The 288,358-nt window shown below is 42.7% G+C and overlaps 2 protein-coding genes and 2 long non-coding RNA genes across 9 annotated transcripts; 1 reads left to right on the plus strand and 3 right to left on the minus strand.

Moving 5' to 3' along the window:
* Positions 1 to 62,359: 62,359 nt before the first annotated feature.
* Positions 62,360 to 188,362, minus strand: LOC135321683 (uncharacterized). Of its 2 annotated transcripts, none has more exons than XR_010381652.1 (5): positions 188,288 to 188,362; positions 187,648 to 187,762; positions 70,144 to 70,241; positions 64,171 to 64,255; positions 62,360 to 63,649 (listed from the first exon to the last, which is right to left on the minus strand). It is a non-coding gene; the product is annotated as an uncharacterized LOC135321683 (long non-coding RNA). The 2 variants fall into 2 exon arrangements; XR_010381653.1 differs by lacking the exon at positions 188,288 to 188,362 and adding an exon at positions 187,951 to 188,216.
* Positions 118,491 to 119,518, minus strand: LOC105102137 (large ribosomal subunit protein uL4-like). The gene is given in 1 exon segment (XM_064487787.1): positions 118,491 to 119,518. A coding segment is annotated over 1 exon segment (957 nt). The 5' UTR covers positions 119,467 to 119,518; the 3' UTR covers positions 118,491 to 118,509.
* Positions 188,363 to 208,834: 20,472 nt separating the features above from the next.
* SNX10 (sorting nexin 10) lies at positions 208,835 to 271,861 on the minus strand. 4 transcript variants are annotated; one of them, XM_031455082.2, is made up of 7 exons: positions 271,711 to 271,861; positions 235,958 to 236,004; positions 221,852 to 221,938; positions 218,733 to 218,833; positions 218,048 to 218,146; positions 211,109 to 211,321; positions 208,835 to 210,654 (listed from the first exon to the last, which is right to left on the minus strand). In XM_031455082.2, exons 2-7 carry the CDS (start codon positions 235,979 to 235,981, stop codon positions 210,573 to 210,575), a joined length of 606 nt encoding a protein of 201 aa, XP_031310942.1. In that variant the 5' UTR covers positions 235,982 to 236,004; positions 271,711 to 271,861; the 3' UTR covers positions 208,835 to 210,572. The 4 variants fall into 4 exon arrangements, with proteins under 4 accessions (XP_031310942.1, XP_064343562.1, XP_010993699.1 ...); XM_064487492.1 differs by lacking the exon at positions 271,711 to 271,861 and adding an exon at positions 248,312 to 248,510; XM_010995397.3 differs by lacking the exon at positions 271,711 to 271,861 and adding an exon at positions 246,320 to 246,424.
* On the plus strand, positions 210,650 to 218,053 carry LOC116154022 (uncharacterized). Of its 2 annotated transcripts, none has more exons than XR_010381654.1 (3): positions 210,650 to 210,924; positions 211,164 to 212,822; positions 217,840 to 218,053. It is a non-coding gene; the product is annotated as an uncharacterized LOC116154022 (long non-coding RNA). The 2 variants fall into 2 exon arrangements; XR_010381655.1 differs by lacking the exon at positions 217,840 to 218,053 and adding an exon at positions 213,391 to 215,020.
* Positions 271,862 to 288,358: the final 16,497 nt, after the last annotated feature.

The following is a 288,358-nucleotide window of genomic DNA, read 5'->3' on the forward strand; positions in this document are numbered from 1 at the left end:
GAGACAATGGCCCATCGGCCTGCATTCCTGCGCCTCGCCCAGATGCACCCCAGAGCGAGGCGTGGGAGCTGTGCATCCTCGTAGCCGGAGGGCGAATTTCTTGTCTGCTCAGATGGGCTTCTCTGTCTCTCTCTCCCCTCCTGCTTAGCAGGCTTTGCAGTTTGGCTGCTTCAAGCCTGGTTGTGCTTATTTCTCTCTTGTGCCCACAAGTTAAATGGCTGTGGTAGACCCTGTGCCACCCTCAGGCCTTCAAAGGAAGGACACAGGGGACTTCAGAGGGCACGGAGGACTTCAGGTGGAAGGGTCTGAGGACAGCTGTGCAAAGGAAGTCAACTGTTAAAAGTCAGCTTCCTCAGGCTTAATTTGAGTCTTTAGAAAAAGAAGCTAAATTGAACAGGTGCTCAGGGATTACTCAACTTCCCTACAGTAAGTGACTTTTACACTGAATGTAAAGCTTTACCATACAACAAAGATGAAGGCCAGAATAAATGCCCAGACAGCTAATTCAGAGGTGAGGGCATCTGGCCTGGCCGGGATCACAGCCGGGTGCTGGGGTCAGGGGCACAGGGCCTGGACGGGGCTTTTCTTCCCCTCGTGGGCTCCGGCCCTCGGCTGACTCCTCCCAGTCAGTCTAAAGAAGGTGGGCCTTCCCTGTAGCCTTCTCTCTTCCCCCTGACCCAAGGTCAGGGCCTAAGGTAAATGGGAGGGAGTCAAGGGCCTTGGTGAGGCTGGTGGCTGATGGACATAGTCAGAGGTGCTCAGAGAGTGGGCCCCTCCCGCTCAGGAGTGGGGCAGGCAGGCCGGGGAAACTCACACAGCACCCATCACCACTTAACCAAAATGGGCCAGTTTCAGTGTCTGTGGAAGGTTCTACGAGGCCAGCCTAATGGAATCAACGTGCACCATGGTGTTAAAGGTATCTGACATTTGCTAAGAAACGTCTCCCTCTGAGTCCATGGGGCCAGCGAGAGGACAGAGGCCTGGGGTGTTAATATTCTCACAGACAGCTTGAATAGTCAGAACCCACCATTGTACATTTTTCCCAGACATGCTGGTGTCGTATCTGAAATGCAGTAAATAGAATTTAATGCATTTGAAAAGAAATCCAACAGACTCCAATCTAAAGCATGTCATTTCAGGAAAATAGCAGCGACTTACAATTTACTGCCCCTAAATTGGAAAATCAGTTTCAGAAGATGATAAACTTTTAATTGCATGCAGCATGAAAGCAGATTTCAAACGGAAAGGAGGGGAAGGAGCGCTCACATTAACAGAACACCTTCATTATGGGCCAGGTAAGGTCATATGACTTCGTTCTGTCCTCACAACCGCCAAATGAGACTGGAGTTATCTTTGCTGAGTTAAAAATGAGGAAATTGAGGCTCAGCAAGGAAAAGTACCTTGCCCAAGGTCATGGGTAGAAAGTTGCAGAGTTTGAATTTGAAATCGGGCCCATTTGCTCCAAAGCCTGTACTCTGAATCTTCTGTGAAGCATATGCGTGGGAACATTTCCTTTCTTCCACAGATTGACCCCAACAACTGCCACTTAGGTGGTTCTAGAAATCAGTGACTTCACTGTGGTTGTTTCGGCTTCTCCATGTTTCAGATCCATCTGTGGCTCAGGGAACACTGGGTTCAATGCCACGAGAGAGAGAAAAGAAGGTACAGGGAGGTTCGGCTGACTTCCTTCTAAACTGCATTCTGGAAGATGTCACCCTTACCGGCTCTGCCAGGACATATTTGTAAAGTGGGTTTTAATATGCCCCCAACCTCCAGAACCTTGTCTACCTTCCCCATTTATCTCTGTTAAAGACCCACCACCACCCGCCCCGGCCCCGGCTTGCAGTATACTTGGTATTTGCTATCCCCTGACAAATCTTGTGAGTTTTGGCTGAAGCCGTTTCTCCTTTCTGGAACGCTCTTACCTTCCACACCCAGCAACTCTCCCCTCCAGGCAGCATTCATGCAGCCAGTGTTGTCCGAGTGTTGCCAGTGGCCGGTGATGAAAGGAATTTTCACATCTTGAGACGTACGGAGGTCATTCTGGCTTATACGTGAGTTAACTTGAATTGTATGCTTTTAACTAAAATAGCCTGTTTGTGGCCTATCAAACACACACTGCAAATCTGCTTTAATTATTAAAGAAAGGAGCACACTGGCCAGAAGTAAAGAATGTTCATGTTAAAAATAAAGATGAAATGTTCCTCTTCCCGGGATGCCAGGCTGTGCTTCTTTATTGATGAGACCCCCACCCCAGGAGCCAAGGCCACGCTGTACGTGCTGTACGCGTACGGGCTGGGCCTTTTCTTTTTTTTAACCTTTGAAAAAATGTACCCCTGCCTTGTTAATGTTTCTTTGTTCTGACAAGATAAGAAACTGTGCTGGAAGCCATGCTTCTCCCGAGCAGCGCTTCAGAGTAATCTGGGAAGCTGGCTTCTGGGCTAGTCTTCAGTTTAGCTCAAATAAAATGCTTTTCTATTCTTATTACTGATTATTTTCATCGTGCAAAGGAAGATGCTGGATTTCTGTGGTTAGCAGGACAGTTCTAGAAGTAAAGACAGCCTAGCAAATTGGAAGACCAGCGTCTTCCTCCCATGCACCTAAAATCTTATGTTTGAACACTTTGGTGGCCTTGACCCAGTGTGTCTGTCTCCTCTTCACATGGTGAGTTTCCAGAGCCCGGTTCTGCCTGCAACCGGCTGAGCTCAGCACATCCTTTGCAAACAGCGGGCCTCTGGTGAACATTTGTGGTATTTAATTTTATGATTTCAGTGCACAAGAAATGTTCTCGTTGAAGCCATCTACCCCTGCTCTGAGGAGGTCAGAGTTGAGAAGTTTCCAGAAAGTGTAATCAATGCGGGCAACCCATCAGGATGAGTAAATGACTGTCAAAACCCCTCTGTTTGATCCTGAGGTTCGCTTTGCTGCTAGATGAAGAAGGCCAAAGAAAGGCCAATGTACAGACAATACAAACAGGGCCATGGGCTGCACCTCCAGGAGGGAGTGGGAACCCCCATCCTCGATGTGCCTGTGGATTCAGCCTGGCTTTGATACAAAGATAGGCATTTGCCACGGCTAACCTCACACAGGCACACACAGAGCCTTAAGACCCAAGGATGCCTTCATGTGTCAGATTGTCATGTCACATTGCTTCTTAAATCCGTGAGAAGGGAATGGGCCAGAGAGAGCTGGCACATCTCTTTCTTTTCATTTGTGCTTTTACCTTCTAAATGATTTTTTTAATGCTTCCTCGATGTGATAGACCCTCTTCTTAGGTCTCTCTTCTTCCAAGTTATGAACACATCCAGGGCTTTCCTAGGGAAGGTGTCTAGGACTTGGCTGTCTGCTCTCCCCAGGACGATGTGTACAGTGTGCAATGTCATCTGTGTCCTGTGCACAGACAGTAGTCTGTGCCTGGCCACTGTGGTGCTTTTCTTCCCAACAGGGCACAGGAAGCAGATCCCCAACTCGCGGGCTTCTAGAAGCCACCGGCTCAGCTGATGCACAGCTGAAACCCTCAGCAGGGGCAGCAGAGCCTGGAAGGGGAGGGTGAGTTCATTAAAGGAGACGGAATCACACAGAGGTGTCCTCCCAAGAGCCAGGCAGGGGTCTGAAAATCATCTTCTTACCTCATCTTACTCTGATCCGGGCTGCTTGAAATTTCTGTAAGAACTGCTTAGAAAAAGTCCAACTGATACACAACCAGTACTTCCATGCCTGGTACTCTTAGTGTCTGCAACTAGTGAACGTTTACCGCAGGCTAAGGACTGTGCACTCACCGTCTCATTCCATCCTCACACCAGTGCAAAAAGGGGAAATAGCGACCCTGTGTTCCGGAGAAGAGGGGAGATGTTGAGTGACTGCCGGGGGCCCCGACGCCAAAGCCAAGTTGTCCTCCTGTTAGACACACAAAGTAGTTTTGCCCTTGGGGTTCTGGCCTCAGTCTGTGATAAAATTCGGAACTGAGTCTCAGGCGCAGCAAGCATTTGGCCTGTGGGTTTGCTGCCTGGCCTAGAAACACACCCACCCGCCACGAGCGCTAGATTGAACCAGAGACCTTGCTGACATAGTCTTGGTGATTTTGGCAGATTCACGGCCTTGATGAGACTGCTTCTACAACAAAAGTTGATTCAAGGTCTTGGGATCATTTTTCACATTTGGCCCAGGTTTATTAGCAGGGAGTGTGTTGTGGGGACACTGAGCCAGCACTTAATTTGACCCAGTGACATACGGGCGAGGAGCCCCTTAATCTGTCCCCCTGAGCCAGCCCTGCTCCCTGCGGGGACGGCCCATCGTGCGTCTCATAAATTCAGCCCTATTGTCTGTGAGCACCTCGGCTGGAGCTGGTTTTATGAGGAATCACGGTGCTGGGCCGCGCACCTGTGTAGCTGAGAGCAGAATGTTCGCTGTGGAGGTGGGAAAGGGAAAAAAACACTGGGAGGAATGCAAGCACGATCCCTGTTGTTAGCAATAAAAGAGGAGCATGCGGCTTACAGAGACTCTGTGAAAGATAATTGAAACTCATGAGGATCTACTTCACATCCACATCCTTTCATCCTTGGGCTAAAATTCCACGTACCCAGTGAGGTAACAGGCTTTATTTTGCTCCCCGCCAGCCAAGATTTTAATGGGACCCTTCAGCTCTCTCCCTCCCCCATCCTTTGACCCGGCCGTAAACAGGAGGGGAGCGAGATCTCAGTGTAGCCTCAAAATAAAGCTCTCTCACTGGAAATTCTCCTTTGAATGTTGCTCTCCCTGGTGTAAATCAGAACCCCCAGCCTACCTGTTTCACCCTTTCCACACTATAGCTATGCCTCAGGTTCCCAAGGTCAGAGACACACCATAAAGTTAGCTCATGTAGCTGGGAGGCCAGCTTCGGTGAGGCCTCCCCTAGAGAAAGGGAAAAGAAAACAAAGATGCAAGCCCGCTGGTGACCTTTGGGGTGGCAGTCACCCCACAGCACTTTGCTTTCTAGAATGACACAGACTCCCGCAGACCAAAGGTGGGGCAGGGGCCTTGGTTTCTGGGAGGAGTAGGCGTTCATCTCTCCTCCTTTTCTCCAGCTGATCAAAAGGAAAGATGTCTCCCAGAGGGTCAACCACAATTTCAGAGGCAAGCAAACTGGGCGCCAGAGAATTTCATATTCACAACGATCTACTGCTCAACAGAGCCTGCCGGCCCTGTCCTGTCTTCTCCTCCTATGACTTTGTGAGTGCCCATTGCCAGGACTTCACAGCAGGGCTTCCCGACCCCAGTCATGAGTTCAACCCTGAATTTTGTGTGTGAACTCAGCAGTGTCATTTCCATGGCTTCTCTAACCATCTTGTTGGTTTCCATATTTGGCGCACCTTGCATTGACCCACACGGCACGTTCCTAAGGGAGAGGTGGAAGCCCGCCGGGGCAGCTGCAGGGCCATTTAGGCTGAGCCCAGGGAAAGGAAAGCTTGGTTGAACTCACCTTTTTGGGGAAAAAAAAATCTCTCTTGACATGATGAGTCTTATCTTTATGAGCTATACAGTTTTCAAAGCAAATCATAAAGCATCAGAGAAAAGTCTTATTTGGCTTTGAGACCAGTTTCCTCTTCACCCACCACAGCTGCTCGTGCTTAATTAAGTACTTTGTTAGATGTCCCCGCTCTGTTACACAGAGGGACAAGCTGTCCCACTTTGCCCTGGACTCCCCTGCCTGGGAGACCTCCCAGCGCTGGGCAAACTGGGATGACAAGTCACCCTAGCAGGAAACAGAGCAAGGACTTTTGGCTCAAGCAGGAACCACCCTGTTCAGGAGGCTGTGTGGTCCAGCGGACAAAGCACTTATAACAGAGGTTCACGAGTCTTGTGCAGCTATTGACTTGCGTATTCGCCTTAGGTCAACCAATTACTTTTCCTGTATTTCAATTCCTTTTTCTACCTGTATGATGGGAATAATACCTATTCACCCAATTCCTGGGATGCTGTGAGAATTAAATTACATAGTAGCTGCAAAACAATTTGGCTTTACTGGAGTCGGGCACCTCCTGAACTCGAGTGGAATGATTGTGCAGTTCTTAATGGCCTCCATCTTCTGGCCAGGCTGCCTTGGGACCAGAACAATCATTTAGGTCTCAGTTTCTAGCCTATGGCAGCCTAAGACCAAAGAGAGGTTGTATAACAGAACATATGATGATGGTCCTGCAATGCCATGGGCACTCTATATCCCCTGTTCCCCACTCAGCAAACATCTCATGGGATCCCAGTGGGAGATGATGAGGAAGAGGGGACACAGCTCAAGGCAGCAGAAATTTTATTATAATTATCTTGATAGGTCTGGATTAATTGTCATCCCCGACTCTCCGATCTGTTCATTCACTTGATATCTTGAGTCTGGGAAGTCTGGGACAGAGGAATACACACCTGAGTGAGTGAGAGAGTGCCTCCATCTGCTGTCTGTCCGTTTCTCAATCACACACACACACACACACACACACACACCCTCCAGGAAAAAGTGCTAATAAGCCCCACTCATGTTCCGCCCACCCAGGATCTCCTAGGACACAGCCCCGTGTCTGCTTCTCCGTGTGCACAGTTACGACGAGTTCTTCATTCCTCGACAACACCCGGCTTGCTCCCGCCTCAAGGTGTCTGTCCTACCTCTTCCCTCTGCCTGGAATATCCTTCTCCCAGATGTCCACAGCTGGCTCCTTCTGGTTGTAAAGGTCGCAGCTAAAAACTCACCTCTGTGGAGAGATGCTTCCTGACCACTCCCTCTGGAGGAGCCCCATCTTCCCTTACTTTCTTTCACGTAGGATTTTATCCATCAAAACATTTGTTCCTCTGTGACGTTTTTGTTTGCTTGTTTTCTGACTTCTTCCTATGGTAGAGACACGTACCTCTCACTATCCATTCTCTCCTTCTTCTCTAGTAGCAGGCCACCAAATTTCAGCCAGGTACATGGACTCCCCCCAGAACAAGACCATGTATCCCAACCTCCCTGGCAGTGAGGTGTAGCAACATGGCCAATCAAATATAAGTAGAAGTGTCCTTAGAAGGAGGGGGAGCACTCATGTTATCCTCTTTCCTTCTTCTTGTCAGCAGGGATGTGAACGTGATTGCTGGGACTTGGGCAGCCATATTGGGCTCTGAGGTGAAAGCCTCATGCCGAGGACATCAGAGTATCAAGATAATAGGATTCTGGATCCTTGACAATGTCATGATGTGGTCCTGCCAGCCCTGGGTCACATCCCTCTGGACTTCTATGTGAGAGAGAAAATCAGATTCTAACTTGCTTAAGCTATTGTTATGCTGGGTCTTCTGTCATTTGCAGCTAAACTGACTCCTAACTAATGTCAATTCCTCCTCCACCCACTACCCACTACCTGACAGACTGTAGGCTCCATAAAATTAAGGAGCTTGCCTGTATTGTTCAAGGCCATATCCCCAGCACTAGAATAACACCTGTACAAAGTAGTCATTTGGTAAATTGCTTGCTTCTTCTGATTTAATTTCCTCCCCTGACTGGCTCCTTTGTTCTCTGCATTGTGCTATTTTAGTTCTCTTTTTAGCCTCCCTCAAATCTCTTCTCTGTGTCCCTGAAACATAGGCATTTCCCAAGTTTACGTCCTTGGCTGAGGTGGAAAGTCCTAGGCATTTCCATGGTCATGTCTGTATTCTCACAAGTCCTCCCAGTGAAAATGCCCTGACCACAGCCCGACCACAGCCCCTTACAGGAACTCACACTCCTGAATGGACCAGGGGTTGTCACGTGACCCAGAGGCAGCCAGTCCACAGGCTCATCAGGGACCTGTGTCACTGCCTGCAATGAAAGAATGAACTGTGCCGATGAGAGTCCCTCTATCAAGAATCCTTTTTCATTTTAATTTTTAATTTGCTTTATATAAAAAATATGAATAAATATATAAAATAAAAACCACTCCCCAAATTTAGCCATGTATATCTATATCTATATCTATATCTATATCTATATCTATCTATATCTATCTATTTATTTATCTATATGACTGTTTAACAATAATACAGACTTATCTTCTGCCTATTGCAGTATAGAATCCCTTCAGGCCAAGAAATGCAGACGTATCAGGGGCTGATCAGCATTCCTTGAATGGCTGTCCCATAGTTTGTGCTGTAATTCCCACTGATGCAACAAGCATCCTTAGATATACAGATTTCTACACTTGGAAGAGAGATACTGATTGCTGTCTCAAAGACTGTGTGTTTAAAAAATTATAAAAATTTTATCAAATTAATTTCCAAAATAGTTACATGCCCACCCACATATATGAGCATTCTTACTCCCTCCTTCTCCCTTTAGCACTGGCTGTTACCATTTAAAAATATTTTGGTCAATTAGCTAATAAAAGAATGGCATCTTGTGACATTCTTATTTGTACTTTCTCATATACTGGTGAGGTTGTCTCCAGAGAATCAGGCGCCGAGCAGGAGTTGAGGGCACGTGCAGAGCAAACCCGAGAGGTATTAACTGCATTTGGAGGGGGATGGCGGGGTTGAGGCCAAAGAGGGCTGTGTTGAAGTGAGGTTCTGAAAAAGCAGAAATGATGGGAAGTGAAGAGACCTACGCTCTGTGCCAGCCTCCCAGCCTTCTGCCTTAGGTTTCTCTCGGCTGGCGGGATGCCTTCAACAGTGTCGGGCTCTCACTTCAAGCTCAGTGTGTCCAAATCAACCAGCTCTCTATCTACTGACCAAATGGAATCCTCTAGATGGTCCTAGTTCTTTGGACGATTCCCACCATACTCCTGGTCACACAGACTTGAAACTGTAAAGATATTTTTTAATGTTATCTTCTCTTCAATCTGCTTTCATTTATCCTTTTTTTATTATTATATTTTTAATTGTGGTTAGTATATATATGAATAGATAACACAGTGTTACCACTGTAAGCATGGGTGAGTGTGCAGTTCAGCTGTAAGCACATCCACATTATTGCGAGACCATCACAGCCACCCATTAACAGAACACTTTTCATCCTGCAAAACAAAAAATCTACACCCATCAAACAACAACCCCACTAACCGTAAAGACGTATTTGCCCCTCAGCCACTCTGTCCAGTCACCAAGGGTGAAGGTCAAGACCACCTGTGTGTCTGCAGGACCTGCCACATGCAAATAAGTCAAGAAAAGGTAAATGAGTGAATGTCTAATTTATCTCACCCACGTGATGTCCAGGGATTACTATTTCCCCAGTGTCTAGAACTCCATGCTGTTTATTTTTACTTCTCAAAACAATACTTTTGTGGTGTTTGTTTGTTTTGTTGTTGAGGAAACAGAGTCCCAGAGGTTAAGCGACAGCCTGGTTAACACATCCTGTACAAGGCAGGCCAGGAGAGGCTGACGGCGGCCTTGTCTTCCCGCCTGCTTCTCTTCTGCTTGTCTCCTCCACCTCTTCCCTCAGGCGCACCCGCGTTCACGCCCTCACTTGGCCAGTAGCTCTGGGACTCTACTGCTCTAACTCACCCCCTCCCCATGCCCGGCCCCCGCTCTGATCCTCCCTGGGGGCTGCTGCTCGGGCGGGCTCCGTCTCAGTCTGCCCACCACACCCCCTACCCGCTCCCCCACGTTTCCACAGGCACGACTCTGTGTACACGCGTTCCCGGAGTGAAGTTCAAGCTCACTGGCATTTGAATCCTCCCACTCATGCCTCCAACTGCCTTCCCCGTGGTCACAGCCATGCTCTGACTGGCATTTTCTTGCCTCTGCCCCTTTGCTTTTCTTATTCCTTTTGTCCCAAATGTTTCCCTCCACTCTCTCACAAGAACCATGTCTGTTTTGGTTTGCCATTGCCTCCCTAGGACCTAGCGCAGTGCCTGACACTTAGTAGGTGCTCGGTAAAGCTTTATTGACTGAGTGAATGATTGTTGCAATCTTTCCTATCATTTAAGGTTCCGTGTCCAGTGCCACCTCCACCAAGAAACCATCTTCCATACCTTCCACAGGACTCGATGTCCTTTGCACTTTATTTGTTTCTACCTTTTCACACACCGTGATCTGAACTAAATTAAATTTTTTGGCTACTGGTCTTAGGTTCACAACTAGATTGTAAGCTCCTTGAGACATAAATACTATCTTTGTTTTTAAACATTTATATTCTTCTCCTTGCATGCACACACATGCGCGAACACACACACACACTACAGATACAAGCTCAGTGCTGAGCCCCAGTCTTGTGCACCAGCAGTGTCACCCAGCGTGCATTAGATGATTTGAGTGGAAGCAGCTGCTGTCATCCTTCCTACCCTCTCTTCTTCCCACAGACACTGGGACTTTATCCGTCCTCTCCAGCGCATTTCTGCCCTGGCCCCTGTTTCTCCATTACGTGGCCACCACAGCATTGCCAACTGGCATCTGTGGACCAGAGGATGATTTACGTTGCCTGTCGTGCTATCAGCCTTCCCCACACGGCACCACAGGTAGAGGCTGAAAATGGATCCTCATAAGAACCTTAAATTTATATGTCAGGGAAGGACAGCAGGCCAAGAATAGTGGTAGGGATGTCCGGTACAAAGTGACACCTGCCAGGACAATAAAAATGACGAACATTTAGGGCACTCTGCCGAGGTGCCAGTCGTTGGATAAGCACTTTGAATCCTCCATTCAAACTTCCACCAACCCTGTGAGGTGATGGCAATTACCACCTCTTTACAGGTGAGGAGTGAGACAGAGAGGTTAAGTAACTGGCCCAAGATCACACAGGTGGTAAGTAGCAGCATCTGAATCCAAACCCAGGACCCATGCACTTAGGTTCTACCCTCTACCTTCTCCTCAAGAGAATCCAGACAATCGGCAGTGAACACAACCTTGGAAAGCATCTTATCCTGACTAGGGGTTTTCCAAACAAGGAATCTGAGACTCAGGCAGGAGTCACTTGACTGAAGCCACGTAACTCGTCCTGGCAGGGCAGGCACCAAACCCCAGGCTTCCTGACTCTCAGCTTCCTGTACTTTCCACTGTCCTGTCCACGCAAGGGCAGGGCCCTGTTCCTTCCTAAATGTTCCTCACATTCTTCTTCAATGAGATACTTAGAAGTTTTATAATTTTGCATTTTACGTTTAGGTCTATGATCCATTTAGGAGTTAATTTTTGTGACGGCTATAAGGTCAGTGCTTAGATTCTTCATGGTTTGTTTTTTTTTTTCTTTTTTTGGCGTATAGATGTCTAGCTGTGCCAGCTGGTCAGAAAGATTAGTCTTCCTCTATTGAATTGTCTTTACTTTTTCGTCGAAGATGAATTGACTATATTTGTGTACTCTACTCTTACATTGATCCTTTGTCTGTTCTTTTGCTAATACCACGCTGTCTTGATTACTGTAGCTTTATAGTAAGTATTGAAGTCCAGCAGTGTCAATTCTCCAGCTTTGTTCATCTTTAATATTGTGTTGGCTATTCGGGCTCTTTTGCCCCATATAAACTTTAGATTCAGTTTGTTAATATCCACAAAGTAACTTGTTGAGATTTTTATTGGAATTGAGTTTAATCTATAGATCAATTTAGGAAAAAGTTAAACCTTGACAATATTGAGTTTTCCTACTTATAAACATGGAATATCCCTCCTTTTATTTAGAACTTCTTAGGTTTCTTTCTTCAGAGTTTTGTAGTTTTCTTCATAGAGGTAGGTCGTATACATATTTTGTTAGATTTGTATCTGGGGGCACTAAAATAAGCCAAATCAGTTTTTAAAAAATAAGTTGAATTGAGTTGTTTTTTTTTTAAACAACTTGGCTGTTTCTTCTACTGATTTTGCAAATTAAGCCAAATTGGTTTGCAGAAGTGGAAATATACTCAAGTCATCAGCTTTTCTTATTCATAACTAATGATTCTGTTCCTATAGAATAAGTATCAACTACACTCTATTTTTGATCATTTGCATATTCATGAGATCAGAGATCCCCCAAATTGAATAGAAGTTGAATTACAATTTTCATGTATTATCAAAAATAAAAATGCGTTGTTCAGATCAGAATATTCCACTGGGTACTGGATCCCATGCTTTCCACTGATGGAATTCAGAAGAACGAGGAAATGCTGATTTCTTCCCAGTGGACCCTTCCCTTCCTAGCCAAGTAAAGGCCTCAGATCTTAGAATGGAAAACTAGTCTGTGTGGCTCAAATTTCCGTATTTCATTTGAAATTAAGATAATGACCAGCTATCTTAACTAGATAGCCTCAATTTTTCTGCCTGGGGACTGGAGACTCACTATTCTCATACCTGAATGCTTAAATGCTACGAAGCTAGGAAGCCAATGTGCTGAGATCCCCAGATCTACCTGCTGTGGACCAGACATGGTGTGACATCGGTCGGAGAAACACCTTCCAGATGCCACATTTCCAGATGGGCTCATTTTCATGCTTTGATTCATTATTTTTTTAAAGCTATTCAAAGTCCTCTCCTCTAGAATTTACCACTGGAAATAACAGCTGACTTAAGAAATGAGTCCCCAGGAACTGCCCTGTCTAGACTGTGACGTCAGCTGTGCCTTTCCACCTGGCAGGCACTCAGCTTGCCAGGTAACAAGGCGGCCTGGAGCAACTCTCTCTCTCTTTTCCATTAGTCCTGCTTCTCCGCGAAGCCAGTCTCCCTCTCCGGCTCTTGGTTCCAGGAGGGGCTGCCTACTTTGCCCCGTGCTCCCCGAGGAGCTAACCTAGAAAATCACCAGCACTGAGCTTTGTGTGTACACATGGGCTCATTTGCTCGAGCTTTCAACCCTGCAGGCCATTTAACACATGGACCGTGAAGCCTGATAACCCACCTCTGGGTCTCAGGTGTCAGTGTGGACTCTTTCCCTCAGCAGGGCATTCTCCTCTGAAATCCCCACCTCCCAGGACTAAGCAGCAAGGTCAAAACTCTCCATTTCAATGGTCTGGCCTGAAAACCATTGCCTATCCAAGCATCTCACTCCATAAAACAGGACTAATAAACACCAGCCCACAAGGCTGATGCCTCAGGGAAATGCGATGGAAAAGTATTTGGAGTTCTTAGGAGAAAGAAGGATATTTATGGGCTAACTTGCAATCTAGTGAATGGAATAAGAACACGGTTTTTAAATTGCAAGACATGGTGACAATTTCTCCAGTGAAAGTATGTAGAGCACATGCACTTCAATTTTCAGGTCACACATGTCCAAGCTGCTCTAAAAGTTTATGGCAGCCTTCTGATGTGAGTTCTGTGATTTGAGTTTATTAGTTTCTGGCATTGGATGCTGTATTTTGAGTGGTTCCTATAAAATATATTTGGAAGTTATTATTTTTCCTTTAAAGAGTGTGATACTAAAATAAGTTTTTAATAAAGTGTTTTGAAAAGGCAACAGGCTGAAAAATCGCTGGGCAAAAATTCAAGCCAGTAATGAACTAGCTAGAATATGTCTCTAATTATATTGAATTTACAAGTAATAGAATGAGAGAGAGTTAGCAATTACTTTTGAGTGAAATTGTGTGCTTGAAGGAAGAAAAAGCTCCCCTTTAGGTTAGGGAAAATGAATAAAAGCACTATATCATTACATTTGATTTTAAATATCTTTTACTGGCGACTTTCAAAGGTCTAATCAGTTCAAGAACAGATTCTCCAATAAACATTTTGTAGAAACTGATGGTTTTCTCAAACCCAAGTTCGGTTTTGATTTTTTTTTCTTTGTAAAGCCTTGAGTACAGATATCTCTTTACCATGTAGCTCATGAATTTTCAAGGTGGCACGCCAAAGCAAAATCCAGAAAGTGATGAGAAAGTGCTCAGTAGAATTCCTACACACCAGGCTGAAGACTCAAGAGTTAAACAAGGTTGAGTCCTCCAATGAAACAGTTTAATCAAATGGATAAATAATTCATTTGATGCCCATGGACCCGCATCAGCATCATTTGTCTTTAATAAGCCAAATCCACAAGTAAAAAGGGAGCTGACTGGCATTGAGGCTCTTGTCTCTCACTTTGTGGCTCTGAATCGAGCCCCACCTGGACCAGAGGAATCATCCATCATTCGAGCAGCTGGCTCAAGGGATAACAGCCTGGGGTAGGGAAGCCCTGGGCTGTTATATGGTTTACACGCCATTCAGTCCCACACTCACAGTCAACTCAGGTCAGTGTTTGCAGGTAAAGGCTGATATGCTGAGTGTCAGGACAACTGTGGCCCAGGACCCCTGAGACTTCCAGCCCCCTGCCTCCAGAGACTTCCTGTCCTCTGTTGTATAAATGCACACTCTGTCGTCCTGAGAGCTTTTTTTATTTTCATCCTCACAACAGCATGTCAGATAAGTGTTATGGTTACACGCCCTGATTTGTGGATAAGGAAACCAAGAGTTAGAAACATTTAGCATCTTGTACAATGTTCTACTGCTAGCCCATGGCCGAGCCAGATTTCAGTTTAGAAGTTCAGTTGCTTACTTGCTCGGCTATATGGGGCTATTCTTATGTGGTCTTCTCCTAAGATATCCAAGCTTTATAGAAATATTCTGAAAAGTTGTGGGTGCAGATATCAAATAACTTCATGGGGAAACTGAGGTGCAGAGAATTCAGTGAGACTTACTAGCATGCCATTCAAGTCAAGGACTGGGGGTCATTCCAGGGGAACTGCCTCCCAGCTGGAACAGCTGCTTCACACAAGGGGGGCTGGTGTGTGGCAGTCACACCAGTGGCCTGGCCGGCACCAGGGACCACAGTGGAGGCTTGCTCCCATCTTGGCTCTGCCCCCAAGCACTTCCCTCCTGGGTTTGGATCTCAGTTTCCTCATCTGTCACATGAAAGGAGATAGATTTTCAAGTCTTTTACATTCATTTGTATCATGAAAATTCTATAGCCACCAAAGCCAAGAAGGATACTCCAGTCTAAAGTCTGTCATATCTGACTTTTCTGGAATTCAGAGCTCCGGTGCTGTGACCCCAGCGATGACATTGGCCCATCTCCTGCCCCTTGTTACCTGCTGATTGGTGAACATGACCTCCTCTTCCCCTCGCTGCTACTCTCAATGATAAAAGGACTTTGGGAGGCTTAAACTGAAGTATTATGGCTTTTCTCTAACTGCTCACTACCATCTTGGGCGAAATTTGTGCTTCTACGTGAATGGCTCCATTCTCCTTTATCCTTCCCTGGAGCCATTTCATCCACTGGATTATGAGCCCTTCAATCAGGAAGCAAGATTTTACCTTTAACGTCCTAGAAAATTGCTGTAAGATACGTCATAAGGATGAAGCAAAGTCATTTTTACCTGAGGCTTTGCTAACCCTTTCAGTCAGATGCTTTTGCATAAGGTTTAATCCTGGCTGAATTGACCCTGCCAGGAGTTAATGCATTTAGCAACGACGCCTCATAGCAAATGCCACCGCCTGTCTGTTGTTTAACATCAGGATCATAAAGAACCCGTCTGCTCCAAGCCTCCTTTCTCTTTCATCTCCTCCCAGCACATTGGCACTTGCTTCTGTTTCATTCAGTCCTTGGATAAAAGACCAGAGGATTGCTTCCCGATTTGGACCTCTGTATAGAACCACATTAGCTTTGCAAGCTCTTTTTTTTCCCCCTTACCAAAACCCAGTATAATTTCTATTCTGATTTAAAGACACCGTTTTGGTTAACCTTTAAGATGACCCCTTAAAATAATTGATATGCTAGATACCAGAACTCTGTATACGCAGGGTCATTGTTGTCTGTTGATATATTCAGGGTTCTGCCTTCTAATGCTTTTATGCCTGCAGACAGTTTTATTAGATGTCATCGGTGTTATTATCATCGGCATTCTGATGCCTGTTTTCTCTACTTTATCTGTTAAGCAGAAGTATATTTAGTGTTCAAAGTGATACATCATAAAGGTAAAAAAAGGTGAACCCTTTGATATATTAGAAGTCTTTCATAGCATGAAATAACTATTGCCTATTATTTTACTCTTGACGTTTTTATTTTTAAGGGAATTTCACTTGATTTGTGGTGCTGACACCTCTGATATGTTGTTTCCAGTGACCTTACATCCAAAATCAGTAGCGTGTGACATTTGATGGCCCAGATAAAAAACATTAATGGTGGAAGAGAGGGTTTATTTTCCTGGTCATAAATTAAGTTTAAATAACTCTGAATTTATTTTAAACTCTCCAGTACTTTTTACTGTCCAGGCAATAAGCGTATTTATTACTGGGGGCCTACCTGGGTTGCCTCTGCAGAGCCCTTTCCTTGGCTGCTTTGAGTCCTTTCCGCCTCTCTCCTGGAAAACTCATCTTACCTATAAATGCTGATTGGCACCAACTGTTCTCTAATTTGCACCAACAGGGACCAGAGAAAGGGCTGTTTATCAGAGAGGGCAGTGAAAGCAGTTTTGTTGTCAATCAGCTTAAGGAAAACAGGAATTCATAAAATGTTCACTGACGCGGGTCATCCAGTCCCAAATGAATCCAGGTTTGGAATTAGCAATAGAGACACGGACACAAGCAGTCATGTCCTGGTCCGTCCAAAGCCGTGTGTGAAAGGTGTGCTTTAGATCCTGATTTAGTGCTCACAAAAATGGGAGCCCATCTCCCTAGTTTGATCTTTATAACTTTCCATCTCCATGTGTGTGTTTTGCGGTGCTCATTTGTTAGATGTAAAGTTGTATTGAGAATTTCTCAGTTAAAAATTTTATGTTTTAAAAATTTTCATCTGGATGTTTGAAAATTGCCTTACATATATTTTAGTGAGATATATTTCACATGCCATAAAATTCACCATTTTGAAGTGTACAGTTCAGTGGGTTTTAGTATTCACAAGGTCAAACAGCCATTGCCACTACCTCAGTCCGGAACATTTCCATCACCTGGAAAAGAGCCCCTGCAAGCCCCCGCCCTGCCGGTACCTGTTAGCAGTCATTCACCATTCCTCCCTCCCCAGGCCCTGGAGACCACTAATCTGCCTTCCGTATCTATGCACTTGCCTACTCTGGGTATTTAATATAGATGGAATGTTACGATATGTGGCCTATTGCATCTGACTTCTTTCGTTTAGCGTAATGTTTCCAAGGTTCATCCACATTTGTGGCAGGTATCAGTACTTCCTTCCTTTTTTGGCTGAGTAACATCCCATTGTATGGATGTACCACGTTTTGTCTATCTGTTCATCAGTTGGTGGATAGATTTTTCATTTAAAAATTTTATCTGTATGTTCAAAAGCTGCTTTATAATTAGTTCCCCGGGCATTCCCCTGTTTGAAACATTTTAAAGTTAGATCTTTGAAAACAATGTTATAAAGTATATATTATTTTAATATGTTTGATAACACAATCACATATCTCTTATTGTTGATGCATGTGTAAATTTCTTCTAGACCTTGCCACAAAATGGGACAAAAATAGAATCTAAAAAGCTCTTCATTGTATGAGCAGAGTAGTGAAACAATGTCATTCACTAAACACAAATTCACAAATATTATATGTCATTCTTGAGTATATGAAATTCTGTTCAAATGGTTTTTCATGACACTCAGCCGCTAGACCCCTCTTAGGACCCCTGGACGTTTCCTGTGCAGTGCATGTTTATCCCTCACTGGTCTGTAAGCTCCTCGTGGGCAGGGGCTGTGTCTGCTCCATCTTGTGTCTCCAGAGCCCCAGTGCCTTTTACTCTACAGAGGACAGTGTTTTGTACCTAGAAGGCTCTCACAAAACCAGGTTGATGAATGAACTTAATTATGTGTTCTTCTGTTCTTTGTGCTCAGGAAGAAAAAAAAAAAGAAAAGACTTTTATAAAAGGCTTTCTGATCATCACAAACTGGTTTCCATTTATCATTTACATATCGAGGAGTGCACAGTTCACACCTGTATAGTTTGATGAATGTCCACAAAATAAATACACCTGTGTGAACACCATCAGATCACAAGCCACAATGGACCAGCCCCCCAGAACCTCCTTGGGCTCTCCTGATCAATCTCCCACCCTTCTCTCCAACGGCAACTGCTATTCTGACTTCTAACACCATAGGTGATTTTGAACCTTACATAAATGGATATTCCATTTACACTCATGACATTTTCAATATAAAGATAAAAAGCAAAATTTGCAGATTATAATAAATCTTTCGATTTTTAAGCAACAAAGACTGAACTAATCTAAAGGACAGAGAGGCACTCCTGTTTTCACTTCTGACTACTCTGAATTAAAAAGAATACTCTCTTGCTTTCTGATGTTTTAATAATCATTCATTGCATTGCTTAATTTCTATAGCAGCCCCTGTCTTAGTTCCATTCCTCTTAATTCATCTTGAAATTTAACTGATGATGAAAGCATTCAATAGCAGTTACTGGCCACCTCCTTCTCGTGGATCACTAAGTGTTTGGAAGGTCTTAAATCCTCGGGAGACACTGGAATTTGAGATGGGGTGGCTGTGAGTCAGGGTATCACGTGAACAGGGAGCTGAGAGGAATGTGTTTCCTGAGTTCAGCAAACCTGTCAATGTCTATCAGGGTATCCTTTTTTTAAAATTTTTTTTCTTTATTTACTTTAACTTTTTAATTGTTCTTTTTTTTTTTTTTTAATGGAGGTACTGAGGATTGAACCCAGGACCTCGTGCATGCTAAGCATGTGTTCTACCACTGAACTATACCTACCCGCTCTGTCATGTTATCCTTGAGAAGCAAAGGGAGAGGTATGTGACTGACAGAATAACAGCCTGACACTGAACTGGGATGTAAAACTAATCCACGAGATGACAGAATTATGATGCAAAAAGATCTTGACAGTCAAGTGATAGCCTAAACTCGCTGAATTTAATGGTGATAAACATAAGGTTCTGTTATCAGGACAAATAACTAATGACACACCTACAGGATGAGAGAGGCTGACTAACAGCCATTCAGGTGTAAAAAAGTCCCAAAGATTTCAGCTGACTGCAAGGCGGACGTGGTGTGGCTGCCAACAGACTGTTTTAATCGTAGATTTGTCCGGAACAAAAGAGGTCACTGTTCTTTTTTTCTGCCATAGTCAGAAGCATTTGGTATATTTTATTCGGCTTTGGGCATCACATTTAAAAAGAACATGGTAAAACTGGAGCGGGTTAAAGAAGGGTGAAAAGGGTAATAAATGGTCAGGAGAGCTCATGGTCATACGAGGAATGGTCGGAGGGTCTGGGCACCCTTAGTCAGAAGTGGTCTCTAGTTTTCTCACATCTGAAGGGAGGTGAGAGGTAACACAGAGTGAGGCTGCTAACTAGTGTGTGATCTGGGAAGGCATCCCGTCTTTTTGTGAGTCGTGAATGGGTTTTGACCAGATAATCACTAAGCTCATTCCAGAAAATAAACTATGAATTTTGTAATCCGTATACACCAGAGACATTTGCAGTTCAGTCTTTGCGTGGTATCCCATTCAAGAATAGTTCAGCAGTCAGACTTAATTAAAAATAAATTCCATTAAGAAAACTAACTTTTCTCCAAAGTTTACCTCACACTCATTCTGATCCATCAACCTGCCCTCGCCTCTGCTCCTTTAGTCCTTGTAAAGCCCCAGAGAGAACTAACATGTCAAACACTTGAATGTGCCAGGTCATGTTTACACACAGCGTCTCATTTGATTTTTGCAGGAACCGTGTAAAAGATATATGATGATGATGATGATGATGATGATGATGATGATGATGATGATGATGATGATGATGATGACGACGACGACGACGACGACTATTTTGTGTGTGAGGAAAGGCCTCTCAGGAGGCGTCACTTGCCCCGGGTCACAGCTAGTAAGTGGAGTCCGGGAGTTGAGCAGCGGCAGAAGCCTCGGGGCACTTAGCCAGGTTTGTCTGAAGTCAGCCTGCTCTGTTTGCCCCTTGCCGTGCATCTGACTCTGTAATTCCAGCCTGGCTTTTGGTCTGGACAGAAAACCAAGCCAACATCGTGTGGCAGCATAATTTTTACTAAGAAAATTTTCCTCTGCTCTCTGGTTGGCTCTTGCATGTCAGAATTCCTCCACTTCAGGGTTCCCAACACCCAAAGTGCATATCAGTCTTTCTCATACTCGCCAACATAGACACTGTCGAAGGAGCTGACCCAAGGAGATGGGACTCCAAGAGACAGTCCTGCATTTCCGTAGGCTGCTGCCCAGACTAGTGCTTGACCAGGCCCTCATTCAGTTCGTCTGTTGTTCAGGTGCACGGCTTGATTTTTTAGTTTCACAAAGGCTGCTCCACAGCCAACCAGAGACACAAGTGTTTTCAGTAAAACTCTACCGCTGTAGATAAGGTGGTGCGGTTCAGGGGCTGGAGAGTTGGCTACAGGGCATACTGGCCCCAGTCTACTCAGAAGGCTCCACTTCTTTTATGTCAGAAAAGACAGAGGAAGGGCTGTCCACGCTCAGTGCCAAGCAGTGCACTGATAAACAAACAGGTTGATCAGACGAGTGAGTGAATGAATGCACACATGCACAGCGCCAGGCTCGGGCTACTTCGGGCAGCTCCCAGCTGTCAGTGAGGTAGCCCGGGGGTGCTGCTGCTTCCTGCCGGCCTGGGTCTGATATTTGCAAGTCAAGTAGGCACATTTGTCCAATACATAGTAATTAAGTCTTCTTGTGGGTTAAATCATTTACTAACGAAGTCAGGTTGGTCCCAAGAATGTGTACCAAAAAAGAAAAAAAAAAGAAAAAGAAAAGAAAAAACAAAAAAGAAAAGTTTGATTCTACAGAAGAGATTTCATTAGAATCATACCAAGAGCACCTTTGAGAGCCTTAAAGCCACTGTGTATTGAGAAACCTGAAAACCACACCCATTTCCTTGCACCAGTTTGGTCCAGGGGAAAAGCTATGCAAAGCAAGTGCAGCTGAGGCAAATGGGTCACAGGCAAGAAAAGCCTGCACAGGAAGAAGAAAAAGGTTAACTTATCCTTTAGCTTCGTTATGGAGGAGGGAGGTCGGGTCACCCCATCGCCTTCAGAGAGGAAAGCTGGCCTTTCCCTGGTTGAGGCTGAATCTGGAAATGAGCTCTGTGGCATTTTCCAGGGGAGGAGTCTACCGCACAGGAATGCAACGTCTCATTAGTATGGGGAGCTGATAATGATCTGATAAGCGCTTTCATCCTTGACTGATGGATGCCTTCCAGAAGACCTCCACAGATGTAACACCTCAGCTAATTATAGGAACCCCTCTTCCCTGGTTTCCTTCATTAACCCCAACATGCTTCTATTGCCAGGAATTCGGGCTTTATCAGTGGTCAGTGGTCATGGAGACTTCCGATTTTTTCTTGGAGGTTTGGGAGGGTTGGGAAGTGAGAGAGGAAAGAAGGAAATCCTGGGGTTTGGTTATCCCTTGAATTTTCAGCAGGACCACCTGGCTACTCACTGCCAGTAAAAGGTGAGCAAATAGCTATGAAAACTAGAACCCCCACCTCTGCACCCAGTTCAGACCACCATTTCCCCCACCAGCAAACACTGACTAATTGATTCTCGAAGGGTTCTCGAAGAGAATAATCTGATGTGGGTAATTTACAGAGATAGTATCTTTTGTCATCATTTGTCTTTGAAAAACAGAGAAGAAAACTGCTTTCAAGAGGATGTAACCCGCCATCATGAGCAATGGCGGACAGCGCAGTGTCAGTTACAGCAGACCGCTCAATTTTGTACCTTTTCATCCAAATATCCAATAACCACAAAGGGAGGGAAAAAATGCATCCTCACTCCCTATGTTTCCAACTTTTTCAGCATTGCCTTATGAAAATATTTGGGGTTGTTCACTGCTCTGCTCTCTGTAGCATAAACATTTATTTAAATGGGGCTGTCTCTAGTAATGAAGAATGAAGGAAAAACAATGGTCTGATTTTGACAAATTAACTTGTGATTTGGAGAGTCAGTGAAGCAGGGAAGAGACATTCCTAACTATACTAATTAAATGAGCTTGCAACATTTATTTTAATGCAATGGAACCAGCCATATGAAGATGAACATTTTAATTTATTTTGCAGTGACATTATGAAAAATTTCACTGCTGCAGATTATCTACAAAAACAAATCTCATCAGCATCTAGGTTTGTGCAGGAAATTTCCATCTTTCACATGAGCCTGACCTTCCCCAGTGGACGCAAGTGCGAATGAGCTAAGTTACTTGAAAACTTTTTCTGAAGGTTGTCTTTCCACTGAGGCTGGGCTTTATGTTCAAATGACTTCTGGGCCAAACACATCCATTTTTCATAGTACGGCGTAGATGAAAAATTCCGAATCCATTCTACGGGGAATGCAAATATAGCTCATTAGTTCTAAAACATTTTTCATGGAAGGCTGTGGAGTATTTGCCGGCAGATGAGGCTGCAGAGCTCCAGCCAAGAATGAACACCACATGTCCCGCTAATTGTTTTTTAAAGTTGTTCCTTTCCTCTCTGGCACCCAGTAGCTACTGAAAATAGGAAACAATATGAAAAATGGAGGGGGAGCCTCGCTTACTTTGACATTATTCTGCACTTGGGGTCTTTTGTTTTTCTTGCCCTCCCTCTCTCCCTGCAGCCGTATTCTAGAAGGAAAAGGCACAGCTGCTGTAGACGACTGAGGTAGTTTTGCTTCTCCTAGAGGCAAAGAGAGGGCACATTTTTCTGGAACACCAGCTGTCGCCTGAGGGTGGCATCCCTGGAGCCTGTCCTTCAGGGCCGCGGGCTTGGCTGCAGGGCTGACCCAGCACCAGGTGGACAAAGCGGCCCCTTCCAGAGAAGGGGTGAGGGGTGAGGGGGCGGCTGGCTCCTGGCCACCGCTAGGGCCAGCTTTAAGGAAGACACACAGTCCAGAGACCTCCTCCAGACTGACATTCCCACTGGAGTTCAGCCAAGGAAGCGTGGAGGAGAGCAGACCACCTCCCCTTCCCAGCCAGTGCCCCCGCTGGCCACTGCTGGAGGCCTGGTGGGCGCCAGCCTCTCTCGCCCTGGAGACCCATCCCCCTCGCCCCTCCCAGCTGCACCGCACTGGTCTGGGTAAACCTCAGCTCCCGCTCGGGGCCTCTCTGAGGTCTTGGCCTTTCCTATCCAACTCACCCATGTCATTGTGATGGAGAAGAGGCCGTCCCCTCCTGGAGTTTTGGCCAGTTCTCTTCAGCGGTGGGCGCAGCACCCACTGGGGACTCTTCATGGAGTCTGCCTTCACCCGCAGGACCTGAGCTCTCCACCCGCCAGCGCTCAGCCTGCCAGAGCCTGGTAGCCCCGCCCCTCAGCCCAGGGCATAGGAAGCAGTTGAGAGCACGTTCCTTGCCCCAGTGCATCCTCTGTCCTGGGCATTTACAGGACTGCTGGCCTCTGGCCCAGCAAACACTCACAGCCTGCAGTGTGGGGTGCGGTCCACTGGGGGAACAGGATCTGTTTCCTCCATCCTGATGGGAGAGGGCTCGGCAGGGTCTAAAGCGCTCATGCCACCACGCACTTGTGCAGTTATCTAGGCAGCTCCTTGGCCTCCTAGAGGACCCAGCGCAGTCAGGATTCAGTCTATGAAGCAGGGTCACCTGCCCTCCTCCCTCATGCTGCAGGGCGGCAGATGGCCTCTGGAGAGGGTCAGATTGCCATAAAGAGTTAAATTCTTTGGCATCAAATGCGAGGCTCCTCATAGGTAGGTGCTCATGGCGTGGTTTAGAAATGTAACTGTGCTACTGTTGTTTCTCCCAATGAAGACATTGCCTCTAGTCCAGTTCCCATCAGCTACTTGAGAATGATGACATTTTGTGTAAAAATGTCACTGTGCTCAAAAGAATAAATGCACAGTTTTCTCATGAGAGGAAATTAAAGAGAATCACAAGCAAATCCACCAATAGGCCAAATGATTCCCACTTTTCCCCTGCCATCTCCTTGCAAAAGCCAAATAAACCAGTTAAATATTAGGAAGATTATAAGTCACAGGGTAAGAAGGGCCTATTTGGGGTTCTTTGGGGGCTCATCTGACAGCCCCATAGAGAATCCCACAGGGTTCTGTGAGATGTAGAATTTGGTTTCCCGGAATGAACACGCTGAGTTTGAATATGAGTCCCTAAGAAACATCTTAGGAACTGACCTTCTACAGAAACCCTTCCCCACCACCAACCCCATCCCTTTTAATGGCCTGCACATCAATCCTTGTCCAGGATGAAGACAGCCTAGCACACGGTAGACAGTCAATCGATGTTTCTAAAATGACTAAGTCAGAAGTTAATCTTCAGGGCAGGGAGAACATCTTGGAGGGACAGAGGGCCTTGGCTGGAGGGACTCTCCACTCTGCAGCCTTTGCTGTGGGGCCGCCTCAACACCAGGGCCCCCCATCCCGGCAAGCTTTTCCCAGCCAGGCTCTAGGCAACTTCTAGGTCCTGCCTATGCCATGTAGGCCCCAAGAAAGAACTTGAAAGGCAAACCTTAAGATCTCTGTCTTAGTCTATGTAGGCTGCCATAACAAAATACCATATAAACTGGGTGACTTCAACAACAGAAATTTACTTCTTGAAATTCTGGAGGCTGGAAGTCCCAGATCGAGGCCCTGCAGTGTTGGTTTCTGGTGAGAATTCCTTTCCTGATTTGCATTTTCACGTGGCCCTTTCTCAGCACGTGCATGTGGAGAGACAGGTATCTTTCTCTTATCCTCTTCTTAAGGCCCCCAATCCTATCAGATAAGGATCCCATCTTCATTACCTCAATTAACCTTAATCACCTCCTGAAAGCCCTATGTCCAAATACAGTCACCTTGGGGTTAGGGCTTCAACATAAGAACAGGGGCAGGGAGGAGGGGCACACCGTTCAGTCCATAGCAGCCTCTCTGCCTGGCCACACTGTGGGGCCAGGTTCCCAGGAGAGCTGTGAGAAGGGGTCTCTTTCCAGAGTTCAAAATACGGTAGCAGGGACAGTGGCCTCTCTTAGCCCTAGAGGTTGTCTAGTTCAGGGGAAATAATACGTATGTGGCTTGTAGATGAGGAATAGAAGCTATGATGGCATTTCTAATGGCAAAGCAGAGTGCTTGAGACTTGGGATTCCTCAGTTTTATCTTTTAATGATTTTCTGTGTGACCCTAAAGTGACACAATCTCCCCTTGGGCTTTATCTCTTTTTCCCTAACATAGGGGGCTGCTGACCTGTTTCCTAAAGTGATTTGGGGGAACTGGCAGAAGACATAATTGCAAAAGTCTTTTTTTGCAAACACAAAGATGCTTTTAGATGCTGTAAATAAAAAGAACGTACTTGCTTTTAAAATCCATGATATCTGTGGAATAAAGCATGTGCTCCGATAGCTGGAATCTCAGCTCCCGATGGTGGGATTGCTCAGAGGGAAAATGAGTCTTCCCACCCAGAGAGGGAAGGGAAAACTCGGGGAAATTCACCTGACTGAAGAGAGATGGATTCCATGAAATTCAGGACAACACAGAAAGCACAGTGCACAATCCTCCAGCGACAGTTTGTCAAAAAAGAAGTAAATCCTTCAGGACATTCTCTTTAATATACTTTTAGTAAATGTTTTATTGTATTGGATTATGAGGAGTAAGGGAATGAAGGATCCATACTGTATTTTTCAAAAGCAATATTTTTAGTATCACAAATTATATTGAAATTTTTATACAAAGAAAATAAAAACAAAGATCAGAAGAACTAAGCAGCATTTATATATGTCTCTGCAGAGATATATATGTATATTAGCAAATTGAAATATAGCAAAAACACACCAGAACACTCACATAAAAGAGATGCAAATTATACTTTTGACACATTTTCAGCACAATCACCTCATACAATTTTCTTTTATAGGCAGAGGTAATAAATAGTGCAAATGTATATTTATGGTGTGTTTGACAAACGTATTTGCTTTGAGTCAGAGGAGAAAGCTCCAGTGATTTTACGGTGGAAATGCTTTTCATCTACCTGGACTGAATCGCTCGTCTTTCTTCTGGATTTCTCACCGTGACCGAGTCTGAGATGGGAACCACCTTTTGGTCTCAGAGCATGGTACCTGCTTGAAGAGAGATTTGGAGCCTACTTGAAAATCAAGACATCCTAGTATTTGTGTGTGTTTATATCCTGTCTCCCCTTTGAGACTATATGCTCTTTGAGAGTAAGAACAAAGTCTGTTGCTTCCCCACGAATCTTTCTGTCTCCGGAACAGTGGTTTGCATGTAAGGGGTGCGTCACCAGACTATGTTGTTATTCTGCCAGGATGCCGGTGCAGTCTTCAGGGAAGCACACACGTACAATATGCTCTGAGATGGGGCTCCACCTCAACGTGTCTGAGAATCAGAGCAGTAACTTGCTCCTAATCCAAGAATACAAGAGTATTTACCTAGCTGATTGACTTAACTCCCACATTAAGTGTTCCTTTAGGTGCACCCATCTCTCCAGTGTGTTGGACTAAGTGAATGGAAAGTGACCCCACCCCAGGCTGCTCTGGAGTCTGGAGTGTAGGTACCGCTGGGGGAAGGCTGTGTGTGGATTCATCCTTGGAGCAGGAATAGGGAAGCATCCCACAGGAGTAGAGGGAGTGGGGATCTGAGGTAGATGGTGATGAAGAGTAGTCACCAGACCCACACCAGAGCCCAGCAGTGCACACCTCAGGAAGGGTTTCTGGGGAGAATACTTGGACACTGGTGGCTAATTTCATCACAGAGACTCAGTGGGGGAACAGCCCTTTCTCGTCAATGCCTTGAAGCCACAGGGCTTCTAGAGACAGCAGACTTGCCGAGATTCAAGTGCGAAGGGACTTCAGGGAAACAAGAGTCCAGGACTGTCTGGCCCTTCCCCTCTTTGGTTCCCTTAGTTCCACATCTGGTCAGGAGGACCTCAGTGGAAGGACATGGGGGTTGCCTTCATTTATACGCGTGTGTCTCTCTCCAGGCCTGAAAATGGGACCCACCCCACCCCACCGCACTGCTGTGAACTGATATATTTAAATTTCTTTAAGCTTGAGTGACGTCCTCGGATGAGGAGCTCTAAGTACCAAGAATTATTGTTATTACTATGTAGTTACTGCCTAGCATGCAGCGAATTACCCTGCCCTGCTGTGCAAAAGATGTATAGTGGGATGAGGAACTGTGGAAGGAGGGAGGCGTCGAGGCTGCAGGAGGATCCAGAAGGAAACGTGCTGAAGAGGGGCCGGGCCGGGGAGCGCCCTGTGCATGGGGTCTCCACCTGGCACACGCTCATGGCCAGAAACAAATGATCTCTTTCACTCAGCCAACATAAGACATCATCACGGAGATGCTACGATTGTTAAAGGAAGCACAATCCAGGGCTTAAAAGCATGGATTTAAATCCCGACTCCAACGCTTATGACTGTTTGCCTTGGACAAGCTCATGGGCCTGTCAGGACCTTTGTTTGTGGGCGCTGGTGCATAGAAAGCTCCAGGTAGTTGTCTCGATTATTATTACTACTATTACTACTGCTATTATTAGGCCTTGGTTCAGTTGTCAATGATTTGCAGAAGGACCCAGTACAGAATCTGAAGCGTTGTTATCAGACAGAGTCAGGACTTCCAGGAGGGATTGCTGAGTCACTAGGCTGTACACTAGAAGCTAACACAACATGCTAAGTCAATTACGCTTCAATTAAAAAAAAAGATCACCTCTTAATAACTGGTTGCCTGATCTACAAGTAGGTTGAGGTTGGTAGTTGGATTGTTTCCCATTCAATTGTTTGAAGTGGTCTGATGATCTGGGGACATGTAACTAAACCTCCCCCCATCCCAAGAAATTGAGTGATATGAATTAATTTAAAAGAACAGGTTTTACCATGAATAAAAACCGTGGTATTTGAGTGGCAAGAACTATTGCGCTGTTGGATGCACAACCACACCTGTCATCTCGTATGTCTCTCACTCACTGTTTTCCTTCTATTCATCCCCGTGGTGGTCTATTCCTGAAGGAGGAGAACTTTCAGGGCTGAGTACCGGCAGCGGTCCCTCATCAGAGCATTTAATTGAAAGCTATTGCTTCCATCTTCCCTGTTCAGAGCTCAAGAATTATTTCTCACACTTCTCTCTCTATTAAACAAATAAAACAAAAGAAAACCACCTTCTAACAAGTAAAACATACCCCACTAAACAGAACAGTCTGTGAGAGGCCAAGCAATTTAAGATTCATTGCTGTATTTTATTGATTCTTTTCTATTTGAGGGGAACAGGGCAACTCAGGAGGCTGGGAAACTCATGGGACTTCTGGGTTGGGTGCCCCTCCCGCCTGCATGTGTCCTGTTGAGAAGGAGACCTTTCTGGAAACTGTTCCTTACCATCATTCCAGACCTTTAGGGGATTAATCTCGATATAGAGGAAAAAAAAAAAAAGAAAGGAAAAAAAAGGAAAGAAAAGGCCCCACTTTCTCTGTACAAGGTAGAATTTCACAGGGTTACAAAGCGGGGCTGGAGGAGTATGAACACTCAGTCACGCTTGTGCTGCAGGATTTGAGGGACTGGATAGACTTGCCATGTGACACCCAGCCACTTCCTGGACCGCACATAGAGGAGGACCAGGGAGGCCCATAGGTGTGTGAGAAGCAATGGACTTTCTTAAGCCCTTTTACTTAAAGTAATGAAAGAATAATTGCATAGTCTGCTGGACTTAAAGTTTTCAACGGATGACCTGGCTTGATTTTTCTCTTTTAACCCCAAAGCACGAGTGAACCCTCAGCGTGTCAATGAGAGGAGCAAATGCGTTTCTTTGTGGGAGGTGATTTTTACAGACAGTGTATGTCACAGATTGTGACCAAGTCGACACATCCTCCCCCTCGTGTTCCTTTTCTCATTTGGCTCTGAGGAAACAGGCTTCCAAGTTTGAGAATTCATCTTGTCTGATTAATGATGTGTACATAGGGATTTCGGTCTCATCTTCCTCCTCTTGGTCTTTTTTATTCCGTTGTTTGCTGTGCTACAACCCTGCGGATAGATGTTTCTGCCGTGATAAATGTAAAGTTTGCATAAGCCATGTAACAGCAGGACAGCCTATTATCACTGTACATTTTCCATGGCTGTGCAAACCTCTGTAGGCTATTTTATTGCTAATAGATCCACAGAGAAACAGTAGTGATTTTACGACTCTTTTTAAAATGGAAATTCATGTTTGAGAAATACAACTGGGAGGAAACAGATGTAAACCACTTAAGCATTTGCAGAAAATTGAGACGCACACTCTTATTTACAGACCTCCATCGCCTCCATCGCTTTATTTTCAAAATTAAAATAAGCAATCTGTTTACCAGGGGAAATGAGGAACCGTAAACTTGTTGTTTTTCCCTTTGCATGACGATGGCCGCCATCGTTGGGTTTAATGGCAGAGCTGAAACAGGATGGCAATTTTTTTCCCCTTAGATTTTATTGTCTAGAACACATTCCCTCCGTAATCTCTGTGAGAGGTAGGCAAGTGGGAAAGATTTTAGTGTAACTGGCCGTCTGAACTCATATGATGCTTTAACAGCTAAAATGATTACCAGACACTTTAGAAGGATTTTAACCAAGGGTTTATCACCACCTGTAAATTGCTTAAAATACAGGAAGGGTGGACCAGCCTCTACAAAACATGCTTTCATATGTCGTGACACAAAAGAGCAGCCCATTCGGGAAAGGAGATGTAAGTTGCAGCTCGACTGCCAGTGTTCCCGGCACAATCACCACGGTTTTCCACGGACTCATCCATGGTCTCTGCATTGGTGGTGTTGTTAACAAAGTAGGCATTTCACAGAACCTGTGGAATGAGTCCCGTCACCAGTGTATTATCCAATAATTAAATAACCTTGGTGGAGAGGGTGGTCCAAACATCTCTGACATGTTACCAGGGGAGATGGACGTTTGCTGAGAGCATAGCTTGTTAACGGAGAGATTATCTGGCATTATGTTTGTGTTGTAACATCATTATTGACAAAAATTTTTTTGCATACATTTATTTATTGTACACCACAATTCTGTGAGATCTTCAGAGTGGCTCTATTATCCCCATTTTACTGATGTGGTCAGGTGATTTGTCCATGGACTTCAGGCAAAGCCGCCGTTTCTTGTGAGGCAAGCCCCTTCTCTGCCCAGCGAGGCAGGCCTCACCATCAGGTCCCCCCGGGGGAGCCCGCTCATCGAGTCCTCTTGCCCTTCACCCTTTACTCAGCAGCTCTGCAGTCACTGCCTCCTTCACACCCCCGCGTCTTCCTCAAAACTTTGCCTGCAACTTTTGCCTTCATTCACTCCCCCATCCCCTTGCCTGGAACACAGACCACGCGGTCCTGCTTTTCTGCAAGGCTCTGGACGCTGCCAGGCCCAGGCCCCCTCCTCCACCTGGGGACAGTCTCCCGAGAGCCTGCATGCGTCCCTGCACCTTCATGCAAAGTTTAAGTACAGCCTCGGCTAAATCCGCTTCCTCCATACCTGAAACACTTTTTCCCTTTAGGCAACAAAGTGCTTTGTCTGTTCGTTAGCAAGTTGGTTTGTCTGGCATGACCTTCAGAGCCATAATCTTTTGCTCTCTTTAAATCCTCCCCAGGCTCCCTTTGCCTTTGCTCTAATTCAGCCCCCATGTCTCATTCTCATTCCCAAAATGGCCTGCCACCCTCACGGATATTAATATTAATGCCTATATTTATTGAGTGTTACCTAAATATCACAACATGTGTTGTCTTGATTAATCCTCAAAACAACCCTGTGAGGTTGGTTTAATTGTTAATCTCATCTGTGGAGGAAACTGAGGCACAGAGAGTTCAATTAACTTGCTCAGCATCACACAGCTAGTCGGTGGGGGGGGGGGCAGGGCTTTGATCCCAGGCAGGCTGACTCCAAGCAAGGATCTCCCACACCTCAGGTGGCTCCCTGCAGGGCCTCAGGATCTGCATCCTCCCTGTCGCAGAGTCACCTGTGTCCACTACTTCCTTCTTGAAGAGAAGGAATAGAGAGAGTACTGGACCTTGACCTGCTAAGTGGAATAGTGATAAAGTTCTTCCAACTTTCCTAACACATTTCCCCCTTTTGATGGCCTCCAAAAGGAAGCCTATGTACCTCCCACTAAACACAGAGACTGAAGACTGTGAGCGTGATTTCATCCCAGCCGACAGCTAGTCTGAGGGCCATCTGGCAGGCCATGTTCTTCGCAGGGACTGAGCCCTCTGACCCAAAGTCGTCCCTGTTCTTTTCCTCTACCTTTCACAGAAGCTTCAGGGATTCTTTCCAGTCCCTCTCTTGTCTCTCTTCTGGAAGACGAAGGAAGCAAGTGGCCAGCTCCAGCCTTTCCTCTGTCCTTGGAGCCCTCTTGCATCTCTCCCACCATCACAATCTGAAACGTCAGTTCCGTCTTGCTTCCCTTCCAGATAAGCTGCCCCGAGGGCCACAGTAGTGCCTCTAACCCAAACGAAGAAGTTCATCACTCTGAATCCCCACATTCAGATTAGATGCATTCTGGTTGTTACTGTTATTCCAGACACTTCCTTTCTACCCCCTCTCCGTGCAGCGTTTGCCCAACACTAATCTGCTCCCTTCCTCTCAGGTTTCCCTCCACTTCACCCAGCTCCTCCCAGATTCACGGCTTCATTGAACATGTCTTGAATCTCCTATCACCCAGTGAGATGGAGAGAGAGGGTGCTTCTATCCCGAGAGATGCTTCTAAGGGAATTCACTTCCCACTTACTCAACACAATAACTTCTTCCTCCTCCAGGAAGCCTTCTTGGATCACCTTTCCCAGTCACTGGCTTTTCTCTGAATTCACAGCATCTACTTTCTGGTATCCACATTCTGCAATTCATCCCATTCTGCCTTGTGGCATTTCTTGGAATACTGTCATGCTTTGTTATTAATGTTTCATATATTTATGCTTTTGTTTCCTTGAATTGTAAGTTCCTTGAAGGGGTTTATACTTTTAGATATGCTTCATATTGCCTTGACTTCAATAAATTTACTATTTAATTTTAAGCTCTTGTTGAAGAGCAAAATACGCTTTATTAAGTGCCCACAGCAGGAGGATTAGGTGAACCATTATGAAATTCCTTGAATTCTAGTTGATCATTTTCCCTTTGCCAGTTGTGATTCTGTTTCTAAATTAGTGAATGAACAAAGGAGCTAACAGAAAGCCATCCTCTGGCTTATAATAAGAAAATATATTTTTTAGCATGATGCTCTATGGCTTGATAACAATTTTTTTTAAATTATAAAAATATAAAACAACTTCTTTATGGGCAGCATTATTAGTTACTGGTTAAAAAGATGCATGTCATGGGCTGAATTGTGTCCCTCACCTCAAACTCATGTGTTGAAGTCTTAACCACTAATGTCCGTGAGATGTAACCATATGTAGATTTAAGGTCTTTAAAGAGGTGATTAAGTAAAAATAAAGTCATTAAGATTGGCTCTAACCCAATATAAATGGTGTCCTTAGGAAAAGAAGAAATTTGAGCACACAGGGAGAGACAGCAGACACACAGGAAGACACACAAGCCACTGGTGACGCCTGTGAGGACACAGCAAGAAAGCAGCCATGGACAAGCCAAGGAGAGAGACCTCAGGAGAAGGCAAATCTGCCAACACCTTGACCTTGGACTTCTAGTCTCCAGAACTGTGAACAAGTAAGTTCTGGTGATTAAGTTGCTCGGTATCTGGTATTTGGTTACGGCTGTCCAAGCAAACTAATACAGTGCCGTTTCTTTTTTTGAACTTCTGATTTTGGTAAACTTCCTTTTTCATGGGTATGCTTATCAGACATTGTGTAAATTTAGCATAATTTATATTACCATTTCCCTTGTCTAAGACATCTAGACTTAATAACTCTCCCTTTTTTTTTCCAGTTTTATAAATCACACTACAAAGAACACAATTGTGCATAAAGTTTTTGTTTTGCTTTTTCTTTGTTTGGGCTGCAGAAATGCTTGCAAGGAAGCTAAGGGATGCTAGGATGAGGTCAACTAGCAAGTTCGCCAGCCTTCCCTTCAAAGACTGAGGAATGAAGTTGGTTGTCTTTTTTCTTGGACCTGGTGCCCACAGCAGCCTATTTGGAGTGGGGTGGATGGGGTTGAGATGGGTAATAGGATAACAGGTTCAGAGGATCCAGGGATATTCCCCTGTCACAGTGAAGCCGTTTGCAGAGAACTCATTGTCTCTGACTCTGATCTTCACAGATGGCTGGCACAGCAGCACTTTGGAGCCATTGCCTTCAACAGACACATCTTTCGGGGGTGCACATGGGGAAATCAAGACTACTGAGGACGTACGTTCAGTTGTTGCTTCCAGCCACACACATCTCACTCGCAGGCTGATTAGTACTCTGAAGCGCTCTCATTGACATTTCGTGGTTTAACATAAAGATTTCTTGCTCATAGCTCAGGAAAGAGAGACAGATTTTCAAACAGCTGTCTAATATCTCTGTCAACATAGAAATTAAATAGATTTAGGAACTTTAGAAAAACATACGCACGTTTAATGCCCTGTAATGATCAATTTCAATTTCCAGTTGCAGAAATAGGAATTGTTTTCAATGTGTTCCGTGGGTTATTCCAAATAAACATCTGGCATCATTTTATTTCTTTTTAATCATTTGAATGGTGATATTATAGGTCTATCGATTTATTTGTCCAGCTATAGAGCTGATGATACTATGAAGATATTGAAAGGAATCCATGCCTCCGTCAACTTTCGAATCAAAATGTTATATTGTTTTAAAGCAACCATTTTGCTTTTAATATATACCAAGGTTGAATTACAAACTTCCCTGAAACTTGTTAGCAGTATTTTTTTTCCCCTTTATTAGCAGCAGTGAAAGACAGAAACATCTCCTTGCCTTCAGGGTCAGAAATGGGTTTGTGTTTGAAAGTGATTAACCCTTTGTTTTCCATACTGTAGACTGAGCACACAGAAGAATGATCCAAAACTCTAGATTCTGGTGTGTTGTTCTTTTAGCTGACTTGTTAGTCTCAACCAACCAGAAAGACAATTCTCATACAGGACTTTTCTGCAGCAAGAGGAGAGAGTTTGGCTTATCTGAGCTCAAATCCCAGCTCCTTTCTAACAATGTGAACTTCATCAACAAGATTCGCTTCTATGAGTCCCAAGTTCTTCATCTTTCATGCAGATTGATCCTAATTCATCACTAAATGAGATAATGTATATGCAATATCTCAAGCTGTACACAGTAGGTGCAGAATAGATGACAGCCACCTTTATCATGAGAACAAATCCAAAGCCACAGAGCCCAACCCAAAAGCCTCCTCAAGACTGAGTTTGGGAGAATGGGCTGAAATGAATCAGGCCGTGGACCTGCAAAGGTAATCCAGAGTTACAGTGATAAGACCCAAAGCAAACTGACGTGGGTCTAGAAGCGCAGCTCCTTCCTCTCTCAGAGGATGACCTCAAACAAATGAGCAGTCCAGCCTCAGTTCAGGAAGGAAAGTGAATTCTGTCAACAGGCCCCAGCCTCTGCTGAGAGCAATAGAAATTATTCAGAATTATAGATCATTTTAATAAGCGGTCATTTTGGAACCCTGAAGACAGTTATGTATAGTTGATTTAGGCTAGCGGGAGAATTGTAAAGAATGCACACCTTTGGTCTTTAAGTCCTGTAACTTCCTTTGGGTCACTATAAAGAAACACAGCGGTGCGTAGAGTTACAGCTTCCATGACCTTCGTGGATCAGATGTGCATCTGGGCCAATCAAAGCCAGTACTTCATTCAATAAAAACTTGGGATAATGTGGTTTTCCTACTGCATTAGATGTCCTGTCCCCCACATGAGGGCTGTAACCACATTCCTCAGCATTGGACAGTATTTCAAATGCCATTTGCTTTACCCAAATCAAGTCCCTAAAAGAGGTAGTTCTGTTTTCTGTATGCACAAGCAATAGTACAGCATGTGGACAAACAGCTTTCGATCACAATCCTGGCTCTGTCACCTCCCACCCGTGTGACCAGCTCCCTCATTTGAGAAATGAGAAAATTTGTTAATGAGAGTAATTAAATGAGTTAATGCCTGTGATACATTCTGTCCAATGCCTGGCACGTAGTAAGTGCCCACTAAAAATGATGGAATAAATGGTAGCTACTCACACATAGGTTATAGGGAGTCTAATAGAAAGCATAATGGCTAATTAATTTTAGCTAAGTTAGATTTGCTTTAGGCTGAGGCTTCTCAAGATAGATAGAAAGCGTTCCGAAAAAGCCATAGAAATAATGCTGGCCCACAGATCTGAGACTCAGAATAAGTGGGAAAAGCCCAAGGAGCATCATTCACATCTTTTTCTTTTTTTGTTTAACTGAAATATAGTCAGTTTACAATGTTGTGTCAATTCCTGGTGTGTGGCATCCATATACATACATATATTTGTTTTCATATTCTTTTTCCTTATAGGTTTCTATAAGATATTAAATGTAGTTCCCTGTGCTGTACAGAAGAAATTTTGTTTTTCATCTATTCTACATATAGTAGTTAGTATCAGCAAATCTCGAGTGCCCAGTTTAATCCCTTCCCACCCCGGGTAACCGTAAGTTTGTTTTCTATGTCTGTGAGTCTGTTTCTGTTTTGTAAATAAGTTCATCTTTGTCTCATTCACTCTTACTTTCTCTTCCCTTTTAGTCTGGTTTTCAAAAGCCAGCCTCACACATTCCTTCCCTCACTGCCCTGAGGTAATACTATAGTGTGTTTTACGTTAATCACTCCTCTGCTTTGCCCAAAGTGTCCTGCCTATCCCTGAAAGATGCTTTCAATCCCCCCTTTTCTTTTATATTCCTCAATCCTGAGAGGAGCAAGGAAAAGAAAGGGAATAAAGCTTTGGATAGAGAGGTTAATCACAAGCTTGGCAGGGGAACTTGGTGTCACCCCCACCCTCTCCTTAATTCTCTGCAACAACTGATCTTCTGTCTACTGCTACAGTTTTGTCCTTCCAAGAATGTTATATAAGCAGAATCATGTAGGACGTAAACTCTTTTGGATTGGTGTTTTTACTTATCATAACTCTCTGAAGATGCATCTGGGCTATTGCATGTTTTAATAATCAAAAATTGTTCCTTTTTATTACTAAATACTATTTCATTATATGGGTGTATCACAGTCTGTTCAAGTAGTCACTCACTGAAAAATATCTGGGTTGTTTCCAGTTTTTAGCTATTACCAAGAAAGCTGCTAAGAACATTGTGTATAGGTTTTTATGCAAACATAGTTTTCATTTCTCTTAGATAAATGCCCAGTAGTCCAATTGTTGGGTCAAATGGTAGTTGCACATTTAGGGTTTTTTGTTCTTTTTTTTTAAGAAATTGCCAAACTGTTTTTCAGAGTAGTTGTACATTTTACATTCCCACCAGCAACATCTGAGTGATCCAGTTTCTCTGCATCCTCATTATTTTTTATTTTAGCCATTCTGATAGGCTTGTAGGAGTATCTCATTGTGGTTTTAATCTGCATTTCCCTAGTCTAATGATGCTGAACATTCATTGCTTATTTGCCACCTGTAAATCTTTTTCAGTAAAATATCCCTTCATGTTGAGAAATAGGAGGAAAGGGGGCCGGGCACAACAATTGAAAGAATGACACAGCAATTAAGGATAGGTTAACTGATTAGAAGCAAGATGGCAGAAGATTTGACTTCCAGTAGACCTTGAGCCTCATGACATACCCACAGGCACCACAATAGGTCCCAGGCTGACAGGAAAAGGCCATAAATAGGCGGGCCCCAATTCCCAGAAATCCCTGACCCTTCCCCAACATAGTTGGAATCATCTCCCACCTGTTCGCATACGAAATTACCCAGCCCGTGAAAACTAACCACTCACACACCTCGTGGCCGCTCTCCCTTCTGAGTGAGAGCGACCGCACTCTGTCTGTGGAGTCTCTATCTGCATTTATGTTAAGCTAAACTCTCCCACACCTTACGGCCTCTCTCTCTCTCTCTTGCCTTTCAAGATGGCCCACACTCTGTCTATGGGGTGTGTAACCCCCTAAATAAACTTTCTTTCACCTTACTATGGCTCACTCTTCAGTTCTTTCCTGCTCAAAGCTAAGGGCCCTCACTTGGTGGGTCACATCCCAGGGACTTGCCCCAGACCTGGCGTGTGCTCATCCGCGCATGCCCCATCTTCCTGCAGAAATATCATTCATCCATGTCCTGACTGATTTGTCTGATGTGTTACTTTTGAGCTTTGAGAGTTCTTTATATATTCTAGACACTAGTCCTTCATTCTACAGATTTAATTGATAACATTTCCTTTATTTTTTCATTTTAAGCATTTTTTCATTTCCATCAAGAACATGAGTAACCATGAGTTACTTTAAAGTTTATTCTTTAAATGTTCAAAACAAATGGATTTTTAGAAATCATTTTTTAAATAAAATTTATAACTTAATTTCACTGTAAACAGTGACTGGGATTTATACCAATTATCTGAAATTGTCAACACTAGCTTTTGGCTTATAATGTGGTCAACTTTCATACATGTTTTCTGTATCCTCCAAACTAATCTCTAGTCTCTGGTTGTTAGGGATAGTATTTATCAGATTAAGCTTGTGATGTTCAACTCTTCAGTATTCTTACTTTTTTTTCCTCTGATTTATTAACCACTGAATGTCTCCCTTGATGATAGCTGATCTGGTAGCTTCTTTTTATATTCTGTCAATTCTCGTTTTATGTATTTTGGAGATTTGTTACTAAGTACATACATACATAGGTTCCTGGTAAATAAAAATCTGTTTTAAAAATGTACTAATACTCATTATCTGTAGTAATGCCTTTTGACTAAGGTCTCTTTTACCTGCTGTCTTTTGGCTACTATCTGCCTATTGGTCCTCAGATTTGTTCTCCCCATCTTCTGTGCCATGATTCTTCCTCTCTCCCATTTGTTGCTGGAGACTTGATCTCCTGAGTAAAGACTTAGCAGCTAGGCATGGCCATGTGACTAAGTTCTGGCCAACGAGATGAAAATAGTTGGGTTGTTGGACAGCTGCCAAGAACCTACCTTAAGAAGCAATGCAGGATGTGCCATTTCCTCTTCCTCATCCTTCCTTCATCCTGCATCCTAGAATGCTGATGCTGCCATCTGCAACCCAATGGTGAAGGCTACCCCATGTGGAAACATAAGACAGAAAGAGCCAGAGGCACCTGCACAAGGCTAGTTGCTCTCAGGTATTAGGCAACCATTGACAAATCAGTCCATAAGTCCTCAAAAGCAAATACTGCCAACAGTTTGCAGGTCAAACTGCAGTCCATTTCCACAGGCTGACGGTCTGCTTTCCACTCTAAGCCAATGGACAAGACAAAAAGCACTGGTCCCAGAATCCTCCCTGGGGTACATCAGTTCTGTCTAGTGCCACTATCCACATTAAATAGCTTCTGGTTGGCATCAGGGCCATGACGCTCATGAGGCTGGGCATCTGCACAGTTCATCCTTCCTGCATTCCTCAAGTCCAGTCCAAACACAAGTTTAATTTTCCAGCAATGTTTGAAGCTTAACATTCTTGCCTAAAGCAGAAAATAGGCAAGCAAAAGGCCCACTAAGAGTTTTAAAATGTGTTCCTTTGGCTTCCTATTAAATTCTGTTTCGAGTGCTTCTTATCACTGACATTTTTAACTTTTAAAATGAACTATATAGGTTCACTATATAGCCCACTAATATTTCAGCTGAATTGGATTCAGAGCCGAGTAATGCAGATACACTGAGTTTATAAAAAATCTTTCTTCCTAAGTTTCTGGGACAGCTGCTTAAAAATTTAGGCCTGGTCTAACAGTTCTCTAATGGGTAAGGGTTTTTTTTCTTTCATAAGTAGAGAAACAAGGAATTCTGCTAAATTGAAATATAATTTTCTTATACTAATTGCTAAAAGCAAAGGGCTACAATTTCTATGACTCTGCCCGTGCTTGAAGTCTCTGTGATGACATTCAGATTAATAATCTTCTGAAATAATTAGCAAATTCGTTATTTCCTTTTTCTTTCTCTTGAGGGAAAAAAAAAAAAAGTTGAGCCTGATGAAGTTTCCTGTTCAGTGTCGGAAGCGTGCGCCAGCACTGTCTCATCACACCAGGGATTCTCAGGGTTGGGTGTGCGTCTGCATCCCCTGGGAAGTGGATTAAAATACACTCCTATAGATTCAGGAGGCTCAGAGAAGGGTTCGGATAGCTGTATTTTTACTAAGTCCCCAGAAAATTGTAATGCATTCAAGTTGAAGAACCAGTCATTGTCTTCTCGGATTACCCATGCCTTCCTCCTTGCTCAGTAGGGAAGGGCAGGAGGGCGAGGGGCTGCCATGCCAGGTGGGTTCTCCAGGGCTGGGCTTGTGGGCAATGACTGTCATCCTACCGGGGCATCAAAATTAAAGGAGAGGGTGGAACAGCTCAAGTTCATCAAGCTGGAAAGGAATTACTCGATGAATTGCCAACACCAATGAGGCCATGACTGGGAAGCCAGGAATCCAATAGGAAGCTGAGAAGCAAGAACATGGGTCCAAGGGAGAGGCCAGGGCCACTGAGGTCTAATGTTCTTGTCTCCTAGAGGCTGGGGTGTGGGTGGGGCAGCTGCACCTTAGGCACCAGCATCATCTGACAATCAGAGCAGACTCACTCAATCTGAGATTTTCCAGGAACTGTGGACTGAGAAACTGATCTTTGGCAGAGAGAGCTGCCTGAACATAACCACTTGACCTGCTTTTGGGTCAGCCAGCTCATTAAGAGACGGCTGCTGCGTGGAGGTGAGACTTTGGGACCCTTAAAACAAGCTGAGGCTGGAATCCTGACTCTGCTGTCACCACTGTGTAACCTTGGATGGATCAAGTCATCTCCCCAGGGCTCGATTTCCTCAAATGTGAATGAGAATAAGGCCTGCCTCACAGTGTTGTGAGAAGGAATGAAAAATGCCTCGCGCAATGTCAGCACTTGGTCAGAGTGGGTAAATTGGAGAGCAGACTCATGTTTGGCAGTTTTCTTTATACCTTTGTGATTGATCACCAGAGTGCTTTACATATAGTTAGTACTCAAAAAAAACCTGTTGAAAGAACAGATTCCTAAAAATAATCAAAATAATGTGGTCAAAGTGATACAATTCATTGAGAAACAGCAGGCTTATCCTGTCTCTGAAACTTTACTCAGCCATGGTGAGATTTTAAGGCGAGTGGATAAATAATGGTGGTAAGGACATAAAGACTGTCTAATGAATGAATGAATTGTTGAAACTAAACTACTGTGAAGACACTGAGTCTCAAGATGCTAAATAGTCACATGAAAAATGATGCCAAGTATTTGTGTTAGCGATTAAAATTCAATCAAATATTTCAATTACATGCAAATATCTGGATATCTGGGTTAAGTTCACCAAATGACTGATTCTTGACTGAACTTTTCATTTTAATTGAGTCTTTTTTGAGACTGTGCAGCTGAGTCACTCTTGAGGACACAGTGAAGGAGAAACAGGAGGAGGCATCATCTCCCCAGGTAGCCTTGGACTGTCTGAGGAGTTCAGGTTGCAAAGAGAACGTCCCTGTCACCACAGCCATGGCAGGTTCACCTCGAACAAATCATCTCAGAGTTTCTATCTTTAGATTCCATCATGATAAAATAGGGCTTTGAAGTTTTCCAAGACCTTTATCTCATAGTTTGTAATTAATGAGAATTGCATTATCACTTAAGTAAATAATCTTCTCGGAGCTATAGAAAGTCCAATTGATGGTCAATTACATTTTAATCTGTTTAATGAAATGTCCTAATAAAATATCTGATCAATGAATATTTGTATTGTGCATGCTTTACACTAATACATGGTGACATAAACGCCAAGTCAGAGGTGTGTATGTGCTTATACACATCAATACTGCTCAGGCTCTTCTGTCTTATAGATTTATAACCAATTTGCTTTCAAGGTTTCCTGCATTTTTTGAACAAAATCCTCTGTTTAGTTTAGATGTCTAATATTCAAATTTATGTCTAGATGTTAGTAACCAAAGGAAATTATTTACCCACCACTAAGTATTTTACATGCAGATTTTATGGAGTTGCACTAAACCAAGCATTGCAAAAATATGGTGTGCCAATTTGTGACTGTTTTTTTAGTATATTAACTGCAGAACTGTAAAATAAAAGAGGTGAGAATTTCTCACCCCCATCCATGAGTTGAATGCCAGCAGTTCAAAAAGTCCAAGAGTTCTGCCAGCAAACCAACTGAATCTGAACATTCCTCTTCTTTAGTATACTGCTTTTTGTGCGGTGTTTTTTGCTAACCCCAGGAAAGGAAGATTAAGTAAATAATGAATAAACATGTCTCATTGAAGTAACTTTGACATTTCATCTAAGTTCATGTGTTAATTAAGGGAAGATCGTTCTCGTCCCCCCAAAGGGTATTTTTTCTTCTTCTGAGCAACTAGACTGAAATATAGTATAAAAGTGTATGAACACTCTGTTAAATGCACAGATTTAACCCCGCTGTTTTGCTCCTAATCATTATTAATTGCCTCCAGTGGTGGACATTAATTTCCCTATTGCAGCAACATGCATCTTGAGCGTGGGCATATCCTAATACATTAAACGGGACAGGTGATATAATTCAGTTGGTCACAGCTGGAAAGGAGACAGCCACCCACATGCAGGCAGTCTGTCAACCTTAGTTACATTGCAGACACCACCACAGCCTCCGAAACAACATTGTACATTTATCTCTGGGGATAACTTTACAAGAAGTATAGCTGCTTGGTTCATCCTATTTAATCTGTTATTGTCTTAGCAACTACAAGAATGAAATGGTTGAAACTCAAAACTCTGAATTTGTTTTTCGTCATTGAAGGGGGAAAAACGGAGACATATGGTCGGACTCACAGTGCCGATGAAGAGATAAGTGCTTGGTTCAGCATGGATTATATTTTAAGATAGATGTCACTGAAGGATTTAGAGTGAGCCACTAATAATGTTTACTGTGATGAGACTTCAGGGTCCTGCCTTGCTCTGGGGACCTTTAGGAGATCTTGACAAGTTTCCCAAATACCTTGTGTTTATACATCACAGGCTTTTTGGAACAAAGTTATTATCTTTGTTATCCTTGAAGATTAGCTCAAAGCTTCTTAGTGGTAACACAGGAAACAGAAGTAGTGTGGGTATTAGAGTCGGCTGTGTGGCTGAGAGAAGTGAGGCATCGATAAGGCTGCTTTGAGTCATGAGTCAAAATCAAAGCTAGGACTCAATGCCAAATTTTGGCTGAAGAGTCTGGCTCTTCCTGGCAGAGGTACTTCCTCTTCCTCTATAGGATTCATTCTAGTTTAGAAAAATGCAAACTGAAACCACAGTGAGATAGTATGTTATACCCGATAGGATGGCCTCCATCAAAAGAACAGAAAATAAGTGTTGGCAAGGATGTGGAGAAATTGGAACACTCAAACACTGCAGGTGGGAATGTAAAATGGTGCAGCCGCCATGGAAAACAATGCAGTAGTCCCTCAAAAAATTAAAAATAGAACTACCATATGGTCCAGTAATTCTACTACTAAATATATACCTGAAAGTATTCAAAGCAGGATCTCTAAGAGATATTTGTACATCCATGTTCATAGCAGCATTATTCACAATAGCCAAGAGCTGGAAGCAACCAAATGTCCATCAGTGGATGAATGAACAAAGAAAATGTGGTATATAAATACAGTGGAATACTACACAGCCTTTAAAAAGAAGGAAATCCTGCCACATGCTACAACATGAATGAACCTCAAAGACATTCTGTTAAGCAAAATAAGCCAGTCACAAAAGGCCAAATGTATGATTCCACTCATATGGAGTATCTAAAATAGTCAAAGTCATAGAAACAGAAAGTACAAAGGGTGGGAGAGAGGGTAGAGGAGGGGAGGGAGAATTAGTGTTCAGTTGGTATAGAGTTTCAGTTTTGCAAGATGAAAACACTCTAGAAAGCTGTGGCACAAGAGCATGAATGTACTTAATTCTGAACTGTACACTTAAAAATGGTTAAGATGGTAAATTTAAAGTTATATTGTTTTTACCACAATACAAAATACACAGATAGATATATAAATAGAAAAGCCTAGAGGAATATCCACACGATGTTTACAGTGGCAGAATTATGGGTGATATTTTCTAATTTTTTTCTTCTCCTATACCTATATTTGTGATTTTTCTATATATTTTCTATAATGACATATATTGGAATTCTGTCCAGATGTTCTTTTTTCATAGTAACTACATTTTCTAAAAATAGCCCCAAGCCCACAAGTGTCTTTCCCAAGGATACAGAGAGTCAGCAGCAAACCAGCAGGAGCATTGAGTCATTTGTTCGCCCAGCAAGACAGGCAGACACACAATGCTCCTCTCTAGGTCCACATTCATGGATACAGATTATTTCACAGCAGGATTTGTTGGACCTTCTCTACCAAAGCATTGCTGAGATTTTCCTTATCTCCTTCCTGCTCCCCAGCGGCTCAGTCAGCTCAAGTAAAACCTCCCAGTGGGACACCACTCCCCAACGCACTTCCTCTCGCCTCGATTTTTGCATTCATTGATCACATCCTGCCTTGTTAATAGTTCTGCGTGGACCTGTTTTCTCTTTCTCATAAACTCTTTGAGGGTATGATCCATGTTCGTTGCATTTGTGAATCTCCAAACACAGTGTCTACTCATGGGTGACCCTGGAAGGATAGCTGCTGAATGAATGACAATAAATGAATGAGTGAGTGAGTGAATAAGTGAATGACATGATCGTTGAACTCCTGATGAGCAAATCAACCAATCAAATCAGCTAGGACAAAATTTTTCTCTCGAGTTCTGGTTTTGGTTTTATTTTATCCAAAACAGCAATCCTTATCCCCAAAATTTCTTTTTGATCAAGGAATTTTTATTCCTTGCACTTAGGAAGAACTATAAGAAGAAGAATTATAATAATAATAACTATGTCATCTCAGTTCCATATTTTAAATAATATGAATCCATTTTTACCTCAGTAAAGGCAAATTTTCATTACTTGAATTTGCTTTAGCAGGGATCTCAGACTTTTATACCAAGACAGGATATTTGTTTTATAAAAATGGTTCTTTTCTATTGTATGTCTCCAACCTGGTCCCCAGGGAAAAATTTACAGGTGGGTCCTATTTTATATATTAGAGATGCGTTTTTCTGTAAATAAATTTTTCACAAATTATAGCTTGAATGTCACAGGGGCTTCACTGTTTCAATAGAACTTTCCAGGAGTGTTCTGTAAAACAAGCTTTGCAGAGCAAGTAATCAGCTATCATTTGTACAGTTTGTAAACTCTGCCATATCAGATTTTCTAAATGCTCAACATGAGGTTTTATCTGTTTTGTCATTTTGTCATTAAGTTAAAAAAAAAAAAAGGTAGCAAAGTGCATTCACAGCCTCTGCATGGAAGGCAAACACAGGTCAGACCACCACAAGGACTCGGGACTTCCTAAGGCAAGTCCCAGGCTTGCAGGGACTGTCACTCCTCTCTTGCTTTCGTCTCCCCTGCTTTTCCAGAGGAGATTCTTACAGGATCCAGGCCTGAGCACGGCTTTCTTCCACGCTCCATCATGCGCGTTTATTTCTCTCTCATTTTGCTTTCTCTGGAAGGAATCGGGGCTACCCTGAAAAGCTGGCCTCCAATGCCTTTGTCAGCTTTAACTCGAGGGCCTGGCTGGTTTTCACGGGAGGTCCTCCCCCGCAAGACTCGCTGTCCCTTGTCCACCTGCGAGGAGGTCTGGCCAGGACGCTGGGACGGCTTTCCCCTCACCCGGAGGGGAGATACGCAGGCAGGCAGGCGATGAAGGCCTTCAGATGGCAGATAGGATGGATGCCGCCAGCACCGCCTCAGACCTGGAGCTCCTCCGGGGCTGCTGTCAGCGCTCACGCGGGACACTTCGTTATCTAGGCAGAAAGTGTGTTTGGGTTAAACTGCCAGTGCCACAGTGTCACCGAGTTCTCTGCTGAGCCCGAGACAGGCACTCCCCATCAGCGATAGCTACAGCGGTCCGGGACCAGCTGCCTCTCCACCCAGCCTGCCTCTGCAGCCGCGCTGTTTCCAGGGCGTCACAGGCGGCCCCAGGACTGGGATTAGCATTCTCTCTGAGCTTGCAGGGAACACAGGCTGCTCCCCAAGACGCACATGGAGGAAAGAGCGCGACAAGATGTCCTGTGACTTCAGAGACCCCTTTTGCATCCACGGACAGTTGTGCTGTTAATTAAAAGAGTTAAATGGGGAAACTAGACTTTGATGCAATATGTTGTTTCCATTCTTGGAAATACAGTCAGGAGGAGCTAATAAATAATCCATGAATGCTAATCTTTTTAAGTCATTTCAAAGGAATGGAGTCAGCGTGGATAATTGTAAATGCAATGGCTCAAGTCCAGCTCCATTAAAATGGAAAGGTGTGAACTGATTAGACACTCAACTGCTTTTGATGGAAGTCTTAAATTCAAATGCCACATCATTTGTTTTTAGCAAATGGAGTAATTACAATAATATTTTCTTCATTTTTAAGGTCAGATCTTTTAAAGTCTACATGCCTGTGCCTAATTTAAATGCAGCCAGAATCATTTTCTTTGCATTTGTTCATTAAATGTGTGTGTAGCTTAAAGGTAACATCCACTCTTACCTTTTTTGGAGGGGAAATAAATAAATATTCCAGGTGTCTAGCTCCATGGTTTGGAGGGGGGAGAGTTGTAACATTATTTCATTTCAGATATTATTAGTGAAGTGGAAATAAACCTGATTTTCCACCCTAGTAACATTATTCTTGCTGAGAAAGACAGCTTTTGTTTAAAGTAAAGGTGTTTTCCTACCATTGTAGCTTCTCAAACCTATTGTGAGCTGAATTTTTTTTAATTGATAAAGGATTCACTCAGTGATGAAGTCAACAGTTTTTAATAATCTTGTAGCATAACTGCCCAAAGAAAATTTTCTAAATATTTATCTCTTGTGGGAATTGCAGTTTATTAACAAATATGTATTTTTTTAGAATTTTGAGAAATACCTGAGAAGTTTCTTATAAGGGAAAACTAAAAAAGATTTCATTGTTTCAAGTGAGCCTGACATTTTAAATGAGCCAAAAACCCCCACAAAAACCAAAAGTGATCTCAACTTAACTATAAATTAAAAGGTTTCCTTTTGCCTCCTTCCTCTGGCTGTCGGCTGTCAGGAGTTAAGCTCCGGAAGTCAGTCACTGTGCAGAAGTTAAGTGATGGAACCGGAAGCAATTAATTTGTTTAGGACAAGCAAGTCTGGCTATAACTGGGCCCCTAGACCTCCAGATGTACCCCTCTTCTGTGCTGTCAAAATGTTTAAATTTCCTGCCAGCAAGCGGCTGGTCAGTCTACTTTCAGGATTGTAGCAAAACAAAAGGATTAATAAAAGGATTCAACAAAGCCAGGTGATACTGACCAGAGAAGCCATTGATTCAACTGGGTTGGTCCCTGGGCAGAGGTCTAACCAAGTCTAGCAGGATTACTGGGAAGCCCCTCCCAAAATATATATCTTCAGAGATTCTGATTCTGAGGTCCACGGGACCCAGGTGTCTATCCTCTAATGATTCCAGGGTACAACCCCAGGGAGGAATCACTCCCGTTTTATTTTTCATCTGCTTATGTATTAGAAAGAAAATGTAAGGCTGAGGGTGGGAGTGGAGGATAGACTTATAGGATAGAAAATATTTAACCCAGGCTAATGGAAGCCAGGGAGAGGCAACACTTTGGCAGACACTGCCTCTGACCCCAACAGCAGGTCTGTGTTCGAGTTCTCCCCATCTTGGCTGGATAACCTTGGACCCAAAACTTATCTTCTCCAAGACTCAGCTTTCTCATCTGTAAAACAGGACAATCATTTTCCCCCTTCATTAAATTGTTAGGAGAATTAAATGAGTTAATGAATGCAAAACAAATGCAATTAACAACGTTTAGCACATAGTGTTAAGCGATTATTATTTATAGATTTGTAGACCCTCTGAAAAATAGTCTACAGGACGGGAAAGGACGTTAAAGGTGTTCAAATCCAGCTCACCTTCCAGTATCTCACGCACACCCCACTGGAAACTTGAGTGTGTTGGCTCAGAGTAGGGACCCTGGAAGCCAGAGAACAGTGAGAAGACTAGCGTGAGGGGAGGGTTTGGAGATAACCTTGACAAAGAATGTTGAATGTCACTGTAACCAACAAGGGAATTAGTTAAGGTCAAGTTTCCTTCATGGGTGATAGAGACTCTGATGTTTAATGAATTGATAGGTTGGAGCATGAGTCAGACAGAAGGTAGGACTGAGGGTTCTGTGTTTCAAGTCCAAAGAGAATTTTTGTGCAAGCTCTGGTGATAAGAATTTCTGCCTAGATTTTTAAGGTAGTGCTGTCTTTTTAGCGTTGTAATAATTTGATTGCACTCATCTGTGTTCCTTGGGCAGGATATTTATTCCCAGCGTGGAGACTCACATGACTGAATTCTGTGTGCATGGGGGTGTAAGAAAAAGCAGATGATGTTTATTGAACGGTCACTGTGTGTGTGTGCAAGGTACCCAATTAACCTCCTTAGTCCTGACAACAACCCTAAGAGGGAGATACTATCATTTCCCCCATTTCTCAGATGAGAAAACTGAGGCACCGAGAAGCCAAGTGGCTTTTTGAAAGCTAGCCCCTTGAGTAAGTTGGGAAGCAGGGACTTGAGCCCAGACAGCGTGGCTCTAGAATCCTGTCCCTTGAACCCTGGGCAGGAACGAACACAACCCGGTTTTCCCAAGGTCACAGCTAAATGGTGACCCCAGTGGGATCCAAACCCAGGTCAGATGCCAAAGCCTAGGCTCTTTCCTTCATTCCCCAGCTGTGACCCCAGAGACCACAACAGCAATTCAAAACCCAGGTTCAACCAATAAGGCAAAGGGAAATCGCTTGGGATAAAACTTGTTGGGGGTTCAGAGAAGTGAATTTACAGTGAACCGTGGTAACATTAGAAGCGTCTTCTCTTCCTAGAATATTAAAACTTGTGTGAAAGGAGGCACTTTCAAAAAAGATTTTTATTAGATTTTCTTTGGACAGTAAGTTGATAATTACACATCCATGGGAAAAGGGGGGCAGTGATAAATACCAAACCAACATTGTGTTGCAGGCGGATTGGGTCGGGCAGGTGGGAATGAGAGTCTTTGGGAATATAGGTAGTTAAAAGCGAATTTTTCACATTTCCCCATATGTCCCTTTGATATTGTTTGAATCTTTTATAATGATATTGTATTCATGTATTACTTTTCGAATTTAAAAGTAAATTTAAAAAAATATATGGAAACAGAGACTTTAGGTTTTTAGGCACAAATAAGGAAGTCCTAGTTATCCAATAATGTAAGTACATTTTTTACAATTAGTATTCTGCAGACAAGTAAATAATTCTGATGTAAGTGAGTGTTATGTCTCTACATGTGTGTCCACAGGTACACACGGGCATCTCACCAGGATGGCAGACTGCAGCTGCATAGAGCAGAGCAACAAATTATCCCCCATTTCACTGAAGGAAGCATTTCACAAAAGCTTCATAGATTCCAGGAGGCAAATCTGCAACACTCGGTAAATGTAGAAGAAATGATCCAGTATCAAGATAAGGCATCTAACCTTAAAAAAAAAAAAAAAAAAAAAAAGGGCAACCAACAGGTAAGGGCCCACTGTCTGTTGCTGGGTTTCTTCCAGCTGCACGTCCCAACTTCACACCTTCAGTAGCAGGGCGCCCCTGATGTGCAGAGGGATGACAGAGTTTCCAAATGAAACTCACTTGTAATGTGTTGTTCTTCTCACATCAGTTTGCAGGGAAGGGAGCAAGTCGTGTAACATGCAACCTGTTTGCCTGAGACAGTCGGGTAGACCCCTTCTGTCCTACCTATTGTTAATAGCACTCCACCTTTCACTCAGTATCTGATTTTTGATGCTCAGTCGTATGGTCATTGTAGACTAGAGCAAAGCCTGTATCTCGCCAAGCCCAATGGAGAGAGTGGTGCATTCGTCCCTGTACACAGCAGCTGTGGTCCTTTCCTGGTCTTGCTGTCTCTGTGCAATCACGGAAATGTCTCATTTCACCTTAGGTCTCAGTCTGTGCTACCCTGTTTTTTTTTTTTTTAATCCCTCCTTGCGCTCCCTTTGCTTAAAGCTGAAACCAACTTCACTACTCCCAGAATCTCACCTCTCCCCATTGGCCTGCTCACGGTCGATGAAAGTTCAAACTTTAGGTGAGTTCCTGGATGAAGGGGAGAAGAGAAACTGAGGTCCCCAGGGACACCATAACCACACCTGACAAGTTAAACTAATTCCTAGAGTGGAATGAAGCTCGGTGTGTGGGGAAGACATTCGACCCACCTTTGACACCAACACACCATGCAAATAAGCAGTTATGGGCTTGGAGTCTGATAAAAGAAAACACATACACGTGTGCCCCCCGCCCCTCCCCACACACAAAGGAAAACATGCTTTTAGAATAAGTGCTTAATAGGAATTAAAGGAGAGTGGGCATCACTCTTGGGTTCCTCTGAGGCAGCATCTGCGGTAGGTAAGACTTCTAGCCCTGGATTCAGACACATCTTAGTTTGCAGTCCAGCTCCGTCACTTACTAACTACTGCAGCCTCTTTTAATTATCTGTACAATGGGAATTATAAAAGCACCAGAGACTTGTTTTAAAGTTTTGAAGATTAATGTGATAGCGGGGGTAAAGTAACCGCAGTAATTATTCAACAAACGTAAGCTGTTATTAAAGGTAAACTCTGACAGTGGTATGACAGAGGTACGCTGTGACCTTAACAGAATACGTAGCGCGTGCTGCATAAATGTTAACTGTTATTATTATTACAACTGTTAGTTCGGCCTGTGTCACAATGTATCACCACAATGGCAAGAAATTGTCAACCTGGTTCTTGACAGTGGGTTTGCCATCCTTTACTGCCTCTTTGGTTTTCTCTCGTGTGGCGTAGGGACCGCTGACTAACAGGGTTCTGTCAAATCTGGTATTCCCGGTGGAGTCTCCAAGGCTCCCCACCCCAGCTGCGAATATACAAGAGGCCGTGCCTTCAACACCATCACTACAGTTCTCCAGAATTCTCCTAGCCCAGCCTGCGGCATTTTCCAGGATGAATTCAGGAGAGTTTCTGATCTAAAATGAGAGACAAGAAAAGGGAGCAGAGTAATTTAACACTAAGATGCTTTTCCCCACTGGCCATTTTTACAGCATTACACTTAAAGGAGGGCCCTTTCTGAAGGCACTTATTCTGTTTGTTTCACCGTTTGATGGCACGTACAGTAGCATTTTTCTATTGAAAAATGAAGGCTCTAAAATTAGATGGTGGCCGTAAATTTTTAATGGGTGCCTTGCACCATTTACACTCTGCTTTCCCGCCTGTGCTCCACTCAGCTGGGACAGCTCAAAGCCGCCAGCTTGATTTGCTGTCAGCTCTCCTCACTGAGGAGTGGCTGCTGACGGCACTGAAGGCCGGGCCAGGCAGCAGACCCAGGCGTCACCCCCTGCAGCGTCCACCACTGTGGAGAAGCCCCTCTCCCCAGCTGTCTGGGGTCAAGTCCAGCTCTCCGCTTTCCAGCTGTGTAAGCCTGGGCAATGGCTTGACCTCTGTGAGCCCCCGTTCCACCCCCTGGGAGGTGAGAATAACCACACGATTCACCTCCCACACTGGTGGGGACTGAATGAGGTGGTGTTCAGGGAAGATCTGGGCATCCGGAGCAGTTCCTCCTAAGCGCCCATATTGTCATCGAGCAGACTGGCATTTCCGGAGCCCCTGCACGGTGTCACCCGTGTTCCAGGTGCCTACTTGTGCTCTCTTGTTGATGCTCCACCATCCTAAAGGGCAGCTGCCGCCATCCCGTGCGCAGGTGGGGGGATCAGGTGTGGGGGTAAAGTCACCCACCTCTGGACCCACAAGAATGAGAGGTGGAACTCCACCTCGGCCTGTCTGACTTCAGGGTCTTACTCTTCTTACGACGCCCACTACGCAGAGGCCTCATGAATCACACGTCTCTGGTGGGCTCGGGGCCCATAGACGGTGACCTCGGCTTGGCTGTGGGTCCTTTCCCACGAGTGGCCCTGCAGGGTCAGCCCCGGGCTCTGTGGTTCCCATTTGTTAGGCAGGATGTGAGGTGTGGGGCGCTGGCTTATCTGCTTTGGCTCGGGCCCTGTGGGTTCATGACTTGGCACAATGACAGTGACCACAATGAAACCACAGGCTTTGACACCCAGGCCAGGAGCCTGAGGGGAAGCAGGACGTGGCCGTGGTTTAGATTTCAGAGGCTGGAGAGGAAGGCGTGGGCGCTCCAGCTTCCAATCTGGTTGTCTCTCAGAAAAGCAGCTGTCTCTGTACTCTTTGGGTCCTCCGTTATTTCAAGAACTGAAAACGGAAAGGAAATGATTTTTCCTGCTCTCACACCTGCTTCACTCTCCATCGCGAGTGGCTGGTCTAGGGCCGGTCGTCCAGTTGCTGTTTCCCACCTGTCTAGCTCAGCTGCCGGTGGGCTACCTGCAGCCACTCCCCCTTCTGTCCCATGACTGGATTTTCCTCTCAGAGGAGACTTGAGAGTGGGTTTGCCATCTTTTGCTGCCTCTTTGGTTTTCTCTCATGTTGGGGTGAAGGGCTGCTGAATAATGGGGTTCTGTCAAATTCCTGGTGGAGTCTCCAAGGCTCCCCACACCAGCTGCGAATGTATAAGAGGCTCTGCCATCAACACCATCTTCTCTCGGCCCTTGAGCTTCAGGTAGTACCTCCTCCACCCTGGGGAGCCCCCATTCCCATGCCAGGCTCGGGGGTACAGCATGTGACTCAGCCCCAGCCAATCAGAGCATTGCATTTCACAGACCACAGAACTGGCTCTAGACCCTGGCCCACTGAGATGGAGAGAGACCTTTGCAAGGACTTCTCAAAAAGCATCTTGAATTGCTTACCATCAACAGAGCAAATTCTTTTTTTTTTTTAACATTTTTTATTGATTTATAATCATTTTACAATGTTGTGTCAAATTCCAGTGTTCAGCACAATTTTTCAGTCATTCATGGACATATACACACTCATTGTCACATTTTTTTCTCTGTGAGTTATCATAACATTTTGTGTATATTTCCCTGTGCTATACAGTATAATCTTGTTTATCTATTCTACAATTTTGAAATCCCAGTCTATCCCTTCCCACCCTCCACCCCCCGGCAACCACAAGTCTGTATTCTCTGTCTATGAGTCTATTTCTGTCCTGTATTTATGCTTTGTTTTTGTTTGTTTGTTTGTTTTTGTTTTTGTTTTTTAGATTCCACATATGAGCGATCTCATATGGTATTTTTCTTTCTCTTTCTGGCTTACTTCACTTAGAATGACATTCTCCAGGTACATCCATGTTGCTGCAAATTCTTGAAGAAACTTTTCATCTACATTTGCATGCCTCCTGACCCTGGGTACCCCTGAAGGTACATGTCCCCCATCTTGAGAAGTCCTGCAGGCAAATTCCAAATTCCTATGTACTTCATATAAAGATCTTCACAATTTAACATGAACTCATCTTTTCAGCCCCGTTTCTTGCCACCCTGTTTCTTGCCACACTGGTTCTTGTCAATTCTGGGACGAGACATGCTGTTACATTCCTCTGGATCTGTGTACAGACTGTTCCCCTTGCCTTGAATGCATTTCCCCATTCTAGGCCTAAAAAGTTCTACCCATGCGTCAATCTAGATCTACATCAAATGTCTTCTCCTCAGGAAGCTTTTTAACTTTCCAGATTTTTAGACATGTATTTTAACCTGGTCTTGTCTGATTCTCTCTTCCTCACTGGGTTTAAGCACCTCCTAAGTACCTCTGTATCTCCAGAGCTAGCACAGGACATGAATAGAGGCTTAGTAGATGGGTGGATGGAATGATGGATGGACAGACCAATGGACAGATGGACCATCGTGTTTAGAAAAACCAGCTCATCCACCTGCCTCAGCATCCTGGTTGAGCAGGCATCAATTTCATAACATACAACCTGGTTCTTACACAAGCATAATTCTATTTATTAATTGCCAATTTAATAACAATTCATTTGACTGTCCACGCCTATTAAACTCCTGAATGCTTAATAAGGAGAGGAAATCAGGGCCAGCTGCTCTTTTCCTTAGCCCACCTGCTTCCTGACGGCAGCCAGGGCAGGAGTCACTCTCAGTGCCGGTGCAGAAACGGGCCTACTGCCCACCTACCCCATGTCCTTTCCTCTTGGGCATGCAGCTAGATTACATTTCCCAGCCTGTCTGGAAGTTAGGTGTGGCCATGTGACAGAATTCCAGCCAAGGAGACATGGACGAGAGTGATAGATAACATTTCCAAGTCTGGCCCGTGAAAACCAGCCACGTGGGATCCTGTGAGTTCTTTCCCCAACTCTTGGTTGGAAGAGAAGGGCTCTGAGGTCCCCAGTGGGGACTAGAGACTCAAGATGGGAGGACCCTGGGCTCCTGGATCACCGTGGGGAGAGTCACTGCAAATACCCACACTGGACTGGGTTGTAAAGAAGAAATAATCATTTTATACTCTTAAACTCAGTGATGTGCGGGAGCTTGCTTATTCTGACTTGGGAAAGCCAATTATTAAATTTTGAGGAGTTCTGCTCATCAGTTGTTAAATACAGCCATTATTAAGCATTAAGTTTTATAAACTAACAATTACATAATCATATTTTTAAAGGTAATAATAAACTCATCCCAACCTAATAATTTTACCAGATTTAGCTATTATGTACTGCTCTTGAGGTTATTTTTGTGGAAATACACTGTAATGGGAGTGTTACAAATACCCTTTCCCAACTCTGCATGGCACGATGTCACACTGTCTTGAAATCAGCCGCAGTGGCAATATTTACACCATGGAAATTGGCCAATACTACAAACCAGGCTTTCCTTCCACTGGAAAGGGTTAAACATCTGCCAGCACACCATTCTAAGGCTTATTTGTTACAGGAGCAAATACTTTCTGCACTGACTTTCCACTTTAGGAAAAGAGCGCGTAACAGATTAATGCTCATTGGCGAAATGCAGCTCCGCATAAGGAAAAAGCAGTCACAGTGCCCCCAGCAGCCGCCCAGAGCTGTGGCCCCATGAAGAATCACATCAACACTCAACACGCCCAAGCTGAACGGCAAGGACACTGTATGCTTGAGTTCCCGCTCATCTTCAGAGCACGAGAGTATGATGATGCAGACACAGCACTTGTCACTGTCTGCTTTCTTGGGTACTGGGGGACAAGTGTAAATAAGAGAATGGACATACAGGTGCTGATTTTCAACCCACAGCTCTTGCTGGAGGATACAAGTGAAGACACTCCGTGCTCCCGCCCAAATTCTTACAGGAAGAACATTTCTCCATGTTTTAACTCTCAGCCAAAGCATAGGTTTTGGCACCAGCATCTGGAGTGAACCCATGCAGAGCAGAGAAGCCGACCGAGAAGGTGCAAAGTCTGTGGCCAAGGCAGATCCTGGGCTGCAGGTGTGAGGACAGCAGGCCTTGGGCTGGAGCCGGATCGACTGTGTTTGAATTCACCAGGTTTGCACATGGCAAAATGATCGAAATAATTATCCTTTGTGGAAGCCATAATATTTCACTTAGAGGAAGGCGGGCAGATCCTTGGGTAGCGTGGCTCTCCTCTGCATGATATAAACTGCCGAAGTAGACCCTGGAGTGCAGGGCCATTTGCAAGAGACATCACACAATTTGAGGGACATTTCAGTGCAGACATGGAATGAACTAATTCTGCTAATAGAGTATTTGATTTAATGGTGCATTAAAGGGGAAAGGGGAGCACGGAACACATCTTTCAGCTCAGCAGCTGATGGGTGACTGTAGATATTGTACATGAAGGAGCCAAATTCTCCTCTGCCGGCACCAGAGCAAGAGAGCTGCAGGAACAGACATGGTCATTTTGCAGATCGGGTTTTGGTTCAGGAGCTTGGAGCAGAAATCATCAGGTTAAGGCAGTGCTTCTGCACAGAGGTTATAATGACTGGTTGGAAAGACTGACCCACACCATGACAATGAGTTTCTTTCCCGTTTTGTTAAGTGGCTAGATCACACCGGCGTGGCATAAAATAGAAATAGGGGTCACTTAGTGGATCATCACATTTCCCTTCTGAGTCATTTGTTTCTAGTCTTTCGCCTTTTGGTTCCTTCTGCCATTTCTGAGTGCTTTCAGCATGCCACGCTGTTTACACATATGCTCTTGTATTTACACGTATGTCACCATGTAACCCTGGGAGGGAGATGCTATAGTCATCCTACTTTACAGATAAATAATCTGAGGTACAGAGAGGTTAAGTAAGTTTCTCAAGGTCACACAGCTAGCTGAGGTCAGAATTGAGATTTTAAACCAAATTTCTCTGAAGCTGGGTTCTTAACCCTACAAAGTACTGTTTTCCGCTGGAAGGGTGTGCACAGCAGGGCTCATCAAATATCATCACCCAAAAAAGCCCAAGTCAGAAGTGATTTGTTTAGACAATCAAACCATAAAATCTGTCTCCCCAAAGATATATATTTGGAGCAAACCTTTTCTTTTTCAATTTCAATTTTTTTTTATTTTTAAAAAGTGCTTCCTTAAAACAATTGAATGAGAGCTTTATGGTTAATTCTTTTTCAAGAAAACGTGACCATCCATCTTTTTCTTAGATTCATATATAAACCCTAATTGGAAAAGGTGGCAAATTCTAATGATTTTGGTTTGTCCATTCCCTATTTATTACCCCTTCCTATTTATTTTTGTCATTCAGCTGCCAGAATGCCCTTTCTGAACCTGAAGTTTGATCAGATCAGTCCCTTCAAAAGATTTTCCTATAAAACATGGGCTGGCCTCTCCAGTGTGGAAACTCACCATGGGGCCCCCGTTTACCTTTCCTCCCATCTGCCAGCCTGCTCCCTTTGACTTGCATCTTATACATCAACCACAGCAAGCTCCTGGTAGCATCTCCAGGACTTTGCACCATCTGCTTTCCCCATTCTTTGACACAATCCCTGCTTCTTCTTTGAAAGCAGTTGAGTGTCACCTCCTCCAGGAAGTCCCTGTGGACTTCATCTCCTTGACTGACTTGCATTTGGGGCTGCTTCTCTCTGCCCCAGTGGAAGTATGGATTTACTTCTTTCATGGCCCTGGTTGCATTTTATCACCCTTCTCCACATTATGGCATCCTCAGCGCCTGGCACAGTGATTCAACTTTGAGTGATGGAATCACCTAGGAAGCCTGATTTGATTGGTCAGGGGTGGGCTAGGGTTGAGAACCTCTGACCTAACTGAGGTTTGCTGACTGACTAATTGAATGGATGAATGAATGAATGAACACACTGAGGCGCAGAGCCTGATATTCTGACCCTCCTCCACTAGCCCTGGAGACTTAAGACTCACTTTGCCCTGAAGTACTTAGAATTTGTCTACAGAGGCCTCTTGGTCATGAACTAAGTCATGGGGCTGTGAATTCAGACTCCAAAAGTTCAGAGAGTCCCTGTTTGACTTGAAGAATACAAATGGACTTCTGCTTGTTTCAGTATAGAAAATGGGTAAGATGACTCCTCCCACGAAAAGGAACCTTTCTGTAGAACTGACGGCAGATGCTGTCAAGTTACCAGTTTTGACTCAAAAGATATCCCTTTCCTCCTTGATTAGCAGGGATGAGTATTCATCTCAAGTTCTCTGCTGACTAAGAATGCCAGCATCCTTGGTGGTTGGAAGGGTTAAGAGCACTGCCCAAGGACCACTGGTAAAACCTTCGTTTGCTAGAAGGCACAGCATCCTGCCTCAGGCTCCAGGAGAAGCATCCAGACAGCCCATCCCTGAGGTCATGGTGGAGCAAACCCCCACCATCACAGCCAAGTCTAGGAGGCCAGTTTATGAAGCGAAACAACCCTGTTCTGCTATTGCCAAGACCCACAGGCACGGAGAGACCCCCTGCTAAACCTGCACCCCTTTGTCCTCATTCTGAGAAGAAAAAGGCCAGAAGTCCTAGAGCTTTTACCTCGCCAAGCCCAATCTCACAGGCTAGAAAATCGTTGGCAATCTCTTGCATTTGAAAAATCACAGATGCATGCTCTGCCTTCCAGCACCAGGCAGAGAAATGAGACAAACAAGCTTCGAAAATAAATCTGACTCTCTCGTGGCTCCTGATAGCTGACAAGTGTTCGTCCATCTGCCGCGAGCACTCACACTGTGTATTCATTGATTGGCTAATACTCGAGCATAATTGATTGAGGAGACTGGCTTCTTGACTTGCCGCCATGTTTCCTGTCTGCTATCTTCCCAACACTGCTGTCTCGACTCTTACGTGTGACGAGGAAGGAGAAACCAAACATTTTTTTGGCACTTTCTGATGGGATGACACAAACACTATTGGCTTTCCTGAGACAGCATCCTTTTTGAATTCTTGAATGGCAGGAACTGTTAGTTGAGTGCTTCTCTCCACTGACTAATTTTACTCATCTTTGCAACACTGCCTGCATCCTCTCCACCTTGGCTGTCCAACTGTATTTCTAGGTAACGAAAAATAGCTAGAGATCCGTTGCTACACCTGACATCTCTCCCTCGTAAGAGGGACATAGCAGCAACCACATGCTGACACAGAGCAGTGAGAACTGCAGAATTGTCATATGAGATATTAGCCTGGGGAATAATACTGATCTTTCCACTCTCAGCAGCCACAACAACCCATCCGCCTCTCTGCAATTGTGACATTCAGATGTCACCACCATTTCATTAAATGGAATCAAAACAGCTGTGAGGATTGCTGTCTTATTTTATAGCACAAAGTCATCATAACTTACTTTACAAAGCAGGCAGCAGCTAGCAAGTGCAGTGAAATGGAAACACCGATTGCAAAAGGATGAACTTGAAAAGGGGACCACACGGGGGCTGGTGGAATCTGGAGTAGCTGGGAGCCCCCTGGCTCACTGCAAATGACCTGGGAGCACATAGTCATATGGTTATTTCTAATGAACTATTAAGCAAAGATATACCAGAGGACAAGCTGAATCTGGCATCTAGTGAACAGGTGCAGTTCAGCCTACGATAGATCATTATCTGGCCGCTGCTAGAGGCAGGAGCTCAGGCAGTAGAGTACTTTCAGGTCCCCTCACTTCCCTCCCATACTGAGCCCCAGCCCTAGCCCTGATACAGTGTAAAACCCCTCAAGACATGGTTTTTAAATCTTGGGAGGCATGCCAGCTTCTTCAGCTGGACAGCATGGCCAAGAAAGAGTGGCTAAATAGTTAAGTCATTGACTTTCAAGCGAAACAGGCTGGGTTTGTATTCCACCTGTGCTGTTTATCAGCTGTGTCACTGGGAAAACTATTTAACCTCTGCATCAGTTTATTCGTCTGTATAATGAGCTTCATGGGGAGAGCACATCGTCAGTGCCCTGCCCTTACCTTCCACCTGACAACATCCAACTGCATTCCTTGCCCTAAAGCTTTTTCTGGTGGTCAGAGCCCCCTCTGTGCTCACTGGCAGGCTGGATGCACCACACAATTAATGCTCCCCAAGAGCAGCTCTCAACCAATGAGGATGGGAGTTGATGTCTAAATTGGTGTTTATATATAAATACCTCAACTCCTTCATCCCTTGAATGGGACAACTCTAAGACACAGTTTCTATAGCAACTCCCAGATTGCGACAGCAGATCAATCTCCACTTAGCCTCAATGGTCACTTGTTTAATAAAAATAAAAATAAATAAATAAATAACCTTCACCAGCTGCCTCCTTTCTTTGTTTCACTTCCCCGCTTACCTTCTGGGGTTTCCCAAAATCGTAATTTCAGAGGGTGCCCTTTTCTCATTGGTTTTGGGGGAGAGTGAGGGCTTCCTTTTCTTCATTGGTCTCTCCAGAGGAAAAGCCTATTTCTAATTGGTCCCCCTAGTAAGATGTGCTTGTTTATTTTAAGCCTGTGGTCAGGGAGACTCTGCAAATCTACACAAGATTTTTCTGGTTCCAAGATTTATTTGGTCTCTTTTTACAGCCATCCTCAAAATCCAGCAGTGAGTCTTCCCAAAATACTGTAAGTTTCTGCATTCCTGTTGTTCGATACTATCCTGGGATTATCATTTGAAAACATCATTATTAGGACAGTGAATTAAGTTGCACGTTGCTATTTCCTTTCTGAAATTGGTACACGCAGCCCCACCTCATCCTATAAAGTGGTGGACCAATCCTACATGACCAAGTGATGGACTTGCTGCCTCCCAGGGTCACAATCCCACATCTCCAAGGACAGCACAGCAAATTTTTAAAATCACAAATTCTACTTTATTCTTGACTTCCAGTATATAATTGGGAATATCCCCACACGGGGAAAAAATCCGTTGAATCAGTTTTGCTCTCTTTGCCTTGCAGGATCTTGTAAGAATTCAGGCATTCAAGAAATGAGCAACTATACACCAAAGGCTTAGGATTCCCTGGTAATGGTACCCATTGAGAATTAGCAGTTATTCATGGGAGGGTTGACGTCTAGCGCTTGTTAGCACATTTAATTGGAACAGAGGTGTTAATGAAAGTAGTATTTGCATTTACTTCTCATCAAGGCTAAAAGACACTGGGTAGAAGAGTCAGGTCAAGTTCATCTTCTAGGGGAAAAGGCAATTCAGAGCACAAACCCTCTTAATAGAGAGTCACATAACAATAACAGCTGATGTTATTATTACTCCTTATTATTTTAACTTCAGCCTTTAGGTCAGGGCACCTACACAAAGGAGTTCCTGCAGGTCTGGGCACCTGGGAGCCGCATCCAGCTCAGGGTGTGGCACTCTGTGCAGGCTGCCATTCTCATAGCAGAACCAGGGTCAACTCCCTCTGGACAGTCAACTCCTCTCTGAGGGTCCATAATTCAGGAGAAGTCTGGTAATTTTGATTTGTCTCAGGATAACATTTGTTTCCATTCTTCCCCCCTTTTAATCAGTTCAAAGTCAGACCCGTTTTGGTGCTGATGGGCCGGCAGCATCCTTAGGGAGCGCTCACGATCTCTTTTCTGCTCATTTGAGGTATTTGGGAAGGCCTGGTAGACAGCCTCTTATTGGAACCAATGAGGCCCATATAAAGCTTACGGGATGTTGACAAACTTGCTCTTGGCTTTCGTAAAATTTCTTCCTCTGGTGTCTTGGACAGCCCCATAACTTGTCCATGGAAAGGGCTGCTTTGGAAAATTGCACTCTTTATGGTGGCAATTCAGTCTCACAGCGGAGTCCTTGATGGTAAAAGGTATTTAAATTCAAAAGCAGATTTTGATATAAAGTCTATGGAAACCCACTCCCTCCCAGTTATTTGGATACCCTCGCCAAGCAGAGACCTTGGGGCTGGCTGCTTCATGCCTATTTCGTTTTCCCATTCAATCCATTTTCACTGAAAAGGAGACATAAGCAGTGAAGCCAATATAGTTTTATTGGATCCAATGCACTGCCACTAAAACAAATATATGTACACTCAGGCCAATACACTTTTATTAAAACAAATAGAATTTAATTCAAACCAGCATTCAATACGTTTTCTCAAAGCAATGAAATTAAGCACTACCCGTACTTCTGCTCAATATGTTTTCCCAATCAAATCCGTTTGAACAAAGTGAAATATATTTATCATAGATAACATAGTTTTATTAAAAACAAAATCACTGAAACCAAGTTTTCCTTTGAACTGATAGATAAAAATTCTAACCAATTGTACAATTAGATCAGAGAAACAGACGTATTTTTACTTCAGTGAAAACCGTTTCTAGTCAAGTCCACTTTGAAACACGCTAATGAATAATAAAAGTTGCTCCAACAATGTCTTTAATGGAGTATTTTCTCAAAAGCATGTCCTTTGGGGTTGAAGTATAATCTAGAAAATAAAAAACACTTAGGGAAAAAGGACAGTGCTGGGAATATGATCACAATAAATTCCGATTTGTAACGATTAACGATTAAATATTTCAGCCTACCTATGTGTACTCAGCGTGAACACGTGTGAACACACAGACATGCTTGGGGACATTTCAGAGCCGTGTTTGCTACCATATCCCATTATCCAGAAAAAATCTTCTCTTTTCAGTGTTCAGACATAAATTCTCATCTGTCTGAGGTTCCCTAGGGATTACCAGGAGAGCCTGATGGAATGGGAAGTTGGGTATTTGTATAGCTCTTTGGAAGAGATTTCAGTCTTGGTGCTTAGGTCACATACCATCTTCAGGTCTTCTGAAGAACCATGGAGAGGGGAGAACCACTTCCAAATGCCTGTACCTTTTGTGGGGGTAACGAAGTCACTACTTACAAGCCAGAGTATCCAAATGCATTCCTCCTCTACACAGAGCCACCGTGCTCCTGACATGAGCAGACCCTCAGGTGGAGGAGCATGTCTAGAGAAATTAGAACCCCTGTCCCTATCAGGGAACATTAGGGCTCTACCCCACGGCCCACGTGAACCCCATCCTGTCTGCCTCTGCAGTGATCCCCACCCTCAGTCTTCTCTGCCTCCATTCTGCCCTGAGGTTGCAGGTCACAGGGACAGAAACAAAGAATCCTACTCCCTTCACTAAGCAGCCCAGAAAATGCAATCTAAGTCAAGACTGTAGGATCCCTGTACAAGTTCCTTCTTCCTGCCTAGAAAAGTGCAAAAAAGTATAGATTGTGCCCACAAGTCATCGGACAAATAATTCATTGACCTCTGGGCACCCTGGCCTTGAATGGACTAGACCCATCCTCCCTGAAACACAGCTAGTCACGGAGGATCCCTGAGAACAATTAGCCCCAGATGTTCACTACGCAATTGTTTATAAAGGTGAAATGCTAGAAACTCACATACCTAGCATGGAGGGGACTGGCTAAATATATTGAAATACCATCTTCCTGATGTCTTCTATCACATTAATATCAACACAATATTGCAAGGATTCAAAGTGATATTGTAGAGACATTTATTGAATGGGAAACGTTCGTGGCATATGGTTAAATTTAAAAAAATGTTTAACAAAACATTATGAATAGTAATTTCTTATCTTTGCAAAGGAGATATGCATATTTATGCATAGACAAAACGATGGAAAGACGACACCAAAATGTTAATGGTGGTTAAATGAGTGGAGGGGTTATAGATGTCTGTTTTTTAACCTGCAATTTATAAATTACCTACAATAAGCATGCATCATTTTTGATACAAGAAAAATTTATTTTAAAAGCCATTAGTTTTTAAAGAAGGATGTTAAGTTCAACCTAAAATGTAGTGACCAAATATTGGGTCTGCCTCTGTAATCTTAACTCTGCCATACTTTCTGAAAGGGGTAGTTTTCCATGTCACATTTTTTGTCTTTATGCAAGACTCAATTTGAAGGCTTGGCTCAACTGGTCATCCAACACCCACTAATACAAGAACCCAGGTAAGAAATTCCTCCCTGAGTTTGTTGCAGGAAGCAGTGGCTCAGGGAAAAAAAAAAAAAAAGACACGCATGCTTTATTTTGTCAGATGAAGGGAACGGCGTCTCCCCAGATTCTCTGCCTTTGCACAGAGCTGCGCCTAGTTGTTCCAGTGCTCTCCTCCCAGGGGTCTGGGAGCAGCTAGTGCCTCTGCTTCTTTTCAGTAACTTCAGTTCTACTTTCTTCCTCTTTTCTTTTTTTTTTTTTTTTTTTACTGTTTACTTATAAATGAGATCCAGATTTATTTTGGAAATAGATTTGAATTACAAAACAAAAATCCTATAGAAGAAAATCCTAAACAAATATAAATATTTGACCATGCTTATGCAAAGAAAGTTTGTATTGCTTTCTCGGTGTCCAGAGAGCCCCCGCTACACCGGGTGAGTGACACATGAGGAGGAACCCTGCGAGAACTGGAGCTTGGGGGTCATCTCATTCCCCTTGCTCGGGTGCACAATCCTCCATCCTCTGCTTGGCACCAACAGGGACAGGTCAGCTTTCCTACCTGGGGGGGAGGGTGGCGTGGAGGCGGTGGACAGTGAGCCCAGGAATGGAAGGTATCCTTCTTTGGGATCATCTGTGTGCCGTCCTGGGGGAGGATTTGCTGTTCTGGGCTGCTTCATTCACGTGGTTCCCAGTCATGTGTTCAGCCCCTGCAGTTCAACTGAGTCTTTATTGAGTATTTTCCTGTGCCCCACTGTGAGGATGAATGCCAGGGACGAGAAGGAAGAAGGAGAGAGGGGTGGTTTGGTGGTTGGTGGTAGAGAAAGATACAGATGGACAGGCAGTCAGAGAACAGAAGAGACGACACAGAGTACACAGAACATGTTTAATTAATACTGACATTTATCCAGCTGCAGTTGAAACCCTGGGTGGAATAATTTCTGTTCACTGTATTGTTTTAGATGAAAATGGTAGAAATAAATGGAACTGTCAAAATTGTAAACCTTCCCATCTTCATTTAAAAAAAAAAAGAGTTAAGAAATGAAAAGCAGTAGTCAAGAAGGCAGGAGTGTTCTGAGATTTCATTTTTCCCACCCCAGGCAACGTTCCTGATGATGCTTGGCATCCAGGCACCCTGTTTTCCGTCCTGCTACTAACAGCTACTTCATTTTCTTCTCCCTCGGGAAGGGTCGCCCAGAGCCCCAGCCTGTAGTTATCCTCCCTCACGTGCCTTCAAAGCACTCCACTCACCAGTTCTTCTCTGGTCCTGGGAAAATGCCTTCTCCAGAAGCTGTCCATGCATTAACCAGTCTAAACCTCTTAATGACCCTCTGAGGTGGACATCTTACCCCCATTTCACACAGGTGGAAACCGAGCCTCAGGAAGTTGAGTAACCGACCCAGATCATATAGCTCCTGCAAGGACTGAGTGACAGAGCGAAGATTCAGAGCAGTCAGCTGACTCCAGAGCAGACGATCTGCCATACTCCTCGCTGCTTTTCCAGGATGTCACAGGATCGTCCAGCTCCACGTGCACCTGGTGCAGAAGAGGAAACTGAGGCCCTGAGAGGTGCAGTGGCTTGCTCAAGGTCACCCTGGTCCTGGCAGCTAACCTTGGGCTCTCTCCACTCCACCACATTGCATAGCTCATTATATTCAAATACTTCAGCTAATACGTTCAGATGCCCAAAACATGCCACAAAAATTACTGCCAACATTTTCTAAGAGAAAGCTGCTTAGTTCCAACCTTTATCCATCATTTTTTTTTAAACCTGAGGCCTTATAAATAGCACAGCTGTGGTTTTGTTTCATCTCTCATTTCCTCTCCCTGCCCTCAGGTGGGGATGCCAACGTGTGACCACGTGGCTCTAAAATGGACCAGCAGGAGAAGGAAAAGGCTTGGAAAAGATGAGAAGAGGATTAGCTCTCTCTTTCAATTCATTTCCAATCAATGCCCTTCCTCTGTCCCTAGGGATCCAGCCTCAGTCGGTTGGGCTTGGAAAGTGACTGAAGCCAAAGGTTGGTCTGTGAGGGAAAGAGGAGGCAGACACGCCCCACCTGCCCAGGTGCAGGCCCCAGTCCATTGCTGCTTCTCCTTGCGTGGGAGAGGGCCAATCGCCTGTTTCTCTCAGATCCACAGACCCTATCAAGAAAAGAGACCAGAAAGAGACAGTTAATATTTGTTGAAACATGGAGTTAGTGTTGATGGAGACACACGGGGTGGTAGAAAGAGTATGAACTTGAGAATCAGAGGGATTTTGTTCAGAGTTGGGACTAAGCTGACTAACCACTCAGCTAGGGGCTAAGTTATTTAACCTCTCTGAACCTCAGCTTTCTCATCTGTAAAATAGAACACTAGCACACAGTGGGCACTCAGGATGTATTTGATGAACTGAAAGTAGAGTACCCCAAATCATTTGGATTACTGGTTTAAAATAAGCAGCATAACCTAATTCCTGTCCATCTGGAATCCAATTACCCAGTGTGGAGTTTCAAAAGCAACAAAGATCTTAATGGCTGGATGTCATTGGGGTCATCCTAAAATGTATTAGATCTCTGATAGCTCATGTGGATCCTGAGACCTGGAGGCAACGCACAATGCACAGAGTCAGCCCTCTTTATGTTGTTCAAGTTGTTAGACTGACTTAAATTCGCAGGACCACTCACCCATGAGTAACACTATGTGTGAACACATCACATACACGTGCGTGCCTGTGCGCTCTCACACACACAGGACCACAGAGCTCACTAACGGGAAGGGGCGGAGGGGCAAGCATTGCATCCAACCATCACGAGCTCCACTGAGCTCAAGCATGCATGTGAGTTTTCCCTCTAACAGCCCAACAGGCTAGAGTATCCCCAAGCTTTTAAGTAATGTATTTACTATCCAAACCCTAGCAGACATCTTCCTGAAGTCCAGAAGCAGTCTTTCAAGAAGGAAAAGGAACTAACTGAACTGAAGATGAGTGGCGTTTCTCAGCAATTTTCTCACATCTCACATCCCAACTTCAACAAAATCAAGCCTGTTCTTGCCTCGTCCCCGACGGCTCTGCCAGCAGAGTGAGTGAATTGGGGCAGATTTCGGTTTTAAATGTCTGCCAGTATCATTTGGGCCAATTAGCTTACATGGCTGGACACTGTGTTTCAGCCACCGAGAATGTTCTTTTCCTGTCAGAAGCTCTGACAGCCCAACGCCAGAGTGAAATATCAGTAACCTCTTAACATTTTTCTTGATTTCTTTAAGAGTGAACATGAGACATATTAAGAACAACAACCCAATCATTAAACCCCGTGCGGTTCTCCTAGGAGCCAGCTCTATGGCTTTAATCAGATTATGGACAACTCATTCCCATCCCAGCCATTTATCTTCTTTGTTTGTGCACACACCAAGCGGCATTCTTCTCAGCATCAAAAAATAGTCATCAAAATTGAGAACCACAAAGACCTTCCATTATGTATGGTGTTAAGTAACATCTATTTGCTTTCATTAGTTTTCAAACAACAAATACACTAGTTCTGATTAAACCTGGCACTTGTTAATTAGATGCAAGGTCCGGGGTTGTTTTGTCTACAATAAAGGATTACTTACGAATGAAGCCGGAGCTGAAATTTCAGGCTCCCAGGCCTCAGAAGTCACCTGCCTCCGCGTGCTTCCTCAGTGAAAGTTTCCAGACTCAGAATGGCTGCAGCGGATGTGAGCTTGTCACAGAAAGTTACGTTTTGGGGAGTATGGTTTTGGTTTTAAGCCCTCAGCTTTATCACCCGTTTTATGGGCCAGAGTTAAATGGCAGGACAATGCCATTTGCTCTCTTACTGCTCAGCACTCACAGCCATCATAAACCATAATTAGAAGTAAAACCACCGCATAAATAACATGACAGGAAAATGGCCACCAGGACAAGCCAGACTGGCTGTGGGAAACTTCACCGGGTCCTGGGTATCCATCATACTTCAGGGGCACTGCGTGGTTTTGCCCATATTTGTCTTTCAAAAGCCAAAATGGGAGCCGTTTTGACTTTCAAATAAGCTCTTACAAATAGACAATGTCCATTTAAACAGACTGCTGCTGAATGTGATGTAGAAACCCTACGCTTGGAGGCCAGGACAGCTGCAAGGGCTGAGAGGGAGAGGAGGGGAGCCAGAGGCTTGGAAGAGAAAAGGAAGTGGCTGGTGAGGAAGAGGAGGCGTGGGTTTCCCCAACAGGGAGGTCTGGATAGATTTCACTCCAGAACCAAGAAAGTCCTGCACACCACTGAGCCTGGAAGGTTGCACTTCCACTGTGGGGACCAGTGACGTTGTGTAACCTCGCAGATGTTGCTTCCATCACTTAAACTCAGTGATGAAGTGGAAGCAGGGAGACTAATATTTTTGAGCACTGAAGCATTTTACATCAATTTTCTTTAATTCTCGTACCAGCCTTAGGAAGTCAGAGAAAAGAAACTGAGTCCTGCCCTGGGACAGGGCCCTGAGGAAACCAGACCATCAGCCCAGCTTCTGCTTTTGGCCTGCCCGTTTGCAAAGAGGCATCAGAGAGGAATTAACATAAGGGCACCATACAAATAATCAGAAGCGTTTCCTTTTTTCCTGATTTAGCCTCCCTCACGCAGGGGTTAGGAAACAAACCAGAGTAAACCTGGAATGGAAGGGACGTGGTGGACAGTGTTTTTCAATTTTGAGTCACTTTAAAATTTGATTTAAGTACACCCACTTTCTTTAAAAAAAAAAAAAAATCAGATGTATTTTTCTGTAGAGCAGCCAGAATACTAAAGGTCTAACCTTCACGTGGAATCACAGAGAACATTGCTCCGGACAGTCTAAAAGCCCACAGGTGTTCTCCAAAACAGTTGGTTTGTTTTCTCCTTTACTTCCTTCCTTGGCAAAAATCAATCAAAAATGTTAAAACAAACAAAATTCATCAAAAACTGTTGAGAGTTTTTGTTTTTGTTTTTCAAGAAACATTACGTCTGGGAATGGCTCTCTACACACGGAGGTAACACAGCTCCCTTTCACATGTGGGGGTTTTGTCTGCATTTATATCTCTGCAGGCCACATATGGTGTGACACAGACATTTTTTTAATTAAGATATGAAGTGCTCATTTTTTTTGTGGACCTGCTATATTCTAACAAATTTACTACACGTCTCAGAAAACACATAGCTTTGCCAAAGTTGGTGAGTAGCCTAGCATGGTTTATCTCCAGCCCACAGCTCTTTCCCTGAATTCAATACTGCAAGCACAATTTAATGCAAACCCAATTTATGACTTAATGCTCTAGGGACTGTAGTGGGAGATTGTTACATTATTCTTTTCTAATCCTATTTGTGTTTTAATTTGCTAAGTCTGTAATGAGGTGCATGCCTTGAATAGATTCAAGATCTTTCACATTGCTTTTGACTTTGTTTAATATAATAGATTTTACAGTTTGCATTAAATACCCAGGTGCTGCGGTCAGTATTATCTCTTTATTTTCTCAACTAGAGTGAATAAACTTACACCGTGAAAGTAATTGTGTACATGTTTCCTTGTTTATTGTAATGGTTTATTTCCTATTATAATTCTTGATTCAAATTACATCCAGTTCTCCAAAAGTCAGTTCTCCATGGGCTCTAACTTCCCCCTTTCCATACAATTGTTCGTCTCTGAAAAGAATGGAGACTTGGCTGACAACTGATTAGTTGTGTAATAAGAGAATAAGTTTTCTAATCTAAGTTATGGTACTTCAGTTCAACAGGAAGGAAGAAAGGGAGGAAGGGAGGCAAGGAGCGAGGAAGGGAGGGAAGGAGGGAGGGAGGGAGAAAAGGTGCTGTGTCACCATACACTCGCTATTTTATTTCTGGTGTTTGGCTGAACTGTACCATCCCTAATCAGAGCTGCTACATCACCCAAATCCACAGTGTGTCATTTACTGTCCATAACTGTGTTATAGCCAATTATAGCTAAATTCTCTCTTCTGTATGCACAATCAAAGGGCGTCTGGAATGCCTTTTGCTATATTCTGAATCCTATTATTGCAGACATGTTTATTGCACTCAGAAGATGGCTTTCTGAAATTACATTGGAATTGTACAACCCACCTGCCACTTACAAACAAAAGGATTTAAACATTTCTTAACAAGCAGAAAGTTCATTGAGCTCTTTCCCAGTAACTTTTCCCATGTTATTTTCTTCCGTGACCATTTTTATGAGACTCGTTGCTCAAGTCTCTATATATTTGTAAAAATATGGAAGCTCTCTGGTTAAGGGTTATTTTTAAATTTATACCAACATGGAAGGTCAAAAAGGAGCTGCAAATTGGCTGTCAACGCTTGTGGTATATGCTTGTGACAATTTTCATTGTGAAATTTTTCTCGGACTGTGTATACAGGGATTGCAAAATGGACCCTAAATTATATCTATCTGATAGCCCTGAAATCACTCCTTTAGGTTGCTTGTCAAAGAAAAAAAATTTCAAGTTATGTCCTTAAATTTCATTTGGGGCCATTTTAAGAGGAAAGTGAGTGGTGTTAGAAAGACACATGATGTCTATTTGAAAATGGAGTACCTCATCATTAATTATTAAGGGAGAAATGAAAGTGTTTCTAAACCCAATGTTTTCCTTTCCCCTTCTGCTGAAGTTCATACTCTTAAACGGCCCCCCGCCCCCACCGACCAAGCTTACTTTATTACTGGTATTTGCCTCCAAGAGCCAGGGGATATTACTACCTTTTTATTTGCTATTTTTACAGGACCCAACAAAGTGCTTTTAAAATATATAACCACTTAATTCAAGTCAAGCTTCTTCAATACTCCTTTCATTCAAGCCCTTTCTAATTTGTTTTCCTCCAGCCAGGAGCCCAGAGAAGACACTGTGATTTATGTTTTCATTTATTTATTTTATTTGGTCTTTTCATTTAAGAAAAGAGATTCTGCACAACCCCCACTGCCCTCAGTTCTGCATCATCTCACTGCACTCCACCCCTTTGGATCTGGACCATTAAGATTTTCTCAAGGCCAGGCTTTGGAGTTTTAAGTGGATTTCTTCAGAGCTTAGACTGGAGGGGGCTTGGCCTGGGGTGCCCCGGGGGGCACCAGGGATGGGGGGCTCTCTACACCACTCAGGGCAGCAACAACCCAGGGCTTTATATTACCCTCTTCTTGAAGACAGCCTCTATCTCTTCCTTCCTTTACCACTTCACACCCTGCCCGGTACAGAGGTTCCCAGACAGAGTCCTGGGGGAACTCAGCCTTTCCCCAGTGATGAAGGATGCTTTGCCACAGGCTTAAATTTCCACATTGTTGCTCAGGTCGACATACTGTTTTCGTTTGGGTGCTGGGCATGGGGTGGAGGAAACTTCTACATGACATTTTAAGAGTTTGGACTTGACAGTTAAGAGCCATGGTTTGAGTGTCAGTTCCACTTCTTACCCAGTGGCCTTGAGTGAGTCAGTCCTCTCTACACTGATTCATTGATCTAGCCGGTCAGCCAGCAAATACTTGTTAGTCACCTGCTACATGCCAGGCACTGAGTTAGGCACAGTGAGTAATAGGTAACAACACAGGCATGGTTCCCACCCATACTGGTCTAGCGACATCAACAGATGGGCAAACAATGACAGTTAAATGTGTCAGGCATGGTAATAGGGGAAGCCAGGAAAGCCTTCGGGGAAACAGTGGTATGTAAATGACATGAAATCAGTTTCCTCCACCGTTAAATAGGAGGTAATATAATACTTGCCTCATGGGGGCGCTGTGAGGATAAGTGTGATAATATCCAGTAGGGCTTTACATTGCTCCTAACGTGAAGTCAAAACTTAGTTAAAAAAACATGGGAAAGCAGTTATTGTCATTATTGCTGAGTACTATCTCAGGATTCCCAAAGAAATTAACAGAGTTCTTGTTTTTTTTTAATAGAGAGGACTAAACAATAATGCTGTCTGTAGAGCATTAAAACAAATTTTAAATGAGTATTTATACATTGAGAATCGTATTATATTTGCTCAGTCTAATTTCAGAAATGAATTCCCACAGAGACAAACTTTGGCTTCCACATACCATGAAACGAAACCGCCTTTAGGAGACCATAGTTCATTCCACTAAGGGCTATGTCTTGGCGGATACCAGGTGGGTGATGAAGTTCTTCAACACAATTCCTGAAAGTTATAAAATAATCAAGCATTAGTGAGCATGCTCTTTGATTACTTACACAAATGTCACAAATATTTGGAGAAAATCATCTATTAGCTATAACAGAATTCGTCTCAGGAGAGAGCTCTATCTTCATTTTTAGCAAATACTTAGATGGGCCATTTTAGTGCCTCAGATGGGGCCCAAGACAGAGGTGAATTGCTCTGCTTAGTAATTTTGAGGTTCTGGGAGTGGCCTCAAAAGCAGAGAGAGAAGAGTATTTTGAGGGATGGGGACAGAGCAGCTGGTAGGAGATGTTTAGGAGGAAGGCTGGCGAAGAGGTCACCTTGATATGGGTATGACAGAGGCAATATTACCAAAAATGATGTCAAATGTTCAGTTTTTAGTAATCAGTTAGCTGTCGGCCAAGCCGGACTGCTAGGTAACATTTGCTGTGTGCGAGCACCCATCCTCACACGGAATTGTCACCACGGGTCTCTCTATATTGCATTACATGAGTAGTTATTTAGGATGTGGCTTGGTGGCTCGAGGGCAGAGAAGAAAGAGCAGCCTTAGGGTCCGAGAGCGATCCAGGTGTCAGCAGCAACAACGTATTGCAGGAAGAGACTCCCAAGAACATGAAAGTCACAGAAATCGTGGGCACAGCAATGATATTCATACGGCACATGGACGAGAGGGTCTCAGCTCGTTTTACCTGACCCGGGCTATATGCCTACATATAAATTATAACAAACCCTTAATTCTTCTTTCATTGGAAATTCTTCCTAAGTCAAGGTAACCTGCAAATTTAAGCACTAAACTGGATGAGCCCTCATGTCAGGTTTTGGAGTAAATGACTAGTTGAAAAGATTACATGTAGCTACTTTTTCAGTTTCACAGATGCCGGCAAAGGCTCCTTTGCATTCTAACAGTACTATCCCTTTAAGTAGGAGAAGCCTGTCATCAATGAATGGTTGCTGGTTGCTGATCTAATGATTAATTGATGGCAAAGGGTCTCTAATGACCTAATAGCTCATTAGGGTTGACTGAGCCAGCAGGGGTCTTTGAAAATGTTTTTTATTCCACTCTGAGGCTTTGCAAGTTTTCCTGTACATACATCAGACCACAGCCCAGGTTATTAAAACTACAAATGTGAAACCACAGCAAGAACAGGATGGACCTACAAACATAACTTGGGAGTACAGGGCAAATATGGAACCCCCATGGCAGAGATGTGTAACACTGCCAAAATCATGAGATGGGGAACTAGAGAGAGACTGCTGGGAAACAAGTGGGTTCCAAATAGGTGACATCTTATGCCAAAAACTAAATTGTCACCATGATAGTGTAGAAACGGTTTCAGAGTAGGTAAATTCACTATTCATTCCTCATCTAATAAATTCATGTTTATTAAATACCTATTACTCCTATGGTAATATGTATTAAATGCTTTATATACATTATATCAATTTATACAATGCAATGGTCATTTCACATATGAGAAAATTGAGCCTCTGGCAAGTTAGGAGGCCCAAAGTGTTACACAACATGTGCTTTATACACACACACACACACACACACACACACATATATTATATATACACACACATATTTTATATATATATAAACACATATTTTATATATATATATATATATATACACACACATACTAGGTCAGACACAGATCTGGGACTCAAATCCAGGTCTCTCTCCAAAATTCCTGCTTTTTTGTTTCTTACCACATTGTTCCCTAGCAAGGTTCAACTCAAAACATCTTATTTCTTGAAAATGTTTGTCTCTAAAGATAATAGGGAAAGGTGATTACTTTTGGTAATAATTTTTTAAAAAAACAGCCAATTCTGGTAGCATGAATAATTAAAATATTCAGTTAAGCCCCAAGCCACAGCGACGGAGGGGTCTCATTCATCTTTTCTTTCCCACACTGAGCCCTCCACTCCCAGGCCATGACCAGGACGCTCTGTGGACGGATGAGTTCCCTTCCTGACAACAAGCCTCATCCACCGCTGGAGCTCGAACTGCTGAGAAGCAGGGAGAGAGATGAGAAGCAAACACCCCAGAAGATGGACCCTACGGTGCAGAAGTGTCTCTAGTTACATGTGAGAAGACACTGGTCGTAATATTTTTCTTCAGTAAAACAAACCCCATCGCGTGTTTAACGTAACTGGAGTTTTAACTGGAACACTCATCAGGGAGGCACCTAGGGTATCAAGAGCATGGCCAAGGGGCAGATTTCAAAAGAGAGGTGTGTTTGTAATTTTGGCCAAGACGTTTGTTCTCCAACTGCCATCCATCAGGGCTGAGGGCCACTCCCAGGGGCGTTAATTCCCTGGCCCTTTCAGGCTCCCACCTCCTGGTGGAGATGCCTGCTGAAGGATGCTCCAGACAGGTACCAAGGGGAAGGGGGAGATGAGCAGGGCTTTGAAAGCATCTGCTATATGTGCTTTTTTCCTAGAAGAATGACCAGAACAGCCCCCAAGCCCACATCTGTTCATGAACATACAGAATAGAAACATATTTTTACCTTAGTAGTGTGGAGTTAATACACCCTCCCCAGCACCATGAGAGTATATAATAGCAGCATAAACATCCTGAAATATGTCCAGATACGGAGAGGCAGCTGTTCATCCCTCTTTTAAAGGATTCAGGCAATGTTGGTTGACCTCTATTACAGAACTGGCATATATTAGCTGGAATAATACTTTAACAGTTTTTTAGTACCCAACTATATGTTCTGTTGTAAGGAATAGCAAATGTTTAATCATAAATATTTTAATGGCTTCAGGGATTCATGGTATTCAATGACCGTGTTAAATGATAATAATCACATCTGGTTTATTACTGTAGTAATTCAGCAGCTTCTCTTCAGCAGTTATTTTTTATTGTATGTGCTGTGCCACTGTCATGGTCATTTATAGCAGTAATATTTTAAAGTGGCTCATTTGTTTGTTTAAGGACAGTTTCACAATATATTTCTGTATTAATATACATTTCGCACTATTATTTCCAAGCTGCCACTGGAAAATTGATCCTAGCCTGTTATGACTCGAGAGGCCAAAGACACGCAAAATGCCCAAGCAGAGATGCAGTGGGGTGTCCAGATGGGGCTGTCCTGGCGCCCACCGGGGTTATGACAATCGCTGTGTGAAGGTCTGCACTAAGAAAGAGTTAAGCAATAATCAGTGCAAAGGGAAGACCCTAGATTTGGGGAGGCATTTCAAGCGAAATACCATCCCGGAGGCAAAGGCATTTGGGAAGAACCCAAAGACGCGTGGTTTGCAAGGCCCGAGGCCATCATCAAGGCTTCTCAGTTTCAATAACAAAGTAATAGTGAGGAGGCGAAGAGTGAAAACATGTGAAGCAAGAGTGAAGCAAGGGCAGATCAAGGTTAGTCACTGGGTGGCTTAGATGCTTGACGGCAATTTCAAATCTGCTCTGAGTGGGCATTAGGAGTGAATTGCCGAGGCACAGGCGAACAGTGCCCTGTCTGTGTCTTTTCATTCGAGTGTTTCAGAGCAGCAGGGATGGCACTGGATTTATGTGCAATGCCCACTGTCTTTTTGCCCTGGACGTCACAAGGTGTTGCTTGTGATGGGATAAATATTAGCCTAAAATCACACATTGCTCTTTATTGGGGAGCGGGGAGCAGAAGGGTTCTTACTAACCCAGGAGAGTTCATTTTCAGTGACGTTCTGCTGAACCAGGTTGTGGAAATTCAGAGGAGCCTGGAGAAAACTGCCCGGCTCCTGCCTGTTCTGCTTCCTCTTGGCTGGATCCTGATTGGTTGGGTGACAGAGGGCAAATGGCTTTTACGGCTATGAGGCTATGAATGATGTATGACCGTAAAATGGTCTGTAACCAGAAGTGCCAACTGACATGCCTGCTGATTTAACGGACACTCAGGGTTATGTTTGCACAGAGACGCTTAAATAAACACGTGCTAGGTTTGAGGCCATTTCCAAAGCAATCATTTCTCTCGTGCTTCTTTTCCATTTGATCTTACTTCATCATAAAAATGAGGAGAGTGAAACTATGATTCCCTTTTTTACAATAATGGAGATTTACTCATTGCCTGGGCAGTTCCTTTCTTCCTCTTCTACTGAGTCTGGCCCTTTTCCCCTCCGTCTGCCTGCAGGGGGAGCTGCGGTGGACTATGGAAGCCCTGGCGGGGCTGGTCAGCGCAGTCACTTGAATGAGTTGCCCCTTGGGAATGGAAGAGCTGCTCTCTAGTTGCTTTTGCATTTGGTGAATTAGGAAAAGAATGCCCTGAGGTCGCTGTTGGGTCAAAGGAATGGGAATATTTCCTTTCAGCTACAGATTAGCAAAGGCACCAAAGACGGGAAGATGATCTTCTCGTGATGGTCCTCAAACTGAAAAGTATCCCATGAGCTTGGTTTCCCTCTGTAACATTTGCTACACCCACAGCAGTGAGGATTCATACAAAGTTAGATTTTGGTCTGGAAGCTTAATCTAGATGATTTTCATATGCTAGCTGAATGGTCATTACAGGAATATCAATTTTACTGAATGTAAGTTTTCTCAAATAAATTGATCAGAATCCTAGAAGACATCATAGAGTAATTCCTGGAAAATTCCTCATAAGATCCATTTGACTTTATATTCCGGGCTGGGTCAAGGATGGCAAATCAAATCCCAGTTTTTCTCCCCTGGATCTTAACTGGGTCTCACAATCTCTTCTGCAAGGTCTCCGAGCAGACACTACCCATTGATCTGAGCTTCAAGATAAAATGTAGGTGTTGCTCCTGTTCTAGGACTTTTAGCCCCTTACTTTCTAAGAAGAGGAAGTTACAGAATTTTCTATCTTTTTTTATTGCCTGGATCGTTAAAAAAAGAACAGTAGAATTATTTGTATTTTAAAGAGTACATAAACCTCCGAACCCATCTGATTCTGGTGTCTTTTTAAAGAGTAAACCTTTAATCATCTTTCTTCTGTGGTACTTGGTCTCCTCAAGTTTTCATTTCTTCTTAGATCAATTTTGGTAATGTGTGCCAGGAAATTGTTTATTTTAGGTTTTCATATTGCCATTGAATTGCATGTGTAGTATTGTCTTAGATTAAAAAAAAAAATCCCTCCTGTACCTGTAGTTACATCTCCATTTTCATTGCTAATCTTGTACACATTTTCTCTCACTTTTTTTCTTAGTCAGACTTCAAAGGGCTTCTCTATTTTATTGGTCTTAACAACCGGCTTTGGGATTTATAAATTCTTTCTATTCTTTTCTTTTTGTTTCTGATGCCATACATTTCAGCTTTTATCTTTATTAATTTCTCTTTGCAGTTTTATTTGTTGCTGTCTTTTTTTTTTTCCTACTTCTTAAGATTGGTACTGAAGTTTTGGGGGAGAGGAATCCTCATTCATAATAAAAGGAAGGGTCACCAATCTGTTACACAAGAGCCGAATCAGACCCACAGTTTGTTGTTGTACAACTTGGGAGCTGAGAATGGTTTTTATATTTTTAAAACATTTTCAGAAAAAAAAAAATCTGTGCCAGAGACCATGTGGCCCACAAAACTCTAGCCCTTAACGGAAAACGTTTGCTGACCCCGATGAAAGCACTGAAGGCTATACTTCCCCCTCCAAGTTCAGCTTTCACTCTGTCCCAGAGACTAAGGGGTTGTTCCACTTCCCCTCGCTTCTCAGATAATTCATAATTTACCTTTCAATTTTCTCTTTCATCAAAGGGTTTTTCTTTTATATATGTGTGTTTTTTTACTTTGATTCTGAATTCTTTTTGATCCACACTTTATTTATTTATTTTGTTTTTTATAAGGGGGAGGTAATTAAGTATATTCATTTATTTGTAGTTGGAGGAGGTACTGGGGATTGAACCCAGGACCTCGTGCATGCTAACCATGCGCTTTACCGCTTGAGCTATACCCTCTCCCTAAAGGGTTTTTCAGGAGTGTTATTTCATACTGTCTACACATATTTTTACCCACTTTTTGATTATTTGTGTCTAATGTTATCAGCTTATGGAAAGAGAATGTGGCCAATCTCCCTTCTCCAGCTTGATGTAGTCCCTTCCAATCCATCTGACTGGCTCTTCCTGTCTGGTCCTGTAGACATTGGGGTTTACAACATATGTAGCTTTTTTTTTTTTTTTTTTTTTTTTGTCATGTAGTATTTTTAAACTTTCTAAATCCATATTCCCTTGAACACTTTTTTGTCACTAAAGACTTTTTTTTTCTTGAGATATAATTGTCATATATCATATGTGTATGTTTAAGATGTACAACAATGTGTTGATTAGATACATTGCTATCTTGCAGTATGATTACCACTGTAGCATTAGCCACACCTCCAGCATGCCACATAGTTATCATTTCTTTTTCACAGTGAGAACAATTAAGATCTAATCTCTTCGCAACTTTGAAGTTATAATACAGTATTGTTGTCTATAATAACTATGCTGTAGATTAAATCTCCAAGACTTATTTACCCACTAATTGCAAGTCTCTGAACACTTTGGATAAGATAAAATCCTCTTGCCTTCTTTTAATAACAATTGACATTTGATCTAAATTAAATATTGGGACTAAAATAAATCAAAACAAGGGGACAAAATATTACTCTGTTTTCAAAGTGCACCTTCCTGAGAGTGACACTCCATCCTTAGGGTCGACAGTCACTGCTCCAGAGAAAATTGCTCTAGTCTGACATGTCACATTTCTAGTCTGGTGGGACCCAAGGAGTCCTTAGTCACTGCAGTGTCCTCATTGTAATCGAGATGACAAAGCTCCTTGGTGTAATGTGAGTGATATAGACAAATATGTTTGAACCTCGGCATCAGTAAAACTGCTGGTTCAGTAAAATAAAGACATCCAAGAATTCAGGCCATGAGGAGGAAGTTACACTCAGAATTTTGATGCCATCACTGTACACAATGGACCATATGGAAGAAATGACTTAATTACCTGGTTTTCAAGGAAAGAAACTTTCAGTCTCCGTGAGTTATATAGAATTTTTTTTAATTAATAAATGCCACAGGCTGTGGCCCAGAAAGATTACCTGGTCACCTAGACTGAAAGTGGCATTTGCCTTGGTAAATTCATCCATTAGAGTTTGGCCTCAACTCTATAGAAACATTACTGCATTTATGACTGCAAGTTGATTGCACCTGAGGACACTGTTGCATACTAGCAAGTCTCAGAGAGACTGGTGTATTAAATCATATGCCAACTTACTTATTTACTATGAGAAATGGAACTGTTGTGTGGATAGTACAGTCCTGTGTACACAGCCAGTACATTACAATACAGTCTTTTGTCCCATAAAGTCACTAGCGCATTGTAACACTCTTCTCCCTTCTGTGTAATTCTTTGGGTGCTCAAAAGTACCACTGAGTTCATCAACTGATGAATGGATAACTAAAATGTGGCATAGCCACACAACAAGTCAATAAAAAGTAACAAAGTAATGATACATGCTACAACATGGATGAACTTTGAAAACATCAAGCTGAGTAAAGAAGCCAGTCACAAAAAATCGCATAATGTATTATTCCATTTATATGAAAAGTCCAGAATAGACAAATCCACGGTGACAGAAAGTACATTAGTGGTTGCCTAAGGATGGAGAAGGGAGCTTGGGGTTGGGGAGTGGAGGTAACTGCTAAAGGGTATGGGGTTTCTTTTTAGTCTCATGAAAATGTTCTGAAAGTGATCATGGTGATGACTCCACAAATCTGTAACCATATGAAGAAACACTGAATTGTATACTTTCAATGGGTCAATTGTATGACATTGAATTATATCTTAATAAAGCTGCTACCCTCAAAATGATCACTGAAACAACTTGGGGTCATAGTGCTTCTAGGCTGATATCTTCACATCTTTGTACTGGACTTAAAAGAAACATTTGTGTATTGTCATACATGAGCATTTCATTCAAGGACATGAGCATCTCGCAGTAGAAGGCAGGAGTGGAAGGGGGCAAGCGAAGTCACCCAAGCATTTAAAGCCTCGACCTGCATGGCCTCCACTAACAGCCCATTGACTAAGGATGGCCAAGCCTAAACTCAATGACAGAAGAGTGTGCGTTCTGTCTGCTTTATCAGGAAGCATTGCCAATGACAGGCAGTATAATCCATTATGGAACAAGGCGGGGAATCTGGAATAATAATCAAATCCATTACAAGTGGCCATTTTCTTTCTGGGGGTGGCAGTGGGGGAGTGTGGCCCTAACCCAATGGAATGCTGGCACACTCGTGTCTCCTGGCTCACAGGTACACACACACACTCAGCACTCAAACCAACCCTGTGAAGCAGTGAGAACTGATCCCGATTTCACATATGCCCAAGGGTTACAGTACCCTGTTAGAGTCAGGCTGCCTTGGAGTCCTCACCCTGCCATGCAGGGTGAGCTTACTAGGCCACATGCAGCCTCAGTTCATCATTTGCAAAATGGGGACAAAGCGATCCACATCAGACAGATTTTTGCAGGATTAAATGAGGTAATGGATGAAAAGTACTAGCACAGTGCTGAGCATCCAGTCAGCTCTCAAAGAGTGATAGATGTAACTATTACAGGTTTGAGAAATGAAGTAACACACCCAAGATCACAAGAAAGACGGCTTTAACATCCCTGCCTGTCTGTTTCTAAATCCAGACTCTAAAACACTCTTATGCAGTATTTGATATAAGAATGCATGTAATGCAGGCAATATGAATTACGGAGCAAAACAATAAAATGAACAAATACTGGTGAATCTCCCACCTAACTCTAGTAGAATATTACCAATATTATTGCACACATCTGTGATCTGCTTCCCCTTCCTGTCTTGAATTGTGCTTTTCATTTCTTTGATTTAAAAAAATTGTATCATATATAAAATTATATACATGCTACATATGTCATATATAATCATATGTATATGATCTTAAACACTATATTGTTCAGTTTGGCTTTTGGAGCTTTTAAACACTATTATCATACTTTAAGCAGACTGCTGACACTTGGCCTTGTTCACTCAATGTTATGTTATCTAAGATTCAGCCAGGTTGCTGCACAGAATCATACTTCATCCTCATTTCTATAAACTGCTGCATTAGAGGCAAAAACCACCAGTTATTCAACTCAACACTTGTGTTGTTTCCAGTTTTGTTTTGTTTTCTATTTTCATTCATTAACTGTGAATATTTTGGTGTGTCTTCGAGCTGCTGTGCGAAGGGGTTCCCCAAGAGTGGAATCGCTGGGTTGTCAGGTATTTGTCTATTCAACTTTCCTGGACAGTTCCAAACTGCTTTCCAAAGCGACAGTGTCAATTTATACTCCCACTGGCTGTGTACAAGAGTCCCCATTTATCCTCAGCCTTCCCTACACTTATATTTTCAAACTGCTTAATTTTTGACAATCAGGAAGATGTAAATTGTACAGGTGTTTTTCCTCTTATCTTTAGAGCAGACAGGCATTAAGAATTTGTGAAAGATGAAGTGAAATGACTTCTCTGAAAGTCCTAAAGGGATGGCCTAGGCCATTGCCCCACTCTTCAGCCTGCCCGCCCCCCCAGCCCATTTTTGTGTAGGCCAGGATGGTGATGGGTCCTTGCAGCATGGTCCTGGCATTTCCCACTTTGGACCAGACCTCTCTGTTGGGGACCTCAGAATTCCTGAGCTATGTCTACTGATTGGGGACCATAAATGGGGAATGGACCACAGTAGCAGTTCTCTGCATCACCTAAAATGCTTGTGAAAAGTATTTAAGGAGGCAAAGGATCTGCACTATGAAAACTATAAGACACAGATGAAAGAAATCTAAGATGACACAGATGGAAATACAGACCATGTTCTTGGATTGAAGAATTAGTACTGTTAAAATGGCCATACTATCCAAAGCTATATCCAGATTCAGTGCAGTCCCTATCAAATTGCCAATGACATTTTTCATAGAACTGGAACAAAAAAAAATTTAAATTTGTATAGAAACATAAAAGATCTTGAATAGCCAAGACAATCTTGAGAAAGAAGAATAGAGCTGGGGGAATCATGCTCTCTGACTTCAGACTATACAGCTAAGCTACAGTAATCAAAACAGTGTGGTGCTGGCACAGAAACAGACACATAGATCAATGGAACAGGATAGAAAGTCCAGAAATAAACCTATGCACTTATGGTCAATTAATCTATGACAAAGGAGGCAAAAATAAACAATGGAGAAAAGACAGTCTCTTCAATAGGTGGTAGTGGGAAAACTGGACAGCTGCCTGTAAAAGAATGACATTAGAACATTCTCTAATACCACATACAAAAATAAACCCAAAATAGGTTAAAGACCTAAACGTAAGAAGGGATACTCTAAAACTCCTAGAGGAAAACACAGGCAGAACACTCTTTGACATAAATTTCAACAACAGTTTTGTTTTTGACCCAGCTCCCAGAGTAACAGAAATAAAAGCAAAAATTAACAAATGGGACCTAATTAAACTTAAAGGCTTTTGCACAGCAAAGGAAACCATAGACAAAATGAAAAGACAAACTACAGAATGGGAGAAAATATTTGCAAATGACATGACCAACAAGGGACTAATTTCCAAAATATGCAAATAGCTCATACAGCTTAACATCAAAAAAAAAAAAAAAAAACTAACAACAACCCAATCAAAAAGTAGGTAGAAGACCTAAATAGATATTTTTCCAAAGAAGACATCCAGATGGCCAAAAGGCGCATGAAAAGATGCTCAGTATCACTAATTATTAGAGAAATGAAAATCAAAGCTACAATGAGGTATCACCTCACACCAGTCAGGATGGCCATCATCAAAAAGTCTACAAATAATGAATGCTGGAGAGGGTGTGGAGAAAAAGGAACCCTCTTACACTGTTGGTGGGAATATAAATTGGTGCAGCTTCTATGAAGGACAGTTTGGAGGTTCCTTAAAAAACTAAAAATAGACATACCATATGATCCAGCAATCCCACTCCTGGGCATATATCTGGAGGAAAATATAATTCAAAAATACACATGCACCCTAATGCTCACAGCAGCACTATTTACAATAGCCAAGACATGGAAATAACCTAAATGTCCATCAACAGATGACTGGATAAAGAAAATGCGGTATATTTATATACAATGGAATATCACTCAGTCTTGAAAAAGAATGAAATAATGCCATTTGCAGCAACATGGATGGACCTAAAGATGATCATACTGAGTGAAGTAAGTCAGACAGATAAAGACAAATATCATGTATCATTTATATGTGGAATCTAAAAAAAAATGATACAAATTCTATTTACAAACAAAAAAACAGACTCACAGAAATAAAAAACAAACTATGGTCACCAAAGGAGAAAATGTGGGGAGGGATAAACTAGGGGTTAAGAATTAACAGACACATATTACTATATATAAAAAATAGATAAACATCAAGGACCTACTGTATAGCACAGGGAACTATATTCAATTTCTTGTAATAACATATATAGAAAAGAATCTGAAAAGAAAAAAATATATATGTATGTATATGTATAACTGAATCACTTTGCTGAACACCTGAAACTAACATTGTAACTCAACTACACTTCAATAAAAATTGTTTTAAAAGAAAAGACTGCTCGGCCCCACCCCAGAGTTTCTGAGTAAGTGGATCTGGGGTGGGGCCTGAGAATGTGCATTTCTAACCTCCTAAGTATCGCTGATGCCGCCGATCCAGGGGCCGCACTTTGAAACTGCGGATGAGAGCATGGGAGGGGAAGGTGCTGAATTTATTCTGTATCACCTCCTCCTCAGTGGTAGCTGTGAAAACGATTTTTCTGAAAAACAGAGCCAGGTGGCTATGGGGACAGGGCTAACACATGAGTGAGTCCCTCTTTGGGCATGGGTCCCTTTACTTAAAACCATTCCCTCCCCCAGCTCAGAATGCCCACCTCCCACACTCTGACCTCTAATTCACACACAGCCTTCAGGGCCCAGGTCGAGTGCCATTCAGTTCTCCCCGAATCTGACCACAGTAACTTCTGCACCTGTCACATTCCTTGGGTTTTTGGCAAAGGTGTGTTCACCTTATCCTCTGAAAGTGAGTGTGTGTGTATGGCCAGAGGGAAGTGGCTGATTTGTCTGGGAGTCTCCTGTGGCCTCCTCAAAGTGACTTGGCACAGAGCAGATAATCATTAAATATTTATTAAATGAAAAAGCAGATGAATGTTCACGTTTACCTCTTCCTTTCTACTTATCAGGACTAATGGCTGCACCTCACAGGGGTTTCCCTTTCGTAATTGAGCAAGAAGCAGTGTGTATCTTCTTCACCCAGACTGTTGAATTTTGTGCCGTTACAATCTCCCCGGTCATCTCCTATATCATTTCTTGCACTTAAAGTTCACAACCTAAGAGTGAGTCTAGGCCATTCTTTTGTTCTCACAAGCCCTCATTGTTTACATCTTCTCAGATTTTTAAGATTTTTTACCTTACATCTCCTGCTCATGCTGATTCAAATTCTTCAGCCATCCATTCATTCTACCAATTTTTACTGGGCACCAACTCTGTGCCCAGCACTGTTCCAGGCACTGGGGATGCAGCAATGATCAACAGCAGACAAAGCTCAAGTTGGAGATAAACAGAAAACCAAAGAGTAGCATCTAGTATGTCAGAGGGTGGTAAGTACTGCAGAAAAACTAAACCAGGGAAATGGAAGAGGACGTGCTAGGTGGCCATAAGGACAACCTCAAGCGAGGTTGACCAGAAGGCCTAGTGGAAGAGGCCAGCACTGGACCAGAAGACGGTGAGGGAGTGACCCATGGGGACAGTTGAGGAAAGACCCAAAGACATCCGGAGGAAACGTATTACAACAAAAGGACAGAAGAAGGTCAGCGTGGCTGGAGCAGAGTGAGCTACAAAGGAAGGAGGAACTGCGGTTAGAGACGTAGCAAGGAAGGGGTGGCCAAGGGCCCTAATGGCCAAGAGGAAGATCTTACTTTTATTCTGCATTGGGTGAGAAGCCATGGGAGAGTTTTGAACAGAGACGTGACAAAAGCTGCCCTACTTTTTAAAATCAAAGTATAGTTGATGTATGACATTATATAAATTACAGGTGAACAATATAGTGATTCACAATTTTTAAAGGTTATACTCCATTTATAGTTAGTATATAATGTGTGCTATATTCCCAAGGTGCCCCATTTTAAGGAGAAAATTCTGGCACCTGTGTTGAGGATAGACTGTGGTGGGAAGGGCAGAAGCGAGGAAGGCAGGTGTGAAAGTCCAGGAGAGCAGTGAAAGCGGCTAGGAAAGGGTGCGTTGGGTTGGGGAGAAATCACGGGGTGGGGGTGCTGGATATCTTGGAGGTCTTTGGACATGGAATCCTTCATGAAGGCAGCTGGGCTTAATTCTGCACTGTTCCCCATCGTGGCTGCATGTTATTTACGGGGATTTACTTAAGTGCGGACGCCCAAGCAAAGAATTTGGGGGAAAGCCAGAGTTGGGGGAAAGACAAAAATATGTCTGGCTTTTAATCAAACTAACCCTCTTGCAGGTCATCTTCTAAAAGGAAAAACTAGGCAGATATTGGTTTCAGTTTCCAAACTTCCCCCAAGCGGTGCCCACGCCTTCCGTTTAGGCAAATCCCCTCCCCTTTCCCCCTCCTTTCCCTTTGGGTCCCTCCCGAGATCTTTGGCGATCTCCTGGGGATCCACTAAAGCTGTGGGGACCCATAAATGAATGCCACAGTCCTGAGCCCCTGGACAGCCAGGAACTCAGCAGGCTGGCCACACACAGACTCTCCCGCCAGGCCTGGGCCGCCGGCCAGGAGCAGGTTGTGGAGTTTGGAGCTCAGCGAGGGCAGATTGCTGGAGTTTGGTCAAGAGAACAGATGTGCATAATGGGCCAATCTGACCGCAGAGAAACATTTGCCCGTGCCTTTTAAAGGTGCACAATTGCCTGGTTAAGCCAAGGCAATTTGACACACATTACCTTGTTCATAAACAGCGAGAGAGAGAGCCCTTCCTCCCGGAGGGTGGGCAAACGATTGGAGAGGAAGCCAAGGAGCTCGGAAATGCTGCAGCGAGGCTTCGGGAAACAAATGTTCGTGGAAAGGGGCCAACAGCATACTAATGGCCTGGACGTTACCACACCCAGGCCAGAGCAAGAAGCTATTGATCGTCTGTTCACACTTCGTTTCAAGGCCTGAGTGGAGTTATCGTTACACAGGAGGACAAAACCTTCCATTCCATGTAAAGGAGCCCACCCTGCAGACCTTTCACTCACTCCCTCAACACCTACCCTGTATTTGTTCTCCTTCTTTTTTTTTCCCCTCAATTAAGGTATAGTCAGTTTACAATGTTGTGTCAAGTTCTGGTGTACAGTACAAGGCTTCAGTCACACGTGGATGTACATATATTCATTTTCATATTCTTTTTCACCATAAGCTACCACAAGATATTGAATACATTTCCCCGTGCTATACAGTACAAACGTCTTTATCTATTTTATATACACCAGTCAGTATCTGCAAATCTCGAACTCCCAGTTTATCCTTTCCCATCGTCCTCCCCTGTTCTTCTTAATGGTGCCTGCTCCTTCTAGGAATTTCACAGAATCCCAAGGAAGTGGCAGCATCTTTGTTCCTAAGACACTTAAAATAGAGCAGATGACACTAGATGTTCATTAAGTGAAACACCCAAGGCAATAGAGCGGGAATGCTGAGAGAAAGGGCTTCATATATGAGACCAGTTTCATTTTCTCTCCACTCTGCCTGGAATGCACCATCCTTTTCCACCACCGCCTACCCGCCTCCTGCCATCCCATGCCAGGCACCCGTGATCACCATCTTTTCCTTCCAGACTGAACTCAGGTATCAATTCCTGGATGAATCTTCCCCCAGCACACACCTCCATCCCCTGCCCCTGTTCCCAGGGCACTAAACACCCGGAGTCCTCCCCACACAGCTGTCTTCCTCACCAAACTATTCACAATGCTCGGCACATCGTATGTGCTCAATTAATATTGATGTCTGTGAAATGAAAGTCTGGGCTTTGATTTATCTGAGGGAGCTCCAGGGAACAGTTTCTATGAGGAATAGGAGAGAATATGAGCAAAGACACGTAGATGAATTGAGCAAAAATAACTCTTCACCATGTGAGACATTTAAGCCAAGGGCTTCTCATGATAGATGGAATGGAAAAAACCCTAGGATTACTCAAACTGTAAGACAAAAAAGAGTTAATTTTAGATGCACTAAAGCTTTCCTGGTAGAAAACAATGAGACCTGGAAATGGACGTGACACCTGTGTCACCAAGATGGCAGGAGACTCTTGTGGGGCAGTGGGGAAGGTGAGGGCAAGGAGCTAGAGAAACACAGGCAGACGTGGGAAGGCTCTGGAGCACTTAGGGAGTTAGATTCAGGGTTACGAAGGAGAGGAGTGAAACACTGGACACCACAAGTGTGACTGTCTGGACATTCTCTGGGCAAAACTCAGGGAGTTGATCAGCTGGGCTGAGGTGACTTCAGGAAAGGCACTGTCACCTTGGAATCAAGGGGGAATCTGGAGGCCAGCAGGTAGGACAGGAAAGTCCCCAAAAGAACTTCTCCAAGGATGAGCTTATAGAAAGAAGGTGAACTTGGGATAGTGAAGAACAGCTAGAACAGTGTGATTTACAAGATTAACCTGGGCATGTTTAAAAGAAGTACAGGGAATACCATGTCCTCTAAAAAAAAGTTCTGCACTTCAGAAAAGGGATTTGAATCTTAACTCTCAACTAGTGGTTTCCAGAAGGGAAAAATCATAGTGTAGTCAGGTCAGCCCTGCATATCTGCAGCTTCTGCATCTGCGGATACAACCAAACAAGGATTGAACATATTTGGAAAAAATATCCAGAAAGTGGCAGAAAGCAAAACTTGAATTTTTCCTGCTTTGGCAACTATTCACATAGGACTTACATTATATTAGCTACTAGAAGTAATCTAGAGATGATTTAAAGTCTACAGGAGGGTCTACATAGGTTATATGCAAACACAATGCATTTTTTGTAACGGACTTGAGTATCAGTGGATTTTGGCATCTGCAGGCGTCCTGGAACCAACCCACCCCAGTTAGTTTCGCCTTCACAGACTCAGTGTCAGGACGGAAGACTGGATAGGGGTGAGAAATGAAGTCATGGGGTGTACAGGATTGCAGAGCGTCAAGAGCAGAGATAAGGGCTAGGATTTATCTTAGGAAAATGTCTATCTTTTGAAGACGGTATGAAGGAAAACAAAAGCAGATGAAATCCTAGCAGGGTGCTGGCCACACGAGGTGACCCTGAACATCTTTGGGGCTTCTCTTACCCATTGTTACTTGGGAGAATAGCTTCCCGTATTCACGAGGATATTTGGCCAGGAACAGATCTCCACAGCAGAGATGCAAAGGTCCTTGCTTCACATCACATACAACTGCCCTCATCCCAACACATTAATAAAGAGCTACGTCGGGCGGTGTTGTAATTCTAGTGTCCAGGCACCAGCTGGGTCTGTCTGCCACTCCCCAAACAGGCAGGGTGAAGGCAAATACTGATCCACGGGGTCCTCATCCAGAAACACATGCAAATCACCAATGAATGCTGCTCGCCTGGGTCCAGATGGGAGCCCAGGTGAGGGGAGGGGATCCTTTGTTTAAGGTACTTGCAAAGGAAGAATTAAATCTGTTGTTTCACAATCTGAGACACCAACAAGACACACAGTTTGGAGTTTGCTCTTGTTCTCTAAAACATGGGTCATGCAAGAGGCCATTTGCTTCAAAAAGAAAACCAAAAGATTCACCCCTGCCAACTTACCCAATTCCAAAAGGGTGACTTAGCTTAGTTTCACAGTGAATTCCTTCTCCTTCAGAACCATCAGGACTCCTCCTCCTGGAAGCCCTCAGTGCAGTTTCTGTTGTCTATGTAAGTTCCATAGCACACCGTGGGCAACCATCCCACAGCACTGAGGCACTCTGATCTAGGTTTTGGCAAAGAGGCAAAGTGCCCCAAAGCTTTTCCAGAGCCTTGTTTATAACAGATGTCAGCAGCCTATATTATAAAACTCACGCTATTTGTCAATGAACTATGATGCTCAAAGCAAAACATGTAGTATATTTACGTCTAAACTCTTTGCCATTTCACTAGACAATAAAAGAAAGTTGTATTTGCATCTGACACATCTCTTTAGCCAGTATGGAAATTCCCTTTTCCTTCTCCTGGCTCTAATGGGAAGCCAATCTGTTACACATTTTATATAACTACGAAAATTCTGGAAGGAAAGGGGAGGAAGCACATTTAGTATTCATGACTGTGTGGTGCTATGTACATAAGTGAACAGCTTCCTACTTCCCCTGGGCATCTGAGCAGGGGGAAAAAAACTCATTAAGTAGGAATCGAGTGATTCTTTCAAAGATTGTAAGGGAGCTCTTCCATTTCTAGTCTTTCTTACTTTTGTGATGAATGCATCACTATTTTCCAGAGCCTTGGAGAATGTGGTCAAGATGTGGAGTTTTTCTTGTATGTGCATTTAATAAACAAAAGAAAGAATGAATGAGTGAGTGAATGAGTGAATGAGTGAATGAATGAATTTATCGTGGTGCCACAAAACGATATTGCTGCGTCCCCAGTGCAGCTATTTATTTCCCAAAATTTATTCGCACTCACTGTCGTCTCCAAGTGGTCCTTCCCTTATGTGAAACAGCAGCTTGGACTAGAACCAGGAGGTTCTTACCATCCTGCAGTGAAGGCAAAGTCTCAGGAGAAGGGGCTCCTGCCTGGGTTTCTGTCTAGCTCCACTACTTTACCTTTCTGTGCGTGTTTCCTGATCTGTATTTTAGAGCAGTTCTGTGAGGACTCACTGAGCTAATGCCTCCAGATATAAAAATTCTCCTGTAACTCAACTCCCTTTCTGATTGTGAGTCCTCACTTCTCCAGGAAGGAAGAGACAGCAGGCAGACGGCTCACCATCCGCAGTCCCCTCTGAGAGGTCTACATCCTTGTCCAAATGGTCCATCTGGACCTGGCAGCTCTCTGCTTCTGAGCCATGCGAGTGGAAGCAGTGTCTGTGACTGTCCCCAGGGACTCCCTCTCGGTGCGGTGTGGGAGACCCAGGCAGCAGCTCTGCCTGGGAAACCAGAGATGGAGCCCCACTCAGACTGAAAGTCCTCTCTACTCACACATACCACCTCTCAGGAGACTTAGTGTCTTGATAGAGGATGGAAACTCCTCTCTCTTCTTGCTCTTCCCAAACACGTTCTCTTTACTACGCATCCTCTACACGCTAATCACATTTATCCTGAGGTGATCCACACAACGGACAGACTAGCTGCTTGAAAGGGAAGATGGAGAGTAGGGGGAGAAACATTGGAGGCCACAAGAACAAAGGGTCTCATTAAGATAAAGCATCTGGGACATCGTATGTGAACAATTATTGTTAGTTGATGTCGCTGCTGTTTATTATTATTACTATTATTGGGGGAGCTAGCAAAGAGGAGCCCCAGTTCCTGATAGGAATTAGAATGAGGCCTCACCACCAGGCTGGCCACAGGGGGCCGCCCTCCTCCCCCTGCTGTTCAAGGAGCGCCAGCCAATTTTCAACCCATGTGACCACGCTTCCATCCAAGACAATTTGAATTAATTTTGTGCATGAAATTTGGTGGGAGGCAGTGCCAAATATTTAACTGAAATCAAGATGCAAACTTCCCCGCATCTACTCATTTTGTAAATCCTGTCAAAAATAAAATAAAAGCCATTAAGCTTGTCTGGCAACATTTGTCCTTTATGCACCAAGCTATTCATGGTTCCTGATTCCCAAGCCACTGTTTGCCTGCCCCCCTCACCCACTCAATATTTATTCTGTTGTATTTATGGTCCCTGAGCTGGCCCAGCACTCTGTCAGCTCTACTTACTTTGCCAAGTCTAAGATCCCTTTTAGGGACTTATTTTATTTAAAGAGCATCCCATTAATGGGTTTAATGGCCTTTCAATCACTTAGTATGCATTGTCAATGAGGGAGAATCGATTTTCTGAGAATTCCTGTTCTGGGAGGAAAACAAACAGCCCTTCCGTCCCATCACAATTTGCCCAATGAACAGATGATGCAGGACTCCTCTGTCCTGGGTTCAGAAGCTTTCCTCCTTGCAGCGGGCCTTCCTGGGAGGAAGCAGTCTCAGCCCGCATCTGTCACACAGCAAGACTGGCTCCTTTCTTTCTGCACGTCTTTTCTCCTTTGGGGCCGTAACCTGCTGAGCCGCGGGACACTCTGCATGTGAACTCTGGATGAGGGTGACCATTGCTGTCACCGCAGACCCACTCCTGGGTTCATGCCACTCGCTTTGGGGAAGAATCAGACCATTATCGTGGGGCTCTATCAGTCCTCCGGGTCCACAGTAGCAGATGGGAAGGGATGACTGCTGTTCCAGTGTCCACCACCCTCCCCGACACAGTTTCCAGAAGGGCACTGCACTCCCACAGTCTTGAGTTTCAGAACCTTGAAGCATTGGTCAAACACATATACACTCACTGGGGTAACTTCTAATTAGCTAAACTGTCGCTAGTGTACCTCTAATTCCATAAATATCTGTTGACGACTCTCCGTGTATAAGACATTATGCTTGGTGCCATAGGAGATACACGCAGGGGATGTAAAGAGAGTAAAAGGCAGTGTCAGCCCACATTCAGCTTTGTCTCTTCCACCCTGGGACCTCCATTAGGTGCTGTTAACCAACTTCTCTCTCCTCCCTCTCTGGTTACACTCCCCCTCCCTCTCTCCTCTTCCTCTCTCCAGCCCTTCCCCGAGAATCTCCACATTCTCAATAACAACAGTGATATTTTATGGAGACTGACGGTGAATGGGAGTCCCTGCTCAGCACCCAAAATGCAACAGTTGCACAGCCCTTACCCCAGCTCTACATAAATGCAGTTACTGCATCACTAGCCTTGTTTTTCAGATCCATCTGACTTGAAAACCTTTCCTCTTAAACCCGATGCTTACTTTGGCTTCTCCTGCCCTTTTGGGGGTGCTGTGTTCCCCTGGGGAGTCCTAACCAGCAGGTGCCCACTGCTTTAAGGTAAGTGGAACATGCTTGCTGATATCCAGCTCATTAAAACAATAGTTAATAATATTTCAAAATTGTAGAATAGATAAAAAAGATTATACTGCATAGCACAGAGGAATATACACAAGATCTTACGGTAGCTCACAGAGAAAAAAATGTGACAATGAATATATATATGTTCATGTATGACTGAAAAATTGTGCTCTACACTGGAATTTGACAGAACATTGTAAAATGATTATAAATCAATAAAAATGTTAAAAAAAATAATAGTTAATAATAATAGCTGTCACCTACCAAGGGCCCATCCTGTGCCAAACGCCTCACCTATCTTTTATCACTTAATCCTCACAATTACCCCAAGAGATGGAGAAGGCTACCACGAGGTTAAGGGACCTGCCCAAGGTCTCACAATTACTAAATAATAGACATGAGGAAATTGCTAGCACTGATTGAAGGCTTATATGCCACCTGCTGGGCTACGATATTTTTAATCCTAACAGGGTATTATTATTTATAGCTTCCAGATAAGAAAACGGAGGCTCAGAAATTCAAAGTAACTTGCGCCAGGCTCTCTGCCCTAAGGGGGCTGAACCGGCATTTGGCCAGGTGCCCGTGCCTGTGCCTGTTAGGATGATGCCACAGCCACACCCCAAAGACCACATTCTTCATACGGCACCAAGGCTGCCGCTATCCTCTCCAAAATCCCTTTGGAAAATGGCCCATAAGTTTTCCCAGAACAATAGTTGAAGACAAAGCCCAGAGACGGCCGGGCTGTCTCTTCACAAGCCTCTGCCCTGAACTGGAATCTCATTTGCATTTGTCCTTCCACAGTAGTTTCCAATTCCGAAGCAGAGCACAATTTAACTATAAAATTCGCCTTAACTAGGCAGCTGTCTGCTGCAGTCAGGCACCAGGCTCAGGTGCAACTCCCAGAAGGCTCTCCCGAATCAGCGTGCCAGCCTCTGTAAAGCAATATAAAGTCACCTCCGAGAAATTAGATGCCACTTGGAAGAGGCATATGCTGCCATGTCCGCTTGCTGTCAGCTCCAAACAGTGCAGGGGATGCCAGTCATGACTCAGTTACTCCCAGGACTTCTCTCCTGAAGTCTTCCCTGTCATTTATGAGAACCAGTGCAGGGAGGACTACCAAGTGTCCTGGACAGGGAGTGGTACTTGGGATGATATCTTGGAAGGGAGGGATTATGGGTTTAATTGCCCCCCCTTCACCACAATGTCAATAGGCCATCAAAATGAGGGCTCCCAACATCCAATGGGCAAGGTAATGCTTTTCAACAAATGGCATCTGAGGTTCTGCTATATTCAGGACCTTGTGCCGGGGATACAAAGATGAATCAAAAGCACAAGCCTAATTATCAGAGAAATGCAAATCAAAACTACCATGAGGTATCACCTCACACCAGCCAGAATGGCCATCATTAAAAAGTCCACAAATAATAAATGTTGGAGAGGGTGTAGAGAAAAGGGAACCCTTCTACACTGTTGATGGGAATGTAGTTTGGTGCAGCCACTGTGGAAAACAGTATGGAGATTCCTTAAAAAACTAAAACTAGACTTCCCATATGATCCAGCAATCCCACTCTTGGGCATATATCTGGAGGGAATTCTAATTTGAAAAGGTATATGCACCCCAATGTTCATAGCAGCACTATTTATAATAGTCAAGACATGGAAACAACCTAAATGTCCATCAACAGATGACCGGATAAAGAAATTGTAGTCTATGTATACAATGGAATACTACTCAGCCATAAAAAAAGAATGAAATAATGCCATTTGCAGCAACATGGATAGACCTGGAGATTGTCATTCTAAGTGAAGTAAGTCAGAAAGAGAAAGAAAAATACCATATGATACCACTCATATGTGGAATCTAAAACACAATTAAACATATAAATGAACTTATTTACAAAACAGAAACAGACTCACAGATATAAAGAACAAACTTATGATTACTAGGGGGAAAGGGGATGGGAAAGGATAAATTGGGAGCTCAAGATTTGCAGATACTAACTACTATATATGAAATAGATAAACAAGTTTATATTGTACAGCAGGGAACTATATTCAATATCTTATAGTAACCTATAGTGAAAATGAATATGAAAATGATTATATGTATGTATATGTATGACAGAAACACTATGCTGTACACCAGAAATTGACACAACATTGTAAACTGACTATACTCCAATTTAAAGAATTAAAAATAAATAAAAAATTTAAAAGCACAAGCCTGACATAACCCTGCCATTCAGACAGGTATACAGAGCGCCAAGTAGAGCCCTTAGAAAGGTATAATGAATGAAGTTCAAAGACATTTGCTTAGAGGCTTTAATTGAAATGGAGGGAGCAGACGACATTATTGGGACAAGACTACAGGGAAAGATGAGGAAAAGGCCCAGAAGGAGACTTCAGCAAGGCTTAAATCTGTGGGGCAGAAGAAGTGGCAAAGATGTCCTAGAAAAGGAGCAAAGGAAGAGAGTAGCAGCTTAGGATCCCAGGAAGCACAGGTGACAAGTGGCAGGGATGTGTCCATAGTGCCCAGTAAGACTGGGATGATGACACAGAAGGAGAGATCACAGGCTCTGGAGTTCAGGAAGATGCTGACAACACTTAGGCAACCAGCAACATGCCCAAGGTCAAGGAGACAGGTGGGTGATGAGGAAAGTGAATGAAGAGTGTAGACGTCTATTTTAGCGGACGTCTAATGAAAGGAGAAGAGGTGTAGGTCAGTCAGGTAAGGGGATAGCAGGCTTGAGGGTCGTGTTCTGAAGGATGGGGGAGATTGGAGCATGCTTGCAGGTCCCAGGACAGGAGAGCCGGAAGATGCAGGGAGGGCATCTGTTTCCTGATAAAGAGAGATTCTAGGGCAGGCAGGGAGGACCAAGGGCACAGGGGGACAAATTCACACTGGGAAGGTGGAGAGACACTTCAGAGACAGGAACAAGGAAAGAGGGGAAGGGATGGTGCAGCCCGTTTTGAGACGGAGAAGGGGATGTTGAAAGGACTTACAACTGGTAACCTTGACTTTGCCAGAATGTCAAAAATGACCTCCAAGAGGGTGACTGTTCTATCACAGTAGTGTGGGGATTGTGCTAAACAGTGATCTTCTGAAGGAAGATGCTAGAATTAATGTGGAAAGAGACACTACATTCATTTTCATCAAGCAAATTTGCATCTTTTCCTTTCTTGTTGGTTTTTAAAAATTGTGTTTATAATTACAGTAGATTTAGTTCTTCAACTTTCCCTATTTTTACTTCTTAGGAGTATCTTATAACCTTTATCTCAAAAGATTTGCTTCCTCTTATAACCATCAACTCTAGAGTCCATAGGGGCTAATTATCCAGCCTGAAGATTATCTGGGTCTTTCTCTATCTCCCTCCTCAGACTCCTTGCATTTTAGCCATTTCACTGCTCATCAGTCCTTCCACAAGATGTGGGCAGGGGAAGCACGAAAAGCAAAAACCCAAACCAGTTCATTTTATTACTTACTTTGGGACCTAGCCAAATATTTTGAAGCTATTAACACCAATGAGGTTGGGGGCTATCTGAAGTTCATAGTTATTTCATTATCCCTGATAAAACTACAACCCACCATTAGCCCCAAAGTCAGAAAGATGAAAATGTCTATGTGAGAAAAAAAGGCAGAGCTCTAAGTCAGTATCTTTTGTGTCACAACTTTGACTACCTCATTGCCCTTCACTCTGAGTCTTGCTTTCTCATCAGAGCTGTCTAATTTGAAATTCCACATACTGCATTTTCAGATTGGAAGCACTAAGAGTTAGTGCTGCCAGTATTAACAGACTAGTGGTTCTTTCAGTCCCTGAAATGTGATGCTCAGAGTATTCATCAGCATTATGGTTCGGACAGCTTCCAATGCTCCATACTCCACCTGATTCATTGATAACTGAGCACAAGGCGTGATCAGATTGTGCCTGGTTTCTGTTTACTACTTGTTAAACTTTGAGAGGTGTGTATTTTTAAAAGGCTCCAACTGATTGTGACATTGTGCTATAGATTTTTAAGAAAATGGGTAAAAGAGCCATAGATTCTCTTGTTACTGAGAATCTACAGTCATACTGTGAATCTACAATTATTTCAAAATAAAAAGTTTAATAAAGTCTTCAAGAATTTTTTACCATCAGAACAACAAAACCAAAATAAAACCTAACAATGGTTTTCATATAGTCAATATATCCACTAAAATGGCTAAAATTCGAAAGATTGACAACAGCAAGTGTTGACAAGAAAATGAAGGAACTAGAACTCTCATACACTGTTAGTGGGATATACAACCACCTTGGAAAGCAGCTTGGCAATTTCTTATAAAGTTAAACGTACACTTGTCATATGACCCAGCAATTCCACTTCCAGGTATTGACTCAAGAGAAATAAAAACATGTCCACAAACTTGTATACAAATGTTGATAGCATTTTATTCGTAATAGCACCAAACTGGAAATAACCAACCCAAATGTCCATCAACTAGCAAGCATAAAATTTTGACACATTCATACAATGGAATACTACTCAGCAATAGAATGATTAAAACCACTGACATATACAACATGAATGAATTTCAAAAACATTATCCTGAGTGACAGAGTTGAAACACAGGAGTAAACTATGTGATTCCATTTATTTAAAATTCTAAAACAGGCAATGTGATCTAGTCCAAGAAAAAGTATGTCTTTGGCTGCCTGGAGACATGAGGGATCAGGAGTAGGGAAACTGCAAAAAGATACAGTGGAAATTTTTAGCGGTACAGAAATGTTCAGTATCTTGACTGTGTGATGGTGATGATTACATCAGTGTATATGTGTGTGTGCTTTTTATTTTGTGTAAAATATACCTCAATAAAGAAGAAAGAGGGAAAAAAGAAGGCTCCAAGAACCACTACCCAAATCAGAAAAACAAAATAAAACCTAGCAACGATATTTTATACTCAGTAGCTTAACTTCCTTATCGTAAATATACCTTCAACCATGAACAGGTACCCTGAGACAACAGACTCTGGCTTAGATCAGCCAGTAGAGGGAATTTTTCTCAAACTGAGGCTCCATCAACTCAATGACCTACCAGATTAATCTCTAAACTGTGAAGATGTAACTCTAATGTCTCTACATTTCTCCCCTTTCCATAGGTGTAGACACTTAGCCTCAGGCAGAAGGAGCTCAAACTATCCCAGTGGAGAAACCAACCTGTTCCCATTGAAAGGTGGGGTAAGGAAGAGGTCCAGACCATCCAGGAGGGTGCTTCAGCATCCAAGGCAACTTCCAACTGTGGTCCCACTCTGATCTTTAAATGTGGCTGATAATTATTAAGGATGCTTGTAAACAAGCCCTCCACTTACTCTCTAGCCCCAGCAATCAGAGCTCTGCCACAGGGCTGTGCCTGCCCCCTGCCCTGCCCCCTCCCCTGCCCCGCCCCGTCTCACTTGCCTGAGAGTAGGGTCTTGGCTTGTTTTTGCCAGCTGTTCTATAATCTGGAGTCCCAGTGTTACCTAATGTCAGACCACCCTAGAGCCATCCTGGTCTGCAATTCACCTGCAGCCAGGTTCCCATGACATGTCATATCCTCTCTGTTCATTTACATGATCACATCTAGGACTGCTCCCTGGAGGAACTCCTGGAAGTCAGGCCCCTGCCCACCTATGTTCTGACTTGAGTGGGCCACTCAGCCATCCTAAGTGTCACTGTCATCAACCCCTGAGGCCTTCCCAGATTTATGAATCTCAGATTCATCCCCAGGGATGCCCACCCACCACCAACTATACTCTGGTTCTCAAAAGTATTTCTTCAAGTCATTGTTCACAAGAAAACATGTTGGTGAGACAACCATAAGCTCTTGAGGGCAAATTCTGAGTCACTGTGAAATAATTCTTCGTATGTTGCATCTAGAATCATGGAACTTTAGAGTCAGGAGGTTTTCAGAGCCCATGTGCTCCAAGCACCCTGCCAAAGCAGGAATCCCTGAGAAATGGACATGGAGGTCCTACTCTTGAACATTTCCAGTAGGGGGCACTCATACTTTTTAAGACATCCATGCCATTGTTAGGCAGATGTAATTGCTAAAATCTCCTTTATATGGATTTCAAATTTATCTCCTTGGAAATCTACCTATTTGCCTGGTTTCTACTCTTTTGTGAGGAACACAGAATTTCCTGTTCTATACGATAGCGTTTTAATTGTTTAAAGTCAGCAGTCCTGTATTCCTCTTTCTCCTGTTTCTCACATTATTTCTTCTGCAGGCTCAGGAAAAAGTCAATTCAATTCAATTCAGTTCTTATTCAGTTCTAGGCAGTATCCTGAATGCTTGGGATGCAAAGATGAGTAAGTTATGGTTCCTGCCTTCCAGGAGTTTATAGGATAGAAGGGAAGAGTTAGAGAGTCTGGGGTGGCACAAATTAAGCACTACTGTAGTGATAAAAATAAACTAAAGTAGGAATAAACTAACCAAGGAGGCGAATGACCTGTACACTAAAAACTGCAAAACAAAACACTACTGAAAGAAATTAAAGAAGGCAAAAATAAATGGAAAGATATTCCGTGTTCATGGATTGGAAGACTTAACAGTATTAAGAAGTCAGTTCTACCCAAAGTGATCTACATATTCAAATAATCCCTGTCAAAATCCCAACACCTTTTTTTTGCAGAAATGGAAACATTCATCCTAAAACTCATATGAAATCTCAAGGGACTCTGAATAGCCAAAGCAGCCTGGAAAAAGAACAAGGTTAAAAGACTCACCATTCCACGATTTCAAAACTTATTATAAGGCTACAGCAATCAACACTGTGGTACAGGGAGAAGGTATAGCTCATGTGGTTGAGTGCATGCTTAACATGCACAAGGTCCTGGGCTCAATCCCCAGTACCTCCTCCAAAAAATAAATAACTAAACCTAATTACCTTCCCTCCAAAAAAAAAAAAAAAAACAAAAAAAAACAAAAAAAAAAACAAACCACAGCGTGGTACTGGCAAAAAGACCAATGGAACAGAATAAAGACCCTAGAAATAGACCCTTGCATCTATAGTCAGATGATTTTCAACAAGGGTGCCAAACCTGTCCAATGGGAGAAGGACAGTCTTTTCAACAAATGGTGCTGGGAAAACTGGATATCCACGGGCAAAACAATGAAGTTGTACGCTCACAGCACACAATGTATAAGAACTAACTCAAAATGAGCTGAAGACCTAAACGTAAGAGCTAAAACTATACAACTCTTAGAAAAAAGAGAGGAGGAAGTTTCATGACATTGACTTTGGCAATGATTTCTTTGATCTGACACCAAAAGTACAGATGACAAATGGAAAAACAGATACTTTGGACTAATTAAAATTTAAAACTTTTATAAATCAAAGCACACTGTCAAGACAGTGAAAAATCAACCCACAGAATGGGAAATGGGAAAAAAAATATTTTCTATCTTATATCTGATAAGGGTTTAGTATCCAGAATATTTTTAAAACTTCCTTTAAAATGTGTTGCAACTCAAAACAACAAGAAAAATTCAACTTTAAAATGATCAAAGGTCTTGAATAGATAGTTATCTAAAGGAGACATACAAAAGGCCGGTAAGCACATGAAAAAATGCTCAACATCATTAGTCATTAAGACAATGCAAATCAGGCCCACAATGAGATACCACTTCACAGCCATTGGGAGAGCTCTTATTTTTTTCAAAGAAAGTCACAAGTGTTGGTGAGGATGTGGAACAACTGAAACTTTTGTACACTATTGATGGGAATGTAAAATGGTGCAGCTGCTTGAAAAACAGTATGGTGGTTCCTCAAAAAATTAAACATAGAATTACCACATGATCCAGCATTTCCACTTCTAGGTGTATACCCTAAAAATTTTAAAGTAGGAATGCAAACAGATATCTGTACACCAGTGTTCATATCAGCATATTCTCAATTTCCAAAAGATGAAAACAACCCAAATGTCCATTGCCAGATGAATGGATAAACAAAATATGGTACATACATACAATGTAATATCATTCAGCCTTAAAAAGGAAGGAAATTCTGACACACACCACAATATGGATGAACCTCAAAGACATTATGGTAAGTGAAATTAGCCAGACACAGAAGGGTAAATATTGTATTATTCCTCTTACATGTGGTACCGAGAGTAGTCAAATTAATAAAGCCATAAAACAGAATAGAGATTATTAGAGGTAGAGGGGGAGGAGATGATGGGGAGTTACTATTTAATGGGTACAGAGATTCAGTTTGGGATGATGAAAAAGTTCTGGAAATGGATGGGAGTGATGGTTACACAGCAATGTGAATGTACCTAAGGTGACTGAATTGTATATTTTTAAATGGTTAAAGTGGTAGATTTTATTTTATGGATATTTAGCCACAATAAAAATCTAAGAAATAAAAACAAGTGTTTCTTATGTGCCAGATGCTGTTCTAAATGCTTTTCGAGTATTACTTGAGTTGATCCTCTCAATCGTATGAGGCAGGGACCATGCCCCTCATGTTACAGATGAGAAATGGAGGCTCAGAGAGGTCATGTGTTTTGCCGACGGAAACGGAGAGAGTAGGTGATAGAGCTGGCAAAGAAACCAGAGAGTCGGTCTCCGGGATCAGACCCTACATCCGGTGCATCACAAACCCTTCCGGCTGATAACAAATTTCGAGCATGATCTGTGTTTGGGTAGGGAGAGCGCTAAGTGAGGGGGGGCCCTGCCAGGCCTCCACCCAGCCCCTGGCCTCACGGTGAGCCCTTGATTCAGCTCCTCCCAAATACTGGACAAACCAGGTATTCCCCGGGCCAGGGCCTTCTCCTTCTGATCTTGACTGCTGGTGGTAGGGACCTTGAGGGAAGATGCAGCCCCAGATATAGTCACAGTCAATATAAAGGGCATGCGACCTTCCCCCGTAACTGGTAGGGCAGGGGCTTCTTCAAACATTCTCTGAGAAAGGGCCTACGAGAGCATGTGCCCGTCTAAAGATGTCTGGAGATTACTTGGCCCCTCATTCAGCTAGAAATTCTTTGAAGTTAAAAAAAGGCAGGGGTGAGGGGTGAGAGCAGGAGATGCTATAACTAATTCTATTGGTGAATCATTCACTAAAACACCTGCACAATCTGGTTTGGGGGAAAATTCTTACATTGGAAATTTCAACATGTTAATGTTTTACTAACATGTATGCTAGTTTTCAACATATTAACATATCTTTTCTGAACTTTCTCTCTTGCTATAAAAGAAATCTGTGTTATCACAAAAGGCTCTGTGTTATTAATATTTATTGAGCTCTCAATACATGTAAGCTTTTTACATGTATTATTTAATCCTCACAACATTCTCATTTTATAGCTGAAAAAAACACACAGAGATTTGTCCAAATTCAAAACAGCAAGGAAGTAGAGAGCCGAAGTCACACCGGGCAGCCTGACCCAGGTCCTCACAATAGGCTAGACCCAGGACCTGGGGAAACTCCTGTCCACACTCTTAGGGGCCCATTTTCCTCATCTGGGAAATGAGGGGATTGGACCAGATGATGTGTAAGATTTTCTTCCAGCTTGAACATGTCCATTTCCTTGTCCCTGCCTGCAAATGACACTCAACCAGGGCTTCCCAGATGGGTGTCCACAACATTTCCCTGCTTGGATAATTACTATCTCAACTCTCCTAATAAAGTCTCCCCAGACTCTGAAATAACCCAATAAAGGAAAGCAACAGACATAAAGATTCAAGACCCAGGAGGAGAAAAGGGTTCAAATTAATACTCTCATTATACTTCCTTCTTTTTCCCCCTGGAGTTACAGAACTTTTTTCACTTATGAGTTTCCTAACAAGCCTGCGTAGTGGTGAGCTGGTAAGTGTTTAACCACCAGCTCACCAAGGAAACAAAAAAGCCCTAATTGGTAGCATATCCTGAGCTCTGTAGTTGGCACTGGCTCACCACTGAGTCTGGGTCACAGCACTATTTCATCCGAAAGCCTTGCAGCCTAAAGTATTGTTCATTTAACAAACTTTTTTAAATACTACGAATATGAACAAGGTATCCATTACATTAGTTCTTTATTACCAATCAAATGCCCTATTGGGTTCATTACAAAATAATATTATTTTTCCACCACTTCCCCATAGAAGTTCCTTGAGACAAGACAGGTGGAATGATGACTTTTCTACCTTCAAATAATTTACTTACCCAAGTCAGAAGAGACAATTTGCTCCACTAGCAATTCTCATTGATATTCTAAGCATTAGGGAAAGTGGCATCAGAACAGCCTTGACTATAAAACCCTAATGTGCTCTATTTCAGAAAGTTTACAGAAGCAACACAAAAGTAAAAAAATCACCTCTAGAAAATGCTTACCTAGACATAATCCTTCTATAATATTTTTCCTCTGCCTTAGTCTATTCAGGATATGTGTGGATTGTGAAGAATATGAAGTCTGCGGCTTAAGTGCCTGGAGTCAAGTCACGGCTCTGCTACTTGTTAGCTGTGTGGTGTGACCTTGGGAACATATCACTTCATCTCTCTGTGCTTTGATCTTCTCACCGTAAAACGGGATACCGAGCTGTTGCGAGAGCTGGGTAAACACACATACAACACCGAGAACAACACACAGGAAGTTCTGTCTAACGGTGAGCAGTCATTACCAAGGGTTTCTTGTATGTTGTCTAAGCATGTATTTCCAACAAAGGGCAGCAGTCCTCAAAGTCTCCGTGCAGTCTCCCACAGCACTCAGCACAGAGTGTGGCTTTAATAAATTCTTGTTGAATAAGCAAATGAAGTAATTAATTGATTAAATGTGATTGGGTCAATGTGACTCCAAAACACTCTTGCCACAAATATTTAGTCTCTCATCTGGATCCTGGGGACACTTTGTGTCTCTACAATCCTCTCTGAATATAAGGAAAGTAACCAAGAATAAGTACCTGGAGTAACGTGTCAGAGCTGTTAACATGCAAATATGTTTGAGAATGTTTATTATATATAAGCAAGAAAAAATGAAAACAATCTAAATGTTCCACAACGAGGGAAAGGTTGAATAAATGATGACATAACCATTAGATATTTATGTTTTCAGTAAGTATTTATTAACATGAAAAAATGCCCTAATTGTAATAATGAAAACAGCAGCATATAAAATTGTATAAACAATATAACCCCAATGTTTGTTTTAAAAAATGTGTCTGTGCTAGGGAAAAATAAAAAGAGACTTATAAGAAATATACCAAAATCATTAACAGTAGCTATCTCTGTTTGATGGGATTGAGGATGATTTTTTTTCTTATTGATGTATTTTTATTTCCTAAAAATGATAAAAAGAAAAGATGAAATAGATCTAGAGTATCAACCACGGAGTGAGTGTCTCAGGAATGACATGATGTGTCCTATATGCTGACCTACCCACCTCTGTGGATCAGCTATGTCACCCACCTGCATGCCCACTCAGTCTGCCGTTCCCCATCCACCACCACTCCATCCTCTCCCCACCTCCCAGAGTGTCCCAACTCTGACATGACAGCATAACCTATAACGTGTGTTTTGCAAATATGACTCCAGCATCCAGCTACTTGGAAACACCAATCGTTACCTTAATTTTTCACACTTCTTTCAGATATCTGGCATTAGGTAAATACAGTCAACCTTACGTAGACATATTTCTACCTATTAAAAATCAAGCACGTTTGTGTGTTATCTCCTGCCCTTGAAGTGCCTGATACAAGGGAAGCATGATTGAGTACTTTACTGATAAGGCTGAACAAGTCTGTCTTTTGAAATAGGCTATAGGAAAAGCCAGGCTGGAGATGTGTGATATACATTAAAATCTAGCTAGATTTGGGTAAAAGGTGGGCCTCAATTTAATGAAGTAAGAATTTGAGAATATTTGTTTTCAAAAAGCCATCTTATTACTCTCAAATCAAAACGGGCTTGAAGCACAGCAGCATGAGTCTAAATCGAGGTAGCCAGTATATAATTGGCTCCTGCTTTATTTATAATAAGCATATCAGTCAAGTATGATTTCGTTTTCTGATACACTTAAAACAACTTATTCAAAATAATAAAGAAGCAACTTACTCCCTTAAGTAGTGTGATGTGTCGCAATCTTATTTTTATTCTTAATTTGCTTACATCCACCTGACCTCAAGGCGATCTCAAGCCAAAGCCTTTCTAAAGCATCATAAATTCCAAGCTGCTGAGCTAAATCAATAAGGTTTTATGGTACCTCTTTCGGGGAAAAAAAAGGAAGAAGAGGCATAACAACTGAATGTAGCAGGCGAAATGCACAGAAGTTATTTCTCTCTTAACGCCTTGGCTGTGGATGAAGGAGCCAAGCAGAAGTTCTATTTTCCTTCAGGAGGAAACTCTTACAACAGCAGGCATGTCACAGGACACAATCAGCCCAAATAAGAGGAAAGAGAAGTTTTAGCAGCTCCTGAAATATTTAGGGGAGGAAACCGCTAATACCAAGGAACATTTTACTGTGGCCCAAACTGTGTTATGTCTACTCTCATGTCATTCATTTTGTGGAAATAATTTATTACATGAAATTTGTTAAGAACCCCCTCCACCTTCTCTACTTTATTCTTCACCAGAGTACATGTCACTAACACATTTTATATTTTACTTTTTTCTTATTTTTATTGTCTGTCTCCCCCAGTTAGAATGTAAGCTCCATGAAGGAATGGATTTTTGTTTGGGGTTTTGTTTTCCCTTTTTTGCTTTGCTGTATGCATTTAAAATATGCTGGTACATTGGAGGTTCCCCAAAATGTTTGTTGAATGAATCAAGCTCCCTCACAATCAAGGTGTCTGCTCCTGAGATGTCTATGGTGCAGTGAAAAGAGCACTGGATTCGGAGTCTACAGTGAGTAGCACTTTGCTGGGCTCAATGACCATTTTGAGGGTAGAGAGGTGAATGGATGGGTGTGGATGATGGACTGAAGTTATGCTGATGACTCTCTTTATCTATAAAATGAGAATGGTTATTCATTAAGAAAACCATGTGGGAAAAGGTGTGACATCTTAGTTATTCAGTAAGTCTTTTTTTCCTTGTAGCTGACATAGAGAAAGCAGGAACAGAGCAGTAAGAACCCTTGCAATCGAAGACAAGGAAAGAAATCATTTCATTCCTGTGTAAACGAGAGGAGACAGGAATTTGGGTAGAAGTGTATGTTTTTATTCTGTCTTGTAGTGCTGCCAAGTCAAGACAGGGTTTGAGCAGCGAGGCCGGCGGGAGGCAGCCAAGTGGAGCAGGTGAGCAGGCGCCGGTGTCCAATGAGACGTGTATGAACTGCGGCCTTCAGTCTCACTTGGGCGGCTTCCTTGCACTGAAAGGCATCCAACTGTCAGGCAAGGTGACAAAAGCCCCTGATAGACACTCTGGATTTCAGTTCTGGTCATTAAGCCTCAAGGGTAATCCAGCCCCAGCGTACCTGTTCTTAAATGTGTGCTTTTTGCTGCAAGAGATAAAGCCTTCAGCTTTCCCATTCCTGGCAGAGGCCTCAGACGTGTGGTGTGGGCGGCTTGCTTTGTTAAGGCCCAGGTCATCTGCTTTGTGGGAGGAGGCCGGGAAGGACACTGTGTCCTGGGAAAACAGGCAAGAGTGCATGTGCAGCAGAAAACTGTAGGCCAGCAGTGGCATGAGACCTGGGCTCCCCAGATAGTAGCAGGCAGCTTTGGGAAGATGTTCCCGGGCCTGGGGACACAGCTCCTCCAGAAGAAATCTCAGATGCCTCTTGGTAGTGAACTGGGGTATCCTGACTGAGAAAAGGGTTTTTATTTTGCTGTTGCTACCTGGGGCTTAAAGATCTCAGTGTTTCCCAAAGCTATTCCTAATGCTGCAATGTGTTCAAGAAAATCATCTCGACTGAGGACCTCAGCTCCTCCAGTGTGTAGTGACTCAAGACGCCAATTATCTTCCAACCAATAAGAAGCCCCTTGGCTCCCATGGGGCCCCAGGCATTGTTCTTTTGAGTACAGATTGTTCTAAATCCCTGTTGCTGCAGGGTCTAGGGGAGGCTAGACAGTAGCCTCATTGAAGCCAAGCCCAGGTATCAGGAGCTGTCAGAAAACCCCATACACGCTTTTCTCCCTGAGCTCTGCCAACACAAACTGGCCTGTTAGGAGGGGACTTTCCTACCTCTGTCTGTAAGAAGAGCAAGGCTGCACAGATGTCCGCAAACAGAAAGGAACCGAGAACAGACCTGGGCTGGCTGGTTTCCCACCTTCGATTGACGTGGAAATGACATCTCAATTTCCAAGCAGCAAAACAATTCCCGCTGGGGTGTGGTCAATCCGTGGCTCAAAACACAGTTGTCTTCTCCATTCCTTTTTGTGGTTATTGTTCCAAGGAACAGCTCATGCTGATGAACGGGCCACCCTAATTTCCACGGGATCACCTCTGTTCCGGAGTCTCTTCGCTGTTACCATCGTAACCGTGGGAGCAGCGGCTGGCACTGGAGTACACCAGCCGGGTGTGGAAGGCAAGTAGAGAAAGAGTGGATGAAGGGAAAAGATCTGGAAACTACTTCCAAGTGGAGTCTGAGTAAGATCCCAACCCTACCGAGACCCAGTTTTCTGACAGTGCTCCTGAGACCCAGAACATGGAGAGAAGCAGGCCGAGAGCAGGCTCCCGCAGCGGGCAGCGGTAGCTGACCTGAGACGGAAGCTGAGGTGGGAGATGCATCTGCTACATCACTGGATAACCCCCATCCCATGAGAGGAGAGGGGACCCAGCCACTAGACTCAGCTGTGGGAGTTTTTTGTGCCAAAGTGCCAGCTCCCAAAGGGGGAGGGACCCGGGGTCTCTCTCTCAGGGTGTGGGCAATAATGTGGACCCTCCTTCCCCCCTACCCCCTACTGCTCCCTCTGGGATGTCTGTAGTAGCACACTGAGGTCATCATATCACAAACTGAGCCAAGCTCCTCTCTAACCCCACAGTCTGCCCATCCCACTAGGATCCCATAAGAACTGCCATCCACTGATGTGACCCAGGTGCCTGGAACAATGCCAGGTACATAATAGGTGCTTAATAGATATCTGCTGACTAAACAGGCTTAATGAGCACTTCCTACATGTCAGTCACTGTGCTGAGAATTTTACGACTATTATTTATTTTCATTTTCAAAACAACCTTGCAAGGTTAAGTATCAACCTCGTTTTTCAGATGAAGAAATTGATGCTAAGAGACATGAAACAAATTATTCCAGACTTTGCTACCTAGTGTAACAGGAAGTTAAATTCGGATCCCTCCCGATGTGTTCAAAGACGGAGCTCTTCAATACAACTTTATACTGCTTCTCTGTCCCCTCATTCTTTGGGGGCAGGAATAGGAATCAGAATACATGAAGGAAGGAAGATCAGAAAGTGAGCTGAACTTTCCACCCACAACCTTGGCAATGGCCCCTTGGAGCTGGGTTCTAGAGGTGCAGGGGAGGCTGTCTTGCTTGTTCCCAGCTGAGTGACCTGACTCCCTCAGGCTCTGTCAGTTGGGGTATTCCCGTTCCCCACCCCTGCTCCGCCTCTGAGATGCACCTTTCAGGAGAATCAATTGGGAAGGGTGATCCATGGAAGTACATTTTCAAATTATGGTTCTCAGATGAAGGAGGATGTCATCCATGACACCCTATCATTTCATTTACCAGGTTTTTCCCCCCAACCAGGAAAGACGAGTCTTTAAGTCCTTCAACATGTGTATCTCATTGTATGAGCGTATCCCTTCAGGGCAGATCAGCCAAAAATGTCCACCTGGGATTATGTGAGCAGAGCTTTTAGATGTCTCTCCTCGTGGAACAAGCTGTTTCAGCATAAATATAACTGTGGGACACCTTTGGGTGGGAATGTTCTACAAGGAGATGTCCCTCCAGGAACTTGCTTGCCTCGAGGCTCCAAGACCAATAAATCAAGTTCCCCTTCAGTCTCCTGGGAAACGCGGCTCATGATCCAGTCTGTGGGCCGTCATGGGCTGGATAATCCAAAAAAATGGTATGGGTGAGAAGGGAACTGGAAAGGGAGTGAACTGCCCCTGTTTAGTTTGTCTGCATCATTCAATCAACCAGCATGGCTTCGGTGCCTGTCCTGTGGGAAGTCTGGGAAAAAGTGCTATGGAGTAAATAAAGAAATACAAGACCCGGCCCTTAATGTCCTTTTCATCCAGGGAGACAGCCCACACAGGTATCCAGTGAGCAGGGATAGGTGTGAAATAAATATCACGAGCCAAGACTAGGAGTGATCAGGGGCTGGGCAAGCCTTGGGATAAGGGCTGGGCTGTCTGGGAAGGTTTGGAGGAGAGGTAGAAACCACCCAGTGCCTTGCAGGATGGCTTGGAGGGGTAGAGCAGCAGAGAGAAGTGGGGAGAGAGTTTGTACAATGACCTGAGAATGTTCATTTATCTGTCATTTCATCCTAACCCAAATGGCTGAGACAGTCACTGGCTATGATTGGAAAACTCACTGGGGCAGATGTTGAGGGCATAAACCTTCCTACTTTCATCTCCATGACACTGCACACCCAAAGCCGCTGCAGAGGCGAATGACTTATGTCTTTTAAGGCAACTCTCGACTTACACCAGGACCTAAGCTTCTGATTAGCATTGTGAAGAATTATCATGATATTTCCAATCCCCCACATGGCATTTCCACCATAAACTTTATGATGGAAAAAAAAAATCATTTTTGGCCCAAGCCTTTCAGGTTCCCTAATCCTACCCATCACCAGTATTGTTTCTTTCCTGAGTGTCTTGGATTCACATTTCCTTTCCTATTTCATAACTACTACCTTCTCCCAAGCATCATCACTTTCAGGGCTCACTGCATACAGATGACCATGACCTGTCCCACTGTCCCCAGCTGCTCTTTATAATAACTCATCCACTGAAAGTTTGGAAAGTGTGCACATCCTTTGACCCATTGACCCCATTTCTCAAAATGCATCATAGCCTTTCCTTTTCTGTCCATTCTCTCATTTGTTCACTGGCCGTATATGGGGAGTCCTGTAGATGCCAGGGCTACACAACGAGAAACAAGCCAGAAGCTCGAAGCCCTGCATGGAGTTTATGGTCTAGGAAGTTGGTTGTTCCTTTGTTTTCCTCCTAAATTCAGGGGGGCTTTGGGGGGTTTTTGTTTTTGTTTTTGTTTTTGTTTTGGCTCTTGGGCAAGACACGTCTGTAGTAGTCTCAGAGAGAATATACAGTCACCGCACTATATCATAAAATAGAAGCCGGTTGACGGTGCCACAGACACAAAATAACAGGTATAGACAGAAAGAGAAAACTGTTCCAGGTCAGAGGTTTGCAAAAGGAGCATGACATTCCCAAAGCCTCAGGGGTGGGGGTGGGGTGCCAAGAAGAGAGGGGAGGGGACAGTTTGTGCATCACACGAGGACTATCATGACCCCAGCCACCAGGCAGCTTTGTGTACGTTTTCTCTGGGACTTTGGGTTTCCTAGTAAGATTTATGTGAACAGAATGTTCTGTGGCTGAAACAGTTTGAAAACCACTAGTTGTCTCAAGTTTCTCTATTTAGTCTGGGAGATTTTTCTTTCAAATTCCCTTTAAACCCTCTAGTTTGATGAATGGGCTTTAATAATACCTGATATGTGGCGGGTGTGCAATTAATGGGCAGTAATATCAAGGACGTGATAAGTGACAAAAATCTTACAGACTGTGCAAGGGTGCTAGAGACTAAAAGTCCTGGAACAATTTTGCACAATATATGACATGAGGATGAGGGAACTACTTTAGTTAGGAACATATCAAAAGCAACAACAAAAATGTAAGCAGTTTTTAACAATTTAACATGAATCCTGCATGGTGTCATTTGGTATTTTATTTAACCCGTGCTAAATCCTAAGAATGTGTTGGATAATCTTATTTAATTCTCTTCAGCACCTTGAACCAATATATTTTACATCTAAACTTTCATTATTCATAAACCACCATTGTGATGAATTGTTTTACAATATCTGCAAGCCACTGGTACTAGTAAATATTTTAAATAGGTTCATTTTGAATTTAAATAAATTTATTTTAGAATGAAAATTTAAACCATTCCCCATAAATAGAAGACCTGAAACACTTGCCAAAAATAGAAGGTAACTGTCACTATACATTTATAATAATGAAAATAGTAATTATTTTTCTATCTTATACCACCTAAAATCCCCTTTGGTTCCACCAGGGGTATGAGCATCACATTAGGGAAATGTTTGTTTTAACTCATATTAGCATAGTGCTCTGCTAGTAAATTATAAAGTAAGTGGAGCTCATCTTTGTTCCCTCCTACCTCACCTTGGATGCCTATGGTCCCCACATCCCAACTCCCTTCTAACTTGCTCCAAGCTAGCTGAAAACTAACAGCTGATAATGATTAATCTTCTAAATCTCCTATTTTGCATACTGATAGCAGACTAATAATTTTTCAAAACTCAAGTATTAGAAGTCTGTTGGAATTTTTAGATGAAATGCAAGAAAATGGTACCATTTAATTCAAATCACATACACAAGGTGACCTATTAACCAGGTACTCACAAACCAGCCCTCATGCTTCCCACAGGCTCATATTTAGGTTTCCGCAAAACATGGAAATTTGCCTAAGATGTATTAAAGGCTTTAACAGATATGGTCTTTTCAAATCGTGACGGCATTCTAGGAAAAGAAATACGGGCCAGTCGCCTCATTAGTGTGTACCTTATTGTAATTCCACCTATAGCTGTATTCTCCCTCCACCCACCTAGGAAAGAGGGAGGCGAAGCTGGTATAAGGTCTGAACATTGAATTTATATCAATGATAACGACTGTCATCGCATTTTCTCCCTCTCAGTATTCTTCCTTCCCTCGCTGCTCACCAGGAATTCCTCCTCCCAGGGGACTTTGGGAGTGTTGTCACAGCTCAGGTTCCTGAGGAAGGAGGCTCTGAGATGAGCCTGGGGGCAGGAGGTTTGTTGGAGGGTGGACTGGGAACCACAGCTGCGGTGCCTGAGGGGAGAGGTCTAGGCAGAAGGAGGGTTTGAGCTGTGCTACAGTCGCAACAGAGGCCTTGGGCAGCCCCACCGGAGCTGGGACAGCCCTTCGGAGCTGGCCCAACTGTGGCAAGAGGATTGGGTCTCTGTACCCCCCACATTGGCCAGTCGATGCTCAGTGCCCCAGTGAGTAAAAGCATTGTTCCATCCACTGCTACTCTGTGTTGTGTTTTCCTTGGCAACTATGATACCAAGATGCTGGGTGGAAGTGCTCGGACTTCTCTTCCCGGTGGCTGGCACTGTGATGGTCTTTGCTCCCCTACATGGAGCTGGAGCCCCCTCTCTGGCATTGGGAATTGGTGCGCCATGTTCTGCAGCACATTTGGTAGTGCTCAGTGTTGGGGGGTGACCAGGAGATAGTTCATGCTAGACTCCAATACCAACGGCAGGGTGGAACCCTCATTGTCTTCAGTACGGTTGACTGAAGGTCATGGCCAAGAGGCCAACTTAAACTGAGATTTCTCCAAACAGGACCAGAAATCTTGGAAGGGTCCAAGAGAAGGTCTAGCAGAGATACCTAGTAACCATTAGTGATGGCAGCAAGTTGGGCCACATGACTGGAGTTAGCCACTGCCTCTCCACGTGTTCTCTCCCAAATGTTAGAATGTGCTGTCACTTCCAAAAGGAGATAACGCTTGTGTGTAGGGGGGAGCAGGAGGCGTTTGATCTGGGGTGCAGCATTCCACAAGGAGACTGACCAGTGCTGCTCTAAGGGCACAAGGAACTGCACCAGTCCCTCGTTCTAACTGGATGTCTGACTGCTTCCTTCAGCGGATCAGGAAAGTCCTCCACAACCGCAGGGTCAGAGTGGCAAGGGGCCGCCGCCCAGTCACCAAGTGCTTACAGCGGGCCAGGCACTCTGCGCGGTCCCTGCAGGTACTCTTTCGGTTAATTCTCACAAGCACCCTCAGAGGCAGATCAGATTCTTCTCTTTTTATGTAGAGAAATCAAAGATCAGAGAAAACAAAGAACTTGCCACGGACTCACGGCCACACACCCAGTAAAAAGCAAAGTCAAGACCTGAACACAGGTTCCAGCCCAATTCCGTTGGTGGTTACAAAGCCTCAATTCTCCCAGGGCCACCCTGCACCATTCATGTAAAAGGGACATTTAATGGCCATTTTTGATGTGTCCAGCATCCCATTCATCTCTGTGCCCAGCTCAGATCCCCAGAGCCCCAACAGTTCGCCTCCAGGACAGAGGTCTCTCTGTGTCTTTTAAGCCTTCCCGGTCACCTGCTCCACTGCCCTGAACACGATAATAACCCAGCAAAAACCCTGCCAACTGACTGGCTGCCGTACAAGCGAGGCTGAAAGATAAATCAGCCAGGGAGAGAGCCGGCCCATATTTTCACAAACTGGCAGTGTGTCATTCCACATAAAATGCTTCTATATACCCTGTTTGGTTTTCTGGGCCCAAACCTCCTTTATTGGCTCTGAAAATTTGGATCACCATTTGCCTGTATTACGCTGATCGTTTATTTATTTATTTTAACTCAGGCAGAAGATGCCACTGGTAATTAAGCCCACGTCTGTAATTAATTCCTGTAACAGGTATGATTCCTCCCCCTCCAGGTGCAGGCAGACTGGCCCGGGTAGACCTGGGTACCAGTGGTCACACCTGTTTATGTACAGCTTGTCCTTCTCCATATTTCACAGATGATGGGATACGGCCCTGCATCTCTTCATGTTAATTCTATTTGAAATACTCCCCACCAACATCTTAGGGCTTTGCCATCTAATAAGTGCAGCCAATTTATTGATAGTAAATCTAGGACAAGACAGACTCGCATTGATGTGGGCCACAGGGCATTTAAATTAAACAGGAACTCTCCAGCCATCTGTGTTTTAACTTTTTTATGCCTTGATAATAAGCCCTGTTTAGAATAATTTGCTGTGGAAACTGGGACTTCGTGACTGACAGAGAAAGGCCGGGTATAAACAACCCAAGCAGGCCCCTGAATTTGCGAGAATGTCAGGCGAATTTAGACTCATCATAAAAGAATTCTCAGTGACTGTATTTCAATATGACACTTTTATGGTTTTTTATTTTCTAGTCCATTGCAGCCCCAGAGCCCTGGCATGATTTATACAGCCTGGCAGTGCATAATCTTTTGTATAAGATATACAGGGCTCCGGAGGTTTAATTTCTTTCCTCACCGCCACTGACAGCATTTGTGCTTCCCTTCTCTTCTATTTTCATTTCTAATGAGATATTGGACTTTGCTCAGTGAGAGGTGATATTTCCACATTTGCAGCCTGACAGGCTAAATCACCAGATCTCAGTGGTGAGGATACAAACCCATTTAAACTGTGTCAAAATATTCATGGAGCCCCATTGATTTGGGCAACGGTTATTAGGAAGCTATTTGGAAAGTTCAGGTTTAATTTTGGGAGCTTTCTGCTGCAAAATCACTCAGTTACATCACAGAGAAAATGGGATCAAAAGGAAAAAGAAGAGTGAGGGGTGTGGTGTATTGCATTTCTTTTGTTGGGATTATTTTTAGTACAGAGATGACCTTTGTTAAAAAAAAAACAAAAAAAAGAAAGCCCTGCAATGATGCACTGGTGAATGTGTGGCACGAAGTAAAGCAAATTCTTCCTATTGCACATAAATGAATAATCTGTCAAGCTATTGAAATGTTTTTTTTTTTAAGCAACAGTGAACACAACTGACATAGGAGATTAATGCCTTGCATTGCTACACTGACTCTTACCTCTGCCTTTGGTCTTAAATCTAGCTGAAACTATTGCGACAAGAGTTTAGCTTCTAAGTAGGATGGGTTCAAACAGCCCTGGTTCACTTAGTATTCAGAAGTGTCACAGTGGAAAATTCCCGTGAACAGGAGAGGTGAACGTGGCTGCCCCTGTGAGAGGCTGTAGGGACAGAAACCTAAGAAATGGCCAACTGAGGGAATTTGGGAGCTCCCAGCAGAGATCAGGAAATTCATGTGCCGAAGGAACCCTTGAAATGAGGCCATTGCAACAGTGTCGGATGTCCTTGGACACTACAACAGATCAAAGTCCTTTGATGGGACCCAGCACACCTGACCTTTAGACAGTAAGGTCATTTGCAATAGTTGCTTGATTTATGACCTGGGACCTTATATGAAGTTCTTATTTACTAGGGTTCCCGAGTGCACAAGGACTTCATAAATGGCACACACCACATATATAGACACACAGGCGGAAATTACTTCGGCAATTTGTGGGGGACAATGTGTTTCCTGCAACACTTTACCATAAGTGGACATTAATGAATGCTCAATTACAGCAGAACTCCTAAGGAATGGCATATTATATTCACATTAATACCAAATGAGTCCATTGTGAGGCCCACCATTGCAGCAAATATCACAGGAACTGGTGCAGAATTGGGAAAGGCACTGCAATTAGACCCATGTGGTGAGAAGTGACCACCCATTCACATGATGGGCCACTCACATGCCAGCACTTTCCGGCCTGGCTTGAGTGAAAATTTTGGTGTCAGGAGGCTTGCAGAGTTGTCTGAGAACATGGCATCTCTATACTAACACACGTGAGAACTTCTCAGAACCCAAGATCCACAAACTCCCCAAGGACTACTGCTGTGTGAGTTCTCCGATAACAGGGCACCCTCGATATGGGAAATGTACTAAAACTTGGTGAGAAATTCATGGCAGACGTAAACGAGAAATTCTCAGAAATAAAAACAGTTAAACAGCAGAACAAGCCACTTGAAGAGCTGCGCTTTAAGGACAAGCTTGGCACGCAACAGATTCATAACCTCCTCGTTCTCCAGGACCCAGGCCTTGACCTCCAAGAAAGAAGCCAGGAAAATTTCCAGCCCGGAAGCCATTAAGCCATCTCCAGAGCAGCAGAGCCTTGCAGCAACCTCTCTCACTCCAGAGAACTTCCCAATGTGCTGGTCATACATAACACGACAAAACAAAAAAACAAAAAAAAATCCACAAACAAACATGTGTCCTCTTGGGGACAGACTCAAAAACATCAAAATACAACCCAAATCAGGCCTGCGGAGTGGGCATCCCAGCTCTGCTACCCTCTGGTTAGGTTGTTTAACCACACGAAGCCTCAGTTTTCTCAGATGAGTAGCAATATGGCTTCACAAAGCTGGTCGTGAGGTTTACATAAAATACCATTTGTAGAATGTGCGGCAGGTCCCTGGCACCCATCAAGAACATCACGTGCACCGGTGTAACTAACAACAACCTCGACCTCCCCTCTTCATTCCTTCTCTCCTCACTTCCTCGTTCTAGCTTCAGTCTTCCCCATGGCCCAGCACAGGGGACCAAAAGCATACCAAAAACAAGCCACAAGGTGGCTTTCAAGGAAGGACTGGGCCATAAGTAGAGAAGATGGTTGAGGGATGGAAGAGTCAAGCTCAGCTCCCATCCCAAATGTAAATTATCAGAGAGTTTCTTGCAAATAAGAAAGCAAGTTCATCCTAACTGCTAGTTTCAAATTATCATGGACCAGAGTCTACATTTCTTTGCCCCATTTCCAGTCTTCCTGTGTTTTACTCTCACCATGGGTACTTTGTGCAACTAATCAATAGCTGGCATGCCTGTGTTGAGATACAGGTGGCCCTCCGTACCCACGATGTGAACCGACAGATACAGAGGACCAATTGTACTCATCGTATTACACCATTTTATATAAGGGACTTAAGCATCCCTGGATTTTGGTATCTAAGGCAGGGCTCCTGGAACCAATCCCCCATGGATAACAAGGGGTAACTGTATACTATCCGTTCAGCATTTATGAGCAGTTGCTGAATATAGGTTCTGCATTAGGCAAAAAAGCAGATAAAGGACTGGGCTCTTTACTCAAGAAGCACATAATCCGATAGATGAGATGACTGCCTCTGAGTAAGTCTGCTCTCTACTTGGAGTTTCCAAAGAAGAATTCACTAGTTTATATTTGTAAGTGGGATTAAGGCAGTGATGTGCTGGTGAATGTTTAACAACCAGCTCTTGGTTTAGGGGTGAGGGATGTGGCAGGGAGGTTGCCTGTATACATGTGTGTGCAGGTTTATTATAAATTTGAAGGATGTGCAGCACATAATTTACCAATAAAAATAAAATGAGCAAAACTATTGTAATTCCACATATTCAGAGGCTTTGCCAATTTTGTATGAACTTTTGTGTCCATCACCATCCTAGGCTGCAAGTGATGAATGAAGTGTAGTTCTGACACGAATAGTGGTTGATATTTTCATTTACAGTAATGAGTAGGACAGAAGTGAACAATGAAGACATATGTCAGAACTATATTCTTTTGTCAGTGATGTGAGTGACTAGTTTGCTGAATCAGATAATGGTTTTCAAGTACTGGAAGAGTATTTCCTCAAATTTTTGTGCTAGTCACAATGTAACAGCTATCAACATGACACACTTACAAGTTTAACCTGCATTATTAACATTTTCTCCAACACTTTCTCAAGTCTAGATAGTCCACAAAACAATGAACCAAGTGCTGACTCACAGCATTTGCTGATATGCCTGGTGTTACATACACCTACCATGGTCAATTTCAAGCCACCAAGAATATAAGATGCAGAGTGGCCCACCGATGCATAGCATTTCTGCTGTACAGATCCAATAGACATAAATCACCTCAAAAGTGCAGATAATAGGAAAACACAGTAAAATAATTAGGAACTGATGAGTTTGAGTATTTATTATTTTTGTTTTTAATATAATTTGTCTAACTGTAGGTGCTCCATGAGTTTTCCCAAGTCCCAGTGGGTCCTCGTAGAGCTGCTCCATCCTCTTGAGGGCCCCCTGCAGCAGGTGGTACCTGAGAGCAGAAGCAGCAGAGCGTCCCTCGACCAGCAGCACCTTCCCGCATCTGACCCTCCCAGGGTGTCTTCCAGTGACACATCCTCAAGGAAGGGGGTCTGCTGCTTCTTTGGAGGCAGCATTTTCCTTGGGCTCCTGGAGGGTTTTGTTCCCAAGCAGCAGTTTGGTATATATTTTTATTCTAGAGTATTCTTCTTCCTCTCCTTTCCTTCCCATCTCTTCACCACAAAATTGTATTATGTGCCTAATTCTTTTGGGAATGAAGAGAGCAGCATTTATATCATTTCTGATTCGGGCTTTTCTTCTCATGCTCCTCTCTGAAACACTCCTTAAGAGCAGAGCCAGAAGAGGTGGAGCCTGATGGAAGCCCTGGGGAGGAGGTGGAGCCTGGGGGGGCCTGCCAGGAGGAGGTGGGGCTGGGTCAGCTGCATCACAAGCGATGCCTGGGGCACAGCTGGGGGGGTCTCCTGCCAGCTCCGAGCCAAGGCCTGATCACCGCCTCCTGACTCCGCCCCCACCACCACCTCAAGCCTTTTCCTTGAATCGCCTGAGCAATTGTTTAAAATGCAGATTCCTGGGCCCCGCCTCACACTGTCTGCATTTCTGGGGTTGGGGATCAGGAGTTTGCTTTTCAACAAGCTCCCTGGTCATTCCCATGCATGCTCAAAACAGACCCTGTGTGTGGAGACAATCTGACCTCTGGTTACCACATAATTTGGGAGTTTTCAATGGCAGGTGAAGCAGGCTTTGACCGGTTCTCTAAGAATCAGGCACCTTCAAGATCGGTGAGAAATGAATAGTACAGAATGATGGAGCAATTCTATTTATAGGCCAAAAGAGCAGGTAAAAGTAAGAAGAGCTGGCCTAAGTGAAAAAAGAAGGCAATAATCAATATTTTAACATAAAGCAATAATGCAGCTGGTCCCACCTGGTGCTGTCTATTGCATCCTTGGTGTCCCGTCGTAATGAAGCCCACAGAATGCAAGTCGCATTAGCCAGGGCAAAGCCTCTTCAACGCTGAGTATTCTGCCAGGTTGCAGGCACATTTATTTTGTTTTAAAGAAGAATGGTCTTGCTGCCAAGCCATCAGATGGTAAAAAGAGATATACTTGATGGATAATAACAAAGGGTCTGCCACAGCCTCACAAAACGCGTTTCTAATGTAAATGTGTCTAGTACGTGGAATTCCCACCTCTGATATGCAGACACCGACAGAGAAGGCAAATGGGGACTGAGAAAGCCGTGGAGGGAGAGTCAAGAGTACGGTCAAAGAGGAGACCATCATTTTTAACAATAACCAACAACAACAAAAAACCCACTTGGCAAACATCACTCACTTTTTCTCCACCTGTTCTTGTGATGCAGATTGACAGCCCTTTTAATATGAAATAAATCAGGCAGGAGAGGAGCGTCTGGGAGAACATACAGATTGAGGGCTGAGCGACAGAACACCTCCGAAACACACTCTGTTTGCATTTGCCTTTGTAGCAGCTAACTTGAAAAGATGTCAGGCATTTTGAAAGGCTGTGGGATGCGAGGATGGGTTTTGAACCTGGAGGACGGACGAGTGTGATGTGCTTACTGGGGGCTCCTGAGACGCTATAGCCCTGCTGTGCGCCTGCAGGAACACAGGAGCAAGCGCATCCTGCAGGTGCAAGGAGCCCTCTCAGTTTCCATCCCACATCTTGGGGTAGAAAAGCATTTTGTCTCATATCTCGTTTTATACTTAGTTAGGATCAACCAATCGTCCCAAGCCAGCATGCTCACACTGAAGCATTAAGGTCTTGTCACTTCTCACCAAGAAGACTGGCTGGTAATGAGCCGTGTCACCCTTCAAGGTGTGTGGTCAGTGGACATCCCTGCCAAGTGCAGCCCCACCTCAGTCCAGCCTTAAAGGTGCTGATGTCCCTTTGGTTAGCTGTCTCCTTGTATTTCCTGGATTGTCTAGTGTTCTCAGTTACCCTGCCAAGCAATACCAGTGCCCATCAGTTCAGAGATACCCAGAATCGGTTTCAACATCTCCCACAGCCCAGGGGGAAGTATTTCCGCTCTAAAGCAAGAAAATGCTTGAGAGGTGTAGGGTGGGTTGGGGGTAAGCCTGGAGAGAAAAAAGAGAACAAGGCCGGAAGCAAACACAGAACAGCAGGCAGTGCTGAAAGCAAGCACGTCTTCATCCTCGAGTGAGCCCCACGCCTGCTGCCCTCCCTAGCACCTTGGCCCTCTTCCACCGGGAGACGCTGCCCAGCTGCACACACAGCAGCCTTGCCCAGCTGACCTGGCTCTGTGATCATTCAACAGACAGTGGCTGAGCAACTGTGAAGGGCTGGGCCCTGTCCTGGACACTAGGGCTGGAGAGAAAAACAACTCGGACAAAACTGCTCTCCTCATGGAACTCCCATTGCAGTAGGAGCCAATAAACAAACAAAATGCTATTCCCAAAAGGGAAGGATACATTGTGATAAATGCTATAAAGGAAAGAGCTGATATAGTAACTGACGTTCACCCAGTTAGCCAGGGGGCTAACGGAGTGATCAGGGATGGCCCGCACAAGGGGGTGACGTAGGGGCTGACACCTAAAATGTGAAAAGAACTTAGTCACGTGATAAGCAGGAGGAGCAGGCCAGGCAGAGGGAATTCAAAGTGCCGGGGTGCCGAGCCAGGCATGGTCTCCAATGGTCTCCACATGGGACAGTGACGCCTGCCTAGAGGACCTGCCTCATGGGGCTCTGCTGAAGAGGGCAGGAGATAAGGCAGTGCATGCAAATATTTTACACAGTGCCCGGCACAAGTCAGCACTCAAGACATGTTAACTGCTACTATTACGTTCAAAGACTTGGGATCGTTTTTAGGTGGGATGGGAGTCAGCTTTCCCTGGTCATTCTGAGTCAGTGTGCGTGAGCCCCTGTGATGTCAGGCACCAAAAGCATTCTAGTGCAGTTAGAAAGAAATTACTTTCCCAGCAATTAATCAGCAGTATAAGATTGCCAATACGTATCATTGCCATGTTATGACACACTGCATCACACGATCAGAATGTAGAGTGGAAAGGGGACCATTTGTAGCTGACGTGATTCAACTCAGATCAGCTCAATCAACTGAAAGTCAGTGGGAGTTTTGCCCAAGTAAGTGTCAAGTCCATTTATAGAAAGGCATAATAGAACAAAGGGGTGTTTTTGAGGATATCAGATCTTATAATAATTTTTCACAGTTTAGAGATATGTGGAGGTAGCACCTCTATAATACAGGAAATACATTGTTCATAAAGGCTTTCTGTCTAGTCCTTTATTTCAAGTCTATCTGCATATTTTAAATTTTTTTGGACAGATGCAGGAATAGGGTAAAAAGTACAAAATGGCTAAGATATGTATCTAAAACTGAAGTGGGTAATATGAAGACAAAGGCTTCTCACCAACCATCAATAATGCTATTAACGTGTATTATCTGTACCTCTATGGCAGCCAGATAGAAGGCACATACAGAAATCCACAGCCTAAGTTTAGCTCCTCCATCTCGTGCTTTGGAGAATGCAGTTGAATCATAAGGTCTGTACCGAGCATCTTGTGCGTGGGGAGGTTGTAGTTACTCTTCAGGCAGGCAGCTTTACGCCACGTGCCATACAGCTCATCTAACTTGCAGAAGGCACTTTCAGTCCAAATGCAGAAATGCCCCACATGCCCACCAGGAGCAAGTTTCAAAATGTTCAGCTTGCTTATGTTAAGCAGAGTAATTCCAGGGATGTTTCTGAAGGCCTTGATGATACCATTGTCCTCATTATAGATGATGCAGGGTCCCCTGCACTGGATACGGCACCGGTTTCTCATTTTGCCTTTGCTCGCTCTCATTTGCTGAGAGGCATAGACCTTTCTGATATCATTCTATGCCTTAAGTTTCTTCAGAAGTAAAACAGCCTCCTTGGTCTTCTTGTAGCTTTCAATTTTATCTTCAACCACCAAGGGAAGTTCAGGAACTTCCTCAATACGATGACCTTTAGACATGACCAGCACTGATAAGGCCGAGGCAGCCAGTGCAGGGCAGATGGCATATCGCTTCTGCGTTGTGTTGACTCTCCGGTGCCAACGTCGCCAAGTCTTGGTTGGTGCAAACATGCGCCCCCCACGACACGTATTTCCAAAAGCACCCTGGCCAGAGCAGTGAGTCCCACCACCTCGAACCCTGGGGATTTGAGCTACAGCTCTGCCAGTACCCCAAGACTCAGCACTGGTTTGATGACCTGCTAATTCACTGACAGCATAGGGCTGTCTGTTGTTTTTGTGCAAGTTGGTGTGAACAAAGTTCACAATATCTGGTCGAATAGGAGCCTTGAACACGGCAGGCAAAGTGACATTTTTGCCAGATGACTCCCCCTTTTCAGAGTACACTGATATCAGTGGGCGAGTACACGCCATGGCGGGGAGAGGAGAGAGCCACGCTCCTCTCAACCCGGCGGCTCCCACAGGAAAAGCATGTGTTGCGCTTTTGAATTCGCCAATAAATAAGTGCACTGTAATTGGTAAGTTACCAAGAAGTTAAATTGCTTTGTCTAGACAGAGAGGATTGATTTGGGCTGTGTGAGTCAAGCTGACAAAGTTACAGTTCAGAGTCTATGCACAAGTGGGAAGTTATAGTTCCTGACATCGAAGCTTGGTATATAACCTACACCAGGTCTTTAACTGGTCAAAGGGAATCAGCTGAAGCTTGGCAGTAAGAGTTTCTTGAAATTTGCACAAGATACAAAGCTAGGGAGAGGGCATGTTTCAATGGGCTTGTGGCTTTAAATCAGTTTTGAGAACAGGTTTGCTAGCTGGTAAAAACGTATGGTAGCCCAGGTTCCTAAAAACTGGAGTCTGAGGCAAAAGCTGATGTGCTGAAACTTTGTGGGGAGGTGCAATCCCAGGGAAGCAAAAGTGAGGGAGAGGGGAGTGAGCCAGGCAAGGAGGTGAGACACCAAGCTGGGCTCTGCCACTGAAATACATGCACAGCGAATTGCTCCGCAGAGCAGAGGGTCCTCGGAGAGGCCACGTGTATGACTGCATCCCAGGCAGTCTACTGGGGGCAGGGCAGCGAAAGTGCAGGAAGAATAACTGAACCACGGATTCTCATACCTCAGCGTCGAAGTTTTGTTTCACAGGGTACTAACCCCTTGAGATGAGTAATTTTATGTATCAATTTGGAGAGTGTTTTTGGATGGGATTAGCATTTCAGTCAGTAACAGCCTGCTGGCCTTCGGACTGGAGGTGCACCATCAGCCCCCCTGGGTCTCGAGCCGGTCCTGGGTCAGCCCACGCTGCAGATTTTGGACTCACCAGCCTCCATAACCAGGTGGGACAGTTCATTTTACATAAACACACATCCCATTGATTGTTTCCCTTGAAAACCCTGACGAACACACCCCTGTATTTCCAAGCTGCAGAGACACAGACTGGGGTTCCAAGTGATCTCATGCATCAGTGTCCACAGGGTGGCTCACAGACAGGCATGAGGCAGGCACTGTGGGTTCCGTCCATAAAAGACAGTCACTGTGGCGATCTGGGCAAAACAAGTGGCCGAGGGCTGGGAGACAGTTCAGGCAAGAGGTGATGTCTGAGCAGAAACTAATGTGGAGGGAGGTGCCCAGACCAGGTTCTGATTCTAAGAGGTGTGTTTACAAAGCTTCCTGGAGCAGCCTTATGGATAAAGTGAGGAAATGTGTACTCATTTTGCACTGGAGTCAATTTTCCAATAATAAGACAACATAGACTCAAAGAGTATCCACGGTTTAATGCCCCTCTCTAGATGTGTGGCTTTGGGACAATTTACTTAACCTCTTGAGTTCTTGGCTTTTAAACTGAGAGCATTGGATTGATGATGTCCAAGCTTTCCTTCAGCTCTAAAATTTCTATTTTTCTCTATGGTTTGGACAAAGATACAAAAATTTAAAGATTACACAAATCTGATAAATTAAATGTCAGAATCAGAATTTTTTAACATTTTATTAATAGAAGTAATGGCCCAAAATCAGTATGATGAAATTTAGCATAACTCAATGTCAAGTCTGACACCTGGGTCTACGCAATCGTTTTCACAAGTGCGGATTAGGGGAGATTTGGCTTGAGAGTGATGTACGTTAAAGCAACAACAGCCAACTCTGGGATTTCTGCTGACCCCAAAGTCTCATGAATCAACTGCTAGATAAGCAAGTGCCTTCTGGGGCTCCTTCACTGAGCGAGAGGGAGAAGATGGAGCAGAGTGACTCTGATGAGCCTTCAGAAGATTCCAGGCTTCATTCGTACTTCTCTCTTCCCTTTAGCCTTTGTCTCAGTGCAAGCAGATTGTGGCTCGGGGCACAATCGCCACAAGGTCAAGTGCTCCTAGAGGATTTCAGTGGGATGACTGAATAGCACAAGGTCACTCAGAGAGCCTCCCAGCTTTTCCTTCTCCTCACCCTCCAAGGCCGATTGTTCTGGATTGTGGCTCCCCTGCCTGGTATATAAAGTCACCTAAACACAAAACTCATAGCTGGAAGGCAGCTTGGGGAATCCTCACTCAGCTCTTCAGAGTTAGAGGCACTAAAAGGTGGTCCCCTGGAGTGCTCCGCCACTCTGCTGACTGGAACCAAATCTATCTTAAAAGTTGGAAATATGATTCAGGGGGGACGGGCTGTGATTTAATGCCATCCGAGTACTAGAGGGCACACTTCTTAAAGCAACCATTGTAAATTATTTGTGGCTAATTCTGCTGGTGGATGGAGGGCATGGTTATTCTCAAGTACAAGAGCCCAGCTTGTATCTAATAATTGTTATATCTTCTCTGAAATTTACTGCCGATGTCTCAATTTTAACAATTTAAATAACAGGCTTAACCAAGTGGAACGAGGCTCAGGCAGGCTGGCGCTCTTGATGAAAGCAGGACAACTCTTATGTCTGAGTGCATTTTTACTTTGACATGAGCGGTGACACACAGAGATGAAATCTGGTTAAAGCGGCAGCCTTCTCAACACCGTGACAGCTTCTTAGGCTAAGCAAAACAATTTCAAGAGAGTACGCACATCTACTTGTTAACTTTACTCAGGGAGACTGATTAGGGACAATGCTTATGAATATGATAATAAGAGGGGGAGCTGGAAAGGGAAGCTGAAGGGGCCGGGGAATCAGCACACTGTTTTTTTCATTTTTAATGGACCCCACTGTAGCCTTAATCTTGGGGTGCATCAGTTTGCTCAGAAACCACGTGGCTCCCTCCATGGACCAGGTGTTACTGATGATAGCACATTTTTGTTTTCCCTGCTGTTGAACTGCTGTTGCTATTCTGTGAGTGGTCAGAGATGACTCCCTGCAGATTATATGCTCATTACCCTTTCTATGCTCTTTGCAACATCGCTTGTAGAATGACTCCCCAATCGCCGGGTTTTATAAAAGATCAAAGAGAGTAGCCTGTGAGCTGAAAGACCTTGGAAAGATCACTTAACCTTTCTGGATCACTGGTTCCTCTTCAGTAAAGCAAAAACCTGGATATGATATCAAGTTCCTTCTAGCTCCAATGTCCTACGACCTGATGCTTCTATTCTAAAAGCAGTTAAAACTAATTCAGATTCACTCGCATTATTTTAAACTAAATATCAAAAGTCTTAATATGGTACCTCCACTTCATCAAACAGTTTGGCAGTCTCTAAAAAAGTTGAACGTACATCCACCATATGACCTACCCAATGCACTTCTAGGTATTTGCCCAAGAGAAATGAAACCTGGAGTCTGCATAGTCTTGGGCACAAATGTTCACTGCATCTTTATCTGCAATACAGGGAGACCTCATTTTACCGTGCTTTGCTTTATTGCACTTTGCAGATACTGCATCTTTTACAGAGTGATGGTTTGTGGCAACCCTGTGTCAAGAAAATCTATCAGTGTCATTTTCCCAACAGCATTTGCTCACTTTGTGTCTCTATGTCACATTTTGGTAATTCTCAGAATATTTCAAGCTTTTTCTTTATTATTATATTTGTTATGGCGATCTGTGATCAACAATCTTTGATGTTACTATTATAAAAAGGTTATGACTTGCTGAAGGCTCAGATGATAGCATTTTTAGCAAAATTTTTAAATTAAGGTATGTACTTTTTTTAGACATTAATACTATTGCAGACTTAACAGACTACAGCGAAGAATAAACATAACTTCTATGTGCACTGGGAGATCAAAAAGTTGAGTGACTCGCTTTATTGCGATATCCACTTTATTGCAGTGATCTGGAAATGAACCCACGATATCTCGGAGGTATGTCTGCAGCCCAAAATTGGAAACAACCATCAACAGGTGAATGGATAAATACATTGTGTTCTGTTCATGGGATGGAATACTACTCAGCAATAGAAAGGAGTGAATTGTTGATACACTTGATGATATAGATGCATCTTAAAATAAGAATGCTGAACACAAAGTATACATACAGTATAATTCCATTTATATAAAACTCTAGAAAATCCCAACTACAGTGATAAAGAGCAGATCAGTGGTTGCCTGGGGAGAGGGTGGGGAGGGCATGAGGGAGGGGTTACAAAGAGTCACAGGAAACTTTTGAGGTGATGGTATGTTTACTGTCATGATTGTGATGACGGTTCTATGGGTGCATACACATGTCAAAACTTCAAGTATGTGCAGTTTACCGTGTGCCAGTTACATCTCAATGAAGCAGTTTTTAAAAACAAAAAGTCTAAAAATTATGCATATACCTTAATTCTAAGAATGGATCACAAAGAATCAGAAATCTGTGCTAAGATGTAGCGTTATCAGGGCATTCACTGCAGCACTGTTCATATACATACATGGAAACAGCCTAAATGTCTAAAAGAAGATGATTAACTAGGTAAAGTATGGCACATCTATATGTTGGAATGTGATACAGCCATTAAAAAGTCATGCTACAGACAAAATATTTATGTCATGAAAAAAATGTTTGTGATCTATTTCTACGTGAAAAAAAAGGCAAGGCACAAAACAACATGTGTGGTGTAATGGTGCTGTATTTTTTTTTAAGTCTATGTTGGAGTTTGATAATCACACTTCTCTCTTTCCCTCAGAGTTAGAAACAGACTAAAGAGTGAGGCAGATGGAGAGCAACACACCACTTTTGCTACTAAGACTTCTGATTGGGAGGAAAAGGTAGCTCAAGGCAAAGTGAGCTTCCTGCTCTTTCCTTCTGTGAACTATCCTGACCCATCCAGAACCAAGCTCCTTCCTGCCAGGGAAGCACCAGCTCTGGTAAGCTTATTCCTGGCAAGTGCTTCTCAATCTCAGGCCATGGTGTGTTGGGGAGGCTGTCCAACACATTGCAGGTGGTTAGCATCCCTGGCCTCACCCGTTAGATACCACACTATCCCCCAAGCAGTGTGACCACGAAGAACCTGCCCCACATATTTCTACATGCTACCCCAACCACGGATAGTGGGGCTGCCCCTCTGAGAACCACCAGAGGGGCTGAGGGTAAGCTCGCATGAAATCCATGCATCTGAGAGTAGGAGGGAAAGCTTAAACAATTTCCCTAATCTCTTCCCCATGCCAATAATTCCTCTTCCCATGAGCGTAGGGGAGTAAGTGAGGCAGCAGAGGGAAAGTGGAAGTACTCTGCCTAATACTTCTTGAGGGATGGAAGTTCCAATTTAATGGTCCCAGGTGGAAACACAAGGAGGAAAAAAGGAATGTTTCCCCTTGTAATCCACAGGTCTCTATAAAGGTAAAGAAAACAGTCTGGAAGGCCATATACCATGCTGCCGTAGTGCCCACTTTGCCTGGCTGTGTAATGCGGCTGAGACAGGAAGGATGATGGGTGGTTATTTTTCTTTGGTTCTTGGTATTTTTGGGGTTTTCCAAGTTTTCTGAAGATATGACTGTTGCTAATGGGGAGGAGAAGGCACTGGAAGCCCTTCTTTTAAATAAAAAAAAAAAAAAAAAGCAACCTAAAAGGAAGGAGAATTCCTGAGCTTTCCAGAGCTGCAGTGCTGGGCAGCATTTGACCTGAGATTTCCCCTCCCTGCTTCACTCTCCCTGGGTCACTGTCATGTATTATGTGAAGATGTCCTTTGGGGACACATTGCCCAACATCTATAGCAGTATTGCCTTGGACACGTCCAAAGTGCTCTGTAGACAGGAGTAGATCCTGCTTTCACCTTCTCTTAGCTGATGAAGAGGGTGGCGTGAAGTGACTTTTCAAGAATGGCCTCCACTTAGCATCCCTGTGGGATCGACATTCAAGCAGGCCCTGGATCAACCTTCTCAAACTGACCAAACGAAAACCTCACAGGCTTCAGTCTATTACAAAACTAAAGTCACAGAAAGAATTGTAGATATTCAAGTTTTTAACACCACGCCGCCCCCCAAAAAACAATGCTATATAATATGCTATCCATAATATAATGACATGATTTGTGTTAAGATATCAATTTATAAAGCTCTATCAGTAGCACTGTCTTATAATAGGAAACAAAGTTGTGTGAAAACCATCTGTAACTCTACCCATAGCCTTGTTTGAAAGGATGTCAAAAGTCTAGGCTGAGCCTTCTTTGAATGCAAGGCTGGCACCCGCATCCCTTCACATCCCATCCTGCCCCAGAGTTATCACAGATGCACTCTCCAGCTATCATCCCAGACTCAGTCCCTACGGCAAGCCCAGCACTTGGAATGGCAGAGATTCCAAAGAAAATTTGGGACACGCTGCTAAAGATGCAGCTTAGCATGGAGATCTCCTGCAAAGTTATCCCCTCCTCCTCGCACCCATCCCCACACATACACTATCACCTACCAATTCAGACTTTTTGCAATCAGAAAAAATAAATGTTTCTTTACATGAATGGCTTTTCCATTTGTGGTTGGAGCAAATGCCACAGAGACAATGTGAAGCTATCCAAGGACTAAAGACGGTCTCCCTAAGTGTTGCTTTTAGAAATTCTGGCCAGCTTACCCCACGGGGATCTCACTGACTCTGGACTCTTGGGAGTCTTCTGTGAAAATGTTTCACCCAAACCAAGACTCTTCTGATTCCGATGCTGGGTTCAAGCCCAGCATTTTTTGCTGGTGTGCTTCCTAGGTGTCTGCCACCCATCATTGACGACACCTTCTCTCTGAGCCACGTGCTTCAAAATGCCTGACCCCAGTCCCTCCCTCTAGGGAGTAGGTCAGGAAAAAGGTCAAAGGGCACACACTGAATCCTGCCGGGCAAGCAGTAGGCAACCAAGAGCACTATATTCTAGATCTAAGGCTCGGGTTGGCTGGCTGAGAACCTCAAAGCCAGAAGTCGGATGGGGATGCATGGATCCTGGGGCGTGCTGGGTACTTCAGGGATTCACCAAGATTTTCTACACCAATCTATGGTAAGAGATACATTTTATATTGTGATCCAGTACACATATAGCTGCAAGTGGACACAGATAACAGAACATATAACTGAAACCAGCTCCTGAAACTCAGCCCCGCTAACTCTGCCCACTAAGGAGTAGCAGTTTAATAACTATTTCTTAAATGAACAAAGCAAAATCAAACCTACTGAAACAGTACCCACCACCATCACCAGGTGCAATGCACTCTGATATTTTCTATTCTATTCTACTCTTATTCATTTCTTTAAAAAGGTAACAAGTTGCAACCCACTAAAGTGATGTCGCCACTGCTAACAGAGCCCTGTTCTGAAAGGAGTTTATACATGCCTCTCGATTACTGAAATTCGTCATGTGGCATGCAGGGGCTTGGGGACAGTGGAGGCAACCAGGATGACACTGGGCAGAGGAAGACTATTGGGTGGAACGGCAGGGGAGCTGAGATGCTGTCTGAGGGCGAGGGCAATGCTCTCTGGGTGAGACCTATGTCCCATCTCCCTGTTCCAGTACACACTGTCCCCTCACATGAAACCATTCTTCACACCCAGCAAAATTTTGCAAATGGAGTCGGAAGTCAGGCTGACAATCTCTTTGCTTGGGTATCAGTCAAAGGACCAGGCGAGGGAAAAATGAGGGTTGTCTAAGCTGCTGTGAAAATCACAGAGTAACCTGGTAAATGAAGAATCCACTCAGACCCACAAGGAGCAGAAAAGTGAGGAATTAAACAGCTTTGTAAATAAAGGGATCATTACTCTCAATGCATTAGTACACACTTAAGACCTATTGAAAACTTCTCATTTCAAGATAAATGAAGAGCATTAGCTGCTCATTTCCCAAGCCGGGTGGGCTGTTTTCAGAGCCCAGTGCTGGGGCTCTGAGGTCCGGGTCAGCAGGCGCCGGCTCAGGTGGCATGCTGGTGGGGCCACGGGGACCCAGGAGTGGACAGTCCCTGCGTTTCTGCCACAGTGCAGGTTGTAACCACTGCCCTGTTTCTCACTAAAAGGATGTGCCCATTGCACACCTGATGAAGTTGGGGGGAAAGTTCTATGCCAGTGCATTTGCCTCCTCCAAGTTTCATCATCATTCACAAGTAAGCATAATAGCTCCGTGTTTAAGAGGTGCTAGGAACAAGGGCACTGCTGGGAACTGCCTAATGGGCAAGCGAAATGAGGTGTGAGGCACATTGGTGTGAAAAAGGCAATAGCCACAAGTTTATTAACATTGAAAATTAAAATAAGCTTGGCCCCAGCCAGCCAGTCCTTGCAGAAATGAATCCCATTATTCCCCTAATAACTGCACGGGGCCCAATTGGATGCCACCCAGGGGGCAGAGAGGCCTCAATACAGGTCACCTCTCTGCCAGCTTCGGGAGCTGCAGATTCTCTGGTTCACTGATGACTATCACAGAGGAAACACAAACAACCCTGACTCCCCTACAGCTCCTCCAACTCCACTGAAACCCACAGGCAGGCGCTTGAGGAGCTGTGAAAGGGGGAGGCCGAGGAGAAGTATATGCCTTTCTAACCTGGGTGCCTTTTTAAATAGTCGCTGATTGGAATTTGCAAAGGTGTATTGTAGGATTCTGGAACTGCATGTTACCAGGTCCATTTGAAGGAAATCAGGGGCCCTGCCTGGGGCTCAGCAACCAGCCTTGCCTTCTTTTTTGCACCTTGATTATATTATCAAATATTTCAAGATGCCCAGTGCCAGGAGGTGAGTTGTCCTTGACCTCAAGCACACTCTGTCTATGCAGGAAACAAGGCTCTCCGGGGTAAAATAATCAGAAAGCAATCAGTGAGTGCTACAGCCTATAGCCTAACGAAAATGCAGAGAAAGGAAAGCTGGGGCTGTCCCGGAACTCCCGGAGGATGTGCTGCTTGGCTGAAGGAAAGGCAGGGGGAACCGCATGAACAGAACTTACACTTGAACAGAACAGAACAGCAACCTGGAGGAAAGGGAGGAGACCCACCAGACAGAAGGCAGGGTCTGAGCTGGGAACTAGCAGTCAGTAAGCTTGTGAGAGTAGAGAGAGTGGCACAGGGAAAACCAAGTGTGGCGTTTGGATTTAATGCTGGATTTAAAGGGAATCCTCGTAGGTTTCAGAAAAGAGGAATCATGGAATTAAAAAAGTTAAATCACTCTACATTAAATTAGCTCTATATTTAAAAAACATATTTGGGTTTAAAATTTTGATTCACTTTAACTTTCATGAATTTCATTCACTTTATACCCACAGCCACTTACTTCAAATGGGCCATCAGTGCTTGCCAGCCATCCGACTGTATTTCCCTGGTCCTTTCACTCCCTTAGTTTCCAAGTGACAATTGTGTGCTTTTTTCTCTCTCCTCAAACATTCAGCACCTCTGCTGGCATCCTGCTCTCAGCTGCTGACCTTGCCTCCTATTCCTACACACCTCCCACCTCTACCCACTGGCCTGCCTGTGCCCCCAAACTACGGCCCCTCCTGTTGCTGTAAGTGGACCTCCTGTGCTCCGGATAGGCCCCCTCCCCTACTCAAGGCCCCTCCTCCACAACTTCTTCCTTCCTGCTCCCATCTGCATACAAACCTGCAGGAATCTCTCTTCTTAAAGGAAAAAAACCAAAACCAAAAAAAAACTTTCTTGCCCTCATGTTTCAGCTCTTGTGCCATTTCTCTGCTCCCCTTCACAGGATGATTCCTCAAAAGAGCGGTCTGCACTGCCACCCTGCTCTGCCTCTCCCCCGTCCTCTCCTGAACACGCTCCAGTCAAACTTGGCCCCACCCTCTACCTTACCACTCTTGCCACCAGGGACCTCTGTGCTGCCAAATGCAATGGTCAACCCTCCATTCTCATCTTACTTGAGCTCTTGGCAGCTTTCTTCAGCTGGCTCCCAGGACATTATTCCTTCTCAGTCTCCAACGGGTTTCTTTCCATTTTTTCAACCTCTGAAAATTATAGTGCCCCAAGGCCCAGCCCTTGGACCTTTTCTCTCTCTAAACTATACCCTAGTTAGTTTCAACCAGTCTCATGGTTATAAACACCATCTGTTTGCTAACAAGTCCCAAATTTATATCTCCAGTGTGGACCACTCCAGACTCCAGAGAGATCACTACTGGGATGTCTAACAGGGATCTCAAATTTAATATTTCCAAAAATGAACTCCTGGTTCCCACCCCACCTCCCACACCTGTGAGACACACACACGCATCCTCTCCTCCTCCCGCAGCCTTCTCCATGTCTGTCCTTTGCTCAGGACCAAAACTTTAGTCCTCCTTGAGCCCTTTTACATCCTACTTTCCAATCCATCATCAAATCCAATTGACTCTGTCTTCAAACTCTATCCAGACTCAGACCACTTCTCACCACCTCCACTGCCATTTCTCTGCTCCAGACCACCATCCCTCACCACGAAGACTGCTGTAGCCTTCTGGCTAGTCTCCCTGCCTCCATCAGGGCCCCCATACTGGCTGTGCTCAACACGGCAGCCAGAGCGACCCTTTTAAAGCGAATGCAAATCATGTCTCTTCCCTGCTCAAAGCCTTCTAATGATTTCCCAGATAACTCAGAATAAAATCCAGCAATCTTACAAAGGCCTGAAAACTCCTACACTCTCTGGCCCCAGTTCCTTCTCTATCTTTGCCCTCCCTCTCTCATACTGCTCAGCACGCTGGCCACTTGTTGTTTCCCAAACACACTGCTGGGCACGCTCCAGCCTCATCACCTTTTTGCTTACTGCTCCGTATGGCTGAGATGGAATTCTCCCAGACAGTCCCACAGCCCGCTCCTTCAGTTCCCCCAGATCCAGCTCAGTGTCACCTATCAGCAAAGCCTTCCCTGATCACCCTATATACAGCACATATACACCTTGGCCCTACAGTTTGTAACAGGGAAGAACAAATCTGACTTCATGTTGACTCTGTTTCTTTTACTTTAACCTTTGTGTTTTACTGCTTTTGTCACAAGTTAATCACTAATGGGATGTTGCCTATAAGCTTAAATTATACATAATGGCCCATTTCTGGGAACCCTGCCCCCACCCCAGGTAATGAGTGTTAAGCTAAAATACCTTTGTTTAGCTCACAGAAAACATCCTGACCAGGCCCACCTATGAATGACTGCAGGATGGAATTCACACATTTCCTCCAGAGGCGGACTGGAAACCAGGAAATGTTTGACTTTACTCCCTCCCCTCTTAGTACAAAGGAAGCCTGAATTCTAACTCGGGCAAGATGGTTCTTTGGGCACTAGTCCACCATCTTCTCAGTCTGCTGGCTTCCCAAATAAAGTCACCATTCCTTGCCCCAGTAACTTGTTCCTTGATTTACTGGCCTGTCGTGTGGTTAGTAGTATGAGCTTGGACTCAGGTTTACCTCCTCTGCTTAACTTTTCTCTATTCAGCCTATCACCACCTGTTAACCCACGTTTTACTTGTCAGTCATTCCTCATCTCCCCCTTAGAAAATAAGCTGATTTGAGGCATGGGCTATGTAGTGCCTAATATGTAGCAGGAGCCAAAGAAATGCTCAGTGAGTGAACAATATTTATTTGAACCCTCTCTTTTATGCACCTGCAACATACAAGGGAAAAAAACTCTCTCTGCTCTAGCCATCCTTTGCCAGGTGACTCAACATCCAAGGCTTGATAACTCCCATGGATGCCACAGCAACCATCCTGAACACAGGGTGTGGCTGGCATCCCCTTTCCTCCATGCCCACACCTTTCAGGATTACCAGGGTGAGTTCATTCCAGCCCTCATTTCCCTTGCCTAGGAAATAGGTTTTCTGTTGCCAGCTGCTGCCTGGCTGCCTCTCTCCAAAACAAAAGAACAGTAGTTTCCTTCCATTAAGCTTAGGAAACAGCGGCTGGGATGTCGCATTTCGGCTCTTCCATTTACTATGTGATTTTAGTTTTTTTAATCTCCTGAATCTCAGTTTTCTTAAAAATAGGATGAGAAAAGTAAAGCAAACTTCTAGAGTTATTGTGGAGTTAATTAAAATGGAGAAGGGATAATACTTGGCTCATAGTACTTGCTTACTAAATGTTGGTTTTCTTTCTCTTCCCATCAGAAGGTAACCTTGGAATCACTCTGAAATCACAATTTCTATCTCAACACTCGACCACAGCCCTCTAGATGGAGATGCCTGACGGGGACTAGCAATGGCTGCCTAAGCCTGTTTAGGCCGTCCTCCCCTCTCCCGCCCCCCCCACCCCCTTCCTCCCCCGCCCCCTCCTCCTTCACACAAGCCCACAGAGGAACGGGCTGCCCTTGGCACCCGTCTTGCATTTATGAGCCCTCCTCTGTCCTGCAAGGGTGGTGAACTGAATTCAGAAAAATGACAGGTCATTACAAATATATTGCATGTTGTAAAATAAGAGAATGTCCTCGTTAGAAAGCCAAATGACTTACTTTGGGAATAACTTTAAATGACAGGCATAGGATATTGCAAATGCAGAATGCACGTGTTACACTTTGGTATAATACTTTAAATATACATGCAGTGCTCCAATATCGATACATGTGGACGTTGGCATTAATCCTTTAACTGGAATGCTCTCTGACAGTAACTCTCCATTACTCAGCTCTTTATTGATCTGAGTTCATCTCTAAAAGTTCAGACTTGGAGAATACTCAGGCCAGGTCTCAACTGAGGAGAGTAGCTTGGACTGTTGGTTATTATCCAATGAATTCCAGTAATTATGCAATGAATTACAAATTGTCTATACCAGTGTTTCCTGGAATTCAAGAAACACGAATATGTTAATTCAGCAACGTACCTGTGAACTTTCCAGGATACTTTTGGAGGCGTGGGTTGGGGAAGGGGGTGTCCAGTGGGAGGGCCTAGTCCAGTTACCACTGCCCCAGTGCCTATTTGGCTACATCTCCTCACCCCAATACAGCCTTACAAGCACACGTAATTCACATGACTTTTGGGTTTAATCTGCCACCATCCCCTTCTGCCTCTAAAGGAAGGAAGGAAGGAAGGTAGGAAGGAAGGAAGGAAGGAAGGTAGGAAGGAAGGAAGGAAGGGAGAAAGGAAGAAAAGAAGAAAGGAAGAAAGAAAGAGAGAAAGAAAGAAAGGGGAAAAGAACCCGTAACTGGCTGTGTATGTCACCTTAGGTAAATCATTGTTTATACTAGACAGCTTAACTAAAGTTCTGTGATTACTGTTCTGAAGCCAGGACTTTGACACAGGTCATGGACCTCCTCAACAGTCAAGAAATAACAGGCTCTACCCTCAAAGCTCAACACAGCTGATAAATAAAATTCTCCCAAATCTGTATTTGATGGTGGGAGTTTCCAGGCTCTTGCAAACCTACTGTTTATGAGCCCACCGCTTGGCAGAGTTGAGTCCAGCATGAGTTACATGTCTTTTGTTGGGGAAACAGTTTTTCTGATGCTCATTCTCAACAACAAACTTATAAAAGTGAGTGAGAGCCGGAAGCTGTGTAGTTTTGATGATGCATGAACCTGGGAACAAGGGAGATACTTCTGAAGACATAGCATCTCTCCCACTTTCAACGGTCCTTCCCTTTGTACTCTGCCATAACAAACACTCATGGCATTTTCTTCTAAATAAGATGATGACAATACTAATTCAACTCCTGAGACTGCATTTTCCCTCTGGGCCGTGATTCACGGCTGCCAGACGACCAAAGCAGGATGAATCTGCAGCTCTCTTCGGGCAACTCTGGGCAAGAGGAAGCTCACTTAAGCTCTCATTCCTCAGTGAGTTCACATTCTCTCCTGGTGCAAATCAGCACATCCGGGAGCATTTCTCTCCTCAGCATAATAATCATATATGGCACTTGCCATAGAAATAGGGAATGTGAAGTCCACTGGGGTTAAAAGAGCGGGTACAGTCATCACCCACCTCTGAAATGGGTCTCCTTCAGTCAGTCAGGAAATTAGTTGGTCTTCTTCAGGGACTTTATAATGGTCTCCAAGACCCCCTCAGGTCCTCAAACAAGGACCATTAACAAATGTGTTCCCTTGAGTATCCACACAGCACTCATGCTATGGACTGCTGGAGCAAGGGGGAGAGCAGTCTTCATTCAACAGATGTTTGTTGAGTCCCTGTGATGCCCACCCTGAACTCGAACCTGAGGTAAAACAGTTAATAAGGTAGACGTTGCTGCTGTCCTCACAGAGATGTCTCTGCGGTGAAAAGAGCCCTAAGCTTGTGGTTAGAAGGCAACCAGACTCTCCCTCTTACCTCTTTAAGCCTCAGTTTAAGCAAATGTGGGTGACAGCCCCCTCTACCTCCTTACCTATCTACTTCATGGGATCAAATAAATATGCTGACATGCTCTGTAAACTTCTATAGTTTACACATTGGAAAGATCAGGTATGACTACTGCAGAAATTTAAATGCTTTCTCTCATTCTCAAAAGAATTAAAAGCAGGGACTTAAACAGATAGTTGTACATCCTTATTCACAGCAGCATTATTCACAAGAACCAAAAGGTAGAAACAACCCAGATATCCACCAAGAGATGAATGGATAAACAAAATGTGATGTGGACATACAATGGAATGTTATTCATCCTTAAAAAGGAATGAAATTCTGATACATGCTGCAACATGGATAAACCTTGAAGACATTATGCTAAGTGAAACATACCAGACACAGAAAGACAAATACTGCATGATTCCATTTATATAAGGTACCTAGAGCAGTCAAATTCACAGAGACAGAAAATAGAATAGTGGTTACCAGAAGCTGTGAGGAGGAGGAATGGGGAGTATTGTTTCATGGGTACAGAGTTTCAGTTTGAAATGATGAAAAAGTTCTGGAGATAGATGGTGGTGATTATAGCACAACAATGTGAATATACTTAATGCCACTGACTTATGCTTAAAAATGGTTAAAATGGAAGGAGAAGAAAGAAAGAAAGGGAGAGAGAGAGAGAGAGAGAGAGAGAGAGAGAAGAGAGAAAGAGAGAAAGAGAGAAAGAGAGAAAGAGAGAAAGAGAGAAAGAGAGAAAGAGAGAAAGAGAGAAAGAAAGAAAGAAAGAAAGAAAGAAAGAAAGAAAGAAAGAAAGAAAGAAAGAAAGGGAGAAAGAAAGAAAGGGAGAAAGAAAGAAAGGGAGAAAGAAAGAAAGGGAGAAAGAAAGGAGGAAAGACAGAAAGAAAGGAGGAAAGAAGGAAAAGAAAAAGGCTTTCAGGAGCGCAGCTGTGTCAAGGCGAGTGCCAAGGTGAAGTGCCAGCAGCTTTTCTTGGAGGAGACTCCTCAGCATGCATCAGCTTGGTGCATTCCCACTGCCCAGGTCTGGTCTTCAGCTTGGAGGTTCACAACCCTGCCTTTGTCAGCACAGAAAGAACGAACCCAGCTCTTCATGGGCACACATCAGGAGCACAATGTGTACATGTAAGATCAAAATGTACTATTAACATTTTTAGTGAGAAATTACTACCAGGGATATTCTAAGTCAGTGTCATCATTCCATCTGCCTTTGTTGGCAAGTGTTCATGGGAAGAAACAATCAGAAGGCAATCATGAAAAGAAATCCGAATGCCATTTGGTAAACATTGAATCAAGACAGGGAGAACTAAATGTTTAAGTGGCACCATGATACGATAGGACACTCCTACAAAGGGACCTGAATCCTTGAAGTCTACCGATTACATACATGTAGCGCCTATTGCTTCCATCATCGTATCAGAGACGCCTCTTCCAAGAGGACTGGGAATCCCTTAAGTCAACAGACTTCAGCTCCCTCTCCCTTGGACAAGGTCTGGGTGGGCCCTGCTAACATTTGCCTCTGACACCCTCTCTTTGTCCTGCTTCCATGGACCAACAACCCTCCCCCTTTCTGATCAAATCACTCTTTAGATTTTCTAATAAACTGTTCAAACAGGTTGTATTTGAGTTGCATGGGCCTGGGAACTATTTCAGCTCCTGCAGACGACTTCAAGCACCTCCACTCTGGTGTATTTTGTGTTGAAGGTTGAAATTTCAGAGAATGACAGCCCCTCTTTATCCAGTTCTTGGGGATACCTCCTAGAGCCCCCAAGTACTTACAACAACTACTATTACCCAGTTTTTCCAACTTTCTCAGCAGCTGGGTGACTAGGGAGAAAGGAAAAGATCTCTCTTCTGTGCAGTTGAGCTGGGAACGCAAACCAGAGATGTGTCTAACAGTGACTGATGCACAGAGGATGACCTCGCTGGCGAGGCTGAGCCTTCCCTCCCTCTGCTCTCCTTCCGCTCTGTGTGCCAGTAATTGCCCAATATCCCTGACAAATCACAAGGAAATCCTGGGCTGAGAGCTCAAAATGGACTTTGGATATTTCTCTTCCTGGCAGGCTCTTGTGGAAAGAGGTGAAGGATTGCTGGCCCAGAGGTTGTCTCCACTCAAACCCACCTGGTGGAGGTCAGGGACAAGGGCCCAGGGTGAGTTTTACCTTAAGCAGACGAGATCTGCAGATAAACAAAGGGAACCATGGTTTCAAGCCTGGTCAGTTTCTTAATCCTCTATAAGCACACACATCACTCACTGCAAATTCTTATCCCAAACTGGAACTCGCCGGAAGAAATCAATTTATGGAGGCGGATGTTTCTTCTCTTGCATGTCTTCTCTTAAGCAAAATAAACTGCACAACTAGCAAGGCTGATAGTAATAATATTAAGTCCATAATAACCCAAATCAATTCCAAGTGTGAGATCTAGGAAGGTAAGCTGGGGAGAAGTTTATGATAAATGCACAGTTCTTGGAAGATAATAGTTTTATGTTATGTGCTCCCTTTAACCCACGGAACACGGACTTGGGAGTCAGACCAATCTATGGTCAAATCTCAGCCCTTCTATTGGGCCATTCTGGGCCATGGTTGGGCCATTTCCCAAATCATAAAATGGGATGATAAGGCTTGATGAGATAATTAAATCAGAGAACATATATCAAGAGCCTGGAAGAGCATCTGGCCCATAGTAGGAGTTTAGTAAGTGGTGGTTCCTGTCTCCCTTCAGCAGCTGAACAAGTACAACCGAGCTTGTGCATTTAACAAGTAACTCCTGCTTCCAACTCCATGTCTTTAGAAGTTACAGCAAATCCACACCTTCCATAAACCGTGTTAGAACGGGCTGCTGATGTACTGTATATCCCAAAATCAAACGGACAGGCAAGGATCTAGGAAATCCAAAAGAAGCAAACTTTGCCCATTTCCATGACCCCAGGGCATATCACAGTTGTCACGTGCTCCTTTGACAGGAAATCCCCATGCATTTTCACTGAGAGGAGAGCTGGGTCTGGGTCAGCCCCCAACTCGTCATACAGAGACCCTGGGTGTGGGGGGGACTGGAGAAGAAAGTAAGGAGAGGTCAGAGGCCACCAGCTTGTTCTTGACCTCTGGCTACACCTCAGGGCCAACTTTAGGATGGCTGGGGTCCCTTTGGCCATCAGAGGATGAGGACTTTAGAGATGTATGGGGCACCTGAGCTTCAGCAGGGCAGACTGCCCAGGCACTGGTCAAGAAAGGGGGAGGTGAGGAGAGATTAGGGGTCTCCTGGCCCCTCCTGTCCTTCCTTGACAGCCTCTATAATATTAGAGATCCCCCAAGACCAAATCACATCTTTTTTAAGCTGTCCTCGCATTTGGAACTCCCATAAAGACAGCAATAAAAAGAGAGGTACCCTCAGATCACTATTTGCAGGTGTTCCAAGACGCAGCGAGTCATCTGAATCCCCCCTCAGGCCACTGGATTCACTTCATCTGTGCTTGTAATTCAGTCGAGACCAGTATTTTCTGATATGCAGCTTTCCTGAAATGTCTGTTTCTCTTTTTTTTTTAACACACCAAAGAAGAAAAATCAGCATTTCCATCCACATTATTAGAACCAAAAATATCCTCTTTTTTCCCCAACCCATATCATCGCTCCATTACAAATACATTTTGTGCATCAACCTTAAAGGTTGTTGTGTTGCCCTCCTGCTTTCTCCTTTTATTATACAAGATTCCCAGTTATTCAGTATTTTGTTCTCATTAGAGCACTGCTTGTCACATGTTTTCACCAGAGACATTCATCACCAAGGTCAAAGGGTGAATATCGTGATCTATTACGCTTAGAGGAATCTAATGAAAAGCCACATAATTATCCAATTTAAAGAGAAGCATGTTAAAAAAAAAAAAAAGAAAAGAAGGGGAGCACTTGCTATAATTTAAATTGTTTTGTTTCCCTGAAGCAAAATTCAGCACCTGATTGACAGGACCTAATGATAATTCTTATTGATATGGTGATGTTAATTGTGGAGAGATATTTAATAAGTCCCATATTCCGGAGGTAAATGTGTGCTCTTAACCTGCACCTGAACCTGATTTTTGATGCAGCGTGGGGATGAGGTACAGATACAGATAAGTGAGCACAAGTGGATTTTCAGTCTTCTGTGGCAGAATGGAAATTGGAATCTTCAGAATCTATTAGGAGAACAATTCCACAGTCGCTCACACTTTTATAAATTATACTGTGTATTACAGACAGACACAGCGTCAGGGGAGGTTCAAGAGTGGGTACTGTTGAGACTTTGCAGAGAAGTTTTTCGGGTGGCATTTGGTGGTGGCACTGTGTTGTTGTTTTTAACCAAAGATATACACCAAAGATTGTGATCTGTAGTCACTGTCAAGCAAAATGGATTCATGAACTCCATTTTCTGTGTTAACTCTCTCTTACCCTTAGGGGAGGCTAACCTTGCAGAAAATGGAGCCAACTTTGAAACCTAGGTAGATTCTTGAAAGAAAATGAACTCTTACACTGTAAATAAAACCATTTGAGAAGGTGTTTATGGGCCTACATTCCAAAAGGAAGTAATCTGTGGGGGCTGAAAAGTTGAACCGGATCAGCATCCTATCAGGAGATCACTGAGCTTCAAGAAACAGCAGCTGGGGCTGCGGACAGAGCTGCGGTCAGCCCTGACTTTCTGAGAGGCTTGTTTCAAAATCTTTCCTGGGACAAGGAAGATGGGTCCCCTGATCGGCTTACGTGTGATTGACTGTAAGCGGTAACCTTCCCTCAGTGAGAAGCTGTGTGTTTCTCGTGTTTTTATCATGTTCTAACAAAGTTTTAAATATTGGAATTTCAAAACTGCATCTGCTATCATGAGACAATCCCACCATCTGGAAAGTAATATTCATAGAGCCAGCTTTGGGCAAATAACAAAAGTAGAAAAAATGAAAGCTGCTTAAAAGGGCAAACAGACTTGGAAAAAAATAATCAAAGTGGCTTAAATCTGAGGGTGAGTAAGTTCTTAAACTGAATTCAAATTATTTTTTAAAACTCCAAGTTAACTCAGTCTTCCATTTTTACTTATGGAAAAGAGTATTATATGATTAGCATTTTAATATGATACCCTGGTACAATATAATTATTGATGCCAAGGTATATTTAACTTCAAAATAATCAAGCCAAAGATTGTTATATATAACCTAAGTTGCAAAAGGGTCACTGTCACCAGAAACTAAGAGCTATCAGTCTACAGATACGGACATGAGAGTCAAAATGTGATCATTAGAAGGGTATCACAGAAAACAAGAGTAATTTTTAATGAACAAGATATTTAGAATACGAAAATGAATATATGTATGTATGTGCATGACTGGGACATTGTGCTATACATCAGAAACTGACACATCATAACTGACTGTGCTTCAGTTTTAAAAAACAAAATATATATATATATATATATATATATTTAAAACGTTCAAAACATTCCAGGATCAGATTGTTTTGAACACAGCATCTGGCACATAGCGGATGATGAGAAAATGAGAAAATACTAAGAAAGACTTTCTTTTTGCTTCCTGAATTTGCTTCATTGTTTTTGTTTTTAATATGCCCCCATACACACACACGCACACCTTGGAATACACCAGACATAAATTATATTGACTTTGAGCTATATGCACTCAACTGGAAAAAGAAAAAAAGTCAAGCTAATTGGAGATGACCAAATTGATCGCAGGTTATGATACCAATGGCAGTTGAAACTACTGCTGTGATTTTCAACTTCCCAGGCCAAAGCATTACATCATGCACAGGAGATTTTAATTTCTCTGAACACTTCTGGTTTCTCACTACCCGAAAAGCAATATGCCAGCAAATGGAAGAGTTCAGAGAAAAGCAATAAAGATAATTAAGGAGGCCCTCAGACTGACTGATGGAAAGAGATGAAAAGAATTAAATGTGGACTGTGTGGCCCAGCGATGACCTGGCGGTTCTAGGAATGATATGCAGATATCTGGAGGGACACGATTCCCGTCTGCCACAGGCGTTGGTCCACACGGGACCGCAGTGCACTCATAAACACAAGGAGCCTGCTGCCGGCCCTGGTCTGAAGCCTGGGCCACGCCTGCGCTGGACAGCCACCCACACCTGCCTTGTGCTTCTGCGCCTCTGGTGTGGGATAGCGTCAGGCCTGGAACTAAGAGAGGCTGGAAGTGGCCCAAGTCCCCCTGTTTTCACTCTGGTGTTTATCTAACCATACATCACCCATGCCAGACACCTGGGTCCTTGAAATGGCCTGCACCCCAAAAGGGAAAAAATAAGGGCTGGTTAACATCACGGTTAGAAGTCTGTGCTCAAATCCCAGCTCCAAAGCTTCCCAGCTGAGTGATCTTGGGAAAGCTACCCAACCTCTCCGAGAGGCTCTGTCCTCACCTATAAAATGGAGGTAACAAGAGTGCCCTTGTCCTAGAGGTGGTGAATGAAATTGCTCACGTAAACCACTTCTCAGAGTGCCTGACCTATAGGGAGCACACGCTACACAGTAGCTTATTCTTGTTTATTAGTTAGCAGCAAGGGCAGGGAAAACCCCAAGAGTCAACAAAGAGTTCACCCTCCTAGTAGGGGTTCCAGGCCCTCAAACATGCATCTCTGGGTTGCCTGGCCTGAGGGACTAAGCCAGAGTCTGAGCAGATCCCACAGAACTTCTCATGTTATCAAAGCCCTCCCCAACATGCCAGTTTCCTTCATACCCATTTCAGGTCAAGGGATCAAATATCCCAATTTGCCCAGGACAGTCCTGCTTTATGCCTCTTGACACAGGGTAATTATTAATAGCACCTCTTTTCACTCATAAGAGTCACAGTTATGATGATAAATGATATGGTCACCCTAGTTACTGTGAAAAAGCATTTTTCATCAGTCCTAACTTTACCTGGGTCAAATGTTGAGGAATACCCTCAGTTTCATCTGAGGGCTGACCTCAGTTTATTTCAGGATCTGGTGAATGGATCCATGTTCATTCTAGCCACATCCTGGCCCACATTTTAATGTACTTGGGCCAAAGGGCCTGGCCAGTCTGTCCTGCACCAATAAGCCTTTTCCATCCCCATTTTCATGTTAGTTGATTTTCTCTGGAAAATTTCCAGTACCATGGGCCTTTCGTAAGAAGCACAACTGAAGCTTTACTTTGAATTTTTTTTTTAAAGTAAATGAAATTGCCCCTTTTTTATTTCAGTGCTTGGAGTCAGAAGATGTAGGTTTGAGTGCCAGCTCCATCTTTCCTGCCTGCAAGAATTCACATAAGTCACTTAGTCTCCCCGAGCCCCAGTTTCCTCTTCTCTACAACAGCAATAATATGCAGATAGTCACGTTACCTACAAATACACCTACAAAACAGCTTTCCTCCTTTCCAATCTGTATGCCTTTTTTTTTTTCTTGCTTTAGTGCCCTGGATGAGACTTCCAGTACAATGTTGATTGGAAGTGGTGAGAATGGACATCCTTGCCTTATTCTCATACTTTTTTTTCTTTTTTTCTTGTTGAGGTTTCATACTCATGACTCATTTAGTTTGTAACTGGAAGTCCGTACCTGTCAATCTCCCTCACCTATTTCTCTTATTCCCATTCTTATGCGAAAGGGTTTCATGTTTCACCACTGAGTACAACGTTACATGCATATTTTTCTTTGATGTCATCTATCAGGCTGAGGAGGTTCCCTTGTAGTCCTAGCTTACTGAGAATGTTGAGTTTTCTCTATTCATTGTGATGATCACATGATTTCCTCTCTTATTCTGTAATTTATTAAATTACAGTGATTAATTTTCAAATGTTTAAAGAATCTTACATTCTTGGGATAAATCCCACTTACTGCTGGATTCAATTTGCTAACATTTTGTTAATGACTTTTGTGTCTATATTATTAGTGCGATGTTATTTTTAAAAAAAAAACAGTATTTCCCCTCCATTCCTATACTTGACAATCGAATGAGATTATGAATTTTAAAGTGTGTTAAAGCGTATAAAGGGCTGTCTACATGTAGGTTCCACAGCTGCTGCATCTGCTAATGATGGTGACCATGCATGGAGAAAGGTGGCCTTTGCTGAGGCATCAGCCCACAGGCTAGTCAGGAGCCAGCCTCAATGACTCAGCCCCACTCTCTCAGAGAATCAGTCATGACCACTAACTCAGAACCCTCAGCCTGTGAGTCGGGCAAAGATGCCTCCTGGATGCTCCAGGGAGGCCCCAATTTTAAACAGTCTCTCCTATTGTCAAGCCCCATCACATCACATGTCCTGATTTTCAGTTTAAGAGTAGTTTACCCTGAGTGCATTGACTTATTCTTGCCCAAAAAGAAACTCACTTGCCACTTCCCTGACCTCTCAAGTAGACTCAGAACATTTTCTCACAATCTGTCCAAATGCAGGAAATGGTAGGGCTTATGACATGCATACAGTTTAAACATATCGACAAAAATTTCAGTCTCTACTCAGGAAGTTCAAAGTCAAGTAAGGTTTTTCAATTTTGACAAAGTTTATTGAAAGTATCCTAATTTGTATATCCTTCACATAGTTCTGCTTGCTCTTTCTTTCATTTATTCAGCAAATATCTATAGTGCATCTGCTATGTGCCGGGTGCTAGGCATTGTTCTAAGTGCAGGAGATACAGCAGGGGACAAGATGGGCAAGGTGGTGAGACATGTTCAGATGTTAACTTGAAGTTGAAGCCCCATAGTGGGTGCTGCCCAGACCCCCTCTCAGGACCTTGACACCCACTCCCCTGGCTGCTGGCAGTTTGGTCTACTGATACTTCACATCTGAGACACTCCATAAGCCGTGCCCTTGGCCAAAGGGGGATGCCTCATGAGAAGTTACATTTCCTTCCAACCATATCTCATGACCAATATAACCGTGGGATAGGGAGATACAAAGCCCGGCCCCCTGGCCTCGATAGAGGACAGTGTGAGGGGCCCTCCGAGCCCTCGGTCCCAGCTTCACGGCAACTCAGCTCCTCCTTCTGCCCCATGCTTCTGCCCCCACTCCTCCCGGGTACTGCTTCCAGAGCATTCTCCAATCAACTTCTGCACACAAATCCTCTTCCCAGAAGCTGACTGCTGCAGTGACAGACTTAAAGCAAGCCTAGCCCAGTTATCTTCTTGAGTGCTATCCCTGGGACAAGGTAAGAAGTTAACCAAATAACTACTAAATGTCATTCTTTCTTCAAATATAACAGAGCTTAAAAATATACTGGACCTAAGTAGAAAATTTCATTGAGAAAGACAAAACTTGTTTTTCATAATTAAAGCCATAACTGACAAGTCTTTAGGGAAATCATGACTCCCAATGAATGTGTTCCCCAAAAGTTCAATAAAACAAACAAAACCAATGACCATCACCTGAACAAGAGTTTCAGGAAATCTCGTCTCATATTAAAAGTTCAAGTATGAAATGTCACAGACATTAACCATGGAAGTAAGTACAGCACTCTTAAAGGGGCAGAGCCCTCAGCTGTGATAGGGGTCACGGCCGCCACAAGCTGTAAGATGGCATTTCTGTTTCACACAAGAACTTTGATAACTTTGAGCAACCTAGAATCTTCACACAAAGAGCATTACTTGCACGCTTTGTGACATTCTTTCAAGTTTGGTTTCTTTTGGATGGCATAGCCAGAGCTGTCAATGGTGTAGTGAGACACTGCAAGCCACAAGGGAGCTTTCAGATGGGAAAAGAAGAGGACCCTCAACCAGTTCATGGCATGTGTTCTCCCAGTGCCTGGTAGGTGCTCAGTGCATGATTCCTGGTGATGACTGCCTCCTCTCTCGCCCTCGTTGTTGGACGGCACAAAATAAAACAGTGAGTCCCTGATGAGTCACTCATTCATCCAACAACTATTTATTCAACAGTGTGTGGTCAGGCTGAAAGCTAAGCTGAATAACAAAGAGACCACCATATACAATAGCTTAAAGAAGCATGAGTCTACTCTGCACTCACATAACATTACAAAGCAAGGTCATTTAGGTCCATGTCTTTCCATCCACTTGTTCTACTACCATCCAGAGTATAACCTCTGTCTACATGGTCAAGCTGGTCATGGACAGCGCCGTGTTCCTGCCCTCAGGGGAGTAAGTACCAGTCAAGGGCTAGGGGTTGGCTTCTAAGCAAATGAGGCAGAAGTTATCCACTTCGCTCCCTCTCTCACTTGGCAGGTGATGACTTGGGCATCTAGCCTCTCAGCCACAAAAGAAACTGGTGTTCTAGCTGGCACCTGGCAATGTGCAGCTTAAATCTTATGACTGTGGGGAGAACAGACTTTGGTGGACAACTGGCAGTCTCTGAGCCTGGCATTGTGCTAGGCTGGATGGATGGTGGCAAGAGAGAGGACCTGCAACACTTGCTCCCATGGAGTTTACAGGCTGTGGGGGAAGAAGACAGATAAGTAGAGAAGTAATTGCCAAACATAAAGGTCCAGGAAGAAAATGAAGATGGCGCAGTGATAAGGACAAGACAGAAGTATGCTCGGCAGAGAAAACCTAACGCGCAAGGTCCCTGGAGGGACAAAGAGTAGGGTGTGCCTAAGGCCAGTCCAGGATCGAAGCGAGAGCAGACAGTGAAGGGGGGGACACAGGGCAGGGATGCAGAAAGAGCAGGGCAGGATCCCGAAGTTGCTGGCAGGCCCCGGTGAGGCATTCTCATGGGGAAGCGCACTGGGGACATGATTTACATGTTTTAAGATCCCTGTGGCTGCTGCAGGGAGAACACAGCCCTCAGGGTAAACCACCCAGTGCTCTTGAGAAGAGAATTCTAGGGTCAAGAGAGTGAATGTTTGAATCTTGCCTCTAAAGAGTAATTTTAAGATGGGAAATGAATCCCCTAGTAGCTGATGCTTCTTTGAGTTTTCAGAGGACTTTCTGAGACCAGCCACACAGGACAGCAGCCTAAAATCATGGTCAAAAATCCAGAGCCTTTAAACCAACTTTGCTGGAAGGAAGATGAGCAGGAAGCATACTGTAGGGAGCAGGGGATAATAGTGCTGGATTTTATGTCTAAGTCATTTCTTATGTGGGGTACCCCTCAGACTGGATTGCAAGGTTGTTACCCAACTTGAAAATGCAGGTAACTGGGAAGCAAGAGTTAGTTTCTTCCAAGGAAATAGAAAGACATGAAAACTAGAACTACCTTCTCTGGTTTTGTTTATCTTAATATAGAAAATAATAAAGAATTATTTGTAACAGGAATGGTAAGCAAATACCAGAAATGATAGGTAATTGTCTACAACTTTTAAAAATGTAGCCTTACAAAGGGAACTCCTCCAACACACACACACTGTTAGTGGGAATATAAATTGGTGCAGCCACTATGGCAAATAGTATGGAGGTTCCTTAAAAAACTAAAAATAGAGCTACCATATGATCCAGCAATCCCATTCCTGGGCATATGTTGGGAAAAGACAAAAACTCTAATTCAAAAAGATACATGCACCCCCATGTTCATAGCAGCACTATTTACAACAGCCAAGACATGGAAGCAACCTAAATGCCCCTCGACAGGTAATGAATGGATAAAGGTGTGAGATATATATAGATATAATATATACATAATATTTATATATATATTATATATAATATACACACACAATGGAATACTACTCAGCCATGAAAAAGAATGAAATAATACCATATGTGGCAACATGGATGGACCTAGAGATTATCATATTAAGTGAAGTAAGTTAGACAGAGAAAGACAAATATCATACAATACCACTTATATGTGAAATCTAGAAAAAGATAAAAATGAACTTATTTACAAAACAGAAATAGACTCACAGACATGGAAGACAAACTATGGTCACCAAAGGAGAAAGGGGGAAGGGATAAATTGGGAACTTGTGATTAACAGATACATACCACTATATATAAAATAGACAACAAGGACCTACTGCATAGCACAAGGAACTATGTTGAATATGTTGCAATAACCTATAATGGAAAACAATCTGAAAAAGTATATATATATACACATATATATATAATTTTGCTGTAAACTTGAAACTAACACAACATTGTAAATCAACTATTTCAATACAATTTTTTTAATTTAAAAAAATTTGAAAATAAAAATGTAATCTTGCATTTGCAACTACATGCAGACATTAATAATACCTAAAAGTTGTGTAATTTTCACCAGTTTACAAAATCTTTGCCTACATTACCTTATGCAGATACTTAGTTGAACTGGATTTTCTATAAATGGATCTTAATAAGTAAATGAGATCAACTGACTAAAAATCTAAATTCTTAATGGGCCTTATTATCTATTCATGCATCATAAGCATTAAGGTCTTCAAAAATTGTTGGTCATCCTTGATGATTTCTTAAGCCCTTGGTTTGTAAAATGGTGACAACCTTGGATGAAATTCTGCACATTTGTAAGTAAAATTTTGAAACTTTGGAGATAAAGGGTTATTTCAAATCTTTCTTATGAGAATATACATGCAAACTGTGTCTGCGTTAACTCAAATTCTAAATTAGCTGCAATGTGAGCTAATCATTTCAAGCATTAAAGCTTGGCCTTAGGATGAAATTAAAGGAGAAACATTTAGGCAGAATCACTGGAGAATTACCCTCAAAGTAAGATCGCTAAATCCATAAATATTTTCCTAAGGGAAAAAGTGAAAGTATCATCAGTTTCTAATTCCAAACACGAAAAAAAATTAGCCTGTGGACCATAGAAAACAACCTTGTGTCAGAACACTGAGTTATGTTTTTCCTAACTCTCATTTTCATTATAACTAATATTTCTCTAATATACTCAACAAAGAAATATAAAATAGAAATCTGCAAATAGAAATCTGGCTTATCAACCACAATAGCCCAAGTAGCTGTTCTGGTACAGGGGTATTATCTGGAGGTGCGGGGATATTATCTGTGTCCCAAAGGCACAAAGCCAGCACGGGAGGTATTTCTAGAAAACTAAGGAGCTACTGAAAAAAATTAATTTGAGAGCAGCAATGGCAACGAGAGAGAATGAAAGAAAAACAGGATTCGGAAAGGAAGCAGAGGATACCACTGACTGCTCCTGATTTACTAATCACCCTTTTCAGAAAGCTTTCTGTCATGTCTTTGTTAGAGAGCACACCTCCCTCCCTCCCAGGCTTCCATTCTTCCATCACCAAGCATTTACTGAGCGCCTACTACAAGTTGGACACAGAGCTGGACTAGGACTACAGAGGTGAGTCACACATGGCCTCTATCCTCAAGGAACCACAGACTTGCTAAGAAATGGGCACAGAAATGAATCTGGAAAGAGCTCTAAGAGAAGAAAGTGCCAAACGCTGAGAGCCTGGAGGAGGAGGCAACTGATTCCGGCCTCCACTACTAGGGCAGGCTTTGCAAAGAGTGAGTTTTAGCCAGCCCCCAGGATGAGTATGCTTTCCCCAAGCAGCAAAGGCGGGACAGCACGGGCTGCTGGGGAGAGCAGCAGGAGATGAGGCTCAAGGGAAGGCAAGGGGCCCATTGTGAAGGACCTGGGCACCAGGCCAAGCAGTTTAGGCTGGATTCTGCAGTCAGAGAGGATTCCCGGCAGCTTTTAAACTGGGGAAGGGGCATGACCAAGTCAAGGTCAATGGCAGAGCATGCCGCACACTCACGTTCAACCTTGGGATGCACTGTGAGCAGAACACTCTTCTCCAGGGCAGCCCTCATCAATGTGAGAGCCCCACAGTGTCCTAGATCAGTGACTTCATTCTAGGATAGAACAACTCCCTTTCCTCACAGATGCAGGGGGCCAGGGGACTGCGCGGGAAGGATGGCTTGTCCCTGGGTCTCCATGATGTCTAGGATCTCAGCCAGGAAAACGCAAAGCCCAGGCTGACTTTGCGATTGGGAGCTGGATTCATCTGGTGCCTGGAGTGAAAAAGCTTGGGGTCTTCTAGGTCTTACGTCTGGCCCAGGGGACCTATAAAACAATTCTGGCTTCTCTACAGTGATCTGTTTTCCTTGTATTCCTTACTGCGTCACCTGGCTGTGACCTACCATAAAAAGGCCTCCAAGATGTGTCCTGCTCAACCCTTTTCAGCCTCAGCTCCACCCACACACCCTTAATTTGCAGCAGACAATTGCTTGGAGTTGCCCAAAGGTACTCATTTCTTGATCCCCTCTTGCCTTTTCACCGACTGTTTCTTCCACCTGGAATCTTCCCCGTGTGCCTAGCCACCCTCTACTTCCCTTTCCAGATTCAACCTTGTATAGTCTGGTCTCTGAAATCTTTGCTGAGGTCCCAGCTGGAGTTAATGCCCTCCTCTTCCCTGCCTCCTTACACGATGTATTCTATTCTCTTCTACACTGAGCACATTGTTGTAATAAATTGTTTCCACAATCGCCTCTCTCACCAGCCAGTGAGTCCTCAAAACCCTTGAAGGGTGGAGAATGCGTGACTCTCATTTGTTGTCTCCCCAGCTCTCAAACATCTCAGTGCATGGCAGAAGTTTAGCTTATGTGGACTTTCCCTGGTGACTTTCAAGATGACCCTTCCCATTCTTCCATCCTCTCATTCTGTAGAGCTTACATTAGGAAAGCCCTCTTGACAGATTTCATCTTTATACGCCACAATCTTGCATTTATTAACCCCATTCAGAGATGAGAAAACAGAGGTTCAGAAACTTGGTGATTTGCCCCAAGTCACTTTCCTAGCCAGAAAGTGGCAGAGCTTGTCCCTGGGCGAGCTGGTCTGCTCAGAGTTCTCTGGATTGCACTATACGGGAGTAGCACTGAGCTCCAAGCCTCAGGTTCAAAGATTTACCTTAGACACAGTCTGCATCCCGAGCCCAGCGCCACATCCACTCCTCCGCTCACCCGGTCCCCATCAGTTTCAGTCTGAGCCCCCTCCTCCCCGAGGGTAGGACTCCTGGGAACCAGAGGGAGGGGTACTGCCAGAGGTTACTTGGGTTGGCCTCCAGCAGGCTGACTCAAGTTCAAATTGTGGTCAAGTCAGCTATGTGAGGCTGCAGCCAGGGCTGCAGTGGGAAAAGGAAGGATGAGCGCTTAAATTATTTCTCCTGCAAGCCCATCTCTTGTGTTAGTTTGCATAGAAAATCTCCACGTCCTATCAAAATGAGCAAAATCAGAAATATCAGAGCCCAAATACTTTAGGTATTTACGAATTGTCTTCATTTTCATTTAATTAATTAATTTTTGAACAGGAAATATATTTACAGGGTTTGGCATAGGAAGGTAGACAGCAAAAGCTCATCTACCCTTGTCCTCCTGTCGCCAATTTCTTCTTCTCTGAGGTTTTACATGAATATTCAAGAAAACACACACACATATACACACCCATTCTTTTTTCTCATTTTAATATGACAGGTAGCCTCTTTATACACTGTTCTACATCTTGATTTATTTTCACTTGACTATATGTCTTGGAATTCCTTCTGTATCAGCACACAAAGAGGTGCCTCCATCTTTTTTACAGCCGTACAGTATCCCATTGTGTGGCTGTGCCAAAATTTGTTTAACCAGCCCCTGGTGAGGAGCATTTAGTTTGTTTCCCATCTGTTGCTATTATAAATAACATTGTAGTGAATAACCTTATACATACATCACTGTGTTCACATGGGAGAATATCCATAAGGCAGCCTCCTAGCCTTGGAACTGCTGGGTCACAGGGTGTGTGCATCTGTAATTTCAATGAGGAATGCTGCCAAATGGCTTTCCACAGAGTTTGTACTGATTTAAAATCCAACTAGAAGTGTATGAGCGGACTTCTTTCCCCATGGAAGCCTCTTTAACACATTAGCCATCAGGGATGATCTGAGGAGCTGAAGAAGCCAGGAAGACCTAACAAGTCCTCTGCATTTAGAAAATAAAGATGCAGAGAAATGCCAATTGAAACCACAGGGAGACACCACTTCACATCCACTAGGATGGCCATATTCCAAAAAGAGAGAAAATAAGTGTTGGAGAGGCTGTGGAGAAATTGGAACCCTTGTGCATTGCTGGTGGGAATGTAAAATGCTGCAACAGCTTTGGAAAACAGTTCGGTGATTTCTCAAAAAAGGTAAGTAGAAAATTCCACTCCTAGGGATCTACACCCAAAAGAATTGAAAACTGGTACTCAAACAAATGCTCATTCATGAACGTTCGTAACAGCATTATTCACAATAGCCAAAAGGTAGAAACAACCCAAATATCCATCCATGGATGAGTAAATAAACAAAATGTGATACGTACATAAAATTGAATATTACTCAGCCACAAAAAGTAAGGGACTACTGATGCATGCTACAACACGGATGAACCCCAAAACATTACGCTGAGTGAAAGAAGCCAGACACAAAAGGTCACAGATCATGTGATTATATTGATATGAAATATCCCAAATAGGTTAATCCACAGAGCAGATGCAAACGATGGTTTCCAGGCGCTGAAGCGGGGAGGGAATGCTTACCAGGTACAGGGTTTCTTTTTGGGGTGATGAAAAAACTTCGGAACTTGGTACAAATGGTAGTCGCACAACATTGTGAATGGACTACATGCCACTGAATTTTATACTTTAACATGGTTAATTTATGTTATGTAAATTTCACTTCAACAATTAAAAAAGGAAAAAATAAAAGTGGGGGTGTCTTCATGTCACTGTTTCTAATACTCCTGGTCACTGACTTTCTGGCTTCCTCGTGGTGAAATGCTTCTCTGTGACCCCCACTCCCAGGCTGATCTCCTGGTAGGAGCAGACAGGATGCTTACGCAGTGGCTCACTGGTAAAGAACAATCACAAATATTAATTGAATACCATATGCCAGGCAATAAGCCTGGTGCTTTCTATGCATTTCCTCATAAAATCTTCATTGCAACCCTGCAAAGTACATTTCGTTATCTTCATTTTACAGACGCAAAGACTGAGTTTTAGAGGCTGCAAATAGCTTGCCCAGTGTTACTCGGCTAGAAAGCAGCAGAGGGTAACTCCAAAGTCAAGCCCTTTCTGTGAAGCAGTCAGCCTAAATGTTTTACCCATCTCAGCAAAGGTCGGGGACAGCAGGCCCTTGCCACCCCCAAAGGCCACTCCTAATAACTCAGTGACCTGAGCCTTTGGACAGGCTGCTCCTCTGGGAGGCACCCAGCGTCTCCTCCTCCTGAGGCCCTCTGTGTTCAGCTTACTACAGGCATTTCCCTGAAGCCCAGTTTGTCCCTTCTTGCCCTCCTGTTTAACATAGTGAATTGAGTTCATGGTACCCCATAAATACTAAGTAAATTGAATTGATCTCAGTAGGCTGGACAAGTGAAACAAAATGAAGTCATGGTGTTCTGGCTCTGGCTTACGCTGGATTAGGTTGCTTGACCAGAATAAACCTCACTTTATTCCTGCTGTCATATGAGGAGCGAGGGCTTTGGTATAAAACAGACAGCTTCAAATCCTGGATCCGCCACTTCCTTGCTTTGTGATCTCTGAGACTCAGTTTACTCAGCAGTAAAATGGGGTTGCAAACCTGAAAGGAGGGTTGAATAATACAACGTGAGAAAATGTCAGCATACCTCATTCAAAAAATATCTACTAAGGCCTCACTATGTAACAAGCAGGATATTGGTGCAGGAGTTTTATTTTTATGTTGTTAAGATAAGCACAAGCTTTGAACTTGAGACTTTCATTTTAATGGAATAAACAGACTTTAAGAAACTACAGTCAGCCCTCTGTATCTGCAGGGTCTGCATCCACAGATTCAACCAACTGTGGATCAAAAATACTTAGAAAAAAAGTTCCAGAAAATCCCAAAAAGCAAAACTTTAATTTGCTGAGTGCCAGCAACTATTTACATAGCATTTACATTGTATTCAGTAGTATAAGGAATCTAGAGATGATTTAAAGTATATGCGAGAATGTGCATAGGTTATATGCAAGTACTATGCCGTTTTATATAAGGGACTTGAGTATCCTCAGATTTTGGTACCCAACAGGGTCCTGGAACCAACCCCCTAGGACGACTGTAATTGCAAACTAGGGGTCTCATCTAGTTTATGTGTGGCAGGGTGTCTGAAAAGGTTTTCTAAGGAAGTGACATTGGGGCTGAGACTGAAGAATAGGTAGGTTTAGCTGGAGAGAGGGGAGAATGTTCCAGTAAAGGGCACAGTGAGTGCAGAGGCCCTGAGGATGAGATGAGCTGGGCGAGTGTGAGGAACTAAAAAGGAGACCATTGTTACCGGGCCCAAGTATCCAGGAGGACAGGGACAGGAGATGGCTACCCTTTACTGCCAAACACACTGAGTACCACCCGGTTCTTCCTGTCTCTACAGACACCCTACTGTCTCTCACCAACCTTCCTAACTGGTTTTTCCTTTTGCATCCATGTGCCCCTCCAGCTCATTTTCTGGGACAGAGCCACAGGGACCTGTTAAAGGGCCAAACAGAGCCATATCACCCTCCATTCACCGCCCTTCAATGGCTGCCTATTGTTTCGGAGACTCTCAGACCAGTGTCCCTAAGGTGGCGCTGCAGAGTCAAGTCCCTTCACCTCAGCCTCGGTAAGGCTGCGGTGCCACAGCCTCTCCTAAGAAACCTGCCCCACCCACAGCTCTGGTCACCCAGGGGGGCTGTGTATTATACACTACACGGGGCATAGGCCCCCATCCCAGTCCATGATGGCGGGCTGGACCATCCCAATGACCTAAATGCTCCCCAGTGACCCATGACATGGAACCTAAGATGTAGTGGAGGAAAAAGAACTGGATCAGTCAGAATGTCTCTCTTGGAAGTCTGAACTAAGGAATTCCATGAGACTGGCCAGAAGTTGAAAGGGTGCCTGAAGTCCATCCAGGGCCATGTCCAGCCAAAACCACATGTAATCTGACACAAGGAGAGAAAAACGCCACAAGGTATCAGGAGCAGCCCATTACTAGACAGAGAAAATGGAGCAAAGGCCCAGAGAGAAGGAGAAGTGCCGTGAAAGACACTGTGGTCCTGGAGAAAGATGGGGATTCCCTGGCCTGGGATGCTCGGCCCCTGACAGCTCCTGGCTCCTGCCTCAGATGGGCAGCTCGGCCTCATTCCACCCCAGGTGGGCTCTGAGGCCCTTTGCCTTTGTCACCCTAGGTGAACCTCCACCATCGGATTCTGGCCCAGGCAATTATGCATATGGGGTAAGAAGCAGCTTCAACAAACACCATTTAGCTCCTCGTGACAGGGACAATGCATGCTCACCAAATATGAGCTCCCTTCCATTTCCCAGCCTCTCTTGCTATTAGGAGGCCATGTGGCTAGTTCCGGACTACCGGCCATGGGGAAAGTTCTGTGGGTCACTTCCAGGCTGAGGCAATCAGAAACCCGTCTGCCACCTTCACCTCCTTCCCCTGCTAGAGTCTCCCTGAAGGCCACCTGCTTCTGAGAGCACAGCTACAAGACGAAAAGGAGATGCCCAACATGCATCTGACTTTACATGAACAAAAAATGAACTTTCATGGCATTAAATTCCTGAGATTTTGAGGTGTTAACGCAGCACAGAACAGCCTACTTCAGGCCTCACACTGTGAGATCCTTGGTAGGAAACACCAAAAGGTAAGAAACTATCCCGCTTTTAAGGACCATACAGTCTAATTTGAAAGAACAGGCAGGCAAACATTCCCACGTCAAATGTTGACGTTCAGGCTGCAAAGTTGGCAAATGGATATAGATTCAGAAAGTCCCATGATAGAAAGGTGATTTTCACATGCGAGGTAAAAAGGCCGATGGGCAAACAGTTCAGGCCCAAAAAGATAAAATTTCATTAAATATGGTGACTATGCAATCTGGAGGTGGCAAGCTAACTTTTTCTAACTTTGTAATACAGGATGTTTTAAAACATGCAGAAAAAGAGAGAATAGTATAATAAACCCTCATTCTACTCATCACCCAGCTTCAACAGTTATTGTCATTTGCCAGACTGATTTTCTCTACTCCAGATGTGTCTTTCCCTGTAGTATTTTTTAAATGATCTAATAACCCGTTCATAAGTTCATAGTAAAATGGCCCTGACTGTCTCAAAAAAAAAAAAAAATACAACTTTTTACATTTAGTTTGTTCAGATTAGAACCCAAGCAAATTCTAAACACTGAATCACTGGAATCTCCTCCAAATCTGATTTCAGCTCTGATGGTTTACCCTCACACACATTTTTAAATGCCACTGATACACATCAACTTTATAAACGTCTAGAGCCACCTAACCACGTTGGGTTTGCCAAGGTTACACAGCAAAACATGTGGCCAGATGCCTGTAGCAAACGTTCGTACATGTGGCCCATGAGGGGAGTCAGATCCAGAGATCCAGACGGCTCTTCAGAAAGTGCCTACTGCTAGAAGAGAGGCCACACAGAGTGTGTGCCTGTCTCCTTAACCACTGGGGCCACGGGCCCATCCTGAGTTCCAGGGAAGGTTGCATTCCATCAGATACAGCAGAGTGGCTGCTGATGCTGGCTCCTATCTTTGATTTCTCACCAAGAAAGAGTGGCTTCTGTGAGGTAGCAGACAGGAAGGTTAGTTATTCAGTTGATGATTCTGGAAGAGAATGACTGCTCCCTGGGTTTGAGCCTGTGCCTTTGGCAAAACCGCAACACTACCAAGACACTGCATGAGCAAGTGTGACCCAAAGGCCTCGTTCCAAACTCATGATTACCATTCACTGTTACTGCAGAATTAGAGAGGATTTTAGAATCTGAGAGAGAGAGACAGAGACAAAGAGTGAGGGACAAACAGAGACAGAGATATAGACGAGGACAAACGTGTGGAAGCAGCCATCTGTCCATCCAACCATCCATCCATCCATCCATCCACACGAAGGTGAGGCAAAGGCAGCAAGGAGGAGCCAGAGAAAGAGACAGGCAGAGCGCAGAGAGGGAAGCACAGAGTGGAGGCAAACACCATCTTTTCAAATCCGACAGTTTTCAGAAGAACTCCACTCCGAAATCAAGCCTCTCCAAAGGAAACTGCACCCTGGGCCTACAGTTTTCTACAAAGCACACAGCTCAGCCAGCTTTGCTGAAACACCCGTGCGGCGCTCCCTGGATGGGTATAAACAACCAGCCTTTGTTCTGTTTTCCCAGCTACAGTGGAAAGGAATGAGAGCGATCAACACAACAGCATATCGGAGGTGGATTATTGTTTTAGAAGGGGACTCAGATCCCAGAGACCTCACCAACGAGACGGTGCAAAGGCCTGAAGAGAAAACAGAAGGCTGCGACGGGGGTGATGTGTGGAGTGGCGCGAACACGAACAGTGCATGTAAATGATCAAATGCAGTCAGGACCCTCTCCCCTCAGTCACAGAAGATGCTTAAGGCCGGGTCCTTTGAATGCTGTTTTAGCAGTGGTCTCATACAATACATCTTAAGGAACATTTATACTGTGTTCACTGTGCATTCAACTGTGGCCACTTCAAAGGTTTAGCCAAGTATTTTATGGCCATGGTAAAGGGTTCTTATTGATTTAAATTACAAGCTTGGCTCCCGTCAGCTCCACTTGAGGGCAAAAATGCAATAAAATATCCCATAGCACAAGAGACAGACATATCCCATTGAAAATCTTAAGAGATCCTTTTCACTATAATCACTCTCAATGATATTTATTTACGTGCACAAGGTTATCGAAGAGATTTGTCTACAATCTTTAGGCTTTGGGGAGTTTGCCTTGGTTTGGGTGTTTGCTTTTTTTTAAATCTAGTTCTGACCTGGACCCAAAAAAAAGGTCATAAGCGCATTCTGCACCTCCTGGCTTAGTCCTCCGCCACTCCCTGGCTACTAACAGAATAGTTGTTCCAGGAATAGTGACATTGACGTACTGGCCATCATGGCTGAGGGATTATGGTTTTTGGTCCTCAGATCATTTGCATATCCAGCAGGCCAAACTCAGATGAATGAGAGGTGTCAAGGCATGAATGACAAGCCTATCAAGGCGATGAAAGGCTGTCCCAAGATTAACTGTCAGGGAGACAAACTCCACTCTGGAGACAGAGACAGGAACATGCTATTGGAGGATCGTAAAATTGAGAGGGGTTCGAAGCCGCCAGTATGAGACGCCATATGAGACCAAACTCTGAGATAATCAGCACAAAGGAAGTCACCTTATGCTAAGAAAAATGGAGAAAACCAACGCAGCATGCTCTGGTCTGCTTCATTCCTGGTTCCTTTACAATAATTTGCCTGAAACATACCCAAGACAGAGCTAACCCCTGGACATATACAGAAAATAGCAAATGACTATTATGTATCTGACATTTGAAATAACATGTTTCTGGAGGGTTGGCATTACAAGAGTCATTTCACTTCAAAATGTTATTCCTAATGTAATTTTTTAAAATTCATAAGAGGCACTTGCTAGAATTCAGTGTAGCACTAAAGTCACTCAAAAGACAGAGGTCAAATTCATTTCATTTCTTTTATGTTTTCTTCTCTCTGCTAGATGAAATAAATGATTAAGCCTAGAACACTTGGCAGTTCAGCGAATGTGCTCCGTGGCACCATTACAAGATCGATTTTCTCAATACAGGAGTCTTTCTAGGGTGCACATTGCTTAGCTGACATCTGTCGCCGTTGTCATGGCAGCGCTCTCTCCAGCATAGTGAGAGGTCAGGCCTGACAGGGAAGGCCTCGCCAGCTCTACCCTAGTCACTTCAAGGTTAACAGCCAATGGACCAAAGAAATAGGCAATTATAGTACAGTCAATTCTGGTTAAGGAAATATCTGAGAAGTAAATATGGCTGATAAGTGAATGGAAATGAAACAGCCAATGCTATTGATGCAATCCCATAATATCAGTATCATTTTGTGGGGCAGTTTGGTGTTCCCTGAAAAATTTCCATGCTCAAAGAAATCCAGCGTGAGAAGGATAAGCAAAACTTCATTTGGCTGCCATTAGGAACAGAAGTCCCACAAATGGACAGATAAAGAGCAGAAGGGCAAAGCTTCTTCAAGGAAAAAGTGCAAAGCAGATTCCCGGGGTCTCCATCCATCCCTTGTTGGCTTAGTCCCTGGTATTTCCAGCTGTAAGTATACCTAAACAAAAATTCTCAGCATCTCAAAGGACATTGCCTAAAATAGTATTTCTCGTTGCTGCCTCACATTTACTAGATTTATTACTTATCAGGATGAAAGTCCTTCCTACAGTTTCAACAACCCTGAAAAATATCAAGCTTTCCAAATTATCAACATCTTGAAGTTAGTAATTTCCAATGACACATATTTCTACTAAAGCATAGCTTTTGATAGACATTCTTTGAATAGAATTAGAAAAATGACAGGTGGAACTAAAATGTAAAGATTTTCAATTACAAGTTGCATATCCCATGAATTCAGTTCCTGACAACCTCTGCATGTTGCAATACCTGAAATTCATTATAGTACATACAGGCATATTACCCACTCCTGATTAAATCTTGCAGTTAGTATAAAGAGATCTTTAGATTTCATTAGACACTGGAAAGAACGGCAGTGGCTTTTCTTCAACTGTGAGATTTTGTTACTCACAAAGAAGAATGGAAAATTAAAGGTAAATAATATATATATATGTTGTCACTGTGGTTACTCATCTCAGATTTTTTGTCAAAATGTTCTTGGCTCTGTTCAGTGTAGACCACAGTGACTGCTGAGGTCTTTGGTCCATCCTCGGCCACATCAAGAGGTGGAATCTCATCAAGCAGAGGTCAAGCTGCATTTGCCAACTTGTTTCCCAGAGCTCTCACTAATAAACCAAAGCATCCATGTCTTCCTCTTTGTTCATGGGTGGAAGCCAGTTTGGTACCTAAATCGGTGAGCTGACATTACTCCTTTCAGCCTGATGGTCTCTTGAGAACCAATGGCTTCATTTGAAAATTCAGCATTATTTTAGACAGGTTCTGTGTGGATAAAAGAAAGATTAACCCACTCTAATTAGCTTAAGTGTAGAGGATTTTATTGTAAAGATACAACAGGCAATCTGTGAAAGGACTGGAAACAGAGGAAACAAATCACATGCAAGCCAAATAGAACTCGAACTAAAACTGGAAAAACCAGAAACCAGGGTTTTCTTCTCTCTCCATATATTTCATCTCTGCCACACTTTTCTTCTTCTTTCTTTACATCTCTCATCCAGCAAGCTTCCCTTGCTTTCAACAAGGCTTAACCTGGCACACAGTTCTGGCACCATCCTCATCTCACGAATTCAGTTTCTCAATGTCCAAATTTCAAATCCTTCTAAGGCAGAGCCTGAGTAGCTCAGCCCAGGCATTGGATAGGTTCTCCCACAGTCTGGTGCCCAGCTGATTTAACCAGCCAGGTGAAGGTACGAGTGGGCATGGTTATGCAATTTAAGCATGACTGCCCAGGTCCACCCCTTCAGAGAGGGTAACATACTCAAAACATGTCTTCTATGTCTTCTATAAGGATCAAAGATGACTCATGAATTGAAAATCCTCCACATGCCCAAAAGCTTCACCTATGAGCAAGGGTTCTAAGAGAATAATTATAAAATATTTTTTTAAAGATTCTGAAATGGTTGTTCAACAATATAATCACGAATTTGTGTTTAGCTGCAATATTGTCAGTCATCCCCATCAATATACAGTAACCATCCCTGCAAAAAAACTGCACGAAGTCCTCCTTCCTTGCCTAATTACAGGAAAAGCACACACGCTTAAGCCCTGGCCCTCACAACAGGCCTTCACCGGCACTGCCCCCTAGGCTGTAGCCTGCATTTGCCCTGCACTTCAGTTAACCTGAATTGTCCTGTTCCCTGTTCAAGCCCCACCCTTTCCTTTTCTCTGTGCCACCCTCCACACAGTGTGTCCAATCCATCTGCTCCCTGGGCCACACTATAATTAAATATAACTAACACACAGTGGCTCTCAAAGAATAACCAGGAAATAACGAATGGCCCAGGGAAGTAGGGTATTTTCTCAGGCAGACAGTTTAAATGGACACTCAATGTCACTTGTTAAGAGAAAGCATCCAGGGCCTGTCCTTGAGGGCCAGCTCAGATGCCAGCTCCTCATAAAACCTCCCCTTGACAACACAGATGAAAAATCAATAATCCCTCCTCAGAGGAAGCATTTATTGTCTCTATCACTGTTTTCCAAATATAAGAACTTGTGGATCCTTGAAATCATAAGCCTACAGACCTCAGTCTGAGAAGTGGTCCACGAGAAGTTAAACCCTGTCACTTGAGGGGCCACTTGAGCCATGTTGAGTCACAAACGCAGGACCTGAAACTACATGGAAGTTCTTAGTTACTGGATTGACCTCCAGATGCTCCAGAATATTCTTCTGCTAATATTTAGATAATCATTAAAATAAAACAAAACTCATCAGCATCATTAAATTTCAGTTTTAAATACCTAATTGTTCAGGGCCTGTGTAGTCTGACATACCCAAAGATCCTCATCCCAAATCACTAGGCCCACATGGAATTAACTAGATACCACCTCCACCATTTTCACTGTGGCTTTGTAGCTCTGGCTTCTGAAAACTACACCCCCTGTAGTTTGGTAAATTATATACCTTCAAGTTACACTCGGTCAAAGCCACAAATCTACGGTTTGTTTTGGATGGTGATAGATTGTCAACTTGTTCACCTGTAAACCTAGTCAAAACAGTGATCCTTGTCTTTTAAAGATCCTGTGACTCTATCTGAACAGGAACACCTATCATTTGCTAAAACAAGAGCACAGAGAACTGCTTTATATGCTTACAAGTTGTGAAAAAAATACAGTATTGACTCCATTGGAGGACTTTTCTGTTTATTTATCATCTCTGGTCAAAACTAAGAATTATTCTGGCAGAGATAGAGATGACATTTTTATCCTTTGTCTGATTCTCTGAGTGATTTTTTTTCAGATTTGCACTGTGGCAATTTATTTATTTATTTTTTAGTCCTTTATTCAATATATAAGATGCCAGGAACTGGCCAGGCACCTGAGAATACAAATATCTCATAGCCCAATGCAGGAGACAGATATGAAAATAGACAATACAATCAAGTAAATTCTGCAAACAAGGCATATACTAAAGGCTATGAGAAAGAAGAAAATTGGGAACACTCACTCAGGCATTTCAGAAGAGTATCACAGAAAAGAATCTTTTTCATTGAGTAGTGCATTGCTTATAGATTGCTGCATAACAAATTACTCCCAGAACATAGCAGCTTAAAACAAAATTTTTCTCTTGCTCAGTTTCTATGCATCAGGAATTCGTGAGCCAGCTCAAGGTTTCTCATGAGGTTGCAATCAAGATCATCCACATGGCTGCTGGGAGGGGGCCGCACTCAGTTCCTCTCAGTGTGCTTTCCATGGGGCTGCCTGAGTGTGCTCATGAAACGTCAGCTGGGCTTCCCTGGAACGAGGGAACTGAGAGACACAGAGGTCCTACCTTGGACATCACATGCCATCACTTTCTACATATTCTATTCCTTTAAAGTTGCTAAGTACGGCTCACACTTAAGGGGATGGCAATTAGGCTCCATCTTTGATGAAAAAACTATCAAAGAACTCAAGGACGTATTTTTTTAAACCACCACAAGCACTGAGGAATGAACAGGAGTTCTCTACAGAGAAGCCCGGAGCTGGGGGGCGGGGGGGGGGGGGAATGCCTAGAGCAGTCTAGGCAGAGGAACAGCATGGACAGGTGTGGAAAATCATGAGTTCCAAGAAAAGGAAGGAGTTCACTGGAGGTGTTCAAACTTATCTTAGCCTTTTAATTGGATAGAATCTTACAAAGAAGCCCAGTATGTAAAACAAATAAAATTAGCTCTACTGCAGGGGAAGCTAGCTGAAGGAGGGAGAGAGGGAACTCCCGTGCCAAGATAGTCTGTGTGAAAACTCCTGGAGGCCCTAGAATATCACAGAGTTGTTTGAAAACCACTACTGTACCCAGTAGCTATTAGTGGTTATCTACAGATGCAAGGCATACACTCTTGGTTAATCTTTGTCTCATTGGGTAAAAATTGTGCTCTTGTTCTGTCACTGGGATGTAACTAAATAAAATGTAGACAAAATTCTCATTAAAATGAGAATAATGATCTTATTGCAATGCAGGAAAATCCCAATTTTCTAATGGGTTAACATTCCAAGAGTTTACTTGTAAGAGGCTTCTTAAGAACCATGTGTGTTGGTTAGCTACTGCCACAAACATGCTGTGTAACAAACCATCTCAGAGCTCACTGACCTAAAACAATTATCATTTATTCTCACATATCTGCAAGTCAGCTGGATGTCAGCTAATTTACGCCAGCTCTGCTTCAAGTTGCAGGTCAGCTAAAAGGGAGGCAGCTACTCACAGAAAGCCCTTCTTACAGAAAGAACAGAAATGCAAAAAGGCACAAGAAGGCAAATAGAAAAAGACAAAGCCTCTTAAGGGCTAGGATAAGAACTGGCACACATTTGCCTACATGATTGGCCAAAATAAGTTTTATGGATGAGCCCAATTCAAGGAGTAGGAAAAGGCACTCTGCTAACATGAGGCTAAAGTGAGGATGTGAAGTGTTGGAGCCAGTCATTCAACCTACAACATTTTGAATGCATTTTTCCATTAAAAACAAAATTTTAATTGTAGTTTATCACAGTAGCTCAGAAAAACTGATTTAATGCTAAGAGGAATAACAACAGTAGCTGGAATCAGGTACTTAGATGATGCAGGCACATTTTCTAAGTAAGCTGACCTCGTCTTCCTAGCTCACTTTCTTCGCCTGCTTCTCAACAATGCTGCCATCTCTCCCAGCAAGCTCTGCATCTGCATGGCTGCCCTAAACCCCTCACCTCTGTGCCTCACTCATCCCTCACTTCTCTCCAAGTATTTCAGCCTCCAAATTCAGAACTCTGAACGCCTCCAAGTAGGCTCTCCCAGCTGGCTCCCAAAGGAAGACTATCTGAATGATCCAATCCACAACTCATGTATGAACGACCCACTGCTTCTTCACACCCCCCAAGATATCTGCCTTTTTTAAGGGATTTGTGCCATAGCCCCGTGATCCTCCCACTGGTGAGATTCAAGAGAGTACACTGGTCAAAGTCCAAAAGTCCAGAATATTTTCAGAGAAAGGGAATGGGTCCTACATAGGCCTGCCAGTTACTCTCATTTTGTGAAGTGTCATTCATACACTTGGAGCCTGCTGCATTCATTTTATTACTCTCAGTTCCAATATTTTCTTTTCCTCTCTGCGCGGCTACAGGGAATGGAACTCACCAAGAGAAGATAAATGTCAGTGTTACGATTTACATCTCATTACAGGACCAGTGTTGGTCCCATTTTGAAATTTACTCCATAGGCCAAATCTTTAATGGCACTCTTCTTTTTCTTTTAACATTAAAATGACATATTTCAAATTTTTCTTTCAGCATTAAAATGACATATTTCAACATAAAATATGCCTACTTTGACTTAGGAAGAGTTCAATGATTTGGCCTTTGTATTGGGTTTCCATGTGAACATCCCTATTTTAAACAAATAAACAAAAAAAAAAGAAATTACTATCTTGAGAACACTGCAATTAATCATCTTTGACAATGTGCTTACTGTTAAAGACAGATCATAAAAAAAGATTCCACGTATTACATTTTAGTAACACCACTTTCCTGCCCCATTCAAATGTCTGTGTTCAGACAAAGAACAGTGGGAAGTTGAGGATTGAAGATACCATGTAAAAGACTAACTTGAATAATTCGGCCCCAAAAATACAGCTTTATTGATCCTGAGTTATGAATTTATGTATGGTTCTTCATTTCTGCTGGTGTTTTCATGACAAAAATTAGCAATGCCTATATGCCTTATGACAGTATTATTATGTCATATTTTAGCCATTTTGAGCAGCTTTTGAAATAGTCTATATCCTCCCCCATCACTTTGCCACACAAACTATAGTACTGAGCATCGAGCTCCCTGAGGATGGGCCAGTAGGAACAATTATTTCTCTTCTTACCTAGTCAAATGCCAATAACCACAGCCTCAACTTCAGGGAGGCTATGTTAGATCAAGATTTGGGGTGTTTTGGTTTAAGACTTCCTTCTCACATTTCCATGCTACCCAAGGGAAAAATGCTTTTCTCTTGCTTCTTAACAATTAAATTCTGATGAAATCTAAGTACAGTCAAAACTCTCCTTGGGGAGAACTGTGAAAGGGGGTATGACTGGAAAGGGAAGTCCCACTGTCTGAATGGCAGTGTGGGCAACCACCAGTCAGCCACAAAGCTGCCCTTATTACTGGCTCGTCTAGAGTGAACTCACAGGTTAGTGGCTAAAATGAGGCGTGGAGTTCAGAGCACCATTTCAAATCCTAGATCCTGCATTAACCAGCCATAACTTGGACAAGTTACTTAACCTCTCTCTGCCTCAGTTTCCTTACTTGTAGGTGAGGATAATAGTATACACCTCTCAGAGTAATTGTAAAGATGGAATAAGTCCCTGGGTTTGAGGTGTTCAGAATGCTGCCTGGCATACAGTCAGCACCATAGTGGGGTCAGTTGTCCTCGTCATGCCATCATCATGACAACCATCACCACCATCTGTGGATTCCTCTCGGCCACGCAAACCTCTCTTCTCTTCACTCAGATATTTGAGAGCAGCTAAATCAACCCTTAGTTGATCTGAATTCTTGAGTTCCTTCTTAAACATTGTTGGGGGTTAGCTTGGGCCACCACTAACATCTAACGCAGTTGAAGATGCTCATTCCCTATGAGCTAGCGATGCTATCCTCAGGCATACACAATGGAGAAATTCTTAGACCTGTGCACCCAGAGACTAAATTATTGGATTAGAATATTCATGGCAACATGGTCTGTAATAACAGAAAAGGGAGAGATTCAGATGGCCATTAACAAGAGGAGGGATAAATAAGCCTTAGCGTATTCATACAACAGAATAACAAACAATTGTGAGTATGAATAAAGTATGTTACATATATCAACTTGGACAAATCTCACAAATATAATATTGAGTGAACAAAGCAACTCATAGGAGAATACATCTGTATGATTCCATTTACATATGATTCAAACACTGGAAAACCTGTTTTTTAAAAGCAGGAGAATGATATGCACCAAATCATGATAGCGGTTACCTCTTGGAGTAAGAGGGGCATTCTTGGAGTCTCAGTGGCAATAACAATGTATTTCTTAATGTGGGTGGGATGGAGACCGTCATTGTATTGCAAAGCTTTATAGCTCACATGTATTACGAAATTTGTGAGTATTTTAACATTTATTCAAAAGCTCTTCAAAGAAGCAAAAATAAAAACCACCACCTTTCTCTCAGGCGGTGCTCCCACACACACTTGTAGCCGCAGGAATCTGACATGGCCCCAGGGTCTCGTCTTCAGTGTACTGGGGCACACTCTCCGGCAGGTATTTCTCTTTAGGGATGTGCAGTAGGGTCTGGTCAGGAAGCCACTCTGCCTCTATTGATATTTTTGTTTGGTTTCTTAATAGAAGAACACAATATTATACCAAAATGATATGGCCGCCTCTTCTCACAAACATCACTCTACCTATCGCCTCACAAGCAGGAGGTGGATTTGCTTTCCCTATTTGACAGAGAAGGAATGGAAGCACAAACCAACACTATCCTGCCACCCAGCTGCTACAGCCGCTCTGCTTCCTTCAGGCAGCTTCTGTTCTGTTTATCCCAACGGTGCATTATGTTCGCCTCCATAAACAATCCACAAGTTCTTTTGGAGACTGGAGAGCTATAAATCTTAAATTTATAAAACAATAAGGGAATGGCACCTCTGGGATTAAAACCCAACTCTCCTGATCACAGGTTCTGTAACTGAACATCTCTAAATGGTGTTTAAATCCATACATGGTGGCGTTCATTACGCACCACGTGCAAGATGAGAGCTGCGGGGAGAGAAGGGAACCGCTGGCAGCTGCGGCAGGTGCACACCTGCAATCATGGCACGAGTTCTGGGCAAAAGTCCCTCCCCGCAGCCACCCGGGGCCCCTCTTTGCATCATGTATTTGTTTCTAAGACTTGGGGGTGGGAAAGAGAGGAAGGAAAGGAAGTGATTTTTCTTCTTAATAGGTTTGTTCTTCTCACTCTGGGTAGAATCAATGCAAGTGGGGTTGAACACACTCCCCAACGTCCCCTCCCCTCCCAACTGCTTCCTTCCATTGTAAATAATTCAGACAAAATAAAATAATCATGTGCTGGTAATTACTACCACCCCCTCCCCCCAAACGAGCGATTCCTGCAATGCTGTCCTCCCAGATGTCGCAGTGGCTGTTACTGGTGCCCAGGCTGGTGGAAAGCTGGGCTGGGATGCATGTGGCATCTGAAGGTGAGGGCAGGAGGGCTGTGTGTTGTTATTCCTGAGCAGAAGGACAATGAAACCACACTGCCGTGCTCCCATGGAAATGGCTGGCGTTCTGCTAAGGGGCCTGGAAGCAGCACAAATTTAAACCAGCTGCTCTAAACCAAATTCTCCTTATTTTTCATCCTAATTTCCATCTTTATGCATGAGAATAAAGCTTCTATGAGAGGCTCCAAGGCACCCCCTCCCCGCATCAAGAAGAAGTATGCCTTTTCTCCCAGCCTCACCTCTTCACAGAATTTTTATTTAGTGGGCTTATTTCTTCATGCAAACACCTTGCCCCCGGTGTGGGCCTCATTAACAAGAACCTTTAGGAAAGGGGTAAGCAGTTGTTTTGCTTCAGAACATCAATAAAGTTCAGGCAGCAATGGCACCAGTTACGATATGAGAATGAATATTCTCCACCCCACAGAACAAAGTGACGGCAACTCACCAAAAAGGTAGGCGGGTGGGGGGGCGCCCTCCCAACAAAACTGTGTGTGTGAGCAGTAGGTGGTAAGGACTGTGTGGTAGAAGGAATCTCATTTGGAAACTAGTCTTTTACGGGGAAATCTCTGCTTGATAACAGTTCTTTTTTTTAAAAAAAAAAAAGATTCTCTGCAGACTCGTCATCATCATGGAGAATTAAAGAAGCTGTAAACAATAATTTTGAAAACAGCATAGACAGGACTGTTATAACCCTAGGTTGTTACTAATAGTCAGCATGTGGCCTTCAAATAAAAAGCTGGACAAAAGAGACTGAACTCATAAGCAGGTGGACAAAACCCTGGCTCTTCCTGCTTGCTCTCATTCACTGCTCTCAGCTGGGGACAGCCTTGAGCAGCGCAGGGAAGTGGTCTTCAAAGCCCGCGGGTTCCCCAGGCTGCCCTAGTACAATGGGAATAGAAGCTGATCCCTTCTGTCTAATGCTTTCTCAGGTCCAGGGGCCACAAGGCTCTAAGTCTGACCTGTCCAATACTGTAGGCACTCGCCACATTAATTTTCAATAAAATTTAAAATTCAGTTCCTCAGTCACACTGGCACATTTCAAGTGCTCAGTGGCCACACATAGCTAGTGGCTGCCATACCAGTCAGAGGAGACACAAAACAAATATTTCCATCATCTTAGAAAGTTCTATTGGACGTGCTGCTCTGATTCAGCACATTGCAGAAGAAAGGCAGACGTGCTGACCACCTGGGGAAGCCTCTCAAAAGGAGAGAAACAGGATCTCCAACCCTACATCACTTTCTCATCTGGTGCAACTGTTGAAATAAGTGAACATCCATGGGAAACAGTGCAACACCCAGCGTTTTAAAAATTCTCTTTCTACCTTAATGAGTCTTAAGATATAATCACAGGACATTTTCAAGTACTTAGTAAATGAATTCCTCAGTTTGGTTAATTTTCCTCTTCCATTGGACGTCCTTAATCGCTAACACAGGAAAGTTTTTGGAGAGAGGAAAAAGCATATTCTGGGTAAAATTATTTTCCACATTCTAAAAAAAAAAAGAGTAATGATTACACTGATAATATGAACATTTTGTATTCAAACATTACAAAATACAATATGTGGAATAAATTCCAAGATATTAGCATTTTATGAAAAGCTAAGATATGGTTATCATCACTCTCTGCTCCACCTGAGAGAGGACCAGGGTCAGCCCTCAGGTGTTCCACTGCCCACCTTCTATCAGGAGCCAGGTACTGTGGCTGGCTCTGGAGGATACAAATGACCCACACAGAAGATGCCAACATCACCATCACCCCAGGAAATGGGAAGTACAACAACAGGACACGCTGGGAGGACTTTGAGCAGGGGAGGGTGTGAGCCTGGATGAAAGCTTAATGCCACGTGCTTCTCGTGCCCTGGACATGCATCAAGACATAAATGATTCTGACTTCATATTTTCAAATGCTCGATTTAAAGAGTGCAAACATCAGGATGCTAGGAAACACCAAGGTATGTTTCACTTTAAAATAGCGCAGACCATGGAATATTGGTTTACTGCGCTCAGTGTTAACATCACTAGGGGGAGAAGAGGCATTCATGTTTCTTATTCTTACATTTTGAATAAGAGTGGAAATTTTATAAAGATGCCTTCTGACATCTAGAATGTCACACATTTGTTTCAAATGTTATTCATCTTTTTAAAGGAACTCTGATATCTGACATGACTTGTGTTCATCTGGATTTTCCATCTCAGTATCCCAGACATTTATTCAATCATTTATTTATTCATCCATTCTTTATTCCCTTGTTCATTCACACGATTTTTTTTTCCTTTCAACAAAAACACACTGAGCATCTGCTGTATGTAAGGCACTGAGCGCAGTGCTGCAGAGGATTCAAAGATGCACCAACAGCCTCCCCAACCAGCAGGCTAGATAAGACATTGGTTCATTTGTTCATCTGGTCTTTTTCCCCAAGCAGTGTTTACAGGGAGGACTGCCATGTGCCAGGCTCTATCTTAGGGTCAGATAAACCGCCTTTTAAGGTTTTCCAGTCATAAAGGAGAGAGAAACAAGCGTTGCTCTAATATAGGCAGTGCACGACTGCCTGATGATCACCGTTTAAGAGAAGTGCAGGGAAAGACAGTACTCGGGGGTGTAGAAGCAGAGACCACTTCCTGCCTGGAGAACAGGGCCACTTCCTGAAAGAGGCGGCTTTTGAGCTGGGTCTTAGAGCAGGAGGTGTGCAAACTCAGGGAGACAGAAGAAAAAAGGAGGACTGGGTTTGGAGAACCCCGGATATCCCAGTTTAGCTGGACGATAAGCTGAGTAAAGGGAGTCAGAGGGGAGGGGAGGCCGGAAAGGCAGGTCACAGGGGTAACAAAGGACCTAAATGTTGACTGGACCAGAAATTTAGTACCCTCACACCTTCCTGGTTAACAGTGGAGTGCAGACTCCAGCACCTGCCTTTATTAATGAAGGGTGGTCACTCTATCCAAATCTGTAAATACTTAAGAGCCTCTGTCTATTACATCCATTCCGTGATTGGTGCTCCGTGTTATGGGAAATAATTGTGTCATCAGTTATAATGCCAGGCAGCCACCGACACCAGAATCCACTTACACTCCAACTTAGTTCTTCCCTCTTCCTTAAATGTTTACCTGATAGTTCAATTCATCTTCAGAGTGATAGATCTTTCACAAAAGCCCTAGGAGAGGGAAGGAAAGGATTCCTCCTCAACAAGCAGAGATTTGTAGCATGGGTGGTGGGAAGAACCCTGGACCTGAAGCCCAGAAGACAGCTTAGGCCTGGCTCTGTCATTTAGCAGCTGGTGACACTGGGCAAAGTATATACATGCTCTGACCCTCGATTTCTTATCTTCCTATAAAATGGAAGGAGATAACATGCCCTCACTCAGCTACAAAATACTGGGAAAATAGAAGCCATTACTACATTTAGATAACAGTTTAGAATAGTTAGTACTGATTCATCATCTGCCAAAAATAAATCTAGAATAACTTTTTCTTTGTGAATAATGTCTTCTTTCTTGTCAAAGTACTGATTTTCTTTCTAATTTAAAGCTACTATTTCTTCAAAAACATTTTATATCCATATTGAGATGATTTCTTCCGGTCTTTTTAAATTCTCTTTCTTAGCTTTTGTCTGTTATTTAACTTAGGAAAAAGCAAAGGATTAATTTTGTGATTTAAATTTTGAAATTAATCGTGAATTTTTTGAATTTCTACTGTGTGCTTAAATTCATATTCCTGGCTGGGAAGGACACAAAAGCCATGTTGGGCAGGGGTTTCGACCACAAAGACATTACAATCTAACTAGTTACCTGAAATCATTTTTGTTGTTATATTATGTATGCAACTAGAAAAACAAAATCGAAGAATAACCAAAGGTCAAATTCTGGTTGAGACTACATGTGCTGCAGAGCATAGGACAATGGAGAACTGACCTAAAACAGAAGCAGCAGGGAAAGCATCATGCAGTAGGTGGGTTCTGGGTGAGCCCTGAAGGTCAGGCAGGATGCTAATGGAAGGCAGGAAAAGGAGGGCACCCTGGGCACTGACAAGGCAAGGTGATGGTTACGAGCACTACGTGACGTGACTCGATGAGAACAGTGGCCAAATCGAGTGGATAGAAAATGCTGGAAAATCAAAGGAAATGTGGTTGGATCAGATTATGAAAGATGCAGAAGCTTAGCTCCTCTGAACAAATGACTTGATCATTTAAACTTCTTGGGGTCACACGTAACTCGCTAAAATGGGAAGAAGATACATAAGCTACCCTCTCTGCTTCAAGACACCGGTAGTCTGGGACAGAGGACGAAGTCTCCTGACAAATAACTATTTGCATCCACTGATTTGGGGGAGCCAAGAAACCTCCTGGGGAAAACCATACAAACAAGTCAACAGACTTGAAATGTTTTTTATACCTGTTGGTCAGGCAATTTTGTACATGTTTTGAGAGGGGAGGACATCAGAAGCCAAGTTGTGGGGAAAGATGGAGAAACCGCAGGAGAGAACTCATTTATGGGATGGGGTTGGCAGGGCCAGCCAGTCTGTGAAGAAGGACTGAGAGCCAGATATGGCAGTAATCCTGGACAACTGGTGGTACCTGGTACCTGGAGCCACCTGACCCAGCTAACCTGATCATGTCTACATACCTGTGTAGGAACTGAGAGAGGAGCCTCGATACGTTTCTTTAACACCACAGTGCTCAGGCAACAACGCTGTGGGACCCCACTCTTACTGTAACATATTGGAAGGAGGCCACCAAGCAATCATAGCACCCATGAAGACTGATTGTATCAGTGGGGGCAGGTCAGTCTTTCAGTATCTGCATTAAGCAAGGGAAGAGGATACCACAGAGCAGGCCAGAAGTAGCCACATGGTGAAGATAGCAGAGGCTAGAAGGGTTATGAGTGATTGGATATATTACCAAAACACGTACTTTATCCCCCCAACCTCCATGACAACAGCAGACTTCTCCACCCCTTGACTTTGGGCAAAGCCAAGTGAATTGCTTTGGCCAAGAAGATGTTAGATAGGACACAGGCTGAGGCTTACAATGTGCTTGTGTGGTGGGGCTCACTCTTTGTGCTTCTGCCATCATCTTGAGAAAACTAAGTCCCAGTTAGCCCCTTGGCCTAAGACAGAGCGGACCCAAGCCCACAGGATGCAGCAGAGCCGACCCCAGCCAGCCTGCAGATCCAGGAGAATGAGCGACCTAATATAAATCACACAAACTGGAAATCCAAGTCACACAAATTGCAGAATCCAACATTCCGTCACCGAGACTGTCCCTGCCTACGCCGGTGACTACACCTATCAATGACACAATAACCGTACTGTGTCATTCATAATAAGAAACTGTAAATAGGGGCCCCACACACAGAGTGTTGTTTTATTTTTCTTTCCCACTAAAATCAATGGGAAAACAACACTCCAGCTTTGGCTAAAATAAAGCACAACTGTGAACAAAAGTTAAAACCGGCTCAGACAACAAGCTGGGTTCTGCAGTGGAAATTTCTGAAGCTCAAGTATTTTTTTTTCCTTTCAGTGCATCATTCCTTCTTTATATGTAACCTTTTATTTTGGAATAACTTTAGACTTATAGAAAAGTTACAAAAACAGTACAGACAGTTCATGTATTCCCTTCTCCCAGCTTCCCCAAATGCTAACATTTATTTGGACTTCACCAGTTTTCCTCCTAATGTCCTTTTTCTGTTCTAGGACCCAATCCAGAACCCCACAATGTTTTGTCTCCCTTCAAACTCATGACAGTGCCTTAGTCTTCCTCAACATTCATGTCCTTGACACTCTTGAAGATTACTGGTCAGTCACTTTCAGAATAGGTTTGTCCGGTGTTTTTTCATATGGGGAGTGAGGTTTTGCATTTTTAGTAAGAATACCACAAAAATGATGTTGCGTCTTTCTCAGTCATCTTGGGGGTAGGGAGTAGGGGAAACTGTCTTGTTACTAGAGATGTTGCCCTTGATCACTTGGTTAAGGGGGTCTCTGCTGGGTTTCAGCACTGTAAAGTTAATGTTCTCCTTTGTAATTAATAAATATCTTGAGAAAGATCCTTTGTGACTGTACAAACATCCCGTTTTTCCTCAGACCTTCGTCTGCTGACATCAGCACCCATCAGTGGATCTTACCTGCAGCAATCATTGCTGCGGCATTTGCCGAAGGGTAGCTCACACCTGAAACAAGAGGGAAGCAGCTAATGAACCATCCTTTCGCTTCTCAACCTCAACTGAGCCAATAATGAGATCTGAACTAAGTGTGAAAGGGGGTAAAGGAAGGTCCAGTTCCTGAAACTAAGGCATTTCAGCCGCAATGTCTGGGCTGCTTTGCAGAGTCGACTGAACAGGAGTTGACAGATCTTGCTTAGAAGGCAAAGACGACAAGCAGGGAGCACACCCAACTCTCATGCTAATCAAGGTGAATAAAGCCATGACACAGAACAGAAAACCACAGGACTCTGTTTAACACAACCAGGGGCTCAACTTATCCAGCCGACTCCCTTGTTTTCCATTTGTAATTAGAGTCGCAAAGAAATGGCCTCCTCGTGTGCTACCCCAAAGCAAAGCCCCAGACAACATCCTCATTTTCAATAACTCTTCCCCTTTATCTCACTCTGCCTGATGCCTAATAAGCTGATTGCTATTTACTTTGGACCAACAGCTAATCTGTTAATGATTGATTTTAAATTTTTACAGTCATTTGTCTCTGGCAGGACCTGAGGCTGCAAAAGGCAGTCCTTTTCTACCTGATGAATTGGCTTTTTCTTAATAAAAAAAAAAAAAAAAGGAAGAAGAAGAAAAAGAAAAAGAAAGATTTAAGTCAACAGTCTTCACATTGCATTGTGCTGACAAACAATTGACAGTCAATGAGAAATTTCAACGCAAAAAAAAGAAATGGTAACGCTTCCCCTAAAATTCATCTGCTTTTGAAATTGTCAGCAAATAATAAAAAGTGGACATTTTGCTAATGGTGGCATGGGGTAAAGATCCTCTTCCATAAGAAGTAAATTGTAATTGTACTATAAATTTACAGAGCCTAAAATTCTTAATTAACAAAATTGATGCTCATTGCCCAACTGCGATGGGATATCTAAACAAATGTCTTTACTGTCCTTTAAAACGATCTAAATTGCACACCATATGATATATTTTTGTCAGATATATGCAGAAAAGTAAATTTTGCTTTCCATTAAAAAAAAGTCTGTTGAATAGACAGTGGTTAGTTTAATTGATATCACACAGCAGAATTCTGCAATTTAATCGGCGCTTCTAAAAAATGGAGCTGTGGATAACTACTGTGTTCTGAAAAGTAAAGGGGACAGCAGGCAGGAGAGCGCTGCGTACATTTATAAACATCGCCTCTTCCACAAAGCTAAGCTGGCCTCAGAGATGCCATCTCTAATTTTGTAAATGAGAATGACCCCCAAGGCTAGCATCCCATCAAATATTTATTAAAACGCACCCCAAGACCTCTCATCTCAAAATGGAATTAAACTCATCCAAGTGTCTCTGAAAGATTTGAGTGATTTAAAATATGAACCAGCACTTCCACAAAGTGAAAAGGAAAGACACTGGTACAAAATGGGGTTTGGGTACCTGTAAGTGGTGGCAGGTCTTCCTGGAGAGCCAGTGTTATAAATTAGAAGATTAGACATTTTGCAGAGCCTTCAAACGGAAAGGCTCAACTGTTTGAAGGATAAAAGCCCTAATCTTATTAATATTTTAGATCCTGCAAGACAGTGAGGCTCCATCCGCTGTCAGCACTACCTGAGAAAGAATCAAGGCAGCTGGGGGACAGAAACCGCGGACTCACAAATGGTCTACTGACCTTCCTGAGAGGCAGATATCATGTGACAGCGATTGCCTATCTCAGCAGACACGCTGGAAACAGGAGAAAGTGTTAAATATAACCAGGTAGACAGTGATGAATTGACACACTGAAAAATCGAACGCTTCAGTAATCAGCCTAAGGATCTGATATCAACAACATTTTTCAGTTTTGTCCAAATTCATTGAAAGGTGTACTTTAGCAAGTTCACTTCTCATTGGTAAGACCTTTCATCTTTATGCTGCTTTTCTGATTGGATTCTGTGTCGTGATGGGTTCGGGTGGCTCTGTGCACAGGAAGCAGACAGACGGCTCACTTGTGAGAGGAGGAGGACTGGGATAAGCACAGATATAAATGGGCTTTACTCCAACATTAATTAAAAAACTATTAAATATCTATCAAGATGGTTATTTAGAAAGAATTATTAAAGCCATGGTATGTGAAAATGCATCAGGTACTGTGTTCTAACAGCACAGTAAACCTGAAATATTAACATATTGCCCTCTATTTTGCAGAAGGAAGCCTCTATAATTCTAATTATAGAACTCTAATTAATGTCTACATGGCTTCACATAACTTCATTAAATCTTTGGAATATTTATATTATCCAAAGACAATCTCTATCCATTAGAATAAAGAAATCCTTTAAAATAATTTTTAAAAATGCTATTGATATGCTTTTCTTTTTATGAGACACATAAGTCATACAATTTACTTTAAGGTTTTATTCATCTCTGTAGCAGTATTCCAAAAATTCTTTAACTCTAAAACACTGTTTTGTCCCTGGTACAGATAGATGTAACAAGGCTGTCAGATAAGGTCACTCCTTCCTTTGAGATTTAAATAAAAACCAGCTCACGTCTCCAACCATTATCCTGTGGGAGGTCCAATATTCTCTCCTAGATTTCTGAGAATTCCTGAGAGTTTATAGTCTCACAGTCACTTCTCTCTCCAGTGACTTCCTTGGGATAAATTCTTGATCTCACTGTTTCTCATCTTTCATGGCTGCCCCATGACAGCCTAGATTTTGAAGGTGACCCCTTTTACTTGATTTCTGCCAAACACCACTCCAATAAACTATTTGTGTGGAGCAGACTATCTATTTCCTCAAAAGTCTCTCATTGGGTCCCATCATTTGCCGCCATCTTGTTTTCTCCCTTACTTCATTCCTCTCCTCTCTTCTTTCTTCTCTGCTCCTCCCCGTTCCCAAATTCCTGTAAACTTCTTCCACAAAGCAATTTGCTATCTCTTAGCCTAGCTCCAGACTGCCCAGACTATCTCCTGGGGGCCTTATCTTCATAACCAAATGCTTCCACTAAGGTGGTAGACAGTCTCCTCCCTGAAAGGAATTCCTGGCTAGCTCTTAAAATAACAGCATTTTCCTCCAAGCTGCTCATATGTTACAAGAGATATCTGACTCATTCCTACAAATGTTCAGGAAAAGAAACACAAAGGACAACTAATTTTGTGAAAAGCACCTTAGGAAAGCATGGAAGGTCTACAACAGATAGGAAGATAAGATCAGAATACGGGGGCACTAGACCTGGGAGGCAGGACTTCGAGGGTACCCTGCTTTTAAATTCACCCTGGCAAGGGTCAATGAAAGGATTGATTCATAGATAGTCAGAGAGCCATGCTGAGCTGGAAATGAGCCTCCATCCCAATGTCTTCTTAAGACTCTGAGCTCCTGGCTTTCCCCAGAAAGTTCAGTGTAGAAGCACCATAAATGGTGTTGTGTGTGACTGATTTCCAATTGCAGACTAAGCCAGAACCTAAGATGAGAAAACTCCCTGCTGCATGGAAGGGTAGAAAGAATTCCAGGAACTGAACAGAAGTCAAATTCTTTTCCTTGACTCCCAGCTTGAATATAGGAGATAGAGCATCTCTCCACTACCTATAAGCTTCAAGCCACTCAGAACTATATGGAGAATAACTCAAGTGTGACTCATATACCAGCATAAGATCAACAGCCTTAGCAAAGCGTTAGAGTCCCAGATCCAAGAACACAAATAGAGGATGACTCAATTCATCAGCAAATTCAGACACATCCTAATCTCTGAGATAATTCAAGCAGAAGAATTTTACTTTAAAATGTCTAAATAGGTTTCTATTCAATGGTTTTTTTTTTTGGCTCTCATAGCAAAGAAACAATGATTTCTAAACAGATAACAAAAGTAAGTCAACCAGGTTCAAGCCTAAACAAGAATTTTCATCTTAGTTCAATGCTGGAAGTGTATATTCAATGTTGACTATATTTAACTCAGTGGGAGGCAAAACTGAGAACGCCCATCAGTATACACTGGAATAAAACCCTGCAAACTGCTTGAGAGGAAACTGAGTAATTTTACTAAAATTTGTTGCAACTCCTAGAAATATTTACCCAGCTATAATATGGCTGGTCTATCAGAGACATGTTAGACACAATTTGCCCCTGCACTGAGGAAACTGTTGCATCTCAGGGGACCTGGGAAGAAAGTGACTTGTACTTGGTCAAACACTGCCCTTTACAACATAATACATATGATTCAGTCTGTTCTTACTGAATTCATATATTCTGTATATGATGATAAATGGCAAACATTTTCATATTTACTGTAAGCCTGGTACTGTTATAAGAACTTTTATATATACTAACTCATATCTTCATCTCAACAATACTATAGGTAGGTACCGCTATCATTCCCAATTTACAGATGGGGAAACCGAGACATGGCGAGTACAACTCACCTAAAGTCCCACAGATAGCAAAGATCCTAGCCAGACTAGGATTTGAACACAAGCAGTCTGCTGCCCAGGCTTTTACACTTGGCTTCTATGCCCTCTATGGCTTCCACTCAATGTGGGCCCACAGCTGACCTTCACAGTAGCTAGCTTCCTGTGCTCTGATTAGCAATAAGTACTTGAGGTTCGAGGATACAAGAAAACCCCACAAATCCAACCTAACTTCAGGGAGGGCAATGGTTGAATTAAGAGAATTTGCATTACAAAGTAGTTTAGAATGTACTGGTTTGGTTAATTCCAAATGCATATAGTGCCTTTCACCACAACATATTAAGTGTGTCAAGTCTAGGTTCCAAGGACCTCCTTAAATAAACAAATAAATATTATTTGCATATGAGGTTTTACATGCCAGGATATTAAAAACAATTTGTTAACACCTTTCCTATACTCCTACTTGCACTATTCATTTTCTTCACAAACCATTTCTCCCTTGAAAATACCAGAGTAAATACTAGCCTGGTCAAGTGAGCTAGTGCACGATTTGAATAAACGGAGGATGCACTAGTGAAATCATACTGCCACAATAAGGCGGGTCTGCATCTCTAACTTAATCCGTGAGACACCGGAACACTGTGAAATGTATCTTGTTCCACTTCATCTTGCATTTAAGCGCCCCCTTTGTCATAGCCACTTGGCAACCCTAAACGTACTTGTGCTTGAATCAGGCAGCCGGGCAGGCTACATTCCTCCAACCCTCAACATGCAATTCTCTCTTCACTTATTAGCCCCAGTTCTTAATTTGCATATGATATAAACACTTACTTGCTCATGCACTTGTTCAATTAATTTTTGCCTAATCACTTTTTTTTCTGAGGCTCCAGAGATTAGGTATATCCGACACAGCTGGCTGCCCTCTGCTCTTCCTTTTTGGCAGAGGCCAGAACCTGTTCAGATACCTACCCCTCCCACGCACAACTCAGGATTAGTCCTAACTGATCCCCAGTGCTTGGCTGTGGCGTGAGCAAGTGAGCAAGTGTCAGCTTAAGGGTTTCCGGCAAAAGTCAGCTGGAAGGTTTCCGGGTCTCTGTATGAAAAGTTATACAAGGATGAGAGAGGCTCTCCCCATTTCTGTTGGATGTTACTACGTCTACATGTGGTGTCTGGAGCTGCAGCGGCCATTTATGACTATGAGATCAACTAGGTTGAAAACAACAGAGCAGAGAGATGAGAAGGACCTGGGCCAGGCACGATGTTAGTGAGCCATCAAATTAACCATCCACAGAATCTCTCTACTTCTAAACTTGTAGTTATAGGAAATAACAGATGTCCTCACTGGTTTAGCAAGTTGAATCAGGGTTTTCTGTTACTCAGAGCTGAAAGTATCCTAAAAGAGACAGCAGGGAATGTGACTGTATAATTCACTTTAATTAATTTGTTCAACAAGTCTTAAGTGAGCAACCACTGTCTCCAGGCATTGTTCTATAACTTGGGCACAGAGCAATTAAAAAAAAAAAAAACAGACAAGTATCTGCCTTTATGACCATGTGTTCCAGTGAGGGATTCACTTTGTGCGATGCCTTATACATTCAGCACAGCCCAAAGTGGGAAGAGAAAAGGAATCCAATGCTGGGATGATGGGAGGTAAGCTGTATTTATTATGTGCATCAGAACACATTTTAAAAGCTATCTCATTCAGTCACCACAGCTGCATGGTGAGCTTGGTATTATGGCCCCACTTTACAGATGAGGATGCTGGGGCTCCAAGATCATAAGTGGCAGAGGCAGGATAAGAGTCCACATCGCCAACACCAACCCTGACCCTCTTTCAGCTCTCTTGCTGCATCAAGCCTGCAGGGTGTACGGTGGGTCAACAGGAGCAGCAGAACTAGAGACCCATCAGATCCTGGTGTCCCTGCAGATGGACACGTCATGGATACATTTCTCGACCTGGTACTACCACAGGGCTATTGTGTGCCCAATGAGGACTGTAAACAGGACAAGGCAGTAAAACTCAGAACAATCACGAACAGATGGACATCTGGCAAAGGTAAGATAAACACTCAGAGCTTTTGATAAGCTGGTGACAGTGCAGGAAGGAACGGAGATGAGCTCGGAAGGGTCTGTGATTTCCTGGCCTGTCAGCTCTGATCCAGGCTGCCCTGCAAGAGATGTGGCCCCACCCTCTGTAGAAAATAAACACAAACAGCTCTGGGATCACAGACAGGCTGACAAAAAGGAGAGGAGTGGGAGGAGGGGTGCTGCTTCATTTGAGAGCCGTGTGTTTGCTACAACAATGCATAAAGAGATCAATCCTTCCAGAAATTTCTGCTTTGAGTGCTAGTTAGTGACATAATGATGGACGCTTTCATTTATTGAGCACATGGTATGATACATGCCAGGCAATGTGCTAAGTTACGAAGTTATTATGAAGTTAATTCTATTGTTACTCTTGTTTTTACAGATAAGGAAACCAAGGCACAAAGTGTTTGTCATTTGTCGAAAGTCTCAGAACAAATAAGGGGCAGAACTGGGATCTGAACCAAGTCTGTCTTTTACCTACTGGGCTGTACTCCCCTCTATGAGAGTTTATGGAACTCCAAGGCCCTGTGTGCTCGCATTCTTCACTCTGACTCACGACAGTGCTTCTCAGCCTATCCAAAGTGAAGGGCTGGTTCGTTTGCTTGTTTTGTTTGTTTTATCCAAACTGCATGGAATGATAAAGAGTTCTAATGTGCTGACAGAATTCCACCACACGACTCGAAACCCAGCCTGCTCTATATAAGCCTCTAAGACCATCCTCTGACTACTTCTTGGATGATGTAGCAATGTCAAATCACTAGGAAGGTTTTCATTCTAAATTTCCTCTCGGTTTCCATATTGTCTCATTGTGGACCAGCAGCAAACAGTTCAAGACAGGCACTGGTCCACAGATCACACTTTACACAGCACTCATCCAGGACACTTAACCTGCAGCCCTCAGCCCAGAAAGGCAAGAGGGCCACTTAGCAATGATGAGTGTTTGTACATACAAGGACATCTCAGAGAAGGAAAGCCCAACATTTAAAGATCCAGATGGAAAAAGGGAAAAAAGGAAGCAAAGACATTTATAAAAAGGTAGTTCATGAGGGGCAGGTATAGCTCAGTGGTAGAGTGCATGCTTAATTTTTTTTCACAAGCATGAGATCCTGGGTTCAATCCTCAGTACTTCCATTAAAAAAAAAAAAAAGTAGTTCACAGGCCTAAAAGCATCTTTCAATAAACTATAAGATATACTTGTCTAACAGTAGAACAGAAAAATAATTCTGGTGAAGCCATTCATTGGAGCAGTATACAGCCATTTGAGGGGTAGATATAACGTTAAACAGAAAACAAGATTAACATATAAAAGTATATACCTAACATGAGCCCATCTCCAACACATCAAAATCTGCTATCAAGAAAGGATTTTACAAAATATCTTGTCCTTAACTGTAATTGGTAGATTATTTTAGCTACTGACTAATGTCACTCTTTTCCTTAGCATATGTATTCATATCTTCTTAACTTATTTTTAAGAAATCTGTTACAAATTCACATTTGCTAAGGTGTAGATGACTGATAACTCCTAGTATTTCCGAGAGAGCATTTCCTTTTAATGAGAGATACAGCTGAAAGGAATTAATTGTCAGATTTCAATCAGCTATGCAATAGGTGCGTTGAAATCAGACAACAGATGAGGTTGGCTGGAATCCCTGACAGCACACAGCATGAGCCTCACAAGCTTGGTCCCAGCATTTCTTCCAAATGAAACAAAACAAGAGTCCTGGCCGACACCAACAAACCATGAGATCAAAAATGCAGGTGGCTGCCTTGGTCACCCACTTAGGAAGTACATATGTGGAGGCTTTTTAATTATTTGGGATTTAAAACTCACCTACTTCCCAAAAGAATTTGAAAACACTGATGAAATTTTAAATAATTCAATTTAAAAAAAAAAACAGAATATAGTTTACAACATCCAGAAGATAGATGTAAAGATATTACTACGATGGAGCAATGAATTAGTTTTCATTTTCCTCCCAGGACACAGCAATACTTTTTACTCAGCAAAAAATTGCTGATTGCATCTGCCACAGCACTTCCTCCAGTAGGTGATCAAATGAACAAATTTAATCAAAGTGAATCAACTTCAAGGTTTAACTATTTCTTCCAAAGGAAATTTGTGGAAATCAATACATAAATTATGAAGTATCTGTTAAATTCCAAAGCAACAGCACGCTCTGATCACTGTTTTACTTTCCCACTAAGCCATCTAAGCATCTCAGGCCTGCAGTACATTGTGCACATTATGTGTTACCGCTTTTTTTTTTATGTTTCAAGTGTTATCGTTTTATAATGTATTTAGAACTCAACAGACTCTCCTTCCCCTCACCTCACCATCAGATGATCCACATAGGTCGAATTTGGTGTCAAGCAAATTAAAAGTGTTATTTTATTATCCAAAGTAATTGTTTCAGTATTAAAAGGCCATTATGCTGAATCAGTTATGTTGGTGATTATGCCATTAAGAATGTGGGGCTAACTACTGGGTTAGCTGAATGCCCATGTTTGCGAAAGCCTTCTTTAGGCTCTCCTAGATGTGGCAAATCATTCCTAACTGGGTACTCCAAATGGTCTGTGCACTTCAGATTTATTTTTCTAAGCTATTAACACATGGAAGCCCCTCCCCAAATTCCCTCAGCAACCATTAATTAACAATGTAAGAAGAAATAACCAGGCCTCCCATTGTGATGTGGCTGAGACTAAACCTTTCAGCAGTGATGATGCTCAGAACTAGACCGCCATGGGATGAGATCTCTTATTCACATCAACTATTTCTATCATGGGAAGAGCAGGGCGGGGAGAGAAGGCTATTAGAACAGTGCTTTTATTCAGAGCATTATTTAAAAATCTGCTGGATACAAATACATTTTTGAAAGCCTCAAGGAATCTCAGCCTTGTAAGGAATTTTGCGATAAACCTGGCCCTCAAACAGCTTCGACAGCTGAGGACTCAGCAAGTGCCAAGCCCTACATTAGGTGATTCGCGTATCATCACTGATGCTTACAAATCCCTGCAAGGTTTCTCTTTTACAGATGAGGAAAAGAAGCTTAGAGAGGAGACTCTACCCAAAACGTCATGGCAATCTGGAAGTTATAACAAAGATCCACTTGGGTCTGTCTCCAAAACACAGGCTTCTACTGCATACCGACTCCCTAAAACAGCAATCCAGCTCCAAGCTTACATTCTATGCCAGAGGGTAGCTTGTTCAAGCACATACCTAAGAATCATATGGTTAATCATAAAACCAACAAAACCCTGTAAAATACCCAGAAACAAACTTTACAGGAAACAAGCAAAATCTGTTTGTCACACACACACACACACACACACAAAGGGACATTCAAACAAAGGCTTGAGCAATTCGGAAATCATGTCTCATTCTCACATAAGACTCAGAATTGTGAAGAAGCCAATTCTCTCACCCAAATTAATCTATAAGTGCAATTCTAACAAAAATTCCAACAGGATTTTTTATGAATCTTTGAAAAATGATTCTAAAGTTCATCTGGAAGAATAAAGAAAGCCAGGGAAATTCTAAAAACAAATAGTAATGAGATATTAAAATATGTGGTCCTGGCACAAAAATGCAGACTGATCAAATGACCATGGTAGAGCCCAGACAGTGTATATGGACATTTAGTACATAATAAAAGTGGCATTTTATATCAGTGGGAATAAGATAAATTATTCAAGAAATGATCTCAAAAAAAGTAGTTAGCCATTTGGAAAAAACACACAGAGCTGGATCCCTGCCTCATTCTTTATACTAAGTTAAATTCCAGAGGGATCAACAATTTAAATATAAAAATTAGAACCATAAAGTAAAGGGGGAAAAAAGATGAAGATTTTTATTATCCAGGGAAAATGACAGTCTTTCTTATCATGAGTCAAAGGCCAGAAATTAAAAGGGGGAAACCTGATAAATTTTATTTCATTTAAAAAAAAAGAGAAAACCTCTGTAATTAAAAAAAAAGGACAAATGACAAATAAAAAATATTTGTAACAAATGTAACTTTTAAAGTTAAAACCACTAATCTAAAAAGAGTATATGAAATACTTTTTCTTTATATTTCCCAACATTACTTGATTTTTTTATAATGAGCATACACCATTTTTCTACTAAGAAAAATAATAAAGCTGTTTTTATTTTTAAAAGAAATATTTTTTAACCATGCCTATTTCATCTAATGTATAACTTCCAATACTTAAAGGAATCAACCAATAACTTTAGATCACACCATTCACTGTAACCCTAACGACAGTGAGGGGTCTCAAAGCTGGATGCAGTTCAGAATCACCCTGGAAGGTTTTATTGCTGATTCAGGGGTAGAGGAATTTGCCTTTAAAATTTAACAAGCATCTTGTTATGTCTCGCCTGCTAACTTCACTTTGAAAACTATTATGGTAGCATATTCAATCACAGAACATTTCAACCTGCAAAAAAGTACACTGAGACACTATCTCTGAATTAACCAGGTGATGTAGAAATATCTAGTGCTTCTTAAAGCAGGTACATTGGCCATTAAGAATTGCTTTCTCTATCTTGTAGCTTTGGTGGCCCCTTAAGATCTGATGTTAAAATGTTGGTGCCAAATGAAACTTATTGTCTAGGTTTTATCCTCAAGATGGCTTACATTTTATGACAGGAAAACAATTCTGGGGTATGACACTAAATTCTCTGCAGCTGCATGGTGTGAAGTATGGGAGATCTGTCTTCCACAGTCAGATGACTCTTAGAGGAATTCAATCTTCCGTGTGCAGTCCAAATTTCATTTACTGAAGATGCCACATACGCTTTCTAAGGTGAAAAAAATCCTGATTCTTTTTGGAACTTCTCTGTTTCATCCTGACAATCTGATTTTTTCATAAATTTGGAATGACTTTTTCAAGTTTCTACTGGCTTTTCTTTCCCTCCTCAGTTTTCACTTCACTATTAGGAGCTTCACGGGCTTGAAGTATTGAGACACCAGTACAGGTCACTAGGTATGAGTGACTTACTAAGAAATTCAAGATTTCAAGTCAATTGATGGCATGTCTAGACTTAAATGCTGTCCACTTTGAGATATCTTCCTATAATTGGAGTTTTCAAAGGATGTGAATGCCTAGAAATTGATCTCTTTTTCTAATTGTTTTTCCTCTTCTTTCAACTTTTAGTGACAAGTAGTTAGGTCCTATCACCCACACGTTTAAAAATTGCAAACTGCTCATGGGATCAAACACATGCCACAACAACTCTTGTGACCAATGACTAGTCTAAGATAAATTTCTCTCTTATATACTCAACGCACTATAATACATATGTATTATTCTACTAGATAAAAACAATTGTTACCTTTTTATTGTTTATCTAGCATTGGCTCATCCCTTCCTTCTTCAATCATTATTTGATCAGTTCTTGCTGCACACCTAGATACAGTCTAGTTACTCTGCTACATCATAAGCACGTAAGAATTTCTGGAAACTAATTTTGAATGATGTAATTTTGTGCTTCCCCCAAAAGGAGCCAAACTCCACAATCACAATATAGCTCCAGAAATATCAACTATACAACTACCGTGAAGTGAGTCTCAATAATCTCGGTAAATGGCCATGAAAAAATTTTAGAGTGATGCCATACCAGTAAGGGATGAACAACCAACATTGCTTTCACCTGGTGCCCATGGCCCCCAGATGGGTACTTTTGGATCGCCTGGTCTTCACTGGTGTAGAAGTACTTCATTCAGCTTCCTGCCACCCGACATGACATGTTCTGCCAGTTGCTCTACTTCATACTGGTTGAGGGACGTACTTTCTCACAATGACTACTCTTCTAAAACAATCTTTATGCTTCTCCATGAATCTGGGAGTGGATCACGGATGAAAGACTCTGCTATATGAACAAGGATTCCATGTCTCTGAAGTCCTGATAATGATTTGGGATTGGCACCTGCTCACCCAGGCAATAAAAATCTTTCTCTTCATCTCTCAACAACCTTGTGCTGCTCTTTGATTTCTGAGAAGATTAAAAATTTATTCTCAGTGTCCAGGCCTTGCCCCATGCCAATGAAAATATCAAACTGGCATCAGTCAGGAGTGCCCCTTGGAAGTCACTGACATGGATTCCACATGTGAGATGATCTCCTAGGAAGCTATTTTGGAAATCTCTAATATCAACATGTGTGGCAGACGGCTTGACTCTGTGAGGTCTCCACAGAGCCTCCCAGATCTCTTGTTTGCATTTGCAGAAGTCAAGGCTCTGAACAGTGACTAACAGGGCTGGCAAAACATCCTTCTTCAATAATTCGTAACTTCACCAAAATCCCTCATCTTAGATGAGTCAGTGGTCACAAGAGTTGTTATCATGGCATATGTTTGATCCCATGAGAAGTCTGCTTGTGTTTATTTTAATTTGCTTCTAGATAGCCTCCAATAAAACTTAGAATACCCTGAGCCTAAGAACTGGAGGAATTACATAAAGGTCATCTGGAAGTCAGCACAGACCTAAACCAACTCCCTCATTCTTTGGGCCAAGATGGGCTGGGTAATCCTCAAAGAGTACTGGTGGCAGCTTGGAGGAAGGTCTCTAATCAATAGGCCAAAGGGTTCTCTCTCTCTTCAGACATTGCCTCAGTCAAAATGTTTCCCTCTGCCACAGACAAGGACATGGATGGCATGCTTATCAAATCTGATGAAATTCATTCAGCATATGAATCCCAAGAAACAGGACACTTGACATCCAACTCTGCAATATACTTTAGAGAAACCATTTAAGCAATGTCTGTGCAACTTTCAGTGAAGATAGGATTTAGTTTCATATGAAGAGTAATTATCAAAAGATTTATACTGCCTGCTACTGTTTTGTTTTCTTCTTCATTCTCATTAGTATCTTTTTTTTTTCTTTGAGGGAGGGGAGAAGTGCTTGCAGAGTTTGAGATCACAGTGGGTGTCCATGGCAGTTAGTTCCAGAAAATTATAACCAGTCATTAACTACCATCTTAAATGAGCACTCCAAGATATCACACACTGCTTCTTGGCACACAGAACAGAAGATAAAGTCCCTACAGGCAAGCACAAGGCCTATAGTTCAAAGGCCATAGAATTTTAGAACTAATAAAAATATTAGAAATTATCTAGCCTATACATCCCATTTTACAAATAAGGCACTTTAAAGCTACAGGATCCCCATGACTTCAGAATGCCCCACTATAATTCAGATACAGAGCCTGCATGAGAACCTCATTCCTTCCCTATGTGTCTCTCCCTTGATGCTCCAGGATGCCTGACTGGACGCCTGACTCAATGCCTCCTTGTAAGTAGGTGGTGCCTCTCCTTCTGGTCTCTTTTCTCCCAACACACTCCCTGTGAGCCATTCTCACCAGCACTTCCACGAAGCTCCACCCCATTATTGTGACTTCGTCTGTCTAGAAGTCCCTCCCAGTTGGTCTGGTAACCGTTCTCTAAACATCTTCCAGCACCCAGCTCAAATATCAGACTTTGCAGAAACAGTTTACTCCATCACAGTTAGTCGCTCATGTTCACTCTGCCCATACTATGTGAATTTTCAGACTGCTTTACATCCACTGTCTCTCCCACTGTGAGCTGATGGGAACAAGAATTAAATGTTAGTCATCTTCTGGGACACTATGCTGTACACCAGAAACTGACACAGTGTAACTGACTGTCCTCCAATTAAAAATAAAAAGTCATCTTGAAAATCAAGCCTCAGGTAGACCCAGGTATATGGTAGACAATAAATGGGAAAATTAAAACAAACAAACCAACAACAATTAAAAAAAAAAAACTTTAGGCCAGGCCCCATTCCATGATTCTGTGGAAGCCATAGATATTAAAAAGACAACGGTTTAGCTCTCACGGGGCTACAGTCCAGTGGAGAAGTCACTTATAACTTCTCAACAAATATTGGTTGAATGATGAATTAATGTGATCTAATTTCATTTCTCCCACATTGATAAGCCATTACCAAAACTCAACTGATCTCAGTGTGTTTTGTGGAGCAATCTTTTTTTATCTTGATTAACAAGACTTCCTACTTTGTAGTCTGACTTCCTCACTTCACTGCATTTATCACAGGGAACACAGGGGGAAAATCCACTCACACATATTCAAATGATCCCAATAAAACACTGAGTTGGCCTGGAGTGGGGAAATAGGCACACATACTGTTAGCTGGAGTATAAGGCAGTACAGTCTTTCTGGTTATCAACTTGGCAATATATATCAGCATTTTAAATGTATCTCTCTTAGTCTCAGCATTTTCACTACTAAGAATTTATCCTGTGAACATATTTGCACAAATCTGCAAATTTATACAGATACTCATTGCAGTGATGGTTGAAGTAACATAAATTTTTAAACTGTTACATCCAGATCCTGGAATTCTATGCAATCATTACAAAGGGTACAACAAATTTAAATGTACTAAGAAGGAGAGATATTCGATATATTATTATTAGTTCAAAATACAAGGCACTGGAGAGTAATATTTGGTATTATCCCATTTGTGTAAACAAAGAATAGATACATGTCTTTGCATATGTATAAAAATTACTAAAAGAATATACAAAAAATATTAACAGAGATTGCAACAGTGGATGGTATAGTAGAGAAGAGATAGGAGAATTATTTTTCATACATTTTTTCTGTAGTGTTTGAATCATTTTACTGAATGTTACTTTTATGAATTATAAAAGTGCCTTCCATCTTCTTACCACCTTCTTGTTTTATTTCAGTTTAGCCAACTCTGTTTTCTGTTTTCAGGACTGAGGTTATATATTCCATATTAAGTCTCTCAAACTCATATATATCTCCCAATCTTATTCTCTCTAAACCACTTTTTCCACCTTAAATATGACCTTCCCAAGGTCTTTAGCTTATTATTAACCAGATGAAACCATCAGCACTTGGATCCTCAATCCAGGTATTGAATTACAAAAAGTATTTTTGAAGAAAAAAAAAACTGCTAACTCATTTGCCTCAGTTAAAACATCCGCAAAGATTAGCAACGTGGCAGTGTCAAGACACAAGAGGTCAAAGATTCACACACTCCACACAGGACGTCACAGTGGGGCTTAACTGGGGCAGTTCTGGTTCTGCCTTTAGGACCGGGAGCACTTTGATCTCAATGAAAGCGCTTAAGACACCGCAATTATCCCCGGATCATCGGCACGGTAGACCCAAACAACTCCAGTCTATCGTGTCAATGAGTACTCCGGGAGTCTTTAATGCACGGATCATTGGCAAGCTGTGCCATAAAAGCCCTGTAGGAGCCGTGGCCGTGTGTGGAGCCGATGCACCCTCGGGGACTCCCCCAGGCCCGGATCATTGGCAGCGTATGGTGTCAATGCATACTTCGGGAGCCCTGTGCACGCTGAGGAACAATGGACACCAAAATACTTATGAAGTAGCTGTTACAGTGCATACGCAGTATTCACTCTTCTAAACGGCATGTCAGCAAGTTGAGTGTGCGACAAATAACTCCTAAAAGGCACAAAACCCTCCTAGAGGCCCAACTTCACACACGGACGGTTAGACCGTGGAACTATGGCACGACTGTGGTAGGAGCGGGAGTCTGTCTTTACAGGGAACAAAGGCAATCTAAGCCACTGCTTCCACTCAGTGTCGTCAAGGTTTTCCCTATAATCCCAATTACTTCCTAATTATCTGCCTGGGCATTTGATGCTTAAGAGCCAAGAATCTTCCTCTCTCCCTACTGGGTTCCAAATCACCTGCAAGACTAAGGTGAAAGGGTTAAGAGGAAAGCTCCCCGGTTTTAAAACCTCTAGACTAGAACTGTCCAACATAAATACTTTGTGAGCCACGGGCATCTTTTTAAATGTTCTTTATAGCCACATTTTTTTAAAAGGTAAAAAGAAATAGACCTAATAGATTTTAATAGTATATTTTATCTCACTATATATATATGTGTGTATATATATAAAATACTATCATTTAAATAGTCCATCAATATTCTTAAATGATCAATAAGGCAGTTTACACTCTTCTTTTCCAGAGTCATCACAATCCAGTCTGTATTTCACACCTATTTGGACCAGCCAAATTTCAAGCGCTCAATAGCCACACGCATCCAGTGGCTGCCCTGGTGGACCGCCCAGCTACAGAGGAAATGGGATCCCAGCAGTTTAAATATTCACTGTGCCCCGTCAACTACCTGTCTCAAAGTAGGTGTGTGTCTAGCTTGCCACCTCATTTCCTGAGTGCTGCACCCGCCGAACCGCTTTTTCTCCGCCGCCTCAGTGGGTGGATCTGTTTTGGGTTTGACAATCCTAAAAAGGACCACAAATAAGCATTCAGAAAGGGGAAAAGAACGACTTTAGGCCGAAGCGATACTGTCGGTGTCAGGTCCTCTTTCTTGGAGACGGAGGTGAAGAGGAGAACGAGGGGTCAATGGGGGAAGGGAAAGGGAGCAGGGACAGCGCTCAGGGTGAGGGTGGCGGCCTGGGTTGCCACTAACCTCCCCAAATGCGCAGTCAGCGGGGTTTGCCGGGTCCCGGGCAGTCGGCCCGGGTCGGGTGGCTGGTGTCTGAGGCTGAGTCTTCCCAGGGACACGAAGCGGGAGGAGTGCGAGGAGGAGACAGAGACAAAGCCTCGGGGGAAGAAAGAGAGTATCGAGCGGGAGCGGGAACGGGTGCGGGCCGGCCGCAGACAAAGCCGGCGGCTGTCATGGGGAAACGGGGCGCCGCGCTCATCCGGGAACTCGCGGGACGCTGGGGGCGGGGGGCCCGCGCCTGGCGAGCCCATTTGAATATCAGGCTCTGCCACACTCGGGGAGCCGCTGACAACTTCATTACCTCCGCGGATAAAAATGACTGCGGGCAAATGCAAATGGCGCGCGCGTCTCAGCCGCCTGCCTCCGCGCGGCCGCCGGCAGCGGGCGGGGCCCCGCGCAGCACCGCCCCCTCCCCGCGCCCCCCGCGCCCCCCGCGCAGCGCCGCCCCCTCCCCGCGCAGCGCCGCCTGCGCCCCCCGCGCCTCCTGCCGCCGAGCCCTGCTGGGACCGGGTGGGGGCGGGTGGGAACTGCTCATCTTACAATGTTCGCTCGTGGACGTTAAGCAAGTGCCCTGCCTCTAAACTGGCATCGAATTAACGTATGGAAATACCAGAAAAAGAGTATACTCTGCGTAGGATTCCTAACCTTGAACCCTGATGGAAGAAGTTAGAACTCACTGGGCCTGACCGCTACGCCTATAGTGATTAAATCGAATGAGAGCATCCCCAGCGCCCCACTTTCGCCCGCAGAGCAAGGACGGGATGTACTGTGCCCTGTTCCCCAGGCCTTGAGGTCCCGCTGCCACCAGGACGTTATTGGGTCACCGTGCAGAACGCCTTCCTAACCCCTGGCCTAGCTCAGCAGTCTGTATGGGAGTGGGGGCAAGTCCTGTGCACAAGGAAAAGCAGTCCTTAAAGAGCCTCTCTCCTTGCTTTGACTCAAAGAAAGAGAGGAGGACTCACGCCCTGGCAAGAAGTCACCTCTTGCCTTGTGACAGCTGTGGCTATTCCATGTGGACTTCTTGTGAAATTCTGAGGAGTAAGAAGGTCATTTGTATTAATAGTAACAACAGCAGTAACAAAAACAATAATAGTAAACATCTACTGAGGGCTTATTACGCAAAAACGTTATTCCAATTGCTTCACTGAGATTATTGTTTTTGCCACAACAACCCTATTGCTCACCAGGTGGGGGGACAGCTGCTGGGGGTTCTGGGAAATGCTTCCTTGCTGGACGGTATCTTGACTCTGGGTATGTCAGACCGTGTCCACCACCTGGTAACCAGCAGCAAAGCTGCTCTTTTCAGAGACAGATTTGCAAGGTTTAGTACAATTAATGCGAGGGCTGAAGTTGAGGAAAGTCAACTTTTAGTCCTATCTCTACCAGCAGTGAAATCATGCTGCTTCATATTTATTCAGAGTTATATTTAAGGTTCATTCTTTTTTGGAAGAAGAGAAAATATAAAGAAGTTAACAAATGAAAACTCCAGAAATTTGTTCATATCTCTTCCCTGCTATCTCTGCGTTTCTTCATCAATAAAATGGCTGAAGACCTTCTGCTCCTGGGAACTTCAAATGGAACCTCACACTTTTAAATTCTCTTCCTGGACATGCACCTCCAACCTCATTCATTGTCAAGGCTCTAAGCAGCTTTTCCCCAACTCATTTTTCATCAAGACATCTTTTTGCCCACACAGGCAAGGCATCTTTTCTCTCCCAGAGCACCAGACCCTCCATCTAACTGTCTCACACGTGCACATTCGGCTGTCTGAGCCTGACTGCCTTTGAAATGTTGTTTACTGGCCTTCAAGTAGTCTCTGTGGAGAACTTGCATCTGGTTTTGAACATTTTGGAAAACAATGACTACTTAACCAGTCATTTACTTGTTTCCCTTGGCAATTGCTTTAAAACAAAGAATCCAAATTAGAATAGAAAATTGATGTTTATTGTTTCATTAAAGTCATGCATACTTTTCATTAAAATATGCAAAAACTATGTAAAATATATACTATATGCCTTAACAATTCATCCAGAATCAGTGAGTGATGACCAGCCCAAATATCTCCAATGTTTCCCACCACTGAGGAAAGGAAGCCCAAACTCCTTAACAAGACACCCAAGACAATCCACAATCTGTGCCTAAGCAGTTCCAGCCTTACGTGTCTACCATTATATACCCCCAAATCACACTGTTGCATTTCCTCTTTTGTGACACACACTTCAACACACTGGGTGCCCACATTCTCTAGAATGCCCTTGAACCTCATCTCCAACTTTTCAAGGTCCAGATTAAATACCACCTCTTGCAAGAAGCCTTTCCCATTCCTCACATTTAGCAACACAAAGTGTTGAGTTATCAAGTATTTGTTCTCAGTAATATTTAGCATATGCTTTGTATTTAATACCTAGTATTCTAAAAACACTGTACATGTCCAAATAGCAGAGGACTTAAATATTATTATGCAAACAAGTAAAATGGGTTATAAATATTGTCAGCAAAGTGTATAATAAAGCTCACTCCCAGCTTAAGCATGAGCTGTTCTCTTAGAGGCAATAAAATAAAGCTTTTTTCACCTCTTGTTTTTGTCAGGATAACTTTGATGTAAATAATAGCAAACCTGCCTCTACTGGCTTAGACAACAAGGCACATGTTGGATCTCCTGTAGGAAGTCTCAAGGTGGCAGATGCTGGGGTTGATTAATTCATGTTTAATGTTGTCAAGGACTCAGGTTCTTCTCTTCTTTCCACTCCTCCATCCTCAACTTATTGACCTTGGCCTTAGCTAGTTCTCCTCAAGGTCTCAAAATGGCAGCCAGAGTTCCAGGCATCACTTGAAGACATGGTAAAGTCCAGCCAGAAAAGTGGGACTAGTCTTAACTACATTTCTTCTTAAGAGTGGGGAAGTGATACCAGAAGACCCCTCAGAGGATTTTTTCTCATATTTTTTTGGCCAGAACTGGGTCACATGCCTGTTTCTAAACTTTCACTGGCAATGGAGATGAGGTTATCACTACTGCTAATTAATCAGGATTAACCCCTGAGTTATATTGGAGGTATGTGAGGGGGGAGACAGGGAATAAAACAGGCAATATCAAAACAAAAGCTGAATTTTAGTCAATCTCCCAGTCACCTATTCCTGCATACAAACAATCCCAAAGCTTATTGGATTAAAATATATATATATTTTTCTTAAGAATCTGGGGAGAAGGGAGTGATTCCCAAGGAAGAAGGGAAGATTTTGGGGTAGGCAACTGAAAGTGTCTCTCTCCAACTTACAATTTATCATTTGAAAGTCAGAAATAGTCATATTTAGATTATTCTTATATTGGTCTTTTCTATAAAATATGTGTTCCCAAAAAATAGTGTTCATTGATTTAGTCAATAGTAAATTGATTGGCTCAATTCAGTGGGTAATTTTCTTAGAGGGTGGTAAAATCATTTTTACTCTTTCGTATTTTTCCTAAATAATGAGCCATATAATGGACTCCATATAGGAATTTTCCTTTTCAATAATAATGCTTGACTGAATTAAGTCATTTTTGCCCTAAATTCTTTAGTTTGTAGACATCTGAGAATTAAGATCAGGAGGATAGCAAATAATTACTTTGATTTAGTAAATTATTTGATAACTGAATTACTCACCATCAGAATATTACCCTTTTGAAATCAGTAAATCACAGAAGCTTTTGAAGATAAACCTGTTAAATAACCATTCCCCTCTTTTAATCAGGGCAGGTAGGAAAATTGCAACATACATTCTTTGCTTTGTAACGTCACTTCCTTATCCTAAATAGGCCTTCGAGTCCTTTTAATTTTTATATATCCGAGGCAAAAAAAGTTCTTAAGCGGTGGCTATAGTTAGATTCATATCATTTACTAAAATAATACATGGATTTCCTTTTGTGATTGTATCTTCCATCTTCTTATAAATGTATAACTGCCTCTATGACAGTGCCTCTATAAGCCAGTCAGATGATGAATGTTCATATATTAATGCTACCTTTGTCCCCTTTTTTTCCCCCAAGAAGCTCATGGCACTGTTAGCACAGAATCGGATGTATTTCAACATCATCTCTGTAGATCATAATCGTAGACCATTAAAGCCAGAATCACAGCCCTCTAATGTGATAAGTAAAAAAAGAGTTTAAAGAATTTTCTGGAAGTTCCCAAGCTAGTTAGTGGTAGTGTGGGATCTCATTATCTTGTTTTCTGGTTGACTGCCTTTTCTACCACAGCATGCTATTAATGATTAACATGAAGGACAGAACTAAGCCTAACCAGATTAGCAAGTCAAATTCCTTAATACACAGTTGGTGGCGCCCACCCAGCCAGGTCCCTGCAGGGGCAGGATTCCCGTGATATCCTCAGGGGCAGAGAGCTTGTCCTCCAGCCTCCAGCCCATCAAATCCAGAAAGCCCACTAGCACTATGTACCATCAAGCCCCACTCGCAGGTAAAGCTCTCCTCAAATCCCTGTTTCAGCACCTGTCCCAGCAGCCCAGGCAAAACCAGGGTACAAGGAATGTACCTGGTAAGGTGTTTCTCTCTCCCACGCCTTTTTAGGAGGTGAAGAAAGGAGAAATGGGAGAGTGCACTTGACAATGCATTGCTTGCCATCTTCTCACCATCGCAGTGATTTAAAGTCACATTTTAAGATTAGACTCTGACAGCTCAATCATAAACGTAGGTTTTCCGTTCACAAATGTCCATTGAATTTTCCCCCTTAAATAATTATTTGGTGATTAGAAAGCCTGGCACCTGGATTTTTTTCAATATGGAATTATCCCATTTGCATTGTATATTTAAGCCCACAACTCATTTGTTCAAATCAGACACTTCTAAACAGAAAAGAAAATGTGCTCTAATTCTCTAATATTTTTAAGCAATTAAAGCACAAGAAAATGAAGCCTCTTCATCCTCTCTTCCTCCTCCTTCTCTTCTTCGACCAACAATTGCTATAATCCACACTAACGAGGTAGACTGTGTTAAGAATTTTCTTCACTTAACATTTCTCATTATTAATAAATTGTACACTGACAACTATAAAGTGAACACTTTGGATTTATGCCCCTAACCTAATTACATATGCTGCATGTACGCATTTCATTATTTACTTGACAGATTCATTCCTTGATATCATAAATAATTAAACAAGAATCAAATATTAACAATCAGATACATGTTAATTCTCCTCAAATCTGTAGAAACAAACTATATTTTTATCTTCTGTTCAACAAGGACTGATTAAAATATCTTCATTAGGCAAATTTCGTAAGCAAAGTTCTTGATCTACTTTTCTTCCTTTCACTGACAATTAAACCTGGACCAAATTACCCCAGGATTACTTCATGGGGAAAAAAATGAGTATAACAGTATATCTAACAAGCCACTGGGTTCGTAATCTTTCTCAAGCACTGCTGTATCTGATGTATGAAACATTCATCTGCATGTTTGTTAGGAATTTTCAAATACAGCTTTAGTTGTAATTTAAGAGCCAGCACCACATTGGTTCTCAGTGGTGTGTTACCAGAGCTCCTTGTCTAGTGGGATGATGGTTTTAACCAAACAATTATTTTATAACTTGTTTAAATAATTTCTAGGCATTATGGATAATGACAGAACTAAATGTACTGGGGCTGAAAACTGACCCTGAGGTCAAAGTATAGCTGTGACTTTTTCTGCTTTAATGATCGAGGTTTAAATTTTTTTTATTCATGTATATCAACATCTTCATTGATCAAACTATTCTCACATTTTATCAAATTTGCTTTGGTAGAGCATACCATACAATTTCATCATTTAAAAAATATTAAAGATTCATAGATAGCCACATTATTCATAATACAAGATTAATGCCAGGCTGACAGGTTTTTGTAAAGCTCTGACTCTTTTTTTCTAAGTGCATACACCATATCTGTGTGAAATGCACCTCTGATGTTGCATATTGATTACTCCGTTCTCTTCTCTTCTGATGCCAAAGAGAGAATATTACGGAATGATTGTCAGGGTTAGTGTGTCTCTGACCTACACATGTACTATTAATAATTTATGAGCTGACTTGAAATACAGCACTAAGAAAACAACTGAGGACCACTGCTGCTGCCCGGAATGACACTGACTTGGGGTTGACAGCACGAGTAGCAGATACTGAGGTTCTGTTGTTAAAATACGTAGAGAGACACAAATGGTCCAAGTGCCAGAGCTAACTGAATGGAAGGAAGCCATGCTTCTTTGTTAGAAATCTCAAGTAGCTATGTATATGTCTCTTCAGCCTATGCTTTCCCTGCCATGAAATTTCCTTTTTAAATTATTTAATGAGATTTTCAAGTGAACTCATGGTGTCTATAAACATTAGAGAACCTACTCAAGCAATATGGAGGTATAGAAAGCCAAAGATCGGGTCTTCCTTCTAATTTCCTACATTTCTTCACACCCGGAGGCGTGGGTCCTTCCAGACTGTGTCCTATGCTCACACAAAGATGGAGGAGGTGGGGAGAGAGAGTTCCCCCTACCCTCAAAAATGGTATCACACGCTGCATGCCGGGGTGCAATTTGCTTTTCTCACTCAACAACGTATCAAAGACATGCCCCATACCAGCATATACAAACCTAGTTTGTTTGCTAAACAATATAGCATTCCATTTTATAAAGGTACCATGGCTCATTTATTCATCCCCTTATTAATAGATTGTTAAGCTTTCTTAGATTTTTCACAATTAAAAAACAATGCCACATACACTGAACAGATAGGCTACGTGCTTGCCCAACTATCTCACTGAGACAGAGTCCTAGAAGTGGAATTGCTCGGTTAGTAACTGAGTTTTTAAATCTCCTTAACCCATCAATTAGGCAAGAATCAATAAATAGTCCTATTTAGGATTTAAATACTATAATGTTTCATTTATAGATTTGCTCATAATATTTAAGTGTATTTTTTTCAAAAACATACTTTTAAAACTTGAATAATACGGAGTATTTTAAGAAAAAGATTATCTACGGTTTTAGTTACACTAATTTCACGTGTGTGTAGCTTTCTGCAAAAGCAGACTAAAGTCTAAGTTCTTTCTAATGTTCCAATATAACTTTCTAAGTTCTTTCTAGCAGCATGTCATCAAGACACACATCTGTATATATTATTTTTAACATCAATGTCCAAAGCAGCCAGTCTTCATTTTAGCAATGCTCCCCATAACTCAGCATGTTTATAGAGATTGACAACTGTTAAACTACTGAATGCTTTTCAAAAGATGTTTAAAGGATTTTATGTTTGAAAACATTTCATCTAGGAAATCTAATTAAAAACAATGTTATCTCTCTTTGAAACCATCACAAGAAAGTATATTTGTAAAATGTTCTGCTTTTCACCTAAACTGTTTGAAGCCTTCTGCAAACACTGTCATGGTTACCTAGTGTGTCTGTCAAGTTCTATTATGTGAACTAGAATATGCTTTCAGAAAAGATGCCTTGCATCCCATGACAGACACTTCCTATCTGCTAGGATTCATAAAAATTGGAACATTGATCATTTCATGTAGAGATCTTCTTTCACAAGCAGATAAAGGGAAACCTTGTTATGCTAAATGACTTACTAGTCAAAAGTAGCCAGGACACTGAAAGCTGGAAACTAGTTAATGGTTTATAACAAGTCAGAAATAAAGATGTTCAACCAAGAAAATGACATTAAGCAGCACTGGCTACAAGAGAAAAGAGCAGCCTGTCAGAAGCACGCGAGGACCGTGCTGACAGGTAGACAATAAAATGGGATGACACCGGTTCCTCTCACCGGGGGTGTTTTCAGCAGCTTTCTCTTGGGAGTTTCCATGCACTTCCTTTGTAGGAAGTCTTCCCTCTGAAAATGGCAGCAGATCCCTTGGAGGGCTTATTAAAATTCTCTTTCTGTGTTATGAAGTGTTGTTTAAGGCAGATGGCGGTACCCAAACAGTTAATTCTGCGCTGGATAAAAGAAAGTGGGGACAAAAGTCACACCAGTAAGGTAGCTCCATGGCTGACACATCCCAGTGATATTGCACAGCAGGCACCATTCGGGAAACAGGAAAAGAGTCAAGGGGGGAAATCAGTCCACGATTCCACCTAAAACGGCAGGCAGCCTGAGTCCAAGCAGCAGCAATATGGTACATAATGAATATTCCATATTCAGATTGGTATCCACTCTATCTGTGAACAAATATCATATACCAGCTTAAACCTCCACAGCACCATTAGGATGAACATTGTCTTCAGTTTTAAGGGAAATTTTCTTTCATTCACTCTTCGCCACAAAACTGCAGCTGTAAGAGTGTACCCCTACCTACCTCATTATGGACTATAAAGGATAAGCCACGAATGAATTGAAAGAAAGCAAACATCCCAGCTATTGCCCAATGACTTCCTTAGTACCAGTAATTTCAAGGAATCAAACCTACTTTATCTAAAATAATGCTATCCCCTTTTTTTACTTAACCCTGTTCTAATGTAAAGTTATATCATTTTATATATGTCTACTTAAACTGTTACAATACCACTAAACTCTTTCCAATAGAGTCATAGCTGTTAGAACAGCCTTCCAAACCATTTCTCTTTTTTTATTCAACTCTCAGCATATTTTAAGCAATATGATAAAATAAACATTTCACAATCTTTTCCAGCTAAATTTTTTTTCCTACAAATGTCATTTCAAGCAGTGGGAGATCTGTACTTTCCACACTGAAGTTCCACATCTAAAATTATTTCTGATATAGATTAGCTGTCCGTTAGTGAGCCATGAAAGGCGAAATCTTAGCCTCTTTAAGCCCGTCATCTTGTCTGACAGCATGCACGTATTTACATGAAATATAAAGCAAATATTTGTTCTTTTCATACAAGCTGTCAGTACAAACTTGAGTTGTTTCAAAACCTATTCAGACAAACAGAATTGGCATTTACTACATGACATATGGTAAAAGGTCAACAATAGGTAAAAATCAAAGATTACTGAAAAAGAAAGAGTTGACATGCATTTGTGGAACCAAAGTTGTTCACATTACGCCAGAAGTTAAATAGCACGTTGACGATTAAAACCTCATTGTTTATTCATTTGATTGTTTAAGAAAATATGGGGCTTACTTCTAGTTGTTTACTTACAGAGTATTAACTTTCGGTCCACTGCAGGGATAGGTATAAGAAAATGTTACCCTAAAAAGTTCCCAATTAAAAGTTGCTTTTCAGCTCTTTTCTCCAGGGAGATTTCTAATAGCTAATAGGAACATATTCTGGAGATTTCCTGATATTAGTGCCACCTAATCAGGGCCACTGAGCCACCACCTCCAGGTGCCCAGCAAAGTTAGGCATCTGCTGTAAGAAACTGATGGCTCCTGAGTATTCAGGAGCAGTGATTTACCAAAAGATGCAAATTTGCTTTCCTCCTGCCTCTAGGATTTAGACTATCATGGCTTCCCTGGGGGATGTCCCCCTTCTGAGGGCACACTTCATCTTCCCTTCGACCCACTCTGTTCTGAAGCCATAAGGACTGAACCTGTTCCGCTTCCTATGCACAGCGTCCCATCTGCTGAACACACATCTTAATAAGTAAATTCTATTTCCAGGGAAATACCTATTGGTATTAACAAGAAAACAGCATCTCTACAAGATCCTCTGAAAAGAAATCCTGTCAGTGCCACTCATTCTACCTTCAAAGACATGTCCCTGTAATTACTTTCTCCCCTTCGTTTCCTTGTCTGGATAAAGCAACAAGATCAAGAGAACCTATCCATTTTCCCCAGATACCTTCCAAAATGTGCGTCTGCTTTGCAGGCTGGGGTCAGAAATTTCATTATCTGTATTTGTATTAGTAATTCACTGCACAGAGAGCACGGAGGGCAGAGGAGGAGAGCAAGCATGGAAGCAAACATCAGACAGACAATTGTATATATGCAAATGCTTGCAAATTTCTGCCAGCATCTCCCTATCTATAACCAAGCAACATGGAAGCCTATTCATCCCTCAGCTTCTTCACTGCCAAATATGGTTGTGGATTTGGAGGAAAATATTCAGGAAACGTTGAACTTTCAGCCACTGGGACTCAATCCAACTCAAAACCTACTACGTAAAAGGCTAATGCATAAATACCATCAATGATTTTCTAGGGAGACACGAGATGATATGCAACCTCCTGGCTACAGAGGGTGGAAAAACAAGATGCCCTGGGAGAGGGCGGTGGGGAGGCCATCACTGCATGTCACTCTTCAGCCCAATTGTCTGAGGACTGAAGTGTTGCCTCCTGGCTTCAGGGAGGTGCATGTGCATAAATAGCCTGGGTGAGAAGGGGCATGGGAAACTCCAATTCAAATTCATAAATACAAAGTGCTCACTTTCAAATGAATAGGCATGGTGTTTATAAATGACAGCAAGAATCATTGTGTATTTTGTTTCATCTTGAAATCAATTATTCCCAAACAATAATGGTTATAGAACATTTCAAGACTTTCTTTATTCTTATATATTTACTCTGCTCACAGCAATTCAGTCATAATGGTAATAACTCATATACACATGCCTTTCACATACAGTAATTCCATTTGTCCTCAAAATTATGCTTCAAGGTAGGGTCAGGATTGTACCCATTTTACAGGTAAAGAAACCTGGACATGGAGGCTGATTCAGCTCCCCTGTGAACTGAGAGTGGAAGGGTGGCCTGAAGAAAATCAGGAGACTTGTGGGAAGAGAGCAGACAGTGGGCAAGGAAAGCAATGATGTCTCCTGCCCTCAACTATGGCCCCTGATTCATCCTGTCTGCTGTTATGATTAGATGTTTTCTTGTGTATCTGCCCTTAGATTGAGAGACCCTGGGAACAAGAACTGTGTATTTGTTATCACTGTATCTCCTGGAGGACTCAGGACAACCCTCAGAATATACTATATGCTCAATAGATGTTTCTTGACATTATTGTTTCATTAAACTAGTTTAAACAAGTTCATCTCCTACTCATTTTAAGTTCTGTGGTTCTTGTTCCCTTTACTACATGGAAACACATAAAATCTCAAACACACATAATACCTTTTAACACCTTCAGAGACTGGATGTCAACAGCAGAAGCAAATAACCTATGTTCATAATTTATACATGTATTGACTCTCCTCTAAAATCACTCTCTCGGCTAATTTTCCACAGGTGAGAAAAATCAAGCTTCTCTGGTGCCTTTCTAAGCCACTTCATTTTTGCTGTTCTGTTTTTGTTCAGTTGTCATCATTTGGATTTTATTGCCGTGTAAAAATGTCCTTAGTCTTGGAGTCATTGAATTTCCACCTCTCTGGCCTTTCTCAAGGACTCCCATCAAAGCCTGTAATCTCAAGTACGGCATTCTTTCCTCCTTCCTGGGGTTACAGCCGCCCAGCTAGACACTTTGCCCAGCCTTGTAGCACCCAGACGTGGCCATGTGACTGAGTTCTTACCAGGTGATGCAGTGATGTGTACCAGTTCCAGATCATCTGCTTAAAGATGTCTGGGATTTGATCTAAAATAATCCAGCGAAGGAGGGCATATCTGGGAGATGTAATAGTACCAGCTGGACCATGTGAAGACAACTTGAAGCTGAGTCATGGGCACATGGGGATGTATTATCACTACATCATCCCTACACTGATATGGATCTGTTTGGAATTTTCTATTGAAAAATAAATTCAGAGGTGCTTGCCCCATTTGTGTGTCTCCTTTTCTTCTTACTGGGTGAAAACAGCAATGGCTAGAACCACCCTGGAAAGCACCTGTGGAGGGTGACCGAGCCCTCCCACAGCCTGGGTCCCTGGCTGACGTCCTGGGGCATGGCTTGCCCCACTTGCCTTGGGGACCGACTGAAAGAGAACTTGATTTCTCGCTCATTTGAGTCATTGCATTTCGGGGCCTCTTTGTTATAGCTACAGAGCTCTCTACATACCTCCATCCTGCTCCTTATTTACTTACATTCTATTTCAGAACAGTCTCCTTTACTCTAACAGACAGTATAATCTCACCTGCCTTCCCCATATCTTTCCTTTTCTCTGGCTGTTTTGTAAGTCAGCAGAGTATAAGAACTCAATCAATGTTTACTACGGTTACTTTTTTGGTTCCTCTGGAGATCAGGCTCAACCACAAGCCACACAAATACCTAGATTGCACTAAGGCAACCTTAAATTAAATTGTTCACAATACAACTCACTGTCAAAACCCTTACAAAAATGTCACTTTTGAGTTTGGAGGTCTACCATTTAGTACAGTCGTGGACAAACTTGATTCAGAAAAGAACCATAAATTATTCAAGGTTAAGAAAAAATTGAACTTTCTACACATATAATGTAGTTGTATTCTAAACCACCCTGGGGGCTGCCTCTGACCCATCGGTGCTTGTCTCCGCCTCTCCAGGACGGGCACAGCCCAGCACAGTGCTTTTGGGCCTTGTGGCTTGCAGTGTGCGTACAGAAAGGTGCTCCCCAGTCCGGCAGTTTCTGCCCTTCCCTGTGGCCTCACACCAGCCTCCTTCCACAGCTACCCTGGCCATAGACTGGGCTTAATGGGAAAAGAAAAACCACCCATGAGGGCAGCTGGCCTGTTCCCTCCCGGGGCCCCCAGCACACTCCACGCTCCCTCCCCGCCTGCCTGCTCCTACTCTGCAGGACAAATCTGTCTTTGCCAGGCTAGTTCCTGGGCTGTGGCTGCAGGGCTGGAATTAGTGCGGGCAGAAACTGGGAGGACTGGTTTTACATCCAGAGCCACCGTGAGAAGAGCAAGGAAGGTTAGAGAAAAGGAGGAGAAAGACTAGAGCCAGTGTGGGCTGGGATTTGGAAGCTGTCAGCAGTTTGAAAAAAAGCTGACAAGACATATGAGGTGAGCATAGATGGATGAATGGATGGATGGATGGATAGATAGATCGATCAATCGATCGATCAGGAGAGAAGAGGACTGAGGCTTTTAAGAAAGTTTTGGAGGCTAAAATTTGAGATTTGCAGATACTAACTACTATGTATAAAATAAATAAATGAGTTTCTACTGTATAGCACAGGGAACTATATTCAATATCTTGTAGTAACCTATAATGAAAAAGAATATAAAAACAAATATATGTATGTTTGTGTATGACTGAAGCATTATGCTGTACACCAGAAATTGACACATTATAAACTGACTATACTTCAATAAAAAAGAACGCAAATGTTAAAAAATTAGAATCTTCTGGTGTTTTTTAAGAAGAACTTAATAAAGCTTTAAATCATTATTCAATTGCTTCTTAGAAGTCAGACTGGGCTTCAGCTTTATATGGGGTTATGTGACCCAGCAGCATGCATGTGGAGAAAATGCTAGCCTGTCCACGTAGTCAAATATTTCAACTTAATCATCAACCATTTATTGAATGTCACTCATTATATACACACCGTGCTAGGCACAGCGCATCTTATACGCAAGTAGACCAAAAGAAGTATTTTACCAAAGTATTTCATCAAATAGTCTTTTTGATCAACTAAGAGAGGATTCCTGGGCAAAGCATTTATTAACTGCTATGCAGACCTCAAGAACGGACAATTATATGACCACTTCAAGGTCTACAGCAGAAGAGAGATGGGAAATGAGGCATGGTAACAGAGGGGTCTCACACATCCTCAGGACGACCAGCGTTTTCAAGTTTAAGGAGGCAGACATCTCTGCATTACCTACTACCCTTCCTGAAGCTCTTCTTCTGCTACTCTTGCTGGTTCTGTCACAGCAAAGGGGTTTTAAGAAGGGTCTGCTGGCCTTCTGCCTACCTTAGGACAGTAATTCATCACTGACTCTAGAAGGTGCCGGTGGCTGGTGCCGGTAGGACAGGGCGGGTCAGAGATGAGATGCAGTCCTCGCCCTACAGGGGCTACTGCCTGGAGAGAAGGACAGACAGATGGGTGACCAACCCTGCAGCGCAGGGGCATGAGTGCTGCCAGAAAGACACGTGCGAACGTGTGGTGGGGCCTGCAGTAAAAACGCTGCCAGGACGGACCTATCCCTTGCAGGGGGTGTGGGCACAGTGGGCATCAGCGCCAGGAGCCTTTTCATCAGAGTCCTGCATAACTAGGAGAAATTAGCCAAGCAAGAAGGCACGGGAGGGGAAAGGAAAAAACCCTTCCAAGCAGGGGAACATGCAGTCATTTCATCAGCACCACACACCTGCTCTCATGTTGTATTCTTATTCTCATGTTGTCAACGATGAAACAAACTCCAAAAGGTGGGGGGACCTGCCCCAAGTCACTCATCTTTAAACAGTGGACTTAGCACCACGCTCCCTGCCTCTTTACAGAACCTGGACTTTAAAGGGGAATCCTCCTCATTTGGCGATCTCCACACATCCCTCACACTTTGGCTTCCAAAACACTTAGGGTGAACACAAATGTCCCTTAATCATTCTGGGAAGGAATCCAAAGTATTATAGATTCAAAATATCACAGCATTTTTATGATCTTCCTGTATACAGTTTAAGAAAACTGCATTCAGTATCCTGCTACACACACACACACACACCCCTACTCACTCACTCACTCACTGTGTATCAACATATGAAAGGCACTGAGAAGTCCTGCAGAAATAATGTAATAGACCGTGAAAACTTCCACCCTACCTCCCTTTTTTTTGTCTATTTTTTTCTTTTAGTAACAATTATTAACACTTTTAAGGACATTCTGCATTCAGTCTTCTTATTGTACTGATGAGGAAACTGCAGTCCACAGAGGGTGGGAGCTGCCTTTGGGTATATGTTAGTGGCAGAGTCAGAATTCCATTCACCAGACTTCCTTCCTGTCAACACCCTCTTCGGTAAATCACACTTCAAAGTGTCCATTCCATACCTCCAATATATAAACAGTACACACAGCACGTGAGTTGATAACCTTGTAATTGTCAACTTACAAATTACCCTTTTAAAAAATACAAAGAAATCCCTAGGTGAGAGCTGAGATCATGTATACAAATTTGAAGTGTGTTTATACACACTATTAATCGCCCTTGTCATGGTTTATATTAGTTATCCAAGTCTTGCTGATATCAACTGTTTATCATCAGTCTTCTCACTGAAATAATAATACCAATAAACAACTACTAGCTCTTTTTTGCTCTCAGTGTGAAGGATAACGTTAATATATTGATGTAAATTTCTAGTGTTTATCTTTATGCACGCATTTGCATGGAACTGAAGAAATCATTCCTTAACAAGATAATCACAACACAAATCTCTGTACCAAGCACTTCATTGCAAGATCAACTCCCAGTATCACTAACTACAAAAAAAAAAAAAAAAAAACTACTGTGGAATTTGATTTGAATCAAGACAACAACAACAAAAAAGTAGGGGAGGAGATCGGAAATCCTTTTGTTTTTTGCAAAGATTCACATTATAACAATATTTCTTGTATTAAAATTAAAGTTTGACTGGGAGGAGAGTATAGCTCAGTGGTAGAGCACATGCTTAGCAGGCACTGGGTCCTGGGTTCAATCCCTAGTACCTCCATTAAAAATAAATAAACCTGATTACCCTCCCCTCAAAAGAAGATTAAAAAAAGGTTTAAAAAAGACATTAAAAAAAGTTGTTTGGAAATTTTTCAAGGTAGTGTGCAAATTTAAAAACATATTTCAAAAGCAGTCAGTACCCAACTTTGAAGAGTATTTATGAATAATGTATGTTAATACTAGAAAAGGTCAATTGAGCTTTCTGTCTAAAAAGTTAAATATTCAGTGCCTACGTTCTGCACTTGTTACCAAGGTCCGCCTTATCAGCAGAAGGAGGCAAATGATACGCTGAAAATGTTTTAAACGTGCAACTTTGCTTATCTTCCTGTATTAATGATCCTTATGGCAGTTGTTATATTAACCTTATCATGTTGCACAGCAATAGAGAAAACCTATTGTGAAAGGAAGGAAAAGAAAAAGCACTTAGTTTAATCTTGGATTTTTTTTTCAACCTAGCAATTTTCTGATTGTCAAGGAGGGTGAAAATGAAAGTTAGATTTTTTTACTGGGTTATCTTAAAAATCAAAGAAGAAACTAGACATTTCCAAATGGGTGATTCATTAAACATCATCTACTGTGAAAAGGACACAGATGAGATTATCGACGAAGTGCTCATTATGTGCATTCTGGGTTGAATGGGGGTCCATGAAGGAGCTCTGACCAGGAGACAGTAAGTGGCTCCCGAGAAAGCCAGTTTCTCCTTCAAGGCTCTGAATTGCTCATTTGTGGATATGACATTCAAGAAATGCCATTTGCCCCTCATAAGATTTCTATGTCCTTCTTCATACATCTCTGTGTGCACACAGAGGAAATTCAAAGGCTCCGTCTTTTAATCCCTTTTAACTTTGACTACAATACTAAACCTGACCCCGGGAGCCTCCTACTTCCTCATTTTCTCAAGGTGCTAGAGAAACCACCTAACTTTATGATTGAAATTAATGTTTTCATTCAACTGCAGATGCTTGAGCTCAACACACATACTAGCAGAGCGAGCACTAGCCCCTTCTGCTCCTTCCACCAGGTAATATGCTTTTCCCTTTTTTTTCTTTTTTCTTTTTTTTTTTTTCATTATCCTTTCAATGTAGAGCAGGGCTACTGATTACAAAGAGGCAGTTTGACTCCAGCAATAGGTCTTCTTCACTAATCCTCACTGTCATGGAAATTCCAGCTGCTACAAGAATAAGAGGCTCAATCCATATTTGCCAGCTCTAATATGAAATCTGTCAGAGCCCAAATTAATGAGTTCCAAATTCCTTACATCACGATAACAGGTTAAGACTGGTCAATTAATTACATAAATCCTTCCCGATTCATTGTGCGTTTGCAGCCCAGATTGTGTCTTACATTACTCCATGACACAAGGCCTTTTGGCTCCTGTTGTTCTGCAGAAAGGCCCCATTTAAGTGGAGGCTGCCTGCCACGGCAAAATGTTAAATGTCACACGTTAAATTTGCACTTTTCTGTAATTGCTTTTGTTAAAAAAAAAAAATTAAATTACAGCACAAGGCTCCCAGTACACCACTATGAAGAGGGCTGGGATTGGTACTGAATGGATCCCAAGGCAGGCAAGTAGCTAGCTGTCTTTTACAGTTTACACAGGTCTAATAGTTTACAGCCCCCTCTGTACCTGGTGCCCGATAGGCAGAAGAACCCAGAACGTGCCTGTTTGTGAAAATAAACCAAGTCTCCCTAAGATTTGTTGCAGCAAAAATATATAGTCGGAAGACTTTTTTCTTTATGAAAGGATTAAAATAGGATTCTTTCCATAGCCAGTTTCCCTTTTGTTTACCAGTATAAGTATTCGATATATAAAACACTGTTGATCTAATCACCTTTTCCGGAACATAAACTGTACAAATATGTGTGTGCAGGTCTTTGTGCAGGATGTCGCTGCTGGCTTTGCCATCTGCATTTGTAACTGGCACACACCTACAGAGGGAGAATAATTGAGGATAAAGATCTCAACGGGTAAAGATTTCAAAATTTATCCAGACCTTATTCTTTTTAAAACATCAAAATGCACCTGTTATCACAACCAATTAGATCTACACCTAGGACTACAGGCGTCCAGATTTCTAGTGCAATCTCTCTTCACCGCACTACATTTCCTCAAGGAGTGGACTTTTTATGTACCTATGCTCTGTGTAGAAGGGAACCAGTTCCGGTTATTTCCTGCATCATCTTATTGAGGGTTAGGTGTTTCGCGAATACACGAGCGAGCAGATGATGCTCCCAAACAGCTACGGAAACCTAGGTAAGGCGTCGGTTCTTTCCATTTGGGAGCCCTAACACGAAGCCACCGCGCAGACAAGCTAGCCAGACCCCAAGCGGCGCTGCTCTGGCCCGGCAGCGCCCCCCTCTGTCCTCTAGTGGCCTTGCACAGGGTCTGCCACCGCCCGCCTGCTTCTTTCCAAGTTAAAGGAAGCTCGGCCTCTGGACTCCCGGCCTAATGGGTGGGGGACTTGTCTCTCCTCGCACGTACCCCCTCTCTCCCCACCTACATACACACATTAAACCCTGACCCAGGGCAGTTTCTGGTCCCAGAGGCACGCGCTTCTTCCCCAGCGACCCAGTCCCGCCACCGGGCGCGGGAGGGGGGCGGATGAACGCGCCAGCGCGCCCACCTGCAGGTTTTAAGGTTCTAGGGAGACTAGAGGGGAAAAGGGTTAACTAACGTGTGCAGTGCGGGCGCCGATAAAACATTCGGAACGCGTGGGATTCGCCCACCTCGCCGCCACCCCAGGGCGCTCCCGGGCCCCTCCAGGCCTCAGTCACACCCGGGCCGGCGGGGCGTCGTCGCCCCCTCTCGGTCCCGGCGGCGGGGCCGAGGCCCGCAGCGCCGCAAAAGAATCTGCAGAACAAAGACTCGGGTCCAGCCCGAGACTGGGAACCACTGCCGCCGCCGCCACCGCCGCCTCCCCGGCTCCGGCCCGGCCGCCCTGACCCAGCCAAGCCCGAAACCCACCCGAGCGGCGGGGGCGGCTCCACGCGCGCTCCCAAACCAGCGGGGCCCAGGGGGTCATCGGTATTCAAAGTTCCCTCCCGCACCAAACCCACCAAGACCCCTCTGCATTATTGTTATTTTTTTTTTCAAGCGGCCAAGCTGTCATTCTAACGCTGGGAAGAGGGCCTAGCGGTACCCACGTCCGAGGCACGTGGGCGGGGGGGAGGGGTGTGTGCTGCGGGTCGGAGGGGTGTGTGCTGCGGGTCGGTGCAGTAAATCCTGTCTCTTTGCGGTAGTTGTTCCCACTCACCACCCGCCGCCCCCTCCACCCGGGTTTTTTTCCCCCCCGCTCTTTCTTTCCGCCGCGCAGTTGCTATGGGTTACCAGGGCGGTTGCCATGGGTTACCGGACCGAGGCCGGCTGGCTCGCTACCTGCCACCCAGTCACCGCCGCCTCCGCCGCCGGCGGAGCGGCCCAGGCGGGAAGAGGCGGGAGCGCGCGTGTGCGAGCCGCGGCGCGGGGAGTGTGCGCGAGCCGGCCGGGCGCCGCAGCCAACAGGCGGCCTGGGTGCCGCCGCGGGAGCGCCGCCGCTGGTGGGGTGGGGGGCAGAGCTATAAAGAAGGCCCGGAGGTAAGAAACAAGCCAAAACATAACCACAAGTTGTGCCCGTACTGGGCCTCTGGCAGCAGAGACAAGCGGTGAGGGGTTTTGGATGCATCTACACTTCTCGTCGGGGGAGAAGGGGTATTTTCCTCTTAGCATAAGCCATTTGCATAGTGTCTTTAGACTGGAGTTTAAATTCAGCAGAAAACTGTAGCTTAATTTTTTTTTTTCTCGTTTCCTCTCTATCTTTTGAAAGAAGTCTTCGGAATTTTGAAGAAAGAGAGAAGGGTCATTAACTACCAGAGTTTGCGCAGCTAAAATAAATTAGTGTCCAATGCACTGTTCGTAACAATGATCTAGAAAAGTTTCCAGCAAGAGTGAAGAGCAATTGTGTCTGACTTAAAGGGATAATGGTGACTCGTTTGTGAGATGCATATGGCAAAGAATAGTGCCAAAATCCTTTGTAAATGTTTCAAATTTAAAGAAATTGTTGCTTATTTATATCCTGAAATTTCTGAACTCCATTCTACTAAAATGTATTAATTTTTTATGATCTTCATGTACAAAGAAAATTGTTAACTATGCTTTGAATGTTAAATCGCAATAACTAATTTCAGATAACTTTTTGTATTTGAAATATTGTATTTGAAAATATGTATATCTATATACGTAGATATAAAGGTCTATATTCCAAACAAAAGCAGGAAATTATATTGAAATAAATTGTTTCTTCCATTTAAAAGATTGCTGCATTGTATTCGTAGGATACCAACTAAGTGATTTAAATATTAAAAGGAAGATTATTTAGAAACAGAATAAGCTTTCGTTATTTCTGTCTTAAAATTTTAGAGGCCTTTTGTGAAAAAGGGTCTTCCTTTACAGCTGAAATACTGAAAACCTTATTTGTACCACAGTAGCTCAATAATGAAGAATCCTTAAGGCACTAAAAAGCAAACTGAGTTCCAGACTATATTCAATTTACTGTTGAATATAATGGTAATTGTGGCTAGGCTAAATGAATTTATTTAAATAGCCATAAGAGAAATTTTATTCTTTTACCTTACTATAGTAAGGTTATTGCATATCACTTGTTTGTTTTTAATTACTAAGTAAAATGTGAATTAGGCTCAAAAAGCTGCAAGATATTTGATATCTTCAGCAACATAACTACTGGAAGATTAAAATTTTTGTTTTTCCTTAGTAATTTTTAAAACTTGAAAGTTTAACTACAGTTTAAATCACTTTCTTCCAGGCGAGACTTTAAAAGCCCTACGTAACAGGTTGTTGACTTTCACTGTTGACATCTTTGGGTTACATATAAAACCAGTTCTCAAACAAAACACATAAATGAGCTTTATAGGCGAATAGTTTGCCCTTTCAGAATTGGCCAGGGAAATACAGTTTTGCTATATGTAAATCAAAAAGCATCCAGGATTTAGAATTCTTTAAACTTGTTACATATAAAATAGTTTTGAATAAATATCTATTCTATTTAGTTATTTAAGTAATTGTTTCATTTTTCTAAAGAAAGCTTTGTTTAAAAAAAAATTTGCCAGAGAAAAATAAGAGACTTGAACAAAGCAAGAAAGCCATTGGGGGCTGAAGCCCATTTAAATATCTCAGCTGCAGGAAATCAGTTTTAAGATGCAAGTGCTTAGATATCAAAACCAAACCAAGGCTAAAAGCCTCAAATATATACAACTATAGTGAATATTAAAACAAATTTTAGCAAAGTTATTCATTAAAAATTACTGATCATTCAGAAACACACTGAATGTAGATCTGAGAAGACATATACTCTCTTGTATAAAATAAGCAGTTCAACAAATTAAAGTTTTTTTTTATGTTTAATGTGAAAATGATGATCGCATGAAGTTTACAACGCGTAGTATTAGGCATTACTTAATATCAATTTGATGGCTATAGTTACATCATCTAAAATTACATGACAATTGGTGGCACATTATATGCTTTTCAAAACTGCTGTAAAACAGAAATAATGTGAATGCACGGACATATGACCAGGGAGCTGGAGATCGCGCTTAAACAACTAGATGGCAAACTTTACATGCTAGCAGGATAAAAAGAAATGGCTAAGTCTTTTTCCCCCTGTATTAAATGATTAATCTTAGATGACAAAGTAACAAGATCCAAGATACATTAAATCAAAATATTTACAAAAAGTTCAATAATGTTTTAGACCAAACAAAAAACAAAAAGGCGAAATTAAGGAAATCATTTGTATTCTAAATTTAATTTTTCTCCTGTAGGTTCTTAGTTATAAGCATTTCAAAAACTTTTTAAATAATATAATAATTTTAAACTCCTCATTAAAATAAAATAAGGTGAGGAAACATTTAGTTAAAGCAACAAGTTATCGCAGTTATGTAACAATATCTTCCTTTTAATTTCAGAGATATTCTGTACCATTCAACAAGGAAGAAACTTGGACAATTATCTCAAAAAAAAAAATGCTGCCTCATCTGAAATTTGAAGTTCAATGTAGTTTAAGACATTTTATCTTTGGACCACTAAAAAAAAAAAAGACATTTTATTAAATTATACCAATCCTCAAGCAGATGCCTTAAAAGAAAGTTCTTTTTAAAAATGAATAATTAATTCTGAAATTAGCAAGTTCATATCCTTTTCTAAATTATGGGAATATTTATTGGCAAAATTTATTGTTATAAGTTCCTACTTTAACTTAAAGATAAGTAAGAAGCAACCACCACAACCACCACTGACACTGAAAGTTATCTGGTGATAAGAAACTGCACATTAAGTGAGAAAATAAATCATTAACCTATAATTCTAATTACACACAGATAATGAAAACAAATGATTTGCTTCCAGAAACCATGTGTTAAAGCTGATTTTGGACAATGAAAATGTATTTCTGAATCGATGTGTTGCAAATAGAAGCAAAATGACTAGCACTAATTCTGGGTTTTTTCCCTAAGATGTCAACATTATTTTAACATGTCTCTATTCATAAGATACATTTTCTGTCTAAGTATAAGAGAGAATACTGGAAGTGGTAAACGCCTAAAATATTTCAAGCCAACACCCCAAAGCAAAATGTTTTCCCAGTGCAGGGGAGGCACCCACAAAATATCAGCCGCCTGTCGGAGAGAGGCGGTCTGTCCTGGGCCATGAGTCTTCCTAGTGGTTAGGATCATACCTGCTGGGTTTGCACTGACGCTGCCCCAAGAAGGAATGCTCTATCTGGATTTTAAATGCTACCTACTTACCTATCTTTTAAAATTCAATAAAACCAACTAGGCTTTTTAAAACATATAAATCATGTCATTTGAGGGCAGGATCTTGATTTACCAACAACGTATGCCTGTCGAGGAAGGTACTGCACCCACAGGCTTTTAGCTGTTTACAGAAGCTTAGGCACAAGAAGACAACATAAAAATACCACTAATAAACAACACATCTTTACAAATTTAAATACTTAATATGACGGTAAGCTTTAGGTAAGCATATGTTGTTTGCAGGCTTTTTTCTCTATGACTGGACATCATTGGCTATTCCTAAAATGGTAACATTAGAATTATTTTTCAGGATTCCTGCAGAGCTGGGCTCATTTTACATCCGTGTGAACTGCTGTCATCACTACTATGTCCGAACCCAGAGGATGAACTGGAAAAGAAGAGAGGGGAAAATAATAAAAAGAGGAAATTGGTTTTCACAACACACTCAAAGCCTGAGTAGCAGAGGAGAACTTTAATTATCTCCAGTCACAAAGAGAGACAGGAAATTTGGACTTTTAATTAGCCATTTGGAGTGCAGTTGGATATTTTTTTAGCTAGATAATTTAAACGCGAATAATTCAAGTCTGACTAAATGAAAGTCACATAATCAGAATGCAGATAATTGAATTTCTACTGCATTCATTAATTCAGTGTGGAGGTGTGTGTGAAGACTACTATGATGAGCTGTCACAGCTCAATAAAATCTCAGTCAATTAATTTTTTCATTATCTTAGTATTACATCAACAAAAGAGTGAAGTGTGTGTATATATCTATACACATGCATATGTGCACGATGTGTTATATAAATACGTGTACAGTAAATCAAAATGCCAGGAAATACCTTTCTGAATCATAATCTACATCATTTTCTTTTTTTCCTTCTTCTTCTTCTGCAGGGAAACGTCTGTTCATCAAGGCAAACTTGTGAATTGCTTCTTCTACAGAGTACTTAGTCTGCCCAGAAACACACGCCTCGATGTCTTCTGAATTCAAATGGCTCTGCAAGAAGAGGTGAAGGCTGCTATCTGAAAGCAAGAGTGCGTTCTGCAGGACCCTATGTAAAAGATGAAAGGAGAAATAATCAGTGGACAGGGATGGACAGAGGGTGGCAGAGAGAAAAGCATTAGAAATGTGGCAACGAAGTCATTTCTCTAGTATGGCAAACTTTGCATCAGTTATAGACTCTGCCTAGTAAAGGGATGAAAGCATATGTTAACTTTTATTCAATTATTTGGAAATTTAAGTAAGTAAAAACATGAAGCTAATAGTTAAGAACATCTGTTAAAAGAATAACTTCAAGGACATTTCTTCAATTTAACCATCTGTTATGACCATGTGGATTAATTATGGAAATATTTTGCTTATATAGTCATAGAAATTTATTCTACTTAAAAAAAAATTTACTGCCAAGCAGCACGTCAATTCTGTGATCTTTATTGGCTAGGCTGTCATGAAACATCAAAACTTTCAACTACTATTAAAAATTATATTAAAAAGTCAGTACATTTCTCAGCATGTTTTACACTTTAAAATTTTACAAGTATACTTATATACATCTTTACAAGGGCTCAGTTGAGAGGTGGCTTTTTTTTTTTGAATACTTAAGATTGACTAGACATTTCTCCAAAAGCTTCAGCAGTATTGCGTATCTATGTTGTTAAAATGAGTCACTAAATAAAATTGCTCCCAGCTAGTTTTACCATACATATCTTTCAAATATGGTAATTTTGTAATCAGTACCTACTAGCTTTCCGACATTCAGGATCAAAGTTTACAAAGAGAGTACAGATTTCAGCTAGGGCATCAGAACTACATGGAGAATTTAAAAACCATCATGGAGCAAAATCTACATATGCTCAAATTCATATTATCCGTGAATGTGCCTTTTTCCAAAATGCATGTCTTGGAACAGGAAAATAAGTCAAAGAACATTCTGTATTTAAATAAAAACTGGTTTCAGCTTTTTAGCCAAGATTTTGATGTATGATCATTTAGTCTCTATTAACAGTTCAATAATGATATAACATGAGACACTAAGACCAGATAGATGTAGGGGACAGAACTGAAACACTGAAATTCAAGTATATTTCTGCCCAACATGGGATTTTTCCTACAGAGAGCTATGAAAAACAGATTATGTATTCCAGACCAAATGAAACTTACCTTATATTCTGCATTTTAAAATAAGTAATGAGACACGTAAATCTCTTTTGGCCATTCATACCAATTTACTTAAAATCCCCAATACTTCCTTCTCTTCCAAACAAAATAGAATTATTTCTTCAAGAAGGCAAATGTCTAAAAATGCACAGTATCGAAACCAAAATCTAGCTGTCGCCTTTGCTTCAAATAGGCTTACAAATGTAGTATGAGAAAATACTCTTTACTGACCTACTGAAAGGAAAAGTAAAACCTTTGTGCTTTTTTAAAAGGCAGAATCTCAAGCAAAGCAGCTAAACACTTCCACTGCCTCCATGTCCTCCGCCCTGGGTTCTCCTAGAAGATGACTGTATCACATGATAAAGGTTAATCTGCCAAGTACAAGTAGTGAAGCAGTAAGTCCCTTTCACTGCACTTTCAGATTTATTTTCTGCATTTACAGATGTTTACCGCTCTTGTTTTAAATGCTTCAAATCAAGAGAAGATTTATATAGCAACAAGCCATTAATATTAACTTGCATTCGCTGTGAAGTTTGAACGGAGTGTTTCCTGTGTCCTTTTGTCAGTGGTTTCCTGCCAGCAATGGTACAAGTAACTGTTCATAGAATTATACTTACTGCTTTGTTTCTGTTGGAAATGTGTTCTATTTTCCTTATAAAATAATGGGTAATCTTTAAAATTGATTTTAGATGGTTCGAGGCATTACACCACAAAAGTAATGAGCACTAATGCCAATGATATTGGACACAAATTCATTTTAGCTTTATTTCATGTCTAAAGCAATTCTACCGAGCCTTGAACTGCTCACGCGCTGTTATTAACTTGCTAGTAACCTAACACATGGGTACAGCAAACAAAAGTGATCAGAGTCCAGGCTGATCGGGACCTCAAGGCTACCGTCCTTTTTCTTGAGCTATAATTCAATTTCCAATTTTACTGTACATTAGACTCATTATTTCCCAGTGTTTTCCGCTGAATACTGCCACCTGGAGGACACACAGGTGAACAGCCAGAGGGAGCCGGCACATCACCCAGCTCACAATTCTGAACCCGGAGAAAGGTGTGGCTGGGGAGGGGACATCTGAACACCCGTGCAGGCCCAGCGTTCAAAGACAGTACATCTGCAGGGCACAGTTTAGGTTTTCTAAATTCCCTCTCTCTGGCTGGCAAAATTTACGCCACCAGACTCCACGGATATGAGTTTTAAATAAGCAGAAATAATTTATTGTATTTATGATTTTTATTTTCAGTCAAGTGTTTCATTCCAAAATTAAAAATACAAAATACAAAATTTGGGGAGTGTTTTCCCATCCAGTTCAGTGAGCATAATTAGTTCATTTTAAGTAATATCTGGTTTACTGTATATCACAGAGAGTTATGAGCGCCACCATAATATTAAATCATTTTTTTACTTTAGTCATGTTTGTGCCACTTTTTCCACAAATCTAACAGCAGAAAATCAACTTCAAACTTAATATAAAGAGTACTTTGTAAAACAGTCAATAAAACATCATCTTTGTAAGCCTCCATAAAAAATAAATGTATACAACTTTCAAGCCTTTATAAAAGGAACAAAAAATAGCCTCTAGAATTTTAAGGGAATTTCTGAAGAGATATTTACAACATAAGTCAAAAGTTATTCCTTTCTCCATAAGAACTTTAAACTAAACAAAGCAAAACCTGTTTTTCCTTGAATTAAACACAGTTGAAAATCTGGTTTTCCTCAAGATGATTTTATTAGGTGTATTATATATCGGTTCAGCTGAGAACATATATCGCTGTGCAAAACCACGTAATCCTAACTAAGGATGCCCTGAGTCTGCTGAACCCAATGTAATGATATACATACACATCTGTTTAGCATGTGGAAGGTTAGTGGTTTGATGTAGGAAAAAAATTTAATTCGGCCTGTTTACCTGTTACCATGAGAAAAAAAATAAAACATACAAATCTTCATTGAAGGCATTCATGATCTGTGCTGTGGTGCCCTCTACTGAACACAGACTTACAAAAAGTGTATGTGTGTGTGTGTGTGTAAAACTAGCTGTAGTGTTTCCAAGGTACCCTTTTGCAAAAAATTTTTTTGATTTAAATTCCTTAAATTTTTAAGGAATACAAAACAGTAATATAGAAGTACATGTAGTTACATGCATGGGATGAATTCAGTCAAGAAGGAAAGCCCAGCTCCCATTTGTGACAGCAGTCAAATGTAAAAAATTAGTAGGATGCCAGAGTTTATAATTTGGTCTACAATTTTTTTCACAACTATTAGTAAAAGTGACTTACAATTTATAATTAGCCCGGGTGGGGGGGAAGGGGTGGAATCTAAAAGTTTCTGGCCAAGATGGAAGAAAAATGAATATGTTTGGAAAATCTCACAATCATACTGACCAAATTTAGCTAGCATTTCCGAGTTCTTCTAATTATAAACCTTCCAGTTCCTGGGATTAATACAGTGCCTCCACCTTTCTTATAATTTCCTTGTCTATAAAATTGAGATGAAACTTGACTCCTAATGTTGTTGTTAAGTATTGAGTTAAAACATAAAAAGCTAAACATATAGCCAGTATTCAATAAAATGGTACATAAATTATTCTTATTTGGTGCCTCGTCAAAAAAAACAAGTTTCTAATTCCTCTGTGAAAACTGGCCTGGATATGCACTTTGCTACTGAATATGTATTATTTCACAAATGATCTTAAAATGAAAAAATACATATTATATACACACACATATGCACAGAGACAGCAGCATTTTGGTTTCAAAGGGTTTGAACATACATAGTACTCTTGGTTCATAACTTCAAAACTTACCTAAAACCCAAGTTTTAAAAGTGCATGCTAAATATCTACAACACAGGCATGTTTCACATTTTAATGCTATGGTGTTTCCCTCTCAAGTTCCCCGAGTGCTCTACAAACAAGGCACACAGGATACTGATGGTGGCCCTACTTAACGGATAACCAGCGGGGCCTCAGAGGGCACAGGACACAGTGTCAAGATGGCCGAGTCACATATCACATCCAGTTTCCCAAAGTGGGTTTGGGCTGGAGGGAAAGGGGGTGCCCCAGGCAGAGACATGCAAGGATGCTATTTCTACACCAACCAGACTAAGAACAGCAGGATGACGCATAAAAATCTGAGGGACACAGAAAAGGGTGGGAAGGATTTGGAGGGGCCACAGTATTTAGGGCATTTAGGTCAGGACTGAATCCAACTGTGTGGTATTAGACTGTTCGCTTCCTTCAGGTTCAAATCACACAGAAGCACCAGCTTTCATTTTTATTGTGAAACTCATCAGCTTGGAGACTAATCTTCACAGACCCCAGTGAAACAAACAGCACAAGAGAACTTGGTGTCTGTCTGATCCATGATTTGACTTCTGGATGATAATCCAGATCCAATTTTATTGAATCCAGCCATCCCCTGGTATGTATACAGTTGCTTCCCCACTAGAAGGAAAGCTTCAAAAAGACAAGGATATGTGTCCATTTTGTGCAGTCCTATAACCCCAGGACCCAGCCTGGTCCAAAGGAGTCATTTAATAAATAGGTTTTCTGAGTCCTTTCTGAGCTGTCATCTGAGGAACACAATGACCCACAAGGTCGGCAAGGCACATGTTACATTCTCACACTCCTTAGAGCAAACCCAGGCCCACGGGATTCAGAGGCCTGTCCAAGGTCGCAAAGCCAGACAAACATCAGGAGCCAAGATTAGGGGAGACCTGGAACCCAGTTCCTCGAGCCCCTGACCCAGGACACCCTCCATTGTGACCTCTGCATCAGCTTCAACCAGCAAACTGCCAAACAACACAGCATCCAAAAATAACCTCAAGGAAGCCCCAACCCCTGTGGCCCAACGACACTCCATCATGAATTTGGTTGATCAACTGTAAGGAAAGGTCATGTTCAAAACAATGAAGCGATTCCTGATCAAAAAAACATATGCCCTACGCTTAACCAACAACATAAACACGGAGATACAAGCTGTCCTTTGATCTCAAATCAGGAGGCTTCTCTAGAGAAAACACTCAGATCCGCAGTGCTTACGGGGACTGCGGGATTTCACTAGCCCTGCCCGGGCCTCACGGGCAATGGTCAGTCCGCAGCTTCCCCGAGCAGCATCTGCAGTGACAGCCCACTCCACCAACTTGGCTGCAGGGACCACATCTTAAGGGAAAGGCCATCAGCCACCTGGGTCTCATGCAGACAATTATATTGGAGCTGCCCCCAAAGGGAAAGGGCAGAGAAAACCTGGCCAGGTCTTTGTTCCGTCATGTCTATGATACCGCAAAGAGTAGTACACTGTGATCTTTTCCAACGACTTGGCTCAGTTAATCGGTTCTTCTGGTGTCTTGTCATTTTTATTCCTCTGGCTGCTTTTTCTTTTCCCGCCCTCCCACATTTTATAATCTTGGGTTTTTCTGTATGTCTCCCTGACCCCTTCAAAGGAAAGGAGTGATGTCAATGTAATAGGAATAAATATGAATATTCATGTGCATACTTAATACTCCAACCCTTTAGGACTGAGCCATATGGGGACAGGGCAACATATTATTTCAGCTGAGCTCCAAGGTACCACATAGTAAACTCAAAAGGAGATCACTTTAGATCCTGAAGCTAGTAGAAAAAGAAAGTTCCGGAGACGGGGCCCTGCCACTCACTAACTAGTAGTGCTAAGACTTAGCCTATTTCCTTATCTATCAAATAGGGAGACAGAAAAATCAGCTCCAAGCTATTTCATGTCTAAGTATATTAAAATAATGGCCGACACTTGGATACCACACGTTATACGTCAGTCTGTTTTGAGTGCTTTCCATTCATTAACTCATTTAATCCTCTCAACAACCTTATGAAGTAGATACTATTACTACCCATTTAATAGATGGGCAAACACAGGCACAGAGGAGGTAAAAGACTTGCCCAAACCCCAGACAATAAGTAGCGGAAGCAAGATTTGAACCCAGGCAGTCCGGCCTCAGAGTCTGCGTGCAAACCAGTGTGCTGTCCCATGGGGTGGGTATTCCAGCATTCCAGAGTCGGGGGAAAGAGGGATTTCGGTAGTGTGAATTCACGTCACCTTAACTGCCGTACCAACCATCACCAAGTACTCCAGAGTCAATAACCCACTGAGACCATTCAAACACCACTAAGTACTCCCTTGTAAACATTCCCTCCAAAGCACAGCATTCACCTATTCATTTAGAGCAGCCCACTGTAGAGCTGGTTTTGGTCTGTCAATCCCAAATGTAAATAAAGACAGTTTTTAAGAAGTGCCTTTTTAATAAATCACATTAATTTCCTGGCAAATTTTAGTTTTGTCAGCTAAACTCCCAAGTAATCTGGCTCCGCTTTATAGCTTAAGGGAGAATATGTTGTTATCTGACTCAGTTCATTGTTTTCTTTCTGGAAGGTTTGTCCTGAAGATGCACTGTATGATGGGAGCCACAAGATGGAGCTCTAATATAGGAAATGAATCACTGAGCTTTGCTCCAGAGCAGATCATTAGCATTTCAGAAACAGAAACATTCTTGCCCAGCCATCATCCATGGGACACTCAGCTCTTGCAAAACGCTTCACTCGCATCTCCTGTCTGCCCACGAGAGTTTCTGCATACTTACTTTCTGAGGAAATCTTCCAAACCCTGACGGCGCTGATCTACATGCTGGCGATTGTTCATGTTGAAAAACAGGTTTTTAGATGGGAGTTCTGGCAGTTGTCTTAGGAGAAAGAAAAAAAATTAATCATCAAATCAAAGTGGTTTAGTTACAGAAATCCCTCAAAATGAAAGCAAATTACATATGTTAATTATGACACAACTATTATACAGTTATATATACTATATGGTTATATAATAAGGGTATGAGGATATCAGTTAACTCAAAGAAAAACATTTTAAAGCATTTTTGAGGTCTTTCATAGTCAATGCTCATAAATGTATGTATAATTCAAGTGACAAATTTTGAATTCAGATGCAGTAGCCAAAAAACTAACTAAAGCTAGATACTACAAAATCCTTCATATTTTATATATCTTAACACACGTCAATTTTTTCATGGAACTATAGCTGATTTACAATATTGTGTTAGTTTCAGGTGTACTGCAAAATGACTCAGTTATATGGGTGTGTGTATATTCTTTTTCAGATTCTTTTCCATTATAGGTTATTCCAAGATATTGAATATAGTTCTCATGCTGTACGGTACATCCTTTTTGTTTATCTATTTCATATATAGTAGTGTGTCAAAATTTTAAATATTGAATATAATAATAAAGTCTCCTCAATACACTCTTTAAATCACTTACACCAGCAAAGCATTGCTTTGGAGTCTCTGCCTCAGCCACACAAATTCCCTGTATCTTCTTCGTACACAGGATGTTTTCATTGTAAAACACATGCTATTGGTCTGTTTAAAGAAAATGAAAAATATAAGCCTCACTTGAAGAAAAAAATGCTTTTCTTATATCTATAACTCACCATATGCCCCAATATCCATTTAAAGTAGGATTTTAAAAACCAACAATACATTTGCATTGATGTCAGACTCAAGTCTTGCATATAACCCATCAATCACTTTTAAACACGAGAACAGCATTTCCTTTCTCTACCAGAGGTGCAAAGGAGTGTGATCGAGTGAAAAGAGGCGTGCGGTGCCCAGCACAAGCATGTGCGTGGGGGACCCAAATTCCAGTCCTGCCTCTGCTATAGGGCAAGTCACTTAAACCCCAGTTGCCTGAATGGTAAAATGGGGTTTGTACCTTCCTATTTCACAGGGCGGTTGTCTGGACTCACAATAAGCAGGTAGCAAATGTCATCTATTAATATTACTATCAGTTAGTAGACGTTGGTTTCCTTCCAGCTACCCTAAGGCAGACTTGGAAAAGCCACCCTCAGAGTCCCTACCTGAAGCAAAACATCGATGCTTCTCCTTTGAGTAAACACAAGGCTGGTAAATATGTGTGTTTCTCCTTTGGGTAAAACAACAGACTGGCAAGTATTTGTCTATCAGTTTTGTAAGAAGATCTCTATTCTGCATAAGTTCTATTTCATCATCTTTACACTGCCAAATGAGAACAGTTTTTTGCCTCCAAGACACAGATTATTTCAAAACCTGTATTATTATTCTACCCCTTAACACACACCCAGCAGTTGTTTTCCTTGGGAAATGTCAGTGATCATGTGCATTCGTTCTTAACTATTCCCAGGAAATGTATGGCATGTTTCCTGGTATTCCTGAACTTTATAAAAATGCAAAAAAGCCTCAGGATGCAGAGGGTTAAGAGACTTGCCCCCAAAGTAGTTACTGACCTAAATCCCATCACTGACGATACGGCAGCGCAACACGCTGGATGGAGTTTGTGCAAAATAACGTTCTGTGTGGGTTTCAAAACACACCAGGGCCTCCCTCTAATGTAACCCTTGGGGACTCAGACAGCAGGCCGCTGAAACACTAGAATTTTTCCCCTAACAAGGCCTGGGCAGGCCTCCTTTCAGTGCGCCCTCCCCAGAGAGGACCAGGCCACGGCAGGGACTGCTGCCACCTCAGGTACAGCCAGGTCTAGTTAACTCCCTTCCATTTCTCTGCTCAGCATCACTGGATGCCAATAACTGGCATCTGGTACCCACACCAGACGAGGATATATCTTATCTAAGTCTTTCATTTGCAGGACAAGCTCAGGAGAGTATATACTAAGGACAACCTACCTCTCAAGTCCATTTGGTTAAAACTCCAAGTAAATGCGAAGACTTCAGAGTCGCCTAGCATCATTTCCCTCGAGGGTAATTTAAATGAGTTAAACCCCAGCCTCCCTACCTGCAAAGCCCTACGAGTATACATGTACACGGGGCTGACGAGAACTCTGCCGGCTCCCCGGCCAGTCCTAACCGTGCAGCAGGTTGAAGCCTCCTTGGGATCAAATGACATGGCGATCACTACTTGAAATTCTTCGAAATCTTTTGGCTTGTTTCTGCTACCTATCAAGCCCAGATTTATTCATTGTCAATTTATTAGCACTTCAGAGCACCGCCAAATAATATTTGTGGAACCCATCATTTCTGGGTCTAGATGGACACTTCTGAATTCACATCATATTATTTATGTAGGAGAGAAGGCTCTAGACTTCCATTAACTCCCTGAGGATAATTCAATGTCATATCTCCTCTAAAATGTACCATCACCCACACATTTTTTAAGAGGAAGTTAAAAGGCAACTAAAGAATTTCATTTCATTTTCAAATGCTTAGTCTTACACACCCATGTTATAATTTTCCACACAGAATGTACATCTGGTGTGACCTTATGAGTAAAACCAAAACAAAATCGAAATACAAGGCATATCCCTGTACAATACAATCATCACAAAAGCAGTTCTGAGTTTTTACTTTATTTTCTAAGTTGGGGAACTTTGGAAGGAGAGAAAAAAAAAGAGAGAAATTTGTGGGTGGTATATGGGTGACCAATATACCAATTTAGCTATTAACAATGGGAAGCTTAAAGGATGGTTAAACTCTGTCCCATTTGTGCTATATATATGGTCACAGATAAAATCTGAGCCCATTTCTATGCCCTCAAGTCTGGACTAAATCAGACAGAAGAAGTGACGATCTTCATGATCAAAGGTCAATAAACTATATGCAGCCCTTGGGCCAAATACCATTCACCACTTGTCTTTATAAGCACATTTTTATCGGGACACAATTATGCTCATTCATTTATGTGCTGTTATGGCTGTTTGCGCCCTATAACAGCAGAACTGAGTAGCTTTGAGTCCTTATGGCCCACAAAGCTGAAGACATTGACTATCTGGCCCTTTTCAGGAGACGATTGCTGACTCTTACTCAAAATAATTAAAGGAGGCCACACACCACATGACACTGTTCAAGAGACTATAATACAGTATTATTTCCAAATAAAATAAGTAATTTTTAGTTATTTACTTATCTTAATTACTCAGAATCTAGGCTAAGGTAAAATAATCGCACAGAGCCATTTCCTACTTTCTTGTTCTAAGTAAAAAACATGGCACATCTCTTTTTCCAGAGAACTCTATATCCTCTCAAAACTTAAGATTCATCAGGTAATACAGTGTCCAGAAATATGCTACAACAGATCATAAAGAAATATCATTAATGAGCTATAAAAACTGTGAATTTTAGATGTATTCACATCTTCATATATGAAGGCAATAAACATTAAAACATTAATATTAACAAGGGTACAATAAGGAATTCAAATAAGTTAATTTTTCAACTTAGGAATCATCGTACTACTTCATTAAGATACAAGCATTAGTTGTAATCATTCAAATTCAGTCCTGTGAATTGGAAAATTATTTATAAATTTCAATTATATCATAGTATCTCACCAAATGTATGCTACCTAAAAATGACTGTGACTTCTCTGGACTATTGACGGCATACTTACATGAATACAGATCTCATAGTCAATATAAGAATGCCAGAAGTCCTCCTTCTGAATCCGAGGATCTCGAACCCAGACACTTACAAATTCCTGTAAGGGCATCGCAAACAGAGAAACGTGTTTCAGAACTGCATGCAGCTGGAAGAAGCTGAAAGAAATGAAGGGGCTGGAATAAAACTGAAATTAGCTTTAATGGTTGCAATCTTTTAAAAAAACAAGAAGTAAAGTTAATGAATCAGGCACCACAGGAAGTCCAAAAAACACTGTTGCCAGAAATGGAATTTTTAGAATAACGCAAAACTGAGCTGGGTGTGCTTTGGGACAGTTTTACAGGTTATGTGAAGACAATGAGAAAGGATACTCTAAAACTATTTTAATTTTGTTTTAATGTTTTTATTTTTTAATTTTTATTTCTCTTTTCTTTTGGGGGAGGTAATCAGGTTTGTTTGTATATTTGTTTGCTTGTTTAATGGAGGTCCCGGGGGTTGACCCAGGACCTCATGCATGCCAAGCCTGCGCTCTACCACTGAGCTATACCCTCCCCCCTGATTTTTAATTTTTAAGCATGAAAAATAGGCTCACATTTTTCATCAAGTTTTAACAGCGATTATTTCTTACTTTCTTCAACTCTCTGAATTAAAACTTCAGTCCTGCCTGTTAAACCACTTGCTAGAACACAAATAAGAGAGAGTGGCAAAGGTTATGTGAAAAGCAAGCCGTGAGCGCTGGAAATGACTTTGTGCACCCCAGCCTTCTGAGAAGCAGCAGCACTAACTTAGGAACAGAAAGATGAGCACCTTTGACACACTTCTATTTTTTAAATCTACTTTCCCATATACTAAATCGTTTCATCGTCATAACAATTTCATGCGATAGCTAAAAGTTAGAGAAGTTTAAAAAAATACAAAGTAGATCATTTTGTTCCCTTTTAAAGATAATAAGAATAGGAAATACGGAGTAAAGTTTAAAATATACTATTTTTTAAAAAGTGCTCTTTACTGAATTAGCTTAGTTTTAAAATATGAAAACAGGTACAACAAAAAAGTGTTAGGTTTGGCACAATAAACTATATTTATTTAGTTAGTTATTTTTTAATTGAAGTACAGTCAGTTATAATGTGTCCATTTCTGGTGCACAGCACAATGTCCCAGCCATTCATATACATATATATATTCGTTTTCATGTTCTTTTTCATTAAAGGTTATTACAAGATATTGAACGTAGTTCCCTGTGGCACAATAAACTTTAAAAGTATCATTTACTCACTTGGTGATTATAAATTTGCTAATTGAATTTCATTTTTAAATATTTTAACTCTTTCTTTAAAAAAAAAACAAAAAAACGGCTTCGGGGCTGAAATTTGAGGCCTTCCCGATTTGCTGAGGCACATCTGAGAAGTGGGCCATCAACGCTCTAGAGCAGAAGAGGAAGAAAGATCATGGGGGTTTCTGGACAGAGCATCTCCATTCTGTTATGCAGATAATCAAATGAGAATTTTCAGGACAGAGGATTAAGAGAAAAGGAGAAAAAGAGTCCACATTCCCTTAAATAGCTTTTGCCACCTATCAAGTCTCAACTTCTAAAGCAACGCCTTGCTCTTGCGTCGACGACCTCTGCCCAAAGCTCGACCTCCGTTTACAGACAGGGATTGTGAGTTAATATTCCCATAAGTCTTATTTTAACATCTTTTCATTATGTGTTTTTAAAGTCATTTGGAAGACAGAGAGATCATAAAAACAAGACACAATATAGCAATGCTCTAAACATTTTGGCCATTATTTCTTAAAAGCGCTTTCTACATTTCAAGCAGGACTATAAAAACAATTGTTCAAGCGAAACAATTGTTCAAGTGAAGTATATCGTTAAGAGCCCCTCATTACATACAGTGTGATGGGGTCAGGATAACTAGATCCTGCCCAGATGTGGAAATGAAACAGAACCCAGGCACCCTGTATGTGTGTGTTGTGTGTGTGTGTGTGTGTGTGTGTGTGTGTGTGTGTGTGTGTGTGTGTGTGTGACTCATTTTGCTGGAGTGCTTCTCGGATACCCATAGGTCTTAGTAGGAATGAATCAAGTATCAATGAATCAATGAACTTAAGGACAAACACCAGAGGCAATGGTAGACCACCCCTACCCTCCAAATGCCCCCACCCATTCAGGGCTGCATTCTGACCTTCATGGGCCCTTTCCTCCACAAAAGAATATTAAAAATCACACTTTACAACTGCCCTGGCATAAAGATGAATATATTATTATATAGTAAAGTCTTTTCTTTGACCTAAAGGTTCATTTCATTCTTCTGATTTTGCAAGAAATTCAAACATTTTCATGGGCCCCTAAAAGCAGTCTGGGTGCTGGGCACGGAGCCACATGGAGAAGTTGGCCCCAGGTCCTACACTCTGAGCAGGGCAGGATGCTGACAATAGCTGACAAGGTTATCTTGTCCTCTACAAGCAGGACCAAGGGAGAAGGCTCCTAGTCATCAGGTCACATGGAAGCCACGCTCCCTCACAAGGTGCCAGCAGCTCCATTTTTCCACTGGAGAGGCAGACCACAAGGAAATTAAATATTTCCAACAGCTCCATGTTCCACATAACAGGAGAAGACATGCACCTGTTACTGAAATGGGCCTTCACACAGGTTAAACAAAATGAAAAGACAAAGAAATCCATTTGTCAATTCGCTACAAACTTGTCATTCCAAAAAAAAAAAAAAAGGTTTCTGAACTAAAACTATAAAATTCAGAGTTACTACAGCGTCACAGACCCCTTGACCACTCAACATACTATTAATTGGCGAGGGGAGGATAAAGCTCAGTGGTAGAGCACATGCTTAGCATGCATAAGGTCCTAGGTTCAATACCCAGTCCCTCCATTAAAAAAATAAATAAAAATAAACCTCATTTCCTCCTCCCAAAATTAAAAAAAATAAGTAAATAAGTAGATTTTTAAAACATACTATTAATTTATTAATTGCTGATGGTAGAAATGACAAATAGTTCTCAAAAAAAAAAATTAGAGCTTTTTATCTCCCTACTTGTTTGCTATTGCCCAAGAATTAACACATAAACTTTGAGTAACATGTTCCTTTTTGGGGAAGAAGTACTGGATTTATGGCCACAAGACAAGGGGTAAATTCTGAGTCACCTACTTCCTAAATTATGAACTTACTCACTGAGCCTCTGTTTCTACATCTGTAAAATAGGAATGATGCCCATCCAACCTATCTCAGCTGTTCGTTAGCAGGATCAAATTATAAACTACCTGTGAAAGCACCGGGAAATTTGTCATTAAGTGCTATAAGAATGTAAAGCATTATTACATAGAGGGGAAAATGCTTATATATCCAAAGCATGGAGGCCTTCCCATAGGCGTTGGCCATAAGCAATTCATAAATGCTAAATCAGTTGTATATCTTTTTTAAGCATAATTTATTCATTTAAGAACCCAGTAGCAAACATTCTACAGTGTAATTTTTCAGCAAAAATTGAAGCAAAGTGACCTCAAGATTTCATAGAACTTGCTCAGAGCAGGCCCCTCACATTATCTGTAAAAGGAATGGACAGCATAATGACAAATTAAAGGATCTATCTTCCTCATCTCAATGGGTCGAGTTCTCAGATTCTACCATTATTATTATTACTCATTACAGCTAATCATTATGTAGGGAAGGGCATATTCAATACATACTCTAAAGACATGCTGGAAAAAATTTTTTTCTAAGAACACAGCTGTGCATTTTAAATGCACACTCAAAATTAACTACGGTGCTAAGGCTCCAAGTATTTTTTTCAATCCTGAAAATCTTTGATTTGATTGGAGTGCTAAATGCTGAATTCTTCCTTCTTGTTCCCGTCAACACTGCAGCAGCCCTGGGAGCCATCCGGCTGTAGTTCTCGCCCTGTCACGATTCCAGGGTGACCTCATCCAAACATGGGGTTTCAAGCGCTCAGTATGAGCTGATGACTCTCTCTCTATCCCCTAGACATCTCTCCACACATCCAGCCTCCTGCTAGACAGCTCACTTGGAAGTCCAATAAGCACACAGAGTCCACACCCTTCCCACATCATCCTGCTGCCCAGCTCGTCCCTGACAACCCTAGCCAGAAACTCAGAGTCCCCGGGCTTCTATCTCTGGCTCACTGACCAAGTCTTCCAGATTCACCCTCCTGTGAACCACCTACAACTCCATTCTCTCTGCTAGCACTCTGACTCAAGGACTGCTTGCCCAACCTCAAAACAAGGTCTGCTAATTGATCCCTGGGCCTGCATCCAATTCACCCCCTACACTAAAACAAGAATGGTTCCAAAGCACACATGTGATGATGTCATTTTCCTGCTGAAAATCCTACAAAACCTGCCCCATAACCTTCAAGATCAAGTTCAAGCTTCTGAGGCAGCACAATACAGCCTTCTATGATTTTCACTCTGCTTATCTCCAAAGGCCAAGCTCAGGTCCCCATACGCAACATGCCATTTCTCACCTCCACGCCTCTGAACACGCTGTTCTCTCAGCCTGGACTGCTGTCTCCACCCCCACCTTCCGCTTTTTCCTTCATCGTGGTCATCGTCTTCCTTCTTTCAGTTTCTGCTCACTGTAATCCATTTTCAAAGTGCAAATCAGTCTCTAGAAATCGTTCTGGAATTCCTCTGGAAATTTTCAGATTCACCCAGTCTGATTACTTTGACTCTCCTCCAAGCCCCTACTGCCTCTGGGCAGGCCTTACCGGACTATAACTACATGTCGGCCTCCTCTCCCAGATGCTAAGCTCCTATAGGGTAACTTAGGCTGTCGGTACAACTTGAGTGCCTGAAACAAACAATGCATTCCATTAATATCATTTAATCAATAAATGAATGCCTACAGGAATAAATAAACTGCCTTCAGGGGAAAATAAAAAAAAAACAAGATCAAACTTCAATTGAAATAAAAACCTCACCAACTTGGGTTCTTGGACCCCATGAATTAATGATGTAATTTAGCAGCTGGTCTAAAGTTTATCTTCATTTAACAAACCCCTTCTTCTAAGGATGTGCCAATTAACAGCACATGGCCACAAGAGCAGCGTTAAAGATCTGTGAGAACCAACTGTTTCCAAGCACCCTAAAGAACGCCAGAAGCACCTATTTACATAGAAACAATTGAAAATCATTCTGATTGTGCCAATAACTTGAGCCCCCTAAGACTTGTACCAGACAACAATTTGTTTGCCTAGTTGGAGTTAAAATACGTCCTTGAAAGTAATAAAAGTACATTTGTTTTAAAATATTCTATAATTCAGATGGGCCTCCCCTCCCCCACTCTGCAATTAGTAGGAATTAGGGAAGTTTCAGGATACTTCCAGCTACGAATAGCACACCCAGGAAGCCAAGGTTCACCTACAATCTCTTAATTAGACGCATCCCTCATGAAGCTGCCTGCCATGCTTCAAAGGAATGTTGACAGTCTGTCAGCCACAAAGGACAGCTCCAAGTTCCATACCTAGAATCATATGGATTTCCTATGAAAATTGCTTCAGTAGCAGCAGTTAGTCAATTTAATAACCTTATTAAACACTTTAATGACTTCTTGGGCCTAATGACTATGCCTAGCATGAAGGAAGAAGCCAGGCAGAGTAGAATTAAAAATTTAAGCTAACTGATCCCTACTGTTCTCCATGTGAAAACAGGCTTCTGAAAAAAGAGAGACTGCTACACTCTTTGAAATATCTAATTCCTGTTTTGTCTTATAATAATCACTCTTTGATTTCAATGTACCCTATTCCCTCCCCGACCCCATCCCAGGTTCAGCCTTGAACTATTCACCCAGCTACCCTGTCTTTTTTAACTTAGCCCTGATATAAGACGAAATTAACAATAAAAGTAACCGTACTGTACGAAGCACACACAGGCGGCCAGGCATGGTGGTAAGTGTTTTACACGTTCTCCTTTCATCTTTACAACAATCCTAAGAGGTCAGCAAGATTATCATCCCATTTTACAGATGAAAATAAGGCTTCTAAAGCTTAAGCAACTGACCCAAAGTCAAATGGCCAATAGGCTGAGCTAGGTTTCAAAATCTGGCCTGCCTTGCTCCAAAGCCTGTGCTCTCAAACATGTTCTATCTGGTGGTTCTTTTAGCAATCATAAATCTCCAATTTCACCGTTCAATGAATTATTTTGGAGAGAAAAAAAATGACCTTCTTTGTTATTAGCTAAAATTTCAGTTCAAACAACATGCTCTCCTAAAACTCTGTCCCACCAGCCTCTCAAAGGCCTTGTCTTCTTTTTTATATTTCTAGCACCAAGCACAGTATTGGCGCTCATTTGTAAGTGCTAATGTTTGAGAATTAATTAACCAATTTATTGTTTTGAAGAAGATTCAAAAACAAAGGATATACAGGTTCTGTATGCAGAAAATTATAAGGTGCTATTGAAAGAAATCAAAGAAGTATCTACTTCTTTGCGTAAATCTAAATACGTTTATTCTCTACTGTGTTCTTGTATTGGAAGACTCAACATAGTAAAGAGATAAATTCTCCCCAAATTAATCTATAGGTTTAAAGCAATTCCCATAAAAATCTCATCAAGATTTTTTTTGAAGACATAGATGAGCTTATTCTAAAATGTACATGGAAAGTGAAAGGCCCTAGAATGGTCAGAATAGTTGTGAAAGAGAAGAAAGGAGAAGGACTCCTTCCTGATGTCAAAGCTTCTTACTGTAATCAACATAGTGTGGTACTGGTGGAGGTGGGCAGATCAATGGACCAGAATAGAAAATCCAGAAATAGACGTCTACAAATATGTCCCACTGATTTTTTTAGGGAAGGAGGTAATTAGGTTTATTTTTTTTTCCAGATAAAATATTATAGGTTTATTTAAAACTAAATTCTTAATTCTATTTATTTATTTTTTAAGTGGAGGTACTGGGGATTGAACCCAGGACCCTGTGCATGCTAGGCAGGTATTCTACCACTGAGCTATCCCCTCCTCCTATCCAACCAATTTTTGACAAGGGTGTAAAAACAATTCAATAGAGGAGGGATAGCCTTTCCAACAAGTGATTCTGGAGCACTGGACATCCACAGGCCAAAAGATGAACCTTGACCTGAACCTTGCCCTTTATCCAAAAATTAACTCAAAATGGACCATAGATTTAGATGGAAATATAAAACCATAAAACTTTAAGAAAAAAAAAAGAAAACTTTCAACCTATGATTAGACAAAGAGTTCTTAGACTTGACATCAAAAAGACAACGCATATAAGGAAAGAGATAAATGAGGCCTCACTGAAACGAGAAACGTATGCTGGGCAAAAGATCCTGTGAAGAAGCTGAAACGATAAATTACAGGCAGAAGAAAATATCTGCAAATCACTCATCCCTCAAAGGACTTGCAGCTAGAATATATAAAGAACTCTCAAAACTCAACAGTTAAAGAAAAGAACAAAACCACCAATTAGCAAATAGGCAAAACACATGAAGAGGCATTTCACCAAGGAGGACATACAGATGGCAGACAAGCACAGGAAAAGATGTTCAACATCACTAGCCGTTAGGGAAATGCAAATTCGCATCACAATGAGATGTTCCCCCTTAACTACCCCAGTTTCTAGCGGTATTCTTACTATTTTTTATTTTAGCCATCTTGATAGGTGTATTTTTAAAAGCTTCCACTGTAATCTAGCTTTAACCCTTACAGCACAATAAATAACTCTGTGCCATTAAAATATTTACTCAGATTACAAAAAGAGGAGTAGAGACAAAAGCTAATAAAGCAGATTCTCGAGCTGTTAGTTTTTCATAGCCTGGATGAGAATTTCCTATCACAAAAATGAAAACTGGTTTCATTTCGTGCTTACTTTCTCAGGACTTTCTTTTTTTTCCTATTCCAAAGTATATACAGTTTTACATGCTTATGTATTTGAACTGGAGTTTAATTCATTCAATTAAAATGCACTGAGTCCTGACTCGGTGCTAGGCACTGTTCTGCACAAGTAATGACAACAGGATTTAACCAATGCCTCATTCACCAGGCTTCCACACAGGACTCCCACGTAACTATCTTAAAACTAAAACTGAGCCCATTTTACACATGCTACATTCTGTATAAATAACAAGCTTGAAAGGCAGAAGGAATGTATCAAGTAACCTTCCTTTATTTCCTGATAATAGTTATGACAAGTAACCTAAAAGACATACTACAGGGGATGTCACTTGCTGCTTTATAGCTCAGAGTGTGTTTAAATGCCTTGCTCTGGCAATTTTGAATCATGATTTTTAAGAGAGCTCTTATTACTTCAGGATAAATAACTGTGGATGAGCATCAACTAGACCTGCCTTTTACATAACTTATAATAGTTCATGATGTTGTAAATTTCTTTACACAAGGACTGCCCAGAATTAAGGAGAGTTACCCTTTTGTATCTCATAATACATTAGGAAAACTGCAGTGGAAAAAGCAACAAGAAATAATTGCCAGCCCGTGTTAAACTACACCTAGAGGACACGATCAGCAAAATCCAGGATGCAAAAACCTCCATGGGTCAAAAGATGCAGTTTCTTCAACAAATAAATTGCACAAGGGGAAAAAGGGCAGAATAAGAGATTTTAAGCAATATATTAACCAAATACAATGCATAGTTTTTATTTGGATCATGCTTAGAACAACCAAGTATATACTTTTTTCAACATAACCAGGGAAACTTGAACACTGGCTGAATATTTGATGGTATGAGGAATTAATGTTAATTATTTAAGGTGTGATCATGTGGTTTGCTTCTAAGAAGGGTCATTTGCTAGAAGTGCATACTGAAATATCTATAGATGAAATTATGCCAGGTCTAAAATTTGTTTCAAATTACTCACTGTTTGGTAGCAGGAGGAAATGGGTGGAGGTGGGGAGATGGCTTGGTGGTGAATTAATAATGTGTTAACTGTGAACCCTTAGGAATAGAAGAGTTCATCACATCATTCTCTCTACTTTGTGTAACTTTAAAATGTATAATGGAAAGTTAAAACTAGAAAAAGTAAAAGAAAAGAAGGAAAGGAGGAAGGGAAGAAGAGGGGGAGGCCATCTCCAGGGGACTGCTTTACGAAAAGAGACACGTGTGGCACTTGAAAGTGAAAGTAAGTCACAAACATGGACCTAAACGCGTTACCCGTGAGTTCATTGTGTACTGACACCATTAATGTAATGGTATCCTAACACTTATTTACCTTTAGAAAACAAGAATTTTTTCATTATTATAAAAATAAAACATGTATGTGGTTAAAGAAAGAGAGAGAGAATTTCAAATACAGACGAGTACACCATGAAAATGAAGTCTTCCTCCTACTGGACCCTCCTGGACTCCCAGTTTCTTGTCCACCTATCCAGGACTTTTATATATTTTTAATGTTATGTACATAATTAGCAAATATATGTATGTATGTGTGTGTATATATATAATTTTTAAGGTAAATGAGAGCATATAAATACTATAAATACTGTTTCATACATTGGTTTATTCATCGCACAATCTTTTAGAAATCTTTATATGTGAGCATATATAATTCAATGTTATTTGTTTATTTTAGAACAGTTTTAGATATACAGAAAAATTGTTCAAAGATAGTAGAGAATTTCCCATACCCAGTTTTCCCTATTATGACATCACATCACATAGGCAGGGAGGGAAGGAGGAAGGAACAACAATGAATTGAGTTTTGGGGAGTGGAAATCTGTCTGGTCTGGTCTTGTCACTTCCCTTCAAAGTCCCCAGCACCACAGGACACCAGGTGGAGGCCTGGCTTCTGGGATGTTCTTTAATGACATTCAATGGTTCCAGTTCAGTTGGTTTCCAATCAGAAAATCAGAATCGAAACCATGCTTTCCAAGAGCAAGCCCAAAACGTTACCATCAGTCAGCATAAGCGTATCTCCAACACGTAAATGTTAAGCTTAGAGCCAACACATCCTTCTATTCCTCCCTGCAGGGCCCTGCGCAGGAGGGACCTCACAGTGCCTGGAACCTTCCCGGACCCACTGGGTCTGCTCCACTCAGGGTATCCCCTGCCATGGAGCTGATGAATTTACAGTCACTAGGATGTCAATAACCGGTCCATTGCCATTATATCCAATATGAAGTACGTACATTTTGAAAGAGAAAAAACTCATACCCAAGAGATATGAATTTTTAAAGGTAGAATTCAGCCATCATGATCCAGGAGAGCTGGGGAGACAGACAGACAAGACAGACACACAGACACACACACACACACGAGGTTTCAGCCCACCCTTCCAGTCACATCACCCATGTAGGACCACCCCACTCATACCAAGTGAGCCCTGGGCAGAGGAACAAACCCAGTGCCTTGGAGGGGCTAGAATGTCAGACTGCATGAAACTGCTTATTCACATATCACATAAGATGAGCTCAACATGGCTGCACCCAAAGGTCCTTAGTAATATAGAAAAATCAGTGTTCATTCTGGACATTCAAATAGAAAAAGAACAAAAATGCCTGACTCCAACAAAAGACACTGTCCTGAACCGTGTCTCCTGTCACAGCCACCTGACTTTCCATTAGGATTGGGGGTTCTGTCTCATTAAACAGAAGAGTTGATTCAGTTGGGTCCATCTAATTATTCTTATTAAAATATGTAACCATAATATTTTAATTGTAAATTAAAGTTGCATGCATGAATGACTCTGAATTCATTTTAATTTTACAATGGCCCAATGCCAAGGCCTTTTTATGGAGAAGATCCATCAGCTCGGATACTGCTCTCCTGGGAATTCAAACCAATGCACAAATGGAACATGTTTAACTAACAAGGGAGCCTCTCCCAGCCTGTTCTCCTCTCTCTAGATTTATTGCAGCAATAAAGCTATTTTAACAAGAGAGATTGCAATTGATTCCCCAACACCCCCTCCTCCAAATCTTTTTCAAAAAATTAATAATTTACCAAACTTCTAGGCTGGCACTACCAGTTAGGTGGAAACAAGATGTCAGTCTTGAGCCGTTTGCGTCTTGAACAAGGATGGTAGTAACTAGGTCTCAATTCATGTGCCAATCTCGTGGTTAATTAGGAATGTCTCCTGGGGGCACCAAGTGCAAAGTGCTTACACGCACACACTACTCCGCCTTGGTCTAGATTCTAGGACCATCAGTGATACTGCATTCAACCCTTACATACGCAGTTAGGTGGGACCTGAATTATTTGCCACTAAACAACCGCCAGCCACTAAGATATTTAAAGTCTCGATCAAAACCTCCTCCCCTTCTAACTGGCAGTGACTACAGGGTGCTGTTGGGGTAGGTGGTGAGATAAAAATACCTTGATAATTGAGGCTTTAGAAAAGCCTTGCGTTCACTTCTAAGCTGAGGGCTGAAAGATAAGGAGGAGTTAGCCAGTCAACAGGGTGCGAGGGCTGCGGGAGAGAGATTATTCCAGGCAGTGGGAAAAACATCTGTGAGAGCCCAGGCGTCCGGAGCGCACAGGGCATTCAAGTCTCCGAAATAAGGAATGAGCAGGGCTCAGGGTGGAGGAAGGGGCAGAAGGTGAGCCTGGGGAAAGAAGCAGGTCAGATCATACAATGCTGTAGAAAGCACATTTAGGACCTTGGACTTTGTTCTGACAGCAATGTGTTAGAAGCCAGGAAATCATACTGGCCGATACTGATATGTGAGTTTGAACTGACATGTGATGAACAGTAGTACATTACAGCACAACCAGAATCTCACCTTGCTATCCTTATTTCTTGCTGACAGAGGCCAAAGTGAATTTCTGAGCATTATGGACTTCTTTTTCTTTTCAGTTGAGGGACTTTCCAGTTTAAAATTCCTTAATGTTATAATATTAGTATGTAATTATTTATAATAAAGGACTTTTGCAAGGTCAATAAAATGCCTTTTTTATTGAAGTATTATTGATTTACAGTGTGGTGTTAGTTTCTGGTGTACAACATAGTGATTCAGTTATACATATATATTCCTTCCATATTCTGTTTCATTATAGGTTATTACAAGCTATTGACTACAGTTCACTGTAATAAAATGCTTTCTTTATGTAGTCGGTTAAAATTTGTGTCTAGTTTTTATTAACTGAAATGAACTGAAAATAAAAATCAAGTGATTAAACCAGCCAAGCCAAAAAAAAACCTTCTTCTAATTGGAAAAAAATCTTTGTTGCTTTCACTGGTAGCTTTTCACTCCCAAGAGAACAATTTTTAAAATGTGCCTTTGGAATAGTTGTATGTAATTTGTGCGACCCTGCTCCCTTGGTACTGCCTGCCCAGGGCTCAGGCCGACACAGGTGTGTAGTGAAGGACTGAACTTACCCAAAAGGAGAGCTGGTCTCTGCCCTCGGCCACTGGGAGGCGATCTCTCAGCCCCTGGAGTGTCCTGCCTGGTGGGAGTACCTCTGTTTGCCTGGGCTTTGGCCACCGAATAGTCTCACAATGTGAATATGGTGGAAGCTTAGGGCCACACTGGAGACTAAAGGTATTAGCCTGAGCCAGAAGGAGTGGAGACTAAAGATCAGCCCTGCAGGCAGTATGAGCCCCAATAAAACTGGACACCAGACACTGTGGGCATTGACTTCATAAGGAGAGGGTAACCAGTAGCTCCGCATTTGGACCCCTCCCCAATTCTGTCCTCTGAGTCTCTTCCTCTGGCTGATTCTAATTCGTATAATTTCCCTGTAATAAACCATACCCGTGAGTATAATTGTTCTCAGTGAGTTCTGTGAGTCCTTCCTGTGAATAATCAAAACTGAGGACAGTCTGGGGAACCCCCAAACTTGAAACTGGTGTCAGAAGCGAGGGAAGCCGTGCAGGGACCTTCAGTCTGGCCAGCTTCTCAGAGGAGGTGATTCCTGAAGAAAGCAGCTTGAGGCCAGAGAGGCTTAGTACAGGGACGGGAAGCAGCACCCCTGACCTTGGTATTGTGTGGGGCTCCCTCTGTGGGGGACAGGCGGGGGGCTGACCTGACAGGGGCACAAGGTACATTCTGGGGTGCAGGGAACATCCACACCTTGAGCCGAGTGTTGTTTACACAGGCGTATTCATAAGTGAAAATCTTCTGAGCTGTACACATAAGATTAGGGCCTTTTATGCATTTTACTGCACATGTGTTACACTCAATTTTTAGAAGTTAAAGAACAAACAAACAGAAATACTGCCTTTGAAAATGGGGGAGCGCAGCCTGGAATTAAAGAGTGGAAGCAGGCTGGACTATAAGGACAGCTTGAACCCAAACGGGGCTAAAAGAAATGGTGAGAGTTGTAGCAAAGAAGTTTCTGGAAGGATTCTCTGAATGGATTGGTTAGTGCTTTACACTTGGGCAAGGTGAACAAAGGCCCATGTGGCCGTGTGACTGCGTCTGTCACTATGTGTGTCTGCATGCATGACGGGTGTGTGCATGTATGACCGTCTGTGTGTGTGTGTGTGTGTACGCACGCACACTCCCCACAAAGGCCCACATGCCACTGTTGAGCTTCGTTCAGCTCCCCGAGTAACGACGTGTGTGGCACAGTAAGCAGGGTAGACAAACGGGTACTTCTGAGGAGGCTGCTTCAGCGCAAGGCTGGTGTGGTGGTCAGGCCACCATCCTCCCAGTCAGAAGGCACCTCAGGAAGCTGGGGCAGGAAGCCAGGGAGGCCAGGCTGGGTTCGAGAAGGGGCAGCCTTCCTTGAATTACCCAGCCCAGAGATCCAAGAGGACACAAGCAGGGCAAAGCTGAAACAAGCAGCAGACAGCCTGGCAGCCAGCATCACTGGGTGGTACCATTGGTGGGGGATGAGTCAAGAGAGCAGAAAACCAAGTCAGCAGCCAGAGGGAGCCTGTTCAGGGCAAAGGGGGGGGGGGGGGGCAGAGCCTGGGAGAATTCTGACTCATGGAAAAAGATACTTTCACAAGCAGTGGGTGGGAGTGAGCAGAGAGACAGCTCAGTCATTGGAAGCAAGGAATAAGGACCAGGGAGGCACCGATGCCGGGGCTGGGACCAGCGGGTGCTGGAGGGCCGCGGCTTTGTTCTTCCATTAGTCCCCTTCTCTGACTCCTCTACAAATTCATGTTAGAGAATGAAGACTGACCTGCAGCGAGTCAAAGGGCATGGATTATTTATTTTTGGACTTCTGATGCCATACCTCTTTCTGCTGTTCCGGAAACATCTTCAACAGAGAACACGATCAACCTGAAAAATAAGACACATCACTCGGTGACTTGGAACCTCCATACAGGAGCAGATACGCCTCTCCAGCTTCCCACCCAAATCCCCTCTGAGAGCCTGCCCTCCCACCGTCTCAAGAGAGTGTACCTCCACTCCTCCCCGACCCGGCCCCTGTTGACCAGACTAAGGTGAACATCGGCCCACCTGGGGATTGGGAGTTTGGGACATGGCAAAGCCAAGGCAGCTGGGTGATGACAGGCCCTCAAACTGAAGGCCAGGCAGAGTCAGGCTAGAATTGGAGCCTTGGGGAAATCAGATGAGGCTGGAGACATGGGGGAGTGGAGGGGCCATGAGGGCCTAAGGGGCTGCTGGCTGGCAGTGAGATGGAAGGAATGGAAAAGGTGCCCAGAGGCCCACCACTGAGAACGGCTCTTCTACCAGGAGCTGACACTTTCAAGGAACAGGTCCCCGCTGTGACATTTAAACTGCTCCAGAGTCTAGATAATAGATGGTGTGGCCTCAAGAGGGATGAAGGTCAGGACCTTGATTCTGACCCTCAAGTCAGTACAGTTGATTCCAGGCCCTCCATGTCCCTCAGATTGTCTATTGTTCTTTAAACCCCATTTATTACCAAAGCTTGTTGGAGTTAACACTTACTCCCCGCCAAAAAAAAAAAAAAAGAAAAAATTTAACCCCCCTGACTACATGCATGCAAATGTGTCTTCCTATGGAAATGAGGCTTTGGCTGCATAGTCGCGATTTGCCTGTTTTTTGATAATATAATCTGACCCATTTTCCAGATACTTATTATCATCCACAAGTATTTCCTCAGTCTCTACTGACGTCTCTGCCACCTGTAAGGAGTACTAGGAAGCAAGAACCCCAGCTCCAGCCTCCAGTCCCATGTGGCACCGGGGAGGAGCTAACCAAGAGCAGAGCAGACAGAGGAAAGCAGTCCCGCAGGAGGAGAGGGAACCATGAGCAGCAGGTGGGGCTTCCAAGGGGAAGGAAGTTCCTTTCACCTGCAGGGGAATTTCAGTGTCCACGGAAAGAAGAGGAAGAGGTGTGAGGATGGCCTACACAGAGGATGCAGACAAAGCATGATGGGCAGTCAAGAGATGGTGACGAGGCCAGTGCAGCTGAGGGCAAGGGTTCAGGGAGGGTGGGAGGCCACCAAAAAGCCATGTCTGTATCCTAACCTCTGGAACCTGTGAATGCGGTCTTATCTGAAAAAGGGGTCTTCGCCGGTGGGTGGGCCCTAAATCCAGTGATAAGTGTCCTTATAAGAGACAGAAGAGATCAACCACACACAGAGGAGGCCATGTGAAGACAGAGGCAAAGGCTGGAAGGATGCAGTCACAAGCCAAGGACACCTGGAGTCACCAGAAGCTGGAAGAGGCCAGGCAGGATTCTGTCCTAGAGTCTCCAGAGGGAGTCCAGTCCTGCCAACACCTTGACTTCAAATTTCTGGCTTTAGGAATCGTGAGAGAGTAAATTTCTGTTGTTCTAAGCCATCAAGTTTGTGGTCATTTCTTACGGCAGCCACAAAACACTACCTAATTCAGAGAAGCTCTGTGGGGATTAGATCAGAAAGATGGGTTGGGGTGGTAATTGGCAGGGGGAATTCATTCGTTCATTCATTCATTCACTATTTGTGTGCCATGTGCCAGACTAGGACTGGGACTTACAATGGAGGGTAGAACAGACTCGGAGCTTATGAGATGACTTCATTATTATATGTAATACATAATATTATAACTTCACAATTATAATGTGGAAAGGAAAGGAAAGGACAGCCTCTTAGAAGAATGGAGAGACTAAAGAAGGAGGCGGGGCGATGTCAGCTGGGAAGGCTTTACTGAGAAAGTGGCATTTGAGCTGAGGCCTGAGGTGGTGAGAGTCAGCCAGGAAGGCAACAGGACAACGGCATTCTAAGCAGAGGGACAGGCATGTGCAAAGGGGTGTGGGCTGGAAGAGTTCAGGGTACTGAAGGGATTCCTGTATTGGCTACAAGCTAGGCCATGGGTTGCACCCGTCTCGGGATCTGGCCGTGTTCCCTACACACAGCCAACACACTGATCAGGTGGGTCCTCGACCCCCCTGCCTCCACCCTTTCCAGATCCCCCTACTAACTCCCACTCCTCTTCCACGATCCTGCTCAGAAATCACTTCCCTCCTCCTGTCCCAGGTTTTTGCCACCATCACACAACGTGTTATGCAAATTACCTGCTGGCACTAGCCTCACCTGCATCATCACATTTGTACATTCTCTGTCTCCCCCAACTAACTGAACTTCTCCAGCAGAGCACAGTTGTGTTTCCTCGTCACTTTACAGGTAAGAAGACAGAAGGTCAGGGAGATTAAGTGGCCCAAGGTCACACAGCGAAGAAGAGAGCTCAGGTCCAGTTTTAACTTAAGCCGACCGGTCTGCTTCTCAACACTGGTCTTCCCACTAACTGAAGGTGCCTCCATGACTGGCTGACAAACTTTGGGTCTTAATTCTCCCCAAAGGGCTTTTACTTCCCTCCCACCAGGCAGAAGGACTCTGCAATTCTCACAAGGTGTTGGTCACCCTGAGATGCTAGAGACCAAGTCAAATTGTCAAAGTAGGGAGCTGAAAACTTTAAACAGTTCCAAAACATCACAGAGAACACAGGGTCAAACTTTAATAATTTAAAACTCGAGAGCTGGATGGGGGTGAATTTGAAGAGGGGAAAGCGTTCATTGTTCACTCCATCCACTTCCATACTGTTTGAATTTTTCCAGTGAACACAAATTTATTTTACACTTTTGGAAGTTACAATTGTTTAAAAATTAACACAATTCTATCAGAAGTTTTAAAAAAAGAAATGATAGACCCCAAATGGAGACACCTGTGCTAAAACCAAGACTTAATCCCTAACCTAATTATAGTTACAACCTTCCCCAGGAATGTAGTCCCAGCCAGTCAGTGTGGAATTTTCTAGTCAGCACCAGTGAGGTCATTCTATCCACCCCTCAAAGGAAGATACGGCAATCTATCATATGACCCCATCTGTCCCCCACAGGTATGTTACCTAGGCCAGAAATTTTTTTTTTTTTTTTTTTTGCTGTGACTTTCTTGTTTTGCCTTTGAAACCTTCTCCCTTTCTGCAGCCCTTTGGAGCTCCCCTCTACCTGTTAGAGGGGCTGCTGCCCAATTCATGATCGTTCAATAATGCGGATTAGATCTTTAAAATCTACTTGGTTGAATTTTTGTTATTCAACAGAAGAAACGGTGACCCAAACATAAATTATGGAAGATTTTTATTGCATGTAAAATATAATAGCAGATTCAAATGAACAAAGAGGCACTACTTTCATGAGACAAGAGAAACTGTCACCTGGTACTGGACCTTACTATGGCATTTTCTGACGGGGAGAAGGAAATTAAATGATAGCACATAGTATGGTTTGAGATAAAAGGTCAGTTGCCTATAATTTAGCAAACCAAAGCCGCTAATCAGAAATTACCCCCCTGACAACTATACCCTTCTGGGGGCTTGTAAAATTTTAGACTTGTTTAGATCTCCAAATTCCCCAGGCTAGCTCATGTGTCTGTCATAATAACGGACATGGAGAATTCTTGCCTCACTGAAAGGCTTACACAAACGAGTGTGGAAATCTGCCTCCAAGTGACCATCAGCAAGGCTGACCTCGGAGCATATTCTCTCCTCACCACCACTGGGAGCCACAGTGCACACATGTGCTCACCCACTGCAATCCATCCTCCCTCCCATCTCCCTTCCTCTCAAAAATTAATAATCTCTACAAAGATACACTGTACAACACTGGGAATGTAGCCAATGTTTTATAATAACTATAAATGAGTATAACCTTTCAAAATTGTGAATCACTATATTGTACACCTGTAACTTATACAATACTGTACATCAACTATACTTCAATAAAAAGAAGAATTATTAAATCTCACAACCAGCCCAAACAACAGGGATGATTTCTGAAACCTTGTTCAAGTTAGAGCTGGGCACACACGGATAACAGATCTACATGGGGCCCCCCAACCCCGCCCTGGGGAACATGGCAGCTACAGAGACTTGTCTAGGAAGCCCAACATGTGTCTTCATAACTGCATCATTGCCTTGAGAGCATGACTTGCCAGAACCAGAAACTTCGGGAGAAACCTGCCTCCACTATCCACCTTGGACTAAATATTCTATAAAATAGAAAATGACTGTGAAACATAGAATTCTCTAGAGCAGAGGTCAGCCATTTTTTCCTATGAAGGGCCAAATGGTAACTATTTGAGGCTTTGCAGGTCAGACTCTGCTGCAACTATTCAAGTCTGCAACTTGTAGTAAGGAAGTCCCCACAGATGATAAACAGTCAAATGAACACAACTGTGTTCCAGTAAAACTTAATCCATCCGCAAATTTACTTTTATTTGTCCAAATGTCCATAAACCAATGAAGGGATAAGCCAAACGTGGTGCGTCTACACATATAATGGAATATTATTCAGCCTTAAAAAGGAAGGAAATTCTGACACACTCTACAACACGGATGAACCTTGAGACATTATGCTAAGTGAAATAATCCAGTCACAAAAAGACAAGTACTTTATGATTCCACTTATTTTATAAGGTTTTAAAGTAGTCAAATTCATAGAAACAGAAAGTAGAAAGGTGGTTGCCAGGGGCTGGAAAGAAGGGGAAATGGAGAGTTCTTGTTTAATGGGTATGGAGTTTCAGTTTTGCAAAATGAAAACGATCCAAAGATCTACAATGTCACACAACCACGTGAATATACTTAATGCTACCTAACTGTACACTTGAAACAGGCAAGATGGTAAATTTTATATTTTAAAATTTCTTAAAATTTTTTAATTTTTTGAAAAAAAAGCCAATAATTTCAAATGTTTAACCTTGCTATAAACAAGTACAAATCAAAATGAAATAACACATTTCTGTCTATGGAATTAGAATGTTTCTTTAATGACAGCTGTTGCTGGCAAGAATCATGTGAAATGGGACTGAATGCTGCTGGTAGGAATGTGAGCTATTTCAATATTTCTGAAAGACAATTCGGCCATATATTTCAAAAGCATTTTTAAATTGCTTATGTTCTTTGACTCAACTATTCCATGTCTGGAAACTCAACCTAAAAAAACCTGTCAGATGTGCAAAAAAATTTTATGTGAATATTCACAATGAATATTTTTCATAAAAAAAAATCAAAGAAAATAGAAACCTAAATGTCCATAAGTAGTAGATTAGAATAACTGAATTATGGTAGGACTGCATAACAGATCACCTTGTAGACATTCCAAACTACATTACAGAAGAATATTAAATAATCGGGACTGTTCCAGAAGTATTAAGTGATATTTTAAGTATATTTTTATTTCCTACTTATTTATTTAAGACCTGGAGCCTACATATGACAAGTCAACAGTGGTCACTTCTGAGTGGTGGGATTCTAGTTGGTTTTGTTTCCTTCCTTTTTGCATTTTTCCAAAAGTTTGTTAAAGTCAGAAAACCATTTTTTTCTTTTGTTTAATTGAAATATAGTTGATTCATAATGTTGTGTTAGCTGCTGGTGTACAGCACAGCAATTCAGTCATACATAGTCTTTTTCATTATAGGTTACAGAAAACCATATATTTTTAAAAAGAAAGTAAAACTTAATTACTCAATTACTTTTATTATTTCCCCTTCCCCAAAACAAAAACAGCTAATTTCACTTTCTATGTTTATTTCATTTCCTCCTATGATGTTCAGAAATTTTTCTATTTAAATAAAAAAATCACTGACTTCTTACCTTCATCTATATAAGGATATGCCATCAGCGAAATTATTTAAAATTCAAAGTAGAATTTAGTGCCAGTTTTCCCCAGATCTTCTCTCCGTGCTATCTATGTCCTTTCTGTGGTAAGGAGTGGGGGCGGGGGTGAGGGGCGGCGGCATGGCCCTCCCAAATCTCTCGGGGAGGCTCTCTGCCAGAGTCTTGGTGGAGGGGCAACTCAACAGGTAGCCCTGTTTTCTATCACCTGAGAGGATCCTCCCCAGATACAAGAGACAGCATCAGTGACAGGCATCAGACTGGAGGCAAGCCCGTCCACAGCTCAGTCAGGCGACTGAGGCACAGCTTGGAACGGAAAGCAAGGAGGGCTGGGCACTGGCTCCCTCCCAGCAGGTGGACTAGGAAACACCGAGACTTGGCTTCTCCGGGTCTTGAAGCTAGGAAACGATGATGAGGAAATGGAGACATAATGACATCTTAACTGGAGTTTTAAGGGATCAGAACTTAGACAAAAGCCATGATGTAGAAAAAAGATCTCTTGAGATAGTAAAGAAACTGGCCACCAGAAAGGCTGAATTTTAGAAGCCGGCTTCAGCTGCTGATGTCCGCAGGGCAGCCTGGAGCCAGCGCACAGAGCTCTTACTTCCCCAGTGGTTTAAGTGCCCAGTGTCTCCTGGGTTCCCATGCACAGCATCCTTATGATAAGCACCCCTTTACTTGAGGTAGCTTGAGGAGATGCCAATTTGTGTGATCAAAAGAACTCAACAAAAAAGCAAAAGAAAACATGAGCACTGGACTGAAGTGGGGCAGCCATGCACTTCCGAGGGGGGCCGGCCAGGTGTGCAGAACCATCTGTAAACTAGGCCCAAGCAGTTCTTCCTCAGTCTGATCTCAGAACTTTAAAAACGCAAACCAAAATGGAAAAACGAGCAGAAATCTGAAATTCAGTTAAAGTTGGAAAGACAAATAAAATCACCATTAAATTTTTCCAGCATTTGTCACACACACACATAAATATATTAAAGAGGGTAAGCAGTCTAAAAAATGCTGGTTCACAACACATAAGATAAAAACCGTTAACTGGCTAATCTCTACACAGGTTCCATCTGTGGTCATGAATATGATGCTAGGCCAAATTTAGGGTTTCAAATCTAGAAACAAGAAAAACTATATAGAGAATTTTACCCTCATGACTACTTTGGTGGCATCTACAAAAAGTGCTACCTTGGACTTACAGATGCTCTGGACGCAGGCATGTGTGTGTTGGACCCGACCTCCACCTTCCTACGTATACACGCTAAGGAGAGCCACCCAGAACATGACAAAGCATGAGGAGAATAAACAGAATTGAAGGAAAGACGCCATAAATAGCAGATGTAGGAGACAGGAGCTGCCCACTACAGCAGACGGGCAGGTAATGCAGTACTTCCTAACTTGGGCTGTGACATTCTCTCTCCTCAAAACAACCCTAACCTCCCAGATCAAATCCAAAAACACTTTTTACACTTCCTGAAAAGTCCCCTTCCTTTTTTATGCTACTAAGTGTCTCCTAATTTGTGATTCATCTGGGATTCTCATTTTCCCCTTTAAGAAAAGCAGATAAATTTCAAAAGTTGGGGGAGAGGAATTAGTAATTTAAATGTCAGTGTAAATTAGTCCAACGAGATTGCATTCTTATCAACCCAGAACGATAAATCTTCAGCTACTCACCTCCCTCCCGCACCTCCACCATCACACAAAACCATTGGTTCTGGGGTTTACAGAGTTCTTTGCAGGCTCATGTGTCCCTCAGTGCCCTGCCACAGGATTATGAGAGACCTAAGAACACACTTCCTGAAGAACAGCAGAAAATTCCCTGCTCTTCCTTCCTGCCAACAGTTAGAGACATTTTTTCAACTCTCCACTCACTCTACCCCTTCACCTGGTAAGAGGACTTTTCAGAACTACTACCATGACTTCCCATCAAAATACTACCTGAAGTATAGCATCAAAAGAACACAATAACTGGGATTGAATTTACCAAAGGAAGCGTAAAACATACACTCTGAAAACTACAGAACACTGCTGAAAGAAACTAAAGAAGATCTAAGTAAACAGAAAAACATCCCATGTTTATGCACTGGAAGACTTAACATTGTTAAGATGACAATTCTCCCCAAACTGATCTACAGATTCAATGCAGTCTCTACCAGAATCCCAGATGAATCCTTTGTGCAAACTGACAAGCTTATTCTAAAATTCATATCTAATTGCAAGAGGTCAAAAACAGCCAAAACAACCCTGAAAAAGAAGAACAAAATAGGAGGACTCTCACTTCCTGATTTCAAAAGTACTACAAAGCAGTAGTACTCAAGACAGTATGGAATTGGCACAAGGAGAAACAAACAGATCAATAGAATAGAGAGTCCAGAAAGAAAACCATACCTTTGTGGTTAACTGATTTCACCAAGGATGCCAAAACCATTCAATGGGGAAAGAACAGTCTTTTTAACAAGTGGACAGTCACATGTAAAAGAGTGAAGTTGAACCCCTACCTTATACCATATATAAAAATTAATTCAAAATAGATCAAAGACCTAAACGTTAATAGCAAACACTATGAATCTTAGAAGAAAACAGATAAATCATGGCCCTGGATTTAGCAAAGGATTCTTAGATATAATACCAAAAATATAACCAACAAAAGAAAAAATAGAAATTAGACTTCACAAAAATTAAAAACTTTTGTCCTTCAAAGGACATTATCAAGAAAGGGAAAAGACAATGCATAGAATGAGTGAAAATATTTGCAAATCATTTATCTGATAAGAGATTGGTAACCAGACTAAAGAACCCTTACGACTCAGTAATAAAGACTTAAGAATTTAATGTATAATATGGTAACTACAGTTGATAACGTTGTATTGTGTAACTGAAGTTTCTAACAGAGTAGACTTAAACGTGCTCACCAAAAAAAAAAAAAAAAAAAAAAAAGAAGAAGGTAAATAAGTGAGAAGATTGATGGGCTAATTAACTTGACGGGAGAAACATCTTTTCACAATGTATACATATATCACATCATCACATTGTATACTTTAAAGATCTTACAAATTTGTCAAATGAACCTCAATAAAGCTGGAAAAATGATAATAAAAAAAGACTAGTAACTCAATTCAAAAATGAGCAAAGGATCCTGAATAGACAAGGAAGATGCACAAATGGACAATAAGCACATGAAAAGATGTTCGTCAGTCATCAGGGAAAATCAAATCAAAACCACAGTGAGATAACACTTCACTCCCACTAGGCTGGCTAGAATCAAAAAGTCAGATAATAACAAATCTTGGCAAGAATGTGGAGAAATTGGAACCTTCATATATTGCTGGTGGAAATATAAAATGGTGCAGCCACTTTGGAAAATAGTCTGGCAGTTTCTCAAACAATTAGACATAGTTACCATTTGACCCAGCAATTTAAATTTTAAGTATATACCCAAGAGAAATGAAACATATGTCCCCAGAGAAATTAGTATATAAATATCATCAGCATTATTCATAATAGTCAAAAGATGGAAACAAACCAAATGTCCAGTAGTGGATGAACAGATAAACAAACGGTGGTATAGCTATACAATGGAATATTATTCAACAATAAAAAAGAATGGAGTAGACACATGCCACACCGGTGATGAACCTTGAAAACATCATGTTAAAGTGAAAGAAGCCAGTCACAAAAATTCACATAGTAAATGACTCCATTCACATGAAAGTCCAGAATAGGGAATTCTATAGAGACAGAAAATAGATTCCAGGATGCTTGGTGCTTGGGTGCAGAGGGTGGAGGGGTGGAGGCTGAGGGAACAGAGGTGACAGCTAAAGGACAATGAAATGAGGTAATCAAAATATCCTAAAATTGACTGTGGTAGTAGTTGCACAGATTTGTGAATATACTAAAACCCACTGACTTGCACACTTTACTTGGGAAATTGTACAGTGTGTAGATAATACAATAAAGCTGTTTAAAAAAAAAAAAAAAAAGGAAGTACTATCTGAAACCCTGAGACCCACCCATTTCACTCAAGATCTCTCACGTCCCTCAAACTGCAAACCACAACGTCTGCCAAGCTGAAATCTCCCCAGGCATCACCCTCCCCTGGGTTCTCTCATCACTACCTGTCTCTGACCCCATCCCTCCTCTGCCATCTCCTCTTGTAAATGTCCACTGTGCCCCAGGAACTCTCAGCCTGGAGGCAGCTAATGCCCCATATCTGCCCATCTCAGCAGCTGTTATCTTAGCTAAGGCTCTGGCTTCTCCACCCTCACCTTCCCTGGAAACCCTCCCACATCCAAGTGCTCATTTCCTCAGCACGCCCATTTCTCAGCACCAGGTGAAATCAAATTCCCCTGGCCACTGTTATCTCCAGACAATAACCCACCAGACAGTACCCAGGACCCAGGAATGTGACCGACGCCCCTCTCCTCACTTGCTGGCATGACTCCCTTCCCTCCAGGTTCCTGTCCTCCTCCTCCAGCCTGCTCCTCCCCACTTTTCCTGATCCCCCCGAGGAGGACCTCACTCACCGGGAGGACCCAACAGTCCCTGGTCTCGCCTTAGTCTGTCTCCTTTCTTCCTGTGACCTGACCCTTTGTTTACCAACAACGTGTTTACCATGTGGCCACATCCGAACCAGGAACTATTCTCTGAAATGGAAAACTAAAAGTCCCCTCTGACCACCTTCCTGTTCTCACTTCCTCATTCTCATCTCATTGCTCTTTACTTGAAGGAAAAGCCTCCAGAACTTTTGATCCTGCCCTTCTTAGTCTCCCTCTGGGCTGCACTTCCTTCCGCCATTCATATACTCTCCCTGCCAGCACCTTTACTCTCCTGTTCATTGACACACAGCTGCTCTGTCAGTCCCCAGACACCGATCTGCAGAGCCTGTCTCCTCCACTTTCTCTCTTGTCCTGACCACTACTGAGGAAAAATCTGGTCGTTTCCATGACAGGCTCCATCACCAGGTTGTGAGTTCCAGCCTAAGTGGGGCCCTCCAGGGTTCAGGAGTCCTTCCACTCATCCAGGCAGCTTCAGGCATTCACCTCTCGCCTCCAGCTTCCTCCCTCCTCCCGGTCTACTCCTCCTCTGTCATCTGAGAACTGCATTTCCCACTTCATGGAACAGAAAGACCATCAGGTTTACACTCTTCATCTTGGTCCTCTGACCCCTTGAAATCTACCCACATATTCACCCACTTCCCTTGGTCTCAAAGAAAAGCAAAAAACTCCTGTTTTCATGATCTTTTCTCCCCTACCTTCTCCAAGACTTCAGTCCATCCATTATCCCACCCCTTGAAGAACTCCAACTTCTTTCTTTTCACTAGTCCCTCCTCCTTCTCCAACAAACAAGCTCAGGCTCTTCTTATCCCGGTGTAGATGGGCAGCCCTGGCTAATTCATTAACCTATGAAAGACCAGGACTGCTGCATTCGTCAGAGATGGGGCAATGAACAAGACAACCAGGGCCCGGGTTTCACTTACATCAGAGTGAGAGAACCAAACTCTCCAAAATGGACTACTCGGCCATAAAAAAGAATGAACTCTTGCCATTTGCAACAACACGGATGGACTTGGATGACATTATGCTAAGTGCAATAAGTCAGACAGAGAAAGACAAATACTGTATGATGTCACTTATATATGGAATCTAAAAAATACAACAAACTAGTGACTATAACAAAAAAGAAGCAGATTCATGGATACAGAGAACAAATTTGTGGTTACCAGTGGAGAGAGGGAAGGGGGAAACAATATGGGGTAGAGGATTAAGAGGTACAAATCATTATGCAACAATAAAAAAAATAAGCTACAAAAATATATTGTACAACACAGGGAATATAGCCAATATTTTACAATAACTATAAATGGAGCATAACCTTTAAAAATTGTGAATCACTATATCACATACCTGAAACATAAAATATTGTACAACAACTATACTTCTACTAAAAAAAAAATAATGAAGAGCTTAATGAAGAAAATGAAACAGGATGATGTGATCAAGAGTGACTACGGGGATTTGGTGGGGACTGGTTCACACTCGGGTCATCAGAGAAGGCTTCTCTGAGGAGGTGACATTTGAGCGGAAACCTGAAAGGCGGGAGGGAGCCAGTACAAGGCAGTCTGGGGTAAGAGCACTCCAGGACAAGCAACCAGCCGGTGCCAAAGCCCCAAGGCAGAATGCGCTTGGCTTAACTGGGGAGCCAAGGAAGCCATGGGGCTGGAGTGTAGTAGATGAGAGAGATGAGCTCAGAGAGGGAGGCAGGTGCCCTGTGGGCCACAGTGAAGAATCTGGCAGCCATGGGGACATTTTCAGCAGGTGAGAGACATAATCTGACTTATGTATTAATGGGATCCCTCTGGCTGCTGGGCAGGGAGTGGTCTATCTGGGACCAGAGAGGGAGCAGGGAGGCCTGCTGGGGGGCTACTGACAGGGTGCAGAGCAGAGGTGATGGTGGCTCAGACACAGGAGTAGCAGCAGAGATGTACACGAGGGGACGTGGTGGTGGTGCTCCCTCACCTGTGCTTATCCAATTGGAAGAGAAAGTGATGACCACGGTTGCTAGGAGAGAGGACCACAGCATCTATTCAAGAAGGGCTCTGTGAGACATGCCGCAGGGGAAGGAGACAGACACTCACTGCCGCTCCGGGCCTGCAGTGAGGCCCACACGAGGGAGAGGGCATTCTTCTCCCCACCTCTGACTACACCCTGAAGGCTCATCTTGACTTGCAGACAGTGATGTCGTGTTCCTGGGGGACGTGAGCAGTTTCCGTGGTGAGGCACCACACGTGGCTTCTCGGCAGAAGCCACAGACTCACTGTCATCTTCCGCTTTAGTCAGAGAAGTTCCCCAAAGGGCCACTGGAAGCCCTCCCCTCTTCCTGTCCACACGCAGTCTCCATCTCAGCCACCACCCCCACACCCCATGCAAAGGAGTTCAGAACCAGAAGGGCCCTGGAGGCTGGCCTGGACACCTCCTGTCGGACATCCCCATCCAGACATCCTGCAGGCACCTCAAACTGACCATGTCTAATCCAGGCTAGCTGTCACGTGACACCTCTTCCTGGCCCTTTAGAAACCAGCCAATTCGCCCACTTCCTATGTTGTCCACTGTAGTTAATGGTCTCAGCACCCACAATTGGACTCAAGTGAGAATCACAGAGACTGTCTTTGATTGCTTCCTTTCCCTTACTTTCCAGATTCAACTGGTCAGCAAGCCTTGACCATCCTCTCTAAATGCCTCCTAAGTCCATCCCTTCCCCTCAGCCTCCAAGGTCACTGGCCTAATTTAGGCTCTATTCATTGCTCTCCTGGACTCGAGCTGGAACAGTGGTAGATTCCCGAGCCCAACACATAGCAAGTGCTCATAAACGACTTTTGAACAAATGAGAGAGTGCATGAATGAAGAGAAGGATTGAGTGAACAGATGAGTGAGGAAATCAAACAGAAGAATCATGCACACTGTGTAGAAACAAGAGAACTAAGAATATATAGTGTAATGGAGGAGAGGCAACCAGGCGGCCCTAGGCATCAGGTGACAGAGGTGCTGTGGGGCGAGGGGGGCGGAAAACAACACAGGCTGCCTTCCAGTTGTCAGCTACTAAACCTGGCACTTCACACATAGTCCACACATGACTCCCCCAACAACCATGTGATATATTGTGCTCCAGATGGTGAAACTGACATTCAAAGAAGTTAAATAACCATCCAAGGTCACCCAATTCATAAGGGGCAGGGTTCAGGCTCGAACCTCCGCAGGCCCCAAATCTCATGCTGGTTAGTGGACGCAGGCTTACAGGACAGGCCAGACTTCGAAAGCTAATAATAGCCAACGCCCAGAGAGCGCTTCTGACCAAGTCACTGTTCTAAGCACTTTACATATATCCTCATTAAAAAGTCCTATGAGTAGTATCCCCATTTTATAGTTAAGGAAACAAAGGTACCAAGAAGTTAACAAGTAATTTGTCAAAGGTCATACAGCCATGGATGCGATGGAATTAACCTCATGCTGTGTTGTCTTAATGATGGAGGTAAGACGGCAGAGGTGGGCTCCGGGTGGAGGGAACAGTACCATTACCCTCAGGGAGGCAAGAAGTGCAAGTCACATTTGGCAACAGGAAGTGGCTCATTGTGGCTGGGATCGAGGGGTAGTGGAAAGTGAGACCCCAGAGAAAAGATGGGATCAGACACGCAGCTTCCTGTCACCTGGTCCAGGGCCACGGGCCTGTCTTGTTTGATGTGTAAAGTGCCTCCCTCTTCCACAAGGTAGTGAACAGCTGGAGGAGCGTGTTCACCGTTTTCTTAACCAAGGAATTTAATTCTCTTGCATCTGAAGGTGGGGAAGCTAAAAAGGCAAAGGAATAACTGATTTGTTCAAGGTCTTACTATTAACTAGACAGTACAACCTCCCCCGTAGTCTACGAGGTAAACACCAGCGTCCTGACTCTTGGGCATGGATCTTTGACACACTTCTAGCTTGAAAAGCTTACGCATATTTTTTTAAGTCTTTCTCTGATTTTATTCACAGTCCTGTAAGTGTGAGCCAATGCGCTGCCTCACTTCTATGAGGTTACAAGTTGGTCAAATATAAATTTCTATTAGGAACGGTTTAGTAAAAACAAATGAAAAGGCATATCCAACTGCTTTTGGGAAGAGGGGAGGAAAAAAGAAACAAAAAGACCCAGTCTGCCAAGTCATCTAAGCAAGTCTGCCAAGTCATCTAAGTAAGCCCTTAGGCCATTCTGAACCTACCAGACTTGTAATCTCATCAGTCACAGGAAAAGGTCACCTTGGAACCCACAAGTGCTACTCCAGTTCCTTCCTTCGTGAAAACCCAGGCCTGGCTGGGGGTATGGTCACAGCTTCAAAGCCTCCCAGCTCGAAGGAGACCAACATGGTCATTCCCCATGGTCAGGAGGACAGACTAAGTAAAAAAGCCCAAAGAAATGTTCTGTGACCTCTGAAAGTAAATATTCTACAGAAAATTATTATTTTCATATATTTTAATTCAAATGAGATTTAAAATAGAATAATTGAGGAAGTTTGAAAAAAAGAGAAGTCAAATTATCACGCATAACTGGGCATAACCATATAAGCCCAGGTTAGTCAGGGCAACCCTGGTTTATACTTATCACGCAACTAGTAACAGCTTGCACACACGCACACAGACACTTGAGGAGTATTCAAAAGTGTCATGGTTAAAATGGTCAGTTATTTCTGGTTACCCTGGCATAATCCACCACCATAAACAATCATCATCATAATTTTGGTATGGGGGGAGGGTGTAGCTCAAGTGGTAGAGCGCATGCTTAGCATGCATGAGGTCCTGAGTTCAATCCCCAGTACCTCCTCTAAAAATAAAGAAATAAACCTAATTACCTCCCCCAACCAAAAAACTAAACCAAACAGATAATTTTGGTATATTTCTTCCTTTTTCTCATGTGCATATTTTTTAGCACTATCATCATAAATGGTTTCACAAGCCTGTATCTTCTTTTCTTCCATTTTCATTACAACAACAGCATTGCATGTTCCTGGATAATAAGTCACAGGATTCCACTGAGTAGATGTTACCTTTCCTCTAGTATTGAACACTTAGGTGGCCTCAAGACAGTTTTAAAGGAAATGAATTTGTCGGGTACTTAGAGGACCAGTGTTCAAACCTCAAGAGAAACTCCAACCCAAGTGAAGAAGAGGCAAAAAATAATAATAATTAGCAGCGAATTTCACAAATTCTATTTTTATGACCAGTGTAGTCCCCTGTTCCCTTCTAGACCAACTAACCTCATTATTCCCTGACCAAGGGTCCCTGGACCCAATTCCAGCATATGTGTGTGGACACCAACAAGCAATTCCGGGACACCAGTAGGATGTCAACTCAGCTCTGACACTAATCTACCCAGAGAGAGAATCAGACTCTACAGGAACTGGGCTCATTCCCACAAGACCACCCTCCGCTTCAGATGCCAGCTGCAAGCCCAGCTTGCTGTCACTTGTGCTTCTGTTACCTGGCTCTGCAAGCTGGCTGCTCCAATGGCTCCCTCCGCGGGTGCAATTAATTGGCTAGAATAGCTCACAGAACTCAGGAAAACCCATTTACTCACTAGGTCACCAACTTATTACAAAAGGATATTAAAAGATGCAAATAGCGGCCAAATGAAGAGATACATAGGGCGAGATCCCAACCAAAGGCACTTCTGTCCAAGTGGAGCTTGGGGCTGGCACAGCAGCACGTGGAAGTGTTTTGGTTCCCAAGTGTCTGAAAAAGCCAACAGGCTGTCTATCTGGAATTTTAAGGAAGCATCACTACATAGTCATGACTGACTAAATCCTTGGCCCATGGTGACTGATTCAATCTCAAGCTCCTCTTCCCCACCCACTAGAAATCAGAGGGTGACACTGAAAGTTCCAGCCCTCTAATCAGGCAGTTGGCTCTCCTGGCAAACAGCCCCCACCCTTGGGTAGGATCCAAAAGTCACCTTCCTTGAAATGTTTTCAGGAACCAAGGACAAGAGACTAAATATTATCCCATTGCTCTTATTAGTAAGGAAATTCCAAAGTTTTGGGAGCTGTGAGCCAGGAACTGAGGTCATCTGAATGACCAAACATATATTTCTCCTATAAATCACAATATCATATTCCCTTTCACAAATACTTATCGAGCACCCACTATTTCCAGGCACCATGGTAGGAGGTGTATAGACACACAGCCTGTCGGCACCACTTCTAAACGTATCCTTGATCTCATCACCATCTGTGCTGGTGAACCTAGTTCTGGTCACCATCACCTCTCAACTGGACTGCTGACACAGCCTCCCACATGGCTTTCCAGTCTTGCCCATACAACCCATGCTCCAGACTTGCAGAGTTATCCTCTCTGTGCAAAATTCAGATCAAACACCTCTCCTGCCTAAAACCCCGCCACGGCTGCCCCCTGCAATAAGAATAAAGTCCAAATCCTGTGTCATGACTTATAAGCCCCACGCAGTCTGATCCTGGCCGACATTCCTGCTTCACCGCCTTCCACTCTCTTCTTTACGCTCTGCCCCCGGGCCTTCTCCCCATCTTTCATACACACCAACTTCGTTCCATCCCAGGCCCTCAGTACTTACTACTTCCTCTTTCTAGAACGGTTTTCTCTAGATCTTTTCCGACTGTGTTCCCAGCTCAAATGTCACCAGAGTCATCTTTGCTGCAAACCCTTAACTAAGGTTTCCTCTCGAAGTCATTCTTTTTTCAATTACACTATTTTGTTTTCCTTATGTAACTCAACACAGTCTGAATCCATATTATTTGTTTATATGTTATTTTTGCCTGCCTCGCCAAAACCGGGGGAAGCGGTCAGTGCTGAATCTCTGACTTCATGGGACTGAGGTGCCCCAGGGAAGGAACCTTGGCCAAGGTGGTCCAGCCAGGAGAGGGCCCAGGGGAAGGAGTCACAAAATGGACCAAATTAAACTAAGCCAGTGGCAGTCTTTTTCAAAGAAGGCTAATCTTGTGATCTTGTCCACGATGTAAAGTCCAAAGGTTAACAAAATACTGGGAAGGAAAACAAATACTGGGGAGTGGGAAAGAAAACCAAGACTGGCCTTATTCTAGGAGCAGGCTTGGCACAGCTGAGTTCTCTGTGAATTCATCTGGACTGAAGCAAAAGTCAAAATTGAAAATTGCTACCTTCACAAATTTGAAAAGGGTGAACCAGCTAGGAGAATCATCACACCCACAAACTAGCGGTGTCCAGGCACGGGGCTCCAGGCTGCCGCTGCTCTGCCCGCCTCGTGGAAACAGAAGACACCATCCGACCCAAGTCAGGCCAGTGCTCACGCTGCCACCTTGACCGGAACGCAGGGTTACTGGCTCTAAAGTCTAGAGCGCATGCACCCTTCGACCCAGCATCCCTACTTCTGGGAAGGGATCCTTAAGAAAGGCCAGCACCCAGGTGCCAAGCCACACTTTGAGTGTGAGACTGCTCACTATGGCCGTGTTAATAACTGAAAAAGTTGCAACAACTGAATGCCCATTCGTAACAGAATGATTAAACAAAGTGGGACGTATTCATGGATTACCTTGTCGCTGTTCAAAAAAGGGAAATCTGTAAGTGCTGACGTGGGGGGATGTCCACAAGTGGAAACAAACTGCAGAACAATGTGCAATGTGATCTCACTGTTTAAGTGTGTACATGGATATGCTTGGGGATGCACAGAAAAAGATTCCAGAAGGATACATGCCAAAGTGCATGCAACTGGGACAGGGGAGGACTTCGTGTTTCATTTGTTTTTTTTTTCCTTCATACACTCTTGAATTGCTAACAACTTTTATTTTTAATATATTACATTTGTGATTTGAAAATACAGATAAAATAAGTATGTAAATATATCTAACATATATAAAATAAACAAGCACCCCCACAGTCATCTTTACTCCTCTTGCTGAGTCGGGAAAAATCAATTATTAGGAAAGAAAACAAGCCTGGAGAAGTGATCTCTCAACTCTCTCCAGCAGTTGTTTGATATTTCTCCCTCCTTGAGCTGACACGTCAGGTTGTATTTTCATTTAGTTCGGATCAAAAAGAACACTTAATTCCTGAAGCAGGGTTTGCATTAGCAGAAAACAAAGCAAAAAGTGCAGAGCAACTCCAGATGCTCTGGGCACAAGCTCTGCCCCGTCTGCGGCAGCATTAGGCACTGACAGCCAACGGCTTTACTGGCCAATGGTCTCGCTGATACGCCTTTCCAACTCCACCCACACAGCCTGCACCCATCTCTGAGTATATTATTTATTTATAATACACCCTCCCCTTGCTACCAAATGAATGTGAAGTATTTCCCCAATAGATTTAAGGCAGCAAACAATAACTAACCTGAAGATGGCAAAGCTATTAACTTGGGAACTGAGGTAAGAATGAGGAAGAAGCTAAATTGTTATTTCAAGTATAAACTCCTAACATTCATAAGCATATTTAATTTTTGGTTGATGTACACTAATACTTCTTAAGGTCTGTACTGCAAAACCAAGGATTATAACAATCAAGAAAATAATCCAGAAAGACATTGCTACAGTATCTACTTCTGATTCATTGAACAAATAGATCTAAATTCAACAAGCTTCCCCGTGCTCTTCAAAGGCCACCAACATTTTTTATAAGCTTTTCTCATGACCATGTAAGTATAATAAATTTTTTGACACATACCTACTTTGCTGACACAGGGATTTGATAATCTTTAAAAACTAGCTTAAAAGGCAGCATCAAACTGTTTAGAATTCAGGTTTGGAGGTATTAACATCCGAGTTCAAATCCCAACTATGGCACTCATGGCTGTTCTGACCTTGGACAAGTTACTTAACCTCTCTGAGCCTCAGTTTTCTTGTAAACGGGGAAAAAGCATTCTTAATAGTGCCTATTTCGTAGGGTTCCTGTGAGAATTAAATCCGATAACGTACCTAAAGCACTTAGCAAGTGTTCAATAAAAATTAAGTCTTGGTACCTTTTTCTCCAAAATTTAAGAACAATGGAAGGTGCAAAAAACTATAATACTCCAACAAAAAGTTGAATTGGATATTTCCATATACATGTACATCTCCGCAGATCGAAGAGAGAAAAGCAAGACCTGCCTTTCTCAAAGGATGCAAAAGGACCCCTGCACATTTAACTGCAGGAAATATCCACATATAACTACACACAATGTGGCAAAAATCACTGGGCACATAAAACATGGTGTTGGTACTGAAAATACGCAATAGCCTAGCTATTCCTGATTAACTGCCATGAGAAATGCAGGAGATGGGATCTAATAATACTTGTGTCTTAAAATCCTAGTGTATTACAGTTGTTTCCAAGCATTCTGAATGTGACTTCACACCAATGGCTCCATAAGAGCCTTCCCCACATCTTGGATGCTGAGGACACCTGGCCTATTTGAAGACCATCATTAAATCTCCCTTTAGTCTCCATTTTCCAAGTTAACTATTCTCAAGGTATTTAGCACAGACAGTAATAAAAACAGCTACCATTTACGAGCGTCAACTACACGCTGGCACTGTGCTGAGGACACTATGTGCATTGTCTAATTTAATTCTCGCAATCATCCAGGTCACAGATGAAGACACTAAAGCTTAAACAGGTAAAGTAACTTGCTCAAGGTCACCACTGCAAGATCCCCGACTTGCTCAAGGGCAATGCTGCAATTCAAACTTATCTGTCACCAGATAACTACTACTCACTTTTCACATCTCAGTTCCAATCTCACTCACTCAGGGGACCCTGCCCTGACTCCCTCCAGCAAAGCCAAATGCCCCTCGTGACACTTCCCCTGCACCATCGTCTTCCTCTGTAGTTCTGATCTCAGTGATAGTTTTACCCTTATTGGTGTAGAAACTGAATGAATGTCTGTGTCCCCACTCAACAGTAGGCTTGGGGACAGCACAGCTCTCACTGTTCTTTATTTCGGATCTCTAACCCCTATCACAGTACCAGGCACATGATGGGTTCTCCTCACACATTTACACTGATTAAATGAATAAATGGGGAAAAACCGTGCTCAGCAGTCACCCAGCCGCTTGGGCACTGCACTAAGGAAGCACAGGCAGCTGGTGCTCGTCCACGTGTGGGCCCCACAAAGCCAGCTGCCCACTCAGGGGGCGGAGAGGACAGGATAACGCTGGGACAGAGGTCTTCTTCAGAACTGCAAGAGGAAGGACTTCAGGTGCAAAACCTTGCAGTGGTGAGACAGACAAAGCAGCATCTCTGCACTTGAAGGAGGGCAGTACGAGGTCTGGACTCCTCATCCACCCAATTGATATACTATTTTTGTGTATATATATTTTTATCCAATTAATATATTATTAACAATAAATGTTCCTCTGATTCATTTTGGCCAACTCTTTCCTCTCTATGTGGCTTACTTCTGTTTTGATTATTTTTCCTGCTATTTAATCTGCTTTCTAGTCCCTTCCTTGAACATCTTTTTTCTTTAAAGATTTTAAGCAGAATCACCTGCCGTTCACAGGCTAGGTTCTTAACACTTCACTGTGAAACTGAAAGCAACTGAAATAAAGGAAGCTACATACACAACAAAAGAGTTATCAAATACCAGCACTTTGTCACAAGTCACTGTCACAAGGAAAAGCCCAAGAGTTTTGGAGCAATAAATTTTAAGCAAGTCACACAGCACTATTCCATATTATATTCATTCATAATACAAAAATATTAAACCAGGAGAAGCATTAAGTCCTTTATGAGAATGGACTGTCCTTTGAAAACACATCCAAGCTATTTTAGTCTAAAAAGATCAAAAAGGGAAAAGAAAATTTTATTTGCTACCTGTCAAAAAGTGAGGTTCTTAGGGGTTCAGGATTTGATTGTCAGTCGATGGCAGGCTCGATTTCACAATGTTTTTATTTTTATGTCAGGAGAGAATAGTGAACTTTAAGAGGACAGAGACACGGGAGACAAGCAGGAGGTGGGGTTTTGTTATATGAACGTTCAGGAGAGAAAGGAAACTTACACACTTAGCCACATTGGTTTGGCAGAGCCCCAGACTCATATAAGGCCCAGACTGTTTGCCCCTTTTTAACACGCAGTCTCTACAGGTACATAATTTCTCTGCATATTCTTTTCAGAGAGTTATAGATATAGCAGGTTCCCCCAGACAGGCCAAGCAATCCTGAAAATCCCAGTTAAGCAACCTCTCGACCAAGAAAAGTGCCTCAGGTGAGTGAAACAATAGCCTTGGGGAGGAAAGAATTCCACTTACAGTTTCTAACAAGGTCTGCTAGAGAAATAACTTGTAGACATCTGCTGTACAACCTTGTACCTGCAGCTAGCAACACTGTGTTCACTTCAAACTTTACTAAGAGGGTAGATCTCACGTTAAGTGATCTTATCTCAAAAAAAAAAAAAATTAAATGATCAGGTGTCCACTAAGTGGGTTTCTAGTTAGCCCTTCAGGAAGGACTGAGAGAAAGAAATGCCAGTGTCTCTAACATGCCCCTTAGGCCTCCTCCATACATACACGCACACACACCCTACTAGCTTCCTTCTTTTACCAGTTAACTTCCACTTCTTAACCCCTAGGTCTGAGCTTCACATGTTTGTTTAAAATTAAAAAGAAAGCCAGCGAGCCAGCCAGCCAGCCAGCCAGCAGCTCTTCATGATGAGGGTTTAGTTCCTGAGCCCTGACTTCAGAATATTCTTCCCCCTCCCGTCTTCTCTACGCCCTCACCCTGAGCAGCCTGCCCTCCAACCAGGATGATCACACCTCACCCCTCCCCTTTGCTCCCCGGGCCACCGTGGGGTTGGGTCTGGATTCACCACCTAGCACCTTATCAGTCCTAGCCCACCAGGGCTCAGTGTCTGTGGAGAGAGAACACGCTGGTGCCTACAGCTGGCTCTCCTGTGTGGACACTCATGGTTACCTGCTCCTTCAAAGCCAGTTTTCTGCCTCTACTGTGTCCCCACAGAGGAAGAGCAGAAACCTCAACTGTGTGGCTTTGGCAGGTCCCCCAGGGCTGAAGGCTGGGCCCGGGGTGAGCCTGGGCCTGCCATGGTGTCTTTCAGAAGCCAGCTCCCTTTCGGCCTTGGCCATCTGGGGCTGTGGCCCCTCAGCATGGAGAGCTGCTTTCTTTTTCTTTTTTTTTTTTTTAACATTTTAAATCAACTGTACACGAAGAGCTGCTTCTTGAGCAGATGAGCCAACGGGCTCTTCAGGGTTCTTGGGGAGAATGACCCTGAGGTCGGGGCACTCTAAGCAGAAATGGGAATCCGGATTTCCCAGACCCGGGGCCTCTCCCCTGTGCTCTCCCGCTGCCTTTTGGAAACCCCTCTTCCCTCACAGCTGCTTAGATTCCTCTTTCTGACTCTGGGATGCCCAGGGCCCCTCAGGGATCTGTCCCTGAAATTGGGGACCTACATGGTGGCAGGGACTGTGCCAAGCAACCCATACAAATTAGTAATCAGACAGACACAATGCTGCCCTGCTCTTACGGAGACACTTAACAGGAAACAAAAGCACAAGTGATGGCGGCTTACAGGGACACGGTAAGGTCTGGGACAGGGCCAAGTTGTTAACTTAAATGGTGTCCTTTTGTTGACCAGGACCAAGGCCTCCTCGTGAAGCAGCAGCCTGGGCTAGCGGTCTCCCCGGTCCTGGGCGGTCGGTGGTGGGGAGCCGCCTGCAAGCGCTTTGCTTTTCCTTTCGCCACATAGTGAGGGTCCTCTTCCCCCTGCCGGGGCTTACAGCTGACAGTGAGCCTGGCGCCCAGGTGTGCTCCCTGGATGTGGGGCTGCTTCCCGGGCCTGTGCACAGGCAGGGGGAGAGGAATGCGGCTTTGGCAGCAAAAGGCAGGGGCTTTGGGCACTGTATTCTGCGTGGATTGTTTGTTCACATCCTTTGACCATTTTCCTATAGAGTTGTTTTTTCCTTATTGATTTGTAGTTCTTTACGTATTAGGGAAATTAATCCTTAATATATAAAATGAAGTGCAAACATATTTTTCCAGTTTGTAATCTGTCTTTTGTTTTGCTCACAACGGTTTTGCCGTGCTGTTCTTAGGTAATGAATTTTACCAATCTCTTCCTTATGGCTTCCATATTTAGAAAACCATTCCTACTGCAAAGTTATACAGATATTCTCCTGTGGATTATTCCAGAAACCAGTCATCTACGATCAGTGAAAAGTTCTTTTCTATGGTCATGAATTACATCCTAGCCATAATGTGCTACTGGCCATAACATTTGCAAACAAATTTTAATTTTTCTAAAGTAACTTTTATTTTCTGATACTCTGCAGTTTATCAAGCACTGTCCCATGACCGTCGGAGAGACAGGCAGCGCAAGGCTTCTCTGTCTTATTTTACAGAAGATAGCCCCCCCCACGCCAATACTCAGAGAGGTTAAGCTACCACCCAAAGCCACACAGTGTGGTCCAGATTCAAACTAAGGACTCTGGAAAGCTGGAAGCTGTTCTCTCCTCTCCCCTCCACTGCCTTTCTTCACAAAGGACAACACCCCCATGCATTAAAATCTTAAAGGATGTCTCCAAAGGCACTTCTAAATAACTTCAAAAGAATGACAATAACTTTTCTATTCAAAAACAGTATTTATTTATGTAAATGGGTCACACAGTGATCCAATTAAACGGTGATTCATCCTCAAATGCCGTGCCAATGTTCTCAGCAACGGACGGAATTCCATGTTCCTATAGCGTGCCTATATAACCCTGCAAAATTTAATTGAAAAGAGACGTAAATGTTCCCAAATCCCAAGGCTTCTGAGTGGATCACCAGGAGCAGTGCTTCTCAGTTTGCAGAGAGGGAGAAGGTGCCTCGTGTATCAATTATGGAGGGCTCTTTTCACATCACCCAGCCCCCAACAGCCCCGCCCCAGGAGCATAGTGCAGGCTCCTGCAAGTGTATGGATGGTAGAAAATCTTTGAAAATCACTGTCCAGAAGACAGGGTCTGTATCCACACAATCCCAGGAAACCACACTCGTCTGGTGCTCCCATCAACCCTGACGCTTCTGCACACTCAAGGCGTCCACTCGCCCTAACCAGGTCAGTTCTGAAACTGCCCCCTCAGGCCCTTCTTGGTGCATCTTGTTCCCTCTGACGTTCCCCTCACCGCCCCCACCCCAACCCCCAAAGTGGCTCCTTCCCATTCGTAGGGCTTGGTTTAAACGCCACCTCCTCAGAGGGGCTTCCCTGACCACCCACTAAAGCAAACTCCCCCAGTAATGCTCTTTTTATTTTTTCCTTAGAATTCATCACATTCTGTATTGTTTTATCTATGAATCTATTTTCTTGTTTAGTGTCTGTCCTCTCAAAAGTCCCATGAGGGCATGTCCAAATCATTCACACTTTATAACCCTAGCACTCAGCAGAGTGCCTGGCATACAGTAAGTGCCCAATAACTACTGGGTCAATTACATTTGACTGAATTAGTTCCAGCAAATTCTCTCCATTTCTGCATCACCATCAAGTTTCTCAACAGCCCAGTCACGTGGGCCGGGAGGAGGGACACAGAACAGTGTGCAAGGCATCCCTTGCCGCCCACCTCTTCTTGTTCGTGGTTAATCATTCACCTTGGGAGAAAAGAAAGCTTTTAGCCAGCAACAGCCCAGAGGCAAATGTCTTGAAGGCCATGTGTCTTCCTCTGTTGTTTTCTGTCTTTCCTCCTGACCTACCTCCACTGGACTGTGGCAGGTGAGATTGGAGAATGATATTAAAGTTACACCATTCATAATAAAAAACAACAATCCAACTAAAAATAACAGTTAGCTACGTGGCTGGACACTGTGCAAAGATTGCAACATGAATTATCTCATCTAATCCTCAAGGCAGCCCCACAAGGCAAGTAGTAGTATATGAACAGGGACAGCCACACATATGGAAAGGACTTGCATCCTTGGAAAGATGGTAATACTGAGAGAAGTTTTGTGCTATCACATGACAGACCTCTTTAGGGTCATTAGCTCTAAAGGACGCCCTAAGAATAACTAAAGGACAATGACAATTTGATTCAATGAGCAATCACTGAGAGCCTATTGTGTATAGTTCTAGGTTTGGTCCTGGTGAGCAGTATGCGTTTAATGGTTGAATCACACTCCCTGAGTGCTAAGACCTCAGGATGTCCAGACACAGATATGAAACAATTCACTCATAATGCAAAGCTCACTCTATGTGCCCAAAGAAATAGCACTGGTATGGGGTGGTAGGAAGGAGGAGAGTGGAGAGGGAGAAACTTCACAGAGAAGGTAGGATTTGAAAAGTCCTCGATGCTTTGATTAGGACAAGCAGAGAAGCAGCACCGGCCTGGGGTAATGAAGAAGCAGTACCACTTTCAGTAGACCTGGTGGTTGGAGGGGCCAGCTCCCTAGAAGTGGAGGGCCTGCACTGGCAGAATATCACAAGGAGGTAAGTCTGGAAGGGCTCTGATGGTCATTCTAGGATGAGGAAGTCCCTGAATGAGAGGAGGAATATGGACTTTTGTCCAAAGACAGGGATGCAGCAGGCAGAAGCCTGCCGTGATGGCAATGACTCATGTGGGGATAGGGTGGAGGATGCAGTGACGGGCGGTGAGCTGCTGCTGGAATGCACCAGCCCACAGAAGAGATCACAGACTCAAGATGAGGAGGGGGTGGCCAGGCACATTTGAAAATACAGAGAAGCAGAGCCCAGAGGATTTAGCAGGACAGAGAAACCATTCTGTACAATGGAGGACATATGTCAGACATTTGTCAAAACCTACAGAGTGTCCAACACCATGAGTTAAATGAACCTTAATGTGAAATGTGGACTGTGGGGGACAATGATGTGTCAATACAGGTTCACTGATGGCAATAACGTTATGTACCACTCTGCTGTGGGGGTTGGTCATGGGGAGGGGAGGCAAGTAGTGTACAGGATCTCTCTGTACTTTCCCTCAGTTCTGCTGTGAACCTACAAATGCTCTTAAAAATCAAGTCTTCTAAAAATATATATATAACAAGAATAACTTGGAGACAGCATGATGGTGGAAAGGGAGTCAAGGATGACTCACCAGCCAGGTGACTGGAAGAAGACTGGGGTAGAATGGGGAAGTTGGAAAGGGGGGCCTTTTTTCAGAGGTAAGAGAGAAAGAAGATGAGTTCATTTGGGAACAAGGTAAGGACGATGACGGACATTCACACAGAACAGTCTTGAGGCACCTGGAGAACAGTTTCGGGCTGAGATAAGAAAAGGGTACAGGCATGCAAGTTGGACACAAAAGTCAGCATTAAATGTTCCTCTTTTAAACTGAGTGACAAACAGCCTCAAAAAGGAAAATCATTGCAACACACTGGAAATAACAACCTGCCCGCCAAGTTCGCCTCCTCTGTCACAAAGAACTGGGGAGGCAAGTTCAGTTACGTGGGAGGACAGCAGCACCAGGGACTGTGAGCTATTGGTCAAGTTCAGCTCTGCCCAGAGTGACGTCAGTCCAGATGAGAAGAACTGGCAAGTCATCTGAGGGACCAGCAAGAAGGGAGATTTCACTTTTGAGCAAGGAGTGTCCCCATAACAAGAGTAGGAAGGGCCTGGTGGGCGCCAAACAGCCTGGCTGTGAATTCTTACTGTCCTTTGCCGGGAGAAAGTCTTTCACTCTCTGTGCCTCAGTTTCCTCCTGTGTAAAATGGGGCTAATAGCTGACCTCATGGATCTACTGTAAAGATCAAATAAGCAGTGAGGGAGGATATAGAGAAAAAAAAAGATCAAATGAGCAAAAATGAAGGCACTTGCCTGGAGCTCACTGTCAGCCACTGTCACTGCCCATTTTCATCCTATACTTTTCCAGGACCGCTGAGGGGGGAAATGGTGAGGTTTCTTCCTGACGATCACAGCACACCTGTGCCTTTTTAAAAATGTTCCCTTAAGTATCTGATTTGTCAAATGGGACAGTATATTGACAGGAACAGAATATTTTAAACCTATATGCTCTGAAACAGCCTACGCGTGTGAAGCTCACACCCTGGCCATTCCCTGGCCGTGACCCAAGAAGGCTGAGATAAGACATGAGAGAAAGTCCTTTTGAAAGTGGGTAAAATGCCAAAGTTATCATTCCTTAAACTATCAGCCCAAAGCACTCACTGTAATCCAAGGACATTTGACTCGTGTCTGTCCATAGACTAGGTCTGGCAAAGTTCTCAAAACAGAGGTCACAGTTTTGCTAGGTTTCCTAACCATCATGAAAATGAGCTGCCTAGAAAAGCCAGCATCCAGTCCGCATTTCCCTGTGAATAATTAAGTTGATTTCCTGGTATAGGAATCTTCAATATACACCTGGACAGAAGGAGCCCAGCTTCTCTGGGTCTGATCGACCACAGAGGGCTGACAGAAAGGCCCCGCATCTCCTGCTTGGAGACACCAGAACCCAGAGCTGGGCTAACACTGCCCCGAGGTGCTGCAGAAACACCTGCCTTCTCCCCAGCTGTCCCAAATGCCACTCTACAGTCAGCCGCTGTATCAGTAAGAAAGGAGAAGATAATTCTCAGTGATAGAAAACTCCTTGTGTAAAACTGTGTTTATAACTTCTAAGGTGCATAGGCTCCCTACATACAAAGCCTCCTGCTCTGCTCTGCGCTTGGAACCATTTGGATTTGCAAGTTTAAGAGGAACTGGGGAGCATCCACAGTCGTAAGGAAAAAGATACTGGAACTCATGGGAAAAGAAGGGAGGGAGAGGCAGGGCGGAAAGGCCAAGAGAGGGACCCAGGAGACAGCTGAAGGTCAGGAGCACCACAAGGTGACTTCCCTACTAATCTTCTGAGCAAGCAAAGCACCTGGCGGGGCGGATTTCCCCATCAGTGAGGGATTCTTCTATCACCGTGTCAGGGCTGATGCCAAGGTAAAACAGGACGAGCACGTGAGCCCTCTCCTCCACCCACATCCTAAGGAATTAGCAGAAAGCTAATGGTCTCTTCCTGAGGATCACAGAGCACCTGGGCCTTCCTGGGGGGCCTTTGGAATTCCCTGGGCCATGGGCTTGTGGGTTCCCACCAAGGTTAATTAGTTCTCTAAGAACAAGAGGCCCCTCCATGACACCTAGGTTAAAAGAGAATGTATCCTTCTTCTCCAAAAGTTAAAGACAGTCTAATTTTACTACTTAACATCTAAACACCAAAGGAATGTATTAAAAAGACTGAAGAGCCGTCCACCCCCATCTTGCTTGGCTCAGTCGGGACCAGCACCCTACACCGAGGACAGCCCCATAAGGTTCTGGGCCCCAGAGGCTTGAACTGCATCCTTCAATGTTTGATCTGCCACCCAGGAAACGTGGGCCAAATGCTACAGGGGCCTTGGTGGAATCAGAGAAGCATAAAAAGTCCCAAAGAAGGAAAATACACACCTGAGATGGAAAATGGGAAAGGACGGTGGAAAAAGGGAGAAGAAAATAACTTCGTGTCACTGATTTCAAGGCTAAAATGCTCTGAAGTGTTACCATCTACCTCCTGGTTCATAAGTAACCAGGATAAAGCCCTGGCTGCCTGTGACATCACTGAAAAAATTTATGACAACGCAGCCCCCAAATTACAGCCTTTTATCACCTGCATGGGGAATGCCTGAGGATCAGAAGTGGGAACCTCAGAGTCCTATAGCTAATAATGCACCCAGTATGGATTTCAAAATTTTCCCGCAATCATTTTATCAGAGAGAATGCCATCTTGGCCCTGAAAGCAAACACGATGGTGAGAATCTTAAAATAGAATACCAGAAAGAAAAAAAAATCAGGCATGGAAGCAGCTGTGGGTTCAAATCCTGCCTCCTCCACTTGGTCAAGTCATGAAATCTCTCTCAACAGGAGAAAATGGCTGTAATAATTCCCATTTCACAGGAGTCAATGACATGATGTAAATCAAAGTGCCCGGAGCCGTGTGTGGTACTTGGTGAGCACCGTGTAGGTATCTTTCCTATGTTCCATCGCTTTTCTAAAACATGTCATCGTGCCAAACACATATAAAATTTTCCTGGAAACAAGTCAGAAAGCTTTATCACAAGCCTGGACACAGGACTGGTCCTGGGTAAAGTCTGTCTTGTCCTCTGGTGCCCCCTTGTATTCCCTTTCCCCCTCCCCTTTTCTGTTCTTCCATCTCCAGGAACCCAGGGCTCCCTAAAAGAGGACACCAGCTACTAGGAATTTAATTAGGAATTCCCAATCTGAATCTGAAATGGGTTCCAGACTTAATTTTCTTATCTTCTAAAAGGTATCCAGGCTGTCTTGGGGCGGGGTAAGGGTGGGGGAAATCAAGGATATTTACATATGCAATTCATTATAATTTCTGCTATTAATGAGCCAGACTCATTGAGTGAGAGAGAATATACTTCCTTTATATATTCTCTTCTGCAAGAGATTATGTTCTCAAAAGAATATATTTCTTCAGTGCAGTTTTTGACTGCATGGGTAGGTAATATGAGATCTGGACTGCCAAAGTCAGAAAGCCCAAGGATAAACTTTTACTGGGGTCGGGTGGAGGGGGTGTGCTGAGAAAATACTGGTGAAAGGGTAAAGGAACTAGTCTTGCACTATACCCAAGAAATAAAACTAAATATTGAGAGAGGAATACTGATATTTTTTAAACGCTTAACAACCACAGATAATCTAGGGCAAGTGTGCTTCTAAATTGAGCAATTTCCTTGCTACATGTAACTCCTGCCTTCAGGAGTGGAGGCTGGGGGCACATTTTTGGAATGAGTAACAGAAAGGACGGCTGGGAATACTCACCTGGAAACCCAGGGCACTGGGTCCTCCAAACACGGGGAGGCCAGCCCCTAATCAGGCAGGAGGGCCTTATCAACACTGTAAGTCATTTATCTTATTTTTGTTTATCACAGGCATTCTTTTTTTTAAATTTTTTTATATTTTTATTGAAGTATAGTTGATTTACAATGTTGTGTTAGTTTCTGGCATACAACATAGTGATTCATATATATTCTTATTCATATTATTTTTCATTATAGGTTATTACAAGATATTGAACATAGTTCCCTGTGCTATTCAGTAGGACCTTGTTGTTTATCTATTTTACATACAGTAGTTTCTGTCTGGTAATCCCAAAATCCTAATTTATCCCTCCTCCCTGCTTTCCCCTTTGGTAACCATAGTTTGTGTTCTGTGTCTGAGTCTCTTTCTGTTTTGTAAATAAGTTCATTTGTATCTTTTTTTTTTTTAGATTACACATATAAGTGGTATCATGATATTTGTCTTTCTTTGTCTAATTTACTTCATTTAGTATGATAATCTCTAGGTCCATCCATGTTGCTTTAAATGGCATTATTTCATTCTTCTTTATGGCTGAGTAGTATGCCATTGTGTGTGTGTGTGTACACATACATACATACACATATATATATGTAAATATATACCACATCTTCTTTATCCATAAATCTGTCAATGGACATTTAGGTTGCTTCCATATCTTGCCTATTGTAAATAGTGCTGCTGTGAACACTAGGATGTATCACAGGCATTCTTAAGAACTGCTTTTTTTTTTCAGTACATATACTCACAATTTTTAAAAATAAAGGATTTATTACTTTGGTCATTTTTCTGTAAGTTTAAAATTATTTCAAAATTTAAAGTTTTTTAAAAATAGGAATCTATTGATGAAATCCTCCAAACTACCATCCCCCTTTCTAATCCCACTTCCCAAAGGTAAGCACTATGATTAGAGGCATCTCCTCACAGACTTTTATTTTCCCCCCAAAATGAGATCACACTATACTTCCTGCTCTGCAGTCTGCATTCATTACTTAACATATAAAGGACACTCTCTGTATCAGCTCATTCATAGCAATTTCCTCCTTTGTTCAAGTAGGCAAGTACTTCTGAAGTATAAAGTCCTAAAAGGAACTGATACATCAGAAAGTATGCAAATTTCTAAATGTTATAAATACTGCCTAAGTGCCTTTCCAGAAAGTTGTACCAATTTACACTCCCCACAAAAGTAGATGGCGACAATCTATTGTCCCACACCCTCACCAACACTGGGTACTATCAACCTAAGCAAAAATGGTTTCATGGTTGTTTTTAATCCACACTTATCTGATTATTAATGAGATTATGTATTTTTATATACAAATGTGAATTGCCTATTAATAGCCTTTGCCCATATTTCTACTGGATTATTTTTTTCCTATTGATTTCTAAGAGTTCATGTATGTTATATATATTGCAACTATTTGCTTAAGTACTTTACCATCTGTCTTTTAACTTTGTTTATGGAATCTTTTTCCTTATAGACGTAAAATGTTTCACAACCTTAGATTACTCTTTTCCTCTGGAGTTTTTCAGTTTCACTAAACTTGGCAAGGTCTCTCCTACTCCAAGGTTGTTTTTTAAAACCATCTTATACATGTATATGTTTTTTAATATCTATAATTTTGATTTTGACATTTAATCTTTCATCTAAGTGAAAATTAGTTTTGTGAACCGTGTGAGGCATGGATCTCATTTTTCCTAAGCGTATCTGTCCCAACAGACTTTACTGCAGTCAATTGAATCATACATTTAATTCCCAACTTTACTGTGGAGCCAGTTCTGGACTTCTTATTCCTGGTCCTACATTACATATTTTGATGTCTGGCTGAATAATACATTCCAAAATGCATTGTCTATTAGTACGAATCTATTTTCCCAGGAAAACTTAATCAGTTTGTAAAAAGTAAGTGAAATTAAAGGGCTGGCCTACACTAATAGAGGTCTCATGACCTAATAGTCTTTTTTTTTTTTTACTTATTTTTATTATTGAGGGGGGTGAGTAATTAGGTTTATTTATTTATTTATGTTTAGAGGAGGTACTGGGGGTTGAACCTAGGACCACATGCATGCTAAGCATGTGCTCTACCACTTGAGCTATACCTAAACCCAACCTATACCCACAATGTAATAGTCTTATTCAGTCACTGGAGCATCAAGCTTTGGCTAGGAGGTGGCCCTACCTCCCAGTGATTCACACATTACACAGAAATCTCAGGCTTCATGGAATTGTGTTTGAATTTACAAATCTCTCAGCAAAAACTTTCCAATCCTACAGTTCTACCTAGAGGCCTGAAGGCCTCCTTGTACCTCAACCAATGCATATTCTAAATCTTTCCTCATCTTCTCCCCAAACAAATTTTATCCTCCTAGCTCATATCTTTCAGTGTTGTAGCTTCCCATCCTAAATCACTGTAAAGTGGTTTGGCTAACAAGATGACAGGCCAAAGGATGATATATTTTTGATAGTGCTTCCAGGAAGCTCTGCTGGTCTCTCCCACACTGGGGAAGCCTAAAGGGAGAGTCAGGAGTCTTTTGTCATTTCAGAACTTACTCACCTGGCACCAAAGGGAAGTGCTGGGGTGTGATGGAAAGAATATTAGACTGGAAGTCAGGGGACCTGAGTTTTAGTCCCCTTTCTATGTCTAATCAGCTACATAGCTCAGATTAAGCTATTGTGCCTCTCCACTGGGCCTCAGCTGCCGCATTTGTAAAACGAGATTATTGCAACAGCATAGTCATTACTAACCTTTCTTACAACCATGGGTGACCCTTTAAGAATCAAAAGCAAGCTGAGGATTCCCACCCCCAGAATAATGCACTTTTGCACACGAGTATGAGCTCATACATTTTCAGGGAGTTCACAGACTCCCTAAAGCCTATCTCTGTATTCCCAGGGTCAAGATCACCGAGACCTATGACACGCTTTTAAAAAATAAGACAGGATACAACAGAAATGTATGCAGAATCACAAAACCTTACACAAAGTTGAATCATTTCCAGAACTAAAAGCATCTCCTCTGCAGAGACTAGGAGTAGGAAGTGGTCACTTAGGGAAAATAAATGAAAATGCCAATTAAGAGCTGCCCTTGATTGAGGTCTGGCTAAGCCCTCTACACAGATTCACAGAGGAGTGGCTGAGGAAGAGTACCCACTCCAGAGCCAGGCGGCCTAGGTCAAATCTGGGCTCCATCATTTACGAATTGTCTGACTTAGGGTCTGTGCCTGTTTCTTCATCTGTAAATAAATAAACAAATAAATAAATAAATAAAAATAAAAAGGGAGAGTGGGAATAAAAACAATACCTATCTCAAGGATTGTTAATATACATACGGACCTGACACAGGGCCTGGCCCACACTAAGCCCTAAATAATTACTTGCTATTATAGAAATCTGGGACACATTTGCTGGGTGGATAAAATTGTGAGCTAGAGAGTTTAAGGAAGTCATAAATATCTTGAAGCCTCATTTTCCCTCAGATGTAAATAAAACCTACTTCTGAAGTTGGTTGTGAGGATTAGTGAGGCTGCCACATCGTCTTTTCACAACGCCTAGCACATGGTCAGTGCCCAGTGAATGTCAGCTACTGTTATGAACAGTTCTGGGAGGCAAGGATTATCAGTTTTTTTAATATCTGAATAAAGGATAAATCAGACTTAGAGAGTTAGGTGCCCTGCTGATAGCACCTCAGCCAGCAAATGACTGTCCCTAGATTTCAACTCTAATGAGTCCGAAACCAGAAGTTGTAACCACTACCACATACAATCTCTTATTTGAACAGGGCTTAGAGAACAAAAAAGCTGAGTCATACCTACTAGATTCTAGAAAAAAAGAGGTTGGTGGTAACAGTACAAAGTGCAGGATGTTCTTCAAAGAGCTCAACCATGACTTTGGCCAAAAGCCCTCCTTTGCCAGTCTTAGAAATGGAAGGCTGAAGAGGCTGGACCCCAGTCTCAACCAATTCTAAACCCCTTACAAGTAGTGGTTAAACCACAGCCCTGACACCAAAAGAGGAAAAAGAAGCCATTTCCCATAACAGCTGAACTAACAAAGTGAATCCTCTAAAATGAAAGTAGTGACCGTAAGGCTGAGAAAAGCTATTACTAAGAGTGCTCCAAAACCACGTAGAAATGCTGTAGTGGAACACAAACATTAGTCTTTAATCAATACTTTTACATGGGAAAGAAAAAGGGTGTTTAATTCTGTGTTTCAGATACCAAGCTCCGGGAGGCCTTCCCCCAGGTAAAATAAGAGGAAGTTCGTATCACAGCCCACTGTGGTGGGGGGAGAAGCAGAGTGCCAGCCCGGCAAGAGACCCCTGGTGAGGAGCAGAGTCACCTGAGCAAGTCCCCACGCTTGCAACACCAATTTCCTCATTTGTGAAAAAGTCACCTCAGAAATTAGAATGAAATAGGCCAACAGAAGTAACAGGATGATCTGGTAAAATACAGGTCAGTGCTAATCACCTTATCTTACATATATTCACTTCCGGATGCATTTTATTTTGCATCTTTATTCCAAATAGTCCCATTAATCAATATGAAATCCACCATGCCTTTAAAAAAAAAAGGCCTTAGGACTAGGCATCACTGGAAGTGATGGCAGAAACACCAGGAGCGCCTCACTCACCTCCATTCTCAGACTGAGGAGCCCTAGCTGAGCTTGGTCCACAGATGGAGCAGCCAGTTCTCATCAGGAGCTGCACTCACCCTCTGGCCCAGCCCACCCCCAGAGGAGAAGAGGAAGTTCATGCATTCCAAGCCTCGACCCACCCCAGGCCCCCAAAGGTGGGGAGAACTCTGCATGGAGAGTCAGAAGCCCCCAGAATCTTGGCCTGTTTCTGCTCTCACCTGGCTGAATGACTCCCCACGCTGGGGCCTTAGCTTCCCCATCCTTAAAATAAAAGGTTTAAAGATCACATGAAGCCTCCTTCCTGCTCCAAATTTCTAATTCCATTATTCTTACAAAGAAACATGCCTTGCAGAAATAGAAGCCTTCCTTTCATGCAGGACATGTGGCTCTACATCCCCATGACCATGCCCCTCAATCACCCGCATACGCATCATTACAGAAGTATGATGCATCAGAACTGAAAAACAGGCTGTTGCTTTCCTGTGGCACCAGACCTGGTAATCAGTCAACGTGGATTTTCTCTCGGACCTTTTCCCCCAATCCCCCAATCCCACAAAAAAAAAAAAAAAAAAAAAAAAAAAAAACCTGCCTACTCCTCCCAGTTTCTAAACTCAAACCTTCTCTTTCGTGAATAAAAAAAAAATTTTTTAAAAACCACCAACCCCAATTCGGCCTGGTGGAAGGTGCCTCAGCACTTTTCCGTGCATCCAGGATTTCGTCTCGGCCCCACCTCTCCCTGGGGTGTCTTTTTAGCCGGATCGATGCGATCGGTGCCCTCCCCTGGCAAACAAGCCAACCCTTCCCTCCTCCCCGGTGCACCTCGGCTGCAAAGGAGGCAGCTCCGGGCTCCCATCCGAGGAGACCCAAACCTCTTCCCAGCCCGCAGGGAGCGGCACCCCGGCGCGGCGGGAAGGGCCCCACGACTCAAGAAAGGAGAGAAAGGGTGGCCGGCTCGCCTCTGGCCGCGGTCCCCACACCGGCGGCGCGAGGGAGGCTCCCCGGCAGGTCCCCTGTCACTTACGGGCGGCACCTCGGGGGAGACCCCGGCAGGGCAGGGCAGAGCTAGCGTGCGGGCGGGCGGGCGGGCGGCGGAGTTTGCTGACTCAAAGGCGCGGCGGCGACGGCGACGAGCCCCCAGGAGCGCACACGAGCGCAGCCCCGCGCTCCCCGCGCTCCCCGCGCACGTAGCGGCCCCGCGCCCGCGCTCCGCGCCCGCCGCCCGCTTCCGCCGCTACCGCACCGCCCAGCCCAGGTGCCGCCCTGCGCAAGCCCGTCCCGGCCCGCCCCCGGCGGTGGATCCGGAGGCCGCCCCTAGGCCGGAGGGGCTGGGGAGAGCGGTGCTGTCGCCGGTGGGGGGGGGCGCCGCGGTTCCGGTGCCCGATTCCGCCTCCCGGGTCCGCGAGACGGGGCTGCGGAGGAGGCCTCCGGTAGGCCCCACGCTGAGGCTGCCGGCGTGCGAGCCGCACCCTTGGGAATCGCCACTGGAAAGCCACCTTGAGCTTGCTCACCCCGCCGCACCGCCTTAGTTTGGGGAGGCTTGATGAGTGGGGAGAGGGATGGATAGATAATGCTACCTTGTCAATGGTGGAACCTAGGTGGTGGGCGTACGTGTCTTTACTGCAAAGCTATTTCAGCTTTTCTGTATGTTTGAAGTTTTTCTCAAAATTTGGGGGGAAAAGAAATGAGATTACCAAGGGGCCTGAATCAGTAAACTATTTCCCAAATGGCACCTTGAGCTGCGCCTGACCCACCTGTTTGCCTGGAAAACCCCAATAACACTGAAACCGCTAATAGGTGACAACGTGACAGAATAATAAAGGTAGTGTTCAAAAAAAATCCGCTGAGTAAATTTTGAAGATTTTATTGGATTTGTCTCATGATTCATAATTGGGCAGCCTCCAGTCTAGCAAATAGAAAGGCGCTGTAAGGAGGAGCTGTATAAAATGAAAGACTTTTACAGGCATAAGGGGGCAGGACAAGAAAGTTATCCTAGCAAAAAAAACATATTGGTTATGGCAAGGTCAACTTCTCCCAGGAGAAGGCAGGGGTCTGTCAGGCAGATGATCTCACTAGTGCTGACCAGGTAATTGCAGATTAACTGCATTTTGTTAGTGGGAGAGGCTGAAATTGTAATTAAGTTAGGTACTAAGTTTCCATTTGGTGATGTCTTAGCATAAGTGACTCCATTTGGAGTCTCTTTTTTAACAGCAGACCAGTATTTCATTATTTAAGCACAAATTTTCCCTTTAGATGCAATCAGCTGCTGATGACCATTCAGGGCCATTCCAGGCCCATCTGAAAATATACATGTTTATCCTCCACACTTAAACTGGTTTTACATAACAAAGCTTCTAATCTACGATATTGTGTCTTAGCAACTTGGATTCTGACCCTTGCATTGCTGAAGCTTGAATCATTTGTATTTAATTTCCTAAAATTGCAGCCAAGTTATAATACACAAGTGAATGTAAACATGATCACTTTTGGAAATCAAATTAAAGTGTGTTTTTCAAATTATTTTCCCTGTGCTCCACAAAGAAAAGCATTGACTGGAAAACAAATGCAGCAAAACGTGTCTAAGATCTTAAGAGAGTCTGCAAAAGTAACTTCTTTCTGGATTTATTATCAGCAAGAGCACAACCTTACAACTGTGGACACAGCAGCAAAAAACCTTTGGAGAGTCTATAGAAGGTTATTTAAATATCTGTTAGAATTATAGTCTTAACATAAAGGAAAAATATAAAAGTAATTTAGAATAGAATGAAGCAATACTGGATTTTAATCCACTTCATCAGGGCAGCAGCTGAGTGGGGTTTCTAGTTTAAGAATTGTAATGTGTAACCTCAATCCAGGGGACTGAGCTAAAGAAAGCCAATTTTTTTCAAAGATGAAACAAAAGACTAACAATATCTAAGAATATCCAACAGTTTTTGACACTTTATTGCAATCAGAAAATGCAGGTAAGAAGACCAATGCTTATAACAAGTGCTGTCATGTTTAGAATGGGAATTCTTGCATGAGACATGCTACATGTTCACTTGTCTTTATACAACTGTAACAGACAAAAAAGAAAAAAACCCTCTTGTATCTCTCCTTTACTCTCACACTACTACAACATTCACAACACCTCTGACACCAGATGTATGGGTTTTCTACACATCAAGCAATTCTGTGCCACTAGCTGGGGTGTTCTGACACTATCTACCTAGAGTGAGCATCAGATCCCACAGGCTAAGGGTTCAGTCCCACAAGACTGCCTGCATTGCAGACACCAAGTTCAAGTTCCAGACTGTCACTTGTACTTCTGACCAACCAGCTGTAAATTGGGGTGCCAATGCTCTCTTTGGGTTCAATAATTTGCTAGAATGGCTCACAGAACTCAGGGAAACACATTTATCAGTGTATTAGGTACTAAAAGATGTGATAAAGAGTAGAGATAAGGAGCCAAGTGAAGAGGTACAAGGGGCAAGATCTGGAAGGACCCCGAGCACAGAAACTTATATTCCCTGGAATTGGGGTGCATCACGCTTCTGGCATGTAGATGTGTTCACCAGCCCAGAAGTTCTCTAAAGCCTGACTTTAGGATTTTTATGGAGGCTTCATCACATGGGCATGATTCATTGTTAATTCAGTCTCCGATCGCTCTCCTCCCCCTGAAGGACAGGGGTTTTATTTTAGTATTACAAACTAAATATAACAAATTTATTGGTTAGAACTGACCAGAAACGAGGGGCATGGGAGGTAACGGCACAGTGGTGGAGTGCATGCTTAGCATGCACAATGTCCTGGGTTCAATCCCAATTCCTCCGTTAAAGTACCTCCATTAATTCTCCAATACCTCCCTAGCATTACTGAGCATATCTTAAACATAAATCCAGTCCCAAATTTTCTAATTTCTAGGCCTTTGATAGAAACTGCATTGCGATATAATTAGCACCGACAGTCAACCAAAAAGCAGGAGACCAGTGGAGAAGCCCATCCTCTTGGACAGAACAGCTATAGGTTCCTGCACTGCATGTGCCAGGTGCCTTTTTTTATACACATGGTACTGGTTCTAGATCATGGGTACAGTACAGCCAATAGCCATGTGGAGGCAGTAGAGGGCAGTGGCTAAGACGCCAGAGCCAAATGTTAGAATCTAATCCCAAAGCTTTTACTTAGGAGCCAGATGACCTTGGACAAGTCATTTCATCTCTTCAAGCCTCAATCTTCTTATCTGTGAAAAAGGATCCACCCACAGGGTTGGCGTTAGGAGATCATGTATGTAACTAACTTGACCCAGTGCTGCAACAGAGTAAGAAAGAGCTTCCTAAATAGGCACTGTTGTCCCTAATGCGCATCTCATCCTTCCTGCGTAAATGGTTGCCTAATATCCAAATCTCTTACATCAACTTTTGCAGAAGAGGATATGCTTATACTCATTTATACAATTTTCTTTGAATGGATATGCACAGGCCTTAATTTTCAAAGACAACTAGGCTGTGTATATCTCTGAAAAGATACACTTTGGTAAGGAGAAATGGGGGGGGGATGGGAGCAAGGGTGTCAAGATTGCCTTTTACTTATATCCTTCTGAACCTTTCAGATATTTTAGAGTGCATTCAAAAATATGTAAACAAAAACAGAAACAGACTCATAGACATACAAAACAAACTTACAGTTATGGGGGGAAAGAGGGTGCTAAGGGGTAAATTGAGAATTCGAGATTTGCAGATACTAACTACTATATATAAATAAACAACAAATTTCTACTGCATAGCACAGGGAACTATATTCAATGTCTTGTAGTAACCTATGATGAAAAAGAATATGAAAAGGAATACAAGTATGTATTTGTATGACTGAAACATGATGCTATACACCAGAAACTGACACAACATTGTAAACCAACCATACGTCAATAACAAAAATATGTAAACAAAGGCAGCTGAGTGCCAATGCAGTAAGGTTTGTGGGTTATATCACTGCCAGCATCAGACTTAAAGCTTCCAAGTGTAGGGAGGATTTGAGCAGCAGTAATCTTGGGTACCAGACAAGACACATTCATTACCTCTCAGAGCCTTCCTTTTAGATGTCAGGAATACAATAAAATTCTTGTATAACAAAGTTATCATTTCTCAGTAGCATCAGGCATCCATTTTCTTGCTTCTGTTTATGTTTCAAATCCTGTTTTGAAGGCAATAGAAATTACTAAGGTATTTGCTGTCATTGCTAAGAGCAGCTTAAAACATTTTTGCAGTATTAATTAAAATTACTCTTAAATTTCTACCTGTGGGTTTAGACCCACATGGGTGAAATGTGATCCCAAATGATAGTAAATGTTAAAATTGTGAAGAATTTTGTTTATATGAAAATATTAAATATTTCATTAATTTTTCCAAAGAATCAAATTGAAAAATTATCAGTTTATTAAAATAATTTATGTTTAAATATAATTAAACTTAATAGATTAAAATAATTTAATTTATGTTTTTAAATATAATTTAATTTTGCTTTTTAATTTTAATAGGTGCTAGTGAGTGCTTAGAATAACTTTTTAAAAACTCAAAACTTTTGATAAAAATATATGCAAACTATACATACTGTTTATTTTTACTATAACTACATTTTATTTTTAATTCTTTAGATCATTACTGTCAATAGAAGACAAATTATATAAAACATCCTCACTGTGATATTAAAAGTAATGACTTAGCTAAAATAAAGTTAAGAAAAATAACTTTATGGAATAAATATATAATAATTTATGAATTATGAGTGTATTTATTTTATCACTCATAAAAACATCACCAGCCCATCAACAGAACACCCAGGCATGTCCAATAATAATAATTAAATTTAGTCATCTTTGATATTTTACTAAACGTCAATCACATAAAAACATGACTATGAACATATTTTTCAATTCTGACATTATGAAAGTAGATCTGTCAAAGTAGAAGAATAGATTATATTTCATTTAACAGTTTGTCAGCTTGATTTATAACTTGCAAATACTTAGACATATGATATACACATCTTCATTTTATTCTTGGCTCAGGACCTATAAACATTAGGGGCACATTTATGGAGATATATACATATATAAAAAATAAAATTAGTATCACATCATATAGAAATATCATTTCAAGGTGTATCATAGACCTAAATGTGAAAGGTAAAACTATTAAGCTTCTAGTGAATATTTAGAATCCTATTTGTTGGACTTAAGGCATGAAAAGCATTAGTCATCAAGAAAAATTTGATACATTGGACTACATTGGAATTAAGAAATTCTATTCATCATTAACAGAGTGAAAAAAATTAACCAGAATGAGAGAAGATGTTTGCAGTATATAAAACCTGACAAAGGACTTATATCCAGAATATATAAACAACGCCTTAAAATCAATTTTTGAAAAGCCAGATAACCCAACAGAAAAATGAGTAAAGCCTTGAACTTCCCAGAGGATGATACTTCAATAAACAATAAACTTATAAACATGTAACAAGGTCTTCAGTCTTTTTAGTTATCAGAGAAATATACGTTAAAACTGCCAACCAGAGTAAGACTAATGATACCAAATTTTGCTGAGGATGTAGAGCAACTAGAACTCTCAAAATCCACTTTGGAAAACCCTTTGGTGCTATCTACTTGAGCTGAACAGACACATACCATATGGCCTAGTAAATGCATTCCTGGCTAGATGCCCAACAAAAACGCACACACGTTTCCTAAATACATGTAAGGATGATAGGAAGGTTGTTAGCAACACTGTTCATAATGACCCCAAACTGTCAACAACCCAAATGACCATCAGCATCAGGAAAGAGAAATAAACTGTGGCGTAGTCATGTAACACTGAGAGTGAATGCATGCTAAGCGCAGCAATGTGGATGACTCTTAGCGCATAATGTTTAGTGAAAGCCAAACACAAAAGAGTATATAAAATACAAAGTGGGCCAAAGTCATCTGCAGCACTCTGACTCATGACAGTGGGAGGTTGTGACTGAAAGGGCATGAGATAATATTCTATTTCTTGATCTGGCTGGTGTCCATACCGGGGCATATGGAGACAGGACTCACAGAGGGAGACAAAGGTCTGATCTGATTTCTCTCACACATCTTGCAGCTCAGCTCTCACCAGCCAAGAGACTGCTGTATATAATCTCCCTCCTGTAAACTCTTTATACTTCCTATGAAGGTTCTTCCCAGAACTTCCTCTTGGGAATAGGAAACTGTTGGCTCCTAGCTGAAGCACTTAGGTAATTCTAAGGGCCCATGTCCCCTGGGAGGGTCACATGCCAAGCAGTGTTCCACTGTGTAAGATGTCTTCCTCTGACATCCTAGGCACCCAGAATAACCACTGAAGTTTCAAGTCCATGGTTTTGCGGGACCTGGTAATGGTCCTGGCCTCCCCTCCATGAGAGTATGTTTTCATTGTTTCAATATTTGGAAATTTCTTTTCACTGCCTCTCAGGTGTCCTTATAAATATCTTTGGAAAATATAGATGAAGCTTCAAGAATGTCCCTGCTCGACATTTACATGAGCACGAATCCCAGCAATAAGAACTTGAGCAGTGTGACTTCTGTAAAGGTCTTCATTCCCCACAGGCAGAATTTTCCCTGGGCCAGCACAGCGCACTTTACAGCTCTGTGAAGCATGCTTGAGCCAATAGCAAATGACTTTCTTTGGTTGAATCTTATCAAAGGGGAATAAATGGATTTCGTGAGCAAATTTTCTACAATCTCAACTAGATGTGACTATTGCATTAGTTCCTGTACTGTGAAGCATTTTTCTCATTTAACACACCTTGTGTACAGTTTTGTGCATGCTGCCCTGCCTCCCTGGCCTCCTGACTGATTCAGAGACAACTGATAACCTACTGTAGATCATGGTGGCATTATTATCATAATTGGTGGAAGCAGCAGCAGGGGCAGCTTCCTGGAGTTAATCAAAAGGAAAAGAATGTAGGAAGGAGAGAGGCTCAGGGATGGGGGGATAGAGTATGGTGTCTTTTGTGTATGTGACTCAGTCTTTTTTTGAAAAGAAAACTCAAATTTAATGATTTCTTTTGTCTGCATTAAAGTATATTATGTCAAAACATCAACATCAGCTTCAAAAAGCTGGTATCGAGATAATTGTGTTGACAGGGTCACATACTGTAATAAAGAGCTCGACTCTTTTTTTTTTTTTTTTTAATGTTTTCTGACAGCGTTTAAGTCTTCACCTTGCTCTTGCCCTTGTGTCCCACAACTGGGCAAGCTGATAAGAAAGTCTGGTGCTCCCTCCTTTGGAAACAGCAGGAAGTTCAAACACACACGGAATCCTCACCTTGGCCTTATCCCCAGACATCATTATATTCTCAAGCCAGTCTCTTTTCCCTGCTCTCTCAAGCTGTTTTCAGACCTGCTTAGGAGCCACCCTATTCTCCCCAGTGAGTAAAATTTCTCATGTCCTTTTGATGTGTGTATGTGACATCATCAGTCTCAACATCCCAACCAGATTTTGGGTTGGGATCCGTTCTATTTCTTCTGAGTGGCCATAACATATACCTTTACCACATATACCTCTTGTTTCATATTTTCAGATAATTAATTTGTACAAATGTGCTACAGATGCCCTAGGGTTTAAAAAGAACCCCAGATGAAGGCCCCCCAAATGAGCTCCATCCATAAGCATAAAAAATGGTGCATCTACATTAATTACCAAATCATAATGCTTTGAATCGTCACCTGCTTGAGAGCAGAACCTCAGCTTCCCTCTCCCCAGACCTTTCTGACAGTTATCTTTGGAAGCTCCCAAAGGGGTCTTCATGTGCGCCTGTAAACTGTAAACCTCAGTTACCACCTGGAATCACCATATTCTTCCTCTCCTGCTCCAACAATCACATGTTGCTGTCCATGGCCCATAAATCTACTTCAAGGGAGCGCCCACTGGTTGCTGTGATGGAGGCAAAATAGGCAGAAGAATAATTGAGTATAAAAGATTATCAACTAAAACACCTAGGAAAATTGTAGTCAATGAAATTTAAAACTCAATACATGGATAAGCTCTAAGCTGGACATGAGTGAAGAGAGAATTATTCAACTGGAAAACATAATTGCAGCATTTGCCCAGAAAATATCACAGAGACAGTTAAGAGATGTGGATAATACATTGAGAGACTCCAAAATACATAAAGGTGGTGCTCCAGTAAAAGACATTGGTAGTGAAGTGATGTTTAAGGTAAAGGCAGTTGAGAATTATCCACAACTGTTGAAAGGTGTGATTCATCAGATAGAAAGTTCACTCTCAAATCGAAGAAGGAAAAATAAAAATAAATATACACTTAGAGCTATAAAAGCGATATTCCAAAGCATTGGGGATCAAAGCAAATCTATGAAGCTACCAGAGAAAAAAAGCAGATGACAGGAATGACTTATACTGGCCACAGACTTCTCATTGGCAGCAACAGATACCAGAATGCTTAGCAAAAACAACGCACAACCCAGAATTTTTTTTTTATCCAGCTGAGTGATCATTCAAGAGTGAGGTCAAAATTTGAGGTACACAAAGACAAAGGGAATTTCCTACCCACAAACAGACAAAATCAGGGCTCCTGAGGCAGCCACAGCTCTGGCCCACAGTGAGATCAGTTGTTGCCAAGAAAATGCACTGGCTCTGAAAAGAGCTGCCATGAGTTGGTGTCCCATGTGCCAGGCATTCTTATAAACCACCTCACTTTATCCTTCAACCCCTGCCATACAAGTGGTCAAAGTACATAAATGTCAAATAGGGGAAAATACAGGTATATCCTGTTATATGTTACTTTGCCTCTGTAGTAACTCATTTACTTGACATCTTTGGAAAATAGAGTGCTCCACACTTTCTATATGAGATAGGATAGAAAAGAATAATACCCTCTCTCACCTAGAGGATTCTGGCCAGCACTATTGCCTGCAACAAAGCTCCATAATTATTACAAAGGAGGGACAAACCCCATTACTAAAGCCAACAGCTCACAGGTATGACACCCCTAAAACTCAGTCAGACCTCTTTTCCTTTTATTTATTGCAATTCTTTTTCTTTAACATTTTTATTGATTTATAATCATTTTACAATGTTGTGTCAAATTCCAGTGTAGAGCACAATTTTTCAGTTATACATGAACATATATATATATTCATTGTCACATTTTTTTCTCTGTGAGCTACCATAAGATCTTGTATATATTTCCCTGTGCTATACAGTATAATCTTGTTTATCTATTTTACATTTTGAAATCCCAGTCTATCCCTTCCTACCCCCCGCCCCCTTGGCAACCACAAGTTTGTATTCTATGTCTATGAGACTGTTTCTGTTTTGTATTTATGTTAGTTTGTTTGTTTTTAGATTCCACGTATAAGCAATCTCATATGGTATTTTTCTTTCTCTTTCTGGCTTACTTCACTTAGAATGACATTCTCCAGGAGCATCCATGTTGCTGCAAATGGCATTATATTGTCAGTTTTTATGGCTGAATAGTATTTCATTGTATAAATATACCACATCTTCTTTATCCAGTCATCTGTTGATGGACATTTAGGCTGTTTCTATGTCTTGGCTATTGTAAATAGTGCTGCTATGAACACTGGGGTGCAGGTGTTGTTTTGAAGTAGGGTTCCTTCTGGATATATGCCCAGGAGTGGGATTCCTGTGTCATACAGTAAGTCTATTCCTAGTCTTTTGAGGAATCTCCATACTGTTTTCCACAGTGGCTGCACCAAACTGCATTCCCACCAGCAGTGTAGGAGGGTTCCCTTTTCTCCACAGCCTCTCCAGCATTTGTCTATTTATTGCAATTCTTGACTATCTGGTAGCCCAGAAAGCAGAAGGGGATGGGAAACGTTAGAGGTAGATATGACAACATCAGCAAGGAGAGAGAAATTTGAAAGCAAGTCTGAAAAAATTCCGGAAGTTCCAACCACCCACCCCCAAGGCTGATGCCCACCCTCCGCACCAGATTGTGAGCATCTTGAGGGCAGGGACTCTGGCTGTATAAACTCTGTAGCTTCAGGCACAGTGCCTGACACACAGGCAGTAGGTCTTCAATAAGCAGTTATTAGGATGGAAGCAGAGAAGAGATGAGGGAAGGAGAGGAAAGAAGAAAGGAAGCAAACTGAAAGGGACGCTCTGAAGAAACCCTGCCCCAGTTGGTAGATCCTAAGGTGTATTGACTAATTTTTTCTCTCTCTCTTTTTTAATGGTGCAGCTAATTCCTGGTAAAAGCAAATGACTCCGCTGCAAGTGCGCCTTTGATGTACAAACGAACCAACCAATCCAGAACCCACGCCCAACCCTCCCCTTTATCAAACTCTCACACACGGAGCCAGTCATCCCCTGCCCTAAGTCACCCCAGAGCCCAGTGCTAGCAACTAGGGACCACCCATATAGACCAGAGCCTGCCCAATTTTATTTAAATCATCCCATCCTTAATCTATTCAGTGTACCTACTCTGCTGGGCCCATTCCTTCCTGAGAGAATCCGAATAAAGGTTCTGGGCCATGCTCTGCCCTTTCACTCTTGTGCCTTCTGACCATCTCTGGTCCTTTGCCGCCTGGCCCTGTGTGGTAGGCGTGGTATGTCTCCTGCATCTAGGGATCAGTGAGGATAAACATCTGCCTTCATGACAGTCATGTCCATGTCTGTTGCCTTACTACACCTGATTAAAACAAATTCTAGGTGTATTTTTAACACATGGGGTAATCTTTTTTTTCCCCTGTAGAAATAAATTTCCAACTGAATAATAGAATCATGTAAAGAAGAGAGATAGCATTTGAGGATTTTTCCTGTGATACTCATTACATAAAGTAAAGGGAACCTGGGGGAAAAAACCCCCCACAAATTTTATGAGAAGAAAACAAACAGCTCAGATCTTTGCATCAATCAAAGATAAGAGTCATTCAAAGAGTGGCTCTCTTCTTTTCTTCCTCAGGTACACCTTTGTCAAGCCCTGAAGAAATTATAACTTGGTTCTGGAATTTTTCAAAGTGTTACTCTCCAGAGAGCCTGTTTCAATTTTCAGTTGAGAGAAAATGAAATTAACAATAGAAACGTTCAGTTCCTTTTGTAATCAATACAAGTGGCACTGAATTGTGTGAGGCAGCATTGAGACAAAGCTAATAACAGTCTCTCCCGTTCCAGTGCCTCATTTGGAATATTTTTCCTTCTTCAGTCTCACTGTGATTCTCTTTTCCTGGAAATTAGTGTGGACCAGATGAAGCCAGTCACAGGCTGTCCTGGAGTATTTTTCTTATATAGAAATTAATAGACTTTAGCTGTATATCAATACTTCAGTTAGAAAACATCACCTCCATACTTACTTATTTTTAAAAAAAATATTGAAATGTCTTTCTTTATTTTCCACAGTTCCTTCTATGTTTGAAAGGCCGTCAAAGAAAACCTAGACCATAGATGATCACAACCCTTTCCTTTGCCCCTGCTTTGGTTTATATTTATCTTCTCAAAGTTTGTTCATTCATCCAATAGGTATTTATTGAGCATCTACTATGTGTCAGTCCATAAGCTACTTTGTTCACTAGATATTGTCCCTGTCCTCACCAAGTTAACAATCTGAGAGACAGATGTTAACCTAATAACCACAAGAATTAGTAATTAAGTATCATCTGTGTTAAGTGCTGTGAAGAAAAAGTACTGAATGTTATGAAAGTAAAAACCAAATGACCCAACCTGGGGGAATCAAGGGAGATTTCAGTGAGAAAATGGGATTTGACACAAGATCTGAAAGGGTAGGGAAAGAACACAGGAGAGTGTTTCAGGCATTTGGAATGGCATGTACAAAGGTCCTGTGGTTGAAGCACAGAGCTGGGGATGACAGCAGGAGTTGAAGCTGCAAAGGTGGTTATAGGATAGGTAATGCAGAGGTGTATAGCCAGGTTAGGGATTTGGGGCTAAATTCTAAAGCATCATGAAGCCAGGGAAGCATTTCAGATAGGACAGGAATATGATCAGCTTTCTGTTATGAGGAGATCACTCCAGATTGTATTTGAAATGGGAATGGGAGTGGGAAGGAAAAGAGTGACTCCAAGGAGACTAGTTAGGACACTATTACAAAGTGTAGGTAGGAGATGATGGCCTAGGGTGTTGGCAGTGAATATGGAGAACATGAAGATTTTTGAGAAGTATTTAGAAAGCAAGATTGACAGTCTCGGTTAACTCTAAGGGTTTGGTTGGCAGTAATTTCAGAAAAGAAGAACACCATTCTCGTAATGCCAGAGAGGTAAGCAAGTTAGAATGGGAAAAGCCTGGACTGTGGAAGGAAAAGTACACTTAATTTTTAACTCTGCTACTTATTAGTTGTGTAGTCTTGGACTTGTTATTTAAACTCCCTGAGCTTTAACTTCCTTGTTTATAAGTAACCCATATTAATGACACTTTAGAAATTCAGGTGTGTAAGAAATATCTTGACTTGGTTTATTAAACCAACTGGCCCTGGTTCTCCATTTCACTTGACTTATGTGAAATTCAGTCTTAGTTATTCTTGGGACTATGCCTGCTGTGGTTGGGCAAAGGTCCTACATAGTGCCAAGGTACCAAGGAGGCCTTGCTTGGATCATCAGATAACAATTTATCCTAGTTACTACCTAATCACCCATTGATTCAGAGCCCGGCTCTGCCTCTTTCAAGTCTGATAGGAAGAAAGGATCTTTGGTAAAGCCCAGAGGTCATTTGACTTCTAAAGTTACCACCAACCCCATAGGCCTCCCAGGGCCCTGGGCCTGCCAGAAAATGAAATACAGCTACCCAGTCCTTTCAGACAGGGCTCAGAAAGATGGGTTGTGTGTAGCCAGGACAAACTACCCAGGCTGCAATCTGGAAGGGGGTCTGGGACCCAAATGTAAAGATTTTAAGCTGGGGCACCTTTGCAGGAGGGTGCTCTGTTTTCTGGCCTTGTTCTGCACCTTTTGTAAAAGAATATTGCCTATAGCTGAATTCTGACTTGGAGAAGATGGTTCCTCAGGACATTAGTTTGCCATCTTCTGGGTCTGCTGGCTTTCCTAATAAAGTCGTTATTCCTTGCCCCAACACCTCATCTCCTGATTTATTGGCCTGTCTTGCAGCGAGCAGACCGAGCTTGGACTCTGTAACAATAACTCGTCTCTTAGTGGCTTCTTGTCCTTCTCGGTCTCTCTTCCCCGCTTCCCTACCAACGTTTCCTGGGAACATCTCCCAAATAAACCACTGATGCTCAAATCCTTGTTTCAAAGTCTGCTCCTAGGAGAACCCACTAGGACAGAAGGTCAGAAGGTCAGGGACAGCAGCACCAGGAGCCCTATTACCCTGGGGCTCTAAGGTTCGGAAAGGTGTTGGGGGGAGGAATTTCCCAGAAGCCTCTGCAGGCTCCCCTTACAACCTATTGGTCAAACAGGCTCACGCGGGCTCCCTGCGCGGCTGAGAAGCCGGGAGAGGCACCGCGGCGGAAGACGGGGGAGAGGTGGGGCCTCCGGCCCTGGTGCTTGGGTTAGTGTGTGTATTGGCTAGGATAAAGCTCACCGATAAGGGACAGAATACTCCAAACAAGAGTGACTTGAACAAGATGGAAGTGTATTTCACTTTCTCAGGTAAGAGTTGAGAGGTCTCCACACGTTGGTTAGGGGACTCTGTTTATTTTGTTGCTCTACAGCGCCTGGCTTCCATCCCAAGTTCACCATTTGGTCCAGAAGTTTTCCTACGTGGCAGGCCCTGTTCTAAACTTCTCACATGCATTATTTCATGTAACCCTGTAAGTGCTGTTATTACCTCTGTTTTACTGAGAGGGAAACGGAGATAGGGAGAGGTTAAGTAATTTGCCGGCCGCAAAGTGGCAGAGCCAGGGGCAATCTAATCTGGATCCAGAGTTTATGCTCTGAAGTCAAATTTTAAAGATATCTTCCTATCCCAGGAGCATGGATATACGTACATTTATTGAAGTGTTCTTTAATTCCTTGGACATTTTTATTAAACTTACTACCATTACCGACCTGGGTTCTTGGATCTTTAATCAATAGAAATTGATGAGAGGCCAGGCCAGGAATTCAGGCAAGGGTTTACTGGGACTCCTGCAGCAGGAGGGAGCCAGAACAAGTAACAGGCGCCCTTGCTCCCTCATGGAGGGAGGGCCAGCTGGTCCCGTAAAAGGGATGAGGGTGGCGGCAGATTGTTGGGTAGTGAAGGGGAAGGGGTGGCTTAGACGGTCTGCCTACCTGCTTGGTGGTGCTGTGTGCAGGGACCATGTACAGGGTCCTGTTTTTGCTCCCCGAACCTCAGAAGAGGCAGTTGGGTTTTGGCTTTTTTGTATCTTGTTCATAATTTGCCCCAACTTCCCCTGCATGCAGTTACTTTTAGTCCCTTATGGTTTCTTTGTATTCTGTTGCTGGAGATGTTTAGTAAGTGCAAGCACTGCGGTAAAGGGTCCCAGGTCCCAGCCTGTCTCATTACTAGGCTTTATATTTTGCTATTGTTAATGGTATTTTGGAAATTAAATTTTCTTTGTGAATGTTGTATCTAAGTATAACGGGGTTTGGTTTTTTGTTTTTTTGGTTTTTTTTTTTTTGGTATATTGACTTTATATTCACCATATTACTAAACTTATAAAGTTGTCTGAAGAATCTTGGGTTTTCTGTGTAGACATTATCATTTGTGAATAAAGCCAATTTTGTTTCTTCCTTTCTAACCCTAATGTTTTTCTGCCTTTCTTCCCTCCCTCCTTCCTACTGTCCTTCCTCCTTTCCTCCCTCCCTCTTCCTTCTTTCCCTTCCTTCTTTGATGCAGTGGCTAAAACCCTACTACATTGTAGGACAGAAATGATAATAGTGAGCATCTTTTTCTTGTTCCTGATTTTTAAGGAGAAGGTTTCTAATGTTTTATTAATAAGAATTATTTTGACTGTAGGGTTTTTTGGTAGATATTCTTTATCTGGCTAAAGAAATTTCACTCTGTTTCCTGGTTTGCCAAGGTTTTTGTCACAAATGCTTTCTCTACAACTATTGAGAATATAGGATTTTTCTTCTTTAATCTATTAATGTAATGAATTACCTTTATGAAACTTTAGATGCTAAATGAAACTTGGATAAACTGAACTTAGTTTAGGTGTGTTATCTTTTCTACAAATTGCTGGGTTCAGCTTACTAACATTTTGTTTAGGGTTTCTCACCCATGTTCATGATGAGAAGTTGCAAGTACACTACAAAGAATTCCCATATATCCTTTACCCAGTTCCCCCAATTGCTAACATTTTATTATATTTGCCTTATTATTATCTTTATATTACATATTTTTCTGAACGATTTGAGAATAAGTTGAAGGAATTTGTACTAAGGAAGCAAATAAAAATTCCCATTAAAATGCCTAATTATGGAAGGTAGTTAAGTAAATTATAGTATCTACATGGTGGAATAGTATGCAGCTAAAGAAAATACAGTTACGTTTTTGAGATATTAAGAAATGGTCCCCCACATTTCCTAGAACCATTTGCTCTCTCCCATTCAGTATGTGGTAGCCATTATCTCAGGGGAAGAGAAAAATATTTTTAAGATTCAAAGATGAAGTAGCCAGTGGAGACAGAGAACAATGAGCTCAGACCAGATGCCAACCTTCTCTTCCTTTCCCTCAACTCTGGGCAGAGAAAAAAGAGGGACATTTAATCAACTGAGAGTTAATTTCTACTCCTAGATGGAAGAGGTCTTGAAAAAAATATTAAGGTCAATTATACACAAGAGTTTAAAAAGGTATAATTCTTGCACAGCTGAGTTTGTATCTAATGACTGATTCTAAGATTTTTATAAAAGTATGTGTGAAAAAGATTGAAGAATATATATCAAAATATTTACATAGTGAATTTTTTGCAACTTTGGCATTTCTTTTCATTTTTTTTTTTTTTAGAATAAATAAGAATTACCTTTGGAATTGAAAAATAAAACAGTGCTGTTAGAAGTGATTCTGAGCTCAACTTCTACTGTTTGCCTTTAATAATCTACTGTTATTATTCAGTTTCCACTTTGCTTTTGCTGTCAAGGTGTTTCTACTATAATAGCTATTGCTTTTGCCAAGCTTATCTTTTTTACTTTGAATTAAATCCGGGTTTCTGGGGATTTTTCTCTCAGTTATGCTTATGTTCTTCCATGTTCCCATGGTGAAGGCAGAAGTCGGCACTGGAAGCTGTTGTCATGGATATAGATGACACTAAGTTGGCTTAGAAGTATGTGATGACAAGATAACAAAAAGTAATTATGTAGTCTCTAAGACAAAGTAGTCCTTTCTTAAAAAAAAAATTGTTAGTGAAAAAAAATTTGACAGTGGTTTCCATATTTTATGCTTTCACTGTTCTTTTTAAAAATTTAAAAACATTTTAAATTGAAGTATGGTCAGTTCATTGTTCTTTTTAAATTATATGGCCACAAGGAGAAATGTCTGCTGGTGTGAAGGTCAAACCTGGTGGAAGTGACACAAAGCTGATCTTACTTCCATCACTAATCCACCGTGTCCCAGGTCCTCTGTGCCTGTTTCCAAAAGAGTTTAAAACAGTGACCTGAGAAGCTCTCCCAGTGTCCGGAATAGTGCCCTAGCCCCAGCTTTCAAAATCTTTTTTGCATGGGGGTTCTTATGTCTTTCTCTGTATGGTATATATTCTGAAAGCCATAAAGTATTTAATCTACAGAAGATGAAATT

The sequence above is a fragment of the Camelus dromedarius genome, chromosome 7 (genome assembly GCF_036321535.1).
Source record: "Camelus dromedarius isolate mCamDro1 chromosome 7, mCamDro1.pat, whole genome shotgun sequence".
In the NCBI taxonomy this organism is placed as follows: domain Eukaryota; kingdom Metazoa; phylum Chordata; class Mammalia; order Artiodactyla; family Camelidae; genus Camelus; species Camelus dromedarius.

Excerpts from the sequence above, each read along its gene's own strand:
- SNX10 (XM_031455082.2), bottom strand. The coding sequence starts at position 235,981 with ATGTTTCCGGAACAGCAGAAAGAG. Across the intron at positions 221,939-235,957 it reads TTCCGGAACAGCAGAAAGAG|GAATTTGTAAGTGTCTGGGT; the intron begins GTATGGCATCAG and ends ATGCCCTTACAG. Across the intron at positions 210,655-211,108 it reads GTAGATTATGATTCAGAAAG|TTCATCCTCTGGGTTCGGAC; the intron begins GTATTTCCTGGC and ends CTTCTTTTCCAG.